Below are 288,358 nucleotides of genomic sequence, written 5' to 3'. Positions count from 1 at the left end.
TTCTCTTCCTCTGCTTCCAGTCACTAATTGCACATTGGCCCCCCCTCTCTACGAAAACTATCCTCAGTCCTTTCCCCCATGTCAGATCGTCGTTTACCTGCCTGCTACAACCTGCCTGCTCTAACCTGCTTGCTCTCAACCTGCTCTCAGGCCTGCTCCTGCTCAGTGAGTAGTTTTCCTACCATTTAGCAGCGGTTTTCTTTTTGGTTTGGTTTCTTGGTTTTTACTTTGTTCCCCACCTTATTGGTAGTTTTATGTTGTCACTTTATCTTCATGTTTCCTGCCTTCTTTTGTAGTTTCTGTTGACACCCCCCTTAGTTCCCTGTTTTTGTAGTTTTCTCTAATAAATCCTGTTTGAGTTCATACCTGCCTCATCCCCTGTCCCCTTAATTGTGACATGAGGTCCATCACTGGCTGCAAGTCCAGCAGCCATGTGACTGAGAGAACTGTGGACTGGGCCCACAAATTTAATAATTGTTTCAATAGATTGTAGGTTGAGCCTCACAATCCCTGTTTCCTATCCCTATTTCCTATCAACCTGTCTCTTTAGAAAGTTCCTCTTGGGTGGAAAAAGTCATGCTTTGTTCCCCTGAATAAGAAGCCATGTCCCAGTGTCCTGAGTAACTACTGTGGCTCTGACCTCACACATTACGAAGGCTTTTGAGAGGCTGATTCTGGTCTATACCACTGGTCAGACTCCCTCCAGTTTGCTTATCAGCCCCAACTTGGAGTGGATGATGCCATAATACATTTGCTCCATCATACCTGCACCCACCTGGACAAGCCTATGGTGAGGTTTGTTTTTTCAAAACCAAAACAGCAACTAAAAGCTTAACAGCATCCTATATCTTATAGATAGCAATAATGTGAGAGCTGTTGCTGAAAAGAGGCAGACTGCTTAGAAGCTGCTGACAGATGACAAGTTATCGCAAGATCTTATCTAAATGCTAATAAAGATTAAAAGTTGACCATAAGAAAAAGTTGGTAAAAAAATATGGGGCAGAAAAAAAATGAAATAAAAGATACATAAACCAGTGAAAAACAAGATGTAGACAGTAAATGATAGGAGGAGAAACAAAAATGGAATGAATTTTGACATTTCATATGCTTTTAATTAGAAAGTCTAGCGCACTCTGTCAGATACTATCATTTTGCTAACTGGTGCTAACAGCACAGTAACAGTAACATCTAACACAATCCTTTTAGATTTTAGATATGAGGGCTTTTACTGTGAAAACAAAACTCTTATTATTATTAATAAGACTGCCTAGACTGACTGAAGGTTGGGCTAGGCAGACCCATAGTTCCACAGCATGGGGCAGAGCTTCCATCCTGCACCAGTGATGCTACGAATTTGTCCAGCAGAGATGCAGAACCAGATGTTCTCTTTTATCTTTCTACCTGGAACTATTTATATGAACAGGATATTCTTTAAGACACGCCAGTTGCCCGGCCACGCCTCTCAGGGGAGCCTATGAAGCGACCCTGGAGGCTTGTGCACACTGTTCATTTCATCTCCACTACCGTGTGTCTGTGCTGTGTGATTTTTGAATTGAACCTTGTTATATTGTGTGTGTGTGGGAACCGCTAATTGTCCGACAGCCTTTTGGTTTGGAAGCCTGTGTTGGCAGCCTCCCTGGAAGCCATTCCCTTACCTTGTGTTAGCCTAACCCTAATGCTAACCCTTACCTAGCTTGTATTGCGAGTAAAAGTGTGCAAGAGTAGCCGTAACGTGCGGTTTCGTCTTCCCCCTGGTTCCCTCCCTCAGTCCCTTAGTCAGGCCGGCTTCCCCTGTAGGCAGCCCTCGGCACTCCCCCCTCTCCCCCACGTGTACAACTGGGTGGGGGGGCACCTCGGAGTGGGGGTGGGGCTGATCCCCCTCCCTCTGGGTCAGGTAGGGTTGGTCCAGGTTGGCCCTGCCACAATTGTTGTCCCCCTGACGGCGCTGGGACGCCTCCAGCACACCTGTGCATGTGTGGCTGTGTTGCCCCCTGAAGACGGCCATGACGTGTCTCTTTTGCCTGGGCCCACAGTATGCCTCTATGGCTGGGGAGGATTCCTAATTTTGCATGGACTGTTGCATTATGCCCTCTCTGCTCTCGTTGCTCTGAGTCAGGGTGTCCAGGATTCGGGCGACCTCCTCCTGCCGAGTGTCCTGCTCCAGGGAGCAGGGTTATGCTGCGGGCTGCACCATGGCTTGCTTCTGGGTTTCCATGCGCTGCATCTGGCCAGCCCAGTGGAGGACTCTGGGCCGTCATCCAGCCCCAACCTGGTCCATGATGCTGGTGCTGGGGCCGCTCTCTGCCCTGTTCGCGCCCCCTGGCTGTATAGCTTGCGCACCCAGCGGGTCCGCCAGATGGACCAGCTGTATGTTTTCAGCCCAGCCTTTGCAGCTGGCTGGTGGGTTGAATCGTGCAGCTGACCCATCATGCCTATGAACAGTCTGGCCTGCCTGCTGCTAGTGATGGTATGCCATATTGCCTGACTATTGACAAGAAACCATTGAAAACCGTTGTGGCTTAGTTGTTGGCAGCATTAAGGTAGACAATGAATCTAGAAAAAATCTGTCCCACCATAAACAACAAATGGAATGTGCGTTTGTAGTAGTATAGTGAATAGTAGTATAGTGAATTCTAACCGAATAAGTTTATGATTTCCATTTATATGCCAAAGGTGATTTTGTGCTGGCACATGGTACTGATGCCGCTTTGTAGTTTAAATGGATAACCATCGCATCATGAAGGGTACGAGGGTGATAGTGGGATCCAATTTTCCATGGTGTCACGAATAAAGGGTGTGGTTTGGTGGCAGTCTCTTGTATTCATTGCTGCAGCGAAGATGTAATGGGTGGGCTTTCCCTGTATTTGGATGAGGAGGTGGAAGGGGTATTTGGGATTTTAAAACAGAAAAAAAAAAAGTTATTTAATTTGTTGGCTTTTGTAAGATCCTCCTCACGGGAAATGTATAGTATGGAAGGAAATTGATCGGCAGTGCCAACATTATTGGGCTACTGGAACAAAAGGACGTCATCTACTGTACATTCACTTCAGAACGTATAGGGCAGGGGTATTCAACTAAAATTTAAAGAGGTCCGGTTACACAAGATTTTTACAAGCAAAGGTCCAGAAGAATATAATGCTTTACTGCAACATATTATCAAGTAGCCTGCATGTAATCAATACCTGACTGTCAAATCAAATTAATTCAGTACAATTCAAAAACCTTTTGACAAATTAATTGTTATGTAACATCAAACTGAGCATGTGGCTCCAGATCCTGGTGGACTGGTCATACTGGGCTCTGAGACTAGCAACTTTCTGTGATTGCACTTCAGATTTGAGTGGGTATGTGTGTTCAAAACCTTTGTGTTTTGTCTCATAATGCCATTTGACAAGACAGTTTTCTCCCAGTGGGTAATATGACCAAAAAGGAGTCTGTTTATTCTGAATTAAAAACTCTTTGCTGTCTCACCGTCATTTTATCAACTTTCTCCTCTCTGTCATCTGTGTCTCTCCTCTCTGTCGTCTGTATCTCTCCTCTCTGTCGTGTGTCTCTCTTCTTTCTGTCATCTGTATCTCTCTCCTCTCTGTCGTCTGTATCTCTCCTCTATGTCGTCTGTATCTCTCCTCTCTCTCTCTGTTATCACCGTCTTTGTTTATTAATTCTTTCCAACCTGGAACTGTCTCTCATCTACTGTTGAGTCGCAAATTTTACCGCCTGTGATCCACAGAATCGTTTGGCTAAGTGAAGTCACGTGGGATTGCTGAACTTCAATTGGCCAATGCGTGCTCGCGTCCACTAAATAACTACCGTAATGATTGCAATAGCTGCGCTGATTAAAATTAAGGTGCCCCGCTAGATTTGGAATCAAAACGTTCGGTTTGGTCTGTAGCTCCAGGTCCGTATGGGACAGCTTCTGCGTCCAAGGTTGGCTCACTCCTGGCTCCAATTAGCTCTTGGAGAAGTTATTAGGCTAGGGCTCACATACTTTTTCCACCTTGCACTGTGAATGTTTACATGTTATGTTCAATAAAAACATGAAAACATATAATGTTTGTGTAGTATTAATTTAAGCAGACTGTGTTTTTCTATTGTTGTGACTTATATGAAGAATTTTATGACAAATTTTAGGCTTTTGAGAGGCTGATCCTAGAGTCCCTCAGACCTCTGGTCAAACCCTCACCTGACCCCCTCCAGTTTGCTTATCAACCCCATATTGGAGTGGATGACGCCATCATACACCTGCTCCATCGCACCTGCACCCACCTGGACAAGCCTGGGGGCTTAATGAGGATAATGTATTTTGATTTCTTCAGTGCATTCAACACTATCCGGCCAGCACTGCTGGGAGAGAAATTAAAAAACATGCAGGTTAACACTCCCCTGATTCACTGGATCATGGACTACCTCACTAACCGCCCATAGTAAGTCCGCCTGAAGAACTGTGTGTCTGACACTGTGGTCTGTAGCACAGGTGCTCCACAGGGGACAGTTCTGTCTCCATTCCTCTTCAGCCTGTACACCTCAGACAGGTGCCTCAGGTACAACTCAGAGTCCTGTCATCTTCAGAAGTTCTCTGATGACTCTACAGTTGTCGGATGTATTAAGGGTGAAGATGTCACAGAGTACCGTGGAGTGGTGGACAGTATATGGACTGGTGTGGACTCAACCATCTGCAACTCAACATCAATAAAACAAAGGAGCTGGTGATGGATTTTAGAAAATCGGGGAGTCCTGTCATCCCTCTCTCTATACAGGGGGAGGTGGAGGTCGTGTCCGACTACAAATACCTGGGAGTGTACTTGGACAACAAATTGGACTGGACTAAAAACTCATCAGCATTGTACAGAAAGGCTCAGAGCCGGATGTACTTTCTGAGGAAACTCAGGTCCTTCAACATCTGCAGCACCATGCTGCGGATGTTATATGAGTCTGTGTTGGCCAGTGTCATCTTTTATGCTGTGGTCTGCTGGGGCGGCAACATGAAGGTGGCAGACACTAACAGACTAAACAAACTGATTAGGAGGGCTGGCTCTGTTGTGGGGGTGGAGCTGGACCCTCTACATGGCTGAGAGAAGGATGCTATCTAAACTCCTCTCAATCCTGGACAATACCTCCCTCCCACCCACTGCATAATTTGTTGACTGGACAAAGGAGCACGTTCAGCCAAAGACTTATTAACATTAAATGCTCTACAGGAGATCCTTTGTACCTGTGGCCGTCAATCTGTACAATTCCTCCCCCCTCTGTAAGGGGTGGGGGAAGTGATAGTTGTGTCATACACTTGCTGTTAATCCACATAGGCTATATATATTGACCCAATTGAATTTATCTATTTTATATATTCTGTGTATATACTGAGTTTTTCTGTATTGATGTTATTGGTTATGTGTATTTACGTTGGTGTCGGATCTTTCCTGGTTGTGGTACCTTTTCTGTCTGTTTTGAGAACAACGGTAATGAGGCAAAACAATTTCACTCTGGGATTAATAAAGTTTTTGGAATCTTCAATCTTGAATCTTGACATTAATGCAGAAAACCATGAAAGTTTTTCTTGCCACTGTAAAGGCTCTGCCTCCCATTCTACATTTGGAACCTCTAAAACCTGAACAGGAACAAGCCAAAATAACCAGCCAGTATGGGACAGTGTGAAAAACATAATGGGGATGTAGTCCCATAAATGTGCCATTATGGAGAAAACAGGAAAGTTTTACAAATGTTGAAAGGAAAAAGTCCCAACCATGATGGCATGGTTGGGGCAAGGTTCTAAAAACTGCCGCGCAGCTGGCAGACATATTTTGCTTTATTTCCAAGTTGTTCCTACAGCTTCTTGTCTTTGTGATAATTTAAAGGTTATAATCCAATCGTTCCAGTTTACCTATAGGTCGGGTAGAGGTATAGATGATGCAATAGGGTCACTCTCTGCCATGACCTTAAAGAGGAGGGCTTAATTGGAATTTTTCTTTTTGTATTTTCCCAGACAAAGATTTATTGCACTGCATTACTCACTCTAGCAAACTGGTCACCATCAGTTACACCAGTGCTGCAACAACAACATAAACCTGACAGACAAATTAAACAAGCCTAACCAGTTCAGTTGTATTTGACCCCTGTTCCCCAGGCTCAGAACAGTGGCTGCTCCTAGGTCCACCAACTGCATACATTGAGGGGATAACCTGAAGTGTCTTAGCCATAACAGCCATCAACAAATACGCAGCTTGAAAAATTATTTAAGATGTGAAGATGTGAAAGTAATAGCACTGGGAATAAAGATCACACAGACAGATGAGTTGTAAGCAAAAGTAAACTCTGACAGAGTATTATAATCCCAGAGTTGCAAGAATCATTCAACAGACATTGTCCATATGTACATTTGATAAACTTTTGGCTTTTCATAAGTTTAAAGTTTAATTGATTACATAATAATGTATTTTTGAGTGATTATACCCATTGATTCATTAACTGCTGTAGACAACACCCCCAGACATCATGCTATAACTCTGATCATTAGAATTCTCCCACACCTATCACATCCCCTCTTCAGTTTAACAGTAAACAACCTTGTGAAGTAAATAATGGAAACAAAGCCTCCTAGTCCCATTCTCTGCTGTTTTGAATACTGTGTTGTATTTTCTGTTTTGTTTTAGAAACACTAGAGACATTCCTTTGGTCTCAATTGCAAGCAGCTGCTTAATTCCATTTCCAGAGAGTGGACAATATCTCCTATGGGATCTGCAGCATTTTTATTTGTATTAAATCTTTCCAACAGGGTAGCTTTTAGAAGATGTAATTGCGTATTTTCCCTACTTATGGCTAAAACTAGTGCCAAAACTAGAGTGTGCAAAAACACAAGGTGAGAAAAATAACACTGCAGGTTTTAACATGTTGCATGCATAAATATCCTACTAATGAGTGCAAATATGACACACGTGAACACAGAATATCTTCTTTTTCTTTCGGCTGTTCCCTTCTGCCTCTATTTAAACGTATACTATTCACTGACACCAACTAACTTTATGCCTTCTCTCACTACATCCATATATCTCCACTTTGGTCTTCGCTCCAATCTCAGCATCCATTTACCCATATATTCACAATCTCTCCTCTGAACATGTCCAAATCACCTCAATCTGGCCTTTCCAAAACATTTGACATGGACTGTCCCTTTGATGTCCACATTTCTGATTCTATCCATCCTTGTCACTCCCAAAAAGAACCTCAACATCTTAACATCTGCTACATCCAGCCCTGCCTTCTGTTTTTTCTTCAGTGCCACTGTTTCTAAGCCATACAACATCGCTGGTCTCACTACCATTCTGAACACCTTTCCTTTTATACACACCAAACACTTTTCTCCACCTGTTTCATCCTGCTTGCACACACCTCTTTGTACTTCACCTCTTTTTCCCACTCTTCATTGCTCGGAACCGTCCTGAAAAGTCCTGCACCTTTTTTACGTCTTCTCCCTGTAACCTCCTACATGTCCTGTACTACTTTAATCTCTTTCTCTGTATACACACGTTGAACTTCTCATAAACCAGTCTCCCTGTCCACTTTGCACCTCCCTGCTGATACGTCGTCCTGTCTCCCTAAACACATTAGCTGTAGTTGTCCAGTCGACTGAAAACACCTCCTGACCACCCAGAGCCTGTCTCACCTCCTCCCTGAGAACTACATACCATTCTTACTTTTTCAACTTCTACCATTTCGTCCACCATAGTCATTTTACACACCATCATCTTATGTTGTCTGGCTACACTCTCCCCTACCAATACTTTGCAGTTACTGACCTCTTTCAGATTACAACATTGGCACAATTTGTCATTCCACCTGAGTGCTTCTACCTCTGCTTTTATATGTCACCCTATGTTCCTGTCTTTTCTGGAAGAGAGTATTCACTATAACCATTTTCATCCTTTTTGCAAAGTCTACTATCATCTGTCTTAACTGTCCTCTTCTCTCTCTTCCTACAAACACGCCTTCCTCCACTTCTTCAACCAACAGTAGCCCAGTTTTCACTGGAATCCTGTAGGTTAACAGCTACGGGGGTGAATAAAGTTAAATTCCAAACAGTTAGTATGACAAAAGTTTGAATTTGAATGTAATTACCTGAAAATCCGTGTATTATTATAACATTATTTCAAATAATTTACTTGCCAAAATAAGAAAAAAAAATCACATTTACTAGTATTTACCCAATAATTAGCAACTGAGTAAAAGTTATAAATGTACCTTAAATAATTAGCCAAAATGGGTTTATTTTAGTATGTAGTAAATAAGCATTTATTTCAAACTAAGTCCTGCAGATATTTCTGTTGCTCAGTGTGGAGAAAAGTAATCCAGTGAAATAATAAAAACTGAAGGCTCATGAGATGATGAACAGCTTTTTTTTTAGTATATTCTGTACATGCATCACAAAAGCCATCACAATTTTAATTTTTCACAAACTACTGTCTTACACTGTACTAATTACATGGCAGTTACCTTACAATTACAAGTGTAGTACAAAATTTCTATTATGGCTGTAAACACATTACAATAGGCAAAATACAGGCTGCAAAATGGCCACGTGCTTACCTCACAATTGCACAGTACCTTTCACCCAACTATTACCAACTTTCTAATATTGTGGTAACTACATTACAATAGGCTAATTAAAAGTTAGGGTTAGCTTAACCCTAACCCATAGCGCTAAATAGCCATTCACCTGTTTACTCTCCTTTTCACATAGTTAGATCACGCTGTAACTCTGGATGGCCTTTCTCTTACATCTAGTGCAACAGTAAAAGACCTTATTCTAGATTCCAGTCTTTCATTTGAAGCTCATGTAAATAATATCACCAGGACAGCTTTCTTTCACCTCAGAAATATTGCCAAGATACGAAATATTTTGTCACTAAATGATGCAGAAAAATTAGTCCATGCTTTCATCACCTCTTGGTTGGACTACTGTAATTGATTTTAAAATACTACTTTTGATATTTAAAGCATTAAATGGTCTTGCGCCGCAGTATCTAAGTGAACTGCTAGTGTCTTATGATCCACCACGCCTACTTCGATCAAAGGATGCTGGCTGCCTGTCAGTACCTCGTATCATAAAAACTACAGCTGGGGGCAGAGCCTTTTCCTACAAAGCCCCAAAGTTATGGAATAGCCTTCCAAATAGCGTTCGGGACTCAGACACAGTCTCAGTGTTTAAGTCTAGGCTGAAAACCTGTTTATTTAGTCAAGCATTTTTGTAAATAGATTTGGGAAGGACTCATGGACGTAGAGCATTATGGTGAACTGGTATGTTTACATGCTGTCTTCCCAACTCTCACTGATCACTCAGGTTTGTTGATGGTGAAGTGTTCGGTTGCTCTACATCCCAGGGAGCCCTCATGTCTGTGTTTCCTTCTGGCCCACCCTTTTAGTTAGGCTGTCATAATTAGTCCTGCCAGAGTCCCTTCTGCACTATTCTAAATATACATTCACCTCAAACTTTATCTGACTGTGAATACAACTAACTGCCATCTCTGTCTTTCCCTCTTCCTGTCTCTCTGTCGAGCTACACGTCATTCCACCCTCCGCCCTCTGGACCTGTCTGACTCATCCTGATGCCCAACTTCTGGCTGGAGATCTCGTCACCTGGATCCACCGTTTACCCTATGGGATGTGTTTGGAAACTGGAGTTGGTCACACACTACTTTGAAATCGGTCTTGGCCTCGGCGGACGTCGGCAGCTGTTTCTCGGAGGTCTCGACTCAACGCTCGATAGTCAAGGAATGGAACAAGTCTGCCTGCAAATAACTAACTGGACTCCACATTAACTTAAAGACATTACCTGTTATACTAGACTGCCTGCTGCCTACACAGCATGTAATCACCCATATGAGGATGGGTTCCCTGTTGAGTCTGGTTCCTCTCAAGGTTTCTTCCTGTTGCCTTCTCAGGAAGTTTTTTCTTGCCACCGTCGCCCTCGGCTTGCTCATCAGGGACAATCTGCTTTCATGATTCATACACATTCACTGTTCATGTACTGTTCTTTGGTTGTGTAAAGCTGCTTTGTGACAATGTCAATTGTAAAAAGCGCTCTACAAATAAAATTGAATTGAATTGAATTGAATTGAATTCACATCACTATTTCTCAACGTAATTGTGATGTATCTAAATGAAAATGCAGTGGGCGAGCCTTGACTCCCTAAACACCTGAATCTGTCAGACCTGTCAGAAGGAGGGGTTGATTGGTGTGTGTGTAGGGATTGCTAGAACCACCAGAACTTGCTCAGTTCTGAAATGTGTAGCAAATAAGGTTTAAAAATTACAGTCTAGTTCTGAATACCGTCAGTTTTCTCTTTATTCTATTAGCAATCAGCAAACAATCTCATTGTGGTTAACTTGGCAGTGGATAGAGACAGAGCTGACTATTATATACAGTATATGTATATATAATTACTGTTATGAGTTGCATGTTTAACAAGGTATTCACTTTTATCATTTTGGCGTTATGTATCTGTTATATTCACAAGATACAACCATGTTGCCACCTACTAATCGCCATTGCTTGAATTTTTACAAAATTTACATTTTGGGTAAAACCAATGGAGTCTAATAGTGAATTAAATGCAGTGTTGAGGCAGTTATTTTCAACATCTTCACCCAGTATAATGAGTTTATCTGCAATAAGAGCTAAATCAGATTGAAAGTCATAGAATTCAGTTAAAATGTCAGAGTAAGAGACTGGAGCATGGTATACAATAACAAGCAGGCTTTTGACTTTTCCAGTTTTAATCAGAGAGGCTTAGAGTGAGGCTCTCAAATGAATTACAACTATGTTTACGTCTGGGGTTGATTACAATAAGCTTGAGTGACGTGCTACTTCTCCACAGAGACCTGTGCTTCTAGGAACATTATAATTAATTCCAGATTTGATTGTGTTTTTTTTATATTGTTCTGTGAGAGCAGTCAACTTTTTTTTATGACAATTTTATGAAGCACTACTCTTGTGTTGGTTTTTGATATATATCATTTCGGTGATCAGGGAATATATAGATATTCTGACATTATGCTGATACAATTTGGGATTCATCTTTTTTCCAAAGTTCTTTCCAAAATAGTTTTGGAAAGACTTTTCCGTCCACAAAACATTTTGCCTGTGCTGCTGTGGAGTTCCAATGTGCTGTTTGGCAAACTTCAGATGTGCAGGAAGGTCCTTTTATTAAGCAGCAGCTTCCTTTGTGGTGTCCTGTCATAGACACACTGCTTGTTCAATGTTTAATGCACTGTAAGCTCATGAACACAGATGTTAGCCAGTTTTCCAATGATGCCTTCCAATATTTGACTGCCCACTTCTTAGTAGGTTAGCAACAGTCCCAAATTGTATCAAGTTGTGCATTGTTTGCCTAACTGTATACTGTTGAATTTGATAAGTCTTTGTAACCCTTTCCAGCTTTTTGTAAATCAACAATTCTTGATCATAGATCCTCTGAAAGCTCCTTTTGGCGAGGCAAGGCTCACACCAAGCATATTTTTCTTGTGCAGAGCAAACTCAAAAAGTTAGTTGAGTGTTTTTTGTCAATTGCAGTTAATAATTGGCAATGTTCTCAGATTTTAGTTGTATGGAGACAGAACAGAGCTAGGAAAAGCATTTCTATAAATTAAGGACAATCAATCTAATATTTTGTGTGTCCCTTTAAGAAGAAGTGTTGACATAAAACTTATCGGAAACTTACAAGATGTTCCTTGATCAGATCATCTGAATCTTCCCCGAGGAAGACGATAAGTGCTTTCAGGACAGACGCTCTATAAGATGAATGTCCCCAATCTGAAATGACATAATCTTAATGAGTTTTGCTTAAGTTTTTATGTGCACTGGAAATGCTAAAGAAAAAATATTACTGTCGCAACCAAATGGTGTTAATAACTGACCAATCATTGACATTAGCTAGATAGCTAACCCTTACAGCCAACATTAGCTACAAGCCAGTTAAAGAATTACTCAGTTTTTCATGTTACAAATGCGACCATTAGATGTGTTGGAAAATGCTAGCTCCATGTTAGCATGACTTAGTGATAGCTGGTCTGACTCAGTTCACTACTTCATTACATTATTTTAACACACAATAAAACTGGACATATTATTATTTACTTACTAACTTACTTTTCTTTGGCAGACACCATGACCAATGGCAGCTCAACAGCGCAGAGGGAAATATCTAAAAAAAAAAAAAAGTTGACGTTGTGATGTCAGATGCACAACGTACAAAAAGGGAAACTTGCGTGTTCACTTAAATAACAATAGCAAGTAAAGAGAACAGGTTTTAATTACAAGTTCATAGAAACCCAAAAAATATACCACTGTAACTAAAGCAGAAAGTTAATTGAGAATTAACAATCAATCAGTCAATATTGCTTTACCTCAACTTCAACTTCAACTCAAATACCCTGTGCACAGTATACAGTGTGGTCAAAGATAACTCTAAGATTTCTCACAGTGTTACTTGAGGACAATGCTAAGTCATCTCGGGTAAGAATATGATTAGACATAGGGTCTCTGGAATTGTTAGGACCAAACAAAATAACCTCTGCCTTTATTCTGTAATTTATTTTAGAGTTATACATGTTCGCTTCCATACACAGTATTTGTCAGTACTTCTATTCTGCAAACGTGCAAAACCAATTCAACCATTCAATGTATCTGAATGAGATTCACCGAATACATTAATTTCTCTAAGTTCTCCTGTGTTGAGTTCCTCTATAACATTAGTTAGCTGGTTTTAATTGATGGACCAGAGTCATCTTTAGATTAGTTTTTGATTATGAAAGTCTTTCCATGTGACCCTCAGGAACAAACACAGTGAAAACACAGCTGAGGATGGTCAGTACTTTCACAGCCCAGACCTCTACTATAGAGGCCAGAGCAGCCATCTGCCTGAGGGGTCCAAACCCTACATTGCATCCCTACCTCATGCAGTTATCTTTATTTACTCTCTGGTCACATGTTCCCTGCTTGGTCGCAACAACTCTGGCAAAAGCAGTTAGCTTCCCTGTGCCTTCATTCTCTCTGTCTGCAGATGTTACAGGTGTTTATTTGTATTTAGTGGGCCTTTATTTTCTTCAGTTGCATCAGTAAGCTATTCCTTCACTGGTGGGGTCACACGGCTTTGTTTCTAGCAGACTGTTTCTAGCAGTTGGACAGCTGAATCTTTTGGGGCCAGAGCCCGGTGCTCCAGCTCAGAGGGTTCTTACTGCCTGTGATGCCCTGATTCAAGATCTGATGGTGAACTTAGAATTATACTTAGAATGTCACTTAAAATTAAACATACAGAAGTGATTTTTTAGAGAGCCTTTTTGTTGTAGATAATATGAAATTAAACAAATGTTTTCTGGGATCCATTCAAACACTACAAGACCCTTAGAAGTCAAAATTTTCAACGGCTTTGGTACAGACCAATGTAAAAGTACAAAAGTATCATAAGTTAGATCCAATATTAATATCAATAATGTTGTGCAGCAATGCAATGTACATTATCAGAGATAGAGCAGACAGCAAGTTCAATACTGAGACATAATATATATATATATATATATATATATATATATATATATATATATATATATATATATATATATATATATATATATATATATATATATTCCTCCTGAGAGTCAAAGAATCTCTAAGTTTTTACACCTGCTTCTCTGCTTGTGGTGTGAGGCCTGCTGGAGCAAACCAACAGGAGTCAAAGCCTTCATGTTGATTCAGCTTCCTCTTATTCAAAGCATTCCCTGAGGAATAGATCCTGTGTGGGACAGAGGGCAGATAGGGGGTGGATATGGCCTGGAGTGATCCAGATAACATGTTTGAGATGATGAAGAACTGATTAAATGGTAAATGGTCAGCACTTTTATAGCGCCTTTCTACCTACCTGGTACTCAAAGTGCTTTACACTGCATCTCATTTACCCATTCACACACACACACAGCAGTGGCAGAGCTGCTATGCAACTGATCTGACTCACCGGGGGCAACTTAGGGATCCAGTATCTTGCCCAAGGAAACTATAGCATGTGACATGGCAGCTGGGAATCGAACTACTGATCTTATGATCGGCAGACAACTGCTCTACCTATTGAGCCACAGCCATTAAAAAAAAAAAAGGCTATATATATATATATATATATATATATACACACACATACATACATATATATATATATATATATATATATATATATATATATATATATATATAAAATTTTGTTTTTTGTTGTAGTGTGCTAATTTCAAGTGATGAGGCTGGTGAAGAACAGAAAGCCGTATCTTTTCAGATTCTCTGGTCTTTTCCTGAGGCCAAAAACCATGATGCAGCAGAGCAGCCACCCAAGACCTTTTTCCAACATTACACATGCCACCATACACGGGGGGAGGGAAAAGAAAACATACATACTACTCACTTTGATGTTCACTGTCTCATCACCAATGATAACTACAAAAGCACAAAGACAAATATTGATGGACAGTCAGAAACACAAATTCATGTTAAATGTCCAAATAGTTAAATATAAATAGGTGTTGCATGTCAGTGATAGACAGAAACCGGCAGACAAGAGTATGTCTAGTCATTTGGTGGATGTTGTTATCTAAAGCAACTTACTTGTTGTATTTCTATCCTATCTATCCCATCCTATAACTATGTATCAGCAAATTTCACAGGCTTATGCTAAACACAAGACTGAAGTGCTTTATATTGAAAGTTGTGTGGCATTTGTTATCCATTGTGTAATATTCTGTTTCAGCTTGAGGTGTTTTGAAAATGTGTCACAGTGGACAGAAACTGTGGCAAGTTAGAGTCACCAATTAACCTAACATGCATGTCTTTAGAGGTGGGAGTAAGTTGGAGTACCCGGAGAAAATACTTACCTTGCTCCCCTCCAAAAGTATTGAAAATTTAAATTTTTGCTGTAGAAAGATGTAAAAGATTAAAACCATCTCCGCTTCACTCACTCTTTAAGTCCAGCCCTTGGAGGAGGGCTGCAAAAATGGCAAAATGGCAGCTTCCATCTCATATAATGAAACCACAATGACAGCTGCCAATGCTTTTTTTTCTGCCAAATAAAAATCTTTGTTGAGTTTAGGCCCCAAATAAACATGGTTACCCTTGGTAAAAATGTTCAGACAGGATTTAAAGTAGAATAAGCCATTTCTCACTTTACAACCTGTAAACACTACCACAACTGGATAGAGGACAGGAGGTAGGTGTTTGTTAAAATTGCAGCCCTTTTGATCTCAAATATCAAACTTTTTTAATTACAAATGACAGCTATGAAGTGGCACACTGAGATCACTATATTGTTATGCAGAACCTGATTTAAGTACCACTGATCATAAACAAGAACAACAACATTGAAACTGTGGACACATTTAAATACCTGGGTGTTCACCTTAACAAACTGGACTGGTCTAGCAACATGGACGCTCTGTACAAGAAGGGCCAGAGTTGCCTTCACCTGCTGAGGAGACTGAGGTGTTTTGGTGAGTGCAGACAGCTGCTAAGGACTTTTTATGACACTGTGGTGACCTCAGTAGTCCTTAATGGAGTTGTGTGCTGGGCAGGGGGCAGTACAGAGGCGGCAGGAAGAGACTTAACAAACTGGTTAAGAAGGCCGACTCTGTCCTGGGCTGCACACTGGAGTCCATCGAGGAGGTGGCGGACTAACATCCATCATGGATAACCCCTCCCACCCCCTGCACCAAACTGTAGAGGCTCTGACCAGCTCCTTCAGCACAAGACTGTTACACCCACAGTGCAAGAAGGAGCGCTACCGCAGGTCATTCCTCCCCACAGCCATCAGACTATACAACACAGTACTACAGTGACACACTATGTACCTACACGGTGTATTTCATTCGTTGTTGCTGTTGTTGTTTCTGTCGTTTTGTTCTTATAACTGGTATTGTTTTTTAATTTTAATTTTAATTTTAATTTTAATTTTAATTTTAATTTTAATTTTAATTTTAATTTTAATTTTAATTGTTGTGTACTGTAAGTTAAAGATGTTCTTCTGTTCTTCTATACTGTTGTACTATTTAATGTCACCTTGCTGCTGCAGACAAAAGAATTTCCCCATCGTGGGATAAATAAAGTCTTATCTTATCTTAAATTGTGCATAGGTGTGAATTGTTGTTTGCTCAATGACAGCTGGGATAGGCTCTGGCACTTCCACAAGCCCTGATAGGAAAAGCAGTTAGGATAATCAATGGAATTTCACTTAATCAGGCACATTTTATTTGTCAAGAGCTTTTACTGGAGGTCCTGGTTCAAAATAACCTTTTAGGTTTGTAAGTTTAAATTACTTACTGTATGAATTACACTGATGACTGTAGAAAATCTGACTAACATGATGGTAATCTTTAGCATGAAGTTGTATCATGCTACTGTAAATCATTTACCACATGACTCTAAATACTAAATACTACCAAATCATTACTTAGTAATTGTAATAACTGTTTCAAATTCAGTTATTTCGATAAGGGAAATAAATCAAACTTTTGTCATACTAAATAACTATTACACTAAATATTTGTAATTTAACTTTACCAACTTTAACAATTTTGGGCAAATTACCTGATAATTATATTAAAATTTTACACTAGTTTTACACTAATTACACTTATTTTACTTAATTGTGAAACAATTACTAAGCAATTACTTAGTAATTAGAGAGTTGTAATTTACTAGGTTACCAAAACCACAAAAGGTACAGCCCTATCTTTTAAAAGATGGTGCTGCAAGTGCAGCGGCTCTCCTTCTCTTCTACTATTTCTTTTGTTTTGTTTGATGGCCTGTTTTACAGGTTTCCTTTAACATGGTCAAATCCTGTTTGCACACGGAGGCCACTTTTCTTTTTTGCTGTTTAAAAAAAAACTTTTAAGCTTTTTGAGAATGCGTGGCGGGAGCGCCTCAGCTTCACACATGGCTCCATTGTTTATACCAGAGACCAGTTGTTAGCTCTGTGCGCCCCTGCACCTCACTACATGGAATGGCCCGAGGTTCCACCTAAAATATGGAGAATAAGGAGAGGTTACAGATCAGGACGAAAGCTAAAGGAGAGGAGACGGAAGTACAGACCATATGTGCCCTCCATCATTATGGGAAACATCCATTCCCTCTTAAATATGATGGGTGAGCTGACAGCGCTGACCTGGCTACAGCAGGAGTACAGAGAGTGCAGCCTTGTGTGTTTTACTGAGACGTGGCTGAATGTAATGACACCATACACTGTGGTCACTCTGGATGGATTGAAACTTGTTCAGGCAAACAGGAGTTTGGGAGAAAGTGGTAAGAAGAAACACGTTTCACATGTTATCCTGTTTAAGTGTACATCCTTCCATCAGCCGATGCAGCAGTGGCATGTGAGCGACTGCATGGTGACTCAGCAGGGACTTCAATCATGCCTCACTCTCTTACATTCTCCCCACTTTTACCCAGTACGTGAAGTGCCACACCAGGGAGAACAAGACGCTGGACTCTTACTGTATGCCAATGGTAATGACGCATACATCGCTAACCTCCTACCCATCTGGCCATTCTGATTACAACCTGGGATCAGGGGATCTGGTCCCTGAATACACACCCAAGGTCAAATAAGAGCCTGCACAGAAGAAGTCTATGAAAGTGTGGACTGATGAGGCCAGTGAGAGAGTGAGAGACAGTTTTTAGACCACAGACTGGGAGACACTCTGCATGAAGTGAACTTGAGAAGACATCAACAGCCTGACCCACTGCATCACAGACTACATCAACTTCTGTATGGAGAACACTTTAATGACAAGCCCTGGGTGACCCCTGAGCTTAAGGCCCTACTAAATAAGAAGTGGCAAGCTTTTATTTCAGGGGACAGAGAGGAGCAGAAGAGAGTCCAGCATGAACTCAAATACAAAATCAGGCTGTCCAAGGACAGTTACAAGAAGAAGCTGGAGGAGCAGCTGAAAGGGAACAGCTAAAAGGAAAGGAGAAGATCTGTTGAACAGAGGTTTTTAGGTTTTTATTTTTTTGTATTTTTTTACTTCTTGTTCTGTGCTTGTTGCACCATTATCAGCAACTTACAACTGACCATGTGGAGAACACCAACTAAGTATCCCACATCTTGTCCTTACAAACTACCACTCTCAAAATCCTATCGATATTATTAAGAAACACTCTTTGTCATTGCTATGCAGATGACACTACATAAATAAAAATACAAAGGCAACATATTTTTGTCTGCCAAAACATCTAAACTACAGCATCCTGTTTCCTATCCACAAAAATATCTGATCTTTCAGTTCAACATCCAATTTCGTGACTCCAGCGTTACAAGTTGTTGGGCTTATTCAACAGTCACTTCACACACTATGTCTCGATTATTATCAAATTCAAAACACAATCTGTGTCTAACCCTAACTAAAGTACAATGCTCAAAAGAATTAAAGGAAAATAATAAAATAACTTTTCCTATATATAACGTTTAGACTGGTCAATTAAACTTCCATAGATGTTTTGATATGAACAGCCAAACATAATGAGAAAAGTGCTGCGAGAACCAATCGTGTGGCTGAAATAGATAGCCACATTAAGTTAGGCTGACATGCATGCTACAGACTGTAGTATCAGCTGTTAACAGCAACATGTACTAATGTTTTGGCTAATTTTACTGTCCACAACAGTACATTAAAAGCAAGATACGAGAAAATGACAAATGGTAGATGGTCTGCACTTATGTAGCGCTTTTCTACTTAACTGGTACTCAAAGCCGAAAATTACAAGAGAAAATGTTAACAGATATTTTAGTCCCTTCTGAAGCAGTTTCATCCTTTGGAGCACACACAATACAAGACTTTACAGTCGCAGACCCAAGCAAGGGTTGGTGCTTTGTCTCCCAGCACAGTATCAAGAGCATTGAGGAGATTCCAAGAACAATTACTCTAGGAGAGGAGAACTGGTATCTGCTCCTTCATGTAAGGGTCTGGAGAAGCCGCAGATAATGTTATGCTGCCTGTAACTTCGTTCAACAATCAAATCCCACTGAATTAAAAGAGGGAGTACTAACATTGAAACATGACTATATCGATAGTGGGGACTTTATTAATGGTTGATGGTGTGAATCTTCAACACACTATAACCTTCTAGTGAAATTCAATGAAAACTTTTGGGAAATCTGAGAAATAGCTTTAAATTTAAATGCAAAGGACCTCTACAGTAAGACCTCTAGACAGTAATTGTTTAAAATACCACTATATGTGAATGTGTGAACTCAGAGCTATTACAAAATGCCTACTTATGAACTGATGATAAAATAAATGGTAATTGCTATTATATGAACACAGAGCAAATATTGTATGCGGTGTTGGACTGTGGCTCAATCTTTTACATGGTGGTTTTCTCTGCCGATCTCCATTGATGTGTCCTAGGTGCTATTTCATTAACTCTTGTCTTTATAAAACATGCTATTCAACTATTAATGCTAGATGAGTACAAATTAAAATATTAATCAACTACTGCTCCTAAATGAGTACAAGTTAAAACATTGGTTATGTCATGATTTCGGCCTGGCATCAGGCCAAGCTGAGGATTTCCCTCACTGCTCCACCTCACTCTCCCTCTGGACTCCGCCCACCAGCCAGTTCTCTCCCTCTGCTCTTGCCAATCAGCGGCATATTGGACTCACCTGTGTTCCCCTCACACTACATAAACTCTCCTCAGCCCTTTCGCCCCTGTCAGATCGTCGTCATTCCCCACTCTTGTTTCCAGCGTCGTTTTCCCCCACCTGTCTTCAGCGTCGTTCCCCAACCTGTTTCCAGCTATTCCTGCCTGCTTAACCCTGCCAGCTCCTGCTCATCTTGCTCAGCCCTGTTTGCTTCCCCCTGGACTCTTTGGACTTTGTTACCTTTTGGACTTTGTTAACTTTTTTCAGTGAGTGTTTTCCTGCCATCGTGCAGTGGGTTTTGTTTGTACTTTGATTCCTGGTTTGTTACTTTGTTCCCAGTCGCACTGATGGTTTTCTGTTGTTACTTTGTCCTCGTGTTTTCCCTGTTTTTGTAGTGTCTGTTGACACCCACCTTAGTTTCCCTGTTTTTGTAGTTTCCTATTAAAATCCTGTTTCAGTTAATTCCTGCCTCGTCCCCCTTCCTTAAAACTGTGACAGAACGATCTGACCAGACCGCGGCCATGGATCCTTATGATCCTTTTTACGGCCACTCAAACCTCCCTCCCCGTCTTGATCATTACGGGCTTTTCCCTGAAGCACTGCAGGAGGACTATGCACACCCAGAGGATTATCGGGACTCACCTTTCTGGGGTACACGTCTGGTTATGGCCCCCAAACCAATCAGTTACCTGCAATCCAGATACCTGCGGCGGTTCCGCCAGAGGCGTCGGAATGCCACGGCCGCTCCAGTCAGCACGGCCCCAGTTCCTGCTCCAGTCTCAGTCACAGCCCCAGTTCCTGCTCCAGTCTCAGTCACGGCCCCAGTTCCTGCTCCAGCTTCAGTTCCAGCCGCCGCAGCTGCTTCAGTTCCAGCCGCCGCAGCTGCTCCAGCTTCAGTTCCAGTCGCCGCAGCTGCTCCAGCTTCAGTTCCAGTCGCCGCAGCTGCTCCAGTCACGGTTCCAGTCGCCGCAGCTGCTCCAGTCACGGTTCCAGTCGCCGCAGCTGCTCCAGTCACGGTTCCAGTCGTCGCAGCTGCTCCAGTCACGGTTCCAGTCGCCGCAGCTGCTCCAGTCACGGTTCCAGTCGCCGCAGCTGCTCCAGTCACGGTTCCAGTCGCCGCAGCTGCTCCAGTCACGGTTCCAGTCGCCGCAGCTGCTCCAGTCACGGTTCCAGTCGCCGCAGCTGCTCCAGTCACGGTTCCAGTCGCCGCAGCTGCTCCAGTCACGGTTCCAGTCGTCGCAGCTGCTCCAGTCACGGTTCCAGTCGTCGCAGCTGCTCCAGTCACGGTTCCAGTCGTCGCAGCTGCTCCAGTCACAGTTCCAGTCGTCGCAGCTGCTCCAGTCACAGTTCCAGTCGTCGCAGCTGCTCCGTCACAGTTCCAGCTGCTCAGTCACAGTTCCAGTCGTCGCAGCTGCTCCAGTCACAGTTCCAGTCGTCGCAGCTGCTCCAGTCACAGTTCCAGTCGTCGCAGCTGCTCCAGTCACAGTTCCAGTCGTCGCAGCTGCTCCAGTCACAGTTCCAGTCGTCGCAGCTGCTCCAGTCACAGTTCCAGTCGTCGCAGCTGCTCCAGCTATCGCAACTGCCTCAGCTTCGGCTCCTGTTCTTGATCCTGTTGCTGTCACCACGATCGCCGCTACCCTGGTTGCTGCAATCACCGCTGCTCTGGTCACCACAACAACTCCAGTCCTGTCTCCAGGCGGGTCGACGCGGAGGTCGTCGTCGCCGTCTCTCCTGTCTCCAGGCGGGTCGACGCGGAGGTCGTCGTCGCCGTCTCTCCTGTCTGTTTTGTCTCCCCAGCCTCTCCTGTCTCCAGGCGGGTCGACCCAGAAGCCGTTGTCGCCGTCTCTCCTGTCTCTGAGCGGGTCGACGCTGAGGTCGCTGTCATCGCCGCCTCTCCAGCCTGTCCCGTTCCTGCCGCCGGAGCATCCGCCCGGCGCTCCACAGCCGGCACTCCAGACGCCGGAGCATACGCCCGGCGCTCCGCAGCCGGCACTCCGGGTCTCAGCTCCGCAGCCGGCACTCCGGGTCTCAGCTCCGCAGCCGGCACTCCGGGTCTCAGCTCCGCAGCCGGCCCTCCGGGTCTCAGCTCCGCAGCCGGCCCTCCGGGTCTCAGCTCCGCAGCCGGCCCTCCGGGTCTCAGCTCCGCAGCCGGCCCTCCGGGTCTCAGCTCCGCAGCCGGCCCTCCGGGTCTCAGCTCCGCAGCCGGTCCTCCGGGTCTCAGCTCCGCAGCCGGTCCTCCGGGTCTCAGCTCCGCAGCCGGTCCTCCGGGTCTCAGCTCCGCAGCCGGTCCTCCGGGTCTCAGCTCCAGGCAGCCGGCTTCTGCTTCGCAGTCCGGAGGCACTCCTGTCTCCGGTCTCCGCCTCCCGGCCGTCCGCCCGAGGCGCTCCGGGTCTGTTCGCCGGCTCTCCTGCCGCCTCCCGGCCGTCCGCCCGAGGCGCTCCGGGTCTGTTCGCCGGCTCTCCTGCCGCCTCCCGGCCGTCCGCCCGAGGCGCTCCGGGTCTGTTCGCCGGCTCTCCTGCCGCCTCCCGGCCGTCCGCCCGAGGCTGTGCCTTCTGGTTCGTCATCTCTCTGGTCTTGGTTGCCGCCTCCCGGCCGTCCGCCTGAGTCTCTCCTGGTCTGCTGCGCCCGGTCCCTCCTCCTGGCCTCCCTCCGCCCGCCCGGTCTGGTGTTTGCGGGCCCTCCTCCTGGCCTCCCTCCGCCCGCCCGGCCTGGTGCTTTCGGGCCCTCCTCCGGGCCCCCTCCTCCCGCCCATCTTGGTCTGCTCGTCCTTCCTGGTTTCTCGTTGGGCCGTCTGGGATCCGGCCCTTGCCGGGGGGGTTCTGTCATGATTTCGGCCTGGCATCAGGCCAAGCTGAGGATTTCCCTCACTGCTCCACCTCACTCTCCCTCTGGACTCCGCCCACCAGCCAGTTCTCTCCCTCTGCTCTTGCCAATCAGCGGCATATTGGACTCACCTGTGTTCCCCTCACACTACATAAACTCTCCTCAGCCCTTTCGCCCCTGTCAGATCGTCGTCATTCCCCACTCTTGTTTCCAGCGTCGTTTTCCCCCACCTGTCTTCAGCGTCGTTCCCCAACCTGTTTCCAGCTATTCCTGCCTGCTTAACCCTGCCAGCTCCTGCTCATCTTGCTCAGCCCTGTTTGCTTCCCCCTGGACTCTTTGGACTTTGTTACCTTTTGGACTTTGTTAACTTAGTTTTCCTGCCATCGTGCAGTGGGTTTTGTTTGTACTTTGATTCCTGGTTTGTTACTTTGTTCCCAGTCGCACTGATGGTTTTCTGTTGTTACTTTGTCCTCGTGTTTTCCCTGTTTTTGTAGTGTCTGTTGACACCCACCTTAGTTTCCCTGTTTTTGTAGTTTCCTATTAAAATCCTGTTTCAGTTAATTCCTGCCTCGTCCCCCTTCCTTAAAACTGTGACAGGTTAAGCATCAAATCATATCATATATTTAAACAATACAGCTTTAGTGTTGTTTGCCTTCTGGATACAGGATTCCTTACTGCCTCTTTAACTTCAGGGGATAGCATCTTTTATCTCAATAATGTATTTTTGTCTGGTTCTGATGGCCACAGTTACCTTACATTTAGTTCCAGTTCATCCTGTTCTTTTACTCTCAACTCCTCTTCAACACATCTACAACATTTTACTAAACATGAAAACAGCCAAGGTAAACAACCTGACAGGACCCAGCAGAAAAATGTAGCAAAACACTTTACAACATGTAACTTAACAAATCTATCGGGTAAACCTTTTGCTATAATTTCTCATGAGGCTAGTCAAGGAAAATTATGTAGAGTGCAAGATATGAGCACATTTAGTATTTGTAATTGTGTTTCAAGTAATGGAATTTTCCCTCATACATCACTGACTATATTTTGTGGGATCTCCAGACTTCAGACTCCAGACACCCTCTACTTGTTATAACATCAGATATGTAAGTGCAAATGCCTGCCATGGTAGCATGTGAAACAACAGGAGGAAATGGTGCATTCCATGTCTATTAGGCTAAATGAGACCCCCGTCTTAGAATCAGATATGACTTATTTGGCAGAAATGACTTAAGTGGCTCCTTAAAAAAGGCATTTTCTATATGATTCCTTTTATGCAAAACAGAGAGTGTAGACTGTCGGATGTGGCAATTTATTTCACAAAATCAAATTATATATGACAAACTGAAATTGCTGTTGGCTGAGTATACAGCAATTCTTAAATAGCTGGTTCTCATTTATAAACATAAACATTATTTTTTGACTTGGGTTAAAGAAGTAAATTGATAATCTAGCTAATAAACTGCCTTTTACATATTTATATCCACATCCCACACTGTTTAATAATGGGAAAGGAATCATGAGCGTTGTTTTAATGGTCTGCAAAAGTGCCCAATCAAATTGACTGCTACATATCAACATTATGTCCAGAGTATCTGCATTTTACTTTAAATGATACAAGAGACTCCTGTTTGAGCACCTGCCTTATGTACAAAATATGTTCGTAGTGAAATAATGCTTATATGATAAGGTCAATGTTAATAACAAACAAGTTTGGTCAGCCCACATGATGGAGCTTTGGAACCCTGCAGCACCTTCAGCAGCTTCACTCAACATGTGTTCATTGACTGTTTTGCATTTATACATCTGCATTGAAGGCCACCATGAAACGAAGTTAATCAGTGTTCATTTTTTAACACGTCATTTTCCTGTGATTAATAATCAAGATAAACTATTTATTTTGACACCTGTACAAAATTATCCAAGTTTTCTTGCTGATCTGGAGCAAAAAGTATAATATTCATTAAGTCACTATCTTTTCCCCATTGTATGTAAAGTAAGTAGGGGTAAATGCTGGTAATTGTTAAAAAACAATTTATAGTTTCTTGGTGCCATTTTGATTGTGTATCTGTAGACTTGTTATTTTTTATGAGTGCTTTTTTTCTCCCACCTCCTTGCTAAATCTGTACTTGGTCTCTTTGTATTTGTCTTTGTCCTCACATCTCAATGCAGCCTCTTTCTCTGACCTCAGCTATCTGAGTTAAGTTGTGAACCAGCGTCTGTTATTGTTATGGCTCACACTGGTGTGGAATAACGCTGTCTGTTGATGGTAGTGTAGCAGCCGGGTCATATTGTTTGCATTTTGTTGCAAAGTAAGAGCACATTAGAGAGGAATATTCCGGTGCATAATCTGCTCCAGCACAGAGACACAAGCACACCTTAGAGTTTACCTCTTCTGTGGGTCTTCATTTTGTTATGAGCCTCCTTAATCAAATAGCCAATAAATCCACGGTAGCAGCCAGAAAGGTTGAATATAAGTATTTAGGGGTAGTAGATCTGATGTTCATAAGCTCTTTCCTAGAATAAGAGCCACCAGGACTGTGTCAGAATCTTGATATACATATATATCAGAATCTCCTCACTCTAATTGAATGCCACTATCACATGTCATTAACTTTTTGTTTTCTTGGGGTGGCTGGGGCTCAATAGGTAGAGCAGTTGTCTACTAATCATAGGATCGGTGGTTGGTTCCCGGCTGCCATGCCACATGCCAAAGTGTCCTTGGGCAAGACACTGAACCCCAAGTTGCCCCCAGTCAGTGAGATCAGCTGCATAGCAGCTCTGCCATGACTGTATGTGTGAATGGGTGAATGAGATGCAGCGTAAAGTGCTTTGAGTACCAGTTAGGTAGAAAAGCACTGTATAAGTACAGACCATTTTCTCTCTCAATAATATTCCACCTCCTCAGAACTGTATATTTCCTCAGTGCAGTTACTGGCACTTCCAACCTGCCCAGGATTTTTACTGCTTCTTGTTGTTTTGACTAGTCACAATTTCAATTGAATATATCTGAAATTATATCACAGACGTCATTGCACCAATTTAGCATTCATTAGATTTCTGCAATGTATTTCTGACTAGTCAAAATTTTAATTTAAGATATCTACAATGCAGCTTTGACTAGTCAACACTACAATTAAAGATATGTACAATTGAATTGTAACTTAAATTTAAGATATCTACAATGCAGCTTTGACTAGGCAACACTATAATTAAAGATATGTACAATTGAATTGTTATTAGTATTATCTCGAGATATAAAAAAGGTTATTAATAGAGGTTTAAAATGTGGGCAAATATCTTTCATATCTAATATCTTTCATTGAAATTGTGACTAGTCAAAATGGCATTAAAGATATCGGTTATTTGAATTTTGACTGGTTATAATAAATTTAATTTACTTGATGGTGTTGTTTATCAGAGCTTATCCCTCCTCAATCATTCCTCTTAGAATAAAATAACAATCTTTGGGACATACTTCAAGATAATGGAGCAGAACAACTTTCAGAGTGAGTGAGAATTGAGGATCAAGTAATGAATAAAGGGAATTGGACTGTACTCCATGCATATCACTCTGTCAGAGCCAGCATCACTTCCGCTTTTCAATTTTATTTTTCCCCGCACTTCTGAAGTGGTTTCTGCCTCATTTTCTCCTCTTTGACAGCCTAATCAACCTGTCTGATTTCACTCTCCACCCTAATTTTCCCTGAATGTCTGAACAGAAGCAACTGTCCAGCCTTGATTATGCGTTTTTTTTTTCTGCCAACTCCGACACCTGCTCTGTTCTGGATCTCCCACCCTTAGTATTTGACAGTCTCAATATGAGTTGCCAACCCACAGCGTCAATGTTGAAATGCCTGCCTCTGACTGATCTAAGATCTGATTGGTTCAGGTGTTGGATCAACTTGACATTTTATAGAAACTTTTTTATTAACTTAGACATATTTTTATTTCATCATTGGCTCAGATGACTCTGAACCATCTCTTAGTTATGCTTCTATAGGTTAGTCTGCTGGGGGACCTCTGTTGATACACTGAGCTCCTCTCCTCTCTCCTTCTCTTCTCCTCTATCCATGTAAATGCTACCATTGCATGTCATTAACTTTGTATCTTCTCTCTCTAGTAGTTGTGTTTCCTGCTCTCTGTCTCCCTCTCTCTCTGTACTTTTCTGCAGATATCCTCGACCTGGAGCTGTATATCTCCAGAATCCAGTTGACCTGCCCAAAGTATTTGCTGATTGTTGTTGTTTTTGTTGCCTGTTGTTCTTTCCTCTGTCACTCAGCCCAACCGATAAAGGCAGATGGCCGCCCACCATGAACCTGGTTCTGCTGCAGGTTTATTCCTCTAAGGGAAGTTTTTCCTCTCCACTGTTGTCTAAAGTTTGCTTAAATTGGATTATAAATTATAATACAATTATACTCTGTAAGGTCTTAAACACTTACACTGTAAAGTGGCTTGAGATGACTTCTGTTGTGATCCGGTGCTATACAAATAAAATAAAATAAAATTGAATTAAATTGTAAACTAACTAACTAACTAACTAAACATTAACTAAACTAAACATTAGCTTGAAGTCATAACAGCAGGTTTTCTCTCTTCTCCACAAGCTTTGTCACTACGGCTATGTTTAATATAAAATATAACATCACAATAGTATAGTGAGACAAAATCACAAAACACAGGTAAACAGGTAATCTTACTGGCACCGCCCATCAATAGATGTATTTTATATTTATTTTCTACATTAATTGGTTCCTCATTTCTTAAACCTTCACATTTTAAGTGATATGATACTAAACATAATACTTATAGTCTCTTACTTATATCACAAAACTGCAGCTCTAATAATTGTTTGGAGCAGTCATGGTCTTTACTTTTTTCTTCAGGCTGAGGAAAGTTACTCTGAGCCAAATTGCATAACACTAGCCACCAGAGGGTATTTTCCACTTACCTTTTGTAAAAGGAGGAACACACCATTTATTCATAGTTATGAATTCTCTCTGTAACAAATAAATGGGGTTTGAAATGCAAGCAAAACAGAAGACAGAGAGGTTTCAAATGCCTCATGTTTAATATGAATTACTGAGGTCAATAGAAAACTAAAAATATGTTTCTTCTTTTAAACAATCCACATCAAATTAAAAGCCTCAAAAAACAACCAAGATAATATTTTTTTCTGTAAATCAAAAACATCTAGTGTGTCCTCAGGTTCCAGGGCCTCTTCCTATTGGGCTGTAATTACCGGCAAGGCCAGTCGAGGTCAGGCCTGTCATTGTGGCTCCTAGTAGAAGCTGTGAATGCCAAAATTCCGAACAGTTTTTTAATTCTAGGGGGGGCTAAGAATGGCTAGCACAGGAAACTAATAAGCTAAAGCATGACATTAAAGGGCAGTATGTCTCGTTGTTGTCTAATGTGAACAAGCGAACACAAAACATGGTGTGTATTGGAAAACTTGGAGGTCTCGACTCAACGCTCGATAGTCAAGGAATGGAACAAGTCTGCCTGCAATAACTAACTGGACTCGATATTAACTTAAAAGACATTAACTGTTATACTGGACTGCCTGCTGCCTACACAGCATGTAATCACCCATATGAGGATGGGTTCCCTGTTGAGTCTGGTTCCTCTCAAGGTTTCTTCCTGTTGCCTTCTCAGGGAGTTTTTCCTTGCCACTGTCGCCCTCGGCTTGCTCATCAGGGACAATCTGATTATTATGATTCTTACACATTCACTGTTCATGTACTGTTCTTTGGTTGTGTAAAGCTGCTTTGTGACAATGTCAATTGTAAAAAGCGCTCTACAAATAAAATTGAATTGAATTGAATTGAATTGAATTGAATTGAATTGAATTGAATTGAATTGAATTGAATTGAATTGAATTGAAAACTACTTCTACCTGTTGATGGACTACACATGTAAGTAACTGTGTGGGGAGAAAAAAACTTAAGCAAGGACGCAGGTTTTTTTCTTTTGTGCATCATGTCGAGTTGTCTAAAAGAGGAATAAGAATATATATTTTGAATTTGGTAGTGAACAAGGGGGCATAAATATCCACTTTATTTCACGTTACTCTTGCTGTGTCTCTTGCTCCTAATCACTATCATCTAGCCATGGAGTTTACATGAAAGGTCAGTTTTTAACATAATTCATTGTTGTGTAAAAGAGACAGCACATCGTAGTCTATGTGCCAGAAACCTAGAGATCTTTGAAAAGCTCAAAGCTCACTAGATCACAAACAGTATGTATTGAAAATACCAGCATTAATAATGTGAAACAGTACACAGCATAGATGTGGATAGTTTGAAGTGAGGGTGAGAGGGGCCTCTCAATGAAACATCATATTATATGTAGCTGGAAGCAGCCACCTTGAAGACTTGATGGGTCATGCTGTTCAGGGCTGTGTGCTGATAGGAGCACACTGGGAGTGCTTGGATGTAGGTGTGAGACAGACCTTTTGCTATTTGCTATATGGGATTGGGGTATCTAAGTCATACATTAAGTCAGTTAGAGCTGTTCTTCATTAGATGGATGATAGATAGAAAACAAAAGCTCAAACATGGGAATATGTGGAATGTTGCTATGTTTGGATAGAACAGTGCCTTACAGACCAAATGTGAAGATATGCTATGGTGGTGAGATACAGAAAGCTGATAGCACAACAAAGTGTATCAGTATCAGTTCAATACATGGAACATAGAAGGCTTCATGACAAACAAATAACTTAATTAGTGTGTTGAGGTGAATCTCTCAGGTGGTGAGGTTGTAGTGTGATTTCCTCTAAATAAAATTTCCTCCAGAATGTAAGTAAACCATAAGAGCTAGGAGCCAAGACACACCGCACTTTTTCTGTGCAATATGAACTTCAAACTTCTATTAGTGAAACTTCTGCAGTTCCACTTGCCTAAATCAAGTCAACGTCTTTCAGATATACCCGTCTGTTGAAGACAAATATTGCATTAAGACAAGCTTGAGAAAACGTATCCTATTCCTTTAGGAGTAGGGTAGAAATGACAAGACACTGCAACTAATTAGGTATCAAAGAAATATGCTTTCTTTAAACTAATTTGCCAATTTGCTATCACCAGATTTTCACATTTGGACTTGTCATAGTGAAATAAGCATTTACTAATATCAATAACCACAGTCCTTTCCCATCCAAGCACCACAGAAAATAGTGACAGATTTTTACAGTGCTTTGCGATTAGGAAGGTTGACAAATTGCATGGCCCATTATAAGCCACGTTTCCATTAAGCACAAAAAATAGAACGTAAAAAAGTCTCATTCAGCCAAAAAAAGTTGGTGTTTAACAAGAGGCTCGTCCATTTAGTTGCAAAATGAGCGCACGTTAGAGAGGAATATTCCTAAGAGCGCAGTGCGTGATCCACGCCAGCAGAGACGCACTTTGTCACGAGCCTCCTCGAGTTTGAGTTGGAATTAAAGCATAAAAAAGAGCAAAGTGGATTGCAGAACACAGATGCATCTGTCCACTGCATCATCTTTAAATTACAATGGGGCTGACTGTCTACTAGAAGAAGTATCAATTATTAGGGAGTTGTTTTAGAGCTGAAGCAGAGCAGTGGACTGGACTTCAAAAGTCCATTAAATCAGCTTTAACTCAGATGGTTTCCAGATGTCACTGATGTTTTTACCACATTATTGCTGCTGGTAGAGCCCCGACTATGAAACCAACCACAACAAATTTCTTTTGGCTACAGGCCACCAGGGCCTCCAGAGGGTTTGCCTGCTTTACTTAGAAAAATCTGAATCTCCAGCAAAGTAATCATGAGATTTTTCAGTAGACTGTTAAAGGTATAGAGGTACAGAGATTACCAGCAGGTGGACACAGATTATCATTACAGATAATTACATTCACAAAACAGTTACTGGCAGAAAACTATTATAATTTGAAAATATATGCAGATAATAAAAAAAATGAAGATGACTTTCCAACAGCTATTGTTGTCTACTAGTCTTCTGGCAATCCTTGAAGGCTCTGACACATTGTGTCAGGATGTAAAACAAGCCTGGAAACACCTAGGGCTCCTGAAATCACTGCATCACATTGGTAGCAGCAGCCAAAAAAAGTTACTGGATGCAAGAGAAGGCATTCTATTTTAGGGAAACATTAAACAGACATGATGTGGGGTAGCTAAATGGAATAATGTGCCTGTAAATCAATTATTTGCCCAAAGTAGCCAGCTGCTGTACCATTCATTAGCTACGGTATCTATTTCTTTTGCCGTTGCTAAAATATTTGGAAAGATTAATGCTGATGTTTTCTCTCTCTCTGTGGGACCTCAGCCTCTGTGCCTCCTGTGCTGCTTTTAAAGGGGATAAGAGGAATTGGTATTGATATTAGTATTGTATGTCTGTGTGTGAGTTTGCTCATGCAAAAAGAAAAAGAGAGTGCAACAGACTGTATTGCGAGAACAAGCAGACAAAGAAATGGAGACAAGGCAGGATGCTTGAGTTCCAGCTTGGTCTGTTTTTGGCTCACTCTTAGCACTGAAGCTCAATATTCACCTGATTTGTGTGACATAGTAAATACACAGAGGCAGCATGTAAAATTCATGTGATTAGAAGGAAACTTTACTCTACCATACATTAAGCAGATTATAGTTGTCCAGACCAAACATAAAATGAACCCACAATCAAAAAGCTACTAAGTATTCAGCATTTATATACACTGATTCAGTTAATCAGTGATTAGATTAGTGATTTTGTTTTCTAGTGAATTCCTTCAAGCAAACACAAATTGACCAATTAAAATAGCTGATTGTCAGATGAACAAGATTAACTTTTCTTAGAATAAAAGTAGAGCAAGGAGAAAGTAAAAAATGAGAGATTACATATGAATGTGCTTCTTTGCTACCAGAGCATTCCATGGATTACACTGTTGAGCACCTGTACACCACTTACTGAGAAAGTAAGCCAGTAAAGCCCATATGATTACCCAGTGGGTCAGCATCAGTGCTGGGCATCCTCACTCTACGTTTGGCACATTTGACTATGTATTGATCATTCTTATGAACCCAAATATGTCAAATATCAAGGGAACAGTTTGGCCTGGCTAAAGAACAATGTGTGTTCATGGTCGAGGCAGATGGCTGCCCACCATGAGTCTGGTTCTGGTGGAGGTTTCTTCCTCTAAATGGGGTTTTTCCTCTCCACTGTTCCCTAAAGCTTGCTCAAATGAGATTGTTAGGTTTTCTATATCATTTTTTATACAGTTATATATTAAACCTTTCACTATAAAGTGCCTTGAGGTGACTTCTCTTGTGATTTGGCGCTATACAAATAAAATTGAATTGAGTTAACTAGGTATGTGCCATATGATGTGGTTCACAAATTATCCTCATCCTTGTGGTGCCCATAGGGATAGTCAGATGGGGCCAATGAAAATCTTAGAGTGGCACAACTTCTTATAATCCAAGCAGCCTAGAAACCCATAATAACACATAGATGCTTCTGAAAAGTGTCTCTTCAATCGCCACATGGGTTTAGGACTCTTGTAGTGTTACTTCCATATTACTTATGTTGGTGTTTTGTAAACTGTTTAATGACATTAATATGACTTATGTATAGATTATGTCTGATTGAAACATTAGCTACAAAACACTATTGTCTTGTTCATACATTTACATTTACATTTAGTCATTTAGCAGACGCTTTTATCCAAAGCGACTTACAAGTGAGGAACAAGGCAAGCAAACAAAATCTAATTCAAGGAGAAACAACATCAAAGCAGAGTGCTATCGAAAAAGTGTTTCTGTTTAAAGAGATGTTAGAAAGAAAGGGTAGAATTATTATTTTTTTTTTTTTGTGCAAAGGAAGATGCGGAAGAGTTCTGTTTTCATCAGTTTTTTAAAGATTGCAAGTGAGGTGGCTGAGCGTGCAGAGAAAATATCATAGCCTTCCAAAGGATGGACCGTAGCACTGAGGAGAAAGGACTTGCATATAAATAGGTGTTGCAGGTGTTATTTAAAAGTGGAAGATTTTGACAGAAATAAACAGACAATGTGTTTAAAGCAAGGGAATGATAAATGCAGTAAGAAAATTATAATAATAACAATATAATATAATAATAATAATATATTCATTATAATATAAAAATAATAATAATACATTTACAATAATAGGTAGGGGGACTTCCCCTTAAATATTACAGTACAATAATTCAATGCAATTCAATTCCATTTTATTTGTTTAGCGCCAAATCACAACAGCAGTCATCTCAAGGGACTTCACAGTGTAAGATTTAAGGCCTTACAAAGTATAATTGTATAAAGAATTATACACAAAACCCAATAATCCCATTTGAGCAAGCATTAGGCAACAGTTAAGAGCAGTGCTTCTCAATTATTAATTATCATCTCTCAAAAAGTGAGTGTATCTGTAATAACAATTCTGGAACTAGAAACAAGTATTGTAACATGTCAAGGAGGACTAAAAAAAGCTTAGGAGTCCCATGGGCAGGTGTGTGTTATTTTCTCTTAGGGTAATTTGAAAGAAAGCAGATAAAAGATTAAGAGCGGATTACAAGTGTGGCATTTTGATCATATTGACTTCTTAAATTTAAGCTCACAGTGTCTATGTTAATTGCTTTATTTCAGATCCAATGTGGTGGCGTGCATTGAAACAATGATGGAAATCGTGTCATTGTCAAAATGTATGCAGAGCTGACTGTAGCATTGAATGTTAAATGCTTAGATAATATATAATCTATTAGCTGAATAAGGAAGTAAGTCCAACACTACAAATTACTATCAGTGAACAGATTTTGTACAGTGAGAAAAATCAATATATTGTATACTGTAAAATGATCACCATATAAAATCCTAACCACAAACACAATATAACCCACAGCTAATCACAGCAGAACGTAATGCTGTATGTTTCACTGTCATTTGAAGCACTAGATGAAGGATGATAAACGTGTTTTGGTTTGTGAAGTCATGTAGTTATTCCTACCATGACTTCACTAATGTCCCACAGTTTACTGGCTACTTCCTGGTCTGTACCTTTGTGCATCAGAACCAAAGGTTGACAATCTGCAAAGCACTTTCCTTGCACACCATTTACATCTGGGCTACAGGCCAAATACACCAAAGTCTGAGCTCCTTCTTCAGGGGTCTTAAACAAGCCCCAGGAGAGCAGGTTAAACACAGGCTTAGCCAACATTGGGATGTGGACATGCTTCCCCAGATTAGTCCTTACTAGGCCTGGAGTTACAGCATTCACTGTAACTCCGCTGCCCTGAAGCCTATGGGCCAGCTCATAGGTAAACAACAGGTTGGCTAGTTTGCTGCGATTGTAGGCAAAGGCCTTGTTGTAGTTTTGCTCACTGTTCAGGTCCTCAAAGTTAATGTGACCATACTTATAGAGTTTGGAAGAAACCACCACTATCCGACTGGGGGCTGATCGTTTGAGGAGGTCCAGCAGCAGGTGTGAGAGCAGGAAATGACCCAAATGGTTGACCCCAAACTGCATTTCAAAGCCATCCTGTGTTTTGGTATAAGGACACTGGTAGATACCAGCGTTGTTGATTAGCACATCTAACCGAGGCTCCTCCTGTTTATAGGCACATAAGAAAGGGGAAAGATTAGAGAACACAAACAGTGTTTTAGTAATGGTCATTAACCTACAGAATTTTAAATATTCAGCTAAACATGAGATTATTTTTCTTGTTGAAATAGTCGGTGTTAATAAATTAATTGATTAATGCCGTTTCGGCTGACTTCTATTACACGGTCTGGAAATCAAGCATGTCTATTAACATTAAGGCATTTCGCGCTGCATTACCTTTATTATTTCTTGACAGAAAGTGCGTATAGATGTCAGCGAGGCGAGGTCAAGCTGCTTAACGACAAGCTGTGCATTGTCCGCACCGGTCTCCTGTCGAATTTCTTGGGCTGCCTCCTCAGCCCTGCTCAGGTCCCGGCAAGCCATAATCACACGGCCCTTGAGCTTCACAATGGCCGCTGCTGTAGCCTTCCCGATCCCGCTGTTGGCACCGGTCACTATGACTGTCTTTCCATTCATCATTTTGCGCAATTGGCCATCTACTGAGCTGCTGTTCCTAGTTCCTACCATCAAAGGATAACTTGCTACATGACTTTACAACAATACATGACCACGTCATCACCCAGAATTCACATCGGGTGACAGTTGCGTTTGCGTAAGCTCGTAAAAGTCATAAAACTGTTGTCGGTAGTGTGACAGATTCTTGTGACTATACACTGCCCGTCACCACCTGGATTTAACTAAGCAAATAAGTAGGAGCCTCTTACTGGATAAGTACATATTGGATAATTTTTCTCAGCTGGTAACAAGTTATTTAACCCTAACTGATGCAATGAGTAGCTTCTCATTTCCTAAACAACCATGTCGGAAGACACATCCTGTGGTCGTGAAAAACAAATCTTTTTCCGAAGGGTGAAATTGTTGGCATGCATCAAGCAAAGAAAACATTTGTGGAGATTGCTGAAACTATCAAAATTAGGTTAAGAACTGTCCAAAGGAAGAAGACCATGTGGTCTGATGAGTCTAGATTTACCCTGTTCCAGAGTGATGGGCACATCATGGTAAGAAGAGATGCAGGTAAAGTGAAGCACCCATAATGCCAGGTGCCTACCGTACAAGCCTGTGGGGGAAGTGCTATTATCTGGGGTAGCTACAGTTTGTCAGGGCTAGGGTCAGAAACCTCATGTGCCCAATGAAAAGGTCAGCTCACTACCTAAATATACTCAATGAACAGGTTATTCAATCAATGGATTTTTTTCCCAGATGGCATGCACAGTAGTTAACTCTCCCATCATCAATATAATTGATCAATACGATCCTGGCGAAACATTCTCTGGATGGGAAATGTTGTGACATTGCAGAAGCTTGTGGAAACAATGCCACGGTGAATGCATGCCATACTCAAAGCTAAAGGCGTTCCAATGAAATATTAGAGAGTGTGACTTTTTATTTTTGGACAGCAGCTGTTTCCAGTCAGTTTCTAATTGGCTGAAAACACCTGATCCAGGTAATCAGCAGTGGGTGGGAGAGGGGCAGTTGGGAAACAAGCAGGACAGTGCTCAATGAATAATTCAATTATTAATTTATCTAGTTATTGCCTTTGAGAAGTCACGTACAACATAGGCAAGAGTACAGTGACTACAAATACTAGAATGACTTTCCGACTGTAAATATGTAAGTAAAATCCCAGCTATTATTTCCTTCAACCAATTGTATCACTAGCACTAGCAAACTGTGTGATCAACTGATGATGAAATGACCACAGGCAGCAAGCAGGACGTTCACACATCCATTGACCATGTGTGTAGTCTAGGAGAGGGCAATCTAGACTTAAAACTGTTGGACAGTATTTATGCAGTAACAATAATAATATGATATTATTTTTTGGTATATGAGTCATGGCAACTTGACTTCCTTTTGTTAGGTTGAAACGTTTCGCTACTCATCCAAGTAGCTTCTTCAGTCTGACTGAAGAAGTTACTTGGAAGAGTAGCAAAACTCATCCAAGTAGCTTCTTCAGTTCAATTCAGTTGCCGTGACTCAACTTCCAGATGACTTCACCTGGACGACTGACAATCTTCATCGACTTAAAAGGTCATGTTTGTCAGTACTCAGGAGTAAAACTGTTATCTACAGTGGTAAGAAAAAACATGTAAACCTTTTGGATTTCATAGCTTCTGCCTTAAGTTGTCGTAAATGCGATCTGATTTTGATATTAACAAATATAATGTGCCTAAAATAAAAACAAAAGAAAAATCTAATCTTACATTTACGTTTTAGCAGACACTTTTATCCAAAGCGACTTACAAGTAGGGTACAAGGATAGGATGATCTGCAGTGCCCTTTTTTCCCCAGATGTAGTGCTGTGTGTTCTTTCAAATAGTTTAATGTTAGTTGTGTCAGTCCACAAAACATTTTGCCAATAACACTGTAGAGTGTCAGTTGCTCTTTCGCAAACTTCAGGCATGCAGCAATGTTCTTTTTAGTAAGCAGCAGCTTTTTTTGTGGTGTTCTGCCATAGGCGCCCTGCTAGTTCAATGTTTTACATACTGTAGACTCACGGACACAGATGTTAGCCAGTTCCAATGAGGCTGGGACTCTATGTTGTTTCTTTACCTCAAGTGTTCATTTTGCTTTGAATGGAAGGCCCACTAGTAGGTAGAGTAGCCACAGTCCTACTGTGTTTCCATTTGTAGATTGTTGCAAAACTGTAGAATGGTGAATTTCTAAAGTCTTTGACATCACTTTGTAACCCTTTCCAGTTTCATGTAAATCAACAATTTTTGATCATAGATCCTCTGAAAGCTCCTTTTGACAAGGCATGGCTCATATAAGTTTGAAAGTGGGAATGTTTTCAGTCCAAGTCCAAGGTCACCGCTCCCTACATTAAGTGATAGCAAAATCTCCAGAATGCATCACTTTCCCACCTGTATTATTTATTAGGATATTATCTGGATCATTTATCGAAAGCTGGAAAACAAAAGTGTAGAAATGCCACAAATCTATTGCATACAAAATGCTCCTGGGGCATTTTAATGACAACCCCATTCTATTTATTTTACAAATAACTCCAATTAGTGCAATTACCGAAAGTATATCTTTACTTTTTACTATATTGCACAGCAATATTGATAGATGCAGTAATGCTAATATAGCTGTTAAGGTCTCTCTCTGCCCTTACAGCTGCTTACTGTATGTTCATTTTGTTTAAATCGTTCAAAGAATCATTTGAACCCATGTTTCAAGTGAATCCTCCAAAATGCAACTTTTAATGACTACTGCAGTATCAAAACTATGTCTTCAGTACTTAGTAGAGCACCATTTTAGTGTTCTGACCTGCTCCAAATGTGATACCATTGCCAGGCAGGGTTTGCAAGCTGCAATCTCCTTCTTCAAATCCCACCAGAGATCTTCTTGAAGTCAGATGGCTGTGATGACCACTTTAGAATTTACAGGACTTTTTCTGCAACCAAGCCTTGGTGGACAAGAGGTATGCTTGGGATGATTATCCTGTGTCAATGTTCAATGACAATGATGAATTCCAAAAAACCTGTGATGCTGTGTAAAATCAAAATTTCCAAATCTCATAAACCCATATTTTATTCACAATAGATCAACCCTAACCATCTCCATGTAACTCAGTCTCTTTTAAATAAATAAATAAATTTAGGGCATCATTTATTCAAAAAATAAAATTCAGCACAACACAATCATTATGTTCACTAAAAAAACTAATTGTGGCTGCAGTTTAGTTGCATAGCAACATACTTAGACAGGATTGGTAGTATTGTCTTGTCTATTGTGTAAAGAATGAGAACACATTAGTTTGATCACAAGTTGTTTGTTCCACATTTTAAATGTGTTAGGTTTGGATAATTTTGCAAACAAAATGTTTCATTCTTTCATCTGTTTTAAAGCTTAAAGAGGTTAAACCATCTAGAATTCAACATATATATTTAGCTTTGGTTAGGGTTTCTTACACTTCTGGGCTTTCTGTTATGCCATAGTTTAGCAGACTATACTATTATTCTACAATACAGAAAATAATACTTATGAAGAAAAAATGGATATTAGAAGATGTGTCTAGAGTTTTGACTAGTACTGTATATTTACAGAGAAACCAGTCTGACAGTAAAACTTAAGGGATTGACTTGATCATAATAATATATAATGTATTAACCTAAAGAAAATATAACTATTGTCGCTATGGCCTGAGAACACTGACAAGACAAATAGCACAAAAACTACTGGGGCATTACTTTAAGAAGGCGATTTTTGTTTTGCAGGTATTTGATCATAAATCAGAGTTTGGACAATTATGGCTTGTGCCTTATTGGGATTACAGGAAAATAAATCAACAAGAAAATCTTTGCTTAGTAATTTTTTTGACTGATCTTGTCGGGGACAAGAACATCCAAATTTAGTATTTTTGTGTTGTGTATCTTCATATCAAGACCTCCTTTTCAGGGCTTTTACACTGACAGGTGTGTTTTGTGGCCCAGGTGTGTCCTATTATATTGGTTATTCAAACAATAAATAGCACTAAATATATACGCTCAGTTTCAGATTTGCGCTTTCCCTTTTTAGACTGCATTTATACTTAAATGTAACCAACATGAAAACAAGACTGCTGTCTATTGGCGAAAAGCGAGCAATTGTAAAGCTGAGAGAGGATGTGAAATCAATCAGAGGCATTGCACAAACATTGGCCATAGCCAGTGCCACATTTGAAATGTTCTGAAGAAGAAAGAAACCACTGGTGTACTGAGTAGCAGACATCGAACGGGTAGGCTAAGGGAGGCAACAGCAGTGGACGACAGAAACAGAGAGAGCTGTAAAGAAAGACAGCTGTTAGTGACATCAGCAAAACCCCCTAGAGGGCAGGAGTGAAAGTATCACAATCTACTGTTTGCAGAAGACTTCATGTACAAAAGTACAGAGGCTACACCAGAAGATGCAAACAACTCATTAGCAAGAAGGTTAGGCTGGAACTTGCCAAAAAGTACAGAAGTTATCTTTGAAAATTCTGGGACAAATTTTATTGGAATGATGAGACAAAGAAGAACCTTTAAATGAAAAATGAAAAATGTGCAGGATTAAACAATCTTCTAAGTCATAACTTCTATGTCCTTGGACAAGACACCGAAACCCTGTAGTAATGCCGACTCAGTCTGGCAGCTGTCCAAAACAAATTTCCCCAAGGGGATGAATAAAGTATACGTTATTATTATGTCTCAGCTGCCTCCCTGAATACTGAATTTACTGATTTTTTTCTTCCCTGATGGCACAGTCATATTCCAAGATGACAGATTGTGAAAGAGTGGTTAAGGGAACATGACACATCATTTTCCCACATGGATTGACCACCATAGAGCCCAGACCTTAACTCCATTGAGAATCTTTGGAATGGGCTGGAGAAGACTGCACAACGGTCCGACTCTCCCAGCATCAATGCAAGATGTTGGTGAAAAATTTATGGAGGTGGATAAATGTTGTGACATTGCAGAAGCTTAATGAAACAATGGCACATTGAAAGCTGAAGGCGGTATAACAAAATATTAGAGCGTGGGTTTTTTTGGGCAGTTTTTTTTTTTATATTAGCCTCATGGAACAACATTTTATCATTTATCCATTAAATAATTTCTTGCATATTAGAATTCATTAAGTTAACATTTTATGTGGGTTGTGTGAGAATAACCATAGAGATAACTGTATAGAGACTTTAAAACATGATTCTAAACAGGAATTTTGTCAAAGAAAAACTTGGACATTGTGCTAGATAATATAATTATACATTTTAGTCATTTAGCAGACACTTTTATCCAAAGCGACTTACAAGTCATTACAAGGTACAAGGGTAGGCAGGGCAGCGTGAAGAGGTCTTGCCTAAGGACCCCTACTGGTTGTAGGCCACAGCTGGGATTTGAACGCCCAGTCTTGATACTTGATACATTGCTACTAGTGTACCATGGCAAATAAATAAGTTTATAACTGGCATGACAATACTGTGAACATCATGTGCGTCAGGAAGCTCTTGCTTGAGGTCGTTGCTTCCAAAGGTGTTTGAATTAGCTGTTAAAAGTCAATTACTCTTACTTTTATCACCATAACTCTGTATGTGTAATGGGTTGTTTAAAAAGGACATGACAGATCATGACTGTGTTTTATCAGCTTAGAAATATTGTGTTTCTAATCAGTTTTGCACTTAATTTAGTCTTGTCATATACACTATTTGGTGAGTTTGACTTAAATGCGGAGATGCTTTTATCCAAAGCGACTTAGAGTAGGCAGGGTAAGAGTAAGGAGGTCTTGCATAAGGACCCCTAGTGGAGGTAGGCCACAGCTGGGATTTGAATCCAGTCTCCCACATGGCAGTCAAATAGATATAATAAAGAAAGAATAATAATAAGAAAAAAATTATACAAATATGCAGTCATTGTCAAATTTGTGTAAATCTAATAATCACTCACTCAACTCACATATGGCATACAACAAACAATTTAAATGTTTTTTATACATTCAAAAATTTTCCAAGCGCTTCAGAGGTCTGGGCTTAAACATTTTCCGTGCTGTGGTCTCAACTTTTCAACAAGCTGAACTTTTCACATTTTTTTGTAATAATTACAAAAATGAGAGTTTGAAGCAAAGTAACTGGTGAGTGGACACTCCAGCTGACTGTAAGGTTTATTTATAGCTCTGTTACACACAAAAGATGTAATCCTGCTATAATCCTTAGGCATTCTCTATCACAGTTCATAGTTCAGGTGTTTTGCAGTAGTGAATAAATTGCATAAATTGGTTACATGAAGATCTTTTTATTTTTGTGCCAAAATATCTTCAAAGAGATCACTGTCCTTTTTCTTTGTTACTGCAATTGCAAAATTATTTTCTAATGGTTAATTAGGCTCTTCATTTATAAATTTTATTGAGTACATAACATAATGGCACTGAAATACACAAGTAATTTTTGCTGATAATGGGCTTTGTTACACTTGTTAGACAGCAAGTAGAAAACCCATTTCCATCTAAGAAGTAGCAATACCAAAGTGTAGGAGTAATCAGTTACAACTAAAAGTACAGTATTCAAAATGTTACTCAAGTAAAAGTATTGGGAGCAAAATATCCTCAAAGTAACAAAAATAAAAGTTATTTATCTAGAACTATGTAGAATAGCACTATTGTAGAATAATACACACCTTATTGGATTATAATTAGCTTAAACTGTTTATTACTTTAATGTTGCGCCTGGTAAAAGCAAGGTTCTGGTTCTGAAAATGACATTAATAAAATGTCATTTTCAGAACCAGATACTAACTGTAAAAAAAACGTTTCATTGGGGTTACCTAGAAAACCAAGTAAACACAGGAATAACAAGGAGGCATAGAACAACAATGACGGAATCCCTCAAACAACGTTTGAATAGCAACGTCGCTTTTTGATCCTTTGATGTTAGCTCTTCCTATCATTGTGAAGCAGAATTCACCAAGCGTTGGATTGTTCATCTACTAACTAATAGGGAACGTGAGCTAGGATTAGACTGTCATGAGACAGGTTAGTTATACCCTACTGATGATGTGTTGTTGCAATAGTAATTCTGAACCACAAATTGTACTGCTAAATAATTTGTTAAAGTCCCACAGTGAGCAATAGGTCTTAATGTATTATGACCTATAATAATATGTAAACATTTATTGATTTATTATACTGTATATTAATATTATCCTAATTTGAATCTGAAAATTATTTAGCTGTCAGCTGTTAAATGACTAATAAATACAATTAAAATCTAGTATAGGCATGTCAAATTTTACTGTAGACTACAGACTTCAGAAGCAGGAAGCCAATTTACTCTAAGAATTCCTAATTTAAATTATATCCTATTGAAAATCCTATTGAAAATAAGACATGAACATGGAACAGGCAGTTTAAAGAGCAAGATCAAGCAGTTTTTAGTTGCAGCAGGTAGTGGGGTGAATCACTTTGTCATGTCGAGTGCAGAGGTAAATGATGGGTCACAGTGCAGAGGTCCCCACCATTCTGCACACTGCTGAATAAGAGGTGAGAATTAGCAACTCTCTGACATAAATCATCTGGAGGAGTTTAGTGTAAAATAGCAGTAGGTTTATGTGGGAAGCTGGGAGCACTTGTATTCAGCCTACTGCTTGGCAAAAAGGGCAGGTTTGCTCTAAATAATCCAAACAGTCAGGAGAAGAAAGACTGGATCTGCTCCTCACAGTCCCACTGTAGGACTGTTTCATCCCAACCATCCCTCACCCCCCCGCCCATTTCTGTCAAACATATACGTGTTCCCTCACATACAATATACACTGTCTGTAGAGAGAAGTATGCTCACTAATATAAACACAGTCTTTGGCTATGTTTTTATGTATGGTACAGACTGTGGTTACATGATCAGCAATGTTGCATGTTTTCTCTGTTATAAAAGAAGAAGAAAAATAGGTTTTCTTAGAGACTTTGGTGCAAAAAAGTACTTTGTCAAACGTTCCACCATTAACTAAAGTTCAAAGCTGCTGGATTTTACTTTTAAAGACGTAAGATAAATTTTGTTGTCACATCTATCCTCAGATGTCCATGTTGTCCTGTTGTTGTTGTTTTTTTGCTGCCTTCTGTTCTGTTCTCTCTTCTCTTTCCACCCACCCCAACCACTCTAGGCAAATGGCCAGCCATCCTGAGCCTGGTTCGGCTGGAGGTTTCTTCCATTAAAGGGAGTGGAAGAGGAGGGCATTTGCAAGGTCTTAAACCTTGCACTGTGAAGTGTCTTGAGATTACTTTTGTTGTGATTTGGCGCTATATAAAAAATTGGATTCAAATAACACAATTTAAATGTGATAAGCAAGATCCAACTATATCCTATGTATCATGCACTACTGGAATCACTGTCCTGACAATGAATGCTGCTAACTTGGAAATATGACTTATGTATTCTAACATTCTTGTTAGCCAGCTAAATAGTTACCCCAGTCAACCAAGCAACACGGGTAACTGAATTGAATTGTTACTAACATTACTCAAATGTATCTTCTATAGTAAATCCATCTAGTTTGCCTTGGTAGCAGCTATTAACATGAAAGAATTGCACCTGGTAACCATTAACAACAGAGCCCTCTCAACCTACAACCCACAAAGTGGACAAAAGATGATATCTTAATAATTTTTATTTATTTTACTTTATATAAAAAGTGTAGGATTTATTTACAGTGATGTTTGTATGTGCAATACACAGTGAAAACGACATAGTGGTTGTATTAGTCTAAGGCTATTACATAGAGGTTGTTTATACTGTCAATTCAGTGTTTTAGTATTTCAGTCTGAGTCACTGTGACAGAACTTGGTGTTGGTGCCATCATAGTCTCTCACTCAGAGCAGAAAGAGATCATTGCACCAGTGAATGTTCCTTCAGATTTCTCTGTCAGCTTGTGCAGCACCTTAGGTTTAAACTGGTACACTTAGAACTTAGCCATTGTTAATATTACAGCACATTGTTTTGACATCCATGGCCCTCCCTCTCCCCTGCTTGGTTTCTCGCTTATGGCAAGTTGCCTGCAAAATAGAATTAACTCTGCATTTGTCAGAGTCTGCTCTGTACCGCATACATCATGAATTCTGTGAGAAAATTAGTTCCCTTTTTTAGAGAATTCACAACAGTTCTGTGGACTGTGTCAACATCTTCAGCTGTTCACATTCACACATATACACAAACTTAGAGATTAGTAGACAGGTAGGACTATTGCAGCAAAACAAACGAACAAACAAAAACTATGTTGACAATGAACCAGACAAGACAGAAATATGACAATATAACTACTTTATTTAAAATATACATGTTTTCTCTCTCAACACGAAACTTGCAGGATTTAAGAGAAACATGTCCTTACTCAGTCAGTGAGAAAAAGTTCACGTTCAAAACTTGTGATATTGTTGATATGATGTCATGGCTCCATCTGCTGGAATAAAATTGGATGCTGTTTCAATGTAGGTGATATAGAAGGACACAATTGTCAGTTAATTTTTATGAATACTGAGTGAATTGAGTGCTACAGATAAAAATTCTTCTTCTAAATTGAAAGGATCACATTCCAGACTGTTTTCATTAGTCTAACGATGCAATATGCAGACCTGTGACAATGGAACAAGTATGAAACGGGTTAAATAGAACATGAACTATGACACACAGTAATTAATTACAACTTCTCGTTTGCATCTTTATACAATTTACAGTAGAGTATCAGGCAGCCATGTAGACATATTGTTTCATACTTTCACCCATTGTTTTATACTCAGATAAGGAAAGATTAGGCCAGTTAGTTCTAATTCACTGCTATTCTTGTATTAGCCATTGGGCATCCCCGCATTGCACAATGTCTGATGGAAATGGGAAAGGGAATTTGATAATGATTACTGTTAATACTTGATACTGTTGCTCCTCTGAAAAAAAAGCTAGTGAATCAGAGGAAGTTAGCTCCATGGTACAATTCACAGATGGTACAATTCACAAATCCGTAGCTTTAAGCAGAAATCACGTAAGCTGGAAATGAGGTGGCGTTCCACCTATTTAGATGAATTTTGCCTAGCCTGGAAAGATAGTTTAATAATGTATTAAAAAAAAGCCCTCCGTAAAGCTAGAACCTCATATTGCTCCTCATTAATAGAGGCAAATAAGAACAACCCTAGGTTTCTTTTCAGCACTGTAGCCAGGCTGACAAAGAGTCATAGCGCTGTTGAGCCTAGTATTCAACTCTCAGCAGCAATGATTTTATGAATTTCTTTACAAATAAAATCATAACTATTAGAGAAAAATTTATCAGATCCTCCCTGCATACAGCATGGACTGTACACAACTTTAGATTCATTTGCAAGACCATGCTCGTACTTAGACTGTTTCCTCCCCGTAGATCATTCTGAATTAATTTCAGTAATTAATTCCTCTAAACCATCAACATGTCTCTTAGATCCCATCCCGACTAGACTCCTCAAGGATGTCTTGCCTTTGATCAGCACGTCCATATTAGAGCAGATCAATCTATCTTTACAAATAGGCTACGTACCACAAGCTTTTAAGGTTGCTGTAGTCAAGCCCCTACTCAAAAAGCCTACTCTGGACTCAGGGGTCTTAGCGAATTATAGACCAATATCCAATCTGCCCTTTATCTCTAAAATTCTTGAAAAGGTAGTGTCTAAGCAATTGTACGACCACCTGCGTAGCAATAACTTGTATGAAGATTTCCAGTCAGGATTTAGAGTACATCACAGCACAGAAACAGCACTGGTAAAGGTCACTAATGATCTTCTATTGGCATCAGACAATGGTCTACTCTCTATACTCGTCTTGTTAGATCTTAGTGCTGCATTCATCACAACATTTTATTACACAGACTGGGACATGTCATTGGGATCAAAGGAACAGCACTAGAGTGGTTTAAATCGTATCTATCAGATAGATTTCAGTTTGTACATGTTAATGATGAATCTTCCATGCACAGCAAAGTTAGATATGGAGTTCCACAGGGATCTGTGCTTAGACCGATTCTTTTCACTTTATATATGTCCCCCTTAGGCAATATTATTAGGAAACACTCTATAAATTTCCATTGTTATGCAGATTATACCCAGCTATACTTATCTATTAAACCAGGAGAAACTGATCAATTAGTGAAACTTTAGGAATGCTTAAAAGACATAAAGGCCTGGATGTCCTCCAATTTCCTTCTTCTAAATCCAGACAAGACAGAGGTTATACTGTTTGGGCCTAAAAATCTCAGAGACACTATGTCTAGTCACGTTCTCACCCTTGATGACTGTAAGAAATCTCTGAGTTATTTGTGACCAGGATATCTCTTTCATACATCAAAGAAATCTCTAGAACTGCCTTTTTTCACCTGGGAAACATTGCTAAAATTAGGAGCATCCTGTCCCAAAGTGATGCTGAAAAACTAGTCCATGCATTTCTTACTTCCAGACTGGACTATTGTTAATAGGATGTCCCAATAACTCATTAAAAAGCCTCCAGTTAATCCAAAATGCTGCAGCCAGAGTTCTGACTGGAATTAGCAAGAGAGATCATATTTCTCCTACGTTAGCTTCTCTCCATTGGCTCCCTGTAAAATCCAGAATTGAATTTAAAATTCTTCTCCTCACTTATATCTTCCAAGCAGAACTCTATGTTCTGCTTAGTTCTTAGTTCATGTCTTAGTTATGCTGATATAGCTTAGTCTGCTGGGGGACCTCTACTGATAAACTGAGCTCCTCTCCTCTTTCCTTCCTCCTGTATCAATGCAAATGCCACCATTTCATGTTATTAACTTTGTGTCTTCTCTCTCCTGTAGTTGTGTTTCCTCCTCTCTGTCTCCCTCTCTCTGTTCTTTTCTGCAGGTATCCTCAGCCTGCTGTTCTTTTCTCTCTTCTCTTTCCACTCACCCCAACCCAAACTTCTGTTGTAAATTGGTGCTATACAAATAAAAGTTAATTGAATTGAATTAATAGAGTATGACTGGCAAAAAGCTGCAGTCACAGTTTTCACCTGCAATATAGTCAGGGAAACTCAATATAAAAATCTTTTCATAGATCTCACCTAATGTTCTGAGCAAAATGGACCGCATTCTATCTAACCATATGTAAAATGTTAAAAGGTAAATAGGGAATTACATTTTGATATACTTTTAGAATTTTTTTGGTCTTCATTGACAAAAGTCTTACTAGTATTTTAACTGAAATTTAGGGGTGAAATTTTTGAGGGACTTTTTACTGCACTGTCAATTAGTGCTTGCTCAAAGGAGATTTTTGCATTTCCTATATAATTCTCTACAGGCTTATCTTTGTACTGTTAAGAATCTGGCGATAGTTAAATAGAGTGAATATTATTAAACTGTGTTTACAGGCTAGGCAAGATTCATCTAAATTAGTGGAATGCCGCCTCCTTTCCAGCTTTAATGATCTTTGCTCTAAGCTAACGATTTGTGAATTTTACAATGGAGCTAGCTTCCTCTGATTCACTACCTTCTTTTTAAGAGGGGCAACAGTATTGAGTATTGTTCAAAGTAAGGCTGCAATATAATTCCTATGAGTCCTCACTGACGTGATTAAGTTGTCATGAAAAAATACTGTACATGCTTTCAAGGATGGAAAGTCTGCAGTGGTGGTGCTAGAACCACTAGACACTTTGGGTTCTCATAAATGAATTTAACTGAAGTAGAAGCGCTGATTATTTTGTCCACTACTGGTGCTTTAACAATCAAATATGCAGTAGCCATGCAGCTTCACTTTATTATACAATACTAAGATGTTCTCAGTGAAAAGTTGCAGACTTATTATGTGTAATGTAACACATTGTCGTAACTCCTCAGTGTAGTTAATCTTCATAGACTAAAGGCCGGAAGATGAAAGATTGCTGAAAAAGTCAGGAGGCACAATATGCCAGATTGGGAACTTCTTTCAGTTCAGACAATGAAGCAACTCTCAACCAAGTGTGAAATGCCTTGAATGAGCATCAGGACATTTAAGTTTGCATGAAAATGATGCATTGCTGTCTTCATGTTGGACTAGACCATTAAAAAAACTCTGTGGCCTGCTCAGTCCTCTGTTTCCTATGCTTTAATGCCACTTAGTAGAGACGTGAGACCTGAGGCTTACATTTCCTTCATCCTTCATCATTTTCTTAAATCTTTGAATTAAATGGTAAATTGTCTGCACCTATATAACGCTTTTTCAATTCAATTCAATTCAATTCAATTCAATTCAATTCAATTCAATTCAATTCAATTCAATTCAATTCAATTCAATTCAGTTTTATTTGTAGAGCGCTTTCTACAAATGACATTGACACAAAGCAGCTTTACACAACCAGTACATGAACAGTGAATGTGTATGAATCATAATAATCAGATTGTCCCTGATGAGCAAGCTGAGGGCGACGGTGGCAAGAAAAAACTCCCTGAGAAGGCTACAGGAAGAAACCTTGAGAGGAACCAGACTCAACAGGGAACCCATCCTCATATGGGTGATTACATGCTGTGCAAGCAGCAGGCAGTCCAGTATAACAGTTAATGTCTTTAAGTTAATGTGGAGTCCAGTTAGTTAATTGCAGGCAGACTTGTTCCATTCCTGGACTATCAAGCATTGAGTCAAGAAGCTTTTCTACCTAGCTGGTACTCAAAGCACTTTACACTGCGCTACTATGCGTTACTTACACCCATGTTTACTAGCTTGCCATCGTTAAAGGCATTAATGTATTTTGTGATATTTACTGCCACTTGCTGAACAGTGGAACAGTGTGAATGCTTTGATTATAATGTGTCCTTGTGCATGTCAACAAGAGCAACCCACAGGTAAATACATTGCCCTCTCCACTGTGTGTCCCTGCTAGTCTGTGTAATATGCCAGAAACAGAAGTAATGTACCACTATTTTGTGGAGAGAGAAAAAAAGGTTATGCTTTCAGTCGATCAGTTCCTGCCTGGTACCTGCCAAGCTGTGGTTTTTTCCCCCTCTCTCCCTCTTCCACTGGACTCCACTGCCATTGCTCCACTCACCAGCCACTTCACTCCCCACTCTCCAAGGCCTTAACTACAGATTGGTTCCAACTGTGTGGCCTCTTCAATGTCCCTGGTGTCTGGTTTTCATGCATTCATTCAGCATTCATTTGTTTTTCTACTTTGTACTCCGCTGTTTTAGGTTGGTTTATGTCACTTTGTTTTGGTGGTTGTGCCAGTTTTTTGTCGTATCCTTTTGACACTTGATACTTCTCTAGGCCCTATCATCCATTCACATGACTTTTCCTATCACTGCTATGCGGACAACACACAGTTCTTCCTGTCCGCCGGATGACTCTACTGTCTCGTTACGCATCTCTACTTGGAGAAAGAGAGAAAGACATCTTTAGCTTAACATCTCCAAGACTGAAGTTCTTGTCTTCCCTGCCAGATCTTCGTCACAACACAACATCAGCATCAACATTGGATCTACGTTGATTGTCCCTGCTAAGAAGGCCAGAAATCTGGGGGTCATCGATGACCAACTGACCTTCACGGAACACATCGCCTCAGTCTCTAGGTCATGTAGATATGCCATCCACAACATCAGAAAGAATAGACGCTTAGCAACCTCACTTTCAATATTTAAAAAACTGCTAAAAACAGAACTCTTTTGCATCTTCCTTTGCAAAATATACCTTTCTGCTCTCTCTTGTACTTGCATCTCATGAAGCAGAAACACTTCTTTGATAGCACTTTGCTTTGATATTTTTCACATGGACGTCTCCACATGGAAGGCAGTGATCTTCTACACTAACCATCCACTTATTTTTAAAGTCACAAATAATGTTCATGTCTTTGGATTAAGGGAGGATACCCATGCAGGTTTGAGGTGAACATGCAAACTCCACTGGAAATCCAGAGCCAGCAGGTTTGAACCCCTGAAAGTCTAGCTGCGAGGTGATAGTACTGACCATACTGCCCATAGACATATATAATATAAGTATAATATTGCAAAATGTATGTTGTTGTTCCCAGAGACAATCTCTAAATTATTCTCAATTAGGTTTAAAAAAAAATTAACCATAACCTTCTTATTGGACCAGCATCAGCAGTGCATTAGTACTAGTAATGTCATTCCCAGCCCGGCCTCTTCTGTGATTACCTTACAGAAAGGCCACAGTTTATGAGGCTGGTCAACCGCATCTCTGGTAAAGTTATAAGCAGCACTAAGCCAACAAATATCTGCAATGCATCCAGAAAGTATTAAGTGTTGAACTTATTCAACATTTTGTTATGTTACATCACTATTCCAAAATGGATTAATTTTTTTTTATTTTCCTTAAAAATTCTACCAAAAATACCCCATAATGTGAAAGTGAAAGAGGTTTGTTTGGAATTATTTTTGCCATGACACTCAAAACAGAGCTCTGATGCATCCTGATTCCACTCACCATCCTTGATTGCAATATAATTTGGAAGATGCAAATAATTAATTTAATTAATTTTGGAATAAAGCTTAGATCCTGCATCTGCAGGAAGATGCTACACGTTTTATGAAACTATAGCAAGTGTTTTGTATGTGACAAGAAGAGGTGCACCTAAAGATGTAGAGCTCAATTTAATGCTTTAAATATATCTATTGTTCTATGGTTATATGCACCATGCCATACGTGCGCAGTACTGATTCTCCCGAACGCTTCACCAACCGGAAGTTAAACAAGATCTGTCATGTGATTTCTGACTACGTCTCTGCAGCTTGTGCATCTCGTTTAGTATGTAGTTATTTAAACTTGTTGTAAAGTCTATTACAGGGGATTCAAATAAGGTATGTGATGGTATTTACGGTTTTGACTTGACTAGATATCGCTAGCTGTCTTGCTGATTAGCTAACATGTTAGCATGTTTCAACTCAATGTTTAATGGAGCTTGTTGTCTTTCCGCAGTTGCTGATTTCTTCGGAGAACAAGATAAACACTGGTCGCCATGGCTGATGTGAGTATGACGTGTGCGCTACTAGAAATACATAAAGTGCTATATAGCGACAATAAAACAAGACTTTATACATATGGATATGTATAACGTGCAACTCAGCATGTCCACTAAATGCTGTAACAATCGAATTTCCCCAATGTGGGATCAATAAAGAATATCTTACGTTATCTTATCTTTAATACGCTATTTGAGTGTATGGAACCTAACATATTGGATTTCATGTTTGTATGAGCTGGCTCGACTTTCGTTTTCTATTTAACCTTTTTTTCAGGATTTGAAGAGATATCTCTATAAGCAGCTGCAAAGGTGTGTATTATAATCTATGTTCTGTGTAGTCGACAGTGAGAATATAAGTAGATACAGAGTACAGTTTCATTTGCGAAATCTGTCTTCTTCCTCAGTGTTGAAGGTCTTCATGCAGTTATAGTAACAGACAGAGATGGCGTCCCAGTTATCAAAGGTAAGAAAGGTACTAGGAATGGTTTACTCTACTCATGTCTATGTTAATTTGTCTCTGTACCCTGACTTTATGCATTTCCACCACAACAGAAGATCACAGTAAACTGGGTTGTGTGCTATGCTGTCACTTATGTGTAACATATGCAGCATTATGATTAGAACATTTCTTTTATTCATATGTGCTTTTTGAGCATGTACCTGGAACAACTGAAATGCTCATTGGGATCATTTGCATGTAATTTCCCTATTTGATTTCCAGCCTTTGGTCAATTTTAAATACACAGGAACAATTAACAATGGTACCACAAGTCGATATTCATTGAATTTGTATATGCTCATATGTTGTGCACTGTTTTACAAACATATATATATATATATATATATATATATATATATATATATATGTGCAGTATCAGATTACTCATATGCATCATGTATACACAGATTTACAGTATCCTTGTTTCTTAAGTTCATACAAAAACAGGTAGTGTCATGTTTATTACAGTGATACTAGATGGCAGTGTGTTTACATTCATTCTTTATTCAATTCAATTCAGTTCAGTTAAATTTTATTTGTATAGCGCCAATTCACAACAATCCCATTTGAGCAAGCTTTAGGCAACAGTGGAAAGGAAAAAACTTCCTTTAGAGGAAGAACCTCCAGCAGAACCAGGCTCATGGTGGGTAGCCATATGCCTCGACTGGTTTGTGTGAGTGGAAAGAGGAGAGACAAAAGAACAGCAGGCAACAAAAACAACCACAAGGAGCAAGAACATTGGGCAGGCAACTGGATTCTGGAGATATACAGCTCCAGGCCGAGGATACCTGCAGAAAAGTACAGATAGAGAGGGAGACAGAGAGGAGGAAGCATAACTACAGGAGAGAGAACACACAAAGTTAATGACATGCAATGGTGGCATTTGCATTGATATAAGAGAAAGGACAGAGGAGAGAAGCTCAGTGTGTCAGTAGAGGTCCCCCAGCAGACTAACCTATATCAGCATAACTAAGAGTTGAGTCAGAGTCACCTGATCCATCTCTAACTATAAGCTTTATAAAAAAGGAAAGTTTTAAGTCTAGTCTTAAATGTAGAGAGGGTGTCTGTCTCCCGAACCTGAACTGGGAGCTGGTTCCTCAGGAGAGGAGCTTGATAGCTAAAGGCTCTGCCTCCCATCCTACACTACACTAATGTAGGAGAAATATGATCTCTCTTGCTAATTCCAGTCAGAACTCTGGCTGCAGCATTTTGGATTAACTGGAGGCTTATTCGGACATCCTATTCATAATGAATTACAATAGTCCAGCCTGGAAGTAACAAATGCATGGACTAGTTTTTCAGCATCACTTTGGGACAGGATCCGTCTAATTTTATAAATGTTTTTTTAAGTGAAAAAAGGCAATTCTAGAGATTTTATGTTAATGGAACAGCTCTGAGTTCATCTTTCAGAAATGCTGCAAGTGTTAAAGGCATTTTACAAACCCACACTTATCAGAATGCTGTCACAGTTTTAGGGATTCAGATGTGAACCTGGTACAATTTTCACATCACATCACACTTGCAAAATCAATCACGTTTGAAAAGAACTCTGTATTCCCGTTCGTCCTTCCATTCTGTTTCATTTATGTTTATTGTGTTCCTGCAGTTGCCAATGATAATGCCCCAGTCCATGCTCTGAGACCTGGCTTCTTGTCTACTTTTGCTCTGGCCACAGATCAGGGCAGTAAGCTGGGCCTCTCGAAGAACAAGAGCATCATCTGCTACTACAATACCTACCAGGTCAGATGCCACTTTCCTAATAATAATGCAGCTCCGATAGATTTATTTTAGAAACTGTTTAACCTTTGGCTATATTAAGTCATTTTCAACCACCTACAAGATGCCACAGATGTGTACATATGACAATTTACTGTACATTTGTTTAAAACTAAAAATTGTCAGTGTAAGACATGAGCTGTTAAAACATGTTCTGCAAAAGCTGTCAGGTGGTTAATGTCTGGCCTGTGACTATAATGTTTTTCCTGAGTCTGACGTGTTTATTATGTCTGTGTTCAACAGATTGTGCAGTTCAATCGTTTGCCACTGGTTATCAGTTTCATTGCCAGCAGCAATGCTAACACAGGTAAAATCTTTGAATGCTTATTGTACCTATATTGTTGTTTTTTTTATTTTTTTATTTTTTATTTATTTATTTTTTTTTGTCTGTCTAAGTATAATAAAGTATATACGATGATACTGAAACATAGATGACCTTATGAATGAGTAGGGATAGGTTCTGAAAACTGGTTCCATTGTGTAGTACCAATAATGTACAAGTAAATTGGGATCTCTGGCCAATTAATCTCTTATAATGTTCTTTATTTTTTCTAACACTACAAGCAAAATCTGATGCATAAAATGGTAAAATGTGCTATGGCTACACTCTACAATGTTCTGTACAAAAACCACAACAAACATAAAAACCCAGCACATATTATTGAAACAGATTTGATAAGTGGATCTCAACTACATTCAGATTTGCTAGAATGATTTTGTAACACAGGGACAGAAGTAGTTATGTAAAAATATTTATCATATCAATTCATACATCACTTGATTTGATTATAACATATAGGCCTGGTCTACAAGTTTTTGTTTAATGTTTCTCATTTGTGATGGTCACATTTATTGCTTGTGTTTGGAGAATTTAAAAAATTGCATTATAAATTACAGTACAGCCACAATATTAGAAAATTTGAACATTAGATTATTTTCCAAAATCATTAAGCCCCATTAACAAACCAGTACCAGTGCTGATTGGACCTTACGATATTGCTTAAAGCCCTGCTAGTGGCTGCACAACAAACACCACTAAGATGATCCAGCTGCTCTTATAGCCCCAGCAGTAGTTATGTAAATGTCGTCATCGGACTGGAGAGAGGAAATGTCAAACAGGTACATTGTACGAGGAATAAGAATATGCACATTAGGTTTTAGTGGTAATTAGCCTGCTAATGTCAGATTGTGATTTTCTTGTGTGCAGAAATGATGTGGTGTCAGAAAAAAGGTCAAGGGGTCACCACAGACATTGCAATTCATCCTGCGTTACTACTCTGAGCTTCTATGTTTTTGACTTGTGAAGTAACAATGGTACACTGTTTCCTCTCAGGTCTGATCATGAGTCTGGAGAAGGAGCTGGCACCACTAATAGAGGAGCTGAGGCAGGTGGTAGAGGTGACATAAGCTCAGGACAGGACAACTCTGATCAAGATAATGGTGTATGAGTGCCCTGTTGGAAAACCTGTATGGAGGTTTTTACACTTCCAGTTAATGACCTGAAAGTGTTGACATTCTCAGACTTGTTTACCTTACTTACCTATATGCTTTTTGTTCTGTTCTTTCATGAGAATTTCCACAGTTGAACAAAGTCAACTAAAATAAATGTTTCACTTGCAGCACCCAAGTGGTTTTACTACCTTTTTCATTCTAACCTTTTTAATGCAAAATGTGTTTGTAGTACTTAGAATTTTCATAAGTAAAATTACTGTGTAGACCTACTGTTAAAGAACAAGTGCTGCATTCAAAATGGTAAATTTTTCCATTAAGTATTAATATAAAACAGGTACCCAAAGTAAAAACACTATGCAAAATGGATGATTTCATACCAATAAATATGATATTAATTGGATTTGAATTACTTGAATTAACTTGAATGTTGCAGCTGTTAATAAAAGAGCTTATTTTAACTAACAAACTGTTAGTTAAAGTAAGTGATATTAAATGTTTTGAATCTAATAATCTGAATTAGTTAACATACTTCTAAGTAGCTGGTTATTTTTACACTGTGGAGTGTAAAAAAAGTCCTATGATTGTCCTCTCAAATTTAGTAAACTAAATATGACATTTCCTCTGAAATGCAGTGAAGCTGAAGAAGCAGAAGCAAAAATGAAAGTCAAGTAGAAATACTAAACCTGGTATGGCTAGACAGAAGCCTCACTATGTTGCGCTTCACTCTGCAGACTGCTTTGAACACTGTGTGACTGTTGTTTTTGGAAATAAGCTTCCAAAAGACAGATCTGTAGTTGGGGTTTTATTTCAGCTCTCACCAGAGTCACTTTGTAATTTTGTTTTTCTAAAACACTCCTTATGGAACTTTGTGGTTCCAAGAACCCAATGGTCACCTCTCTCTTACTAAGGCTTCTCTGTGCCTGTGCCTTGGAATAACGCAGTCCCTAAGCTCTGCAGGCAGTTCCTTTGATCTTGTATTTTTTGATAGAGTAAATTTTGTCAGCTGTGAAGCCTTCTATAAAGAGGTGTGTGCCTTTCCAAACTGTGTTCAATCAATGTAATTTACTACAAGTGGAATCCAATCAAGATGTAGAATCATCTCAGTAATGATCAAGAGAAATGAGAGGCACCTAAGCTAATTTGAAATGTTGTTGCAAAGGGTCTGATTGTAAAGTTGAACATGAAGAAATGTAGTGTTGCACTAGTAGGGGGTACATAAAATAAGTACCGTAATCATAAGATTATTAACAGCAGTAATATTGATTGACAATACTTGGGATGGTTGCTAAGAAATACTGCCAGGAAGTAAAGAGAACAGCGGAAGCACAGTTTTCAGGAAAAATGTATAAGTAGCATATATCTGGAAGTTGAGTCATGGCAACTGAATTTCCTTCTTGTTAGGTTGAAACGTTTCACTACTCATCCAAGTAGCTTCTTCAGTCTGAAGATAGTTGATTAGAGCCCACAAATGTATGGTCCAGGTTTGGTTTCTGTGGCTTGCTGTGAGACCTAAAATATTGCTCAGTACTGTGACATAAATAAACAGGTAGATGAGAAGGAGCTTAAATTAATTATTTATTTAATTAATTGTTCAATTCTTCATGTTCAAGATGTAAAGAAATACTCTATTGGGAAAGAAAGCAGCCAAGTAAGACTGCTACCAAAGAAAGTACCATAAATGTCTTTGTAATGAATAACTGTCTTAAAGCAAAATGCAGCCACATCCAGGTTGTTGGTCTGTAGGAACCTCCCAGTGGTAGGTATAGTGGAGGTTACGCTTGCGTTTTGAATGGTCTTTATTGTCCATCCAGCTGATTCTTTATGAAGGTGGGGCTTCGGTCCATATCCTGTATCTTCCACGACAGTTGTCATCGACCTTTCCTTATCTGTGACTGTAAACAAAGACAGTGTCACTGCTGGCTGCAAAACCTCAGACTGCAACTTGGTCACACAGTTTAAATTTATATATTGTACATTTTATTAACTTTGTGAGTCAAGGAAGCCCTTCCTAGTGAGTAAAAAATTATGATTTTTGGTGGGCGGGGCATAGCTGGAGACAAGATAAGCCATAGAACATGTTTTCTAACATTAACCAAGTAATTAACTAACTTTGCAAGTTGTGTTGCATTGTATTGTAACAGTAACATACAAGTTTATGTAAATAAATATGTGCTGTCACCATCTCACTGGGACTGCAACCATGAACTTGATGTTGTTTGAAGTGGAATCGTATACCAGTTTTAACTTTTTCAACCAAAAGATTTTACTTTAAGTATTTGTTCACTAAAGGTTTATTTAATGACTAAAACAATAACAAAGAAAATATAACGAAAATTACGACAAGATCTCCTGTCAGCACAGCATGACAAATACAGATGAGACAAAAAGAGTTTCTTCTCTTCATTAGACAATCTCGATCACAGTCTCCATCCCAAAGTGGTAATCATTGTTTTTCTTTTTTAAACAATCATTTACATTGATCAATTTGAATGTGTCTTACTCGTCTTAGGGTTAGGCTTAGGTCTACAGTACACAGCCTCAACAATGTGCAGGATTGACAAAGGTCTGGGAATGATGAGCCTAGAGATTGAGTTCAGATTCCTGTGCCAGGTTAGGTTTGAAAAAAAGGGTTAAACACAAATTGTGTTTTGGATTTGATTTTAAAACAGACAGTGTATGAATTAAATTGTCTCTATTAACCCAGCCCACTGTCTTTCCCTGATCTTAAGTCAGTGCATTAACCTGAGTGTCTAAACCTAACCATAAAAAAACTAATAACGCTGGAGTAAAAAAAAAATGAAAGTTGGACTGCAATATTTGCAAGACTGCAAGAAAGTGGCATGTTGTAGATATATGTTGTAGATTATGTGTTTCATACCTGTATTTAAATCGAAATCAAGTTTGATTTCACCCTAGGGGTATTTTGTCTGGTATGAATACAGTAATTGCACTTGGGTGCACACCAAAACAACTGCTCCCAGAAGTCCTTTGTTGTAGTCCACAACAAAAGGACTTTCTTCCTGTATACTTTTTGTTCCCACAGCAGACACATTCAAAATCCTTGTGGAGAAGAACTGAACTAAGGGGAAAGTGTTACATATTTACAAACCTATCAAGTGACCCGGACCAGAGCAAACGCACTAAGGTATGAAAACACTTTGTTTGTGTTATTGTTTGTCTTTTTGACTCACCAGTTTCCACCTCAGGATTTTGATCCACTCGTCTGCCTCCACCCCAGTCTTTGCACAAAGATAAAATGTTCTATCAGGAAACACCAAACTGTGGACACAGAAATGAAGACTTATCTGAAGGAAGTATCAATTATGTATTTAAGTTCAAAGCCTGGCAAAAGAGAAAAAATGACACACGTTAATATTTCGTGGACCACTTTTTACTTTGATTACAGCACAACTTTGCTTGATAAATTTATGCAATGTCACCACATTTTTTTTCATCCAAAGTTGCATTAATTTCTCGCCAAGATTGTGACTCGATGAGGGGCCAGACTACTGTGTGAATTATTCTCCAGCAGATCCCAAGGATTCTCAGTGGGGTTAAGATCTAGACTGTTTGGTGGCCAATCCACGTGTACAAATTATGTCTCATGTGCCCTGATCCATTTCCATAGTTGTGTGCTTGGTCTATTTTAGTCCACAGTATCACATTTAAAATCACAATTATGTTGCACATTTCCACAAGAGTGAATCATTGATTTAGAAGGTGGCCATATAATTTCTTTCATCATGACTTCAAGTGTTAGTTCAATTCAAGGCACTTTACAGTGTAAGGTTTAAGACCTTACAGAAAATATTTATACAAAAAATTATGGAGAAAACCCAACAATCCCATTTGAGCAAGCTTTAGGCAACAGTGGAGAGGAAAAACTCCCTTTAGAGGAAGAAACCTCCAGCAGAGCCAGGCTCATAGTGGGCGGCCATCTGCCTCGACCGGTTGGGGTGAGTGGAAAGAGAAGAGAGAAAAGAACAGCAGGCAATAAAGACAACAACAAGCTTCAATAACATTGGGCAGATGAACTGGATTCTGGAGATGTACAGCTCCAGGCCGAGGATACCTGCAGAAAAGTACAGAGAGAGGGAGACAGAGAGGAGGAAACACAACTAAAAGAGAGAGATGACACAAAGTTAATGACATGCAATGGTGGCATTTGCATTGATACAGGAGAAAGGAGAGAGGAGAGGAGCTCAGTTTATGAGTAGAGGTCCCCCAGCAGATTAAGCTATATCAGCATAACTAAGAGATGGTTCAGAGTCACCTGATCCATCTCTAACTATAAGCTTTATAAAAAAGGAAAGTTTTAAGTCTAGTCTTAAATGTAGAGAGGGTGTCTGCCTCCCGAACCTGAACTGGGAGCTGGTTCCACAGGAGAGGGGCTTGGTAGCTAAAGGCTCTGCCTCCCATTCTACATTTGGAAACTCTAGGAACCACAAGTAACCTTGCCGTCTGAGAACGTAGAGTGATGGAGCCTGATTTGTAAGGGATTTATAAGTGAGAAGAAGAATTTTAAATTCAATTCTGGATTTAACAGGGAGCCAATGGAGAGAAGCTAACGTTGGAGAAATATGATCTCTCTTGCTAATTCCAGTCAGAACTCTGGCTGCAGCATTTTGGATTAACTGGAGGCTCTTTAATGAGTTATTGGGACATCCCATTAATAAGGAATTACAATAGTTCAGTCTGGAAGTAAGAAATGCATGGACTAGTTTTTCAGCATCACTTTGGGACAGGATGCTCCTAATTTTAGCAATGTTTCTTAGGTGAAAAAAGGCAGTTCTAGAGATTTCTTTTATGTATGAAGTGAAGGAGATATCCTGATCAAAGAGAACCCCGAGGTTTCTTACAGTATTACTTGAGGCCAGAACTAAGTCATTAGTGGTGAGAATGTGTTTAGACATAGTGTCGCTGAGATTTTTAGGCCCAAACAGTATAACCTCTGTCTTGTCTGGATTTAGGAGAAGGAAATTGGAGGACATCCAGGTCTTTATGTCTTTTAAGCATTCCTGAAGTTTGACTAATTGATCAGTTTCTCCTGGTTTCATAGCTATAAGTACAGCTGGGTATCATATGCATAACAATGGAATTTTATAGAGTGTTTCCTAATAATATTGCCTAAGGGGGACATATATAAAGTGAAAAGAATCGGTCCAAGCACAGATCCCTGTGGAACTCCATAGCTGAGTTTGCTATGCATGGAAGACTCATCATTAACGTGTACAAACTGAAATCTATCCGATAGATACGATTTAAACCACTCTAGTGCTGTTCCTTTGATTCCAATTACATGTTCCAGTCTGTGTAATAAAATGTTGTGATCTATAGTGTCGAATGCAGCACTAAGATCTAACATGACGAGTATAGAGAGTAGTCCATTGTCTGATGCCAATAGAAGATCATTAGTAACCTTTACCAGTGCTGTTTCTGTACTATGATGTACTCTAAATCCTGACTGGAAATCTTCATACAAGTTATTGCTACGCAGGTGTTCGTACAATTGCTTAGTCCTTTGAAATGGTTTATGAGCCCACATTAAACCTGTGATATTTCCATGTAAACCTGAGAATAAACTATGTGACATATAAAATGAAAAAGACATATAAGATTCTACAGTTTTCTAGTTCAGAAATTACATTTCATCAAACTGGTGGCATTGACCATGTTAAACCACTTGTTTTAAAAATTTAGATTTTTTTAGAACTACATTATTACATATTAATTACGCTATCATACTGTTCAGCCTCCCAGGGAAGGAGGCTGCAAAGGGTGATGTAAAGGAAATAGCACCAAATAATGACAAAAGTAATCTCAAGGCACTTTATATATATATATACTAAGAACTAAAATTATGTAGGAAACATATACAAATGTATAGAGTTATATAGAAAGCACAACAAATCCTTTTTGAGAAGCATTAGATGGCAATTGAGAGAAAAAACTCCCTTTGAAGGAAGGCTCAGGATGGGCAGCTATCTGCTTCAACTGGTTAGAGTGAGTAAAAAGTGAGAAGAGAGAAAAAGAGAGAATAAAGCAGAGTAACAACAAGCAGAGGAGGTTGTTGAAACTCTCCTGTGCTTCACAGAAACCTGGTTCAGTGAGAACATCCCTGAAGGTGCTCTACACCATATGTGTCAAACTCAAGGCCTGCGGGCCATATCCGGCCCATAATACAATTATGTACAATTATGTGATCATTTTACATTGATCTATTATTATAGTTATTAATGGCCCGGCGATATGAAGCGCTGATAAAACATAACTACAGATCCGAAAATACAGCGCAACAGCTACCAAACCATAGGTTACCTGGGAAACACTATTGTAAGGTCAGAGGTAACCCTGAAGAATGGCAAATATATAAGTTGATTCTGAAAACTGAGCCTTCAGGTAAACCTGTTTGTCTGATTTGTGGCTGTAATTAGGAATTTAATCTAAGATGATAAAGGTGTGCGATGTCTGGTGTCCAGACAAAAAGCAGGTGTTGTGAAATGTAAGCCTGAGATGATGATCGTGTTTGTGAGATGGCCACTGATTTAAGAACACAGTTGATTGAAAGAAGCAGTAGAAGACTTTATTGCATGCTCTCTTACTGTGGATGAAAGTACTGACATGACGGACACTGCAAAGCTGGCCATCTTTATCCGTGGAATGGACTCCGATTTGAGCGTTATAGAGGAAATAATGGACATTAAATCAATGCACGGGACAATGACAGAAGTAGACATTTTGAAAACATATTCAAAGTGCAACCGACATGAAACTACCTCAGGACAAACTAGTAGCTCTCACAACAGATGAAGCAGCAGCGATGTGCGGTGAAAACAGTGGGTTAGTGGGAGGATGCAGGTAAAGATGCAGGAGGAGAACTGTACTGGTGAGTTGACAGCGCATCACAGCATCATACATCAGGAGACGCATTTAGGAGACGTTTACTTTTAGTGTGTTCAATAAATGTTTATCCTGTTCGGCCTGCAACCTAAGGTGTGCTTTGTGTTTTGGCCCCTGGTGCAATTGAGTTTGGCACCCCTGCTCTACATCTTCCCGGCTGCCAGCTGCTCCCTGCGGGCCATGTCATGGAGCTCTCCGGGAAAACACAGGGAGGCGGAACCTGCTTTTATATTAACAGAGGTCGGTGTACAGATGCCACAGTGTTGAAGAAGTTTTCCAGTCCTCACTTAGAGTGCTTTTTTATTAGCTGCCATCCCTTTTATATGTATGTATACGTCCCCTTTAAACCAATAAACCTGTGGTCAGGATGGTGAAAAGGTGGACAGGAGTCGTCATAACTGGAGTTGCAGGGCTATTTTGACTGCACTGTCTGGGAGATTTTTTAAAGCTGCAGCAAGAGACATCCTTGAGCTCACTGACACTGTGATATCTTACATCAACTTTTGTGAAGATATGTGCGTCAGGACCAAAACTGTGTGCACATAACAACAAGCCATGGTTCACTCCGGAGTTAAGGAAGCTGCGCCAGGCCAAGGAAGAAGCCTACAGAAGTAATAATAATGAATATTTTATTGATCCCCTTGGGAGGAATCAATAAAATACTAGTAGCTCTGACAGTATGTCAGCGCTACACTACAGGGTTTCACCTCAGCAAGTAGGAATCGGGAATCGAACCACTCACCCTAGGGTTCGTAGGCGACTGCTCTACCACCTGAGCTACTGCCGCCCCTAACTGACCTGTCGCCCTGACTTCTGTGGTCATGAAGTAATTTGAGAGGCTGGTGATGAACCACATGAAGGACATCCCAGACCCCCTGCTGGAACCTCTGCAGTCTGCCTACAGGAAAAACAGGTCGGCTGATGAAGCAGTAAACCTAGGACTCCTCTACATCCTGCAACACCTGGATCTTCCTGGCATGTATGTCAGGATCCTGTTCATGGACTTCAGTTTGGCCTTCAACATGATCACCCCTGGAATACTCCACCATAAACTGACCGAGCTTGCTGTACCTGCTCCCACGTGTCAGTGGAATAGGAGCTTCCTAACTGACAGGAGGCAGCAGGTGAGACTGGGCAGCATCACATCTGGCACCCGCACCATCACCTCTCCCCACTGTTCTTCTCCCTGTACACTAATGACTGCACCTCAGGAAACCCGTCTCTGAAAATCCTGAAGTATGGAGACGACATGACTGTTATTGGACTGATCTGGGACGGTGATGAGTCTGCATACAGGCAGGAGGTGGAGCAGCTGGTCCAGTGGTGCAGTCTGAATCAGCTGGAGCTCAACACGCTTAAGACTGGAGATGACGGTGGACTTTAGGAAGAACCGCCTGCCCCCCCTCCCCCTCACCATTCACAATACCACATTATCTATTGTGGACTCATTCAGGGTCCTAGGATCCACAATCTCCCAGGACATGAAGTGGTCCCCCACATAGACACAACCCGCAAAAAGTCCCACCAGAGGCTATACTTCCTGAGACAGATCAGGAAGTTCAATCTGCCCCAGGAGCTGCTGACCATGTTCTATACTGCCGTCATCCAGTCTGTCCTCTGCACCTCCCTCCCTCTGCAATGTGTAGTTTGGTTCAGCCACCAAGCAGGACAGGCACAGACTGCAGCGGGTGATCCGGTCAGCAGAGAAGATCATTGGGACTGAGCTTCCTTCCATCCAACACCTGTACCGGTCCAGACTCAGGGCTGTCAGTATCACTGCTGACCCCACACACCCTCCACACAAACTGTTCAAGCTCCTCCCCTCTGGCAGGCGCCACAGAGCTATAGCCACCAGAACCACCAGACACAGATACCCCATGTGATATAGTGTGCTGTATATTATGTAAATAATGGTAATCAAGTATGTAAATAATTAATGTTACATGCCACCAGAGGGCACAAAAGACGGAGTCAGACCAAATCCAATTCCTTGTTTGTCCTGTGCAAACTTGGCCAATAAAACTGAATCTGATTCTGATTCCTTTTTTAGAGCCATGTACCAACACAGAGGAGGGCAGTCATCTTAACTCTAGCACAAGTCGATTATCTTGTTGATAATACTGCAGCCTCATTCTGAACAATAATCTATACTGTTGCCCCTCTGAAAAAGAAGGTGGTAAATTAGAGGAGGGAAGCTCCATGGAACAATTCAACATGCCATAGATTTAAGCAGACATCACGTAAGCTGGAAAGGATTCCACTAATTTAGATGAATCTTGTCTAGCCTGGAAAGAAAAAAAGCCCTATGTAAAGCTAGAACCAAATAAAATTATAACTCTCAGAGAAAAAAATTTATCAGACTCTTCCTGCACTGGGCATGGATGGACTTATATATACTACAGCTCTAGATTAATTTGTCAGGGGTGGGGAGGGTGGGGGGGTCCCTCAGGAGAACATTCTTATGTTATTTTGTTGTCACACATTCAACTATCTAATGAAGATTTTCAACAGGAATATTTCATTCATTGAGATCTAGGATGTGTTTTAAAGTGTTCCCTTTATCTGTTTGAGCAGTGTGGTTCAATCTTAGTTTTACTCAAAACTCAATCAAAGTAGCTCTAGTCCACACCTCTACTAATTTTCTTAAGACTCCAAGTATGCCAATACCTGAATCCAATTAAATTCTTTTGATGTCATTATTTAAAAGGTTTGCATACCTTTTCCACTAGCACTATGAGGTTGTTATAGTTGTTCTCCATAAAGAAATAAAAAACCAAAAAATGTTTGTGCTACTATTTTAGACACATTATATTTGATAATACTTTTGACTTGGATAGCAATAAAATCATATTTCATAACAAATTAATGCAGAAAACCATGAAATTCTTCACATACTTTTTTTTGCTCAGCCTTAGAGCTGTCTATTTCCAGAGTGACTCTACCAATGTGACCAGTGTTTTTCCTGCTTGTTGTTGTTTTTTTGTTGCCTGCTGTTTGTCTCTCCTCTTTCCACTCACGACAAACAGGTCATGGCAGGTGGGCTTTCTTTAAAGGGAGTTTTTCCTCTCCACTGTCGCCTAGTGCTTGCTCAGGTGGGGTTGTTGGATTTTCTATATTATTCGGTATACAGTAATATTTTGTAAGGTCTTTAACCTTAAACACTGTAAACATGCCTTGAGATTACATTTGTTGTAATTTGGCACTATAAAGTAACATTGAATTGAATTGAAATACTGCAGAAACTTTGCTTGCTTGAGAGAAAAAAATATCAAAATCAGTAGTTCCTGTTTAGACTGATACAATACAAACTGTTAGAAACTGTATGAAAGTAGTTTCAGTGATTGTAATGCCTCAGCTACAGCTTATGTGCACTTATCCTCCTGCCCGTGTTTCCTTCTGTTATTTTACTGCTCAGACTTCCTCTTTTTGAAACAACACAAATGGCAGTTTATGCTTTCGTTATTGGCTTATGTTGTTATGACATATATTGTTTTTTTTGTTTGTTTGTTTGTTTGTTTCAATTCAGTTTTGTAATTGTTATTGATTGTTCAGTTATCCATTTGTTCTATAAACAGTAGAAGCTGTAGTACAGCACTAAACAATAAAGGTTACTTTACTAGTGGTATGCCATCTCAGCATTGATCAGTGACTAAACATTGCTTACCAGAAGCAGTTAACTCTATCCTGAGAATAGTCAAACTGAACTGCAGAACAGGCTCTCAGGTCCAGAGTTCGAATGGGCTCTTCACACTGCAACAGAGACACATTACTGCTAACACTACAATATCAAACTGTTAGTGTGACTAGAAGCAGCAGAAACTTCATAAATTTGCTGTAACTATTTACAAAACTCCCAATGTGAAGTTGTGAAACAGCATATTTTACACACAATGGCCGTTGAAGAGAGACTCACCGTTTTGTCTCTGAAGTATTTGAGTTCATATCTGTTGAGTGTGAACCACCTTTGTTTCCAGTTCTGTAAAATGATTTAAAGATATGCACAAACAGGATGAATATTTTTTTAATATACCACTGAAATGCATGTCTCAACAGTCGTGCTCCAATATAGGTGCATGACTGTTATAACTTGTGTGTAAGTGAAGGACACATTTTCTTTGAAAAACTACAACCTCAACAACAACAAACTCTTCTAAGGTGCCAATGTTCTTACCTTCACAAATGCTCCTTGTTTCACCAGAAAGCCTTCCTTTGTCCCTAGCTGAAAGGACATGCTTTTTGTTAGTATTAACATAACTGAAATAGTTAATGAATATTGTCACATTTACCTTACGTCAACGTGACATATCTTTTTTGATCTTTTAACTTTATTTACATTTAGTCATTTGGCACAGGCGAAAGGAGATCATGCCTACCCCTACTGAAGGCATCCTCATAGTCTCCTCCATGGAGGGTGCCAATGTTACCACTACACTATCTAGCCACATAGCTTCATGGCTCAGTGTAGTTTGTCTTGACTGTTCAGCTCAGTGATCCCACGATGGTGGAATGAGCAGCCTATCTCTGCACGCTCAGCCACCTCACTTGCAATCTTTAAAAAACTGCTGAAAACAGAACTCTTCCGCATCTTCCTTAGCACTTAAAAAAAAAAAAAAAAAAAAACTTTTCTACCCTTTCGTTCTAACATCTCTTGAAACAGAAACACTTTTTTGATAGCACTTTGCTTTGGTGTTGTTTCTTCTTGACTTAGATTTTGTTTGCTTGAAAATATATGAATAATACAAAACGCAGATCCAACTGACGTTTTAATGTTATCAACTTCAAAAGTTCAAAACTGCTAAATATAGTATGTGGGCTACTTGACTGCTGCAATAGTGATAAAATGCATATATCAAATGACAGCTGACAGGACTACCATGCTTGGTTATGGTTGACTTGTATGAACTGAACTTGAAAAAAAAAAAAGTTAAAGGTCCCCTATTAGGCTTTTCAGGCTAAATTATGTTGGATGTGTCTTTACATTTTCATGTCGAAAATCCATGTAGATGGCCTCCGCGGGCCCGTCTGAAAGTGTACATTTTAGCCCCTCTGTCAGAGCGAACTGTTTTCAGACTGCCACTCGTATACAGATGAGATGTGACAACCCCACGCCTCTACGCGGAAGCGAATACGAGGTAACGGAGGTCGGAGATTACAGCGTCCTTCTTATTGCCCTGGTAACGGGGAGGTTCTTAAATACACTGTGACTGAGCAAGAGCGACTTGTTCGGCTAAAGCAGACCTAGAAGCTCACTGGTTTCATGGAGACAGTGTTTAGCAGAGGTCCTGAATGTTCTAAAAGGTCAGTAAACAGGTAACTCTGTTAGCCGTTTTGGTTGATAATGCTATAGTAACTAAGTAGCTAGTAGACTTTAACGTTAGCTCAGCGTCTGTAAATATTGTTTGCACAGACGTACAAACATTTTGATTGAACAGGACGTTTATGAACAGTTAGCGAATGTACTGTATTATTGGACATAGGATAGCTAGCTCTGCTAGCGTACTTTCTCTGCTGTGTTGTCTGTATCTTGGCCCGTAATAACACAATCGTAGTGTAGTGGAAGGTAACATTAGCTCGACTCTAAGTAGGTTACTTCTTTTTTACTGATAGTATTTGTCAATGATGATTTTGAACTTAATTCAGCTTGGTTTCTGTAATGTAGGCCTAGTCGTTTGCATAGCCACTTCATGCTGCTACAGTAATGCAAAAAACATAGTTACACAATGTGTGTCTGGTTTAGAGTTTACGATGCTTGGTATTGGGAAAAAAGCTCACATTTTCAATAGAATTGTCTACAGATTGAATTAAAGATTCAAAAAACGTTGCCTTGTTACAGTTGTTCTCAACTCAGACAGACAAGGATCCACACGAACACAGAATAACATCAATACAGAGGACTCAGTATATATACAGAATATGTAAGATTGATAAAAATTGGGTCAATAATTAAAGTCCAGGGTGGAATGTTAACACATATATGACAAGAAATTCTCAGTTCCTCCACCCCTTACAGAGGGGGTATGAATTTTAAAGATTGATGGCCACAGTTAGAAAGGATCTCCTGTGGCATTCTGTGGAGCACTTAATGTTGATAAAAAAAAAGAGAAACAAAACAAAAATATATATAAATAAGAAAATACATGAAAGACAACTGCAACCAGCTTCAGTACAGCTCATGCCTGCACACTAACTAAATCTAACTGAATATAATATCAGGTGTATGTTTTTTATGTTGACATCTTCATAATTTATTGTTACTATTATTATATTATTTTATGTTAATATATATATATATATATATATATATATATATATAATACCATAGCTAATTCACATTAGGAGGTAAGAGGCAGCTGATCTGAACTGTTTGCTGACTATGGGCATTTACAGCTGAGAGGAACATAGGAGTAGGTGTGATCTGCTTTATCATGTCACATTATGTGAAACAGTCTTAATGATAATTTACACATGTTACGCCAAGCTGCTTTACATATTTTCACATAAAGTACCATTATTGGGGTAAAACTACCACAGAAAAATTTACATTTTACAGATATTGAAAAGTATTTATAACATCACCAGTAGTTGCACTTTACAGTGTTACCATTGTGTGTTTCAACCTAATAACATAGATTAGGGCTTCTCATAACTGGTCCTCAATGACCCCCTGCCCTGCTTGTATTCTAACTGCATTCTTTACAGCAAGCAAGACCACCCTACTTCACCAGGACACTCAGGTGGTGATAGAATCATACTCGTCTGGTTGCTCACACTGTGCACGAGGGTCCTCTGGTGACAGGTTCACAAAAACCTTCTCAAAGATGATCCATAATTCACATACACTCTGTAATATGAAACACACACAAATAAGTGGTTGTTATTATCAATTCTATGTGCTTACGAGAGTAGAATTTACATCTTTTCTTGGACCAATTAATATTTATTTTATTTCAATTTTACTAAAAGAACTACAGTAAACACCACATGTAAGTTTTAAAGGTATTGTTAAAAAAAAATAAAGGAATATAAAACTTACAGAATGACAGCTCAGTCCTCATTGGTTTGACTCTGCATTCTTGCTTCTGGTCTTTTAAATTTGGGTCTGCAGCTGATGTTATTGCATTGTCATTGTAATACAGGATGGACCATGGAGTCTTCAAGTACAGTAAAACAAAAAGTAAAACAAATCAAAAATGCTATTAACAGCAGACCAAAGATATATTTTTCAACCTAAGTAACACTTGAAGTACATTTTGCTCACATTTGCTGTGAGCAAAATGTTGGTGGAGGCTCAACATCCTTCAGGATCTTTTTGTTAGCAGCTTGTCCAACATGAAACAAAACTAAACAAACTAAAAAGTGTGTATTAGTAATGACAATATTTGTGCTAACTCTACAAAACACTACTAATTCAATTAATAGCTGTAACTGTCATATCTACACTAAGGTACTGTTGCTGAACTTCATCATGCAAAAAGGTGTATCTGTTCAGCCTGCCCTCTGTAATAGAAATTGCAGTCAACAAAATAACATGTCAGCATACAGCAACATTGTGTAACAACAGTTCTGGGAGAAATTTAAATAACCCACATGTCTGTTAACTCCCTCACGACCACTCTGGATCTTCCTCCTGAAGGTCCAGGTGACATCTTTGATAGTTTCTTTATGGGTGTTATTTCAGAACACAGTTGCCTGGTGAGCTGTAGCAGAGATAAAATGTTTATGAAATTGAAAAACCAGAAAAATTTACATCAATGCTTTGTTGTTAGGTTGCAGTGGTGTCTCTATTTTACAGGAAACCTCCTTGTATTTGAGTAAGTGGGATGTGTCCCCCTGTATAGCAATTCACTTGTTACATTTACATTGTATTTTTCCTACACATATAATAGCTATATTACACAAGCTATAGGTATCTGACGATTAATAAGCCACATTTCAATAAGGTAAAGGAAATCACTATGATATCGTTATAGTAAAAACAATCTTGGAAAAAGTAACGACTAAGCATGGAATAACCTAGTAACACATAGAGCACAGTTAACGGATGTTAGAATTTCCTCGCCATAACCCAGATCTGCAAGATAACGTACGGTGACCATAAAAGTATTCAACTCCTTGGATGCTGCATCCTTTTGACATAAATCAATCATGGTCAACTTTGACAAAAAAATGTCAGAAAAATACCTCATTAATGTCAAAGTAAAAACAGGTTTCTACAAAGCAATGTCAATTAAATAGAAATATGTAAGGAGAAATCAGTGTTTGCATTACTATTCACCCTCTTTAAACTGACTGACCTAATCCAACAGAGGTCCAGATATATGGCGCTAGTAGTCCCACACTTGTCCCATAAGTGAAATAGGGATCACCTGAGTGCAGTGAACGTGTCGCAAGTGATTGGAAACACCACTCACTGGTTCAATCGCAACATACCGACACATAGCAGGTTTTGACAGAAGAGCACACATTCTGTCTACTGGTACTTTACATACACACAACCACCGCGTGCGTGTAACTACCTACATACATCATAAAAAACATCATAATAAAACACCACTCGCAGGAGGTTTTTCGTTGGTTGTTATAAGATACAACGACTTATGTACATCGTGTCGCGGTATGCAGACAGCCAGCATTGTCATGCAGTTAGCATAATATGATAATTCACTACACTTACTACACAGCATTATAATATAAATTTACTTACTGTGAGGAGTAGAGAGTGGATCACGGACTGTCGGAATTGATCACTTCTTCAACTTCAGCTTTGATGCAAACCCAGCGTTTAACGCAACCTCGTTCTCAAAGCTGCCCTAGGTGAACTGGTTTGCAATGACCACCTCATTAACAACAAATATTTCCCACGGGTACCACCTGTCTCGCTCCGATGATAAACTGAAAGCACTCCCTTGTAGCTTAGAACATCCAACAACTGAGCACTTTTTCGTTGACAACTGTAGCTGTGCCAAGTTGAGGCTATGCAGCGAATGAGCGCAATGCGGGAAATCTAGTTTTGGGTCGAGTTTGTAGACCGAGCCTGTGTCACGTGAATTTTTCTTGACTTCAGAAAGGTGAAGGATTCTAATCGGACCGTTCTGGGAGAGGATCGGAGTAAACAGCAAAATGTGAAAAAGGAGGAAGTGCACTTCATACTCGGCGTGTGTCTACATGCACCCTAGAGTCATATAAATTTACAGAAATGTCCAAAAAGTGGATTTTGCATAATAGAAGACCTTTAAACTGTAACTCCTGTAATTACACTGATTACATAAGGTTGACTGGTATTGGTGTAGCTGCTCATTGGTGTGTGCTGTAGGTATACCGATGGTGCATTTGCAACAAGGTCATTTTCTGTGCGGCCCGTCCGAATGGCTGTGTGAACTCGCACAGACTCATAGATGGATGGCTCTTCCACATGCCACGGGTATGGACACTTCAGTACAATGAGGGTTCCTGGTTCAAAGGCAGATAAGAGGTTACAGGCCTGACTAACTGCCATTAAAGCATTAATCTGAACACAATAGAGGATTCAAACAAGAGACGAGTAGGGATTTACTCCTTTTGTTCCATTGGAAACGTATTATGAGAGGTGTGTCATAGTTCTATCTACAGAATTGCTCTTCTAGCAATCTTCTGAGCCATAGTCAGGTGGCTCGAAGACTGGCTATTTATTTTTTACTTTAAATGTGCACTAGCAACATATTTTAGAATTAGTTTTCTAATAATTACTTTAAGGACCAATAAAATAATTGTTGGGGTGGATACACCACAACTTGGTACTTGCATAAATTTATAAAAAAAATAATTTTCCCCTTGCTTTAACCTTGAATTTGATATACAGAAACTGGTCACACATGTAGTATGTAACAGTAAGGCTCGTACAGTATAAACTAACTAAAACACTGTTTATTGCTTGTTTGAATTTTCTTTGTTCTGGGCTCTAAGAGAAAACTTCTCAGGCTCAAAAAGGCTATGTCTGCACAGGAAACTGAAGTATTCAAATTAATGTCTCATATCTACTGTACTAGTAGTCATGTCTTTGTTTCCTCTCACTCACACTTGTTTCCTCTCACTCACATTCACTTGTTGTAGTGTATAAGCTGGTGATACACAGCTTGTTAGTGAATATTCTACATACCTGTGTCACTGCCTAGTAGAGGCTGGTTAGCAAAGTGGCTGACAAAGTCTTGAAGGGTTGCAAACTCATTAAATCCAAACACATAGCCATTTTGTTTGCGTGTCACATGAAAATGTTTCACTGAATCCTTTGCCCTGTGTGTCAAATGACAACATTCAAACAATGTTCAAGTCAAATTAAAGATCACTGATCTTGTATAATATTGTACAGTAGAACATTTGGATGCAGATTAAGCTGCATGACATGATGGGGAAACATCCATCTTAACATCCAATATGTGTATAATCAGAGTATTATTGTTGTACTTATACAGTAGAGGACAGATCAGGACTACTTAATTTGTGGCTGACATTAGAAGATCTGACTTGAGAACATCAGGGTCTAACTTTCATTTACTGTCCCAACTTAAAAGTTTATGTGTAAATTACATATAGCAAATAAGTGGGGCTTATGTTTGACGATGGCCACATCAAATTTAATTTTTAAACAATCAGAATTTGGTATGGTAAATGGTCACAATGCAAATGCATGGTCTCACATGGAATTTTAATAAATTAAGTTCTATTACTGGAAAAATTGTCTTTTAAATCTGAAAATCCTGATTAAAGATGGAAAAAAAATTAATTATTCTGTATAATGTTACTTGAAAATTGTCAGTACCTGGTGCAATGCACAAATTTTGGTCTGTACAGATAAAGCTAGCCCTACATTAAGGTGATATTAGTATCTGCTCTACTATTTTAAGATTCAGCAAAGACTTTTAATACAAGTTCTCAACTTAAACTTGACATTCATCAGGATAATTGAGCAAACCTGCCATGTATTTATTACAATTAAAACACCAGGCAAACTGACCTGACAGAAAGTGCGAAGCAGCCCGGTCCCTCATTGCTGTTTCTCATGAGATAACTCCCATCAGTTCCATTGGACAAGAGAAGTGCTTCTGCAGCATGGCGAGATAGATCATAGTGGTACCACCTTCAACAAAATAAATTAAACACTATTTGTACTTCAATACTGTGGTGAGCTGAGATTCTATATTGATCTGTTAAAAAATCTGAATCATGTTAGATTTTTAGTTGTGTACTTTATGTGCCCAGTCCACAACTTGCAACAGCAAGCAAGATGGCAGCGTTTGTCGTGCATTCCCCTGGCCTTCTATCTTAATGAATACCCAATGCCTTCAGAGCAAAACCAACAAACTCTAGTCTCATGTGAATTGCCAACATGATTTCAGGGATGATTGTATCTTGGGCCCTAAAGAAGACCTCCTCTATATCTGCTATGTCCATCAATGATTTTATGCACAGAGCAAGAAGCTTTAATTACCGACAATCCTGTGGAAGTGGTGCATGTATTTATGTCAATAACGGATCAGCCTGTATGACCTCCACAAGAAGCAGTTTTCAAACAATTACAGCTGACAGCTCCCATCCCTTCACACTCAATGTGCTGCCTTCTATCTCTCTCTTTAGGTAGCCAAACGCTACCAACAGATAAAAACACTCTTTTCTACCGTACCATAATAAATCTGTATGATTAACTCAGAAAATCCGTTATGACAAATCATATTAAAATAAATATCAAATCTATATAGGCCTTATAGACCAATATCCAATCTGCCTTTTATCTCTAAAATTCTTGAAAAGGTAGTTTCTAAGCAATTGTATGACCACCTGCGCAGCAATATGAAGATTTCCAGTCAGGATTTAGAGTACATCATAGCACAGAAACAGCACTGGTAAAGGTCACTAATGATCTTCTAATATCAGACAATGGACTACTCTCTATACTCATCATGTTAGATCTTAGTGCTGCATTCGACATTATAGATCACAACATTTTATTACACAGACTGGAACATGTAATTGGAATCAATCAGATAGATAGATTTCAGTTTGTACATGTAAATGATGAATCTTCCATGCACAGCAAAGTTAGCTATGGAGTTCCACAGGGATCTGTGCTTGGACCGATTCTTTTCACTTTATATATGTCCCCCTTAGGCAATATTATTAGGAAACACTCTATAAAATTCCATTGTTATGCATATGATACCCAGCTGTACTTATAGCTATGAAACCAGGAGAAACTGATCAATTAGTCAAACTTCAAGCATACTTAAAAGACATAAAGGCCTGGATGTCCTCCAATTTCCTTCTTCTAAATTCAAACAAGACAGAGGTTATACTGTTTGGGCCTAAAAATCTCAGCGACACTATGTCTAATTACATTCTCACCCTTGATGCCTTAGTATTGGCCTCAAGTAATACTGTAAGATATCTCGGAGTTATCTTTGATCAGGATATCTCCTTCACTTCATACATAAAAGAAATCTCTAGAACTGCCCTTTTTCACCTGAGAAACATTGCTAAAATTAGGAGCATCCTGTCCCAAAGTGATGCTGAAAAACTAGTCCATGCATTTGTTACGTCCAGACTGGACTATTGTAATTCATTATTAATAGGATGTCCCAATAACTCATTAAAAAGCCTCCAGTTAATCCAAAATGCTGCAGCCAGAGTTCTGACTGGAATTAGCAAGAGAGATCATATTTCTCTTACGTGAGCTTCTCTCCACTGGATCCCTGTAAAATCCAGAATTGAATTTAAAATTCTTCTCCTCATTTATAAATCACTTAATAATCAGGCTCCATCTTATCTCAAAGACCTAATAGTTCCATATTTTCCAAGCAGAACTCTTCGTTCTCAGGCTGCAGGTTTACTTGTGGTTCCTAGAGTTTCCAAATGTAGAATGGGAGGCAGAACCTTTAGCTATCCTGTGGAACCAGCTCCCAGTTCAGGTTTGTGAGGCAGACACCCTCTCCACCTTTAAGACTAGACTTAAAACTTTCCTTTTTTTATAAAGCTTATAGTTACAGATCAGGTGACTCCGAACCATGTTTTAGTTATGTTGCTACAGGTTAGTCTGCTGGGGGAACTCTATTGATAAACTGAGCTCCTCTCCTCTATCCTTTCTCCTATATCAATGCAAATGCCACCATTGGATGCCATTAACTTTGTGTCTTCTCTCTCCTGTAGTTGTCCTTTCTCCTCCCTGTTTCCCTCTCTCTGTTCTTTTCTGCAGGTATCCTCGGCCTGGAGCTGTACATCTCCAGAATCCAGAATGACCATCCATTATGAGCCTGGTTCTGCTGGAGGTTTCTTCCTCTAAAGGGAGTTTTTCCTCTCCACTGTTGCCTAAAGCTTGCTCAAATGGGATTGTTGGGTTTTCTGTATATTTTTTGTCTAATTATACTCTTTAAGGTCTTAAACCTTGCACTGTAAAATGCCTTTAATATACAAATAAAACTGAATTGAACTGAATTCATCCACTTCACAAATGAATGACACAGCCCAGGAAAGTTAGCTCCTAAATGCCAATACTTAGCTTTCCATCTTCATCTAAATGACAAAGGTCTCTCTTTGATGTTATGTTAAAATCAGATGAATGACTTGGTCATTAAAGTTTTCTTGCCTTGACAAACTCTTGGGTAGCTTTTGCTTTATTGGGATCATGTTTTGACCCATAGCCGGAGACTATAGCCCTTATACTTCATAATTGATACTCATAATTGATATATCAGCAGTCACGTAATCAGCCATACATGCTTGTGCCATAAAACAGCATCGACCAAGTTTGACAGTTGATGTGGTATGCCAGCTTACTGATTTATCTTGGTTTTGTCAATCCAAATGGCAATGTCTAATCCGGCCTTTCTGTTGTTCAGTGTAAAGTGATTCTTCTGTGATTTTCCAGGTCTTTTGTTGTTGTTGATCTCTTCAGTTAATTTTCAGCCTGAGGGCCTTATCCACTTGGATGGATGGACACCTCTTTGGACCTCACCCTGAATTTAAGATAAATGTCTGGACTTCACTGTATTATTTCATTGTAATGGTGTACAGGGGACAAATTGCACAAAATGTATCTTTGTTTTGATCCATTACCTATGAGCCTGAATGTGCATTGTTGCTTAAAACTGTTTTTTCATTGAGCAATGGCCTCTGCTGTTATACAAACTTTATTCTGTAAGACACATGCAAAGGAAACTAGTAAACGGATGTGAAAGTTAATTATTTGCATTAAGAGCTGACACCCATAACTTAAGAAATGCTCATGTGTGAAGCATGAACATTAAAGCCTGTGTCACCTTTGGACTCCAGGGGAGTTTCTGTCAATGTAATATTTGCTGGGTTATAAAGCTCTCATACTTTAAATATAACCAGATGCCACAAATTCAAAGTTTACAAAAAGTGGGGGAATTAGCCTCTTTTTTCTTTTATTTTGTTTTGTTTTGTTTTCTTGTTTGATTTAAAGTATGTCAACACAATCAAAAGTTTATATTATATGTTTTGATTCCTTGATGACCATTTGTGCCAGAACAATGTTAAGTTGTTCACAGATCACAGTTTTGATTGAGGAGAGGTTTCTCTGCAGGTCTGGGTTATTTAGTAACATGTGGTGGTTCAGATCAATACCATAAATTATCCCTGGCAATAAAATGCAAAACAGATCTCTAGTTCAAGTCTGGATTTTCAACTTTGATGCATGTCATTTCCAATTCTCTAGTTTTCTGTTGGCCTGTACTGCTATATACACTGCCTGTGTAAAAAAGATCACCACCTGGATATAACCATGCAAACAGGTAAGTAAGAGCCCCTTTAATTGGATAATTACTGCATGGATAATTGTGTTTTAGCTGCCAACAAGTTATTAAACTTCAACTGATGCAGTGAGTAGCTTCTCAATTCTTAAACAACCATATCGAAAGACACATCCCATGGTTGTGAAAAAGATGTTAATCTGTTTCAGAAGCATTTCTTTGCATCCAGCAAAGAAAACATCTAAACTGAAACTACTAAAACTGGGTTAAGAACTGTCCAATGCATTGTTAAAAACTGGAATCTCTTCATCTTTGAGGAAGAAATGTGGTCAGAAAAAAATCTTGAATGATCGTGGTAATCATTTAAATGTTTAGTGAAATCAAATCGTAGAACAACAAGAGTAGAACTTTAATAGTGAAGGTAATAACTGTTCCACTAATAAAAAACTATGAAATTCCAAAAGGTTTAAAAAAGGTTCTTATTTTCACTCATACATAAAAGAAATCTGTAGAACTGCCTTTTTTTTCCACCTGAGAAATATTGTTAAAATTAGGAGTATCCTGTCTCAAAGTGATGCTGAAAAACTAGTCCATGCATTTGTTACTTCCAGACTGGACTATTGTAATTCATTATTAATAGGATGTCCCAATAACTCCTTTAAAAGCCCCCAGTTAATCCAAAATGCTGCAGCCAGAGTTGTGCTTTCTCCTCTCTGTTTCCCTCTCTCTGTACATTTCTGCAGGTATCCTCAGCCTGGAGCTGTATGTCTCCAGAATCCAGAATGACCGTCCATTATGAGCCTGGCTCTGCTGTAGGTTTCTTCCTCTAAAGGGAAGAACCACGATCATTCAAAATCTTGAATGATCGTGGTTGGTAATCAAGCTATTGCAAAATGTACAGTTTAATTTCATGTAATAATAATACATTATTCTACATTATTCTGTTGATTCCCTTGTCAAAATTCTTGTTTACAGAAAGTCCCCTTAAGGTTCCAAGGTTCGGAGTACCAAGTCTTGTCCAGAGCCCATGAATCGGGGAAATGGGGAGTCAAACCACCAACCCAGGGTTCATAGAGGACTGTCCTACCAACTCACCAATGTCATTATTGTAATGATCCACACTATCAGCTACAAGCACTGAGCTGGAGTCAGTTCTAGTTGTGTATTGGGGATGGCTGTGGCTCAATAGGTAGAGCAGTTGACTGCCAATCGCAGGATTGGTGGTTCGATTCCCGGCTGCCACGTCACATGCCAAAGTGTCCTTGGGCAAGATACTGAACCCCTAGTTGTCCCCGGTGAGTCAGGTCAGCTGCATAGCAGCTCTGCCATCGGTGTGTGAATGAGAAGCAGTGTAAAGCGCTTTGAGTACCAGCTAGGTAGAAAAGTGCTATATAAGTGCAGACCATTTACCATTTATTGGACTGCTTTAAAATAAGATCTGTTTCTAATATTTTCTCCATTAATTAACAGAATTATATGAAAGGAGGATAATACTAGATACCCTGTTAAGAGTTTTGTACATATTCTTAGAGTTTACCTAGTCTTGTTTTTAGAACAGTAACAGTTACCCTGAACCAGCTTTAAATTAAGGAACTTGGCTTTTTAATGATATGTTATGAAGAAACATTATTTAACTTCTGTACTTTATATTTGTCAATATGCTGAACACAAATTGAAAATAGTCAAATTATTTTTTCAAAGAATATTTATGTATTTTATTTGATCAAATTCGACCGTGAAATGTAGGGTAAGCAACTGGCTCAAAAGAGAAGTGATAATAATTTGTGGAATTCAAATGCCGTTTGTCATCCACACAGTTTATGTTTTGTAAATCCTCTAAAATATGTTCTGAATGTGTTTGCGTTAATGGAGCATGAAGTATGAACAGTATTCATTCCGTGATTTCGGTCCGAAGTCTGCAGTGACCTGCAGTAACCTGTGCAGCCCCATTGTTTTCTGCGAAAGGAAGAAAATAGTCTTATGAAGATGTCAATAGCCCCAGATAATCTTACCCTAAAGTCTCCAACTCATCACGCATGTCTTCAGTAGACGTATCACTGTAAAAACTCATTTCTCCAGCACGATTTTCTCCTCGAAGTTTGATGATCAGCTCAGCCGTAGCAGCCAGGCAGAAGTGAGAGCTGTCAGACACGCCTAAGAGGAAATAGGTCTAACCGACATACATTTGCAATGTTGGAATTGTCCTATTACACAAATATTTATGAAAGCGCTGACTTTCCTTGCAGTGAACTGCCCCCAGCACGTGGGGTTAACTGGTTTTTAGGCTTTGACTAATCTTCTTTGTGTTTGTTCTCTTTGCATTGTTTCAGTTTCTACGGTGTATTGTTTTCGTATTTTCCTGTCCCTATTTCCTATCGTATCTCACTCAGCGGTCCTTGTTCATTTGCTCACCTGTTTACCTGCCTGCTCTTCCTCCCTCTGTGGCACACCACTTTTCATTTTGTCTTAGTTCTTAGTGTCTCCATAGGTTACACTCTTGGGGTCACTTAGAAATTTAAATACATTTTTTTCATTTTGGGTTTGAGGGAATAGCTATTCATACAGTACAAATACTGTGCATGTCTCTGTATGTCCTGCTTGTTTTCTAAGAGAGCTGTGTCTGTGTAGGACCATGGTCATGGACCACGACCAACCCCTGGTTTAGTTGATTACACCCAACCACAATAATGTTCAAAACGGTCCCCCACAACACCAAAAGCAATAGGTATTTGTAATTGTGTAGCTGATTGGTACATAATTCAATAGTATATGAATTCGATAATAATACCCAATGGTGTCACAAGCTGATCAATTCAATTCAATTCAGTTTTATTCGTATAGCGCCAATTCACAACAGGCATGGCATGATCACCTTCATGCCATGCTGCACTGATGCAGTAAGATAAGAGAAAGATTAGACCCTACCTTTTTGGATATGCGACCCAACTCATTGTGCAGGCTTTGGTCTCTCTTTGGATCTCATCTCTATTAATGCAATACCTAACTGACGGGTTTAATCTAAATAGCAAATGCAAATTTTCAAATGATTAGCCAAAAAGGACACATTACACCACTCTTCAGATCTCTAATGTGGCTTTGGCTGCATTTACATTTAGTCATTTTATCCAAAGTTACTTACAAGGGTAGGCAAGGTAAGCATGAAGAGGTCTTGCCTAAAGACCCCTACTGGAGGTACAGCTGGGATTTAAACCCCAGTCTCCCACATGCAAGGCAGTGATGTTACCACCACACTAACCAGCCACTCCTGTACCTGCTGGCATCAGCTTCAAAGCCCTTACCCTTGCCTGCAAAGTGGTCAACTCAACAGGACCAGCCTACCTGAACCCCATTCGGATGTACAATCTTTGGCTCACTCTATCATCAGGTGACATTCTCCTCACCTCATCTAAAAACATCCCAGGCTAATCTTTTTAGCTCAGTGGTTCCATGAAGGTGGAACGACCTACTCACCTGTGCACACTTAGCAGCCTCAGTCCCAATTTTTAAAAACCTGCTGAAAAAATAACCCTTCTACAAATTTCTCACTTAAATATATGTAAATATAAACATCTTGCACTTACACTTCATGAAGTGAAAACAGATAGAGCACTTTACTTTTATGTTTCTCCTTGGCTTAGATATTTTACTTGCCTTGTACCTAACTTGTAAGTCATTCGATTGATCTTGGTAGTAATGATAATAATAATAATACATTTTACTTTGATATTCCATGAATTTAAATATTTTATCTCAAGAGTATTTTCTGTTGGGAACAGTCATCTAGGTCTGTGCATACTGTGGTAACTCTCATAGCATTCCTGATACATGTGATTTAATAATTTTGTGGACAGACTGTAATAGTACACAGGCTGCACAATATGTATGTATGTATGTAATTAATTTTTTATTGGAGTAGAACAGTTATATGGTATAAAAATCCCAGTCTTCAAGGTTAAAATGACAGTAGGTATTATTTTTATTCATATGAAAGTATGGCATCAATAGAAAACATGCTTTTAGGCACAGATGCAGTGGGGCCATTTCACTTTAAACTTCCTGCTTTGATTGAATCTTGATTGACATTATTATTATATTTTGTACCCATGGGGAAATTGTTGTTGTAAACAGCTGCTCCATCCAAGGCACTACTACAGTGTTTAGTCCATGGACATTTTGACATATGGACATAGAATCAAACCACTAGCTCTCATCTAAAATCATAATCACAGTGTTTCTTTAAATCTTAAAAAAAATATATATTTTTTTTGCATCAATTGTAGTTAAGGACATACAGTAAAAGGTATACAGACAGCATCAGTTACAAGATCCTGTGATTATCAATCACTCAATATCTTTGTGTTTGTTTTGGTTTTTAGTTTAATCAAACATTCAAATATTTGTAGTACATAAAAAAATAAAAATTGAGCTGGAAAATATAACAAGGTTACGAAGATACTGGGGAAAAAAGCATTTGAATGTTGATTTCACAGAAACACAAAACTTGATAAATATACAGACCGGTCAAGTCAGGTTAACTTGGTAATTAATCCTTTGCGTATTCATGTATTATTCTTCTCATTATCCATGTGTTATTGGGTCGTGGGACTAAACACATTTCAACCACTGTAAGCACACCAGTGCATTAAGAATGAAGAAGATGCATAGTGTAGTTACCGGAAAGACCCTGGTCTAGACAGCTGGGTCACAGACAGCAGTACAACTTATTCTGCTACAGGCTCTTTGATGACATCATTGCCTTCTTTCCCTGCCTGTCTCCTCCGCATAGAAGATGAATCCTCGTTTGTGTTGCAGAACAGATGCCCATGTTTATACAATTAATAAATCAAATTTGGACACATAAGCACTGCAAGCTCTCAGCTTGCACCATTTTTTATATTAACACAGTTTATGTGTAGTAGATATTGAATTATTATTAACAATATCAATAATAACACAGCATCTTCATCCTCTAAGAAAGGCCACAAGCTGTACTTGCAAGCTGACTGTTACATAAATAAAATCACTTTCAACAGATACTCTTCTTTTGAATTCATTCATTAAGTAGAACATGTCCAATTAAAACATTGTTTTCTTTATAGCAAATTAGTCCTGAGACTAAAAACTCTGAATGAGAATGAGCAGCTTTTCAGTAGAGCCCATAAATAGTGGAGTACTGCAACAGAAAATGGCAATACACAGGTTTTAACTGCATCAAAAAATGCCAGTGACATGCACATTAATCCAGCACATCAACACCTTTTCCAGGCCAGATCTTACAGTCAGTATAATTGTTGTGCTGGCAGCGCAATGCTTGGCTTTGTGCATGGAAGATCAGGACACAACTGAGGTTGTTCTGGGCTCATTCTGGTTCCAGCACTGCATTCTTCTGCGGTACATATCTGAATCCACTTTGTCCATCTGAGTTGACCTCAGAACAGCAGAAGGGTGTAAGGTGTTGTGCAAAACTCTTACCAACAACCTGCAGAGGGGAACGAACAGGACAGAGTAAAAACCATATTAGAGAAATGCCAGAGAAATGTCAGCGTACTTCCAAGTACTAAGGTTGAGTTTCAGAAGTGAAGGAACACAATAAAGTTAGGCTTTATTGCTATTATGCTATCAAAGACTATACATATATATTATATATACTCTATATGTTTTTCCCAGCAGTGCAAAACCACATTATGGGGTGGCTGAATACAGAATACTGTATTCTGTTTATACAGTATTTAAACACTGTATTATTATTTGATGGTACTTGTGTGCACCTGGGTAAAAGAGCTGTCACAGTAGTGAGAGCACATATGATGTAGAAAAGAGGCTGGGACATCTGGAGTGTTTCCACCCCCACAGGATTGGTTGGGGGGCTACAGGTTGTACAGACCACACTGAAGAGCAGCACAAAGCCAAAGTAGAAAGCACCACTGAGCACCAGCACCACTACATGAATCCATGTCTGCAAAACAAAGCACATATTTGGACAAACAGTTGCTTCTGAATGTTTGGGCTTAATTAATGACAGTTCTTCTTCACTGTGATTATATTTGCACCCTACATACTCTCGTCATACTGTATTTTTTTGGTATCCCAGGATAACATGCATCACAGTAATCAGAGAAAAAAATAAAAACAAAATAAAAATAATTATTCTAATGGCAAAACAATAAGGACAGTTTGACAAGATGTCATTTCTAAAATCTTGTAGTGTAAGAGTGTCTCTAACCAGAGTGTGACTCTCAAGGACTTGGTGTAGCAGAATGATGAGGAGAGCCGAGGTGTTGATTGGAGACCCAAATGACAACTCCCCTACGTCTGATCCTGCTAATGCCTGAAACATTATTTCAGTCTTTTAGTTAGCTGGGACCAGCCATGTGATTAGCTTTAAGGCTGTCAAACATTCTGTATGAAGGAACAATTGACTGAATGATACAATGTACTTACAAAGTAGGGCACAAAGAAACAGACAAGGCTTTGGTAAAATGCATCCAGGACAGTGATGCAGAACATATAGGGAACATAGATCTGCAGAGAAACATAACCCATGTTAGTTTTTCTAGCACAGTACTTCTAAGCTTGCTCAAATTGATTAAGTGCACATTTAACTTCTAGTCAACATATAAAAAGGTCCAGCAGTCATTCAACAATGTGACTTGATGTTGGAGAATCTCAATCATCAAGGTTTTTCTACAAGTTAAGTCATGGCAACTGGACACTGGATACTTTATTGTTATTGCTAATGTTTCACTATTCACCCAAGCCTACCCATGTCTGACTGATGACTGTCTAGATGTCATGACTCAACTTTCAGACTGTGACTTGATGACCTCACTGAGAGTATTTCTGTTTTTTGTGTTTAATCAGCTGACAATGATAAAATCAGATTGGTGCCAATCTGTAACACTTCAGGTAACATTACCGCTTCCCATGTGGAAGACTGGGGTTCAAATCCCAGCCGTGGCCTACCTCCTCACGCTTACCCTGCCTACCCTTGTACTGACATGTAAGTCGCTTTGGATAAAAGCGTCTGCTAAATGACTAAATGTAAATGTAAATGATATTACCTGGCTGATTATTCAATACTTACAGCAAGTCTGCACTGTTAAACTGGTTGTTTCAGAGCTCATTCAAGCTCATTATATACTACTCAAGAAAGATTAAAGGAACATTTAAAAACACCTCAGATCTCAAAAGGGGGAAAAAATCATCCTGGATATCTATAGTGATATGGACAGAGTAATGTGTTAGGAATATAAGGATGCCACTTGATGGAAATGAAAATCATCAACCTGGCTACAAAGGGCTGAATACACACTCTGAAAATATAAGTGAAAAAATTATGTGGTAGATTAGTCCAGTGTTTTTAAAAGCAACTGAATACAGTATTCAGTAGTTTTTATGGCCAGAACCAGCCCCTCCACCCCTCTGTGCACACACATCACCCATTACACCATTAATGGACAACAGATCTTAAAGGTTTATTGACACACTAAAATAACATAAATAACAATGAAAAATATGTAAATGAAATTACATTACTAAAACTAGAGTTCCTGTTCAGGTTTTGTGAAAATATTTAGAAAGTCCTGACAGCTCCAACAATATGAATACTAAAAAGGGACTATGTTCAAAAAATAAAAAAGAATGCAATAATATAAAAACATAATACAAAAGTTGCAGTATGGGTTTAACTCAAAGTCAATCCCAGTGACAGCAAATAGTTTTTCCTTTTGTTTTTTCAACAACATAAATGGAATGGTTCTATGGTCAGTCAATACTTTGTACTTGTATTTGGTAATTTGGTAATTTACTATAATTAGTAAGAAAATAACATAATATCAGTAATAATAGTATAACAATACTAACGCCAACGTATATATCAGTGACGTCAGAGACCATAAATAATTGGCTAAATTTACATTCTTCAGCAACTCGTGAAGAGGTAATAGAAGACCCATCTCCAGCAGCTTCTAGGAGCCTCCACAGATATTTTCTCAGTGCATCTGTCCAGTCCAGAATAAATATACAGTAAATTTAACTTTTACTGTACAGTACAAGCAAAACATGTAGCTGCAGGAAAAAGACTACAACTTGGTGCGTTCAGCATAATATAGATCATACATGCACGTATGACCAAGCTCGTGGAACAAAACAAAGGTGTCATGTCATTGGGATCAAGGGAACAGCACTAGGGTGGTTTAAATCGTATCTATCAGATAGATTCCAGTTTGTACAAAGACATAAAGGCCTGGATGTCCTCCAATTTCGTTCTCCTAAATCCAGACAAGACAGAGGTTTGGGCCTAAAAATCTCAGAAACACTGTGTCTTATCACATTTTCACCCTTGATGACTTAGTATTGGCCTCTGTAATACTGTAAGAAATCTTGGAGTTATCTTTGACCAGGATATCTCCTTCACTTCATACATAGAAGAAATCTCTTGAACTGCCTTTTTTCCACCTGAGAAACATTGTTAAAATTAGGAGCATCCTGTCCCAAAGTGATGCTGAAAAACTAGTCCATGCATTTGTTACTTCCAGACTGGACTATTGTAATTCCTTATTAATAGGATGTCCCAATAACTCATTAAAAAGCCCCCAGTTAATCCAAAATGCTGCAGCCAGAGTTCTGACTGGAATTAGCAAGAGAGATCATATTTCTCCTATGTTATTCTCTCCACTGGCTCCCTGTAAAATCTAGAATTGAATTTAAAATTCTTCTCCTCCTACTTATAAAGCATTAAATAATCAAGCTCCATCGTATCTTAAAGACCTCATAGTTCCACATTTTCCAAGCAGAACTCTTCGTTCTCAGGCTGCAGGTTTACTTGTGGTTCCCAGAATTTACAAAAGTAGAATGGGCGGCAGAGCCTTTAGCCATCAAGCCCCTCTCCTGTGGAACCAACTCCCAGTTCAGGTTCAGGAGGCAGACACTCTCTCCACATTTAAGACTTAAAACTTTCCTTTTTTATAAAGATTATAGTTAGAGATGGATCAGGTGACTCTGAACCATCTCTTAGTTATGTTGATATAGGTTAGTCTGCTGGGGGAACTGTATTGATACATTGAGTTCCTCTTCTCTCTCCTTTCTCCTATATCAATTCAAATGCCACCATTTCATGTCATTAACTTTGTGTCTTCTCTCTCCTGTAGTTGTGTTTCCTTGTCTCTATCTGTACTTTTCTGCAGGTATCCTCGGCCTGGAGCTGTATATCTCCATAATCCAGTTGACCTACCCAAAGTTTTTGCTGCTTGTTGTTGTTGTTGTTGTTGTTGCTTGCTGTTCTTTTCTCTCTCCTCTTTCCACTCACCCCAACCGGTAGAGGCAGATGGCCCCCACTATGAGCCTGGTTCTGCTGGAGGTTTCTTCCTCTAAAGGGAGTTTTTCCTCTCCGCTGTTGCCTGAAGCTTGCTCAAATGGGATTGTTGGATTTCTATATCATTCTTTTCAAAAATTTACTGTAAGGTCTGAAACCTTGTACTGTAGTGCCTTGAGATGACTTCTGTTGTGAATTGGCGCTATACAAATAAAGCTAAATTGAATTCAATTGAAAATTATCTAGTTGTGATCATGCATGCATCTTAAAATAAAAGAGGTTGCACAACAATTATACAGGTACACAGTAGCTGCAGTATCTACAATACCAATACTAAGCAACTTTGCTTTATTTCAACTTTGCTAGTCTTAAGTTAGTTAAAAAAAAAGTCAAGAGCCGGCCCATGTGCTTGTATGCATGCCTGACAACGAATGTTGTGGCATGAATCTTAGGGCGTCACTAAGCTTCTGCACAGTCTGAAGTGATACCTCCTGGTGGCGTCAGATGGCCCTAAGCATAATGTCCCATAGGTATTTCATTAAATTTAGATAAAAGATAAAGTCAGCCAGGCTTGAGGCCAGTCAATGGCATCAGTTCCTTCATTCTTCAGGAACTGCCTTCATACTCTCAACACGAGGCCGGGCAGGACCCACTGCAGGAGCCACAGCTTAGGGTCTGACAAGGGATCCAAGAATTTCATCCTAATACCTAATGACACTCATGGTGCTGTTGTCTAGCCTGAGTTCTGTGCATTCCCCATGGTCATGCTGTCATGCTGACCAACGTTACAGAGAGCATAATGTTCTACACGGCTTCTCCAGACCCTTTCACAGTTGTCACATGTGCTATTATCTGTGAAAAGCACAGGGTGCCAGTGATGGTCCTGCCAATTCTGGTGTTCCATGAAAAGTGGTGAATGGAGCTCCATGGTTGCTATGCAATAAGCACTGGGCCCACTAAGGGACCTTGGACCCGCAGGCCACCCTCATGAAGCCTGTTTTTGATTGTTTGGTCAGAGGCATTCACACCAGTGGCCTGCTGAAGGCACAGAAATTTAATTGACTTTGTGCTATACTGTGTTCCTTTAGTTTTTTTAGCAATGTATAAACCAAACCTGACTTGATCATGTCATTTGGATCAACAGCATTCTAGGTCTCAGTATAGAGCTTTGGTGTTCAGTGGTCCCATTTAAAAGCCTTCCCAGTTCACAAGTGCAGTGTAATCTGTCACTACAGATTTTGAAAGAGCTGGTTTGTGTCAGATATGTGGTGTGTGTGCTCACCTTGGAGGTTTGTGCAGCTTGATAGAGCTCAGGCAAAAACCTCAAAGTGTCTGCAGACATGTCTTGGTCCAGGATTCCATAGATGAGAGGAGGTACCGAAGTGAACAGTAGATTAAAGAAGATGAGCACCCAGGAGTTGGTCATGACACTCCCAGAGAAACCACAGAAAAACTGATACCAGAACAGCAGATTCACATACATCTAAGAATACAGAAATACAGACACAGACACACAGACAGCAGTGAGGATTTTCCTTACAGCTTTTTAAAATTGTAATTCAATTTTGTAGTGCTTTTTCAGCCACAGAATAGAACTAATGGAAACAATCGTTTGACCATAACAAGCATCAGAATTATATTGAGTGGTTTTACAGAATATTCGTGCAGTTGCAAATTGGAGACATACAGCATTTTTTTTTTATCAAAACTTGGCTGCGCTAGGTGTAGGCGCACAGACTGTGTGGATACTACAAAGCACACCTGCTATTTTGGTCCATGTGTAGGACAGATCGTGTGTTGAATAATAAATACAAAGCCATTCACATGACTGGTCGTGTTACCCTGAAATAGCTGTGTCAGTCAAACAGGAAGCATGACGATGACAAGTAAAAAAAGGGAAATCATACTGTGTGGATGGTGTGGAGCAAAAAATAACACATCTTAGCTGCTAACAGACCAAAAATAATAATGATCCAATAATCACATATGTTCACTTTATATTGAAAAATATGACACAACAACATATCTACCAAATAGCAGCTTATACTTAAAGCTAGCTTGGAACTAGATAATTTATACATTTTAGTTTTTAAAAAATTTAATTTAATTTAATTTGCTTTAATAACAAAGTTGCAGCAAAGTGAATATGCACAAAAACACAGATGTGGTTCTGACACGACTGTAATCAGTGCAAAGTCTACGATAGATTTTCTACCTACATGTAACTCAACAACTCGCTGCTTACACTGCCTTATCTGAAGGATCCTTACTTCTGTTTATGCATCTCTTCATACTACGCATACTACACTGCTCATAACAAAAAGCAAATCCCAAGGTCAAGTAAATATGGTCATCTTTGCACCTCAGTGAAACTAGGGTCCCTACTGTGAGTGCTATTAATATCATCTAAAACTTTAATCAAGCTGTTTTTATGGAACTGGTTAAGAACTCTTACCACATTTTTGTAGATGAAGTAGAGGACCATGTTTGCAAGACGAGAGTAGCACCAGTGCCCATGAACCAGCAGCAACTTGCTGAGGTGTTTAAACCTGGAGATGGCAAAGTCACTTGACATCACAGCCTGCCAAACAATAGACAGTGGCAAAAATATTAGCACAAAGGGAAATACAAGGGATGACACTGACGACACAGCATTGGCTTCAAGTACTACTGTGAGTATTTAGTTATCTTTGACCAAGATGTCTCTACTGGAGGTTTCTTCCATTTAAGGGAGTTTTTCCTCTCCTAAGCCACCTTGTGCTTGCTCAAGTGGGATTGTTGATAAAGACTGAAGGCAGCTTCTTCAGACTGAAGAAGCTACTTGAATGAGTAGCGAAACATTTTGACCTAACAAGACGGATGTCCAATTGCCATGACCCTACTTCCAGATCAAGAGAGATTGTTGGGTTTTCTACATAATTCAAAGCTGTATTGTCATACTCTGTAAGGTGTTAAACCTTACAGTGTAAAGTGCCTGGAGATTACTTTTTGTTTTTATGTAGTGCAAATAAACTGTAGTAAACTGAATTGAAATTACCATTTTGCAATTACTTCGTATACGCAGAAGGTGGTCATACTAAATACATAATAAAAAACAAAAAACAAAAGCTCGGTTTGTTTTCAAAGTAAGAGCAGTGTATGACAGATGATGGTCATTACCTGCATACCCTCCTGACCAGATATCCCAATACCCACGTCAGCCATCTGAATCATGCTCACATCATTAGCTCCATCACCTGAAAAAAAAATAGATATATAGAACTCTTTTGCTGTGTGTAGCCTAAAACAGTACGCTGCATAACATCCTCTGCTTCATCCTTGCCTGTAACGGAATTGAAAACCATACAAACTGGTTTCATGGTTTTTGGAATGTGTAAAAGGTCTCTTGGGGGACCTCTATTGATACGCTGAGAGCCTCTCCTCTGTCCTTCTTTCTATATCCATTCAAATGCCACCATTTCATGTCATTAACTTTGTGTCTTCTCTTTCCTGTAGTTGTGCTTCCTCGTCTCTGTCTCCCTCTCTCTGTACTTTTCAGCAGGTATTCTCGGCCTGGAGCTTTACATCTCCAGAATCCAGTTGACCCGCCCAATGTTCTTGCTGCTTGTTGTTGTTTTTGTTGCCTGCTGTTCTTTTCTCTCTCTTCTTTCCACTCACCCCAACCGGTCGAGGCAGATGGCCTATGTTTTTCCTCTCCACTGTTGCCTGAAGCTTGCTCAAATGGGATTGTTGGGTTTTCTATACCATTTTTTGTATAATTATACAAGGTCTTAAACCTTGCACTGTAAAGTGCCTTGAGATAATTTTCATAGAAACATTCTGTTGATAATTGGCGCTATACAAATAAAACTGAATTGAATTGAATTGAATTGTAAAACATTGCATTGGGTGGCTAAATGTTCTATTTCGTATAGGCTTCGCCCTCTAAGAGCTGTCGCTATTGGGTTTATCCCCGCGCGCATGCGCAGTCGTGAAGAATTAAAAGCCCTGCGTGACCTGAGAACTGCTCCCCTTTTTTACTTCAGCGTGCTATGTAGTCACCATGTGAAGGTAAGAATATGTTTTCTACTCTACGTTCCACTGGCGGGGTCCGGCTGTGCCCAAGATGCTATACTGCCTTCATCCTAGATGAAGACCTCCATGCTCACTGCGAAATCTGCTTCGGCCCCAAACAGGTCGAGCTAGCCCTCACTCCTTGGGCTATTGTGTCCCTATTGTGCACGCCTGCCCCTGGAGGAGAAGCAGCGACGAGTGAGCGCCTTCGCGGCGCTCCGGGAGGACGACGAAGGCGACAGCAGGGCTAGCCAGTTAGCTTCCACATGGAGAAGCTATCAACTGCCTGGACCCCCCCGGCCCAGAGGGCGAGCTCCATGCAGGGCAAGAGTCCCCTGACTCGGCTCCCTCCATTGTTGGCTCCCCTCCTGGTTCCCCCCTCTTCCTCGTGGAAGACATGGGTGGCGACAGGATGGTTCAGCCAGCACGGCGACACGCCGTTTCCTCTCTCCCATCTGCCTGCCTGCGGTGCTCTTCTCCGGGACCTTTCCGAGATTATTAAGAGAGCGGCTGACAGGAAGGGTATTTCTCTGCCTCCGGAGCCGCCTGCACCTGCTTCCAGCGACATGGTCGGCGACATTATCGCAGTAACAGGAGGCTAACGCCTTCCGCTATGGCCGACTTTTCCCGCCCTCCGCCCTTTCCTATCGGAGGCAGGTCAGAATCCTGGGAAGCTGAAGGCTCCGGTGGCTCGTTATGACCCAATCACCAGGGTCCACGGGGAGACGGAACGTGGTTTTCCTGCCATTCCACCGCTAGAGCCGAGTCTAGCCTCCATCCTGCTACCTAAGGCAACCTTCTCTGGCAGACGTCGGCCTACTCTGCTATCTTCCCGTGACCAAGTCACCGCCCGCCTCACCGACCGCACACACCAGTGTGCCGCTCAGACGGCAGCTGCCATCAATAATTTGCCCTCCTCAGCTCCTCTGCTTCTTCAGCGGACGAAATCGGCAAGGCTATAGCGGCCATCCTCACGTTGTCGTCAGCTGCGGCGGTGGCGCAGTCCTGCATCATGGCCTGGATGACCATGTTACAGTGTAACATGTGGCTTCACATGTCTCAGTTTCCGGAACAGATCAGGAAGAGCTTTTGGACGGACCTACCAGCCACGATGGGTTGTTGGTCCGCTCCTTCAGGAAGCTGTTTCTCACATGCAACATGCGTCAGAGGAGGCATGCAGAGTGAAGAGACTCACATCATGGAGCCGTGCATCAATGCGGTTCTCCGCGCCCCCAGGACTCCTGGCGCGATCGCAGAGACTCCCGCGTCAGACCGAGATGCCCTTCAGCCACAGCTGTCGCTGCATCTCCATCCACTCCGTTCCCACCGCCTCCTCCTCCTCCTCATTCTCAGCATGTTCCAGCAGTGCCCAGGCGGCCTGCCCCTCGCCAGTTGGCTGCTGGAAACCGTCGGCCGGCGTGCACCTGGTCAAACCCGCCTGCCGAGCCTCCTCGCAAGCAGGGACGGGATGCGGGGACAATGTGTCACTCTGCGGAATCTGCCGCACACAACGGCTCTTTTCAGAGCCAACAATCTCTCAATAAAGACCAGTTTTCTGACAGTCAGTCCGCTCCTTTCTCCTCTTAGTTTTTTGAGTCCGGTTATGTTGACGCACACGTTTCCCACTCACAGGTACACTTCAACGCACTCACACACTCTGTGCCAGCGATGCGTTCTGCCCCTCCCTCTCCGGTGTCGGCTCGGATGAGACGTCTCTCTCTCCTGACAACTTGACGTCTCATCCACACACATTTCCTTTTTATGGCCTCCCCACCTCTGATCCTCTTGTAAGTGTTAGCGGTGATTTTTCTCTCTGGCGCGCTTCAGACAACGACTCGTTTTCTTTGGATTCACAGCCTTTTCGTTCCGCCCACCCATGGGCTGTGACGAGCGGTCACTCAGCTCTCGCAGCGGCGGAGAGGGTTCTTCTCTGGCTGGCAGCCATGTTCACGGAGGCTCCGCAAAAGTGTGCTCTCCCGCTTTCAGAGTGTTACTCGGTGTGGCGAAGTCTGCTTCCTCTAAACGGGTGAATGAACAGTGTAATAAAAGGGTTACACTCTTCAGTTGTCCTCTCCTCCCCCTCCATTCAACGGAGTGGTGGAGACTGTGATGCCGTCTCAGGCGGAGACAGCCGCTCTGCAGACGGAATTGACAGAACTACAGGACAAAGGTGTAATTCCAAAATCCCTATAGGCGAGATAAATAAGGGTTTTTACTCGCGCTATTTTCTTGTTCCAAAAGACGGGCCACATAAGACTCATACTCGATCTTTCCCTGTTCTACAAACACATTATAAAACGACAGTTTCACATGCTCACCATAAGACGTGATGGAATGTGTTCGTCCCGGCGATTGGTTCACATCAATCGACCTAAAAGACGCTTATTTCCATGTGCATATCATCCCAAAACACAGGAAATTCCTGCGCTTCTCTTTCCAAGGGGCTCAGTTTCATTACAACCGTTTGTTTTCGGTTATTCACTGGCTCCACGCACAATTTCCAAGTGCGTAGAACAGCCTTGGAACCGTTACACAGGAGGGCAATCAGAGTCTTATTTTATTTAGACAACCTGCTTCTGATGGCTTCCTCCAGAGAAACTGCAGCGCTGCACACAGCTCAGCTCGTGGAACACCTGTCTCTGCTGGTTTTTGCCATAATTGGACAAGAGCGCTCCACTGCCCTCCCAGTTTATTGTTTATCTGGGAGTGTGTTTGTGGATTCATGCATCATGAGAGTGACGCTCTCTCCCGCGAGACGGGAGGCGCTCGTTTCTCTCCTCACGCGCATCTCGCCTCACTCTGTAGTGACAGCTCTGTCAGTGATGCTTTTACTGTGCATGATGTCAGCCAGTCATGTGGTGGTTCCCCTCGGTCTTCTTCATATGAGGAAGATTCAGAGGTGGTTTTGCTGTCTCCGCTTGGATCTGATCCGTCACAGGGATGTGTCGTCAGAGGGAGTTCCCCTCGACGGAGCTGCGTCACACATCTCGGTGTACACAGACACGTCTCTGTTCGGCTGGGGCGGCATGTGTCTGTCTCAGGTTGTGGGAGGAAGATGGAGAGGACCGCCGTCTCTCCACATAAACTGCAGCTTACATCAGTTCGACAGGGCGGTGTTCCCTCAGTCCGCCTGCTGGAAATAGCCAGAGATCTGCTGTTGTGGTCCCACAGCAAGCTCCGCTCCATCAGAGCGGTATATATCCCCGGCAAGGGAACCGAGCCGCAGATCTGATGTCGCAAGGCGGACCGTCTGCCAGCGACGGGAAAATCAATTCCGCGATCTCGCTGGAGTTGTGGAACAGGTTCGGCGTGGCAGAGGTGGATCTGCGACGATCCTCCACTCGGAGTGGATGTGTTCGCTCACCATCCATGGTCCAGAGTCCTTCTCTATGCCTTCCCTCCCACTCCTCTGATTCCACGTCTTTTGATACGTGTACAGGGGGAGTGTCTGTCGGTCATTCTGGTGGCTCCGGAGCTCACGAGTGCATCTTGGTTTCCCACAATGATTCAGCTGTTGTCGGGCGATCCCTGGCGGCTGCCGTGGCGCAGCGACGCGCTCTCACAGGTGGACAATACGATTCACCACTACCTAGTGATAGGTCAGCGCCTGTGGGCCTGGCCCCTGAACGGGAACGTTTAGAGAGCCTGGGTCTACCGCCTGCAGTGATTCGCACCATTCAGAATGCACGAGCTCAATCCACCACAGCCTCATACGCAGCAAATGGTCGGCTTTTCAGCGATGGTGTGTGGAGAAGGACATAAACATATGCCGCAGCCATCTCATCTTGCCATGAGGGTTTTGGAGAGAGAAATGTTTTTGTACATCCATTGATTAAACGGTTCTTAAAAGGTGTTCAGAGACAGCGGCCTCTGACTTGTTCAATTACGCCTCAGTGGGAATTACCGCTGGTTTTGTGCGCTCTTAAAAACCCTCCTTTTGAGCCTATATCGCAAATCTCTCTCAGGCTCCTTTTTTTAAAACAGCATTTCTCTTAGCCCTGTGTTCAGCTAAGAGAGTGAGTGATCTGTGTACGCTGTCGGTCTCCCCTTCCTGCATTGTTATCAGGGAAGACGGAACCTCTGCAATTCTCAGACCTAATCCGGCATTTACGCCTAAGATACTGACTTCCTCCTTTAAATCCAGAGTCATTACACTGGAGGGGTTTTTCCCTCTTCCCCACCGTAGTGAGGAGGAGGAGGCTGCGCCCCCTCTCTGTCCTGTTCGTTCACTGTCACATTACGTGACGCGCACAGCTGTTCAGACAGACTCAACAATTCTTTGCGCATTACAGGGAATATTCCCAAGGGAAAGCTCTGACCAAACAACAGCTGTCTCACTGGTTGTGTGAAGTTATTACGCAGGCTTATGTGTCAGCAGGTAGGAGCCTCTGCGTAATGTTCGTGCTCATTCCTCTAGAGTCATGTCCACCTCTACAGCTCTTTTCAAGGTATGTCAGTGGAGGATATATGTACAGCGGCATCGTGGGCATCCCCGTGCGCTTCTATACATTTTTACTTGTGGGAAACGACAGTATACTCCTTGTCTCATTCTGTGCTGAGCGTGCATGACGACCGGTGGAGCTCTGTAAGTTCAGAGCGCACGCCGCTCGGACACGCGCCGCCGGTATGTGCTTGCATGTGAACTGGAACATTCTCATAGCACATCCTGACAACATGTGTCTTTTTCTGATGTGTGTTGATTCCTTATGAGAATGGATGTTTTTGACACAGTCATGAGTGACACCGTCTGTGTTGGACTGGATGGCTCTGCAGAAGACCTTGTTGGCTTAATTGATTACATCCTTGTTAGGTAGGTCTGGGTGGACTGGTGTTGTTGGTGCTTGGGGACTCCGGTGTTCCAGTGAGGCATTGACTACATCCAGCTTCGCCCTTATCCCAATAGCAACAGCTCTTAGAGGGCGAAGCCTATACGAAATAGAATGTTGGTTACGTATTGTAACCCCAGCTTCTATGAGTATAGACGTAGCCCTCTAAGATGCAGGCCTCACTGGCTCCTCCTATGTCGGCTGAAGTATCTTGCTCCCCAAGTAAGTTGACTTGGGGAGCAGTTCTCAGGTCACGCAGGGCTTTTATACGTTGTGGGCGGACCTGAGTGAGGTAGCCCTGTGCTGGCACAGGGCGCGAAAGAATTCTTCACGACTGCGCATGCACGCAGGGATAAACCCAATAGCGACAGCTCTTAGAGGGCGAAGCCTATACTCATAGAAGCTGGGGTTACAATACGTAACCAACGATGTTGGCACAATGCCCCTAAAGAGACATGTCCCTTTAATGCTGCCTGCATTAGTGGTGGGCTCTGTTTTATGTGCCCAAGTGTTCTAAAAGAACACAATAATTTAGGAGATTGTTTGCATTAAGGTCATTATAAAAGCACAGAATGAATGAAACATTGAAAAGGGAAAATAGAAAGAAATATTATTTATAATAAAAACATTATTTTTAAATATTTTAATGTATTTGTAAACTGTCTTGCTGAAATATTTTCTCTTCACTAACATTCTTTTAACATTTTTCTTTAACAATTGTTGTACCTATAAACAAAAATATTATTATTATTATTATTAAATGGAGTTTTAAGTGAACAGTCATGCCATCAGAAAATGGCGAAGATAAACATTTTTGAGATTTTGCTATTTAAAATAATGAATAATTGTTTGGCTAGAATTGAAATCCTGATTTCCTGAGTTTAATAATGCTTGTTTTGTTTTTGAAACTATATTGTCAGTATTTTATTAATAATAATAAAAATTAAAAAAAGACACATTTCTTCAGTTTTTTTAAACAAGCAAAAACCTGGAAGCTTTTAAAGCAGTTTTACAAGTTGTGTCCTTACCCACAGCTAGTGTGCTAACGGCAAGCTGGTCCCGGATCAGTCGGACCACCTGGCTCTTCTGCAGTGGAGTGGACCTGCAGCAAATGACTGCCTTGCATCTACAGCTCACCTCCAGGAAGTCGCTCTTCAGGTCTTCCTGCAGGGCCCAGTCCAGGGTCTGGCCATCTATGACCAGGATAAAGCTGGGCACGTTGCCTGATGATGATTCTCTATGAGTCTCTACTGCAGTAAACCTGTCTTCACCCTGCGGCACTTCCAGTTTAAGCTCCTTCAGTAAAGCTACACATGCATCCTGGTGGAGAAGAAATCTATCAATACAGTCATGTGGAGTTACAGTACAGTGGATTTATTTTGCTGAATTTTCACAATTACTGTGCAAATACAATGCATGGTATCATATTTTAAACCTGTGTGCCACTATGTCTGAAGATAGTGATAGCGGATGCTCAGTCTGCCTGTGTTACTGTTTTGGAAGACGTCTCCAAGAGTACCTGGGGCCCCTAGAGGGTCAGTCGTTCATTTCTGTTTGTTATAACAAATTAAAATGTCCCTTTTGTTAGGTATGTCATCAAATGATGGCCCAGTTCCGATGGAATTAGCTGTGGACATTCATTTCCCGGAAGATAACTAACTGTTTAACAGCACCATCAGGGATACATTTTAGTGTCACACACACATATTTCATATTCTGGTGTACATGTATTAGGCACTTTACACTGTTTTCAAAGCCATGTGGGGGTGGCTGTGGCTCAATAAGTAGAACAGTTCGATTCCCGGCTGCCATGTCACATGCCAAAGTGTCCTTGGGCAAGATACTGAACCCCAAGTTGCCCCCGGTGAGTCAGGTCAGCTGCATAGCAGCTCTGCCATCGGTGTGTGAGTGTGTGTGTGTAAATGGGTGAATGAGATGCAGTGTAAAGCACTTTGAGTACCAGCTACATAGAAAAGCGCTATATAAGTGCAGACCATTTACCATGTTAACCAACCTACACCTCTAAAGAGTGTAAACTTATAATTCAGTGTTTAGCATCTGCAGAATGAAATTAGTAGATCACAAAGTAGTCAAGAAATAGCCGTGAGAAACAGATTGAATGCTAAAGCAAGAACAAAACAACAGCTTTATATAAACATCTCAAGTTTTTTTTTTTTTAATAGGCCAAACAGCAGTGGTTCTATCCACTTAGCCACTGACCTTGCTGTCACAGTTGGCTGTCAGCAGCTGGTCGTTGGAACAGAGAAGTTTACAGGAATGAGCGATGTTGATAGCAGTCTCCTGTTTGTCTCCAGTGAGGACCCAGACTTTAATTCCAGCCCTCTGAAGAGCTTCAATGGTCTCTGGAACCTCTTCCTGCAGTCTGTCCACTATTCCTGTGGCGCCTAAACACACAGACACAATACATTACTACTACATTACTACTATTTCTCCCAGCTAAGATAGACTCTAAGAGGGTCCACGTATAAGCTGTAGTGAGTAGCGCTCCTACCCAGCAGGGTGAGGTTTGTCTCCAGCCTCTGAGCTGACTCCAGCATGAGCTCCTCTCTGTTCTCTATGCTGCTCTCGGCCAGCAGCTGTCTCTTGCGCCACACATTATACTCCTCCTCCTCCAGAACCTATTCCACACACAGGCCACAGTCACTAACAATTAAACCTTAAAATTGCACAAATGTAAATAAATGTATACAAACTAATATATAAATGTTGTACTGTTTCTTCACACAGTTAGTCTATATGGGGCTTTTTTAAATGTAAAAAAGTAAATAAATTTATCAAGGTAGGAAGGTGGGGATTGAAATATTCAAGCCTGTGAAGGGTTTAATGCTGTTGGATTTTAGAGGATCTCTGGGTAATGGTTATAATGATTCAGTGAGAACCATTATAACCCAATCAAGAAAATCTTGCATTGTAATGAACCCACTACTGTAGGTGTAGGAATGCTTTGCCATAATAAAGGGAAACATGAATTCTACCCTGTACCAGGAAATCTTTTTTGAAGACCAGTATCTGTGTTGTGAATTGAAGCTCAAGTTCAATTGGATCACACAGGAAGACAATGATCGAATAATAATTAAGTAGGCAATATCCAGGCCTAAATCCCACTGTGATGAGACCTTAAACAGGTTGTATTTAATGAGATTGCTTTTGTTTTAAAAGCAATCTCATTAAAATACATACATAAAATAAAAGCACTCGAGATCTGGAGCAAACCCTTTCTCACAGATCTGTTCTCTGGGTTTAGTAATGGCAGGTCTGGGCTGCTTCTTCAGGACAGCAGTAAGGTACAACACACCACACAGTTTTCTGTGTGGTTTAATAACCTATCTTATTAAGAATCTGTTATCTTTCATTAGATAACAGATCTAATTTTAAAAAATTCAATGTTTTATTTAGGAAAATTCATTTTTCATGAAGAGGAAACACGTACTGTACTTGTATTATTATTTCGCTTATTTCTATGTTTGACTGTGCTTATTTAGACTAGACTAAATCTTCTGTATATTCTATTCTATATTTCACCTTTCTGAAGCATTACCTTCTTAGCAATGCAGAGTGTGCGGAGGCCTTCTCTTGCATAGCTGTCTAAATGTTTTTGGGTTTGTTCCCTGATGTGACCGTAGATATCCTGAGCCTGCTCTGAACCTGAACACAACAGGGAGACAGACAATAATTCTTGTTCATTTATAACCATTAGCTTTAGCTAGCTTTCTTTGCTAATGAAGTTACCTGTAGGAGTCTCAGCCAGGTCCATGATAACAGAGTCAGCTCCCTTGGTGTAAACCACTACTTGCCCTGTGAGCGGGTGGCGGACCACTACTGACATCCTCTTCCTGTTGGAGTCAAATGGCAGGATGTGAAGCAACTGAACAGCCAGTGAGCCAATCCCTGGCAGATCCACCAGCAGGCTTTCTACAGAGCGTCCTCTCAGGGTGCACCGGTACGCCTGAGCTGCGTAGACCAAAGCTGCCTCGTCTGGACTTTCTGCCTCATATACCAGATCATCTTCAGTGTAACTATCAGTATCTGCCTCTTTGGACAGGTTCTCTACCTCCTGCAGGTCTCTGTCTGCGTTCGTTTTCATAACCTTGACATTATCCACTGCCTCCCTGTCTTTAAGCTGACCAGCATCTCCCCCCTTCCCTCTGCCAGAAAAGTCCAGTTTATGCTTGAGTATAGAGGTTTCCAAGTTGCTTTCTTGGCCTGGTTCTGATCCATCTGTGGTGGTGATTGGGGGTGAGGAGACGAGTGAGGAATTGGTCTTCCCACGGGTGAACAGCCTGCTGGTGAAGCTGTGGGGGCTGTTTTTGATCTGAGGAGAGGAGAGGTTGGAGAGAGCTGAGAAAGGAGAGAAGCTGAAGCGCTGGAACATCAGCTTGATTTCCTCCAGAGACTTCAGAGGTGCTCCTGCTTCAGGTCCCTGCGAGAAGAAAAAAGAAACAAAGTAAATGACTGCTTTTGAATTGATTACTGATATTGCAATGGACTGTGTTTCAGGCATTCATTTTTAAATTGGAATTAATTTACTTAAATTACAAGTTGTTTAGTGAAACACTTTTGTTTTTATTTCTGTCTGATAAAAAAAAGGGTTTGTGGATTTACAATTCATAGACTCTACATTTTACTAATGTAGGCAAAGCCAAGCATTTTCTGAGATATGATGAGGTAACAATGAGATAATGAGGGTGCCAAACAAAAGAACAAACACAGAGTAGATGTAATGCCCTGTGAATGCAGAGTACAAACTACTTTATATTTTGCAAACAACTTTTGTTTATCTTATTCTTACATGACATTACTGATGGTGCTTATTTTTTGTTGCTTGATGGGTTCAGTGTTGGCTAGTTGTCATTGATTAGCATGTTGATTCATACAAGAGGCGTTACAAGTCAGAGGCAATTTAAAAGACTCATGGAACTTGCTTCTGCTATACAGTAACTGTGGCTGGACCACTGACAAAGTCACAGAATTCCAATGAAGTTATCAGAGTGGGTAAGTTTCCAGAATATTTAGGTGCAATAGGTTAGACTAGGGGTGTCAAACTCAATTGCACCGGGGGCAAAACTCAAAGCACACTTTAGGTCGCAGGCTGAACAGGATAAACATTTATGAACACACTAAAAGTAAATGTTTTCTGAACATGAATAAGAATAAAAACAGAGAGGTATATAATTCCACAATAAATAAACAGAAACTTTATATAACTGAAAATACTTTAAGCTTCACTTTGTGTTTTCGCTCTGGTGTCAGATTCTTCTTGAACTCTTCTACTACTCTCAGGTTTTTCATCTTGTCCTGATGTTTTGTCTTATCTTAGATTAAATTCTAATCTAAGCCACATTAGCTCCACAAATCCACATTAGCTCCACAAATCAGACACACAGGTTTACCGACTATGTCGCTGAACATACACTCATCCTCCCATTGGTTTGAAAGGCTAATTTTTCAGAATCGACTTCGCCATTCTTTAGGGTAACCTCTGACCTTACAATAGTGTTTCCCAGGTAACCTATGGTTTGGCAGCTGTTGCGCTGCATTATGGGATCTGTAGTTTATGTCTTATCAGCGCTTCATATCGCCAGGCCATTAATAACTATAATAATAGATCAATGTAAAATGACAACAAATTATCTGATTTGCAGATGAGATCGGCTTACCGCAAGTTGCTGTTGGCTGGGTGATGAGACTACCACGCTGTTACAGATGGCAAGAGCTAGGAAGAAGTCAGTGATGTAGGTGAGCTCCAACCTGGAAGAACTACCAGATGAGCCCTCACTCAGACAAGCTTCAGAAGAGCAAAGCCAATTTAACTTCCTTACCAGCTCGGGGTCTGGTAGAACTTCCTTTGCCTAAGATAGAAACAACAACAGCAGGAGCTTACTTATTATGGCTTGAGCATGACAGTGCAGAGAATACAGCAGAGCTCATTCTATGACCTTGCATGCATTTAAGTAGAATGTAGAAGAGAAATCTGACTTCATTTTCTCATGGCGAATCTAGATCCATTATTCACTATACTATTCAGATTTGATTCAGTTTTCACACATGGTGTCTGTGACGGTGTTTGAAACCCAAACCTTGTGTATCTAAGGCCAATGGAACCACTAGCCGCAAATTCACAACAGAAGTCTTTACAGTGTAAGGTTTAAAACCTTACAGAGTATAATTATAGGCTTGGAGAGGAAAAGCTCCCTTTAAAGGAAGAAACCTCCAGCAGAACCAGGCTCATAGTGGGTGGCCATCTGCCTTGACCGGTTGGGGTGAGTGGAAAGAGGAGAGAGAAAAGAACAGCAGGCAACAAAAACATGCTATACTCAAGTCTTTAAGTATAGCATTAGACTAGCATAGGCCACTTGCCTATGATAGTCCCCTGCTTTCTTGTTCTCTAGCCCTGATGGTCTCCGTTTTTCTCACACTAGCCTCCAACTGTCTCCTCCTTTATTGCTTCCCGGCCTCTGATGTTCTCTTCCCCTTTTTGCTTCCTGGCCTACTACTGTTGTGTTTTCTGTTGCTTGTTGGATTTGTACCTCGTGAATGACCATTTTTTTCAGATCAAATCTCTAACTGCACAGTAAAATTGATTCCTTATTTTGGGGGGTTTCTTCCTACTTCCTTCCCTCGCAGACCTAGGAGTTGTTCCTGTCATTCTGCTTTACAGATCTACACTTGCCCAACCCTCCTCCACCCAATCGCCACCTAATCCCAAAGGGCCTTCCAGGCACCCAACCAGTTCCATCTTCCTCTCCTAGCTGTCTCCACCACCAGCATTTAGACACCAGGTGTTTCTTCCTATTTCTTATGATCCAGCAGTTGCAAATCTGCTCTCTTAACAGGGGTCTATCCTCCAACTATCTCCATGTGTTCATGCAATAAATGTTTATATACACTCCACTGATCTCTCCTTATTGACACATTTTAGTGTTATCTTATTTTAGAATGGATGGAGGACTTCTAAATAAAGTCATCCAGTAACCTATTATAATTTTAGCTGTATAGTATGTGTATGTGTTTTACCATGCGGCTGCAGAAGGCACTGGTCCTGGGCAGGATATGAGTGGCCATTGCGTCCCCCTCCTCTTCTGACTCAGCAGTAAGTGTGTGCAGAGACACAGAGCTGTGAGTGCAGCTAAGGGAGCGACAGCTCAAAGATTTACCACTGCAGCCTGACTTCAGGGTCACAGAGCGACCAACTGCCTCATTCTCCACCTCATACACCTCCAGCCTCTGAGCTGACATACAGAAAACAACAAACTAAGCATTCAAGACATAATTATGGGGTCTGTTGCAATGTTTGTTGCTGTTACTGTACCAATTACAATGAGTCAATGGAATTAGATTCATATTAGCCAAAGCTTTGGAAAAATGTGTCTGTATTTTACACAAGTTTCCTCCTAGGTTTCACCGGGGCTCACAATTAGATTGTACTGCAATAAACCGGACCAGTGCTATGCATTAATAACCATATAAGAATTACAATCATTACACACAACCATTTACAACATGCACACACCTCAATTTATGGGGAGCCAAGTTTGCTCTTACCATTTTCCTCATGGGGATATTCAACCCCATAAATACTGCAACGGCGGAACACCATCTTATTCTCTGTCAGAGTTCCGGTCTTATCAGAAAACAGGTACTGGATCTGACCCAGGTCCTCAGTGATGTTGAGTGCCCGACACTGGATCCTAGAGTCCAACTGCTCATTGTATAGGGCTAAGTCGTTTTGAATGAAGTAAACCTGGCCCAGTTTCACAATCTCAACTGACACATACAGGGAAATTGGGATTAGCACCTGTCGAAGAGAAATTGATTACATCTTATAGTAAGTCATGCAAGCAGACGTAAATAGAAAATCCACTCTTGATCAAACACTATTTTGTTAAACCAAATAAAGGTCTGGTTATCTTGGTGTTTCACTACCTAGTCATAAAACACTGTATTCACAGAGAAGAGGACTAAGAAACGTCCTCTCGTTCATTTCAATGGCCCCTGTCAATTTTGGGTTGTGTGTTCATTGCTAAATAACTTTAGTCATCCTTGAATAGACATAGCATACATAGTGTAGATCTATAACTCCAGCTAATAGGACACCTCAATAAGAGAGCATAAATGCAACTTTTGGCCGAGGACTGACATGATTATCATTATACCTGCAGCACAATGATCATAGTCCAGAAGACATAGAATCCAGCTAGGGCAGGGGATGTCTCCCCGTCAACCTGAAAGATAGGGTCTTTGAGTTTCTTCAGCCAGAGGCCATGACCTGAAATCGACAAACAAGTGTAGCTCTGAGTAACTAAAAATCTATGTGGGACATATCTGAGTCTCTTAGCCTTTACAGCAATTACTGGCTGGTTTTCACTGTTCTTTTGGTGGATAGATCTGGTCTAATTGTCAATTAACTGTTCACCGTCTACTGTAGTCTATGATAATACCGCTGATCACCGCTGTGTTGTGAAGAGAAAGCTGAATGGTGTCAGGCAGTGGCAGTACACACCTATGGCAGCAGTCAGACACATGACGATGAGCAGAACCACACACCACAGAATGTCTGTGTTCAGACGCTTCTCCAGCTGACTGCGCTTATATCTTGGCCCACTGTTGTTCATCATGGCTTTAGTCTCATGACCTAAGTTACACAACAGAAGAAGAAGAGACCAGATTTCTTTTTGGTTAAAATCTAGTGCATTTGCCCATTTGGTTTAGTTTTGTTGTGGAATGTCAATCAAATTAGTGTTGTAACTAGTATTGCAAGTATTGCATCAGGATATGGAAGCAAACAATGATTTCTACAAATATCTGAACATAGATGGTTGGAAAAAAAAAACAGTTCAATATGAAAATTCTACATTAAATCTTTATAGGGGTATTTAGACTCCCAGGGTGATTGGGTCATCTCCCGGTTCCTCCTGGCTACATGCTGAGGTGTCCTTGGACACAACACTGAAACCCCCACAGTAGCACTGTCATCTACTGCAGCAAACAAATTACCACAAGGGGATCAATAAAGTATGCCATTATCATTATTATTACTTTTATCATAGCAGAAGCCTATCAAAGTCATTAAGCGAAACTACAATGTGCACTTACAGCCAGTACTGTTTATTGATTATATTCATGTGCAATCTGAATAAGGAAGTAATATTTAAAACACTGGCCAACATGTCATCTTTTGACCCAATGTAAGGACTCAACTTAGAGGGCTTTTTTGTACACAATGTTATTTCAGCTTTATTTTGGTCAACTGGCCAATGTCTCAATTGTTGTGTTTCTAAACCCCTGCTTAATCAAACCTACAGATTTGTGTTGAAGCCTTTTACTGATATTGACATCTTAGCCTAGTCATCCAGTTTCTTCTGATACTGGTTCATATTCACTTCCTTTTTGGTAAAAGTATGTTGAAACCTGGGTGTCTTCAGACTTAATGCAAAGCAAACAGTCAGTCAAGATGCATGTGTTCATTAAAGAGAGGCAAGACATATCCACACAAATTCACTCCAGTTCATCAAGATACAGAAAGAATAGGAAAATTAGAGATTGAAAGAACATAACAGAAACACCTATAGTTCCTATTAAGTTTAGGTTTCTTCTGTACAGTTTGCGATGATGACAGCACAAACATTCCTGGAGGACAAACAATCTGTCTTCCAGAACCAAAATCCAGACCATGAACGCACAGCCAGTTTCTGTCCAGAACTGTTCCTGCTTAGGCTAGGGATATACTTGCCGTTTGACGACACATATATGTAGGTAACAACGTCTTCTATGTCACTGTTTACCTGGTTTCTTGTGTACTTTGTGTTGACTTAAGAATTTAAAAGGTTTTTTCATGTTACCAAATTGACACCGGCTATGTATGGGTGCCATATTGCTTAGTCATATGTTAGTAATGCCAGGCTCTTACCAGAATAGACCACAATGCCCACCACTGCCTCAGTGTTGCGAATAGTGCAGCTCCTCAGCAAAAGGTTGCTGTTGTGAAGGCCAACACGAACCCCACTGGAGTGCTCCCTGTGGAATATATGCACAACAGGATAGAGGGGAAGCACATGAACCAGTTTCCACCATTTACAGCTATATTTAGACACAATAAAAAGTGTGTTTCAGACAGTATTATGTTAACAAAGGGTTAAAGCCCACATTATCTTGTAAATCTTTTCATGTAGAAGCTATAGCTCTCCATTTTTTTAAATTTGTATTTAAAATTTTATGTGGATTTTTTCATAAGAGGATTAATAAAATATCTATCATTAGCATTATTATGTACTGAAGCACAGAGCATTAAGAATGCGTGTGTGTGGGAATGGGTGAATGACACAGTTTAAAAGTGCTTTAAGTGCCAGTTAGGTAGAAAAGTGCAAACTATTTCACATTAACATGTACCATCTATCAATCTGAAACTCACATGTAGCCTCTAAACCTGTTGAGGTCATTGTTGGGGTTCTCACACTCAATCCGACTGTGAAAGCTCTCGGGGGTGAACTCCACTCCCTGTAAAATAAGCATACATATACAAATTAATTTAAACCTGGATGTAAATATACATTCAATCAGTATGGATTAGGTGATGGTTGAGGCCAAGTCACCTGAGCAGCACTGCATCATTCTCCTTTGTGGTCAAACAGGCCTTAAAAAACCTGGGGGTATGCATTGTGTATATACGAGACTGGATGCTAATTAACTTCCTTCTGCTTAATCCTGATAAGACAGAAGTACTAGTCATAGGACCATATGCAAGAAGAAGCAATATTTCAGATCACACTGTAACTCTAGATGGCCTTTCTGTTCTATCTAGTGCAACAGTAAAAGACCTTAGTGTGATTCTAGATTCCAGTCTTTCATTTGAAGCTCATGTAGATATTATCACCAGGACAGCTTTCTTTCACCTCAGAAATATTGCCAAGATAAGGAATATTTTGTCACTAAGCAATGCAGAAAATTATTCCATGTTTTCATCTCCTCTAGGTTAGACTACTGTAATGCCTTACTGTCTGGTTTTTCAACCAGGTGCAACAAACTTCAGTTAGTTCAAAATGTTGCAGTGAGAGTCCTCACTAGAACCAGAAGATACGAGCACATCAACCCTATCTTATTTACACTTTATTGGCTCCCTGTGAAATTTCGCATTGATTTTAAAATACTACTTTTGACATATAAAGCATTAAATGGTCTCACGCCATAGTATATGAGTGAACTGCTAGTGTCGTTTGATCCACTACGCCTACTTCGATCAAAGGATGCAGGCTGCTTGTCAGTACAATTCTCCTCTCATCTTCTCTCTCTTTCCTGCTTCCTGTCTCTCTGTCGAGCTACACGTCGTTTGTCCCTTTCCTTCTGGACCTGTCTGACTCGTCCTGGTGCGCCACTTCTAGTCGGAGAGCTCGTCGCTTGGATGCCCGGTGTGGTCTCTAGGGGATGCGTGTGGTGACTGGAGTTGGTTCCACGCTATCATGAAGACGGTCCTGGTCTCAGCGGACTTCGGCAGCTGTTTCTGAGGTCTCGACTTAACACTCACTAGTCCAGGACTGGAACTTCCTACAAGTCTACCAGAGCCTCCAATAGCTAACTGGACTCTATATTAAATTAAAGATATTAACTGTTATACTGAACTGCCTGCTGCCTAACACATAGCTATCACCCATATGAGGATGGGTACCCTGTTAAGTCTTTCCTTGTTTCTCTCAAGGTTTCTTCCTGTTGCCTTCTCAGGGATTTTTTTCCTTTCCACCGTCACCGTCAGCTTGCTCATCAGGGACAATCTGATTATTATGATTCATACACATTCACTGTTCATGTAAACTTCCATAGTTACTTTGCTTGTGTAAAACTGCTTTGTGACAATTGCAAAAAGCACTATACAAGTAAAATTGAATTGAATTGAATTGAATTGTGACCAATAAGTGAAAACCACTGCAAGATGTCATGGTATTTACATGTGTCTTGAATCTGAATAAAATGCCCACAGCATCACCAGAAAACCACCATCTTATATTCTCTATGCTTCATGTTGATAACATAATATATCTTCTCGGTGTCTCACAAAGACAACATAATCAAAAATGTCTCATTTGAACATACATATTTCTACTAGTGCAAAGTCTATTTACTGTGTTTTTTGGCCCAATTAATTACCTTTGTTTTATTGCTCTATTGTTGCTATTCATATCTCCCAAACATAGCAAACTGTATACAGTTAAAGCATGTACATTCAGCACTCTAAGCATTTAGTGCATCCTTGGGAGGCAGAAATTGCTGCTAATGAGGCATACATTTTCAAACTGCAACATACTGAGACAGACAGCTTACATATTATTCACATCATGTATTACCTGCAGAGGGAGATCTGAAACCACCTGTCTCTGTTTCAGATTGGTCTCTCCATCCAAGTTGGCAGTCTCAATGTAGCAAACTCCACGGGGGTCAGAGGAATACAGCAGCAGCATGTCAGCAGGAATGATTTCATTACAGGACAGACGGACAAAATCTCCAACTCGCACATCCTTCCAGCACTGGTCAACGTAGGCTTTCTTCTTGCTATGGGGCAATACGAGGACAGACAGAAGACACTGAAAATTAAAACATGTCAGTTAGATCAGTGTCTTCTGAAAAAAGCGCACATAATGAGGTTACAGCCTAAATGACCATTGTTCATGTTAATCATGCACACAAAGGTTAGTTGGGCAGTTTCACAGGTTTCTGTGCTTGGACAATTTTATATGTCCTACTTAGGTAATATTAATAATTAATAAACACTAAATACAATTCCATAGGCTCCGTGTTTAAAGTTATCTAGAAGATAACTTTAAACCATTGTCTTCACATACAAAGCACTTAATAATGAAGGTCATATCCTTATAGTACCATATTATTTCAGCAGAACACTTTAATCTCAGAGTGCTGGTCTACTTGTGGTTCCTGTTTTAAAACTTTCATTTTTGTTCAAACTTATATTTAGAGTTTTCCTCTCCACTGTCGGCTAGAACTTGCTCAGTCCAAATACAGTAGTTAAGGTCATAAACCTTACACTGTAAAGTGCCTTGACCTTTGTTCTGATTTGGTGCTGTACAAATCGATTACGCTCAGCATGACACACTGTAGAAGCCCTTTCATTTTAAGCAGATTTTATGAAGGGGAAAATGCCTGTATTTCCCAACACAGTCTGCATTCTAAAAGCTGAGAGGAAAAATAACACCCCTTTGATAAACAGGTATTGTTCACATGTGGTGTACATATGATCAGTAGTTAATTATTACATTTATGGTCCAACACTCTTTTCAGGCAATGACAGCTTGCCAGAGAAACTACTGTAACTGTAACTGTACAGTTATGGTATCTGTAACATGGTATAATGTTAGGTCAGGAGGTTTTCCATAAGAATTTTAAACTGCTAGAAAATAATTTTAAAATACCACCATTAATGTATTAATTGAAAGAGTGAAGAAAACAAATTTTCACTTCCACTGACAACCTCTTTAGTGCAACTATAGCCTCTAGGTTAAGATCAAAATTAAAAATTTGGGAGTTCATAGGGTTAGGGTTAGGGTTAGGGTTAGGGTTATGTATGTTTCTGTTTAGCTGGCAATATGTTTTGCCAGCTAAACAGAATGTTTTCTGTTTAGCTGGCAGAATGTTTTCTGTTTAGCTGGCAAGGGTCTCTAGTGTCTGAATTATGACTCTTGCAGAAGCAATATTGAAATAACAAAAAATGAGAATATAAATGGCCACAAGAGCAACATTCCACATACCTGTTATAAACATGGCAAAGATGCGCATTGATCAAATAATCAGATTTAAACCTGCTATAGTCTTCCCAGATATCTTTGACAGCCGTCAAAGACAGTATTAGTATAATAGGAGTCAAAGCAATCTCTGGCTGAAAGGCCTCCACCACAGGAACAAAGTTAAGAGCAGCAAGGACAATGAAGTAGATGTTGGCAAAGCGATGAAGCTGCTCAAACAGATTCTTGGGCAGGAAGGAAAGCAGAGAATACTTTGTGGTCCGTATCTTGTTGCTTTTATATAAGTTCAGTAGCTGATTTAGTTCCTTATTCTCTGTGAAGGAAGGTACCACGGTCCTCTTCTGCCGCAGGTGCTCCTTGGTAGAGTGAAGATGGGACGAACATTCCAAGCTATGCATGAGTTCACCGCTTCTAATGGTTTATGTCTCCACATAGAAGCCTTAACTACCAGCAATTCTTCCCTAGTTGTAATTTGGACTGGATTTCTGTGTGTGTTCATGCTGTCCTCTTCAACTAGGAAGACCTTTCCTCTGTCCTTCCAAAGAAAACCGTGTCAGGCAGTGTGGGAATGGGAGAGATTAGTGGATAGTTAACTACCTTTGTGACATAATTCACTGACACACCTCTAATGGGCATTCAGGGTAGGTTTTATAACTGCTTCGTGAGACAGATTGTGTAATCAGATACTGGAGAAAAAAGGTTCCTAGGATAGCAGCAGGGATTGTGTCATTGGGTTTATGATGATCGTTCAAGATAATAGTGGTGGACCAATTCATATTAGTGAAAATATACAAGGTATATACTAGTTAATGCACTAATAAATGGCTTTGCTAAATGCCTTTTGGAGGAAGAATATAGCTGGATTACTGACAGCATTATTACAAGCAATTTTTAATTTCTTTTTCAGTTAGAAATAACTATATTTCTATTCATATATCCATTGCCTAGTCCACTTAAGGGTTGAGAGAGTGCTGGAGCACTCAGCTTGGACTGGGTAAGATGTTGGGCAGTTTACTAGCCTAACACAGGGCTGACATTCTAGAGACAGACAACTAATCACTCAACTAAAACTAACTCAACTAATCACTCACACAGTCCCAGAAATATTTATTTATGAAACAAGGAGAAACTAATCATTTAATCAAACTTTAAGCACATTTAAAAAGGCCTAAAGGCCTACATGTCCTCCAATTTCCTTCTCCTAAATTCAGACAAGGCAAAGCTTATTTTATTTGGTCCTAAAAATCTCAAAGACATTATGTCTATGTTTGTTTGTATCTTTGACCAGAATATCTCCTTTACTTCATACATAAAATAAATATCTAGAACTGCTCTCTCCCACCTCAGGAATATTAGTAAAATTAGGAGTATCCTGTGTCAAAGTTATGCTGAAAAACTAGTCCATGCATTTGTTACTTCTAGACTAGACTATTGTAATTCACTACTAATAGGTTGTCCCATAAACTCCCTAAAAAGCCTCCAGTTATTCCAAAATGCTGCAGCCAGAGTTCTGACTGGAATTAGCAAGAGATTATATTTGTCCTACATCAACGTCTCTCCACTGGTTCCCAGTAAAATCCACAACAGGTCTACTTGTGGTTCTTAAGTTTCTAATTGTAGTATGGGAGGCAAAGCCTTTAGCTATCAAGCTCCTCTCCTGTGGAACTAGTTCCCATTTCAGGTTCGGGAAGCAGACACCCTCCCTACATGTACTTTTCTGCAGGTATTCCCGGCCTTGGGAACTTTACTAGGACATTCGAAAGCAGCACTACAACAACCAACAAGTAGATATACAGTTTCTCCCCTTTTTTATTGCAGTACCTCCCAAGGTCTATCAGGTTGAATGTGGAGAGTCAGTGCACCTCCATTTTCAGATCTGTCCAGAGATGTTCAATCAGGGTCAAGTCTAGGGCATGGCTGAGCCACTCAAGGACATTCACAGAGTTGTACTGTAGTCCTTTGTTATCTTGGCTGTGTACTTAGGGTTGTTGTCCTGTTGAAAGATGTACCATCACCCCAATCTGGGGTCCAAAGCGCTCTGGAACAAGTTTTAATTAAGCATGTCTCTGTACAGTGTGGCATTCATCTTTCCCTCAATCCTGACTAGTCTCCAAGTTCCTAACCCTAACCCATCCACCACAATGTTTCACTGTAGGGACTGTATTGGCCAGGTAGATTGTATTGTAAGCGGTGCTGGATTTCTCCAGAGATGACGCTTGGCATTTAGGCCAAAGAGTTCAATTTTATTTCATCAGACCAGAGAATTTTGTTTGTTTTGTTTCTGAGAGTCCTTCAGGTGCCTTTTGGCAAACTTTTTTTGTTCCCTTCCACAGATCTGTGCCTCAATACAATCCTGTCTCAGAGGTCTACAGACAATTCCTTGGACCTTGACATATACTGTTAACTGTGACACCCTATGTAGACAGGTGTATGAATTTCCAAATTATGTCCAATCAACTGAATTTCCCACAGGTGGACTCCAAAGAAGTTGTAGAAACATTTCAAGGATCATAAGTGGAAACAGGATGTACAAGAGATGAATTTGGAGTGTAGTGGTAAAGGCTGTCAATACTTATTTACATGTTTTTTAAATTTATTTTAATTTACAAATTGCCCACATAACAAAAAAAAAAAGTTAATTCAATACTTTCTGGAAGCACTGTAATAGCACAGCAACATTGATCCTTGAGATGCTTGGCTATAAAATAAACATTAACCACAAGTAGCAGTATCTTACATGGAGAAGAAAGTTCATTGTGAAGACTAAAATAGAACAGAGATAAGTTAGAGATAAGTTACCGGAATTGAACTTCATTTTCTCCACTTCCATCTAAACTATACTTTCAGTGGCAGGGTAATTAATTTTATTAATATATAATGATTTTTATTAGAACTTAATTCTGCAAAAAAGTACTGTATTTTCCGCGCTATAAGGCGCTCCGGAGTATAATAAATAAATGCAATGTACGGTACATTAACATGTTACAGATACATTCTGAGACATTTAAAAAACAATGTAATTAAGTTACTTAGTACAATAATCTTTAACAAACCTTTAGTTAATGATTACCAAATAATCTGTTCATGTTGCATTAATGACTTGCAATATTTTTAAATATTGCTTTGTTTTTATGTGAATATAACTTTATAATTTATAGTTAGAGCTAAAAACATAACCCAACAACATGGCTTTTACAAGTGCTACATTGAATTAAAGAGTTATCAAGAAATTGTGTCCTTAGATGGCTAATATCTAGAGTGGTATACAAAGAAATTGGTAGTGTCATTATTATAATGAATGTACTTTGAAATATTTTGTACATGTAGTAGGCCAGCCTGTGATGTTGTTGCTGATACGCTGATATGGATACGTGTGAATGTTTAAATGAACTGACCAGGAGAGAACCTGTTGCTTTGAGTGTGTACTATCTGTGCCCCTTGCTGCTCTGTTATAGAACAAACAACGAAAATTAAAATTAATTACTTAATTGTTTAATTGGTTAATTAATTCCAAACATTTATAAATATTTTGTTGATAATTTGAAAATTTGTTGAAAGGTAATTAAATTGCATAATCCAGCAGCCTGAGCAGGAAGAAGGAGCCCACAGACCTGTGAGTGTCAAACCTATCCAGGATAAAATAACAAAAATCCAAGAGTACATCTTGAAGATGGCCCCAACTGATGGCATACTTTGTGAATATTTCAGACAGCAGAAACCCAAAAATGAAGCGATGGAAGTCACAGTGATATTCCACCTCAGACCCATGGATGAGGATGAGCATGTGCACAGGCTTTAGACCTTCTGTAGAACATAAACAGTTTATTGGTCTTATTGATGTTCAACTCCAGGTGGTGGTCTTTGCAAAAGCTTGCCAGTGTTGAGTGTTGTCTGTGATCTGGTCTACCATCACAGTGTCATCGGCTAACTTGATGGTGCTAGTGTCATGTAAAGCTTTGTTTCTCACAAAACTAAGTTTCACTCTCCACTTCCTACATTACTAACATTGCTGCTATATTCTATCTTCAAATAGACTACAGTCTATTTCATGTTAGTTTTCACACAAAATCATCATGAACAATGATTTTGGTGTTCTTTTATATATAGATTATAGTGACAGTACATCAAAAAGTGGCTTTCCAAGTTGGAAACCTAGCTAAAAAATGTAACATTTGAAATGTATAGGTTCACTCACCCACAGAAAACTTGCACTATGTTGTTGTTGATCTTCTTGTCAAATAAGTACCGTCTGTAATCTTCTAGGGCATCTTTGATGGCAATAACTATAAGAACAACTAACAAAGGAATCATGGTAATTTCCTTCTGGAAGGCCTCAACAACTGGCACCCAGTTCAGTAATACCAGGAACAAGAAATAAAGGTTGGCAGCCCTGCAAAGAAAAGACCAAAGCAACTATTTATTAATATACAGAAACAACATATTGCATAAATTGATCAGGTACAACCAAGTTCTACCATTTCTAGCATTTCCATTACTACCAGACCAGCATGAATCTCCTTTGTGTTTGTGAGCCAATTGGTGATTTCTACCTATTTCACAGAGTAAAGACAAGATTCTTTACAGGATCATAATATATCCATGTGCACAATAAGATTTATATATTGTCTTTATTTGTTTAAGGTTTGCTGGAATCAGATTTTAAAACCAGTCAGAAGTAATGATTCTGGCACCATTTTGAAAACAGACAGAATCAGCTTGAATTTTAGAGAGCAATTCAAAGACTAATCCAGATTATTCAGCCTCCAGAGACTCCTTGTGGCTAAACACTGATTTAGTTACAGACTCTTCCTACAGGTTTTGCTGTTCTTAGAGCTTGACAAACCCATTCCGTTGACAATAAACATCTTCACCCTTTCTGTATGTCTGATTTGGTTGTTTAGCTGTACTGCTGATGTGTTATTTATTATATAATTCTGTTTTGAATAGATACATTCTAAATGAAGAACATACAGGTTATCCAGAAAGTATTCACAGTTCTTAACTTTTTCCACATTTCCATGTGAGTTTTTGTTTATTTTTTAAATTTTTAATACATTTTTAAGATTTCAAACAAACTTCAATGACTTTGGCATTTTTTTAATTTTAAAGAAAATAATGAATTTAATCAATTTAAGAATAAGGCTTCAACATAACAAAATGTGGAAAAAGTTAAGCACTGTGAATACTTTCTGGATGCACTGTAAATGATCATTTAGATTAGGTTTGCTTGTTATTGCTTATGCAAAAATCTAACCTGTGGAACTGCTCAAACAGATTCATGGGGATGAAAGTCCACAAGTTGTATTTGGTAGTGCGGATGCCATTGCCCTTATAGTTCTTGGAGACACCTTCATACTCCTGCTGGTGGGGCCCATGGCAGGCAAACACTGTTCTCCGCTTTCCACTCACTCTATGTAGAGAGTAATGGGTATCCTGGGAGCTTTTGTTGGGCACACCATTGGGAGCAGAGTACCAGCCTCGCCCTGAGTCTCTCATTAGAAGCTGCCGACAGCGATGCTGCACCCAGTGGAACCGCTCCATCTACACAATAGGATGTACCTGGGCTGTGAGAGCAGCTTGGTCTCTGCTTTGTGCTCCACACTGGATTATCACAATGTCCCCATCCTAAAGAGAGAAAACCACAAATAAAAAGTCTCAACCTGGATTTAACTAAGCAAATAGCCTCCCACTGGATAGTTGCTGCATGGATAACTATGTTTCAATTAGCAATAAGTTATTAAACCCCAACGAATGCCGTGCTTAGCTTCTCCTTTCTTAAACAACCATGTTGGAAGAAACATGCTGCGGTCCTGGAAAAGATGCTAATCTGTTTCAGAAGAGTGAAATTCTTGGCATGCATCAAGCAAAGAAAACATCCAAGTAGATTGCTGAAACTACTAAAGTTAGGCTAGTAAGGCTGATTCAAGATCTTAGGGCTATAAATGGAGCAGTTCACCATCTGGCTCCAACAGTGCCAAATGTAACCACACTGATGTGTCAGATGCCAGGGAATGCCTGTTGGTTTTCTGTTACTGATTTGGTAAATGCATATTTTAGTATTCCTGTTCATCCTGATACACAATTCTGGTTTGCTTTCATGTTCAATGGTAAACGCTATAATTGGACATGGCTGGCCCAGGGATTTCCCTCCAGTCCCACCTTATTTGCAATGACTAAAAATCTCTCACACAGGGAGCCACCATGTAACCATTGAGTCACCATTGATTAGTTATGTGAATCATCTCTTAATCTGTTCAACAACAAAGCAAATGCAAACTGACACCGTGTATTTACTTTGTTTTCTGGCAGAAAATGGCCACAAGGTTTTGGAAGTCAAATTACAATTTGTCTTGCAATCTGTGCACTATCTTGGCCATACTATAACTCTGGAGGGTCGCAAATTGGGTACTGAACGCATCCAGCCAACTTTAGATGTGCCAAAACCAAAAAATAAAAAAACAAATGACGTCCTTTTTAGGTCTAGTAGGCTATTGTCCATGGATTCAAAATTATGTGGAGATCTCCCAACATGACATCACACATAGGGGAAAACATTTGGCCATGACTGACATTCTCACTTGGACTGCAGAAGCAGAGACTGCTTTTATTGACTTGAAACAGGCTCTTGCAAGCACACCATGCTTAGGACTTCAAGACCACACAAAACCATTTAATGCTTTTGTATTTGAAAATGATGGATTCATGTCAGCTGTCCTTACGCAGCTCCATGGTGACAAACAGAGACCTGTGGGTTACTATTCAAAACACCTTTCAACTACAGAGAGAGGTATGGTTGCACGTTTGAGAGCTGTAGCAGCTGCTACTGAAGCTGTCTTGGCTACACTGACATTGTTGCTATGTGCCCTGTCATAGTTTATGTTCCACTTGCAGTTCACTCCCTCATTTCACAAGCAAAAATGGCTCCAGCTAGCCTTTTGCTTTGGCAGAACATCTTACTAACCATGTCTCATGTCACTCTAAAAAAGGGCACGGTTCTTAATCCTTCAACTTTACTCCCTACAACTGAAGGTGGAGAATATTCAGTTTATTTGTATAGCGCCAATTCACAACAGAAGTTATCTCAAGGCACTTTACAGTGCAAGGTTTAAGACCTTACAGAAAATATTTATACAAAAAATTATAGAGAAAACCCAACAATCCCATTTGAGCAAGCTTTAGGCAACAGTGGAGAGGAAAAAGTCCCTTTAGAGGAAGAAACCTCCAGCAGAACCAGGCTCATAGTGGGCCTCGACAGGTTGGGATGAGTGGAGAGAGAAGAGAGAAAAGAACAGCAGGCAATAAGACAACAACAAACAGCAAGAACATTGGGCAGGTCAACTGGATTCTGGAGATGTACAGCTCCAGGCCGAGGATACCTGCAGAAAAGTACAGGAAGAGGGAGACAGAGAGGAGGAAAACACAACTACAGGACAGAGAAGACACAAAGTTAATGACATGCAATGGTGGCATTTGCATTGATACAGGAGAAAGGAGAGAGGAGAGGAGCTCAGTTTATCAGTAGAGGTCCCCCAGCAGATTAAGCTATATCAGCATAACTAAGAGATGCTTCAGAGTCACCTGATCCATCTCTAACTATAAGCTTTATTAAAAAGTTTTAAGTCCAGTCTTAAATGTGGAGAGGGTGTCTGCCTCCCGAACCTGAACTGGGAGCTGGTTCCACAGAAGAGGGGCTTGGTAGCTAAAGGCTCTGCCTCCCATTCTACATTTGGAAACTCTAGGAACCACAAGTAAACCTGCAGTCTGAGAATGTAGAGTTCTGCTTGGAAGATATGGAACTATGAGTTCATTAAGATAAGATGGAGCCTGATTATTAAGGGATTTAAGAGTGAGGAGAAGAATTTTAAATTCAATTCTGGATTTTACAGGGAGCCAATGGAGAGAAGCTAACGTAGGAGAAATATGATCTCTCTTGCTAATTCCAGTCAGAACTCTGGCTGCAGCATTTTGGATTAACTGGAGGCTTTTTAATGAGCTATTGGGACATCCTATTAATAAGGAATTACAATAGTTTAGTCTGGAAGTAATAAATGCATGGACTAGTTTTTCAGCATCACCCTGGGATAGGATGCTCCTAATTTTAGCAACGAGAACCATGCTCGTGTTCGGAAGTTGTAGAAATTACATCAACTCCACGTGATAAGCTGTTTGATACACCTTTGTGTAATTCTGACTGTTTGTAGATAGATCTGCAATGAGGAATCCTTCAGATGGTTCACCTTATGTTGCTTATGCTATCTGTAGTGACCATGATCTACTTGAAAGTGCCAGATTGCCTGTTCATTTGTCTGCTTAAGCAGCGGAATTGTTTGCTCTTTGCTCTTTATTTTACATCTGGCAACAAGTAATTTAACCCTAACTGATACAGCAAGTAGCTTTGCATTTCTTTAACAACCAGAGACATCCTGTGGATGTGGAAAAGATGTTAATCTGTTTCAGAAGGGTCAAATTATTAGCATGCATCAAGAAAAGAAAACATCTAAGAAGATTGCTGAAACTATTAAAATTGGGTTAAGAACTGTCCAATGGAAGGTCATGTGGTCCAATGAGTCCAGATTTACCCTGTTCAAGAGTGATGGGCGCATGGATTGGCCACCACAGAGTCCAGACCTTAACCCCATTGAGAATGTTTGGCACATGGTGGAGAAGACTTTGCGCAGCGGCCCAACTCATCAATATAAGATCTTGAAATGATGCCATGGCGAATGCATGCCGTAATCAAAGTTAAAGGCAGTCCAACAAAATATTAGAGTGTGTTACTTGGACGTGTTAATTAAATTATTTTCTGTGAGGGGGAAAAAAAAAAAAGATCCCCTGCTGATTTTGTACATTTGCCCAGTCTATAATTTTAATGGTAATGTTATTTTAACAGAGAGACAGAATAACAAAATAATCCAGAAAACCACATACTATATATTTATTTTATGTTTGATATAAAAGAGATATTCTGGTCAAAGATAACTCTGAGACTCCTCAAAGGATTACTTGAGGCCAATGCTATGTCATCTAGGGCAATAATATGATTAGACATCTCTGATGTTTTAAGGACCAAAAAAAATAACCTCTGTCTTGTCTGAATTCAGGAGTAGAGAGGACATCCAGGCCTTTATATCTTTAAGCATGCTTAAAAAACATTAAGGCCATACATAAAGTTCCATCTAGTAGCGAAATTTATTAAGTATTTCCTAATACTAATAATTTTTCAAAATCGGCCTAAACACAGAATCCTGTAGAAATCCGTAAATGACTGATAGATAAGATTTAAAACAACCTACAGCTGTTTCTTTAATCATTATTGACCTCAATAGAAGATGTTTCTGTATTATGATGCACTCTAAATGTTAAAAGGGGAAATACTCTGTGTAAGGGACCAAGTAGCCAGGCAAGAGGAAACACAGGTGGATTGCCAAAAAAAAAAAAGGGTTTATTTATCCAAAAATGTGAGGGAAAAATTACACAAAATATTTAAGAAATCTTAGGGCCCATAAAAGAGGTCAACAAAATAAACCACACTTAACAAAGTAGACTAGACAAACTGAACTTCAACTAAACAGACTAACAAAAACCAACTGACCTACCTACAGGAACACACGAGGGAACATATATAATGGCTGATCAGACCATTTGACACACACACAGGGGGTAACTGAATAAACTGAATATAATGGTTAAGGTGTATAAATCCAAACCAATACATGAGGTTACCCACAGTTCACTTGTGTGGCAGCCAGTGCGGCCATCACATTCCCCTCCCCTTCAGAATCTTCGCTGGGGAAGCGAGAAAGATAGTCTGCAGTGGCATTGCTCTTGCCGGGAATGTGCTTCACTGTGAACCGAAATGGCTGCAGAGCCAGGTACCACCGGGTAATCCGTCCATTGGTATATTTCATCCTCTCCAGCCATTGGAATGCCTTATGGTCGGTCTCCAGTGTAAACTCCCTCCCAAGGAGGTAATATTTGAAGGAATCCAGGGCCCACTTGATCGCCAAAGCTTCCTTCTCCACTGTTGAATAGCGAGCCTCCCTAGGGAGCAACTTGCGGCTGATGTAAGCAACAGGATGCTGATCTTCTGGTGGTCCCTGTAAAAGCACAGCTCCAATACCCCTTTCTGAGGCATCTGTTTGCAAAACAAAATCTTTCTCAAAATCTGGACTGTGTAGAACTGGGCTCTTACTCAGGGATTGCTGGATGTCCTGAAAAGCCGTTACTGCTTCTGCTGTCCACTGCACCTGGTTTGGGCAACGTGAGCCAGTCATATCAGTTAGCGGTGCAGCCCTGGCAGAGAAGTTTGGTATGAAGCGATGATGGAAACCTGCCATCACAAGGAAAGACCTGAGCTGCTTCCTAGTTTGAGGAAGAGGACATGATTTAATAGCATGGACTTTATGAACTTGTGGTTTAATCAACCCACCTCCAATGGTGAAACCAAGGTATTCAGTTTCTGTTCTAGCCAGAGTACATTTCGCTGGATTAACTGTCAGTCCTGCAGAATGTAAACGTTCCAGTACCACCTTCAGATGTCCCAGGTGCTCCTCCCAGGTGGTGCTGTAGACAACAATATCATCAAGATATGCACATGCAAATGCAGTTACGCCATTGAGTACTTGGTCCATCAGTCTCTGAAAAGTTGCTGGAGCCCCATGTAACCCAAATGGCAAAACTGAGAAATGGAAGAGCCCCCAGGGTGTTCGAAAAGCTGTCAGCTCTTGGGACTGGGCTGTTAGGGGTACTTGCCAGTATCCTTTGCAGAGATCAATAGTGGTCAAATATTTTGCTTTTCCCAAACATTCAATGAGATCATCAATCCGTGGTGTTGGCTATGAGTCAAACTTAGAAATAGAGTTAAGATACCTGAAATCAATACAAAATCGGATTGTTCCATCCTTCTTGGGCACTAAAACAATCGGATTACACCACTCACTTTTTGAAGGCTTAATAATCCCTAGTGAAAGCATAAGGTCCACCTCCTTTTTCAGTGACACCAGAAGACGCTCTGGTATCCGGTAACCCATGCGTCGTACAGCTGCATTGTCCTTTAACACAATCTCATGTTCCACAAGCTCTGTACGGCCGGGGTATTCTTGAAATATTTCTGGATTAAGCAACATTTTCACCTGAGCCTGCTGTTCTGATCTTCAGAAAGATGACTCACATCCAACTCTGAAGACTCTGATGAGGGCAGGTATTGATCATCCATTTCCTCCTCCTCTTTCACACCTTGGATCAACAACACCTCGACACCCTCCTTCACTCTTGGAATCCATTCTTTCAGAAGGTTCACATGAAGCACACGGCTGGATTGCTTACGCCCTGGAGTAGAAACTTTGTAAGTGGTAGGTCCAAGTTTCTTTTCTACCACAAAAGGCCCCTGCCACTTTGCCAGTAACTTACTGTCACTGGTAGGTAGCATAACCAGAACCTTTTGACCTGGTTCAAAGCTTCTCTGGCGGGCTGACTTGTCATACCAGGTTTTCTGGCATTTCTGGGCCTCCTTCATGTGTGCCTGGGCCAATTCGCTCATTTTCTGTAGTTTTTCTCTCATCTGAAGAACAAAAGAAATCACATTAACAGGCTCCACACTATCCTGGTCTCCTTCCCACGTCTCTCTAAGTAAGGTCAACGGTCCCCTTACCTCATGCCCATAGAGCAGTTCAAAAGGGGAGAAGCCAGTGGAGGCCTGAGGTACCTCCCTGTAGGCAAAGAGAACACAAGGAAGCCACTGATCCCAGTCAGATCCAGTCTCATTCACAAACTTACGGAGCATTTGTTTAAGAATCTGGTTGAAGCGCTCTGTCAGTCCATCTGTCTGTGGATGATAAGGAGTGGTCCGTACACTCACAATGCCCAGCAGCTTGTAAACCTGCTTCAGAAGTGTAGACATGAAGTTAGTACCTTGGTCTGTCAAGATCTCACGGGGAAAACCCACTCTTGAGAAGAACTGAACTAATGAGAATGCTACAGCTTTTGCTTTAACAGATTTTAGTGGGAACACTTCTGGGTATTTAGTAGCATAATCTGTGATAACCAGCATGTAACGATTTCCTGCTTTGCTTTTCTCCACTGGACCCACAATGTCCATCCCCAAGCGTTCAAACGGGGTACCAATAATTGGGAGAGGATACAATGGAGCTCTGGAAGGAACTCTAGCAAAAGTCTTCTGACACTGAGGGCAGCTCTTACAGAACTGGGCAACATCTCTATGCAAGCCTGGCCAGTAAAAATGGCGCCTAATTCGAGCAGTGGTTTTGTGTTTCCCCAGGTGGCCAGCCCAAGGAATAGAATGTCCCAAGTTAAGTATAATATCTCGGGCTTCTTGAGGGACCACTAGCTGCTTCGTCTGGCCCTGCTGATGATAAAGAATCCCATTCTGCAGAAAGTATTCCTCTTTGTTATCAGGCTCAGTCCCTAGCCCCGTCTCCCTTGCAGTCAATAAACAGGTGGACAAAGTCGGATCATTCTGCTGCATTTCAATTATATTGGTAGGTAACGGGAAGCCCAAAGGCATGTCTGGAGCAGTCTCAACCGATGAATCTACAGCAGTGCGTTTAAGTTTTTCTGTTCTCCTTTGGCTTCGTGACTTGCGAGACTTCCCGGGTTGCGTCTCCAGCTCAGCAGCGTAAAAAGGCAACGCACTAAGAGTTGGAGAATGCTCCTGCACATGCTTTGCTTGTGCTCTTGTAACCGCAACATTACAGTGGTATTCTGTGCCTAATAAATCCACAAGGACTGGCAGATCATGGCCTAAAACCACTGGAAAGGGCAAGTTATCAGCAACTCCCACATTCAGTAGATAGGCCTGCCCTTGCACTTCAATATAGAGATCAGCTGTAGGGTATGGCTTCTCATCACCATGTACACAACAAATTGGAATGGTCTCAAGAGTACAAATAACATTTGGTGGTACATACTGCCTGTGTACCAGAGTCTGAGTATTGCCTGTATCAATCAAGGCTCTGAGTTTATCTCCTTTGATCTTTACAGTTGTCATTTTCATAAACTGGTTACTCTTACATGCAACAAAACTCTGACGTGGAACAAAACACATTTGAGTGAGCTTGGTTGGATTCTTCGGACACAATGGTTTTGAATGTGGCCTTCCTGTCCACACAAATAACAGATTGGTGCTTTGCCAGAGAGTTTTGATGGTGCATTAGCCTGCTGATTCTCCTTTACAGGAGTCTTACCCGCTCCTGACATTGGCCTCTGCTGGTGATAAGTGGGTATAGGCCTGCGAGTGTCTTTAGAAGTCTTCCACGCGATGTTGCTCCATGGTTGGTTCCTTTTCCGGGCCGCCACAAACACTTCAGCCAAATTGGCTGCCTCCGCAGCTGACTTAGGACCATGTTCCTTAATCCAAACCTGAAGCTCAGGGCAAAGCATTCTCAAATATTGTTCCAGTATAATGAGTTCACCGATTTCTTGGAGTGTTTTACCTTTGGGTTGAATCCATTTCGCATACATCTCTTTCAGCCTCACATACAGCTCCTTAGGACTCTCGCTGGATCCAACATCTAGAGAGCGAAATCTCTGCCTATAACACTTTTTCACCTTATCATAATCCAGAGAGTCATCCACATCCATGTGGACGTAGGCACCTCTGGCCCTACCAGTGAGCAGTGGTATTAGGCGAAAGACCCAGTCCGCTTTTAACCACCGACATGCTGTCGCAATTCTTTCAAACGTAATCAGGAAGTGTTCAACATCATCACTTTCTGTTAATTTTTCTAATCTTGGATCAACAGAAAATCGAGACTGACCTGAGGCCGCATGGGGTTGGCAAACATTTTCTGGGGGAGGTGTGGCCTGGGCCTGTGAAGCATGGTCATCCACACTGGAAGTCTCCAAGGGATCCAGCACAGTTGGAGAGATTTCTGGAATGGGAGACGTGCGCACCTGCACCTCCATTTGCAAGAGCTGGAACTGATGCTGTAGTGTCTTAAGCCGATGCTCCTGTCGCATGGCTTCCTCCTTCAGCCGTAACTCACGGGCCTCCTGCTGCCCCATGAAGGCCTGGAGGATGCCAGCCAGGTCTTTCAGTGATGGCTCTCCAGCTCCTTCACCTTTAGTAGTAGAAGCCACTCAACAACCTTCAGTCTCCGTCTCATCTTCCTGATCCACGTGGTTTCCCTGTCCACTGTGTGGGTCTCTGTTCTCTGCTTGACTTCTTGTTCTTCCTCCACGCTGCATGGCTCACAACAAAGATTGTCGAGTCATGATGAGAAAAGAGGGAGAAAAGAGGGAAAAAAAAACACCTGTATCCTCAACCAGTTGATCCCACCGCTGCCACCATATGTAAGGGACCAAGTAGCCAGGCAAGAGGAAACACAGGTGGATTGCCAAAAAAAAGGGTTTATTTATCCAAAAATGTGAGGGAAAAATTACACAAAATATTTAAGAAATCTTAGGGCCCATAAAAGAGGTCAACAAAAAAAACCACACTTAACAAAGTAGACTATACAAACCTAACTTCAACTAAACAGACTAACAAAAACCAACTGACCTACCTACAGGAACACACGAGGGAACATATAATGGCTGATCAGACCATTTGACACACACACAGGGGGTAACTACAAACAACTAGTACTACCAAAAACCCCAAAACCCACTAACATAACAGTAAGTCTTTTCAGTTGTAAATAATTAAACAATCAAAAGCAACTCCCTCAAAGGACTAATATTAACATAGACCAACATAGTATACAACATGCCAACCTAAATCCCCCTCACAGGTGGTAGGCTATGGTTCAGTCCAATGAGCCATCTTCCTGTATAAAACAGGTCTGTATTCAGGGCCGCGTCCTTTGCCCTCGGCCTGAGAAGATGACCAGCAGCAGCAGCAGCAACTACAGCAGCAACTACAGCAGCAACAGCAGCAACTAGCAGCAACTAGCAGCAACTAGCCTTGGCCACCTCTGCACTGGTAACTCAAAATAACACAAATCAACACAGGCAAGAATTATCAAACATAGGATGACAGTACAGAAGATAACTAAATGTGCGCGCTACAAATAGAAACTAATGTACTAGCAAACAAACTAAATAAACTATATTAAATAAACTTTGACTGTTGTCTTGCTTTACATTCTACAGGTATAAACTTAATCTTTCTAAATGTATAAACTGAATATAATGGTTAAGGTGTATAAATCCAAACCAATACATGAGGTTACCCACAGTTCACTTGTGTGGCAGCCAGTGCGGCCATCACACTCTGATTCAAACTGGACCAACAATAACAGCGACAACAACAATAATAACTGCCTAAACACTGCATGACTCCCTTGATTTTAATCAAAATGTAAAAAAAAACACTTACAGTTTTAATAACAACCTTGATCTTGTTTAGACATATGGTGTTAAAATTTATCATTTTATAGTTTCTCCCGAAAACCCTCCATTTACCTGACCATTTTTTAAATAACATTTAAATTTACAGTGCTGAGCTTTACTTAATCTCAGAAAGAATTCCACTACAGTAGATTTTTATCTGAAAATGCTGTTGAGAAAATTAAGGAACTGATATCTTTTATTTCAGAGCCAACACAGAGGAGAGCAGTCTACTTACCCTTACTCCACACAAGTTGACTGTCTTGTTGATACTGCAGCCTCCCTCTGAAAAATGCTCGATAATATTGCCCCTCTGAAAAATAAGGTAGTGAATCAGAGGAATCTACCTCTATGGTCCAGTTCACAAATCCGTAGCTTAAAGATCCCCTATGTTGGTCGTGGATGTCTCAATATTGTGTCAATTATTTTTTATGTAGATTGCCTCCTCTGGCCTGTGTGAAAGTGTGCATTTCTGGCCATTCACCAGAGTGAACTGTTTTCGTGGTGTGTCGCTTAATATGCAAATGAGATGTAACCCTCACACTATGTGGAAGCGAAAATGGCATAGCAGAGTTGGGTTACAGCGTCATTTTAATCGCCCTGATAACGGGAAAGTCCTTAAATAAACTGGATACAATGACTGAGCAAGAGCGACTAGTTCGGCTAAAATTAGACCTAGAAGCTCACTGGTTTCATTGAGACAGTTTTCAGCAGATGTACAAACCTTTGTGTCAGGACATAAACAAGTTTGTGTAAATAACCGTGTTAAGTGTAGCATGTGGCTAAATCTAACAGGCTGATTCTGTTGGCTATTTTGGTTGATAATATTATAGTAACTAAGTAGTAGAATGTATTTATTAACGGTTAGTTAATGTAACTAACCGTATTATGGGACATAGGATGTGGCTAAGCTAGTGGGCTAGTTCTGTTAGCATGCTTCCTCTGCTCGTTTTGTCTGCATCTTTGTTCGTAATAACACAATTGCATATTCCTTTTGTTAGATCTTAGTACTGCATTAATCACTACAGAACACAGCATTTTATTACACAGACTGGAACATTGGGGTTAAAGGAAAAGCACTTGGCTGGATTAAATGTTGTCTATCAGATAGATTCCCTTTATACATATTAATAATAATGGAGTCTGCACATAATGCACATACAATTTAGTTTTGGAGTTCCACAGGGTTCTGTGTATAGACTGATTCTTTAACATAATATTATGTATAGATTTACATTGCTATGCAGATGATACCTAGCTAGATTTATCTATGAAACTAGAAGAGACTAAGAAACTAATCAATTAATCAAACTTCAAGCATGCTTGAAAAAAAAAAAAAAAAAAGGCCTTGATGTCCTCCAATTTCCTTCTCCTAAATTCAGAGGTTATTTTGTTTGGTCCTAAAAATCTCAGAGACACTATGTTTGGTCACATTCTTACCCTAAATGACTTAGCATTGGCCTCAAATAACACTGTAAGAAATCTCTGAGGTGTCTTTGACTAGAATATCTCCTTTACTTCATACATAAAAGATGTATCTAGAACAACATTTTTCCATCTGAGGAATATTGCTAAAATTAGGAGCATCCTGGCCCAAAGTGATCCTGATCATATTTCTCCAAAATTAGCTTACAGACACTCTCTCTACATTTATGACTAGGCTTAAAACTTTCCTTTTTTATATTAGAGATAGCTGACATGACTCTGAACCATTTCTTAGTTATGCTGCTATAGATTAGTCTGCTGGGGGACCTCTACTGATACACTGAGCTCCTCTCCCCTCTTTTTCTCTAGTCTGTCCATTCAAATGCTACCATTGCATGTCATTAACTTTGTCTTTTCTCTCTCCCATAGTTGTGCTTCCTCCTCTCTGTCTCCCTAACTCTATACCTCCTCTGCAGTTATCCTTAGCCTCGGAGCTGTATATCTCCAGAGTGCAGTTACTGGCCGAACCTGCCCAGTGGTTTTGCTGCTGGTTGTTGTTTCTTTTTGTCTGCTGTTCGTTTCTCTCTCCTCTTTCCACTTACCTCAGCCGCTTGAGGCAGATGGCCGCCCACCCCGTGTAGATAACATTTCATATAAGTATGTGACACCAAAGACAGGTAACACCACACATCACATTACCCACCCATGTAAAATTCAAGTAAAAAAATGCAGAGTGTCATCTAATCTTTCTCAACTTAAGGCCAGATGCCTCCATCACAGAGCTAAACTTCACCAGTGGGTGAAATAATGACTTACTGTGAAAGATTATATAATTTGAAGACTTTGCTTTGCTTTGCAGTTTTATATCAAAGTAAGTAAAGGATATGGATATTAAAACATTGCACCTGCCTGCACCTTTCTAGAGCACTTGTAACTTTCTTCAGGAGGTAATCTCAAATCAATTCACTGATAAATAATAGTGTACACTATAAGGAAGTTTACCAACTCCCAGCCTGCTCTGTGCAAGGTGTTCTTCTTACAGGAACTCCTACACTTCCTTATACAAACTAGTTTTAGACATGTATTTGGAGAAGTGCAAGTAGAGTTGGAGCTAATGCAACAAAAAAGAGCAACGACAGCACCTCAGATGGGCAGTGCTGAAAGGAAGGCCATGTTCATGGATCATTTACCCTGTAAATTACGAGCTGATACAGTGTTTTGAAAGACTACTGAGACCCATCAGGCTAATGGTAAACTTGGGGTTAGATGTTTACAGTGCCATGGACTTAAATGTCACAGCAAAAATGGCCTTAATAAGATTTCCCCTTCCTGTCGTACTGTGTGGTAGTCAATAATATAGTGCTGTCAAACAAACAGAGTGAAAAGAAGCTACCAACCGTAGCCAATCATTCCACTGACAGGAAGTTGTGAGACCTCGTACTTGTCAAAGTAAAAGACATTTCGGCACCATGGAATACATAATCTGAGTTATGTGTGTGTTTGCACGTCTGATTCTGAGCCACTAAAGTTTTGAAGTTTTCCTCTATTAAAATATGTAGATTTCAGGGATTCAGAACCTAAAAAAGAATATATCAAAGGGTTAGGGTTATGGTTAGTTAAATTTTGCCATGACATGAAAAGTGTAAACTTCCAGCTGCAACTGCATGTAACTGAATCTTTACTCTGAAAGCTTACACTTCCACTAACATGAAATAGACAGACCGCCTCTAGTGCTGTGGTAGGCAAAATAATTAACTGTAAACAAAAAGTGGCCCTCCAAAGAAATATTCCCTTGATGCTTAATGAAAGCTGAAGATCCTTAAGTAGTAAAAGGTGTCTTAACTTCGTGGCACACAATGCACTCCAGTATCATTCCACCATCTACTATGTCCTCAATAGTAAACATAGACCAGAATTTCTGTCTCAACCAGTTTCTGTTTTACCAATAAATATTTCTTTAATTTTGTGCAACCTATGTATTGTGAGGAGATTGAAATGATACAAACCTCTTGAAGAAAAACAAGCCTGGGTTTGGCTTCACTAGGCTGGATAAGGTGAAAGGTTCAGGTAAACAATGAGAGAACAGACTAGCCAAAGATAGGCCTGAGTCAAGTGCAAATGTAACATATTTTTATTTAAAATCTGATGGATGTGCATTCAATGTGAAGATGCTGAGACTGAAAAAAACAACAGCTTTGACATGAATGACTACTGATGAAAAAAAAATATATAAAAAGTGTTGGTTTGAAATGTCCAGAAGATGAAAATGAAGGAAAACATCTGCATGTATTAAGGAGGGCCCTATATTATGTTCCTTGTGTTTTGACAAGCACTACACTTCAACTCAACCGGATGGTAGTCACAGAAACACACGCGCATCAGTATTGCTGATTTATTGTGCACACAGAAGCTGGAAGTAACGGATGACCTCAATGTGTATTGAGGATAAACGTCAAGGATAACAGTAACGTTAGTATACAACAGGATAGTCAAGGTTTACACAGAGCACGTCCTTTTAAACACGTACAGTTCGAGCGGCTAGAAACGTAAAGTGCCGCACAGCAGCCTGCAGGACCGTCTCTGGGTACAAGAAGCCTGGGGGACGTTGTTGTTCTTCTCTATTCTTCACCTTTAATGAATGAACTAATCTCCGACTTTACGTCTATGCTCGGAACAAAACATTTTGAATTCACTACAGAGTTAGTAACAGACGATACTTACCCTACTGCTTTTCAGGAGAGGAAACATCGCAAGTGTATCGTAGTCATTATCACCGCGGGATGGTGAGAGAAGTTAGCAAACAAGAGCCCTGCAACACAAAACAGGATGTGAAGCAGCCTTCGCCGGGCCTGCGACACGTTCCGCTTTCACTAGGAGGATCGGTCAACAGAACTCCAATGTTGAATTTGTCAACTTTCTTCCTTTCATTTATGTCAGTAATAATTTATAAATAGGAGCCAATGTGTTGTATAAATTACTGGGTTTGTATTAAGTAAGTCGTAGACGTCTTAGTTTTTAAAATTACATTTTAGACATTTAGATCTGGTTCACTGTGATTCTGTTCACTACCGACGGTGAACTGAAGATTTTTAGATGGAGTTCTGCGTGCGTGGATGCATTCATAAAATTGAAGCGATCGTCTCACAGCAAAACACAATTTTAATCACGTTGCGTTCACATATTGAGAAATCATAAAACCAGACGAGTCATTTTCCAAGGCAAGTGAACGCAGCTCAAGCAAACACATGACCGACATCAGCTGACCAGCAGGAGGAACCAAATGACAACATGGTGGTTTTACTGAATAGATTACCTGTCGCAGATTGTCCAAACGTAAGTACTAGGCGGTGTATAAGTGACAAGACGTTTAGTTGTATCAATGTGGGAAACAGATATATTAGGTTTTTACGGTGAGGGGGAGTTTACCTGAGTGCTGATGGCTCAACGCGCTCTTCTGTAGAACTGATGTTGTTCTGCTACTGACCGCCGAATGTTTCCTTACCTGGAGGCTCATTCAACACCATGTTATTACTGTTACAACAGTAATTCATATTGGTGAAAACTCTTACAGGGACAGTAGAGGATAGCGTACATAAAATGTGATTTCTTTTAGATTAAATGTTTAATTTTATTTGAGCAACACACCACCGAATCAGAAACGTTAATTAAGAAACGCTTTATACAGTCACGTTTTTCCTGGAGATGGATGAGACTGATGTTCCACAGTTTGTCATTGCTTTGAAACGCGCTGTTTTATCTGTAGTCTCTTCCAAACATGCACCTCTATTTATAGTCTAACGGCATCTGAACGTGTGGGCATCGTGTCTGAATGAGCCTATTGTAATCACATTGACGGGCAGGCGTCGAGTTATTTTCGATAACGAAAACTACCTTAAGCCTTATCAACAAAAGAAATGTGTTCAGGATGTCTTAAGGGGAACTAGATACCAGATTTGAAATGGTATCCAATTCACCTCAAAAGTATAGGTGTAAAGTATAAAAAAAAAATATGTCAAAAAAAAACTTTCTCATTGACACAAATTCTGAAATAAATCTTTTACACAAAAATACCTGGGTGTCCGGCACAATTCCACTTTTTTTCTTCCCACAGACAGATCGTGATGCTAAGAAAATGTATTACATGTTGCATAGGTTCTCATTTTGCATTGATTGTGTGACTACAGATGTTGTAGTAATGTGTATTGGCCTCTGTGCCAGCATTGCTTCACAGCCCAGCACTATTGCTGAGACCATGGTTTCAATCATGGATCAAAATATGGCTCAGATCATAGAGTGTGAGTACTAGAAAACTTCCTCTGTTGCACCTCTCGGCTCCTGGTACACACGACTGAAGGTAGAATAAAGTAATCATATAGCTCTGGACTTTTCAAAAGACATTGCATTGCATGGATCAAATTCAGATAAAATAAAAATAACAGACAATGTGCTTGGGTTTGTGATGCTCAGAAAATGTATGAACTGTTTTATGGCCCCTGCTTTTGCAATGATTGTGTAATATTAACAATACCCAGGGTCTTTCTTTCTGTAAAAAGAAGGAAGATTTCAGATCTTTTTTCCACACTACCAAATGCCAAACTCTGGTCCTCATAGTGTTGTGTGGTGTGTAGCTGTGTCACAGGGTGGTGGATGGACTGTGTGGGCGGGAGCCTCCTCGTAGGGGAGATTATAGTGCTACGTGGAGCCTGGAAGAGTGGCTGGAGCTACTCAACTCCCTGACAGCCCTCTTCCACTTGGCAGTGGGGAACAACAGCTCAGATGAAGAGGTGAGATGGGACAGGAGGGACCATTTCTTTTTCATCTAAGGCTTTAGTTACATATGGAAATGGAGAAAGAAAAGCCTGTTATATTTGATATTTGAATATATTGAAGTTATCACAGATAGCTACTTCATCAGTAGCTACAGAGTAGTTGGACATACAGTGGCTGCTCTCAGACTGTCAGGTCTTTCCCCTATTTGTGTACAGGTGATGTCTGAGCTTTCAGATGTGGGCAGCAGCCACGCTGAGACTGTGCTGTGTGTGCTCAGATCCAGACAGGAAGAGATCCGCCACGCTCTGTTGGACAGAACGACCTCTATGTCCTCTGCTACTCTGCAAGACTTTGACTGGCAGCTTAAGGTAACTTGCTTTATTGCTCAGTGATTAAGGGGGTGGGGGGGGGGGGGGGGGGCAAAACCAGTTGATGATTTGTTCTTAGCCATTACTGGGTGTTTTTAGCTGTGTTTTGGGTTATTATGCTGTTGGAGGACTATGACCTGTGAGAAACCTCAAGCTTTCTGACACTGGGCAGCACGTTTTGCTTCGGAATGCCTTAAAAGTCTTAAGATTTTATTGTACACACAGATTTAAGAAACCTTGGGCCAGATGGAGCAAAACTGTTCGTTCTTACAGAGTGACTGACTTAAACTGATGGTGTGATCTGACTCTAATGTACCTTGACCTTGGATTTCATCTCTATTCTCTATGGAAGTTGTTCTTTGTTCTACAGTTACCATTTGTATTTTCTGTCTCTTCAATTTGTCATCAATTTTCCTCTTATGGCCACACCCTGGGAAGTTGGCTACAGTAATGGTAAATGGTCCGCACTTATATAGCGCTTTTCTACCTAGCAGGCACTCAAAGCGCTTTACACTGCCTCTCATTCACCCATTCACACACACAAGCACACAAACATTCACACACCGATGGCAGAGCTGCTATGCAGCTGACCTGACTCACCGGGGGCAACTAGGGGTTCAGTATCTTGCCCAAGGACACTTTGGCATGTGATTTGGCAGCCGGGAATCGAACCACCAATCCTATGATTGGTAGTCAACTGCTCTACCTATTGAGCCACAGCCACCCCATGGACCTTTAAATTCTGAATAATAACCCTAACTGTTGTCACAGGAGCATCAAGCTGCTTGGAGATGGTCTTACAACCTTTTAACATGTTTGTAAGAGTGTTTGTCTAGCATTTTTATTTCTAATCTCCTGAGACAACTCTCTCTTTATTTTTCTGTGGCCCATATTCAGTGTGGTACACACTATAATACCAAACAGCACAGTGACCACTTTTACCCCTTTAAATAGGCAGACTGACTGATTACAAATTTGAAGACACCTGTGTAGCTAATTACAGGACACACGTTAGTTGACATGTTATTATGGTCAAATTATTTAACATCTTTTCTAGGGGTACCCTGATTTTTGTCCAGGCTAATTTCATTAGTTTGTTTTTTAAAAAAACATATGTTGAAACACAAATCAAAAGGTGTGTCTGGTTTTCACAAGTAAATTTTTAATAAAATGTAATTTATTATTACTTTTGTCAGTTTCAAGTTATAAACCCCTTATGACGAGTAAAAATCAAGGTCGGGTATGTCGCCCGGATGGGCGTCACCGGGGCCCCACCCTGGAGCCAAGCCTGGGGTTGGGGCACGTAGACGAGCGCCTTGTGGGCGGGATCTCTCCCACGGGACCCGGCCGGGCGCAGCCCGAAGGAGCGTCGTGGGACCGCCTTCCCGTAGGCCCACCGCAGGAAGGCGCATAAGGGGTCGGTGCAGTGTGGATTGGGTGGCAGCCGTGTGGAGGTGCCTTGACAACTCAATCCCTGGACAAGGAATCTAGCAATTGGGACATGGAATGTCACCTCATTGGGTGGAAAGGAGCCTGAACCTGTGCTGGAGGTTGAGTGGTACCGGCTAGAGATAGTTGGGCTCACTTCCACACACAGTCTGGGCTCTGGAACACAACTCCTTGAGAGAGGTTGGACTCTCTTCTACTCTGGAGTTGCCCATGGTGAGAGGCGGCGGGCAGGGATGGGCTTGCTTATAGCCCCCCAGCTCAGCTGCCATGTGTTGGAGTTTTCCCCGGTGGACGAGAGAGTTGTTTCCCTGCGCCTTCAGGTAGGGGATAGGTCTCTCACTGTTGTTTGTGCCTACGAGCCAAATACGAGTGTAGAGTACCCGGCTTTCATAGGGTCTCTGGAAGGGGTACTGGAAGGTACTCCGCCTGGGGACTCTGTTGTCCCACTGGGAGATTTCAACACCCACGTGGGCAATGACAGTGATACCTGGAGGGGCGTGATTGGGAGGAACGGCCTCCCGGATCTGAACCCGAGTGGTGTTTTGTTATTGGACTTCTGTGCTAGTCACAGTTTGTCCATGCATTAGAGTGTCCATCAGTGCACGTGGCACCAGGACACCCTAGGTCGGAGGTCTATGATCGACTTTGTGGTTGTGTCATCTGACCTCCGACCATATGTCTTGGGCACTCGGGTGAAGAGAGGGGCTGAGCTGTCAACTGATCACCACCTGGTGGTGAGTTGGATCTGGTGGCGGAGGAGAAAGCTGGATAGACTTGGCAGACCCAAACGTATTGTGAGGGTCTGTTGGGAACGTCTGGTGGAACCCTCTGTCAGAGAGGTCTTCAACTCCCACCTCCGGGAGAGCTATAACCAGGTCCCGAGGGAGCCTGGAGACATTGAGTCCGAGTGGACCATGTTTTCCACCTCCATTGTCAATGCGGCTGTTCGGAGCTGTGGCCGTAGGGTCTCTGGTGCCTGTCGCGGCGGCAATCCCCGAACTCGGTGGTGGACACCGGAAGTAAGGGAAGCAGTCAAGCTGAAGAAGGAGTCTTATCAGGCCTGGTTGGCCTATGGGACTCCTGACGCAGCTGATGGGTATCGGCAGGCAGCCCGCGCGGTCACAGAGGCAAAAACTCAGGCCTGGGAGAAGTTCGGCGAGGACATGGATTAGGACTATCAGTCTGCCTCAAGGAAATTCTGGCAAACCGTCCGGCGCCTCAGAAGGGGAAAGCAGTTTCCTGCCAACACTGTTTACAGTGGAGGTGGGGAGTTGCTGACTTCAACTGGGGACATTGTAGGACGGTGGAAGGAATACTTTGAGGATCTCCTCAACCCCGTCGATACGCCTTCTGTTGAGGAAGCAGAGGCTGGGGACTCAGAGGCTGACTCGTCCATTTCCCTGGTCGAAGTCACTGAGGTAGTCAGTAATCTCCTCAGTGGCAAGGCACCAGGGGTGGATGAAATTCGCCCTGAGTACCTTAAGTCTCTGGATGTTGTAGGGCTGTCTTGGTTGACCCAGGACACGTTGGAGAGACTATGTCTCTCGGCTGACCTGGGAACGCCTCGGTGTTCCCCCGGAAGAGCTGGAGGAGGTGTCTAGGGTGAGGGAAGTCTGGGCATCTCTGCTTAAGCTGCTCCCCCCGCGACCCGGCCCCGGATAAGCGGTGGAAAATGGATGGATGGATGGAGTTTCAAGTTACTTTAGTGACCTTTGTGGGTTTTTTTTTTCTTTAACACCGGGGTACCAACAATTTTGTCCATGTGTAGGTCATAAGCATCCAGCGAACACCCATTTTTAAGCTTTTAGAGAAACAGTTATTCCATTTGGAGGTAAACTCCTGCCCACACTGATCCCTTTAAAGATCTTTAACAGGTTTACGGAGTTGGATATACCCCAACCAGAACTCTCTTAAATCTCCATTGTACCATGCAGTATGGGATGCAGTTAATTTATGAATTAACAGTGGCTGTGGCTCAATAGGTAGAAGCGTTGTCTGCCAATCACAGGTTCGATTCCCGGGTTTCCCATTTCACATGCCAAAGTGTCCTTGGGCAAGATACTGAACCCCAAGTTGCCCCCGGTGAGTCAGGTCAGCTGCATAGCAGCTCTGTCATCGGTGTGTGAGTGTGTGTGTGCAAATGGTGAATGAGATGCAGTGTAAAGCGCTTTGAGTACCAGCTAGGTAGAAAAGCGCTATATAAGTGCAGACCATTTATTTCTGAGACCACTGCAATTGTTTCTCTTTGTAAATATTACCAAACATTGGAGGATCCTGCAACAAGAACTTTTGGGACTCCAACTGCTGTAAATATCAACTTTTTTGTTTAATTGTTTGTTTGTTCTTTTAATAGCTGCTCTCTTAAATCAGAGGTTCAGATTTTTTCAGGCTGATCATAATACAGTATTAAGGTCTTGGCCATTCTGACTTTTCCTGCACTGCCCAGTAACTATACTGTAAGTAGCAAGCTAAACTACTGACTCATATGAGCCCCAGCTGAAATTTTAATCAACAATACAAATACAAATTTATTTTAAGTTACTGCTCATTTTCAAAAGTTTGAAAGTTAATAACAGGATGTATCATAGGTTTGTGTACGTTCATAATTCAGTTGGTTAATTTGCTAATTCATAGCTATCTACACAACATTACAGCTGCCTATGGAAGAAGAATCAAAATAAAGTCACAGGGAACACAGGTAGCCTCCACAGATTCTGTAATGCTATGTCTAAATTTCACCTTTTCTATTTCTGCTTCTTCTTCCAGTTAGCGCTTTCCAGTGATAAGATCTTGTCTCTCCACATTCCTCTGCTCAGTCTCAGTCTGAATGTGAGAGAGAATGGAGCCCTCCGGCCTGTCACAGTGGAGATGAACAAAGAGGAGTTAAACACACTCATCAGCTCACTGGAAGCTGCCAATAAGGTGCACACATACTAAACACTATTAAAATACTAATATTAATATTATCTGTTTAAGTTTTAATTGACTATTTTATATGTTCTGTAGCTGATCCAAGTGAGTTTACTATAATAAGTTAGCACACTACTGTAATGTTGCTATTCAGATTCATGGTGGGTGGTTTTATCATTATTTAGGATTAGGGCCTTTTTACCAGAGGTCATTATTTTACTTCTCAAATTTTACATTTTATGTTGTTATATTATTTATATTACACCCAGACATCCTGACAATTTCTATATGTGCATACAGTGCCTATAAAAAGTATTCACCCCCTTGGATGTTTCATCCTTTTTATTTATTTTGTATCCATTCCCTGACTTTTGAATGACCTGTTCTCTGAGTTGCTGGGAGTGTTCTTTTGTCTTCATGGTCTAATGGTAGCCAGGAATGCTAAATAACCAGTGACTGGACCTTCCAGATACAGTGTCTTCATATTACAATCACTTGAGACACATTCACTACACTCAGGTGATCCCCATTTCACTAATTGTGGGACTACTAGCACCAATATCTGGACCTAGATTAGGTCCTGTTTTCACCTGTGAACCATGAGGCATTTTTCAGATTTTGTCAAAGTTGCCAACTTTTTATTAACCATGATTGATTTACAATGTCAATAAAAAGATAAAACATCCAAGGGAGTGAATACTTTTTATAGGCACTTTATATCTCCTTAAAACAAATACTTGAGTCAATTGTCACATATCTTCCTGCAAGACAGTGTGGAGAGTTTATGCATAAATACTAATCCAGCATTATGTGACAGAGAGATATAAATAGCAGTACAGTGCCTATACAAAGTTTTATAATTTAAACAACATTAAGTCATGATTTGTTTTGCTTTTTTGGCAACAATTGACAAAAAACCCTTTAATGAAAGTGAAACTAGATCTACAAAGTATGGCTGCAGCTATAAATTATTATAATTATAGAGTACTCTATCAATTATTCCAGCGTTCAATTGACTAACCAGGTAAGAAAAAATAAATTATAATAAAGGCTGCTGACACTGACCACTCTACCACTATCAGCTGAGAAGTGCAGCTGGATGAAAGGAGAGATCAAACACAGTTTGTGCTGTAAAAAGGTGTGCTGCGTCTCTCACAGAGCTGTCAGCCACCTCCCCTGACACTAAAAAAGATAGAAACAAGAGGTCAGGAAGCAGTTTTTTCTCCACATAGTTAGAATCTGTGAACCATGCTTTCAAGATAAGCCCAGAGCAGAGGAGAAATCAGATTACTCTTTTGCTGTATGTATACTTGTATACTTGTTCCCTGATTACACAAGAGCCTGATTTCTCTCACTAACATGGTTACTTGAGTGCATATAAATGCATTGATCTTGTCTGCTATCCATCTGCATTTTATATAAATTTTTACCCGCTAATACATAATATTAACAGATTTCTTTGGCTAACAGCACTGACCAATGTGCTTAACATTTAAAATAACAATGCCCAAAATAAATATAAATAAATAATTAAAAGTATTAAATAAATAAAAGAACTAAAATAATACAATAAAATATTAAAATCACCAACTCATACTAGGTCAAAAACCTGGGAGAAGAAATGGGATTTCAGCTTTGATTTAAAAGTAGTAAAGTCCTGTCTAACTTGTAAAGGCAGTGCATTCCTCAAGTTAGGGCCTGCGACAGCAAATGCCCCATCTCCCTTGAGTTTCCCCTTTGTCCTTGTCGTGTCCAGGAACAGCTGGTCAGCTGACCTGCAGCAGTATTTTGTATCTGCTGGAGATGGGAGAGGGATGGGTGAGAAACACTATAGTAAGGGAGTTTGAGTAATCCAGCTTAGTTGTAAAAAAATCATGGATTACTGTCTTAACGTGCTTTTTTGACAAAGGCGATTTGGCTTTTGCCAGTTATCTCAACTGGAAGAAGCAGTTTTTTACCACTGAGCTAACTCACTTGTCCAAGCTCATTGCTGACGTTGGGACAACAGACAATACCCTTCTGTCTTTTCTTTTCATTAGCGTGGTGGAAGTCTGGCACTTGATCAGCGAGCTGAGTGTGTTAGCCATGTTTCTGGTGGAAAGGACAATTGTGCTTTCAGAGAATGGAGCCAAGGTTAAGCAGATAGAGAGAAAACATAGAGGAACAAGAATTTATCTGAACAATATTAATTTTTAAACAAAACATTCTCTCTGCCAAGTGTGTCAAAGGCAGCATTTAGATCAATTAATTTTAATTAAATATTAATTATTATGTATCCATCCACTAATTTGTGCTTTTCAATAAGATTTTGTTGGCACGAAGTCCAAAAGTGTTATTTGAACTTAACACACTGCTTTACCAGTAACTGGATCTTCAAAATCCCAGTATACTGATAGTACAATCACTGAAACACATTTATTGCACTCAGGTTATCTCCATTTTAATTTGTGATTTCTGTGTGAAACCCTTTGGCTGCACCAGTTATGATTCAGGTTAGTTACTTTAAAGTAGTTGAATACTTATTCAATCACTTATCTTGAGTTTTATATTTTTCCCCTCTGTATGTTCAAGTTTTATAATGCTGAATGTTGCTCACATTTCAAGCTATAAAAAGTTAGGTCACACTAACATACATATGCCTTTATTAAGGAAAATTAAACAATACACATTATTATGCTCCTTATATTGGAAGCTGTTGTCTACACAAATTTATTCAAGCACTTTTCTAACTTATTCTGAGAATAATTTCATGTTTCATGTGTATTTTTACATAAAAAAAAAAAACTATTTGTATGTTGCACTGACAGAAGCATATATAAGAAATAACTTTCAAATGATAAAAGGTATTTAAATCAACTTACAAAACAGTTATTAAAATTAACAGACGCTAAACATTATGTACCTGAACCAGGAATGGTAAATGATGGTCTAATTCACTGGGGGCAACTTGGGGTTTAGTATCTTCCCCAAGGACACTTCGGCATGTGACAGGAGCAGTGAATCGAACCACCGACCCTATGATTGGCAGACAACTGCGCTACTTATTAAGCCACAGCCAACCCATTAATTAGTTTAGCCAGTTTTGATTTAAAAGTTTTGTTTAGGCAAACATCTGGTCCCTGAAAAATTGTGATGTCTCCACCGTTTACCCTGACTAGAGTGAATGTTATGTTGCACACACAGCTGTTGCATAACAGTCTTTTAAAAATCTGTAAATATGCTTTAATAATGCTTTAACCTTATATTTGTTCCAATAGATGTTTTGCAAATATTAAATATCTGCAATGAGATTCTAATGATTTCTGTTTATGCCTTGCAGGTGGTGCTGCAGTTGAAATGAAGTGGACCACTGATCCTATGATTGACCACTTGAACACTGATCCTATTTCTGTAACCCACAGTTACAGAAAGTCCAGTGGATGGATGTCATGTTGTCAAAAAGTTTTAAGAGTTTGAAAGTTACTAGACGCAACCCATAAAATGATCTTAGGTCAATCATCTATGAACAGCTGAACACTGTGCTTTTTAATGCATTGTCTTTGTCATCAATATATTGTTTCATTGTTTCATCGTCATTCGTTTTATAATAGTTCCACATGATGTTTGATACCATGAGATTTTGGAAATATGTAATAGCGGTCATGCCTTTTTTGCCTTCATTACTGTATGTGGGTATGAGTGGTATTATCATACACCAGCTGACACCACTCCCTCATGTAGTTCATCATATTAGGTTTAAAATGACTCACCTGGTGTATTAAATTTACACACACAATAACTTGTAGACAACATATCACATAGATTATGAAAGCCTTACTTTCTACAAAATTCAAGATAAAACAAAATTTTGTATGAAAAAAGTTTGAATTTTAATGTAAATACCTAGAAATCTGTGTACTATTATAACATTATTTCAACTAATTTACTTGCCAAAATATCCAAAAGGAGAAATCCTATTTACTAATAATTAGCCAAAAAGTTGAGGAGAAATTTACCTGAAATAATTAGTAATCAAAGTGGCTTGATGGAATAAGAAATGTAATTAATTTGGTATTATATTCCAAAGTATATGGTAGTATATATTTCTGTTGCCCAATGATTACATAAGTATGTAATACTGTGAAATCAAAAAACTTAAGGCACATAAGATAATTGTATTTGCATATACATACATCACCATATCATCACAATTTCTTACAAACTACAAATGTTCTAATACTGTACTAATTACAGAATAATTATATAAGTTACTTAACAATTACACAGCAATTTACTCCAAACACATGCAGTACAAAATTTCTAAAATGGCTGTAATTACATTACAACAGGCAAAATACAGGGTGCAAAATGGCCACATGCTCATAATTGCACAGTAGTTTTCACCCAACAAGTACCAAGTATCTAATATTGTGGTAATTATATTACAACAGGCAAAATATGTGCTTTGTCTGCAATTTAATCATATCTGACGTTCAAACAAGCACAGCAGTGTCTCCAGAGTTTTTGAAGAAAATCTTCTGGTTAATGGCACAAAACATGCCACAACTGTGGCAACTCTGACTTCACTGATTTCTGGGTTTCTTTACTTTTACCACTTCCAATAAGCAGATGTCTGCTTCACTTTTATTGAGGTACACAAACAATCACTAAGTCCTCACTATTATTCTGTACTACTACTACCACTACTAAAGTTTTATATCTTTTATAATTAGACCTCGACCCTGACCTTGCTGTAGTTTGTCTGTTTTTCCTTTGGACTGGGTCATCTTCTCGTTCTGGTTTGACAAACAGCATCAACATCAACTTAGAATTAATTTTGATAAAAACCATAGTTTGGCCCTTTCCTGTCTCCTGAGATGTAAAAGTGATTTTTTTTTTCTTTCTTCCTGCCCATTGCAGTCTGTTCTTGTCCTGTTTCAAGGATGCTCCAAACCAGGCGGTTATTCATGTGCATAGAATAGACTTAAAGACAGTAGAGCACAAGCAGATTCACAGTGAAACGTCTTCATATGCTGTAGGATTAACATCCTCTGCTGTTGCACTTTTTGTGGAGAAGAGGAGAGGATCACCTAGGCTACACAAGTGCTGACTGTTCGTAAAGATTTGACTTCCCACATCCTCACCTGCAGTGTCCTATTTTGTTTGTTCTGTTTTTTTAGTGTTTTGTTTGCATATGTCTCTGGGGGGTTGAGGTTTTCCAGAATGTAGTGCAGTCTACTGCATCATACACTCAGCCCATCTACTACCTTACTAGTACCTTGGCAAGTAACAGTATTGTGCGCTAATATCCCAGTCCAAAAAATAAATAAATAAAAAAGAAGACATGGGAAATTGCAAGAAATCTGTCAATTGATTAACAGATTATCCGATTCAACCTAAAATAAACTGGTTTTGTACATTTTAATATTCTGTACCAAGTTCACTGGTTGAGCTCACTGAAGTCCTCCTGCTCATTGGAGGAGAACGGTGACCAAACTAGTGACTAATATGAACAACACCTCCCATGCTCAGTGACAAGCTTTTCCGAGGTAGTGAGTGTCAGAATCAGATAGGTAGTGCGCAGGCGCGAGCAGTTGTTCACTTCCTTGTGTTGTCTTTTATATTTTTTTCGTGTAGATTAGTAACTGGTTTTGGAATTTAAGTTGTACTTTCTCAGATAATATTGAGAGAGTTTTTATCTCCGTTTTTCATTCATACTTTCACTCATCCGAAAGATGGAACCAGCTCCTTTGTTTACACTCACGATCAGCTGATCTTACTGAGGACGGCAGGTGTTATGCCGAGTTTTGCATGCCTGCCGAGATCTGCGTTCACCAAGCGGGAGCGCGCACGGGTTAAACGTAAACCCAGCCCAAATATCGTAGTATTTCTATGTACGGGCTTCGCTCTAAAACTGTAGCTTTCATTGATTATTGTCTACCCGGTGCGCGCTCCCGCTTTGTGAACGCAGAAAGTCGGTGTTCCCTAGATATGTGGTGTTCTCCAGCACATCTTCAAACTCAGCCTGCAGGATCATGTTTTCAATTTTACCAGTGCATTTAAAACCATCCGTCATGCATTGCTGGGAGAAAAATAAATAACATGCAGGTTGACACTTCCCTGATTTCGTGAATCATGGAATACCTTTACAACCACCCACAGCACGTCCGCCTGAAGAATTGTGTGTCTGACACGGGACATTCTGTCCATTCCATCCGTTCCATTTCTCTTCACCCTGTATATGTCAGACTTCAGGTACAACTCTGAGTCCTGCCATCTTTAGAAGTTCTCTGATGACTCTGCAGTTCCAGACCTGGGCATGGTGGTCAGTTTTGTGGACTGGTGTGGGCTTAACCATCTTCAACTTAACAGCAGTAAAACAAAGGAGCTGCTGATGGACTTAAATCTGGAAGTCCTGTCATCCCTCTCTCTATACAGGGGGAGGAGGTGGAGGTCGGTTGATGTTATTTTGTATTTGTCTTGGTGTGGATCCTTTCTGGTTGTGGTACATGGGCATGGACATGTGTTTGTTAGTTACAGAACACAGATTCAATCTTATTTAGATCAGGTACATGTTATCATGGCTGAAATAGTCTGTTAGGGGCACCAGGGGCAAAATCGTTTTGTGGTGCCCCTATTTCCCATTACCTACATTTTTACATGCTCATTGGGTTTTTTTTTTTTTTTTTTTTTTTGGTTTGTTTTTTAAGAGCAAAACACAACTGAGACATTTTTTTGGCCAGTCAGCATAAATAAAAAAACTTGTGATACTTAACCAATGTTTTAGCTTGTACTCAATTAGCAGTAGTAGTTTAATTTGTACTCATCTAGCATTAATAGTTGAATAGTACGTTTTATAAAGACAACAGTAGTATGCGCAAGTATGATTTACTGTTAACTATTATTTACTGCAGAGTTAATGAAAAAGCACTTAGGACACATCAATGGAGACGGGCAGAGGCAACCACCATGTGAAAAACAACTGATAAACATATGATGAATGTTACGAGAGGGATGGTTACAATTAAGCTACAAGACATGGAAGTGACATGGTCCCAAGGGGCCTAACTGGCAGCTGAGGATGAAAGGCTACAGCTACATGGAATCCGATAACAACGGATGGTAGAGCAGCAGTTGGACCAATGATGGTGAAGGTCAAGGAGCCAGATAATGCTAAAATGGATAAGAAAGTTGAGAGAGTCAGATCTGCGGACCAACCAGGATGAAGCAGATGTCTATGCAAACACTTGTTCTATACAAAAGGACTGGGTCAGGGACAGATAGTCAGTCAGACTTTGTGAACTGACACACCTTGTTGTTTGTGAGGGATAGGAAGATCAAGACCAAGAGCTCTGCTATATTCATTTTGCTCCTAATATTCATTTACTATATTAAGTGATTGTTAAATACATCTCCTAGAAACATCAACTAGAGTTTTGCTAGTAGATTACAGTCCAACAGTAGAGAGGTCAGCAATTTTATTTCAGTTCTATTATTTGAAGTCTCTGTAATTAGACACAAAGAATTTGTATTGTGTATCTCGGTCACACAAAAAAATCATGTCTTATGTAAAAGGACACACTGCAAATACATCCCATTACATTTCAGAGCACATAAAGAGCATAAAAAATAAAGTGTCATTTTATACAATAAGGATCCAGAATCATGATGTTTTCCTTCACAGTTGTTCTGGGCTTCCATTAGCTCATTCATTCATAGAAACAGCATGACAGCATGAATACAAGCCTCGCAGGAGGGTTTTTCAGCATTGCATTCAAAGGTTTGTCATTGTTATATGGTAGTGGTAATGGTAATGGTACAGTACTGTAGACCCTCAGAAATATAACCCTAAAATGTTCACTTCTGTATCTGGTTCCCTGGTCCTATCTGTTTTTTTCTTAATCTAAAAAGTACAAGATTATTTGCTTTATATTCTACTCACTAGATAGAAGTTAAACCCTGTGAAAATATTGAGATTCTTGGTCAAGGCACAATATTCAGCCATGAGGCACACAGTTTTGTGTGTGTGTGTGTGTGTGTCCTGTAGGAGCGGATTCTGATTTTCTGACCTTTTTTTTTTTAAGCCCTGATAAGACAAGCAGTCCACAACAGACAAGTTGCTCTACTGCAACAGTGTGTCCACAACTGGGAACTCAATAAAGAAGAAAACATGACTGACTCTAACCATAATGATTTTATATTCCCAGCTGTGGCCTACCTCCAGTAGGGGTCCTTAGGCAAGACCTCCTTACGCTTACCCTGCCTACCCTTGTAAGTTGCTTTGGATAAAAGTGTATGCCAAATGAATAAATGGTTAAATGTAGATGTAAATATCAGAATATTGTTCATGTTTACATTCAGTATTAATAATAATAATGGACTATTCTGTTACATTATATCTTGGGTGTTGTTTCCAAGGACTGAAAATATCCACTTGATGTTATTCATGTATTTTAGGTGTACTAACTTTTATGATTCACAAAATCTAGGTCACAGCTGGTTAGTTACAACCTACCAATCTTATTATCTGACTGCTTGTGTTTCTTGACACATCTGTGAAAAAAAGGCCAAGTTCTAATAAAAAAAAAAAAGAATATCGAGTAACAATATTGTTACTCGATATTCATGAATTACATGAATTATCATAAATCATGCATGTAATAATTATGTCATTATTAATAATATACACTCCTCTCTAAAGACTTGGAACAGTGAGGCCAATTCCTTTATTTTTGTTGTAGACTGAAAACATTTGGGTTTGACATCAAAAGATGAATATGACACAAGAGATAAACAGGATCTGCTCATGATCCTAAACATATAAGCTTATCTGTGAAACACAGTGGTGTGTCATGGCTTAGCTTTGCATGGCTTCTTCTCGGACACATAAAAGCAGCAACAAAATAATCATTTTGTCTGCAATTTAAAGAAAGATGTAACCAACCTGATTGGGAGATGCAGCAAGATAATGACCCAAAACACAGTGGCAAAACAACAAAGAAGTTTATCTGGGGCAAAAAGTAGAAGTATTAGATTGGCCAAGTTAATCTACAGACTTAAACCCTATAGCACATGCATTTTACTTGGTAGATTAGAGACTGAAGGGAGTAACCACCTAAAACAAACAACAACTGAAAGGAATGTGGTGAAGGCCTGGAAAAGCTTTACAAAAGATGAATGCAAAAGTTTAATGATGTTAATGGGTCACAGGCCTGAAACAGTTATTGCAAGCAAAGGATTTTGAAGTCATATTCACTTTAATCTATTTTATGTCTATCTGTTCAAATACTTTTGCCCACATGAAAAATGGGTGGGTTCAAACAAATGTGCTATCTTCTAAGTTGTTTATGGGATCCAGACGTAAACACCTGGAAATAAAAGCTGAAGTGTTAATCTTTCATAACTTTTTTTTCTCATGTTCAGCTTTTAATTTGATTTGAACTGTAATATTTTCAGTCCACAGCAAAAATAAAGCAACTGGCCTAGCTGTTCCAATACTTTTGGAGGGGGTGTTTGTTAGTAGCTCTTGTATTCCTTAATGCAAAATCAATACAATAAAGTAATGCTGCTATCTTAAACAGAACTGTATGAACATTCACATCCACTGCAACACAGTGTGTGATCCCTATTTTAGAATTTGATTGCCTCCCCTTCTCCAAGGCCAACAGAATTTGAGCAAGATTATAACTGAGAATGCATAGTTTATCAGCTTTGTAAAGGCAGCAGGTTCCACCAGTTAAGCAATGGAAGCACTAGAACACAAAGAAATATGTCTGTCTAGAATGTGTGACATATCAGAACACTACAAGACTACAGCAACACAATGTTGAAGCACTGTTGTATTGTTCTCCTAAATTTCTTTCACTGTGAGACTATTTTGCATGGGTGTTACAAGTCAGATTCACCTAACCCAATTAACTTTCTTAACAGAAACTTGTTAGATCGCCTATTTTAGACGGATGAACACTAGCTTTTAACGGCAGCATGTTCATGAGATTTGATCAGTTTAAAGATTAGTTTAATCAGTTCCTAATTGTCGTATTAGGCTCCTGCGATTTTTACACGAGGCCCAATGTGTCTCAGTGTAACAACATACACAGGGTTTTTCCGCATCTCTAGTTATTTTGTCTATCTAACCAGTATGAATCAAATGATTTCAGACCAATTTCAATGCTCAGTGCTAATGCGCTATGACTGAAAGTAAAGTTGTAAAGCTTAGATGGGTGGGTGGGCACATTCCACATTTAACTTTCACTCCATTAACAGTCACCTTTTTAGTTATGTTTTTTTTTTTTCAAATGTTGCCATCTTGGCCAGATTTCATATGAAAAAGTAACTTTCTTTTGCTACTTTCAGATGCTAAATACAATTTTAGAAAGAGACATTTTAAAATGGTTATTTCTGCTCAACAGTGCCATGTAAATGCCACATTGTGAATATTAAATATTCAAGGAAAATATAATATTTAAAGTAAATTTGATTCAAACTCTCTGGTCAAAGAGGTCATACAGTCCCAAGCAGTAAATCTGTTGTGTAGGCCTGTTTCAACTTATTAAATGTTTAAGGAAAACCCCTTCACTCTGATATCAAGGGCTCAATTAATTGTTTTGCTGAAAATTATGAAAATCATAAATTATGAGGTAATAAAATTATTTCAAGGGTGTGAATTGAAGCCATTGTGATGGCTCCTCGGGTACGGCTTACCGAGGCAGGGTGCACCCATAGCTATTGCTGGTGAAAGGGAGGTGAGGAAAGTTTGCAAATTCAGCTCTGTGGATGTTATATTATCTGTCAGTGGTAACTGAATGCATGGCTGCTAACCTACAGTACAGTACAGTAAATATATTAAGTTAATTTAAATAAACTCTAAGCACAGTCATGTGCAGTACAACTTCAGGCATCTGACAATAACCAATAGTAAGCAATTTTAAAAGCACACGGAGTAGGTATTTCAACACCAGCAGTGTGTGGTATCAGGGATTTAAATTTATAAAAAAGGGTTTTGAAAAAAACACTGACATCAGTGATCACCTGATGTCTGTTGAAAATGACATTGTACATGCTCACAGACACTGTGAGAATATCATAGGCACAAATTTGATTTGTGGAGTTCCAATGAACATCTGCCCTGTACTTGCATTAAATGCAATAATTGTTCAAAAGCTTACAGTATAATAATTAACATACAATGAAAAGTTTGATTTGCAGTGCAAAAAAAAGTAACTACACATGTACTAAGCACATTCCTAACGAAATCATTATTCTTGAAAAGCTATGCATGTTAGTTCACACGACTGCAATACAATGATGGTGGGATGGTAGCCACATCCATAAAAAGCCAGGATAAGAACCCGTCTCCCGCATGGAGGGCAGTGATGTTAGGTTACTTTCAAGTTGCTTTCACACCTTAATTTGTTTGCTTTGGTCCGAATCAGTTGATGACTTTGTAACATTGTATCAATTTATCCTTGGTTTGGTTTCGTTTCACACCGAGAAAAATTGAAAAAACTAACCAAAACACGTCACTTCAAACTACGTGAGAACGTCCTCTCCTCGCCACGGGAATATCCTGTAGGTGTGAAAGCAACACCTACAGTTAGATTAAATCGGCCTGAAGTTTGTGTGTGAGTCCGCAACCGAGCAAGCAACCTCACACCTACAGGATTTAGTTCGATTTCGGATTTCTGCCAGAGTTCTGACTGGAATTAGCAAGAGAGATCATATTTCTCCTACGTTAGCTTCTCTCCATTGGCTCCCTGTAAAATCCAGAATTGAATTTAAAATTCTTCTCCTCACTCTTAAATCCCTTAATAATCAGGCTCCATCTTATCTTAATGAACTCATAGTTCCATATCTTCCAAGCAGAACTCTCCGTTCTCAGACTGCAGCTTTACTTGTGGTACCTAGAGTTTCCAAATGTAGAATGGGCCTTTAGCTACCAAGCCCCTCTTCTGTGGAACCAGCTCCCAGTTCAGGTTCGGGAGGCAGACACCCTCTCCACATTTAAGACTGGACTTAAAACTTTTTAATAAAGCTTATAGTTAGAGATGGATCAGGTGACTCTGAAGCATCTCTTAGTTATGCTGATATAGCTTAATCTGCTGGGGGACCTCTACTGATAAACTGAGCTCCTCTCCTCTCTCCTTTCTCCTGTATCAATGCAAATGCCACCATTGCATGTCATTAACTTTGTGTCTTCTCTCTCCTGTAGTTGTGCTTCCTCCTCTCTGTCTCCCTCTCTCTGTACTTTTCTGTGGGTATCCTCGGCCTGGAGCTGTACATCTCCAGAATCCAGTTGACCTGCCCAATGTTCTTGCTGCTTGTTATTGTCTATATTGCCTGCTGTTCTTTTCTCTCTTCTCTTTCCATTCACCCCAACCGGTCGAGGCAGATGGCCACCCACTATGAGCCTGGAGGTTTCTTCCTCTAAAGGGAGCTTTTCCTCTCCACTGTTGCTTAAAGCTTGCTCTTATGGGATTGTTGGGTTTTCTGTATCATATTTTTGTATAATTATTCTCTGTAAGGTCTTAAACCTTACACTGTAAAGTGCCTTGAGATAACGTCTGTTGTGAATTGGCGCTATACAAATAAAACTGAATTGAATTGATTAATGGAGGATAAACGTGGAGATGTGAGGAGGTGAAGTTACACATGGACACCAGGTCTGAAGTCTCTGCGGGCAATGTAACATTAATCAAGGGATTAGCAATCTGTGTCTCAAATCATGCGATTCCGATTTAATCAAACTAAATCCTTTAGGTGTGAAAGCAACCAACCACTATTTTTGCACCCAGCTTCTGATGCTAAAGGTTTGTGACAATAAAAGCTAATAAAATGTATGTTCCATTTCCATGCAAAAAGTAAAATAAAAGAAAGTAAGAAAACAAGATCAATGAATAATTTATCTGTTTGAATGAATCATTTGCCATAATGGTTAGTGGTTTTTTTGGCAAGTTTGGAAGTGGCAAAAATACCATACCTTTAATGTGTCTTAAGTTCCATATATCCAATTTATTATCTTTATCTATCTTATATAAAAGTGTACCGTAATAGTGAATTTTAATAAATTATACATCTCTTTTAATATATAATAAATTGTATTTACATTTATAAGACATACCAGGTACCAGACATTCCAAAATGGGATTTATTTAAATTGGATAAACTTTCCAATGTCTAAGACCTAGGGAGCTTTTTGAATATATTGCTAGCAGTGGTGCTGCCCCTACTGCTACTCTAGTGAACATAGTAAAGCCAGTAGACCAGGTTGAAGAAGGTGAATGTAATGGGGAAAACAACACGGGACCACTTGTCTACAGCATTAACATCTGTGAGATCAGGGATCTTCACTTTGAGCTGTGAGGCCCTCCTCCTCAAACGGCCCTTCTTGTGACCTGTTGGCCGATCAATGCCTGGCCGTCCGTACAGGTCTCGACTGGACATAGGCTTGCGGTACTGTATACTGGCACTGTCATAGGAGAACATGGTAGCCTGAGGGTCGCTGAGAACGCCAATCATATCTGTTCCACCCATCTCACTGGTCATGTTGGTCAGGAGTATGTTGCCATGAGCATCAACCTTAGGAAGGGTTAAAATCAGTTTTTATTTACCTTATGGTGAAGAAAAGCTATTGCTTTTACACATAGATGTGTGCCAGATGACAGGTCTGAAAGAATACTGCAGAAATTTCTCTTTAAAATAACACTAATCTGAATAAATTTGGAATTTATGTATATATATATATATATATATATATATATATATATATATATATATATATATATATATATATATATATATATATATATATATATATATGTGTGTGTGTAATTACGTTTACATTTTACCCAAAAGTACGACTAATCTTTTAACAACAAAATTGAAGAATTGAAGCTTTTTTCCCACCTGGACTTTGTTACTCTCCAGTCTGCTTTTTTTCTCATTGTTGGCCTTTTCTGCCACCTTCTTCTGCAGTTGAGGACCACGGCCAAAGAAAATGTAGTTAACAAAGGCATACTCCAGCAAAGCCAGAAAAACAAAGAAAAAGCAACCCATGAGGTAAATGTCAATGGCCTTGACATAGGGAATCTTTGGTAGAGTTTCCCTAAGGTGGGTATTGATAGTGGTCATTGTTAGCACCGTAGTTATGCCTGCAGACAAACAGATAAGGACAGAGTGGACAGTTAAATTTCTTAGTAGAGGAGTATAATAGTTAAAGAAAAAATTTGATTTTTATCAGTAGCCATGAAAAAACAATATTTATACATACTTTTTAAAGTATACACGATTAGTAATACATTTTTGACTTAGGGGTCACGTAGAGTGGATTCACACCTACAAGTTTCAGTCCGTTTTAATAGAACTTGAATTCATTTTTCCCCTATGTGCAGTTTGATAATCTGGTGTGAACACAGTAATCATGCACCAAAACAACCACACTAAGATCTCCAAAAAAAGGAGTGTTCAGGTGTAAAAAAGGCCTTTAACTGGTTAATTTTAACATAACACTGTCCTGCATGGATAAGAAAGACAATTATGAGTAATTAAATAAATAAAAAAAGGAGTATTAGGAATTATGAGGATTAGCAGGAAGATTGTTTTCAAAAGGTATTCTTATTGTTGCGGTGACAGGAAACATTGAAGAATAGAGGGGATATGACATGCAGCAAGGGTCAGCAAATAAATATGAAATGTATGTGAACCTTTTAGAATGTTATGTTTTTCTGCAATCATTTGTCATAAAATGTGATCTAATCTTCATTATATTACAAATATAATGTGCCTAAAATAATAACACAAAAATTCTGATGTTTCATGTCTGAAAACAACCATAAAAACCTCATAGTGCTAATGGAAAAGTATATGACCCCTTGGAATTAACTGGTTGACCCTCCCCAGATTTTTGGCTAATCGGGGAACAACTTTACCAGCCATGAAGAAACCTGGTTACTGAAGATCAGTATATACATACAACAGATGAGTAATCTGATTTCTCTTCTACCTTGGGTTTTTTTTTTTTACACGGTTTGCAGATTTTTAACAACTAGAGTGTGTGTCAAGTCAGAAAGATGCACAGAGATAGTCACAGCTCTCCTTTTTTAACATAAACTGTATGAATTAAAAAAATACAAAGTAAAAAGTGACTTTGTCTAGTTAGTCAGTTAGTTAGTTTTTTTTATCAGACTTGATTTAAAAACAACGCAGCATAGCTGTATGTAATGAGGTCCCCTTTAATCCAGTTGCACTTCTCAGCTGATAGTAGTAGAGTAGCACTCTGTCTGCAGTGCTCATATTGGGTCCTTTAAATTCACTTTAAATGTCAAAGAGGCAGTTTGGATAACCATGTGTTTTGAGTGCCTTCCTGATGTGTTTGTGTTCTTTCTCTTTTTGTAGTTGGTGCCTGGCGGTGTAGGGTTCTGATCACTCCAAACTTGTGTTTCAAGGGGTGGGGAGAGTCAAAGTGTAAATGCATATCTGTATGTGTGGGATTCAATGTGCACTACACAATCCAAGAAGGCCAAGCTATTCTCTGTGACATCCTTACAACTTGATGGTGGACTTGATGTTGTTGTCCATAGCGTTGATGTGTTTAGTGAAATTTTCCATCTACTGTGTTTTATACTTGACCTAGGTATCATCCACATGTCTGAATGAGTGGCTGGGTGTAATCTCAAATTAATTTAATTTAATTTAATTCACTTAATTTAATGAGTGCCAAATCACAACAAACGTCATCTCAAAGCATGTAAGATTTAAGACCTTACCTTAGAAGAAATTCTAACTTTTTACACACAGAATTACAAATTACAGTGTTACATATTTGGTACAAAGAATTATATAGATAAAACAACAATCCCACTTGAGTAACCACTAGGCGACATTGGCAAGTACTGACTACCTAACCTCCAGCAGAACCAGGCTCACGGTGGGCCATTGGACCAGATTGGTTGGGGTGAGTGAAAAGACGAGAGAGAAAAGAACAGCAGGCAACAAAAAACAACAAGAAGCTACAATAAGCAACAAGAAGGTACAGAGAGACGCAGACAGAGGGGGAAAGCACAACTACAGGAGAGAGAATACGCAAAGTTAATGACATGCAATGAAATATGTGACATAGGTGACATAGGTGGAGAGAGAAGAGGAAAAGAGGGAAGAGGAGAGAAGCATAGTGTGTCAGTCGAGGTCTCCTAGAAGTCTATAGCAGCATAACTAAGAGATGTTTTGGAGTCATCTGAGCTGTTGCTGTTGTAGTCTTTTTGTTGTTCCATTAGTTTGACTGCATTTTGACATGTTTTATATTCATTACAAATCTACTGTGCATCCTTCTCAAATTAAGAGGATACTCATTGATCCACTCAGATTTTTTGATGCCTTACCTAACTTCAAGGGAAAACGAACAATCCTGCTGTCACACATAAGAATTGTATGAATATAAGAATTGTATATCCACAGCAAAACACAAATATATATTATGTTCCACAGGAATATCTAGACTTCAATGATCCAAGAAATTAACCTGCCAAAATTTCAAATCCAAATAAAACAGTCAAGTGGCTGTATTGAGCCAAAACTAACTGCAAGGAAGCCTCCCTCGATAACTAACTATCCATAACATTTTATGTTAGCATACTTAATTACAACACATACAGCCAGACTCAAATAATAATGTTTGTCATACTGTTCTAGAATACATCCAAACACACAAGACAAATCCTAATTTACCTATGTAAACAGTAAATACACAGTTTGTCATAATAACACTATACTCGGGTCTTACATTCCTGGTCACACAATTGCATATAGACCAAACATTTGAATTATTAAATTTTCCCTTTAATACAAATGAACAGTCCCAGTAATTCCACATTAATGTCTTTATGTCTTAAGTTGTCCATGGGTCTATCTAGTGTGTTAGTCTTTGTCTTAACTAGCACTTTTCAGACAGGCAATTTTTTTATTTGTTTTCCGTTTTTAGGACTGCCCATATTTTTTTCTCATTGGCTTTCCCATGTGCTTTGTTACACTCAACACAATTTGAAATCATTGCCAAATGGCAGAACTTCTGTTGTGGTTGAAAGAACATATAGTTTTCGTCGCTGTGTCCTAATCTCTCATAAATGTCCTGGAGACTCAAACTTTTTACACGCATGTCTTTAGAAAGAACAGCAGGGTTTATGGCCTCTGACTTGCTGTACTGTTAAGGATTTCTTCTCCATATTGTAGGTACTCATAGTTTTCGTGGTGTGTGTGTTTGTGGTTTGCAGGTTTATTTGTTTTTTTACTAAGCTGCAGCAAGATGCATCCATGCAACTGCTTTCTTAGCTTGTACCAATCTGAATGGCACTAAAGCAATATGTTTGAAGAGCTAGTCGTCTCTGCTGACAGTGTTACATATATGGTTATTTGGGTCTTAAGCTCAACATTATCATGTCCTGACATAGCTGTAGTGCTATCTGTCCAAAACTTTGACTCCTGGAGATCAAGTTGGATCTCTTTTCTCAGCATTTTGTCCATCCATATAGGTGCAAAGCATGCCTTTCCCATGATGAAGCTACAGTGGGTTTGTCCTTCCTTCCAGCCTGAGATATGAAACTACTCCATATACTGTATACAGTGAGGAACAGAAGTATTTGAACACCAGTTGCAAGTTCTACCACTAAGAAATCATGGAGGAGTTTGAAATGCACTTTGTAGCACATTGTAGCACATTCTGAGAGACAGAATAAAAAGGAAAATTTCAGGAAATCACATTGTATGATTTTTAAAGAATTTATTTGTCTTGCACTGCTGATTTCAACAATCAAGTATTTCAACACCTGAGAAAATCAGTGTTAATATTTGGTACAGAAACCTTTGTTTGCAATTGCAGAGGTCAAACATTTCCTGTAGTTCTTGACCAGGTTTCACGGCGTAGTGTTCTACTGACAGTGATCTTTGAAACTGTAGTAGTTCTGGGCTGATTCCTCACCTTTCATCACCCTTCATCATCATGATACCCCAGGAGGTGAGATCTTGCATGGCGCCCCAGTCCGAGGGAGACTGACAGTCGTCTTTAGCCTTTTCCATTTTCTAACAATTGCTCCAGCAGTTGATCTATTTTTTACCAAGCTGCTTGGCAGTTGCCTCGTAGCCCTTTCCAGCTTTGTGGAGGTCCACAATTTTGTCTCTGGTGTCTTTTGACAGCTCTTTGGTCTTGTCCATGGTAGTAGTTGGGTTCTGACTGACTGTGGGGTGGACAGGTGTCTTTAAAGAGCTCAGAGAGCTGCTACTAATTTAGATTAATGAGTGGAGTAGAGGTGGACTTTGTCTTTGAGAGCCAGAATTCTTGCTGTTTCTCAGGTGTTGAAATACTTGTGTTCAGCAGTGCAAGACAAATAAATTCTTAAAAAATCATACAAAGTGTTTTTATTCTGTCTCTCAGAGTGGGAATGCACCTACAATGTGAATTTCAGACCCCTCCGTGATTTCTAAGTGGGAGAACTTGCAAAATCGCAGGGTGTTCAAATACTTCTGTTCCTCACTGTATAATTTCTGTTCCGTCAGTAAAGCTATGCAATTTGTGTAGAAACAACTGGTCCAAAGTCAGATGGTCTGAAATCTTTTTACGCTGAAGCCTGGGAATAGGAGAAGTTCATCCAAACAGTTTTTCCACCTTTGTGCAATTTCCTCTGGAACATCTTCAGCCAACAACTTAATTTTTGCATGTCAAGTGTCATTGGGAGAAGTGTGAGAGCTGCAAGAAAACCAAGTGGGTAGTACAGTATATTTATCTCACGACTGACAAAATATGATGCCTTGTTACTAGCCTCTCTTTCACACTGTTGCACCACTGGACTCAAAGAGCTCTTTCCATAGATAAAGCATCATGATTTAAGTTCAAGTCTTTAAGGTATTTTGCTCTTTTAGCTTCTGGGACAGAGACTAACAGCATGCAGCTGTTACTTTCCCACTTTCTCAGATTAAATCCTCAGTGGCAGAGCAATTAAGTGCTTTAGCACAGCAATAGCTTCATCCTTAGTTGCTACAAACCAGTCGTCAACATAAACGTTTTTAGCACAGTGTCCACTGTTTCTGCAGATAACTTGCTTTAACTGTCCTCTGCTGTCTTCCTTAAAGCTAATGTTGGACAAAAAACAGATCTGTCATCACTTTTGCTTGCTTATCAAGAAAGCTGGCCCTTCTCTGACTTGTCCACAATGAAATCTCAAGGCTATCAAGGCATCTTAGAGCAAAATGTGCTACAGCACGTCTACAGTGCCAGATAGCTTAGTTTTAGTCACAGGTCATTGTACTCCATCAGGATAATAACACAAAAACACACATCTAAAAACCCCCAAGAATCACTAAGAACAAATCATTGGACTATTCTGAAGTGGCCTTCTGTGTTTTTTCCTGATCTAAATCCTGTAACATATGTGGAAAGAGCTGAAACATGCAGTCTGGAGAAGGCACCCATCAAGCCTGAGACAATTTGTGAGTAGTGGGCCAAAATACCTGTTCATAGGTGCAGAGGTCTCACTGAGAGTTACAGAAATCTCTTGATTACAGTGATTGTCTCTAAAGGCTGTGCAACAAAATATTCAGTTAAGGGTAACATAATTTTTGTCCAGGCCAGTCTGAAGAGGACAGTTGCATTAGTGATTTTTTTTTTACTTCTGTTAAACCACAACCCAAAAGCAATGTCTGAGTTAACTTTCACAATTTTTATGTATTATTATGTACGGCAGTTTCACATTATTTCAGTGACTTTTGTGTTTTTTTCCTTTTTTAACAATAGTGTACCAACAATTTTGTCCACGTCCGAACACAGGTTTTTTTTCATCAGGACTCACATTGTCCTTCATCCCATCTCTGTGAAGTAGAGTAGTGAACTCCTTATACACTCTTGTTCTTGCTGTGGATTCTGCTACAGTGGTTTTAATCTCTAACTGTTCTTTCTTAGCCTTCAATTGTGCTTAATTGTGCTCTGCCTGTCTTTAATGACTGTGTTTTCTTTCTATTCAGTCCACTTTGGCTTAAACAGTGACTGATAGTATGACCGGACTCCAATGTACCTTGACCTTGGATTTCACCTCTAATCTCTTCTGGGTTCCTTAGTTATTTTCTTTCTCTTCTTATGGCCACCTCCTGGGAGGTTGGCTATAGTGCCATGGACCTAAAAATTCAGAATAATATGTGCAACTGTGGTCGCAGGAACATCAACCTGCTTGGAGATGGTCTTACAGCCTTTACCTTGTTGTTTGATGTTTAGCTATCATTTTTATTTCTAACCTCCTCAGACACCTCTCTCTTTACTTTTCTGTGGTCCATGTACAGTGTGGTACACACCATGATGCTAAACAACACAGTGACCTCTTTTCCCCCCTTTAAATAGGCAGACTTACTGATCACAAGTTTGAAGACACCTGTAAAGCTAATTACAGGACACACTTTAGTTTAACATGTCCCTTTGGTAAAATTATTTAACATCTTTTCTAGGGGGTGCCATAATTTTTGTCCAGGCCAGTTTCATTAGTTTGAAGGGTAAATGTCTTTGAGCAGTCTAGTTGAGATGGGGGATCTAAGAGATTCAAATACTGACCCGAAGGAGGTGAATATAAATGCAAACACCGATTTCACTTTATATATTTTCATTTAATTGACATTACTTTGTAGAAACCTGTTTTCACTTTGACATAAATGAGATATTTTTCTGAAATTGTTTTGTCAAAGTCGACAACTTTTATTTACCATGATTGATTTATAATGTCAATAAAAGGATGAAACAGATGAACAATACATTTTATAGGCACTGTATTTTTAGGTCTAGGGTTAATTAATTAGCTTAAAATTAAGAGTGCTGCTACTACTCCATCCTGACATGTGCTTCTAGGAGAGGAGGGGTGGGCGGTGAGAGGGGGTTGACTCCTATTCTTCCTCCTGCAGCTAGTTTCAACAAGACAAAATTATTCAATTAAGTCACTTATCAATGCATTTATTAACAGGGTTTTAAATGAGAGCTGCCTATATTTAACAGTCCACATGAATTTTTTTTCATTTTGTTTTGCCAGGGGGACACCGGGGAACCCATAGCCTGTAAAAACACTTATTGTACTTAATAAGTGGTAATGAGGCAGAGGTCCAGTAAGGCACATGTGAAGTTAGTTTTATTGCAAAGAGGGCTACTTTGTAGGAGTTGTTTTCTTACAGTCCTAACAGTTTCAGCTGTGGGGATGTGTTACATTTTTAAAGTGCATCATTACTTTTATTCTTTGCTTAATAAATGAATATAATAAATGCAACGACCTGACAACAGACAGGTACAACCACAACTAAAGTCATCACAAAAATTCAGGTAAGATATTTGTCAATCTGCAAGACATGTCACTGACCTAATGCTACTCTGGCAGCTGAGGCATCATAGTTGATCCAAAAGGATACCCAGGACAAGATGGTGATGAGGATGGAGGGCATATAGGTTTGAAGGATAAAATAGCCAATGTTCCTCTTCAGCTTAAAGCTCAGGGACAGACGAGGATAAGAGCCTGTGAAAGACAAAGTATAGTATGTCTAAAGAGGACAGGGCATTACTACAGTTAAACAAACCATTTACAAGGTATGCTGCATTTTAGTTTATCTGATATTGGTTTGTTTCACAGTGCATACAGAATGTAGTTACAGCATTTAACTTTTTCCATATTATTACAGCATTATTCCAAAATTGATTAAATTCATTATTTACCTCAGGATTGTGCAAACAATACCCCATGATGACAAAGTAAAACACAACAATTAATTAAAAATAAAAAAAGAAGAGATGCAGAGATGTCTTTGCTTTGGGTTGGACACTCAAGAACATTTCCGGAGTTGTTCTTTAGGCACTCTTTTGTTTTCTTAGCTGTGTGCTTAGGGTCATTTTCCTTCTGATAGATGAATTGCCCCAGCCTGATGTCCAGAGTGCTCTGGAACAGAGCTTTATTGAAGGATGTCTCTGTGCATTACTGCATTCACCTCTCTCTGAACCTGACTAGTCACCCAGTTCCTGCCACTGACAAACATCCCTATGTTGTCCCTATGGCATGATGCTGCCAACACTATGTTTCACTGTAGGAATAGTATTAGCGAGGTGGTGAGCAGTGTCTGAATTCCTTCACACATGATGCTCTGCATTCAGGCCAAAGAGTTCAGTCTATGTTTCATCAGACCAGAGAATTTCTGGTCTAAGAGTCCTTCAGGTGCTTTTTGCAAACAAAACCTTCTCTTCTCTGAGACACAGACAGGTCCTTGGACTTCATGGCTTGGTTTATACTCTGACATGCGGACATTAATTGTGGGTCCTTATATAGACACGTGTATGCATAACCAGCAATAAAAGGTGGAATGTGGTTTTGGAGACAGGATGTATGTTTCTCGGAATGGAGCAATTTCTGCTTCGTCATTATAACCTGGTTGATAATGTGAGTAGTGGGAGACTGGCCAACATAAACTGGATCTAAGAATTACTAAATTTAAAAGAGACCAGGTGAAGGAGTCATAAAAAGAGGATGTTAGGAGTCAGGAATAAGGTAGGACGAGAGGACACATAGTTCACACACAAGGTGAACTTGCATTCTTTCTGGTTGATTAGTATTCTCTAATAGCGGTGAAGCGGTCTCTTCAGCGGTAATCTGTACTACTACATGATTTTTCAGTTTTTATTTGGAATACATTTCCAAGATTCCACACAAACTTCTTTTACTTTGTCAATATGAGGTATTGTTTGCAGGAAAGTAATGCTTTCAATTTTGGAATATGGCCGTAACATTACATAATATGGAAAAATGGTACAAAAAAGGTACATGCATTAGGCTATAGGCTTATTATAAATCATAATAAGTTTACAGATAGTGCTTTATGTGTGCATGTATGTCCTGAGCTCAATTCATGTAAGAGAAGGGAGAGTTTAACAAATGAGAGCCAAGAATAATACATTCTGTTTATTTCATCTGCCCTGAATAATCTCACTGATCTCATAAAACAACAAGTCCCAGCATTCTGATATACCGGGACAACTCTGGTTTAGTTGGTAGGGAGGTTGCCCAGTTCCCTCAATTTCTGGCCACATGTTGAAATGCCTGGATAAGACACTTGGCACTGTAACTGCAGCTGCTTGTCCACAATGGAATTAAAAAAGCATAAATTATTATTTTAGTAGGCAGCTGCTATACATCTAGAAGTTTGTATATATATTATTATATATTCATTATGTAATCAGGCCCCTTCAATTCTAAAACCTTGAGTGATCCCAGAAGTACAGTGGACTGTGTTAAGTGAATAATCAGGACCTTTAACAGGAACTTAATCAGGAACCCAACAGGCACTTTCACAAACTTAGGCGAACCTGGCAGAAGGCTGAACATCTCAGTAACACTCCACTCCACACTTCATACACTGATTTTACTTTACATATTTTTATTTAATTGACAGTATTTTGTAGAAACCTGTTTTTACTTTGACATTAATAAGTTTTATTTGAGAATTTTTTTGTCAAAGTCGCCAACTTTTAGTGGCCAATAACCTAATTTGTTATTGACGATGATTGATTTATGTCAAAAAAAGGATGAAATATCTAAGGGGGTGAATACGTTTTACATACATCCACATATCTAATTAGGAAAATAAGAAAACCTCAAACCTTCAAAACTTGACAACTACATCTAGTTTAGAGGAACATTAGCTATATTGGTTTATCCTACGTCTGTTTAATTTGGATCGAAAACTGCTAAATTATAATTTTGTTAAAAACATTTAAATGCTGCTTGTTGTTATATTGTTTTTTATATTTCTATATTTTCTTTCTTCACTTTCCACTCACCCTAACCATTTGAGACAGATGGCCACGCATCCTGAGCATGGTTCTGCTAAAGGGTTGTTTAACCCTAACCAAGTACTTTTTTTTTAACAGTTGGACTACACTACCATTAAAAATGGTAATTAAAGGCAGATTTATCTTATCTTATATGGACATGTTGATCAATAGTTAAACATCTTTGAGCTGTTTAGTCAGGATGGAGTCTGAGATGTATTGATTGTTTAGTTGACTGGGGTCATTTAATCAAATCTGAATTGAAAACTGAATTGATGTAAATAAATATACCATAGTTCACATATTATAATCCAATATAATCCATTCAGGGATCAAAAGTGGAGAAAGGCAAAGTGTCCTTGATGAAATCAGAGCCACACTTGTGGACCATGTTGTAAACTATGGTCTTTCAATGGGAGAGGCTGGTCGGACAGTAAGGAAAATAGGTAAATTACACACTTTTACTGTTACTGATTTTCATTCAAAACAATTGAAATTGCATACAATATATCCTATGTAACATATTTACATGTTTATCTAGGACTGCAAGTGCAAGATATTGCAACAATAAAAAACTAAAAATTCTTCTCACTCTGACAATTATAGTGGAGCAGCAGTATTCAACTATTAGCAAGTAGAAGAAATCTGTACATGGTCGATGTTAACAATTCCATCACGTTAAGAGATCGAAACTGCTATAATTAGTGATAATACCTTTGAAAAAATTTAATTCAGTTAGCCTTTCTGCTATTGACTCGGGATAAAACAACTCTACAAGCTGCAATTTGAAAAAAAGATTAAAGGAGCTGTGATACAACTACGTTTAGGTAAACCATTAGTGTGCACACTGCAATTTACAGTATTGTATAAAGGTAGTTTTACTTTAATGATGCCTGTATCTCAAAGTTTTAGATACCTACATAGCAAAAATGGAAAACATTCACATCACATCACTAAACAGCCTGATTCAGAATATGTCATGTAAACACACTTTATGTTTTTGTTTCTAAATATAGACAATAATGGACAAGAACCACCACATATTCTTGCCCGCATCAGGTTCAAAGCCATAACCCTCGCCGAGTGTTCAACTCAACAGGACCTGCCTACCTAAACTCCCGACCTGATGACCTGACCAACCTGATGTTGACATATGTGAAGTATGATGTAATACAACACACTATACAGTGACTATACAGTGACATAGCATATGCTGTGACAATACTGTTGAAATATAAGCTAGAAATAGTGAAGACAATTCACACACAAACCCTTATATATAATATAATTCCCATCCAAGAAAAAACATGTTACAGCTCAGACTGTATTAGTTTGTTTCTCTGAGGGTACCTAAGCACACATGGAATTAATGATAAATAACAAACCATACACATAGCATTTTATGCCAGTTTCTGCTCAAAATTATTTTTTAAATAGACACTGTGGATTCAGTTGAAAATTTGCCTTTATTTGGTTGAGGCAGATGGCTGCCCAGTTTTTCCTCTCCACTGTAACCTAGTGCTGCTCAAAGTGGGATTGTTGAGTTATCTACATAATTCTAACTGTAGTTGTGGTTTGCTAAAGGTAGGTCTTAAACCTTACCGTGAAGGTAAACCTACTATAAAGTGCCTTGAGAAGACATTTGCTTGATGTTAATTTGGTGCTTTATAAATAAACCAAATTGGATTAAATTATTAGCATCATATGCCAACAATATCTATTTTGGTAGTGTACATAAAATGCATATGTCCTCTTAATATAACATAACATTCTCAAGTCAAAAGGATTGAATTGACATTTTATTACTTCACCTGTGGCAAACACAGCTTTCTTGGACAGGGTTTGGTAGTCTATAATGGAGAACTGGGGCAGTTCAATGTTCTCCACCCCAGTTACTGAGCCTCCGTTGCCTCCTCCCTGCCAGTAGAACTCGATGTCATCAGTTGTATATCCATCTAAGTAAGGCAGGGAAACACATTCAATTTTATCTAAACTTAAACATGAGAACAATAGGGCACAATAAAGTGTATATGAGTAGAAATTGATCACAAGGACAGGTTAGGATAGGTAAGAAAGCCATAGTCACACTCTAGTCAAAAGAATACAGTGTGTCTGTTGAACTTGACAAAGGTCAATATACAGTTGAAGATATCATTGGCATAAAGGCAGTGGAGTGATAAATAATAACTTGAGTGTGAAATGAACATTAAGAGTAATTAAGAGTTATATGAAGGTTATGTGAATATAAAGCATTAGTTCATTAACATACTCTCAGACTGACATATAAAACTCATCATCAACATCATTAAAATACTGTATAAAAACTACAAATTACAAAGGTAGCATCATCAAACTCTACAGGTCACAGTAACTCCTTAAAAAGCCTCCAGAGCAAGAAGGAGCAGGCTGCTTTTCAGTTTGCATGTTTTCCCTATGTCTGCATGGGTTCTCTCTGGGTACTCTGGCCTGAGCAGAGATTGGTTCCCTGAGACTCAACAAAACATAATTTTGAGCACAAACCTTGAATGAATGATTCATGGATTGTTTTTTTACAAAAGCTGAAACTGTAAAAAAAAAAAAAAAAAAAAAAAAAGAGGGAGTGCACTTAGGAGCAAAAATAAATACCTACTTTCTCTTGTCAGATCTCTTGGCTATGTAAAAAGCCTAAGACCAATTTAATTGGCTCAGCTAGTTCTTCTGTTAAAATTCTCTTCTAATCTAAAGGCAACTGGAGGATTTGAGGGAATTAGCAAGTTCTGAATGGCGAAAGAACCTTTGGGAAAAGTTCAATAAGGAAGACACTCACTTTCTGCTGGGATTCCTCACTAAGTCTATTCCATCACTTTCACTTTCCCACACTGTCAGAATTTCTTTCAATTCGTCATTACCATCTCTAACCTATAACAATTCTTCATACTTTCTGAAGCCAAACGACTCATAGGGTTTATTCTTTAAATATCATCTCGTTTTGGGCATTGTGCCTTTCAGACCTATGCTCAGTCAACCCTCCTTAACTCCATCACTGCCTTATCCTGGAGGGCAGTCCAGGTACCAAGCTTTTTCATCTTACTCTCTCGGATGACTCCGCCACCACCACTAGCGTTTAGCCCCTTTTGGCTTCTTCCAACTTTCTATCCTCGCTGACTTAGGAATTGCAAAGCTGCTCTTCTAACTGGGTTCTATCTGCCAACCATTTCCTTGACTTCATGCAATACATTTCTATATACACTCTTCAGATCTCTACTTATTAAAATGTTAATTTCATTAAGATTTTGCCCTACCTTTCATCCATATTGCCACCTTTAGAATTACCATCACTTAATAAAAAAAAGAAGTGATCTTTGAATGATGGGATGTTTATATGGGAGTATAAAAGGTTTTGTATAGAACTTGCAGACTTCAATCAAGCAGTTATATGCCTTCAGTCATGCCAGAACTAGCCCATGAATTCAAGCCTGGGTTGTTCTTGTTGTTAGACAATAGTGTTACCACTACACCACCACACCACTTATTTTATGTAATCATGAATCATGAAATTAAATAAAAACAGCTCAAAGACATGTCCCATTTTCACTTAATTGCTTACAAAATGTGTAAAATAATAGTTATAGTATTAGTGCAACGAAACAATCAATCAACTATACACAAACTACAAAACAAAACCACAAACGAACTAATGCAATACAAAGTAACAAACAAAAATCACTGCCGAAGGCAGGAAAACGAACATACAAACCAAAAATACAAAGTAACAACAAAAAAGGCACTACAAAGTCTAAAATGGAGTCCAACCAACTAACAAATGGGGAAGTTAAATTTGACAAACCAGCAACAAACAAAAGGGTGGACAGGGACAAGGAACAGGGACAAATAGGTGAGACAAATCCATGATTAATGAGCAAGTGAGTTGAGGAAGTCCATATATGGGTAACCAGGAAGTGACAAGGGAGTATGATGAGACCAGGTGGAACAAACAAAAACAAAACCAACCGAAGTATGTTGTTTATTTTATCTTGCCAAGTCTATTTTGAGGCAGACTCCATCTTTAGGCAGGAAGTAAAGTTCTGCACATATCATAAACTAGAAAAATGTCAGTCAGGTTTTAGGCCACGCTTGCTAAAAGTAAGGTAAGGTAACACTTTACAGATTTTTCAAATGGGGGAATTCAAGCAGTAGATTAAGAAGCAGTTTAAACACAGAACTGAATAAATCTAGTGTATAGTACAAAAATAAAGAATAAAGCAATAATAGTAGTAATAGAAATAATGAACCGTCATCAGGGAGGTAAGACAGCAGAGTCAGTAGAGTGTTACAGTGTGTTAATGAAAGGCAAGCACTCATGATATAAGAATTGTTTGACACCAACAAGCTTTTGGTTTTGGTACTACTTGACCTGAGTGCAAACTTTCATACTATGAACCAACATCTTCTTCTATATAGATGGCATGTTGTTTTAAACTTGATTATCTCATCTTGTTCCATATATGACTGTCTCCTATGATATCGGGTTAATTGCCTAGGCATTGTCTCAAAAAGAGAAACTGGGCGGACTATAACTCACACCAAGACAAAAAGCAACATACAATTACCAACATTTCTAAAGTGAATTCCTTTTTGTCTCTGAGCAACATATTGTGCATGCAGACAAAATGCAAAATTTACATACACAATTTAAGACAACTTACAGCTCTCAATCTCCAAGGTGCAGTTCTGCTCATCAAGTGGGTATCTGCGCAGATCCATCATACAGGCAGCTGTTGTGGTAATTCTAAAAAAGAAAATGTTTCACATACTGTCATATGTGGGGGGAAATCCATGATGAGCACATTGTACCTTAGCATATATTTTATTTCCACTGTTAGAAAAGTATTATTTAAGTTTCAAAAGAGAAAAATATTTTATTTTATGATGCCTTGCAGAAGCACTTGACTTTTTAAAAAATAAACAATACAGTGAGTCTACCCCTCATATAAATGTCACATCCAACTGCATACTTCCTACCTACTCAGCCTTCTTTCTGACTAGTCCATTTGCACTCGACTAGAGCTGAGCTATCAGTTGCTTTCCCATAACTGCCTTTGCATTGCTGAACTTGTGACTAGCTCATTGCTGTTTGAAAAGCCCTGTGTTGAAGTTTAATTGCAACTATAAAATATATTTTATAGTTTTTTCTTTCTTTTAATTTCTGGTCCTGTGTGTCACATGCTTTGGATTTCCTGCCCATTTCCCTTTATCCTTATATGGTCCCCTTCCAGTTCTCTCACTCTCTACCCAACTTGGGTGGCCTGGTGGCTCAATGGGTAGATCATTGGCCTTACATGCAGAAAGTTTGGGGTAAATGGTAAATCTTCTGCACTTCACTTTACACTGCTTCTCATTCACCCATTCGCATACACAATCACACACACTCACACACCGATGGCAGAGCTGCTATGCAGCTGACCTGACTCACCAGGGGCAACTTAGGGTTCAGTATTTTGCCCAAGGACACTTTGGCATGTGACATGGCAGCTGGGAATCGAACCACCAATCCTACAATTGACAGACAACTGCTCTACCTATTGAGTCACAGCCACCCCTTGCCCTTTCTTCTTCACTCTCAACCGACTACCCTAAATCTGCTCACCTGTCTTACCGTCTGCGAGTCTCCTCCCCTTGCCAGACAATCTGCTCTTCCTACAACGACAGCAACTATCCAGCGATCTCCTGACTGATCTTTTCATATTGACCATTAGCATTACCTGAACCTTGTTCTTGCCCAACCCTCCTTTGGATACTGTAATTTTTCCTACCCCTCTGGTTCTGTTAACCCTGTGTAGGACTCTGGATTGGCTCTGTTACTCTGTGAAATAGGATACTCTGTGTATGACTCTGAACTGGCTCTGTCAAACCTGTGTAGGACTCTGGAATGGCTATGTTACTCTGATTATTGGATCTCGGATAGACTTCAGACCAAGATTATGGCTCACCATGAATGTTGCCTGCTACCAGAGACTTTTCATCCCCTGTCAACTCATTTAGTGCTTGTGTAACAGTTAAGGGTGAGTAGCAGGAACAGGCCCAATGAACAACATTCAAACAAAAGCAAAAACAACAAGGTGAATGAAGGTAGCAAGTTGTTAGTGTATTCCACCCAAGGCACCTGTTTAGCCCATGAGGAAGAGTGTGACAAACACAGACACCCCAATATATACTCAATTTCTTGAATAAGCCCATAGGGTGGAAGCCGGAAGAGAGGATCACCAAATTGCTTTGCAGAACTCCAACCAGGCTGCAGGAGTGCACGGGGGACCCCAGTCAGAAATGTCCTCTGGAATGCTGTGGTGTCTAAAGACATGCTTCACCAGGAGAGCCACTGTCTCTTGGGGGAGGGCAGCTTAGGCATGGGGACAATGTGAATGAGCTTGGAGGAACGTTCAACCACCATCATTATTACAGTCCTAGATTGGGAGCCCAGTATGAAAGTCTAGAGTGGCATGGGACCAAGGGAATATAGAAACAGAAGGTGGAGAGGGGTATTTGGTCAATTTGGTGGGTTCTGTACGAGCCCTTATTTAATGAATAAGATGTTTGTCCAGGGCTTGCACCCCGACTGGTTGCTCCAACTCTATGGTAGGAATGCCCAGCTGATGAATCAGAAGGCTGTCTGGACCCTGAGATGGTGGCAGGTCCGATTGAGGAGGACATGCCTTTGTTTAGCTTTTTATTTGAAATGTCCTTGGAACCATCAAAATTTACATAGTACATTTACAAAGACATACCATCGCTACTAGCACATGTTTTGCTATATGCTTTATGATGGTTTGAATAACATAAGCAGCTTTGGTTGCCGATAAACTGGGAGATACGTCTTTTAACAGGCTGTGCATGGCCCCACAGACAGCAATCAATTTCTGGAAGTCACTTTTTGGCAATGAAATGCCACTAATTCCAGATGAAAAAATGAAAACAGAATATGAGTGCCTATTTTTTCCATTTTTTATTTAAAAGTATTGTTATAATTTTTATTGTGAATTTTGCCTAAAATAATTTTGCACATTTATTATTATTAAACATTTATTATTGTAACATACAGCAGACAATAGCACAGTAGTATGTTTAATGATATGGATTAAGTTAGTACTGTTAAATGTAGGTGTTTTCTGAATGACCTGGAAAGGGACAGTAGACCTTGTAAGATGAAAACAGACATGAATGTGTTACATAACTAAGTTTTAAAATATCTTTAATTACAAATTTGCTGAACATGTCCTATGAGGACCAAAAGGAAATGTAGATGATGAAGGGGAATGTTTGACATCCTAGTGGAGTGTGATGGCAGCTCTGAATCCAAGGGGTCAGTGGAGCTGAGCATGGCTGGGTAGGGCAATTTCCGGGAGGAAGGATCAGCACATGACGACTTGGATCCCATGAAGTGTTGTAGTTCTTCCATGGGCACTTTAATTCCCTTTTTAGCTTCTTAAACTCCTGTGGCAAGTATGTCTTTATTTCTGGCCCTATTCCCACTTTAGGCAGAGGAATAGGACGTTTCTGCTGAATCCTTAGTCTTCCTACCTGACTTCAGTCTGCCTGCAAGTCTCAGCATCTAGGATTTATTGACAACTTTTCTGGGGTCGACCCTCAGCACGCTATTCAGTGTACTCCTCATGACTGACGGTCCCTCCTTGTAACACCTGCCGATCCTTCCCTTCTACCTTCATCTCTGGGATCTGCTCCCCTCCCCTCTCTGTTCTGTGATCCCCACTGACCTAATTTCTCTCTCCTCTAGCTGCCTTGTTCACTCTGTACCACCTCAGGATAGCACACCTGTCACAGGTTGTCATCATGGTGGAGCAGGTGTAACTCCTCATCAGTGAGGCATTTCATCAGCTCCCTCAAAGGTCCAATCAGTGTCAATTTTTATTCCAGTTATTATCAATGGCAGACAGCAAACAGGCTACAGAGCAGTACAAAGAAACCATTCTAATCTTGTTAAGCCCATGACCAACCCCAGTACTAATATTAGTACGCCTACTACAAGACTTGGTCTTTTTCAGACATCTCTCCTAAATGACCTTATCCTCTCTCAGAATTTAGACTTCTTTTTCTTAAATGAAACTTGGCTAAGGATAGGTGAGTGTATCCAGTTGCAGAAGATCTGTCCCCCTAATTTTATTTATTTTAACTCCCTTAGATTTTGGTTTAAGCTGCCTCTCCTGCCACCACCGTGACATCCAGCTGCATGTCTTAGCCTCATCATGACCCACTGCCTATATCAGGGTACAATACTGGAGACCCTAATTCCAACAAAGAAGGTGAAGAATGGAAACAACTCCCTATTTTAGGAATGGAGGGAAGGGGCTTAAGCAGAGTTACTGTAAATCTATCTTTCACTTTTCCCAGTTACCACCTATTAATCCGGGAAATGTCTTCCAATCTTAGTTTGTCCTTCTGCCACAAATATCTGAAACTGACTTAAAGTTACACCTTTTGGTTCATAAACCTTAAAAATTAGTGCAAAGTTTGAGTTTCTTAACTCATAAGAACTTAAATTACAGGTAAAACTATGCTATGTAAAATGACAGATGTCCAGTTCTATAACATAAAATAGGCAAAAATGAATACCGTAATCAATTGTTTCTTAGCATGTAGCATATGTATCATCTAATATTAGAACTGATACCTCATAGTTAGAAGATGAAACTGCTGTCATGATTCCAGTTTTCCCCAGTTTTTTTCAGTATATATCGTTCCACATCTGATCCCAGTCAACACGTGCTTCATTCTGCTGTCGGCCATCTTGGAAGCTCCATCATATTCACTAGTCTACAAGGCACCACCGGTTCACTACTCAACAATTTACAACTCCTCACAGTCTTTTCTCTGGTTCACTCCTCCCTGCCTCTCGACCACCACTCACCAAGACATCAGTGTAAAAGTCCATGTGCTAACAAACAAACAAACCAAGTGTGGAGTAGGGTAAAGTCGAGTAGATTGTAGTCTAGTCTATTGTAATCCAATCAACAAACAAACAGATAAACAATCATGTGGGGAATGAAGATCAACAAACAAAAGACCGAGGGGAGCTTATAAAGAAATGGGGATACACAGGTGAAACAAATCCATAATCAGGGAGCCGGAGAGCGGAGGGAGAGGAAGTCCAAATATGGGTAAACAGAAAGTGACTGGAGCAGAAGTGAGACCAGATGAAACAAATTAAAAGGACTGTGGTGCAAACAGTGATCAGAATATTCAGCAGTGTATTAAGCTAAGCTTTTTAGACCCCAAAATACAAAAGACAACAACCACAGCCTTTGATGGCAATAAATTGCACTCTGGCCCTTAACTTCCATGCAGGTTTCAAAATTATTACCAATATATAACGGCTTACCCACCCTTGGTCCTGCAAGCAGAAATACAGAACCGACACAGATCTTACAGAGCAATAAACCTGAAGGTCAACAGTGAGAAAATCATAGGTGCTAAAGGTTGCCTTTCATGTGCTATTTATAGCTTGGATAAACACATAGCTTACATGTCACATGTAAACATGACCCTATTTACATTTTGTCTTGACTTGCGTCAAGTGTGTGGAGACATATCCTATACTCACTATAAGACCACAGAAAACAATACAATTATGTATTGTTGAAGTTAGCAATACATGTGTGCAAACAGGAAAGCAAGCAGCAATTTTAGTTTAAATTAAACATTAAATAATGTATTCAGCCTTTCTTCTTGTTGCACTCACCTATTTTTGGTTTCTTCTAATGCTTTTGTTAATCAAAATTACAAATTCATTGTTTATTTTGTTATTTATTATTATTTGTGCTTATGTGTGAACCTTTTGTGTCACTTTGCATCTGCACCATTTCTAAAAAATGCAAGGACCTAATTTGCACCCCATGAATTTAATACTCAGATAAAATATGTAGTGGATGTCTGTTCTATTATATCTAAAGTTCAAATAAAATCTAATAGAGGCACCATTGTTTTATAACTGCTTTCCTTACCCCCAAATGATACATGCAAAAAAAAATGTATGTTGAGAAAAGTAAATAGTCACACCAAGTCTTACCTGAGACCATAGAGCACAGTTCCATCAGGGTGCAGTCTAATCATACGGTTCTTCACTGTCACCCCATGAACAAAGGACTTCTTATCATTAATGAAGTAGGTGTCAGGGACCCATAGTTGGTCTGCCACTCGATTGTCCAGGGTGAGATTCAGAGAGATACCTGTATATGAGAGCCGCTTGTCTCTCCAAGACTGCTGGAAGTACATGGTGATGGTGTAGTCCTGTAGGAATGGCACAGTGTGAGAGGAAGCTTAGCACTCTGAAGACTGTCCTGCCCTGTGCAATTTTCTACAAATACTACAGTATGTCATATGTAATATCTATTTTGTCTAAATTGACAACAGTGCATCTGAACATATAGGCAGAGTTGTAGTAATCTCCATGGTTTAATAATTTATAAGATAAGATAAACTTTATTGATTAATCCTATAATCCTAATAATAATTAATTATTTTATCTTGTGTTAAATGTATCCCCCAGGGGGTTTCACTTTATTACTAACATCTAGCTCATGAAGGAGCTAGGTGAACATGAAATTATAATAGGTGTATAATAGGACATCCTAGAAAATAAAATTTAAGGGAAACCCACCCATACTGACCAGTAACTGTTACCAACTAGGGGTCGTCAGGACTCTAAACCTAAAAACTGTGGAAAGAAGCCCATTTTCTACCTAAAGAGCCTATTCAGGCCAGTTGAGAACTGAGACCACCCTGGATGATGAAACTCAAGTCTCATACCAACTTTCTTCAAAATTAGGGAGTATTGTTATTTAGGATCACGTTTAAACGGAATAGATTTGACGGTAAAAGTAAAATGTACAGTATGTCCCATTTTCATGTGCCTCATTAATGCGCAGGCACGAGCTGTGCTGCAGCCGATTTACCGTTGTTCTCATCCTTGTGAAGTCTTTTCTAGGTTATTATTCATTTATTTTATTTTTTTTAATACTTTTGTGTAGATAAGTAACTAGTTTAGAAATTAAGTTTCATGTTGTTTGAGAGAGTTTTTATCCATCCATTTTAACCATTGGAATTACTCTTTCACTATTCCGAAAGACCAGAACGCAGGAGCTGCTCCATGCCAGCTACATTGTTTACACCACATCAGAAAGAGGACAACAAGGGGATGCAGGGGAGGCAAAAAACAGCAAGGAGGAAATGAAGAACAGACAAGAGTGATGAGCAGAGAGAAGGTGAGATTTAAGCTGCATCTCCCCTCTCTGGTTTTGGGCAATGTGAGATCACTGGACAATAAGATGGATGAACTGACAGCTCTAGTGAGGACGGAGAAAATCTTTGCTCCAACTCCAGTCTTAATATACAACAACAGGAGGCGAGAGGAGAGCAGTAAAAGGAGAGGAGGGAGGTTTCCCATTCTCATTAACAACAGGTGGTGCCATCCTGGTCATGTAACTGTGAAAGAGTGCGTATGCAGCCCTGACATTGAACTGCTGGCTGTGGGACACCGTACATATTATTTGCCCACACTGTTTTCTCACTCCATATTAATCGTTGTTTACATTTCTCCATCTGCATTTTCAACCTCAGCCTGCACCTGGAAAGAGCTGCTCTTGGGTGGAAAAAGTCTGGGACACCATTTCCCAGAGTCCTCAATGACTACAGGCCAGTGGCTCTGACATCACACATTATGAAGGCTTTTGAGAGGCTGATACTGGAGTCCCTCCAATCTCTGGTCAAACCCTCACTTGACCCTCTCCAGTTTGCCTATCAACCTAAGTTGAGTGGATGACGCCATCATACATTTGCTCCATCACACCTACACCCACCAAGACAAACCTGGGAGCTTAGTGAGGAAAATGACTTTTAATTTCTCCAGTGCCAGTTCGGATTGCACTGCTGGGGAAGACATGCAGGTTAACTCTCCTGATTTCCTGGATCATGGACTACCTCACCAACCACCCACAGTATGTCCGCCTGCAGAACTATATGTCTGACACTGTGGTCTGTAGCACAGGTGCTCCACAGGGGACAGTTCTGTCTCCATTCCTCTTGCCCTGTACACCTCAGACTTCAGGTACAACTCAGAGTCCGGCCATCTACGGAAGTTCTCTGATGACTCTGCAGTTGTAGGATGTATTAAGGATGGAGATGTCATGAGTACCACGGAGTGGTAGACAGTTGACTGGTGTGGACTCAACCACCTTCAACTGAACATCATGAAAACGAAGGACCTGGTGATGGACTTCAGGAAATCTGTTGTGCTTCCTCCATTCTGTCTCCCTCTGTTCTCCTCTGCAGGTAACCTCATCCCCCAGAGCTATATATTTCCATAGTGCAATTACTGGCCCTATCAACACACCCAGTGTTTTTGCTGCTTGTTGTTGTTTGTTGCGTGCTAGTCCTTTTTCTCAAACAATACCTCATAATTACAATGTCAAAGATGTTTGTTTTAAATGTTTTCAAATAAAAAAATGTTTTTATGTATATGAGTATTCACAGCCTTTGCCACAACACTCAAAACTGAACTGTGTTTCCACTGTCCTTGAGATTAGATAAGTTAATTGGACATGATTTAGAAAGAAACCCACCTGTCTATATAAGGTTCCACGGTTAACAGTGCATGTCACAACACAAACAAAGTCATTAAGTCCAAAGAATTGTCTGTAGTCCGGAGACAGGATTGAATCAATACACAGATCTTAGTAAGGTACAGAAAAATGTCTACAGCATTGAAGGTCCCTGGAACCACATGCACTTTTCCTAGATCAGGCTGCCCAGAAAAACAGTAATTTAGAGGGCCTTAGCCAGGGAGGTAACCAAGAACAAATCATGAAAAACAAACAAACTCTGGTCTAATGAAACAGAAATTGAACCCTTTGGCCTACTGACCCTACTGTGCGTACAAAGAAAGCATGGTGGTGGCAGCATCATATTGACAGGATGTTTTTCAGTGGCAGAAATTGAAGGTCAAGAAACCCTATTGCACAGTTCTCTGGACCTCAGACTTGGGAGATGGTTCATCTTTCAATAGAACAACGACCCTAAGCACACAGCCAACATAAAAAAAGGAGTGTTTATGGTTATGATGATATGGTTATGGTGTCAGGTTGGACATTGGGACAGTACAGAAAAGTTAACTACAGTATACATGTATCCTTATAGGCTAAACAGATGTATGGTGTAGGCTTAATCAGTAACTGTGACACTGTGGTGATTACCCGCAAAACAGCATACAGGTCCTGTAGGAAATATCCTCTTAAACAAGAAGCCATTGATGGTATCACACCAGTGTTTGAATTCCAGTGAAAAAGATCAAATATAAAAGACAACCCATATAATGGCCTTTTGTACAGAATTTACAGGCTGAGAATGCAGCAGTTCAGCCTTTTGCTAACAATGTGCCTAACCCTTATACGCTGTTATCTCAAGTTCCATCTGAAACATGTTGGTTTTCTGTTGTTGATCTAACTAATGCTTTCTTTAGTGTGCCAGTTCACGAAGATAGCCAATGCTGATTTGCCTTTCAGTTTAAAGGTCAAACATGGACTTGGACTTGGTTAGCATAGGGCTAATTTGAAAGTCCTACAGTGAAATGGTAGAGAGGCACACCACAGTTCCAACTGTGTCAGCAAAATTATCTTTAAGACTGAAACTCAATAGACTTATCCTGTCTTAAAGATTATTTAGCTGACACAGTTGGAACTGTGGTGTGCCTCGCTGCTACCACTTTACCTTTTGCAGAGCATGCCAACAACATCAGACTGCAAGTTTCTCTGTGTTTGGAAAGAGATTTCTGAATGGACTGTTCTGGAAAATGGTCGGACTAAACAGGAAAATGTGAAACACTGTTATCACTTGCACTTATGTTTGAACTAGTTTTTTTTTTGCGTTGATCATTGAAATTCTGTGCAACACCAGCAATCCAGCACTGACATTCAGCTGAGCAAAGGGTACATTAAAAGTAATTTAGGGAAATACACATGATTTCCATGATGTATGCCATTCAGTCTTACAGGTTATTTGCCATGTTCTGCTTTTTCTCTGTCTGCTTTTTTTTTTTTTTAATTAAAATATTTTAATGTAATCAACTGCTGGCTAACCATCTACATTTGATATCCAATAAAAATTTGCTTTTTGTGTCATTATCCTCTTTACATACATACAAGTTGCAAAAAAAGTATGCAAAACTTATGGAATTTCATGGTTTTCTGCAATAATTTGTCATAAATGTGATATGATCTTCATCTAATTCAAGAGTATTAACAAATTTAACGTGCCTAAAATAATAACACAAAAAAATATTTATTGGGTAGAGGGCTGGGCACTGACTTAGCCACTCCAGATGATGGATATGATTTTTCTGAAGCCATGCTGTGGTTCAAGAGGAAAAGCTGTTGTCTGCCAATCACAGAATTGGTGTTACGATTCTCGGCTCCTTCTTTCACTTGATTTTGTAGTCCCATTATATTTCCTCCCTCTATAAAGTTTGCTATGTTGTGTTATTTAGATGATTCAGCTCATGCTGATGTTACACTGTGTTGTTGAATGCTGACAGATGTTTATTTTATGAGGACAGACTGAACAGACACAGCTTTTTAATGATGAGTTCAACAGGAGTACAGCATTGTACATATGATATTTATAGCTATGCATTCAATTAATGGTGTTTTACAGAGTTAGCACAAACAGTCATTGCTAATACACACTATTGTCTTTAGTTTGTCATGTTAAACAAGATGCTGAAAAACAAAAGGATCCTGAAGGAGGATGAAAATTTTGCTCACAACAAATTCAATTCAATTAAATTCAAATTTATTTGTAGAGCGCTTTTTACAATTGACATTGTCACAAAGCAGCTTTACACAACCAAAGAACAGTACATGAACAGTGAATGTGTATGAATCATGAAATGAGATTGTCCCTGATGAGCAAGCCGAGGGCCACGGTGGCAAGGAAAAACTCCCTGAGAAGGCAACAGGAAGAAACCTTGAGAGGAACCAGACTCAACAGGGAACCCATCCTCATATGGGCGATTACATGCTATGTAGGCAGCGGTCCAGTATAACAGTTAATGTCTTTAAGTTAATGTGGAGTCCAGTTAGTTAATTGCAGGCAGATTTGTTCCATTCCTGGACTATCGAGCGTTGAGTCGGGACCTCAGAGAAAAAGCTGCCGACGTCCGCCGAGGCCAAGACCGACTTCATAGTAGTGTGTGACCAACTCCAGTCTCCAAACGCATCCCATAGAGCAGATGGTGGATCCGAGCGACGAGATCTCCAGCCAGAAGTTGGGCATCAGGACGAGTCAGACAGGTCCAGAGGGCAGAGGGTGGAATGACGTGTAGCTCGACAGAGAGACAGGAAGAGGGAAATAGAGAGGTAGAGAAAGAGAGAGATGGCAGTTAGTTGTATTCACAGTCGGATAAAGTTTGAGGTGAATGTATATGTAAAATAGTGCAGCAGGGACTCTGGCAGGACTAATTATGACAGCCTAACTAAAAGAGTGGGCCAGAAGGAAACACAGACATGAGGGCTCCCTGGGATGTAGAGCAACCGATCACTTCACCATCAACAAACCTGAGTGATCAATGAGAGTTGGGAAGACAGCATCTAAACATACCAGTTCACCATAATGCTCTACGCCCATGAGTCCTTCCCAGATCTATTTACAAAATGCTTGACTAAATAAATAGGTTTTCAGCCTAGACTTAAACACTGAGACTGTGTCTGAGTCCCGAACGCTATTTGGAAGGCTATTCCATAACTTTGGGGCTTTGTAAGAAAAGGCTCTGCCCCCAGCTGTAGTTTTTATAATACGAGGTACTGACAGGCAGCCAGCATCCTTTGATCGAATTAGGCGTGGTGGATCATAAGTTCACTTAGATACTGCGGCGCAAGACCTTTTAATGCTTTAAATGTCAGAAGTAGTATTTTAAAATCAGTGCGAGATTTCACGGGGAGCCAATGAAGTGTAGATAAGATAGGCGTGATGTGCTCATATCAACAAATGTGTAGGTACTTCAAGTGTTGTTACTTTATCTTATCTTAAACTGTCCTTGGATTGCTATTAATAACAATTTTAGTAAATACTAGTAAAGGAAACTAGTAAATACTAGTCTCATTCATTATTTAGTGAATATCACAGAGGGTGTGTGGATCATGGATCATTTTTTGTGCTCCTGTCACCAGAGGACCTGTGTGGACTGCATGAGCAACCAGATGATTATGAGTTCATCATCACAAAAGTGTCCTGGCCCAGTGGGAGTGTTTTGCTTGCAGTGAATCAACAAACCACATCGGCTGGAATAACAGCTTATTTCAGGACCACAGGACCTGAGAAAATAAAAAAAAATATATATATATATTGTTAAATACATTTTTATTTCATGTCATGTAAAAATGTATCAAAGGTGATCCAAACTCTTAGTCTCCAGCTTTTTACTATTATCGGTTCAGTGTATACTTGAGTTATCAGTTCTAAATGTTTTGTAGCAATTAGTAATTTATGCACAGTTCATGTCTAGGGTTTTCAAACGCTGCTGCCCTGCCCTGCTAGTTTTCTTAAAATCTCTGCCTTCCTCACAGCTGTCTTCCTGGATCAGGCATGTTCAGTTAATCAAACGCTGTAAGAAAATACCTGATATAAGTAGTAGGTAGGACAGGGATACATCGGAAAAAAGCAGGGCAGGAGGTCCTTAAGGACCAGGTATGAGAACCTCTGGTCTGTGTTATTAGGTTTTTTGTTACTGGTTTGGAGGTCAGCCTCCGTTCTTCCATAAAGAGGAGTGGGAACCACATCTAATTTGTATATTAAGTAACACACCCCAAAAACAGCTTGGTCTGACAGAGGGCTTGAATCACATATTTGCAGACAGGCTAGTGGAGGTGATCTACATGGTCTTGAGACATCCAGGTAATTATAGATCAGTCATGGTCAATAAAAGTTGGCAACTTTGAGAAAAAAAATTCTGAAAAATACCTTATTTATGTAAGTAAAAACAAGTTTCTACAAAGTAATGTTAATTAAATAAAAATATGTAAGGTGAAAGATGTAAGGACAAACTGACCGTACAAGAAGCAGACTAGTGAGAGAAGCCACTAACACACCAATGACTACTCTGAGGGAGTTACAAGCTTGAGCAACTCAGATAGGAGAGACTGTACATATAACAACTGTTGCCCGGGTTCTATTTCGCATAGGCTTCGCCCTCTAAGAGCTGTCGCTATTGGGTTTCAGGTACAGGTCACGCAGGGCTTTTATACTCTGTGGGGGGACCTGAGTGAGGTAGCCCTGTGCTGGCACAGGGTGCGAAAGAATTCTTCACGACTGTGCATGCGCACGGGGATAAACCCAATAGCTCTTAGAGGGCTACGCCTATACTCATAGATGCTGGGGTTACAATACGTAAACAACGTTCTTCACCAGTCAAAGTTTTAGGGAAGAGTGGCAAGGAAAGAGCCACTGTTAAAGAAAACTCATGTTAAATCACGAATTGAGTTCGGAAATAGGCATGTGAAAGACTCCAAGATCCAGTGGAAGAGGGTTCTTTGATCTGATGAGACCAAAAGGGTGCTTTTTGGCCATTAGACAAGACACTATGTTTGGCGTATAGCAAACACTGCATATCACCACAAACACACTATTCCCACTGTGAAATGAGGGAATTAATTAATTAGTGAAATTAGTGTGTCAAAGTTTTTATTGACCATAACTGATTTATAATGTAATTAGCCTGAAAACTGTATTCATCCTTTAAGATCCTCAGACAGGTACAATTACGTTACAAAAATGAAGAAACAGTCCAAAGACATGTTTCAGGCTAACTGGTTCAAATAAAACACCAGTGGAATGAGCTGCTTGATTTTTAAAATGTAGCGCCTTTTATCAGCTGATCATAAACCTACAGAACTTTAAGTCACCACTAAGACTGCGACACAGCAGTGAAAATAAAGCATGAGGCACACTCCAAAAAGAACCTGATGATGGTTAATGAAGAAGAAAGAGACAAAAAATAACAGCAGTGTAAATAGTTCAGAGAAGCCCTTATGCGAGAAAAGATTGTATATGACTGGTGTAACTGTAGATGCAGCACAAACAGTAATGGAACAAAATTCTGAACAATTAGGTCAGGCAGCAAAGTCTTATATATCAGTGTAAAGACGACAAACAAATGGTAAAAACAGTAAATACGAGCACCTTATCTACACTTCACTGGCTCCCTGTCAAATTTTGCATTGATGTTAAAATACTACTTTTGATACATAAAGCATTAAATGGTCTCCTGCCGCAGTATATGAGTGAACTGCTGGTGTCTTATGATCCACCAGCTTACTACAGCTGGGGGCAGAGCTTTTTTTTACAAAGCCCCAAACTTATGGAATAGCCTTCCAAACAATGTTCTGGACTCAGATACAGTCTAAATGTTTAAGTCCAGGCTAAAAACCTATTTATTTAGCAGCATTTTTGTAAATAGATTTGCCTTAGAAAGACTCACGGACGTAGAGCATTATGGTGAACTGGTATGTTTACATGCTGTCTTCCCAACTCTCATTGATCACTCAGATTTGTTGATGGTGAAGTGATTGGTTGCTTTACATCCCAGGGAGCCCTACTGTCTTTGTTTCCTTCTGGCTCTCCTTTTTAAGCTGTCATAGTTAGTCCTGCCAGAGTCCCTGCTGCACTCTCCACTAAATATACATTCACCTCATACATTATCTGAGTGTGATCACACCTAACTGTTATCTCTCCTCTTCTGCTCACCCCTCACCTCTTCTCTCTCTTTCCCTCTCCCTCTCTCTTTTTCCTGTGTCTCTGTCGAGCTACACGTCATTCCACCCTCTGACCTCTGGACCTGTCTGACTCGTCCTGGTGCCCTGTTTCTGGTGGAGATCTCGTCGCTTGTTTACAAACACTGTCAGCAGTTAACCTAGCTAGCTAGCTTATGTTAGCATTTGGTTAACTTGTTAACAAAATTGCTAAACTAGCTTTAAATATTCCATACAGTACATAACAAACAAATCCATACAATTTATATTTTACAAACAAGAACCCTTACCTTTGCTGTTTCCAGCGTTTTCTCCTTCTCTGTTACAGTAGGGTCCTTTTTCTATAACGTGAGTGCGGCTGTGGGTACATTTGAGTTGTTGGATCTGATTTTTACTATTTCTTCAATAACAGAACAATATTGAACAAACACTTCCTCAAACAACAGGTATTGCAATGTCATTTTTTGAGCTTAGCAATACATGTAGATGTACATAAACGTAAAAAAAAAAAGTTAAGCATAAACATTAAACAATACAATAAATCACTTGACACTTGCATGAGTCTTTTGATATTATAATGATATTATTAACTCAATATTCCATGTTTTTGTTGCCTAAAAGTATACCATCGTGAACTACATGGAAAAAAAATAAATCAACATCTATGAAATTACCATCTTTAATTTCATTCCATCACATTCAAAGAGGAAATGCTCTTGTTTCTCAACCAAAAACTTAAAGCTCTGATAAGTATATTCCATTTGAGATTTTAAAATGTACTTGTGTAGGCATGTAGGCAGGACCCTCTGTGGGACATGTGAGCAGTTCAAAAACACATTCCGAAAGCTAAGAGAACTGATCGCCAGGAAAGAAATGAATAAAAACATTTGAAAATTACAAAATCTACAAATGATTTGTAACATATTTACATGGGATAAACAATTCACACGAATAATTAGCTGAAGAACCTCTCATGAGCCAGTACTGAGATTCTGTGCTTTGTGAGGCAACAGTTTAAGGAGGCCTGTGTGTGTGTGTGTGTGTGTGTGTGTGTGTGTGTGTGTGTGTGTGGGTACAAGTTACAGACAGAATTACTTTTAGGATGATGACTTTCTAAGAGACTATTATTAGAAACAACTGTTTCCCTCAGCTTTTGTCATCATCACCATGGCACCTCAGTATTTCCGTGGTACAGCAATATCCTCAACGTGAGCTGAATACAGTTATACATACAATCTGCACTACAATACTGCAGCAGTTGGTTTTTTCTCCCCTCCGGTAGTCTGTGTCCATGTTCTTTCTTTTTTCTTTGTGTCTATGAACTATGTAAATCTATCTTTGTATCCCTATTTTACTACAGCAAGCAAACAAGCAATGCGGCAGAACGCAGACAACTATGCCCTGCTAACCCTATTGCAGTATGATGCTGCCTGACCTAATTCTTCACTATGCATAGTCATCTCTGGGTGCAGCCTGGAACACATCAGAATAAATGCAGTGAGGAAGGTGCTGGAGTAGCAGTGCAGTACTTCTGCAGAATATTTCAACCACTGATGCAAAACTGTAAAACTGAAGCCTTTACCTTGACTACACATGGGAACTGTTTCTTCCTTATCTTGTCAGACAACTCTTTTTCTTCCTCTTGTCTGTAATCAATGTGATGCATACAATGACATTAGCACAATGAATTCTTCTCTTCATGTAAATGGGCTGAAATACAATACAATCTGAATCAGAGGCTGCAAGGCAAGCCCTTGCCTCTGCAAGTTCCTTGCTGCACGGTAGGCGCATTGTATCACTTTCTGTTGCCAATGCTGACTTATTGGTCACTTGTGCTGTGAATACACAAATAATCCCTAGCCCTTGACTCATTTAACATGAAATACCTAAATAAAAAAAAAAAAGCCGCTCCTTGAACCGCCAACTTACTGTGGTGGAGGGGTTTGCGTGCCTGAATGACCCTAGGAGCTATGTTGCCGGGGGCTTAAGCCCCTGGTAGGGTCTCCCAAGGCAAACAGGTCCTAGGCGACGGGCCAGACTAAGAGCAGTTCATAAACCACTTATGATGATCCTGGCTGGGATCTTTCCCATGGGCCCCGGCCGGGCTCAGCCCGAAGGAGCGACGTGGGACTGCCACCACCCGCCAATGACAGTAATACCTGGAGGGGCGTGATTGGGAGGAACGGCCTCCTGGATCTGAACCCGAGTGGTGTTTTGTTATTGGACTTCTGTGCTAGTCACAGTTTGTCCATAACAAACACCATGTTCAAGCATAAGAGTGTCCATCAGTGCACGTGGCACCAGGACACCCTAGGTTGAGGGTCTATGATCGACTTTGTGGTTGTGTCATCTGACCTCCGACCATATGTTTTGGGCACTCGGGTGAAGAGAGGGGCTGAGCTGTCAACTGATCACCACCTGGTGGTGAGTTGGATCCGGTGGCGGAGGAGGAAGCTGGATTGACTTGGCAGACCCAAACGTATTGTGAGGGTCTGTTGGGAACGTCTGGTGGAACCCTCTGTCAGAGAGGTCTTCAACTCCCACCTCCGGGAGAGCTACAATCAGGTCCCGAGGGAGCCTGGAGACATTGGGTCCGAGTGGACCATGTTTTCCACCTCCATTGTCAATGCGGCTGTTTGGAGCTGTGGCCGTAGGGTCTCTGGTGCCTGTCGCAGCAGCAATCCCCGAACTCGGTGGTGGACACCGGAAGTAAGGGAAGCCGTCAAGCTGAAGAAGGAGTCTTATCAGGCCTGATTGGCCTGTGGGACTACTGACGCAGCTGATGGGTATCGGCAGGCCAAACGTGCCGCAGCCCGCGCGGTCACAGAGACAAAAACTCAGGCCTGGGAGAAGTTCGGCGAGGCCATGGAGGAGCACTATTGGTCTGCCTCGAGGAAATTCTGGCAAAACGTCCGGCCCCATCTTAAGGGGAAAGCAGTTTCCTGCCAACACTGTTTACAGTGGAGCTGGGGAGTTGCTGACTTCGACTGGGGACATTATAGGACGGTGGAAGGAATACTTGAGGATCTCCTCAACCCCGTCGATATGCCTTCTGCTGAGGAAGCAGAGGCTGGGGACTCAGAGGCTGACTCGTCCATTTCCCTGGTCGAAGTCACTGAGGTAGTCAGTAAGCTCCTCAGTGGCAAGGCACCAGTGGTGGATGAAATTCGCCCTGAGTACCTTAAGTCTCTGGATGTTGTAGGGCTGTCTTGGTTGACACGCCTTTGCAGCATCGCGTGGAGATTAGGGACAGTACCTCTGGTCTGGCAGACCGGGGTGGTGGTTCCTCTTTTTAAAAAGGGGGACCGGAGGTTGTGTTCCAACTATAGGGGGATCACACTCCTCAGCCTCCCTGGGAAATCTAAAAGTCTATGCCAGAGTGCTGGAGAGGAGAATTAGGCTGCTAGTCGAACCTCGGATCCAGGAGGAACAATGCGGTTTTCGTCCTGGCCGTGGAACACTGGACCAGCTCCATACTCTTGCCAGGGTGCTCAAGGGTTCATGGGAGTTCGCCCATCCAGTCTACATGTGTTTTGTGGACTTGGAGAAGGCGTTTGACCGTGTCCCTCGTGGCATCCTGTGGGGGGTACTTCGGGAATACGGGATTTGGGGCCCTTTGTTAAGGGCCGTTCGGTCCATGTATGACCGGAGTAGGAGCTTGCTTCGTTCGTTCTGCATTGCTGGCAGTAAGTCAGACTTGTTCCCGGTGTATGTTGGACTCCGACAGGGCTGCCCTTTGTCACCGATCCTGTTCATTACTTTTATTTCTATGGATTTCTAGGCGCAGCCACGGGCCGGAGGGAATCCAGTTTGGGGACCACAGGATCTCATCTCTGCCTTTAGCAGATGATGGTGTCCTGTTGGCCTCATCAGACCGGGACCTCCAGCAGGCACTGGGGCGGTCTGCAGCCGAGTGTGAAAGGGCTGGGATGAGAATCAGCACCTCCAAGTCCGAGGCCATGGTCCTCAACCGGAAAAAGGTGGCTTGCACCCTCCAGGTTAGGGGGGAGATCCTCCCTCAAGTGGAGGAGTTTAATTATCTTGGGGTCTTGTTCACGAGTGAGGGAAAAAGGGAGCGTGAGATTGACAGATGGATTGGTGCATCGGCAGCAGTAATGCGGTCAGTGTACCGGTCCGTCGTGGTGAAAAAGGAGCTGAGCCGAAAGGCAAAGCTCTCGATTTACCAGTCAGTTTACGTTCCTACCCTCACCTATGGCCATGAGCTTTGGGTCATGACCGAAAGGACAAGGTCGCAGATACAAGCGGCCGAAATGAGCCCAGCCACTCCGCAGAGTGGCTGGGCGCACCCTTAGTGATAGGGTGAGGAGCTCAGTCACCCAGGAGGAGCTCGGAGTAGAGCCGCTGCTCCTCTGCATCGAGAGGGGCCAGTTGAAGTGGCTTGGGCATCTGTTTCGGATGCCCCCGGGACGCCTCGCAGGGGAGGTTTTCCGGTCTTGTCCCACTGGGCAGAGGCCCCGGGGAAGACCCAGGACACGTTGGAGAGACTATGTCTCTCGGCTGGCCTGGGAACGCCTCGGTGTTACCCCGGAAGAGCTGGAGGAGGTGTCTAGGGAGAGGGAAGTCTGGGCATCTCTGCTTAAACTGCTCCCCCCGCGACCCGGCCCGGATAAGCGGTGGAAAATGAATGAATTAATGAAAAAAGACTGCAATATATTGTAAATAAAATAACATAATGACATGTTTTGTTTCATCTGTTAAACAATGAAAAGTCAAAATGAATGATCTTTTAATAAAACATATCTTTGTATCTACATGTTTGATTCCTTCTCATTTATGCATAACATCTGTGACATCTGCCTGCATCACTGTTTTGGTTTTTCACTGTTTTTAATGATTTTGTCAAAAATCATTAAAAACAATCATGAAAGTTGTCTGTTTATGTTTTTATTCTAGGTTAAGCTAGGCTAGGCTTTAGTAATAATATGTTTTTTTTTTGGCATGTCACGTGACAGCTGGGAATTGAATCACCAATCCTGTGAGTGGCAGTCAACTGCTCTACCTATTGAGCCACAGCCACCCCCCAAGAATGAGAATTCAGGTGCACTATCTCACAAAGACAAAGGCACACTTCACAAGTCACTTCAAGTTATGCAGTCTCACGAGAAGAAGAAAGGTAAACGGTTGTAAAAGGTGTTAAAAGAAAATCAAATTTAAAAATTTGTACAGTGTGGGCTCCTCAGTATTTGCCTAACAATACTGAAAACTTCAGTATTGTCACAAGCTTATGAAAGATGTTTATGGCTTTAGCTTAAACTTAACTCTAGAGACAAAAAGTTGACTTATTACATTATCTTTAATGAAACTTGTCAATCACACTATTAAATATGTTTCTATTAAACAAGAAGTGTCCTGCATCATTCAAGACAATATTCCCAGTAGATGTGTGTTAGGGACTTTTACTGTTTCTTTGTTCAAGTTGCATAATGAACCATAGAGCACAAATTTGTCTGCTCATATATTTACTTTTCTGGGGGGGAACACAAAGAAACTTTCCTCCTTCAGAAGATTTGAAATGTAAAAAACGACTTTGTGAAATATGCCTAAATTCCCGGCCACCTCTGTATCCAACTCTGATCTCAGGATTATTGATGGATGAAATCATAACTTGATGACTACATAGGATACCATCAAAAGAATGGTTCCAACATTTTGTGTCCTTGATATATACCAACTTATATTATTACTTATAGAGTGGGTGCGTAAGAGATAGAAAATCATAGAAAACCAACACCTATGGACAACTTGGAATTAGATGCGAGAAAGGTGGAGTACCCAGAGGAAACCTATGCAGGCAAAGGTAGAACATACACTTAACACAGAAGGTCCTTGGGTGACCATTATAAAATCTTGATATAAAGTCATCCCTATGTTGCCCATATGAGTACCAGTTCACAGGTGTTATGACTTCCCATAGCAAGCAATTTTTCATAGATACACAGTAGATGGCATTGGACTGAAATATTACATATTATGAAAGCTTTTGAGAGGCTGATCCTGGAGTCCCTCCGACCTCTGGTCAAACCCTCACTTGACACCCCCCCAGTTCAACACCAACTTGGAGTGGATGATGCCAACATACATCTGCTCCATCACAACACAGACACTAACAGGCTGAACAAACTGATCAGGAGGGCTGGCCCTGGGGGTGGAGGTGGATCCTCTACTCCTCCCAAACTCCAAACTGTCCAAACTCCTATCAATCTTGGACAATACCTCCAAACCACTTCACAGACTGATCAACGTCAAGTGCTCCACAGAACACCACAAGAGATCCTTTCTACCCATGGCCATCAATCTTTACAGTTCCTCCCCTCTCTGTAAGAGGTGGGGGACCTGACAATTTATTGTCATAAAATTGTGAACAATGATATTTTTAGTCTGACTACTACAGAAGTTTTAGTAGACATCATCAATTGCTTGACTTTCTTGATTATCAAAAGGAAATTTAGAATGAAAAGGTTAATGACCTCCAACATCTTGGAATTATAATTAATATTCTATAAAATACATTTTTGTACCAAAAGATAAATATTAATTTTCCAAATATCAAATTACATGTTACATCTACCTGTATGTATGGTAATTTAATACCTGATCTAGTATTAAATTTGAACAATGACATTCTGTCATTATAAAAAAAAAACAAAAAAACAATCACATTACAAATCATTTGATGCATCCATGTCCTTTCAGATGACATTTCTGAAAAAGGAACACTCTTAAGCAGTAACACTTATGGTTAGTGTTCTGGAGATGTCAAATGTGTCATCCTCTTGCTCTCTCAAGTAGAAGTAAACCAAATCCCAATAAAAGTAAAAACACATAAGCCAGCCACCAGAACCTTGCTTAAAAGTCTTGACTACGCTACTCTTTGGCTGTGCTTATCTTTATAGACCTTCTCTTTTTAGGAGGACTCTCAGCATCGGCCATATGCCGTTTTGCCAGCCAAAAAACAAAATAAATAAATAAATAATTTAATACATAATTATAATTACAAAAACAGTCAAAAATATAATTATTAATGATAATATTAACAAAAGCAACAATAATAATTATAACAGTAATAATAAGATAATCACAGGGCCATTGCCACAGAACCAAATACAACACATCCCACTATACGTTTGTGGCGCAGCAACACAACAGCAGCCAACAGCAGCCACCACAATGCAATCCATGCAGCACTGAGTGCTGCCAATGACTCCGGACCATCAGGAGGCAGAGGAAGAGATCACCCAGGGAGCAGGAGGAAAGTATGCCCCGAGCCAAACAAGGCCTGCCTAGACATGAGTGCCCACACACTAACCTTTCCCAAGTGCACATGCCTACCCACCTACACACACTCACCAACCTACATCCACACATACTCCCACTGAAACCTACCCAGCCTAACATAAACATTTGGCTTCCAGTTGGCAGCTTGCTCTCCTCAAGGATGAGTGTAGTGTGTACATATATGTGTGTTTGTAGGTATGGATGGGCAGGAGTCTGTGGGAGTGCATGCGTGTTTGTCTGTGTGGTGCACTGGTAGATGGTCCATGTTTCGAGCGTGCTCTCTTCCTGCTCCCTGGATGGCCTCCCCCGCTGCCTCCTGCTGGTCACCCGCCTGCCCAATGTGGTGGTCCCTGGGGCTATGTGGCCATGCTGTTGGGGTGGGCAGTGCTTCATCTGTGTCAGGATGGCATTCCAGGGGTGCCTGGCCTGGGAGCAGTGGAGTGCTCTGGTAAAGGATGTTTACCATGTCCCACCCTTGTCCCATGACATGAGGAATCACTTGGTGTTGGCACTGTCATGCTTGCGCATCTGCATGCACGCAACACAAGCATGAAAAACCCTGGTGGTGACTGCTGTTCTGCCTCTGCACCTGATGTGGCATTTTCTTGTGCATAAACTGGTTGGTATACATTGTATGTTTGCACTGTGTTCTGCTTTCTATTAATATTATTTCTGTTGTCATTATCGTTCTTGCTACAGTTAATATCAATATTGATGTTATTATTGGCTGTTTATGTTATAATGACTGTGTATTGAATTATTATATTTTTTTACTTATTGATTTTTTTTCCTTTTTAATTAATGTATTATATTATTTCCTCTTGTTTGTGTATGTGTTGTTGTTGCTGGGTGTACTACTTCTGGGTGTTTGATAGATAAGTCCATTAGTCCTTCAAGTCAACTTACAGTCAATAACACATAACATATTCTGTTTGTATTAGTGACAAAAGTATTCTAATGGGAAACTGATGAGTAAGTCTATTAACTCACATTTCATGATAAATATAAAAGCAGAATGGCTCAGAAAAACAAAACCGCCTTTTGGAGTCCCGTCAGAGCCCAGACCTCAACCCAAAAGAGATGCTATGGAACGAATTTAAGAGAGCCACACACATGAGAGGTCCAAAGAAAATGACAGAGCAAAAGTAGTTTTGCCTGGAAGAATGGGTTAAAATTCCTCCTTAACAACCTGCAGGTCAGATCCAGTTTTGGCAAATTATGTTTGTTAATACTCTTGACTTAGATTAAGATCAGATCATATTTCAAAACAAATTAATGCAGAAAACTATGAAATTCCAGTGATCTCCCTGGGCACTTTGGCAGCGCTGCATAAATATTCTGTATGAAGTGGTCAAATCATATTCTGCATACACACTGCTTTTCTGGGCCTCCTTGACTCACTAACAGCCATTATGTAATTACTGCAATGAGGCAAAAAATCTGACAAAACAAGCACACATACAGACAGACCACTTACTCTTTTGTCTTTCTCCCTTACCTCCCTCTTCTCCCCCAGCTAAAGCTTCTCTAACACTGGACTCTCTGCGCATCCTGGGACCTCAGATGCGTGTGGAATCACTTAATAGCGTATCTCTCCTCCTCCTCTTCTTCTTATCTTTCCCTCATTCTCCTTTTCTCTATTCTCTGTGTTTCTCTCTGAGTATTTTATTTGTCGACAGTTAGCACGTGATGCATATGTACTGGTGTTGACACATTGCGGATCTCTCTATGGTGCGCTGGGGGGAGTCTGATTAGTTTCTTTCAGTACAGGAGCGGCACCAAATAGTCTCTAACCTCTCCATCTGTTTGTATGGAGTACGCTAAAAATGACAAAAACAAGCACAAAAAGTATCACGTGGAACCAATATGTGTTTCACACCGAGCATCTGAACTTACCATGTTGACTTCAGACACCATGTCAATACTGGCGATGTCTATGCTCATCCCAACATCTACAGGGGAGCCTATGGAAAATAGCACAGCACAGCATTACTAAGCATTACAGAAGTTCGCTGTTTCACATGTCGGTTCCATGAACACAGCGGACACTGGTGGCTTTTACCTCCAAAATCAGGCCGCAGGCGTATATCATAGCCTTTCAGCAGCTTGTCTACGGTGGCTTTTACGTATGACATGTTGCTAGGTTCATTGGCGCTGAGGACAGATAACACGTTTCAGTTCAGAAATGAGGACATTTTAAAGGTGCTGTATGAAATAAGATATGACACATGATGTTATCATGAGATCTTACCTTTGCGCCCCGCAGACTATCGTCACAAGCAGAGACAAGCTACAGAACCCCCAGCATCCGCGGTCCAGAGTAGTCCACATCACTAGGAACTCTGATCCTGGCAACGACTTTGACACAAGATTGCAGGTATTCAACTTAGGCTGTAAAACGATTCCAAGGACATGCGCCTCGTTTTACCAATATCAAAGTCAGTGGCGAAGTGAGAAAAAAAAACAAGAAATGCAAATGTAGCCGCAAAGCAAAAAAACCTATGGGCTACGAGGCTTCACCTGAAGCGCGGAGGCTGGCGCATGAAGCGACATAGATACTGTCTCATGTCACTTCACAGACCTCCCCCCCTCCCCCTGCAGCATCTCTTTGAGCTTATTCCAGAAAACACACCAGAGTCCGGAGAGCTCATCTACGTCAAGCTTCCTGCTGCTGTTCAAGTTGAAGACGGGTAATACGAGCAGCAGCTGAGGCGGAAGCTGCGCAGTTTTGGCACTGAGCCAGACAGCGGCTCTTCTTCACCGGGCATTGCGGGATGCACACTAACTTAATCCAATAGTAGAGAATCCCAAAAAAAACGCTTTAAAACCGCAACTCGCAAGTGACTGATAAAAAAGAAGATAAGATACCCTGAACTGGAACTGAAATGGCTTCTGATCCTTACTACAGGACCTGACAAATACAGGAAAATTATTTTGCATTTGACCTTTTATAACCTTAGTATCAGAATCAGGTATGTATACAGTGTATGTCTACAATGCATGTACATGCAGGGCAGTGTCATTACCCAGAGACCCTCAAACCAGGCAGTAGCAATGCTGGTTCGAGGTTTAATGTGTGACTAACTGTTTTTTTATTTTACGTATACACATTTTCTGGGGTATGGACCACGTGAGCAGTAGTAAATATAATAATAAGTGATTCTGGACATTGCAAGAGGGGAATTCGAACCACATAATATATGATAATATACAATATAACATGTCAGACAGATGGTTCATATAAAATATTCTTCTTCTCAGTAATACTGAGATAAGATGGGTAACTAGGAAGTACATTTTCAGAGGAAAATTCGCTGTGATTGCTGAAATTCTGTTCTGTTTGCTGAGAAATATCTCAATAGTTTCCCCTGAAATAGTCAAAACATCAAATACTTGCATGAAACAACATGGAATTTGTCAAAATGTAACAGTGTCATTCTGTATACACATTTACATTAGACCACCCAAAAGAAACAAACTTTTAAATTTGTTCACCTCAAAATCCTGAAACTTTCAAGAACTCACATGAAAAAAGAGAGAAGTTGTTGATACATATTAGTTGACTATGGTGATAGCATGACAATGTTAACAATTCATAAACTTGTCATGATGCCTGCCTGGTCCTGCTCCAGTTATTTTCTCTCTCTGTTGCCGTTTGCATAGAACCACACTCACCTTCCTGGTTTTCCCTCCACTATCATCATGATCAGTTGTGCCTGTGCCTTTCCTTTATAAGCAGCTCAGCAGCCCTCCAGTTTTTCCAGATTGTGCTGCTTTATGTGAAGCTGTGCTTCAACGTTGTTTCTTGTGAGTAGACCCTGTGACTCTAAATTTGGAGATGGACCTTTTTGTGTAACCCATATCAAACCTGTAAGGTACTCTTTCTGAAACCATGACCTGTTTGCTTGTTTTATTGGAACTAATGTTACCTCATGTTTTTTACCCTGGATTGTTTCTTAGGTGGGAGAGATGGAGAATAATTGTCTGACAGATGTGCTTTTGTAACTTTTGTAACAGTGTGTATGTTAACATGGATTTTGTGCTTGTGAGAAACTTGGTAAAGTAGGGTAAAGAATGGACTGGGAGGTCAGTGATCAATGGAGCTAATAAATATTTTTATTTAAAAACAGGTCATTTTGACTGTATTTGTTTTTTAGTCTGCTTCACTTCTTGCTCACTACCTCTCCAGCTTTAGAGAAGACCTGACATGACACATTGCTGGCATTTGGAAAGCTGAAAATGACTCGGCTACACAGCTGCTTTCGTAGACTTGTATTTTAATGGAACTTGTCCTCTGGAGAGGTGGGGCTCTGCCAAATGATGCTGGACATCCACTGTTGCTACAGCTGTGGCACTTTGAATTATCTAGGTTGCACCTTGCGACCAAAACAGAAGATCTATACATGAAGAGACCAAAGCTTTTCTGGAAGGTACTCGTGCATCTTCTGATGAAGCTGCCTGCACAAAATGTAATATAAGTTTTCATATAACCTATACCGTACATATATAATACTAATGATAAACTGAAGTCTGCCTGTGATTTTGATAAAGTCTCTTGTTGATCTCTTATTATTCCTGCACATTCTTTAGTAACTCTTGCAACTGCTTCTTGAGCATATGTTTGATTACCAAAAGCCAATGTTTTAAACCAGGGGTCAGGGACTGTGGCCAGAGCCAGGACTCATATGATTTCCACACTGCACCTTGTCACTAAGTAATGTTGTAGGTTTTGGCTTAGTAGGATAGCAGTGGGATGTGTTAAGCTGGAGCACTTTAAAGCAAGTTTACACCTCAGTTGTCGCCAAAGAGAAGGGTCTAAGAACTTCCAGGCACTCTGTGATGACCTCATAATCAGTGTAGCTCAGTGGCAACACATCTGTTGTTAGTGCTGTTGTGTGCTCCTACTGGCTCACGCTGCCCATGAAGCTACTGCAACATATAGAATGTGGAGTTCGAGCATGTGTCCACCTCCTGAATTGGTTTCTGCTGAGCTCTGCCTATCTGCTCATGAAGTTCAGAGAGTCTCTCCTTTGCTCTTGTACTAGTCTTGAAAAATGTAACAACTTTTTTTGCTGTTGCAGATATCTGCTAATATTAGCAAGCTCTAGGGTTGCCTTTAGTGCCAGTAACAGATTTAAACTGTGAGCAAAACAAGGTACATTGCTTACCCTGAGTAACTTCACACAAGCTGCAATGTTTGATTGCATTGGCTATAATAAACAGGGAACTTTGTGTGTAAGGCCTCATTCATTCATGAGCTCTTCTTTTACATTCTTCAAATTTTCTGCAATATGGGAGAAAAGGAATTTGGTAACCTCTAAATGGACTAAAAACAGTTTAAATTCCTCATGTCACACCAAGATATGCATCAATAGTCATGGATGTCCACGTATCTGCTATTCGTATAGAAAAAGGCTGGGCATCTAACAAAACTATTTCCACTAAGGCCTTATCCAATTCAACTTGATGTCCTTTAAGTAATAAAGTGAAATGTTGTATAATGTATAGAAATAGCATCAATACAAAAAACACAATATATACACAGAATATTTAAAGATGGATGAAAATAAGTCAATAATAAGAGTCCAGGGTGGAATGACAACAACATACATAACATAACATAACATAACATAACATAACATAACATAACATAACATAACATAACATAACATAAATAATGATTGTGATGATAGTCAGTTCTAGTGACAGTGAGGTGAAGCTTCATGAAGATTTGAAGCCTTCCAGCCAATTGGTTTGCAAAAGGATTCATTTCACAAGGCTTCTTGTACAGACAAACACCCCTGCTGTTTAAAGACTGTAATTAACTACTTAAATATTTATATTTCTTTAGCGATAGCATGACAATAACCCATTTAAACGCAACTTCCTTGAACATAGATTAGATCTAATTTAGCCACAACTCCCTAAATACTGGTTCTTCCACAATACTGAACAGCTGTGTGTCTCTTACAATCATGGAGACCAAAGCCTCATTATTTTTTTTAAGCGTGTATACGTGTCTATATATTCTATATAACAATTTATTACTGTTTTACTGGTTTTAAAGTGTGTTTTTAAATTGTGCAATATGTTTTACTTCTATGACCCACTCTGCATCAGAATTTCATATGTGCACTTTCCATGTGTATATGAATGACATAGTGCCTGAAATCTATACATAAACTTTGACTTTTGACATAACATTGATGTTATGTCATCATTATAGTTATATTATAGTTTTTAACAAATATGGTAAAAAAGTCAAGTTTTAATTACCCCCCTACCACCCTAGTTTCCCTCATTATTTTTCATGCAGTGCACGAAAATGCCTCAGCATCGATGCATTGTTGTTGTTGTGGCCCAACTCTTTAGCACACAACAAATATTTCACCTGTGAAAAATTAAGTACATTGTAATACTGTACATATTAGAATATTACTATGTGTACTTACCTTACTGGAAGAGATCAAATCAAAGTGGTCCCATACTGGTTAAAACATCCTTTTCCTTGTCGGCTCCATTTAAATAAGCACCAATAATGTTCAACAACAAATGCGTCACTCCTGAATTGTCAAAACTCCAACACTACCCACGAATTGTGTGTCAATTCCCTGGGCTTTATATCTGTCAAGACAAGTTCGAAACACTTCCTGAACATCTGCAGCAATGCTTCAGATGTCATCAATGACGTCATTCACCTTAAACCATAGGAGCCTCGATAAACGCAACACTAAAACCTTCCTGGATTTCTCTACACATGCTTCGAAGCATTGGCACAATATGTCCCATCACTAGGTCGGGTAACCTAGGGTCGTAACGAGTGACTGGAGCCTTTAGCTTCCCAGGTTTCTGACTGGCGGGAAAGATCAGCCACAGCCTCGTCATCCTCCTAGAGCACCGCAAAGGCATCCACTCACTGCTGCTTCTCCTCCAGAGGTAGACTTGTACAATAAGGACACATGGCCTGAGGGGTGAGGGCTAGTGATGGGAGGTTCGGCTCTTTTCAGAGAAAAGCCGTCTTTCGACTCCTGAACGGCTCTTAATTTAGGATTTTTGTAGGCCTTTATTTTACCATAACTTTGCAAAAATTAATGGTTTGTGTGCTGAAAACCTTTTCATGTGCAGTGTTTTTATGAGAAGCCTTATAATTGCCTAATTATGTGCATTTATTCTGTTACAAAATAATTATTTTGTTTAATATTTTAATCAAAAATTTTATTGCACAAATTAACAACAAAACTGCAAATAAATCCACAGAACAGAACTAGAACCAAACTCAAGCAAACAGTTTTATAACAGCTTTGTAATTGCCTAATTTTGGCATTTATTCCTTTTATACTTTATCCTCACATCTGATTGGCTGTACAACATCGAAAAACCTCTGTATCTCCTGAAAGATTTTGGTCGTGTTTTGATAGACACTGAGGGATACACAATGTTATTGTTAATCAATGATACAATGATATATTTAGCCCAAGCATATCTTGTTGATGATAACTGATTATCTTGTTTGGCATCTGCAGAAGGAATGAGACCTCTGGTCAGCCAACTCACTATCAGGGTAGCGCAGTTGTCTGGCTGGCTGCCAAAGTGTCCTTGGGCATGATACTGAACCCCCGGGGAGTCAGCACAGCTGCCATTGGTGTGTGAGTGTGTGTGTGTGAATGGGTGAATGAGATACAGTGTAAAGCACTTTGAGTACCAGTTAGGTGTAAAGCGCTATATAAGTGCAGACCATTTACCATCAGGGAACTCACCAGAACCACCTGCCACCAAAGGTTAGCTGTTGAAGCATCCTCCTGCATGGCCTGCTTAGTTAGGAATGCAGTGATATCACGACTTGGTCACTAAATAACGTAAGTGCTGTTATAGCATCCCCTTGCTTGGCCAGTTAATGCTGTTTTGCCCAGGAAGAATCTCTAATGTTACTTGTCCTGTAAAGTTACATTTATATATTTATATACATGAATTGCTGGGTATTTAGCCAGAGTTGCAGATCACCTGCGGCTACAGTGAACTGTCGGTCACCGGAATGCTGGAGCCAATCCCAGCTGTCTGTTCACCTCCTTTCTGACTATATGTCTACAGAGTAATTCATATAGGTTACAACCATAATGAGCTATGTGAACAATCAGAATCATAACAACAGGAGCACAGAAACGACTTCACAATCACCAGCTCTATCCCAGCTACTGCCAGTCACATGCTAATAACATCGTGTTGAGAGCTGGTTAGCTCCATTAACTGTCCCCATCTCTCTGAGTTACAGTGATACTCAGCCGCCACAGCTGAGGGTGGGACCACTCTCTGTGGCCACAGCCAGCAGGATCTACTGCATGACACGGGCTATAGTATCAGAATAGATTGCTATAGATCAGAGATAACGCAAAAATACAGTGAAGTAGCTCAAGAAATATTGCGAGGGAATGCAAACGTAGTAATAGTAGTAGTAATTTATCGCTGTATGTACTTTTGTCATTGCGCCGGTTTAGCATTTATTAGATACTTGCAATGTATTGCGCAGATTTTGCATTATTAGATATCAACAATTTATATCTGACTAGTCAAAACTGTAACTGAAGAAATCCACAACTACATTTTGACTAGTCACAATTCCAATTAAAGATATCTGTTATTCTATTTTGACTAGTGGCTCATTGAATTGAATAGGCAAACTAGTTTAAGATGTCTACAATTCAGTTTTGCCTATCTGTAAATTTATTTGTATTTTGAGAAAAACACATTTCCAGAGCAGATTGAAATTGTCAATTAAAGTAAGGTTGTGCACCCTGCAGGCAGATTGAAGCCAAGTGTGGAGGCTGAGGATCCTGCTGAAGCTCCATGCTGCCACCATTTAGTCATTTGGCAGATGCTTTTATCCAAAGCAACTTACAAGTGAGGAACAAGGCAAGCAAAAATCGAAGTCAAGGAGAAACAGAGCAGTGGACGCAGTGTACATTTACATTTAGTCATTTGGCAGACGCTTTGACCCCCAGTCTGCCCAAATATCCTCAGTCTCCCCTAAGGCAAGACCTACTTATGCTTACCCTGCCTACCCTTGTAAGTCGCTTTGGATAAAAGCGTCTGCCAAATGACTAAATATTCATGTAAACATATGAACACTCTCTAAACAAATACTTTTTTGACCTTGCTGTCAAGAAAGAATAGTCCAAACCCTCTTCACTAGAGAACTGAAGTCTTCCTCAGAAAACTCTTTAAACAAAAAGTCATTTTAAAAAAATGCATGAATAAAGTCTCTTACAGAGCGGAGGGAACAGTCATATCCATGGACAGGCATGGTGACGGTGCAGAGAAAAACAAAGACACAGACAATGTAAGCCAGCTGGATTTACATATTTGGTTATGTAGTTTAAAAAATGCTGTGCATTTAAATAAAGATTTTGCCCCAGATGATACTCATTAACTGCTACTTGTCGGAGCAGGTGACAGAGCGCTGCTTCTTACAGCCTGAACTGTCTGAGTTAAAGAGATAAATCCAGCTGCACTTCTCAGCTGATAGCAATAGAGTGATAGGTGCCAGCAGTCTTGATTATGCACTTGCGCTTTTGTAAAATGCAAATAGGAACCTGGTTACACATTCACATGGCATAGTAATCAAAGTTGTCTGGGAGGAATCTACCTTGGGAAATCAGTTTTCGCAAATTCCCCACCTCGATTATGGTAACTAGGTTTATGGTTTACATGACATGTAAGAATTCAGCTTTCTCTAGAAAACACAAAGTGACTATGTGTGTCAAATTTAAAGCAGTTCCCTCAAGAAGTTTCTGAGACATCACATTCACTTGAATGGTGACTGTGACCCTAACCTTTGGCCACCAAAAACTAATCAGTTTATATACTTCAATTCAGGGAATTCAGCTGTACCTAATTTGAAAAAATTGTCTCAGAGTGTTCACATTGTCATGGAAAATTAAATCACGAGACAAAAAGGATACACAGAAGGGGATTTATTGCCACACAATCAAAAAACTGACACAATGGGAAACTAACTGAGAGAGGTGTCAAAAGAACACGGCCGGAAACTGGATTAGAAATAAAAACAAAGTGACGTTTCTCTTTCACCTGGTCCCACTCCTGCTGCTCTGCTCCCTAGCCACTTCCTGCTATGCCCATATATGGACTGACTCTTCCATTACCTCCGCACTACTCATCAGTTCTACCTGTGTTCACCCTCTTGTTTATCAGCTCCCCTCAGCCCTTTTCCTTCAGAACAGAAAACAGTCTTGTTAGCAATATTTCATTGTCTCAAACTCTACACACTATAAATTATGTTTATGTATGCATGTATGTATATTAGTTTATGTTACAGACATTTGCCCAATTGTTTTGTTTTTTGTCAAAGCATAGTTCTGAATATTAGCACAAGCTAGCACAGTTTTAAGCTACTACACTTTAAAGCTTATTAAATTATTAATTTTTTTTACATCATGTCATTCCCCCAATATGGGTGGATAAAAGGCAGGGTTGGGATTGTTACATATATTATAAGAAATTCACATGTTTTTGTAGTTTGGTGTATGTAGTCTACTACATACACCAAAACAGTTGCTACTACAGTAAGTATATTTTCGATCTGTGGGAAACACAGCCGAAACATTAAAATAAAAAATGACTTGAGGATGATGATTAACTCTTAGTGGTTTGTTCCCAGACTTTTTTGTTGAAATTCAAACAAAAGTTTATGAAAACTATAATTGGCAACTACATTATCTGCATTCCCTTCGATTCTGTTGAAGTCACTTATTTTTTATTAAGATGATCCTTGCTACAGCCATCTGCCTGTCTTTGTGATTGCATGTTCTGCATTCAAGTCCTCTGTTCTCTAGCTGGTGTTTTCTATACACTAAAAGACCTCTGCAAAACTAGAAACATGTTATTCCTAAGTAAGAGAGGCAAATAACAACATCAGGTTTCTTTTCAACACTGTAGCAAGGCTAATAAAGAGTCAAACCTCTGTCAAGCCTATCCCATTGTCCAAAGCTCTGATCTCGATGGGATCCCTCAGCTTGACAGTCCTAATGTTGAGACTCTAAACTAGGGAATCATCAATGAAACTACCCTCTGAACCAGAATCAATGAACACATCGAGCTTGACTGAGGACTTTGTGCCAAACAGCTCCCCGCGCAGGACTGGATGAGAGGACGTACATGAGGTGAAGCTCATCAGCGCCTCCCTCACTGACTGACGAGCACTGGACTTCAACGGGCACTGCCGAACACGGTGACTGCTTGATGCGGTTATTGCAAGCACAGGATTTGCAACTAGACGTAAACACCTGGAAATAAAGCTGAAATGTTTATCTTGGGTCTCATATTTATCTTTTGATGTCAAACCCAAATGTTGTCAGTCTACAGCAAAAATAGTAATTGGCCTCACTGTTCCAATACTTTTGGAGGGAAGTGTAAGTGTCTAGATATTCTTAATACACACACACACAAACTTATCCACAACTCAACAGACCATGAGGCATCCAAGTTCTAATTGTGTTAAAGAACGACAGCCTTGCTGAGTGTGAAGCCCTGCTGAATAGTGAGTGTTGCTGAGTAGGCGATAATAAGGCCCAACACAGCACCCACAGCACATCAGCACATTTACAGTCATGTCTGCACTCTTTACCTTCCACCCGCCTTTGATCTGCACTAGCATCACCTTGGCTTTGCTGCTCGCCACTTTTTCATTGGTTGTTATCTGCATGTTTACACTGAAACTCAAACCACACAACCTATAGACAAAAACCTCAACAGACCAAGACCAAAACACAATTGAACATAATCCTTCTACACAGTAAAACAGGAGTTTTAGAGAAAATACTAGCAAGTGTGGTTTGTATTTGCAAAACTTGTCTGTTTTTTTCTAAAATAAACCCTCTTGCTCACATGCACAAATCATGTTACATTACTTCAGCTTTCAGTATGATGCAAATCATATAACAACACATACTGTATACACACACACATCTGTCCTTAGGTTACACTCATCTCAGTATTTACCGCAGATTTACACCACATTCACCATACCACCTTTGAATCTACAGCTGCTGCTTTGGCCTTCTGCTGACAACACATCAGCAGGACTACACAATAAGTTAGTCACACAAATTAAATGGAAGGGCACACTCAGATGGCAAATTATAAGGCACTCTAAGCTAAAGTGAATGCAGTTACAGACAATAGTTTTGTATTGCATTACACTGACAAGTGTTTATATTATTTTCTTAATCTCCTTTATATAAGTGATATGGAGTGAAATAACAAAAATATCTCTTTATACGTACATTTATATCTCTATATATACAGTTTAACAACAGTGCAGGCTATAGACCCAAAAATAATCAAAATGTATTTAATTAATTATGATTAAATATGCTGAACTCATAATGAACTGTATAAATTTAAAAATAATATTTCTATGGATAAATATAGATGATTTAATTCAATTCAGTTGAATAAAAATATAAAAAATATATTATTGTATAGCGCCAATTCACAACAAAAGTCATCTCAAGGCACTTTACAGTGCAAGGTTTAAGACCTTACAGAGTACAATTATACAAAAAATGATACAGAAACCCCAACAATCCCATATGAGCAAGCATTAGGCAACAATGGAGAGGAAAACCGTCCTTTAGAGGAAGAAACCTCCAGCAGAACCAGGCTCATGGTGGGCGGCCATCTGCCTTGACCGGTAGGGGTGGAAAGAGGAGAGAGGAAAGAACAGCAGGCAACAAAGACAACAACAAGCAGCAAGAACATTGGGCAGGTCAACTGGATTCTGGGGATGTACAGCTCCAGGCCGAGGATACCCGCAGAAAAGTACAGGAAGAGGGAGACAGAGAGGAGGAAACACAACTACAGGAGAGAGAAGACACAAATTTAATGACATGCAATGGTGGCATTTGCATTGATATAGGAGAAAGGAGAGAGAAGCTCAGTGTATCAGTAGAGGTCCCCCAACAGACTAATCTATATCAGCCTAACTAAGAGATAATTCTCTAACTATAAGCTTTATAAAAAAAGGAACGTTTTAAGTCTAGTCTTAAATGTAGAGAGTATGTTTGCCTCCCGAACCTGAACTTGGAGCTGGTTCCACAGGAGAGGGGCTTGATAGCTGAAGGCTCTGCCTCCCATTCTACATTTGGAAACTCTAGGAACCACAAGTAAACTACTTGAGTAGGCTACTCAAAAAGTCTACTCTGGACTCAGGGGTTTTAGTGAATTATAGATCAATATCCAATGAGTATATCCAAGGGGTGGCTGTGGCTCAATAGGTAGAGCAGTTGACTGTCAATCACAGGATTGGTGGTTCAATTCCCAGCCCTGTCACATGCTAAAGTGTCCTTGAGCAAGATACTGAACCCCTAGTTGCCCCAGGTGAGTCAGGTCAGGCCAAAGTGTCCACAGTGTCCTTGAGCAAGATACTGAACCCCTAGTTGCCCCAGGTGAGTCAGGTCAGCTCTGCCATCGGTGTGTGAATGGGTGAATGAGACGCAGTGTAAAGTACCAGCTAGGTAAAAAAGCACTAATAATAATAATAAGTGCAGACCATTTACCATTTAAACCGGCAGTCTGAGAACAGCGAGTTCTGTTTGGAGCTATGAGGTCTTTGACATAAGATGGAGCCTTTAAGGAGTTATTGGGGCATCCTATTAATAATGAATTACAATAGTCCAGTCTGGAAGTAACAAATGCATGGACTAGTTTTTCAGCACTTTGGGACAGTCGGTCCAAGCACAGAACCCTGTGGAACTCCGTAGCTAACTTTGCTGTGCATGGAAGACTCATCATTAACATGTACAAACTGGAATCTTTCTGATCTGTCCAGTCTGTGTAATTAAATTTTGTGATCTATAGTGTCGAATGCAGCACTAAGATCTAACGAGACGAGTATAGAGAGTAGTCCATTGTCTGATGCTAATAGAAGATCATTAGTGACCTTTACCAGTGCTGTTTCTGTGCTATGATGTACTCTAAATCCTGTCATATAATTGCTTAGAAACTATTTTTTCAAGAATTTTAGAGATAAAGGGCAGGATATTGGATATACTCATTGGATATTGATCTATAATTCACTAAAACCCCTGAGTCCAGAGTAGGCTTAGTACATACTGTAGATAAAAACAACTGGCAGTTGTTGAACTTACCTTGTTACTCAATTAACAAAGTTTATCTTAGCTTTCCTTTAAAATGGTCAGATGTACCTTTTTTACTACATACACCATCTATGGATTACGTAGCCATTCATGGCCCTACATGGCTTTTGTTTACCACTCAGAAAAGTAATCAGCACTAATAGTTTATATCATACCCTGTACCTTTGTCACAATTGGTGTAAAATAAAATGCCACCTAGCAGCCTTGTAATGATGATGTCCATACATCAATACACAATTTCTGATCTGAAATATAATTATAACTCAAGCTTTTGCCCATGGGATCAACACGACTGTTCATAGTGGATTTATTATTGTTAATGATCTACCACTCTTCTCTCTTATCTCACCTCAGGACTATCTGCACTCAGAGTCAGCAAAAAGGGACTGAGTCCAGCCTACACTTTACTTTATAAAGAAATACAAACACATTCTCTTACTGGTTCATATTAGACCAAAGGAGATTAGTATTAGATATTTATGACAGTAAGTCAGATCTCACCGTAGACCATATGAGGATAATGTCATCTCCTCATTGGCTATGCAGTATTATTATTTTTATTTTTATTATTAGAGCTTAGATGAAACCAGAGTTCAGGAGAGTCACTGAATACAATCCTGAGCTGCTCAGAATGTGTGGTTGGTCCTGCGTAGACAGTTTCCAGCGGTCACCAGCGCACCAGTGATGTGGGTCTACATCAGCTACTGCGCTGACTAAACACAGCAGCTGGTGTGATGGTGAATTGTGCTGTCTCAGACAGTATTCCTTGCACACAGAAGCATCAGTGTGAATATTAATCAACGGTGATAATCTACAGTAACAGAAATTCTAGATTTCGAAGCGACGCCAGTGTGAGAGCAGCGTCTGTCACAGTGGTCTGTTAGCGGCACTGCAGATAGACTAAAGCAGAGTCAGCTCCCCGGCAACAGCTTCACTTACTCTGCCACATCCCCCCCACACCCTCACACACACACGAAGACCACGGAGGCATCTCCCATATCCTTCCGTCGCTGCATCTAACCCTGATCGGCTGCATTTAGACGCGACCCGACGACACAAAGATACGACTTCCACCGTGGACCTGTGGGCACTGTTAAGGTTGAGTCCCAGCTGTGGAGGAAATAATGAAGCGCCTTTTTGTCAGACTTGTGCAGCATAAAGCAATGAACCCCTGGCTGCTCTTCGCCCTGCTCGGACTTTGGTAAGTGTGTATCGGTGTTATTGTCTCCATGGTGATGAGAGAAGACTGAGAGAAGAGGTTTGAGAAGGTAAATGGCTGCAGATGTGTCTCTCTCTGGCTTCATCCAGAAATAGCTGGTCAAGGTGCTCTATGCTATCATTGATTGTTGTGATCATCGTTTGAGCTGAGGCCTTTCAGAAAAAATATCTGAAGAAGCATTAATCGCTGAGAATTCGTTCTTGGAATTAAAAGCAGCTTCAAACTATGCATCTGCATTTGTGCGGAAACCCGATTATTTACCAGGTGTATTCTGAGCGTAAAAAAGAGGGGTTTTATTACATCTGCATCTGTGATGTAGTTTCAGAGGCTCTGCCATTGAAGCCCTTATCTGTCATAGTGCAGCAGTGAGTGTCATGTATGCTGTAGATGGGTGGATGATGGATGATTTTGTTACTTGGCAGACATTGATCTACTCCTACCTCAGCACCAAAGGAAAACTATCATGGCCACAGATGTAGGAATTGTGTCCTGGTGAGGACATGCCTTCTGTCCTCACAAGTAAAACTGTTGAAGCTGCTTATCTGCTGTGGAAACAGCACAAATAATTCTGCATATTACACCTACAACAGATTCTTATTAAGAATTGCAGCCTGAAACATGTGAATTTTTCCAAATTTCAAAGTAAAAAAAAAAACGTTACGGTGGTTTAAAATGTTACATTTCCTTCATGCTTCACATTCTTTTATATGCCACCTCTTGTCAGTTATTGCAAATGCCTTTCAAACTCCATGCTCTTAATTGTAAATTAGACTTTCTGACAGAAATGTGTAATCTGATAACTTTACTGTGACAGTTATCCTCTTAACTTACATTATTTTGGAAAAGCTAGCTTCTATCAAAACAACTTCATAAAAACTCCTAATGCAAGGCATTCATTTAAATTAATTTGTTTTCTCATTAATTTGCTGAAATGATGATTAATTGCTGTAAAAACTGGAAAGACGCTGTAACTGAGGATAAATTTTGTTCTTTAACTTCCGCATAGATTTTGTTGGTTCTACATTAGCTTCCCAAGCAACCACTACAACAGATGACAGTGGAAAAGACCTACTCAAGAATGTGCTGAGACAGACTGAACTGAAAAATTCTCTAGGCCCCAGTTCAATGCTCAGAAGCAGAGGAAGATGATTCAATGGAACTCTGCATCACCAGCTTCAACTGTGTGATTTCAAACTTCAACTGAACTGAAACAGCAACAGTCTCAGTTCTGAAGGCAGTATCCTAGTCTGATATATTTATAGTTGTTTTTTTTTTTGTTGTTTGTTTTTTATTGGCCCCCACTCTCTTTATATCTATGACTGTAAGGAAGACCATGACTAACTCAGTGTTTTGTACCTCCACTGCTCTACAATCAAATAAAGCTGACATACAGGATCAAATAGTGACCTGTGTAGGCAGGAATAACGGACAATGTTATTACTTAAAATTACTTCTTCAAGTATATTCCCATTAAACTTTGAAAAGAACAACTGGTTGTAAGCAATCATCACAGTTTCTTTTTCAACTATGGCCTACTTTACTATTGTAATTGTGCTTTCTGTGTTCTTGTAGAATTGATTAATTAGAGAGTAGGTAGGTGGTTATGATCAATAACTGGGGCAATTAAGTGACACCAATACAGTAAAGTGAACTATTTGCAATTACCTGGTTTTCTGCATAAATTGGTCACAGATATAACAAGACACCTAAGGTTCACTTAGACAGGACACTGAAACCCTGTAGTAGTGCTGTCTAACAAACAACAGTTTTTCCAGGGGGCTCAAAAAGAACATCTTAAACACTGTGTTGGGTTAAGGTCTGGGCTCTGTTCCTTTTAATTATGTGTTCTAATTTTGCTCCTCATTCAACTGTCTCCTTTTTACTGGGGCTATGAGAATTAGCCGGTTAGGAAAAAGTCAGCAATTATGATTTGTCATTGTTGTTGTTGCTTTAAACCAGCTTTCATTGGTAGGAGAACATGCAGGCTTTGCACAGAGAGAGCGACCCCAGTCCTTTTTTGTGAAACGACTTCACCGCTGTGCCGCCCAGTTTAATTTTCCCAGTAGTACTGTGGAGTGTCAGGGTGGTCTTTGAGAAACTTTAAGTGTTTAAAATGTTTTTTGGGAAATAATTTTGTGGATAGTAGATCTGCTATTAGAAAGGCTGTAATTTCATTGATTTTTGCATGTACTGGATATTTTATATTTATTATGGCTCATCTGCAATTCCATGTGTTTTGTGCATCTATGCATAACTAGTGTGTGTGTGTGTGTGTGTGTGTGTGTGTGTGTGTGTGTGTGTGTGTGTGTGTGTGTGTGTGTGTGTGTGTGTGTGTGTGTGTGTGTGAGTGTGTGTGTGTGTGTGCACAACCTGGTCACCAGTCTATCATAGGTATCCCAACCACTCCTTAACATATTTGTAGAGTACCATAATTAAACTGCAAGCAGTGGTACCACATGATAAACCCAAATGCAAAAAACTCAATCCCACACCAAGCTTAATTTTCTTTCCAGACATCTATGTATGCAATCATATGGGTTCCATTAATATCTATATTTCATGTCAGTCTTGTCTAATATCATAACTAGGTGTTCTACCTTAGTTTGGATTGACAGTTTGTCCTTACCAACCATTTCCAAATCCATTAATTATTCTAAATGCATGGAAACAAAACTATGGAAAATGAAGTCATTTTTGAGTATGATTGCCATTATGGGGATATTATTTAAATGAGCATTGTTTTGTATGTAAACATTATAGATAGAAATATATATATATAACTATATATACTATATTTTGGCTGCATGCATCTTTCTCTGAATTCACTTCAATATCCCTGTTCCTTTTGCCGAAATAGAGTGCACCAAAATCCTGGGTTTCAGCTACAAAAGAATAATATGCCATCTAAACCTTACAATCTGAGGATGTGAGTTTGGGTAAGGGAAAATGTACATGTACAGGTCCTAGCTTGTTTACACCTAAATAAGTGGTGGAAAGTTGATGAATGAGTAGAAATTTAGTGTGGGCAAACCAGCAAACCTGTTGTAGAGACAGGGGACTGAATCAAGATTTTAGTATTTTCTTTTAGAAAAAACAAAGTAAACCAGCTGTTTTGAGAAGCACTGCATTGTGGAATATGTCCATATGGGAGATATGAATGGATTAATTACTCATTTCAAGCACTGTGTTAGGGCACAATCTAACAAAATCATGTTCCCTGTTATGTCTGGTGGTGGAGTGCGCCTTTTGGTTTATTGAAGGCATAGAATATGGCCACCTAAATAAACTCCACTCCACTCCAGAAATTTTGGAACAGTAAGGCCAGTTCCTTGAAAACATTTAGGTTTAACATCAAAGGATGAACATGAAATAAAAGATCAACATTTCAGCTTTCATTTCTAGGAGTTTACGTCTGTATCCGATACATTATTTAAAAGATAGCACCTTTTGTTTCAACACACCCATATTTAATGTGAGCAAAAGCATTGAAACATGTAGAAATAAAGTGAATAATTATATGATATTTAGTTGCAAATCATTTGCTTGCAATAACTGCTTCAAGTCTGTGACCTGTTGACATCACCAAACTTTTCTACAGGCCTCACTGCTCCAATACTTTTGGAGGGGAGTGTAGATGGTGACTCTTGACATTCACCATATCTTTGTTTAACATAATGGTTGTTTTTTTCTACTCCACAGTGCAGCATTTGGGCCAAGTAAACAGGAAGAAGAAGACTATGAAGATGTGCCCATTAATAAGACATGGGTCTTATCACCAAAGGTTTATGAGAGTGATGTGACTTTGATCCTAAATAAACTGCTGCAGGGTTATGACAACAAACTGCGACCTGACATTGGAGGCAAGTTAAGCTGATTGTTTGCAAATGTGCTTTCTTTTAACTCTGATACGGTACCACAACACATACTGCATATACACACTTGATAGATGATCTCTTCATTTAAAAACATTTTTTGTATTTACCTGAGTAATTTTTGTGCAATAATAAAATTAGTTTGATGAGCGGAATTATTCTCATGTAACAAATATGCAGACAAAAACAAGATCAGGACAAATAATTTTTTCACAGCACTATAAATAAGTTGACTTAACAAGTGTAGTAAGTACTACAACTCAAATTACAAAAAAGTTAGGGAGCTGTGTAAAAACTCCTCCCACTCCGTTACTTTTCGCACATTTTACAGTGTTGTAAATGTATATTAAAATTGAATAAATAAATAAAATAAAAAACAAAAAAAAAAGTTTTCAACCAAATCTCAAAAAACTTCCTTGATGTCAATCGGTTTCACTTCAGGCGTCATTTTACAGAAACTGCCCTCCTGATGGTCATGGAGTCCCTCTTGAATGCAAAGCTGTGTCCCAGTCGCCTGTCTTAAACTTACTTGAAATGTCTGCAGCTTTTGATGCTGAAAATCATCAGGTCCTCCTACATGTAGCTGCACTATGTAAATTAGGGATCTTTTTTACAGTTCTTGGCTGTCTCAACTTCTAACTAGCTGGGATCATCACTGATTACCAACAAAGCTTTACTGACAACAACTCTTTCATCTCATGGCATGCAGATTTGCCCCCTAAAACATCAGGAAGATTCAACCCCTAACTTTCTGAATATACTAGCCAGCTCCTCATGCTGGCACTCATCATCATGTTTCAAATACTACTTTTTCCTATTAACAGAGCTACAATTAAGCACAATTTAAACCAGATGATCAAAAATGCAGCAGCACCCATATTAATTTTCGATCAGAGTTATCAACTCAACAGTACCTTAGAATCTGAACACCTTCAGTTAAGTCCACAACCCACTTAGCTTTGAATGTATTTTAGTACTTTGACTTAGCTTTTTTGTTAGGTTGTTACCTCACCTACTTACATACATCATTTTGGATAAAAGCGTAATTCACGTGACTAAATGTAGATATCGATGTTTAATAGGGTTTAAATCTGGGCTTTGGCTGGGCCACTCATGAACAGTCAGGCACTTGCCCTGAACCATTTCACCTGAAGAAAGTGCAGGTTTTCTTTTGATGGACTTTTCATCTTGTCTCAATTCCTCTATCTTCCTGTACCGGAGATTTCAGTTTTTAAAGTTTTTGACACAAATACATATATCAAATATATTTAATACAAATAACACAATCACACATAATAGATCTTTTTAGATGTCAACTGACATGTATGTATAATACAAGTGGATGCTGTATGTCTTCTGTTTTGTTTTAGTGAGACCAACAGTAATTGAAACAGCTGTGTATGTCAACAGCATTGGACCAGTAGACCCCATCAACATGGTGAGAGCTGCTTCTTCTTCTTTACCTTTGCTTATTTTGTGCTGATATAATGGAAAATTGATTGAAGTTTGTAATCCTCCTTTGGTAGAAATGAACTACCATCACAAATTACAAAGTCAGTTCATCTAATCATCCAGTGGAAAAGTTTATTCTTTTCATTACTTCCTTACATTGGCTGTATTTGCATGGATTTCCTGAATTTGTTGCAGGAATACACCATTGACATCTTCTTTGCCCAGACATGGTATGATAGCCGACTGAAGTTCAATAGCTCAATGAAGCTCCTCATGCTCAACAGTAACATGGTAGGCAAAATCTGGATTCCTGACACATTCTTTAGAAATTCCCGTAAATCAGATGCCCACTGGATCACCACGCCCAACCGTCTCCTGAGGCTGTGGAGTAATGGGAGAGTCATGTACACACTAAGGTATGTCCTCAGGACTGTTATAAGCAGTTTTCTATCCCTTTAACAGTCATTTTAGTGTTGCATCAGCTCTTGAAACATTTTTGTTGTTTGTGAAGCTTTAGTGTTTACATCTGTATTTATATCATGTAATTCTTTTTTAGGTTAACCCCAGTTTCTCAAAGCGCAATATTTTTTTCTGCATTGATGGTGTAATTATAGAGACGACATAAATTAATGTTATTATGTTCAATCACACTTAGGGAAACACAATGCTGAGATTTGCTTTTTCTGTGTCACAATTCTGTTTTTGTCAGGTTGACTATTAATGCGGAGTGCTACCTTAAGCTGCATAACTTTCCAATGGATGAGCACTCGTGCCCACTGGAGTTTTCAAGCTGTACGTGGTCAACTGTTTTCCCCTCCCATTTTAAATTGTCATTTTGACCTCAACTTGCCCAGAGAGAGTGAGGCTTCTATGTGGGCTAGCATAGTGGCTAAGCCCTTGTTTCTTCTCTTTGCCACAAGGCCCATCTGCTTGAACTGCCCTCTCCAAGCCTGTGCCAATCTATCATCTGCTCCACCAGCGGAGAGAGGTCACCCAGTCCCATTTTCTCTGAAAGACTTAATAAATTATGCACCCTCTTTCAGTCTGATTCATGCTGTTTGCGTCATCCTTCATTTGTCTCTTGCCTTGTGCTTTAGCTTCACTAAAACTGCTTATGTTTTGTCGTGACCTTACGGATCATTTCATGGTGTGGAGGACAATTATTAGGGCTATTACAGTCACAATAAATGTCATCAAATGAGCGCTTTTGGTGATTTCATTAATAGAAAGAACTCACATGAAAAGCAATTGGCATTTTGCTTGCAAACAAGCATCCCATTGCAAACAAGTATCCCATTGCAAACCTTACAAATATGAGCCTCTTATAATCTATCAAGCCATATAAGGTATATAATTATTTGCTTATTATTATTATTATTGTTTGATTATATATTGCTCATTTGAAGAAATTTTATGAGACTGGACCAGTCAACGTTTTTGCCTTGCCATGGTGCCATGTTCTTTTATGATGTAACGTAAACTGAACAAAAGATGTGAGCTTCCTGTTGATTTCCTCAGTATGACTTCAAATGTATCCATTATGTTTCTGTTGGGTTCCTGTAGATGGCTATCCTAAGAATGAGATCATGTACCGGTGGCAGAGACGGGCAGTGGAAGTCGCAGATCAGCGTTACTGGAGACTTTACCAGTTTGCCTTTGTGGGGTTGAGGAACAGCTCAGATGTGGCACACACCCAGTCAGGTAAGAAATTGTGGCCAAGTGCTCTTGTGTTCTGCCACCCTCAATCTCCTTGTTCTACACAAGACACACAAATTAGCAGTCTGCTAGTAATACAGTACATCAAGAAAGTATTCACAACGCTTAACTTTCTCCACATTTTGTTATGTTACAGCTTCATTCCAAAATTGATGAAATTTATCATTTTTCTTACATTATTAGCAATTTTATAAAAAATTAAAAATAATCCAATGTACATAAGTATTCACAGCCTTTGCTCAATACTTTGTTGAAGCACCTTTAATGATAATGTATACTTCACTAATCCCCTTGGGGAAATTTGGCTGGACAGCTGCCAGACTGAGTCGGCACTACTACGAGGTTTCAGTGTCTTGTCCACAGACACCTCACCAAGTAGCCAGGAATCGAACCACTCACCCTTGGGTTCGTAGGCAACTGCTCTACCCCCTGAGCTTCTGCCGCCCCTTCAGCACTGCGTACAGCCTCAAGTTTTTTTGACTATGATGCTACAAGCTTGGCACATATATTTTTGGGCAGTTTCTCCCATTACTTTTTGCAGTACATCTCAAGCTCCATCAAGTTGGACAGGAAGCGTCAGTGCAGAACCATTTTGATGTTTAATTGGGTTTAAGTCTGGTCTCTGTCTGTACCACTCAAGGACATTCACAGAGTTGTTCCTTAGCCACTCTTTTGTTATCTTGGCTGTGTGCTTAGGGTTGTTGAACCAAGATGAACCACCTCCCCAGTCTGAGGTCCAGAGCACTCTGGAACTGGTTTTCATCAAGGATGTCATTGCTGCACTCAACTGTCAACTGCTCCTGTGATTCTGACTAGTCTCTCAGTTCCTGCTGCTGAAATATATCCAGAATGAACAGAATGATGCCACCACCATGCTTCACTGTAGTCCTCCGGGCGTAATGCTTGGCTTTTAGGCCAAAGACTCTAATCTTTGTTTCATCAGGCTTTGTTTCTCATGATCTGAGAGTCCTTTCAGGTGCATTTTGGCAAACTTTTACTGAGGAGTGGTTTCTGTCTGGCCACTCTACCATTCAGGCCTGATTGGTAGTATTGGAGTGCTGCAGAGATGGCTGTTCGTCTGGAACTTTCTTCTCTCCCCACAGAAAAACGCTGGAGCTCTTTAAGTGTAACCATCAGGTTTTTGATCCTAGACTAAGGCCCTTCTCTCTTGATCGCTCAGTTTGGTTGGGTGGGCCACTCTAGGAAGAGTGCTGGTGGTTTCAAACATCTTCCATTTACATATGATGGTGGCCACTGTGCTTATTGGGACCTTCATTGCTGCAGACTATTTTCTGTACCCTTAACTAGATCTTTTCCTCGATACAGACAATTCCTTGGACTTCATGGCTTGGTTTGTTCTCTGACCTTAGATAGACAGGTGTAAACCTTTCCAAATCATGTCCAATAAATTACATTTCCCACAGGCAGACTCCAATCAAGTTGTAGAAACATCTTAAGGATGGTTAGTAGAAAAATAATTTACCATCATGTTTTAGTGTCATGTCAAAGGCTGTGAACACGTATGTGCATGTGATTTTTTTGCTTTTTATTTTTAAAGATGTCTCTGTTTATGAGTATAATTACAATAATTCACAAATTAGTGCATGCAACATTTAAATCCATCAAAAATGTGCCTGAAAAAATATTTAGTTGAACTAAGCTTGAAAAATTGAGGAAGAACACACATACAGTATAAAATGTCACATTTTCACATAGGCTTATTAATCTTTTATTTCCATATGTGTCTTAACTTTCAGGTGAATATGTAATCATGACAATCTTTTTTGACCTGAGTCGAAGAATGGGCTATTTCACCATCCAGACCTACATTCCCTGCAGTATGATTGTGGTGTTGTCCTGGGTGTCCTTCTGGATAAATAAGGATGCCGTTCCAGCCCGCACTTCCCTAGGTGTGATATGTTCATATGTCATACATCAAATTTCAGAGTACTGATTTTCCTTGTACTTGTTCTGTAAATCTCTTTAGTGGCCGTTTGAATATTATAGGCCAATGAAGGCTTTAATGGTTTAAATTACTGATTAATTATTAGTCATTTTAATTATTACTTTGGTCACTGATTTAGAGTGGGCATGACTCTGTACATTGCAGTAATCAGGATTTAACAACAATTATAATGTGTTGACAAATGGTAGGTAATTTGATCACTATCCTTCAAACAGTGATCAAACATCCTGCATATTTTCATAAAGCATATTAGTTGTATTTATGAATATTAATATCTTTGAGACAGTTTTTGTTATGTGTAATTAATGTAATAACAATAATAAGTAAATAATAAGCTGTCCAAGTGACCAAATGTAAAAAAAATGTGTCTAAATATTAAACTGGTTTATGACTTTTAGGCACTGAGAGTAGTGAGGATTCTTTTCTATAAAGCAATGAAGCATTTATTTCTTAAGCACAATTTTAGGAGATCAGAAAATCTCTTAAAATACAAATTTCAAAAAAAGTCACACACAAAAATTTCGTTGGGCCACCTTTAGCTTTGATTACAAAACCATGGCATTGTTTCAATAAGCTTCTGAAATATCACAACATTCATTTCTGTCCAGAGTTAAATACATTTTTTGTCTGTATTGATAATGGGAAAGTCCGACCGCTGCGCAAATTCTTCCCCAGCACTTCCCCAAGAGTCTCAATAGGGTTAAGGTCTAGACCGTCTGGTCTCTGTGGTGATCAATCCATGTGTGAAAATGATGTGTCATGCTCCCTGAATCACTCATTTACAATTTGACAAGTGCAACAACCTGTCACTCAACTCCAAAAAGATGAAATAAATAGTGATTAACTGTGATTTGCAGTTCTTAAAACAAGAAAATGAAATATAACAAAAGAAATGTGGAATTATTTGTTTACTCTAGAATAGAGCCTTCCCCACTCTTCATCAATGGGATTGTGGTGGAGCGGGTCTCCACCTTTAAGTTCCTGGGGACCACCATTTTTCAGGATCCCTCCTGGACATAAAACATCACAGCACCAGTTAAAAAGTCCCAGCAGAGACTACATGGATGGTTTTCAAAAGAAACCTGCAGGAAGATCTGCTGGAAACACTCCACCATTGACTTACTACATCACTGTGTGGTACACTGGCTGCTGAAAAATATCCAGATGTCCAGATATTTGGGTCCAAACCAATACGATATATGAACATGTTCCACATATAGTAGATACAGTACAAAACATAAACTCTTGACAGTAAGTGGCAGCAAGAGGAATACCTCATCTGACTGAGCAATGGGAAAAACTAAAAAAGAGAGAGACACAGTAAAACAGTATGTGCAACCACTTTACAACAACAGAATACCAACACAATACAACAAATTGGATCTGGTCAATATCTTTGTACTAGCATAAAAAATCATAGTTCAAGGTTGCATGGAGCACAGTGTCCATGATAGGACATCACAGAGGAAGCCACCTCTCCCAATCATATGCAAAAAACTCCACTCTAACTTGTAGTACTGTAAAGTAATACAGTACTACAGTATCAATATTTCTTTCACCCAACTGGTCAAGGCAGATGGCAGCCCACCCTAAGGCTGGTTCTGCTGGAGGTTTCTTCCATTAAGCAGCACTGTCACCTAGTGGGTGGCTGTGGCTCAATAGGTAGAGCAGTTAAATGCCAATCGTAGGATTGGTGGTTTGATTCCCGGCTGCCACGTCACATGCCAAAGTGTCCTTGGGCAAGATACTGAACCCCAAGTTGCCCCTGGTGAGTCAGGTCAGCTGCATAGCAGCTCTGCCATCGGTGTGTGAATGTGTGTGTGTGAATGGGTGAATGAGAAGCAGTGTCAAGGCAGTGTAAAGCGCTTTGAGTACCTTTGAGTACCAGCTAGGTAGAAAAGCGCTATATAAGTGCAGACCATTTACCATTTAGTGCTGCTCAAGTGGAATTGTTGGGTTTTCTACATAATTCTATAAATAGGTATAATCTGTAAGGTCTTGTAAAGTACGCTGTACTGTGTGCTTTGATATGACTTTTTATTTGGTGCTAAATACAAAATCCACAACAACTAATTTTATTGATTTTTCCTCTGTGATAATACATTTAGGTATTACCACAGTGCTCACAATGACGACTCTAAGCACCATCTCAAGGAAGTCCCTGCCCAAGGTTTCCTATGTCACTGCCATGGACCTATTTGTCTCTGTCTGTTTCATCTTCACCTTTGCTGCTCTTATGGAGTATGGCACTCTGCACTACTTCACCAGTAACAGACAGACAAAAAAGGCTAAAGCCAATAATAACACCCAGGTACCCAGCACACACTTTTTTTTCTCTTTTCAGTGTATCATATTCACTGAATGTAACAGTACCATACTAAAATATGTGTGTGGGTTCTCCTTCACAGCAGAAAGCATCCAGCATGGTGAATATCCGACCTGGCACATCGCTGCTACAGATGAACAACATTGTGCCCTATCATGAGGAGGATGACTATGCTTATGAGTGTCTGGATGGAAAAGACTGCACCAGCTTCTTCTGCTGCTTTGATGATTGCCGCTCAGGTGCCTGGCGTGAAAACAGGATGCATGTTCGGGTTTCCAAGATTGATTCTTACTCACGAATATTCTTCCCCACTGCTTTTGGCCTTTTTAATCTGGTTTATTGGATAGGGTATCTGTATCTATAAAACCAGTAGTTCTCAAAGACGGTTGACTGGAGTTTCACAACTGCCAGCATTTCAGCAAAAGCAGAGCTGCTCATGACGCAGAAACAATAGCTACTTGGAAAACATGTGTAGCACAAAAGGAATTAAATTAAAATCTAAACATTTTCATGAATGGAAGTGCAAATTGATGACATTCAGCCCTTCAGCTTGTCAAAAACCATGTTCCAGAACAGCATAGGTCAACAACTAACAACTAATATACCATTAAGAATGTTATGAACATTCCCTGTGCCCAAAAGATAATAACTAATGACCTTTTATCTAGTACCAATTAAAAATTGCTCTTTAGGGATAGGGTTAGCTAACTACTTTTCCTAAAATTAGTGTGGGATATTACTATATCTTATATATTCTTTCTTCAAATGTGTTCCATTTTAGATTTTGTTTAAGGTTCATATCCTAATTGTGTAAGCTCCAATACCAACAATTCTCACATTGTCATCTTTTCGTTCTTTTTATTGGCAAAGACAAGCATAGAAAACATATAGTCTTCAATTTTAGGTAGCATTTTCCTTTGCATTTTTGGAATTTAAACCTCATTTGTATATTTAAAGCAACTATTCAGATTGCATAAGGAGACCTGATACTGTATTTGCGTTATTTTTAACAAGCTGTGTCACCCTAACCCCATCTGTAGCAGCTTTGACTGAGAAATGTTTGCATTGGTGAAACTCCAATCTACAAATAGGAGATATTGCCATCAAATGTAATAATAAAAAAGCTCAAATGTTTGTTTACTCTTTGCCACCGTGCTATTGACATTGAGAACCAGAAAAGGGGAGGTGTAATACACTTTGTAATTATAATACAGAATGGAGGGAATTTTTTCTTCTCTTAGGGATACAGTATATTCTCTGATTTTCCTAAAGCCAAAGTTGAAAATCACTTAAGATTGAGATCAGCTGTGAGTTTTGAGGAATTTTGTGATTTGAGACAGTGTTGGTCACTTCAATTTAATAGGGCGGGCAGTTGCACCTTACAGCATTATGAACAATTAGGTCAAACTGGGCCAGTCCCTACTTTGAAGTGCTATTGCATGAAATTAATTTGTAATTTCTATCAAACAGTGAATTGTCTTGAAAATTTTACACTCTGAAGTATGATAAGTTACAAAAAGTAGGAGACTAGTGATTGATGAACTGTTCAGGCAAACGCTTATATAATCTAAGATTTCTCAGTTCTAAACTGAAAATGCCCTGCTCTAAAGTTTGAAAAAAACATTATAACCTTTCTTGTGCAACCCATAAATTACTTTTACACAATTCTGTTGCATGTAAAAGATTCACTTACCACATTCCAGCAAAATGTAATTTTGTTTAAAAAATAAATTCTAAATGGCAGCAATTAGCTAACATAAAGTTAATATCATATCAATAATAATAACATTTAACTACTACAGACTTAAAGCTGATTTTTTTTCCAACTTTAAAAATTCAGCTACAAAGCTTTAAAGAAATTAGCTACAGTAAAGTTTTTGTTCTGGAATGGCAGAGGTTCATTTAGTTTGACGTGATATTGTTTAGCGTGATTTAAAAGGAAACTATGATGCTGAATATTCTTTCTTGTTGATTCAGTATTAATTTCTCCATTGACACTACTATTTGTGACAGACTTTAGCTCAGATTGGAGCACAGTCTCTTGCTGTATCAAGCTGTTTATTTTAGATCAGTATAAATCAAATGAAATATGATGGTTGTTTATTCATTTGAAGTTGAAGAAAATTTCACAAAGAAAATGATAGTACAAAAAATCAGCTTTAAGCCTTAAAATGGATGTCCTCTTTTAAAATGTAGCTAACAGTATAATGTGTATCCATTTAGACTGCTACATTTATATGGCTTTTTCGTGCTATTAACAAAGAAAGAAAGAGTACCAAGCTACAGTCACATGTAACCATGAATTGCAAGCGAGAGGTTCTTTTCACATAAACCAAAGAAGCCGCCAGACACATTATTAGCATGTCTTGTACAAATGTTGTGTTGTGCATCAGTTCTGATCAAAAATGTAAATCGACCATGTAAAACATCGGATACAGAATATTCTTGTATTCCAAGATGACATAGCCACAAATTAAACCACATTTCCAAAAAAGTAAAGGTTGAGGTGTCCAAACAAGTAGTAGTTTCGAACTGTTCAATTATCAACGATTATATTGAAAGGTACATAAATCTATGCAAACATGAACAGTGTTGCAATTGTTATCTTAGGATGAGAGCACTACTTTGCGTTCTTTGGTCAAGAGAAAGGATGTATAGTTAATTACATTCTTACAATATATAATGGTATTAATAAAGTAGCAAATACAATACAATAAAAGACATTTTCCAAAATGAACTGATAAAAATGTGACTCATACAAGAAGAATATTTCACAACTTCATACTTTACTTCCTAATTACAATAAAAAACAGTTTTTAAAATGTTAATGTGTTAAAAGTTGTCTTATAATAGTTTAGAGACACACATTTTCAGGTGTCTTTCTGCAATATTTCAGCTTGTAGCTCTGGAGCAACTAAATGAGGACATACCCTGGATCATACATACAGGTAGAAATACAAGTAGAATACAAGCCGTTTTGTTGATAAATTCAGCATTAAATGCATTTCCACATCATCAGTCCCACTACTGTTCATCATGCTGCTGTCCTCCTGAAGTATCTCTTCTTAAACAAACACTGTGCACACTTGCTGATTAAGTGCTGTCAGTTCTAGTTTGCTGTCATTTGGATTTTATTAATTGGATTTTACACAATAGAAATGTATTTGTCTTGTTTGTCAGCTATATTAGAGCTACTGTTTATTACTGCTATGTAAAGCAGCAAACTAGACAGATATCTGCTTTACATGAGAATGATAGCCCATCTAAATGTGTCATTTTTATTTGGATAATATAAACACAGATCCTCTATCTGTCTAACATGTAGCTCAGGTGGTAGAGCACAAACCTAAAGGTTAGTGGTTCAATTCCTAGTCCCTCCTAGTTACTTGTCGAGGTGCCCCTTAGAATAAACACTGAAACCCTGTAGTAATGCCGATATGCACTGTCTGGCAGCTGTTCAACCATGATTTCCCCAAGGGGATCGATAAAGTATGTCTTCATTATTATTACAGCATTTTGACATCTACTTTAGACAAAGTAGATGGGTAATGTGACATGGCTGTTGAACTAATAGGATTCAGCCATAGGATTGTTGTGGAAACATAAACATCAGCAGAATATTGAATTTGCTATGTGTAATTTGTGTATTTGTTTTAGCAATGAATACCAGTGATTTAAAGTGAGGATTTATAATAGGCCAGGTTAAATATCTAATCTCTCTCTGCACACTGCAAGGCTATTGAGATCTGAAGCAGCCAGCCACCAGAGTAAGGCTGAGTCTCTACAGCCATACTTACCTGTCCCCATATTTCTTATGTCCAATTACATTATTTTACCAGCTAGCAGGAAGAAAAAACTAATTTACATCAAGGAACATGTGCAAATGATAAACATTCTTCTAAAGCAGCATTTGTAGCAGTCTTGGTACACCTGTTCGTATTGTACCAAAAGGAGATTCTGTAGGAACATGGGTTGTGAAATATTAGCCTTATTCTCATATGACAATACTTTTGAATACACAAGCTTGCATTTTAATCTATTGTTTGTCTAACATATTGTAAGAACCTTTGGTTTACTAGGTTTGAGCTTCTTTGCTCAAATAATGTAGCCACATTGCTCAGTATATCTTCAAGACTTTTGCACGTTTTGACAAAGCTGTGTCAGGTCAGCTATCCATAGCCCTAAGCCTTTGGCCTACACATGGTAGGAAAGTGTAGTAGATTCTAGGTTCATAACACATTCTTCAGTTCTCCTTTCTACAACACTTGTCTGTCCTTGCTTCATAAATTATCATCTATTATTATATATTATTCTTATAATTTTATTTACATGCTGTCCTTTTTTATCTAACAACCTCAAAAAAAAATGTTCAGTAATCCTCTGAACATGACAGCAAGGTTGTTTTTCTGTACTAATTATTAAAGATTGGCACAATGTGATGTATTGCATTCACCTCAAGCCATATAAATGCATCTATTATGTGTGTACAATGTCATTATGTGTAAATGTTGCTCATTGTTTCGTGACTTAAAATTTAATACACTGTGAAAAAATAAAACAGTGCCTGAAAATATTGGTCATAAGTTGCAGTAATAATAAGTAATAATGTGGGACAGAACTCTAATACTGTATGTATGGAGCCTGTCTACATTTGGAGGAAAAACATGGCTTCAGAGCGATGTATTAGAAATACTTGAAAAATGTCATCCATTTTATTAAGTGAAGTTGTTCAATTGCACCTTGATGGTCTGGATCCTCACTCGTCAGTATCAAAAGCCAAAGATTTCATGATCTTATTTTCCCTATTGTTTGTTGTTTATTTCGCCAGCTGTTATGGCACCTCACATGCGCTACTCTGGCACATGATTTGTGGCATTGAACAGCTCATAAATGGCAAGTGTCATTTTCAACAGCATTTATAAACATCCGTTGCTGTTACAAAACACCAAATGGCAGGGTAAAGGACATGAAGCATGAATTCTTTGGCTTTCTGTAGCCATGTTTTTTTCAGAATGATTATACTATTTGCTGTTTTGTTTTGCTCCAGAACACAAGGCCCACCAATTGTGGGAATTAATTTATTGTGATGCAATGACTTTGTATCAGAGGAGGTCCACCAGGAGACTACTCTATAGCTTTAGCATAGTATAGTCTATAAAAATACACAGAGATGGTTCAGAGTCACCTGAGCCAGCTCTAACTATAAGCTCTATGAAAAAAGAAAGTTTTATGGCTGATCCTCTCCTATTCCACAGGAGAGGAGCTTGGTAGCTAAGGGCTCTTCCTCCCAGTCTACATTTGGCACCTTTGGAACTACAGCACTCTGGGAGTGAAGTGCTGGGATAATATGGCACTATGAAGTCTTTAATTCAATTCAATTCAATTCAATTTTATTTGTAGAGCGCTTTTTAGAATTGACATTGTCACAAAGCAGCTTTACACAACCAAAGAACAGTACAGGAACAGTAAAGGGTATGATGGCACTTGTATGGTGCTTTGTACGTGAGTAGGAGGATTTTAAACTCTATTCTAGATTTTATAGGAAGTCAATGGAGAGAAGCTAATGCAGGAGAACTATGTCTTTCTTGCTAATTCCAATCAGAACTCTGCATGTCTGACTGACATCTCTGCTTGGATAAGAGAGAAGCAAAAACCTCATCTCCTTCTGCTCTAAATGATTACAGACCAGTCGCCCTCACCTCACACATCATGAAGGTCCTGGAGAGACTGGTTCTGACTCATTTGAGACCTCAGGTTGAGACATCACTAGACCCACTGCAGTTCGCCTATCGTCCCCAGGTTGGAGTAGATGATGCTATTGTCTACCTGCTCCAGCGAGCTCTCTCACACCTGGACAAGGCAAACAGCACTGTGAGGATCACATTCTTTGATTTCTCTAGTGCCTTTAACACCATAAAGCCTGTCCTGCTGAGAGAGAAGCTCCTGAAGATGCAGGTAGACTCCTCCACAGCCTCCTGGATCACTGACTACCTGACAGACAGACCACAGTTTGTACGACTGCAGGGATGTGAGTCTGAGCGGGTGGTCAGTAGCACAGTAGCACCTCAGGGGACTGTCCTCTCACCTTTCCTCTTCACCCTGTACACCTCAGACTTTCAGTACAACACTGAGTCCTGCCATCTGCAGAAGTTCTCAGATGACTCTGCAGTGGTTGGGTGTATCAGCGGTGGGGAGGAGACCGAGTACAGAGGTCTGGTGGACAGCTTTGTGAAGTGGTGTGGGAACAATCATCTCACCTTGAATGTAAGCAAGACCAAGGAGATGGTTGTGGACTTCAGGAGGAAGAAAACTGGCTTTGACACTGTGTCCATTCTGGGTGAGAAGGTGGAGGTGGTGGAGAGGTACAAATACCTGGGTGTTCACCTGGACAACAGACTGGACTGGAAGTTCAAGACAGAGGCTGTATACAGGAAGGGACAGAGTAGACTCTACTTCCTGAGGAAGCTCAGGTCCTTTAATGTGTGCAACAAGATGCTGCAGATCTTCTACCAGTCTGTTGTAGCCAGTGCAATATTCTTTGCTGTCGTATGCTGGGGCAGCAGCATCAGAGCCAGCGACACTAAGAAACTGAACAAGCTGATCAGGAAAGCTGGCTCTGTGCTGGGGGCTCCTCTGGAACCTTTAGAGCAGGTGGTGGAGAGGAGGATGCTGCACAAACTGCTGAGCATCATGGAGAACAGCTCACATCCTCTCCATAGCACACTTGTCAAACAGCGGAGCAGTTTTAGTCTTAGTCTTTAGACTTCTCCAGCTCCGCTGTGACAAGGAACGGATCAGGAAGTCATTTGTGCCAACAGCCATCAGCCTGTACAATGACTCCCTGACAGAGAGTCAGTGTCCACGCTGATGGTTTAACAATGTGTAACTTAGTCACTTTACATTCAAGTCCTACTGTGTGTTTTGTTGGTATTACTGTCTATTCTCTGTGTTATTCTTGTACTGTGTTTTGTGTATTGTTGTGTAGACCATGTTACTCAATGTTCAAATGTTTTTGTGTGTAATGGCTGCTGCAACACCAAAATTTCCCCTTGGGGATCAATAAAGTATCTATCTATCTATCTATCTATCTATCTATCTATCTATCTATCTATCTATCTATCTATCTATCTATCTATCTATCTATCATCTTCAATTCAACCTCTCCAAGGCAGAAGTTCTTACCTTTCCAGCCAGACCTACAATAAAACACAACACAACATCAGCATCAACATAGGACTTTCAGTGACTGTCCCCACTAAGTCTGCCAGAAACCTGGAGGTTATCATAGATGACCAGCTTAGCTTTACTGACCACATCTCCTCTGTCTCAAGGTCATACAAATGTACCCTTTTCAATATCAGAAAGATCAGACCCTACCTTTTGGATTACGCAACCCAACTCATTGTGCAGGCTCTGGTCATATCTCATCTGGACTTCTGCAATGTCTTACTAACAGGGTTACCAGCATGCACCATCAAATCCCTTCAGCTCAATTTACACCACTTCAGATCTCTGCACTGGCTTCCTGTAGCTGGCCACATCAGTTTCAAAGCCCTTACCCTTGCTTACAAAGTAATCAACTCAGCAGCATTTGCCTACCTAAATTTCCATCCAATGCCATCGAACGACGTCTTGTGGTCCCTTCACGTCACGTCAAAAGATTCCAGGCAAAACTTTTCAGCACAGTGATTCCACAGTGGTGGAACGACCTAGCCACCACTGCAAGCTCAGCAGCTCCCAGTTTTGAAAAATCTGCTGAAAACAGCACTTTCCTCTGCCCTTAAAGCTTTAAAAATGTATACATATTGCACTTGCACCTCATGAAATGGAAACAGTGTTAAAGCACTTTGCTTTAATAATTTTCTCCTTGATTTTTCGCTTGCCTTGTACCTCACTTGTAGTTCACTCTGGATAAATGTGCCAGATGTGTGACTAAATGTAAATGGTCTACACTTTTATGAGTTTTTCTATCTTAGTGGAACTCAAAGCGTTTTTACACTGTTACACCCAATCGCACACACACTCACACACAGATGGCAGAGCTGTCATGCAGCTGGCCTGACTCACTGGGGTGCAACTTTGGATTCAGTATCTTTCCCGTGGATACAACCACCCTGTACACCCCCTCCCTTTTTTCCACATTTAGTGGAAACAAGGTTTGGAGTGGTCCATTCAAAATTTGTGCTCTTTGTGCTCTGACTTTTTTTTGTCTCAGGGACCAAATCCCTGTTCAGGCTCGGCCCAAACACTGCCCACCACCACCAAGGCCAAGGCTCATGATGACATTATAAATCAATCATTATTGACCATGATTGATTTATAATGTCAATTAAAGGATGAAACTTTCAAGGGGGTGAATACTTTTTATAGGCCCTGTATACGGGCAGGATGAGGTTGAGAGCACTCAAAAAAGGGCATCTTGCATAATGAGAGACTTCACTATTTATGACATTCCTCCTTGGTGGAGCTGCACAGACTGGAATCCTGCACCATAAAGTTCTTGGGTCAGGCTCAACACAAGCTCAACAACCGGAACCTTTTCTTTTTGTTGGTTAAAGCATTCATGAACATTAAAAAAATCATAGTATTTACTGCAGTAATATCCTTGCCCTATCCTCCTGATCTTCCTTCACCTTCACTACACCCTGTGATCTTTCTAGTTCTGGACATCACCCTTAGTGCTTTGGAGAGTCTCCTCTTTCCACTCACTCCAACCAGTCATGGCAGCCAGCTGCCCACCCTGAGTCTGGTTCTGCTGGCGGTTTCTTCCTCTGAAGGGAGTTTTTCCTCTCCACTGTTGCCTAATACTTGCTCAAATGCGATTGTTGGGTTCTCTACATAATTCTTTATACAAATATACTTTGTAAACCTTACACTGTAAAGTGCCTCGAGATGACTTCTGTTGTGATTTGGCGCCATACAAATAAAATTGGAATTAATTGAAAATTAACCCTCCTCTTCTCCTTAACAAAAGGTTAAGGAGAAGAGGAGGGTCTAAGTGCATTGTAGTATGTAATATAACTAAGAGATGGTTCAGAGCCACTCAAGCTAGGAGGTAAAGTTGCATATGCCTACCTCCTAGGGGCAGAACCAGACCAGTACCAATACCAGTCGGGTTTTTTTTCTTTTGGCCAGCCACTGTCATAATAAGCTCTAGTAGACACAGAGAGTCAATTCAGAAATCTGCTGCTTGCTAATAGCACAATATAAGTAACTTCATCCAAAAAAAAAAAAAAAAACTAAGAAAAATAAGAATTCTTTGCCACCATGCAGCAACCTTAAAAACCTGTGGTATGTAGCCTGTTATCTTTGAGCAGTCTAATCAGGATAGGGCCTGTGAGACATGTTGATGGTTTAGATCAGGGGTGTCAAACTCAATTGCACAGGGGGCCAAAATCCAAAACACACTTTAGGTCGCGGGCCGAACAGGATAAACATTTATTGAACACACTAAAATTTTTAAAAGTTAACTTTTTTTTACATAAACCTTAAATAACTTATACTATTTTGCTCTCTATAAAAATATCCTCTCTAAATTAAACAAGTTAGAAATAAAGTAAACATTAAAAGAACAAACGTTAAAATTTCTTTAATCCTATGTCATTTTATATAAAAAAAAACTTTGCTCTCTATAAAAATATCTCCTGTCAAAATTATACAAATTCAAAATATGAACATGCTGCATAACAAAACCTGGAAATATAAATTTAATTTGTGCTTTTCAGCAATAACAAATCAAATCATTCAGTCTTTGTTCTTCAGTCATTTTATCAGAGCTGCATCTGTTTTTGTCAACAAGTTCGTTTATATTTGTTGTGAGGTTCTGTGTTGTGGAGATTCTCAGGATGGACTGCAGGTTCTCACCAGTGAGACGACTCCTGTGTGCTGTTTTGTTAGTCTTCATCACTGAGAAGAGCTTCTCACTAAGATTTGTGCTACCAAACATAAACAAGGTTCGAGCCTCATGTGGACGGAGCTGGGACATTTCTGCGGGAATGGAGTGAATAAACTGTGCAGGTCCTGCAGTGTCCTACTTTACCTTCAGTCATTACACTGCAGCTCAATCAGCTCCATCTGAATCTTCACAGGTGCAGTTTCCACATAGACGGCAAAATGATTTTCTTCTTCTTCAAAGTCACCAAAGCTCCGTGTGAACTAAGTATGAGTGAGGTCTGACAAATGAATCTAGAGCTGTTGTGCATGCAAAACCATCCATGCAGTTTGCAGGGAGGATCTGATCAATTTTTTCTCTGATAGTTGTAGTTAATTTTATTTGTAAAGAAATTAATGAAGTCATTGCTGCTGAGAGTTGGGAACAATGTGAAACTAGCTTCAACAGAGCTATGACTCTTTGTCAGCCTGGCTACAGTGCTGAAAAGAAACCTGGGGTTGTTCTTATTAGAGTTATTGTAGAGTTCATTAGGTGCTGCCTAAGCCATTTCTCTCCTATGACTATGTCTAGTTCCTCAGCAGTTATATGCTCTCTTGGAATCTAACACCATTTTTGAATGAAATTTAGACTGGTTCTCATGATATTTATAGCTACTAGCAATTTAATGTCATGTTGTTGAAGATTCTTAGTCGGCCAGGGGAAGTTATCTTGACGTAGAGTCATGGCAACAGGACTAGCTTCTTCAGTCTGACGATAGTTGGTTGGAGCCCACTAAGTTGTATATTATTATATATTATACTATTATACTGGACTGCCTGCTGCCAAACACACAGTATGTGATTAACCATATGAGGATGGGTTCCGTGTTGAGTCTGGTTCCTCTCAAGGTTTCTTCCTGTTGCCTTCTTAGGGAGTTTTTCCTTGCCACCGTCACGCCCATGACTTGCGCAACAGGGACAATCTGATTATTACGATTCATATACATTCACTTTTCATGTAAACATCCATGGTTTCTTGCTTTAGTTTAGTTTTTGTGACAATATCAATTGTAAAAAGCGCTATACAAATAAATTGAATTGAATTGAATTGAATTGAATTGAATTGAATTGAATTGAATTGAATTAATTTGTGGGACTGTGCGGTCATCATTGAAACAGGCGGCAGACTAGAAATAGAGGTTTACAGGAATCCCACCAACAATGACCAGTACCTTTTGTTTGACTCACATCATCTACTACAACACAAACTAGGAGTCATCAGGACCCTGAACCATAGCGAAAAACATCCCCACCTCCACAGAAGCCTAACTGAAAGAAGACAGGCAACTCAAGACAGCTTTCAAAATCTGTGGATACCCCAAGTGGGCCTTTAACAAGGCAGCACCAGTCCACCAACACACTCAGGCAGAGACTCGTCCACACCAAAGACCTAACAAGAAGGAAGTCCAGTTGCCATGACTCAACATCCAATTTACTGTTATCCTTTTCTCCTACCAAGTATGGTGTACCCCAAGAGTCAATCCTTGGTCCAATCTTATTTTTGTTATATATGCTTTCTTTAAGTGATGTTATCCAAAGGCATTTCTTCCATTGTTATGCTGATGGAATGCTGTTGTACCTCCCTATTATGCCAATGAACAATTGCAATTTTAAATATTACATCTTAGGAGTGTTGCTAATTAGATCAGTTGAATTTAAGTGATGCAGAAATAATTTTTCATGCTTTTATCTCTTCTGACCTTGATAATTGCAACAGCCTATTTCCTGCCTTAATCAAAAAGACCTAAAACGTCTACAAACTGTTCAGCATTAAGCTACTAGACTACTGACTAGACCAGTGAGGTCAAACCACATTACACCTATTCTTGCCTGTCTCCATGGGCTCCCTGTTTATTTTAGGATAGGCTGTAAGATTTTATTGATTACCTATAAAGCTTTACATGGCTTGGCTCCAGCATACATATCTTCTTTTGATTTTATATGAACCTTAACAAAATTTGAGATCCTCAGGTATCAGGCTTCTGTCTGTACCTGTCTTTTCTATCAGAGCTCCAAAGTTCTGGAATGACCTGCCCAAGAAAAGACTTAGACGACACTGACTCAGACATTATTGCTTTTTCCCATTAATTGAGATAAATGTTTCAGTTTGAAGTTGTTTATTTTAGCTATTTATGTACTTGTTTATTGTGTGATTTTAAACTTTGTTTAATTTCTGCCCGTTTTTATTGTACAGCACTTTGTGCTTTGTTTGAACAGTGCTTTATAAATACATTTATTATTAATAATATTAAAAGACACACTGAACTCATAACTATGATGTAACCTGGAAGCAGAACAATCTGAGTATGCAATGATATATGTTGTGTACAACCTACTGTGATGTTACACTGGTTCCATCTAGTGTCTATGACATGCAACTAATGTGTGAGATAATTGTTAAATGTTTTTATATTGATATGACCAGTGGTATTTACACGTGATGTCATGTCATACTTCTGCTCCAGAATACAATTCTGATTGTATACAGTTAAAAAGTAATCTCATGTTACATCCTACCTTTACACAAATACCACCCACTTAAGTGAAGAAAGAAATAGATCAGCTTAAAGTTTCATAAAATCAGAAAGGGGATAAAAACTTTTTTCATAACATTGTATGAAAAGTGAGGTTTCCCATCTGTGATATACTTACTGTCTGCTCTATTAGGTGCACCTTTACACTCTGAGATTAATGCAGGAGTTCTGCCATGGATTCTATTTTGACAAGCTTCTCTGTGTTTACGGTGAAACTGTCAGAAGGATGAAGACTCTACTAGGTTTATTATTAAGGTCAAAGTGGGGGATGGAGTCATACAGGAGTACAATATATTCAGAGGTGATTTTATGTTGTGTTTTGGTCACCCTATTAACATTAATGATGAGATTCAAGATTGTATTAGTATATCCATCTATACAAGTTGCCAGTGAGTGTATTTTCTACATCATATTGTATCTGATGAAAAAAACCCTTTATATGAGATTATCCCACTGTGGAAAACAACTACATCACAACATGCTAAATGTGGTTTGTGACACAGACAATGTTACAGATGTTTCATTGGGGGAAAGGATGTCATAACCATTTCACCCACCCCCAGTTTTCTCAAAAGATAAAAAAAAAAAAGAAAAATAACAAAAAGGATTCTTTTTAGATTTTTTAGATACAAAATAATAATAATAAAATATCAACAGCCTCATAAACAGGAAGTGTAACATAAGATTCAAACTAAACCAAAGTAGGAATGTTGTAACCAAACATATGAGCATGAATCACTTGTTTAGTCTGAACATATTTCAAGGGCTGCAAAGGGATCCTGCCCATACAAATGAAGTGCTAAACAGAGAAATCATGGGTCCAGAATCATGTATATGAAATTGGACAGTTGCTGCAGAAAACAATGTCATGAAGGTCTACTTCATATTTTGTTTCACAAAGTTCACTTGAGATAGCAAACAAATTGAAGTAATAAGTTTACTGTCACAGCTTCAAATCTATCCTGTAAAGTTCTGATATCAGACACAAATGAAGAGGGTCAACCTGGAGCACCAGCAGTGACTCATGATTACGGTAAATGAAATGTAACATCCTCATTATGACCAGTAACATCACGATCTGTAACAGTCTAATAAGGCTAACATTTCTTAAAGACAGTTTGAGTCTCAGAATAAACCATATACCCAGTCAGGACAGTCAGTCAAACACTGGCTCAGCTGTAAGTGAGTCTGGTGAAGAACTTAGATGAATCATTCTTTCCATCTATGGTGGATCCAGGGATCTTTCTTCAGTTTCCTTCCTGTTTTACTGGTCTTTTATGCTGAGCACTGGGTCCACCAGTTTGTTATGAACATGCATTAAACCTACAATGAAAGTGAAAATGGTAAAAAGAAACAATACAAAAAAAAACAAAAAAACAAAACAAAAAAAACACATACATTACATAAACAAATACAGAAAAGTGTTAACTTTTTACTATTCACTACTGTGCAACTGATGTTGCTATGTAAAAGTCAAAACATTTTATCAGTGTTTAATTCACCCATGAATGTGACAGTGTTCAGGTCAATTCAAATTCTTTCAAAGTTGATTCACTTCCCATCTTACAAATGTAACTGTGCTGAGTATTTTAAATTCTACAACAGTAATTTACATTTAAATTTAGTCATTTGAAAGATGCTTTTATCCAAAGCGACGTACAAGTGAGGTACAAGGTACAAGGCCCAAGGCCAAGGTAAGCGTAAGGAGGCCTTGCCTAAAAACACCTACTGGAGGGTAGGTCACAACTGGGATTTAAACCCCAGTCTTCCGCACACAGGGCAGCAATCTTACAATGCAATTGCAATTCTCACTGGTTCTTCACACCAACTTATAAGGTAGTTAAAACAATTCATCCTTACATACAAGTTAGGTTATTAGGTAATTGAATCTAAATTGCCCATAGATGTGACTGTGTGTGGGAATGGTCTGTTTTTGTATGTCAGTCCTGTGATAGACTGGTGACCTGTCTAGGGTGTACCCTGCTTATTGTACAATGACAGCTGGGATAGGCTCCAGCCCTGCTGCAACCCTTAAGAGGACAAGCAGTTAAGAAAATGGATGGAGGGGTTTATTTGCTACAGCCAAGTTCTAGAGACAAGAAATATTAAAGCAAACAGTATGCACCTGACCCCAATTTGGAATAAACAGCAAAGGGGTTTGAATAATTCTGAATATACTGAGCAAAGATCGCAGGATTTTAGAGCAGTTCCTTTTGAATAATATAAAACATTTAGTATCACAAAAATGTTGTGGTGGGTCTGCTTCAGTTTCAGTTATAGGTGAAAGCAGAGCTGCACTTTTTCCAAATTCCTGAACATCCATAGAGAACAATTCATGAACTTGGGATTCAGTGTCTTACCTTGGAACAATTGGATGTGAAAGTGAAAAGCCAGGAATCCAACCTGTCATTAGTGGATGACCTGTTATAACTACTGAGCCTTCACATCTATCCCCTCAAACTACATCCACCTAGTTAAAACTAAAACAGTCTGATCCAACAGTCCTGCAACAAATCCCACCTGTATATATATAAAGCTTCAGTTTATATATATATATATATATATATATATATATATATATATATATATATATATATATATATATATATATATATATATATATATATATATATAAAAAACTGAAGCTTTATCCTCCACTTAGAATAAAGAAGGTGTAATTTATAGTATAGTAGTATAGTATACCTTTGAAATATTTTACAGTTTTGACTCGGAGCTCCAAGGTGGCATCCTCATCACAGATAAAGATGGTGCGAGGGTGCTGCTGGAAGGCTGAGACTGTCCACATGTGGTTGACGCCTTCCTCTATGGCTTTATAGAGTGCAAAGGCTTTGTGTGCCCCTGTGATCAGAATCATCACCTGAGTAGAGGACAATAATTCTGTTACACTCAGTACATCCACAGCTTGCTTTTGATTCAGGACAGTAGATACACATAATAAAAAAGAGATAGTAAAAAAGCAGAGACTTTATCTCCAGGACATTCTCTGCCTCACTTACACAAACACTGTGCCAATCAGAACAAGTCCCAGATTTTCTTTTATGTTTCTTCATTGTGAGAAATATGAACAGCAGTTCTAATGGCTAATGGAACTGAATCAGCCTCTGTATTCACATCTGACTCAATATTGGAAGATGCCTGTGCATATTCATAATAATATCAATACAATCAGTCAATCCTCCCATCTCCAGTACATGCAATATACTCTCAGAGTATCTTAACATCGTCAAATGTAATCCGTTACTGTAGGACATTGGAGGAAACCATCTGACCTCCTTGGCATCCATGACAGTTCCTACACCCACAGTCAACGACATGGTGGGAACCTTGGAGAGGTCGTTACCAAAGAAACGAGCATTGGCAACAATAGTGTCTTTAGCCAGAGTTTTCACTCTGGTCCTGGAAACAAGGCTGGAGCCTGGCTCATTAAATGCTATGTGACCATCAGGCCCAATGCCTACAGAAACACATTGAGAAGAAACCATGAAGATTGAACTGAAGAGAGATGTTTTACAACACATAATAGATTATATGATCCTCATGGCATCTGCCACAGGGTGACTAATGAGGTATGACAGACAAAATTACATTACAAAAGGATTTACTAACCTCCTACAAACAACTCGATTCCCCCAGCTTCTGTGATCTTCTGCTCATAGGCCTGACACTCTGCCTCCAAGTCCTTGGCATTCCCATCCAGAATGTGAGCATTGGATGGGTAAATGTCAATGTGCTTGAAGAAGTTGTTCCACATGTAGGAGTGGTAGCTTTCTGGATGAGCACGAGAGAGACCTGGAGAACAATAAAGTCAGCTTTTATTTTTCACCTAAGGCTTGCGGAAGAATCAAACTTCTCCCAAAACAACAGTGCTTAGTTCTAAAGTTGAAGTCTAAAATCCTCTAACTCACCTACATATTCATCCATGTTGAAAGTTTTCACATATTTGAATGAAAGATCTCCACTTCTATAGTATTCAATTAACTTCTGGTAACAGCCAAAAGGAGTACTCCCTGGAAGAAAAGGAGACGTGTATATACATTCTGCTTATTAACACTGCCATATTGTTGCAGAAAATAGTCTTTATACCATCTCTACCACCAGTGGTTCTGTGAGGAGTGCTGACCTGTGGGTAAGCCCAGGGTGAAGTACCTTTCAGCAGAGGGCTTGAACTGGATGATTCTGTTGCGGATGTATTTTGCTGCCCACTCACTGGCTAGCTCATAGTCGTCTAGAATGACCAGCCTCATTTTAATGGTTTTCTAGAAATTAGAAAAATGCGATTAAGTCAAAGCTTGAAAAACAGGTGTAAGGTGCGCTGAGTGAGGAAGATACAGCGGCACAAGAAAAAAACACGCCAAACTCCATTCCATAACTGACACACTACCAGCGCACGCAAATGACTGTGTGCTTAGCTAGCTGACTACCAAACGACCTAAGTTATGCGTCACTTTCCAAAAATAAGTTTGCCCCAAAAAGGATTGGTTGCGGTCTACGACTGACACAGAAACAAATGGTCCGTAACAGTTACCAATATCAATAAGCTGCACTCTGGTGAATTGTGATATACTTAAATTGAGTTTGGAAGCGAAGCACCGGCGTTAGCAAGTGTGTCGCAATATGGCAACAGCGGATTCTGAATTATTATACCTTAGTTGACATTTACGGCTGAGTCAGTTCATGTCAATCTGCCAACATGTAACTGCCAGTGAATAATTAACTTACAGAGTAACAACAATATGTTTTACCTGATGAAATCTGCTGTTTGTTTGACCACAAGTGAGATGTTGTGTCGCGACGCATCACATGATCAACTACCGGTCAAGTGATTTAACGGTAGAATATATGGAAGTTCATGTAGGCCAAATATTTGACATTTAAATTTGAAACATGTTTTCAAGTAGCCCTGACACTATCACTTTAAACAAAAACCATATTAAAATGGCAATTAAATTTTGAACACGTGTAAATAAACCACTAATAATGTTACTTTACATAGGTGTCCATGTTTCTCTAAACAATGTTGGGGCAGCATCAGCTTCCATAGCAATACTAAAACAGTATTATTATCATGTGTTGCTGACATTTTTTCCCTTTAATGATATTTTTATTACTTCCAAATCCAATTAACCATGTATATGAACATTACTGGACATCACCTGGCCCTGATGCCACAAAGCAGGCCCAAATCATGTATCCTCCACTATACCTTACGATTAGGATGATGTTTTCTTAATGTCATACATTGCCATTTTTATGCCAGATGTAGTGTTGTGTGTTCGTTCTAAAAAGTTCAATCTTAGTTTCGTCAGTCCACAAAACATTTTGCCAATACTGCTGTGGAGTGTCATTATGTTCCTTTATTTCTTTTTCTGACTTTGATTAGTTTTTTTTTTTTTTTTTTAAAGTCAGTATTCCAAGGGCTCACACTCTCTTTCAACTAGCACAATGAGTATTTTTTTGTTGTTCTCAATTAAGACATAAAAGATCTGAATTTTTTGTATTTTAAAACAAAACAAATTCCAAAAGGTTCACATACTTTTTCTTGCCACTGTATTTTTCTTTTATGCAGGTAGGCAGGTCGAACAAGCACCTGGAAATTTACATATAGTGCTGAACAAGCAGTGCATCAGCCACAGGCTTTCGGGGCAGCTATGGATTTTAGAAGCCACGTCATGTCATTGTACTTGTTTAGTTTGAAGTGTCATCAGGCTTCATACAATACCCTATATAATCCTGCTGTATGTGAGAAGAATTGATTCTGAGAATCAAGAACTGACAACCAAGACCCCAAAAGCCTTGTTTAAAGGAGACAAAATATACAAATCACAGGCAATGTGGTTGTGTAAGTTGTAATTGTAAATTTAATTTTGTAACATACTCCTTAAAAGGGAAGATGTACAACACAATATTTAAAGTATCTAAGCATTGTATCTGGGAATGAAAGTGAAGGGAGAGGTAGAAGACTGAGGGTAAAACTTGTTCCATATTCCATTCATCCCTGCTGCAGAAAATAACGGTGAGGGTCCCAGGTTGTTGCTGGAGACAGGAAGCTGACTACACAAGGTATGAAATGGTTGAAATGTCCAGTTTACTCTTTCTTCTTGTAGTCTTCCAGGTGGGCCAGGATCCATCCAGATGGTGCCAAGATGGTCATGGAGAACATTCCCATTCCAACAACAGTTTCCTGGACAACAGACACAGAGGGCGTTCAGTCATCCTCATCTTCACATCAATATAAAGCAGCACCCATTAATCAAACTGTGTCTGAGCCTGTTTACACTGCCAATATAAATTTTACTGCTGCTCACATCAGGCTTTTTGAGAATTCTCCCTCTATTTGCTCTACAGGCAGTTTATTTGGGTTGCCTACAAAAAGTATTTATATCATACTTTTTTATGCACATGTTGACAGTAATATGGTCAAATGTACATAGTCTCATTGGTGTCTTCATTCACATCATAGAGCAAAAACCCGCCTCAATACATTGCATGTGTAGTGTTTTTTCATAAACATTTATTGTACATTAATGCACATAGTTAAATACATGTTGTAGCACTGAAATAATTACTTGATTTAAAAAAAAAAAAATCAAATGAAAACAAATATTTAGCAAATTTTGAAAATCCACAGATGTATTTTAATGGATTGGTATTGAGAGAAATAACTAAATACAGATCCTCTATTTACTCTGCTGCTTTATGTGGCTTTTTTCTTTACATATTTTTTTGTGCTTCCACTAATTTAGACTAATTGTCGGCCCCATAAAAGCTTAGTGTTGATATACAGACGCTGTTGATGCAGACACCATCAATATCTGAGGCTTAACCTCAGGGAAACTGAGAGCGGGGCTGTTAAATCATTAGAGTATCAGTCTCCACTAAGTGGACCTGATAAAATGTTTACTTGATGTGTTTTGAATCATTGTGACACTGCGAGGGAGACAGGGATATCCAGTTATTCAGTGCTAGTGTAAATAGGTAACATTATGCTCTGCTTCAATTATGGTATGTAGCTAATGTTAACTTATCAAAACATTATGTCATTACCTTTTCACTCATGCACTATATGTACAACAGCTTCTGAAAACTGTCCTCACATAGGGACTTTTAGAAACTAGGGGTAGGTAGCTCAAACCTCAAACTATCAATACTACTAAGGTCTGTGTTGAATATTGACAACTGATGCACTGAGCCTTGTACTGTACCCAGAATTCTAAACAAGTGTACCCTTTGTGCTGACAGGAAGCCTTTTAAAGAAGACTTATATCATCTTAAGCCTTTTTCACATATGCATTCCGGACTATGTCTGGAGAATCAGTTTTGGACATTGCACAAAGTTGTGCGAGCACACAGCAGGAGAAAGTCAGTTTGATTTCGGGCTGTAGGAGTGGTAGAGTGTGCAGAAGGCTTGATGTGACACAAAAAGTAAACCACACAAATCAATTGTGTTTTGTTTACAGTGCATCAGTAGAACAAGTCACATGATTAGGAATGACATATAAAATAACTTAGGATTCCTGAAGGACAGCATGATCTAACAACAGAAAGCCTGGTATATATCTCCTATAGTTTCTGGTGTTGTGCTGAATAGATGAAAGGCAACACCCACTTGTTCAAATGTTCAAATGTTTAGAGTCATGGCTTAATCAGAAAACAAGCAATTGTGACTTCAAGAAAATTGCTGTGTTACTGCCACCATATGTTATATACCAATATAACAGAGTTTCTACAAAGCTCTGTTTTCCTGTTGGCACACAAACAGGCCTCAGATTTACACATTTCACAGGCCAGTTTGAAAGAATTCCATTTTAGTAAGAGAAAGATGTGAATACTGGTTTGCCCAAATTAAAGTAGACAAAGCCAAACCAAAGTAGATTATTGCTACTTTATTCTCTACATGATAGAATTAAAATAAGTAACTCCATGATTTGGAATGTCAAGTCGAACCATTCAGGCTTCAAGTTGTAATTTAAACGTTACCGTTAATAAAATAAAACCCGATCTTTCAGTTTTGTATTTCCTTTATATGGCAGCAGAGGTGAGGCAGGTTTCACCCACACACAGGATTCACTAACAGAAATATTAAATTAAAAAAATAACCAGACAATAGTAGAATAAATTGTCTCATGATAAATTATTTTCTAAAGATGTAAGTACACATTCAGAGTTTATATTGTCATATTTAAAATGAAATCGCCTCATCAATCATGACTTCTTCATCAACCTCCTTTCGTAAACCTTTCCTTTGGTAAAAACGTTAGAACACTAGTTTTCAGTAGTAGATGTGTCATCATCTTGGATCCAGGTCTGGTATCTCTAATTTTCTCATGGATACATATTTTTGTGGTAGCTAACGTTAATGTCCGCCCCTATTTCCTAGTTCACGGTTCTGTTCTAGTAACGCTAGCACGGCATGACATAATGTTGCTAACGTGTTAGCTTAGATCTAAATGATTATATATTTCTACATCTACAACGAATGGTAATTTTATATACTTTCCTCAGCATGCAGATATTTGAATTCATTTATTTTGTGAAATGGAGACAAAAAACTCCCACTGACTTTAGAAATATCGGTTTTGACCTCGTCAGCCAAGGACAGCCAATAGCTACTAGCTTGTCAGTCGGTTAGCATGAGGTCAAGGCACAGACACTTACAACTGGACCGATCTTTTCCTTGGCCGGTTTAGTCTGGAGGTTAGCCCTCTGAATGATGGTGTGTCCCCGAAGGGCAGGAGCAACGCGCCTAGCAATGGTCCTCAAGAGCCCCGGCATCTTTATGTGCTGCAGTAACAGACGTCCTCTCAACCGAAGAAGCTGGTATGGTACAAAGAGGAAGTGCTTCAGCTCGTTGTCTTTTTTTCTTCGTGGAGTATCACGAGCGATTTTCACAGTGCCCCCTACTGTTCTGGTTTGTGGTGTACAGTGTGGCGAATATCACTACTGAACTGGTGAAAAGTAGATTTACTCAAAAACTGTATTTAGAAGTCTGTATCTTCATAAAATGTATTCATGCTACCTTGCGCCAGCACCTTTTAACATCTTACCTTTGAAATATTGTATTTTATTGACAACAGCAGCTGACAGAGTTAAATTCAACAACATGTCACTGTCCTCACACTCACGAAAACCAAACAGCATCTCTGTCTCTAAAATAAGAACAGAAGCAAACAATTCCTGAATGAGAGCTTATTTTCACCTTCCTTGTCAAGCCAACTGGACATCATAGAACCTCAGGAGTCCACAGGTCAAAGTAAAGTCAGGCTGAACTGTAGTGAAGAAGATGGTCCAGTTTGTCACTGATTTGGTTGTGCAACTGTACATTTGCATCCACAATCTTAGGGATTTTTCACAACAATTATTATGAAATAATCAAACAAATTGCCCCACAGTGAAGTTGTGTGTGCCCACAACCTCTGTGAAGTGAACAGAGAACTATTTTGCATACTATTTTGCTCTTAGATCTAAAAAAAAAAAGAAAAAACATCTTGCACTTACACGTCATAAAACAGAAACAGTTATACCCAGAGCACAAGTTTTTCTCCTTGGCTTAGATATTTTGCCTGCCTTGTACCTCTCTTGCAAGTTGCTGTATAAAGGTGTCTGCCAAATTACTAAATGTAAATGTTAATGTAAATGTATGAGGATTCAGGTGTGAACTCAAGTCATTAGTCAGAGTCCAGCCTGAACCAGCTCCATGTGAGTGGTAATCCTGTTTTCTGCTGCCCATGTTACAAAGAGCATTGGTATGTGATAATCCCTGTTCAAACCCCACCTCTCCACAATACCCTACAAATTTTAAAGAGAAGCAGTTGTTTGCAGTACTGACTCTCTACATGTCTTCTGTTCAGATTTTGAATTACATCTGATATATTATTATTATATTTCTGTGAAGTTCTCTGAGTGTTGGGATTACTAGGAAGACTACTTCTAAGTGTGTTTTTCTTTTTTAACAACTAAGAAAATGGAGGATGACTCTGGTCTAAATATTTCAGACAATGCTGCAACTTATGGGGGGGAAAGTGCTTTTACCCAACTAGAACACAACATAGTGGCTGGATATCTGATTACTGCAGGTAACATACACAAGACAAACAATTGCTTAAAAAGGGTCAGTTTCACTGAGAATGTGATAAATAAGTAAGAATTGTGTGTTTTCTATACTGTGGTGTGATTCCTATACTTTTTGTGATTTGTATTGTATTTGATTTTTATACTTTTGTGTGAAGACTATACTTTTGGCTATCTTGTACAGTTAAATGTAAGTGTCAGGTGTCAAAGGCATTGTTAAAATGTACACACTTATCATAACTCTATCAACTATCATAAATTACCATAAAGAAAGAATAACAGCATGACACAGAGAGAGAGAGAGAGAGAGAGAGAGAGAAAGACATGCACACACAAGCACATACACCATATACTGTACATATGAGTCCATATGTATGTGTCTGTGTGTGTGAGAAAGAACATAGAGTAAATCACCAAATGCTGTGTCAGCCACAGACTGGTCAGACTGATCATTAGAGTTGGGGTACACACTATATGCTATATGTTGGGTTGTGGACATATAATGTGCAGTTGCTTCATGTCCCAACTATTACAGCACTGAAGGAAAGTGCTGGAAAGTAATCTGGACAGATGCTGTCTCTGATTATATGTTTACAATTCAAAATAGACATTTTGAATAAAAAATAGAATTTGGTAAAATGGTAAAATGTAATATGTCTGTTGTTATCCTCTGTTGTCATCATACAGTATTTTGGATTTTTCTGTGTGAGTGTCAGTAAATTTTTTTATCCTATGGAATAATACCCATCCTGTACGGATCATGTTGTAGATGTAGTTGATGTACAGATGATTGTCACGGTGGAGACTTGACAAAGCAGGAAAAAGTTGACATGAGTTGTCATTTTTCCAGTTAGCAGTGACTACTGTGTTTATAATGTCACAGTGTCTGCTATGTAAATCTGCTTTTCACTGGTAAATTGATTTTTTTCTGCATTTCTCCACTTGTTGTAAGTTTAGTCCCATTTGGATATCAGATTTATTTATTTATTTTTGGACCAGTTATTAAAGTCAGTGTGACATTTACTTACACTGTACACACCTTCTATTGTCTTCCCAGGGGTCATCAGTTTAACAAGCAATATTGTGGTGTTACTAATGTTTGTGAAGTTCAGTGAGCTCCGGACTGCCACCAACTTCATTATCATCAACCTGGCTGTTACTGACATTGGAGTGGCTGGTATCGGCTATCCCATGTCAGCTGCCTCAGACATCCATGGCAGCTGGAAATTTGGATACACTGGTTGTCAGGTTGGTATATGTGAGGGGTTCAAACTGTAATTTAACTAAATTGTATTCTGTACACAGGACACCTGTTGCTCTCTACATCCTGGAAGAGGAATTTCTCCTGCAATTCCCAGGGCCTCTTCCAAATCAAGAATTTTACTAGACACCAGTACCAGCTACCACATACTATGGATTCCCCGATTTCTTTCAGCAGCATTACATGTGGATTACTTAATTGTTCCACTGCACACATAGAAAAACAAGTAAAAAAGAAAAGCCCACCACCCAATAACGTTGTGGGTTTTTCTCATAGACATGTTACTGAACCACAGTGTCATGTCTATGAGGTTGCAATTAGCTTCCTGATGCTCTCACCATGTATAAAATGTTTTCTGGTGTGTTAAAGGAATGTATTTATGCAATCAAACAGTACCCAGATATAAGTAATATGGTAATAATATGTAATTATGTCATATAATAGTATTCAGAAAACGAGTAAGCTACAGTTTAAGTCATCATGTTGTCTAAAAGGTTTTTAAATTTCACCTTAAGCGGCACTACGTCTTCTTTGAGCTGCTAAATGTAAAAAAATCTAAAGCTGTTAGCAGCCTGACGCACATTCACTTCAGCTGCTAATAACTGCAGCATGCCACGTGTTGGGATTATTGGGACAGATTATGTTTTTTTCTTCAGTCCTTGTTACTGCACAGTGATATTGATTCACGTGACAGTGTGAAAGAGAGCTAGGAAACCTGCATTGAACTGCACTGTTGGGGCAACAGAAGTGAACTACAGCATATAGATGTGGACTTAATTGATGGTATCTTTCTACAACAAATTAAGAACCCACAATTTTTTCTTAAAGAAAGAAAGAAAGAGAAGAAAGCTGAGACAGCAACCTGTCAGCAGCTGCAGAAGTCTCACTGACAGCTACAGAAATTGCTTGTTTACTTGCCTTTAAAAGTTATGCAACAAAATATAGTATTAGGTTAATGTCCAACAGTTTTTGTTGAGCCCATGTGTTGTACTATTTCAAATATTCTACTGAATATATTTTACTACAAATGCAAAGTTTGCATTTGTAGTAAAATTGTGAAAGACATATAGAAAATGATTGGTGGGTCAGGGTTAAGTAAGGCTAAGTGGTTTTTGCCCTAAAAATCATTTAACTATAAAAAATAAAAAAATATGGGGTGGGTGACGATTCAAAAATAGGACAGCTAACAGTCACCAGCAGCAAACAAATACCATGTTCAATTAATCGATATATTCTGAACTACATTCTAAACATAAATGTTTTTTGTTTTTTGTTAACACAAAAACAATAGTTTCAGCGAGTAAAACCTGAAAGTAAAATGAAAGCAGTAGACCATTTTCATAGATGACTCTATTTGTTAAAAATATTAACATTTTGTATGTGTTGCCAGATCTATGCAGCGCTCAACATTTTCTTTGGCATGGCCAGTATCGGCCTGTTGACTGTGGTGGCCATTGACCGCTATCTCACCATCTGCAGACCAGACATAAGTATGTTTTTAATATTATTCTGCTCTTCATGCCATGTAAAACATGACTACAGACTACATGTACAATCAGTTGGCAGTTAGGTACAGTAAGTGAAATCTAACAGTTACGTTTCTCATTGTAATGTCGTCATGATTTTTTACTACAGCACCAGAAAACCTTAATGAATTTACCATTAATATCTGGCAGTTGACTAATGGCAACTAGGCTTCTTTGTCTTAAGCAATATAGTATACACTGGCAAGAAAAGATACCTTTTTGAATTTCAGGGTTTTCTGCATTAATTTGTTATAAAATGTGAAGATGTGATACAATCTTCATCTAAGTCAAGAAGAACTTTAGAAATCTACATCAGTCTACAGCTTGGCAAACAATCTACAAATGGAGACACTTTGGGACTGTGGCTGCTCTACCAAGAAGTCAGCGGCCAGTCAAAAAAGAGCACAACAAACACTTATTAATGAGGTGAAGAACCAGCTCCAGGTAACAGCAAGATTTGAAGGCGTCCATTGCATTAAAGAGTGTTTAGAGCCACTGAACAGGATGATAGCGCAGCACAGAAGGCGCAACACCACAGGACAATTTTGGACAGATGGTGTTAAAAGAGAGGGGTCAGAGAGGCTATATATACATATGAAAAATCCACAGGTGGAGGCCTTACTGACTGTCTCCAATTTATAATGCTGGCCTTCTATTATCCCCAGAAATATCAAGGCTTCAAACATTCACTCAAATGAAGTTGAGTCATGGCAACTACACTTTCTTCTCAACCTAACAAGAAGGAAGTCCAGTTGCCATGACTCAACTTTCAGATCACTTTCCCTTGATGACTAAAAATTCTTCACTGACATGCACCAGTAAGGTAGCTCCTCCTAGTCAACTTAAACTTTTAAACAGTTCTGACTGAAAGTGTTTTTACTTTAAAGGATGAGTTGAATTAATTAGTTTCTTAGAGATTACTAACTTATTTAATTATGTTTATTAAAAACAAAACTAGTGTATCTGTAGACTTCACAACATTAAAATAATGTAAAAATAAACAGATAAACAGTCATGGTAAAAAGTTGCTATGTCTTTAATACATGTTAAATTAGTTTATGGCTGTTTGTCTTAACAATAATGAATAAGAGTGAAACATGATGGTTGAGGTTGGTGTTGAATTCAGTCCATCCATTACCTGTACTATTTTTTGTAGTAACAAATCTAAATAAAATAAGCTAAAAATTGAGTTTGCACCACATGTGATACTGAATTAAGAATTGTAGTAAAAGAATGAACTAAATTGTTGACTTTTAAAGAAAGTTATATTTTACAGTGTCAACTATTAAATTGTAGGTACAATGTGGGTACTGTGATTTACATTTATTTCTGCAAATGTTTAGTTGTTACTTAAAAAATTATCTCCAGTTTTATCAAATAGCACAATTTTGCAGCTGTAAAACATAAACATAAATCTTGTATCAACCTCATTAAAACAACTGGAAACTAAATAGAACATATAATCAATCCCATTAACAAAATAATGGATTTACAGTTTGCTGAAAATTCATTGTGAATCTATATGTCACTCCTCTTTCCAGGCCAGAAAATGACAGTGCGATCATACAACCTTCTTATCCTGGCTGCTTGGCTGAATGCTGTGTTCTGGTCCTCTATGCCTATTGTAGGATGGGCTGGTTATGCTCCTGACCCCACTGGAGCTACATGCACCATTAATTGGAGACAAAATGACGCGTGAGTTAACAAAAGACTGATGGTAATATTCCATAGTTGATAATACAGTATATGGACCCCTAGGGTCATGGTGGTAAGTTTGTTTTTGTTAGTTTTTTTCAAACTATAAATGGTAATCTAAGTGTTCATATGTGTGTTCATTCTGTGTGTACATGATGGTCCTTCTGACATATGACAGAAGGCTAACCTCTATTGTAAGCGAATGGGATCACCTACATCTGTGGTTGTCAAAATCTCCAGCCTCACTTCCTCCCATGCCCGTATATTTATTTTTATATTTATTTACTATTTTACCTGTGCATAGCCCTTAGCAGGTCTGCAGTTCTCTCACATCCGCCAGATTATGCCACACTCCAGCCATCCGTACCCAGTTGCTGACTTGACCCGCCTGGTGACCACTGATTTCCTGACTCAATCAGGGGTCATCAAAGTCTTTGCTTGATCTGACCAGTTTTCTGCCCTTTGGACTACCTCTTTTCTGGATTGTGGATTTTGGATTTTGCCAGCCTTTCTCCAATTGTGATTTTGACCTGATTTCGAACCTCCCCTCTGGTACTGGATATTGTTGCTTGTTGTGGATCTCTCTCAGGCTCCACTCCTATATTCATACTTACCAGTCATGTATCAACAAACCTGCACCATGCGCCTTCACCTTCCGGAACTCCATCTCCATCGCCACCATTCTCCAATCAGTACCCCAGGACTACACTACACAACTGCCACCACCCTTTCCCCTGTCACCACTTCCTTTTTACTTCCTGGTTCTCCATAAACCACAGTGAGTCCCAGTTTGCAAATTTAGTCGGTTCATCATATCTGCCTCATTGAACATTCTGTCTGGAGACCCATGCCTTCCTGACCTTCAGTTCACTTCAGCCCTGGAATTCCCTCACTACACTCGAACTTCTTGAAATAAAACTTGTTTTAACAAGTAGTAGCCTTGTGTCCTCTTTGAGCCTGGCTGTGGTCAAAATCTTACAGTCCAATCTGGCCAAACCACAACCATAAACTCGGAGGGCTTATGCAACTGGGAGGCTCAGGTTGAGGGAGCCCTTTCCAACTACGAGAATCAAATTACTGCCGTTTCCATTGATTAATTTAACATTTCCAGCTTTCTGTTTCTCTTCCAAACAGCATCACCACCCCCTGCATGGTTAGTAACTCTGCTGTTCAGACCAGTATGCCTTCAGTCAGTCGACCTGACCGTTATGCAGGTGATCCCTCTAGCTGCCACTCTGTTCTTTTCCCATTTTCCTTGCAATTCCAACCATACTCCAACCCTCTGCTTTCCCTTCAGAACAAACCTATGTTCTTTCCCATCTTACAGGTCCTACAAGAGACTGGGGCCAAAGTGAATGGACACAGAAATGCAACTTCTTCATTGAGTCAAAGAGTTTATAAAGGCTTTTGATCTGACTAAACCTGCAAGGGAGACTGCTAAACCATTAGCACGTTTAGATCAGGAAATCAGATCTGTAACTGAATACGGCGTCAAATTTTGCACCTAATGGAAAATGGAATCAAGATGCCTTATTCCAGTCAATTTACATCTCCCTTAGAGATCTGACAAATGTCCCCAGTCTGTTTTGAGAAGACCCAGCAACCAATTTGGTCAATGACTGATCAGCAGATCAGTATAGTTGGGAACCTGTGGCACATCAAGCCACGCCCCATAGAGCTTGATTCAGAGAAAATCTGTCTGTTTTTCAGTGGTGCGGGTCATCAAATCCAGTATTGTCTAGCAAATGACAGGTTTCATCTGTGTGTCCAGACCAAAGCCCTGCAGCCACCAGTCAAGTTAACTGCCCTAGACAACCATTTGATTGTCTAGGGCGCATGTGCCGAATGTTATACAAATCTCAAGGTACCCAGAAATATCTACAGTAGACTTCAAAGAGTTGTTGAATAAGGATAAGGCCATCTTGCCATCTTATCATCCATGTGATTGCACCATTAATCTTATCCTGGGCATCACTCCCCCACATGGACAGAATCAGGAAAGGAGATAAGTTGAAGACTGCATTCAAGACTCCTGATGGACACTACAAGTTCCTGGTCATGCCATTCAGACATAGCAGTGTGCCAGCTGTGTTCCAGAATTTGGTCAATGATGTTTTTGGAGACAAGACAATCAAAATTGTCTTTGTGTACATAGACAAGATCCTTATCTTCTCCAAATCTAAGACCGAACACATGTCAAGAGCGTGTTGCAGGGGTTACTCTAGAATTACCTAAGCCGAAAAATGCAAGTTTCACTCATTCTTCTTCCTTGGCTTTGTCCTCTCCACAGGAGAAATTAAGATGGACCCAGCAAAGGAGGCGGTAGAGAAATGGCTGACCCTATAGAACTGCAATGCTCCGCAATGATTCCTTAATTTTCCAAATGTCTACAGGTGGTTCATCCAGGGTTACAGCACCTTCACTAGTCACATGCACTGTCCACTCAAATCCAAATTTGAGTGGACACCTGAAGTCCAGAAGGCTTTTGAGAGACTTGAGGAACTGTTAACTACTGCCTATATTTTGACTCTGCCAGGTCCTAATCGTCAACTTATTGTGGAGGTTGAGGCCTCCAACATGGGACTAGGAGCAATGCTCTCCCAGAGGGCCAAAAGCGACCACAATATCCATCCATGTGCCTTTTTCTCTTGCTGGACATGCCCAGTCGAAACAAACTATAACATCGGGGACAGAGATTTTTTGGCAATGAATTTGGCACTTGAGGAGTGGCAACACTGGCGGAAGGGAACTGAGCATCCAAAATCTCAATTACTTGATATCAGCAAAGCGGCTGAACTCCCGTTGTTTTAACATTTCTCTATGATACAGACCTGGAACCAGTACTGGTAAGGCAGATGTCTCTGACAGAGGTCACCAATTTACCGCTTAATTAAATCTGAGTTCTAAAGATTAATAGGGATCTGTCAGTCTCTGGTTTTCATTCTGAGACCAATGGCCAGACAGAGATTTGGAGGCCGTCCTCCAACTTCTGTGCTCCCATGAGCCAGCCTCTTTGTCACCAAATGTGGTCTGTCAGGAAAAAGAATCAGTCGTGCCATTTGCCCAAGCCTGTTTCTGTCATTGCCACCTCACCTGAAGGAGAGGTAGAGCCACTCTACTTAAGACTGTTCCTATAAAAAATAGGCCTGTTCCCCATCACCAAGATCATCACCACAGTTTGGCAGTCCATCTCAGTCTTACCAGATCAATCAGCATCCACACAACTTTTTACGTTTCTAAGATGAAGCAAGATGCTCTGCTGAGAACAGGCATCTCTGAACCACATCTGTATTGAACGTTAGTATGTCTGTGTTTTTAAAAAGATAAAATGCACAGAATTAAGATTAAGTAGGGGCAGAGACAGAGCAGGGTTGGGATTAGCAGGACTAGTCTCTTCAGGTGGTTTGAAGAGGCTGGAGTGAGGTAGCAGGCCACCTTTATGGCGAACTCTGGGTCCTGTTGTTAGAATATTGCCAGGGATCCCAGAAACTCTGGGTCTTTGACAAACAGCTCCCTTTTGATGTCATAATCTGCAAATGAGTTTGTCGAGGGAATGTGATGTCTGGGTATTTAAAATTACGAGAGACAGGGGCTCTTGGAACAGTGGTGGATTTGGCTCGGGACATAATTCTGGCTTGGTCTATAGTGGCAAAAAAAACCATGAAAACTCAAGTCATACAAGGGGCAAGGCAGAGGCAAAGTTCAGGTTCAAAACACAAGTTGGGTGGCTGGAAATGAAACACAATCTGGCATGGTAGTGAAGTCAGGGAGGTGCATAAATAGAAGGGAAAACACAGGTGGAACAGATAGGGCAGAGGAGAGTGGAGAGAATGGACTGGTAAACCCGATGAGCAATCAGAGTGAGCAGAGAAACAGAAAAACAAAGGAAGAAGAAAAAGAGAGAAAAACAGGCAGGGACTGGGAGGAAAAGTCAAAATAAAAGCCAGGGACTGGAAGTGTGGGGCAGTATCATGACAGAAAATACATTTTAATTAATAATCTTCATTCCACAGATGTTTGATGAGGTGAAAGCACTGATTTTATCAGAAGAAACTTTTTTCACACAGTTACTGTACATAAACACATTTTTAACCCAAAGTACTCACACCTGAGCATCTTCTTTAAAAAGAATAAACCGCTAGAGTTTTGTTATCCCTGTCGATCCATGTCGATCTCTGATGAGGACTGTGGACCAGGTTGCATACACAACAGGTAACTTCCTTCCTAAAAATCATTTCTAACGGTTAACAAATTAGTATTAAAACACATGGTCGTTCACAGCTTGCTGCATATTTGACTGTGGAGCTGCACACCAGTTAGAGTACCCTGATCCACCATAGCGTTAAAACCGCCAAATTATATGTTAAACTAGGCTATGGGTTTGTATCAGGTCGTGGCTTTTGCATTAATGGGTCAGGTGGGGTACGGATTCAATTTAGACAAAAGTGCGGTCTGGTACCAAGCTTTATAGGTATGGGGTTTGCATAATTGGACCCGTGCAGGACCCTAAGTACGCAAAGAATGTTGGCATAATAAACAGGGCGTAGGTTAACACAATTCATAATATTTTGGACTATTCATATTTGGACTGTGTTTTACCCATGAAGTAGAAGCGTGAGTGATTAATGCTATATGGCCCATACAGTCAAAAACTTCAATTTATTGTTGGGCAGGTTTTGTAATTAGCATAGACCTTGGAATTAAACGTGACTTTTAGGTTTTAGTTGACTTTGCTGTTAAATCCTTCTCTTTAAGGTAAATGACAAGTGATTACCAAGTGTCAAGTGTTGTGCAGCTGCATGCCACCCAGGGGAGGCAGGGGGGATATCTGCTGCCTATTTATAAAACTGTTGTGCATAGGCAGCCTATGGTGCCACATGTGATGAACATGTTGACTGCAGTCTGTGGACTGTGGTCTTCATCAGCTCTTCTCTTAGCCCTTGGTATTTCTCAAGCTTCTCATGTTCCTTTAATAATACAAATGTTAGGCAGACCTACAGTACAAAACAAATCTGTGAATATGCTTCACACTGTGTTAAATTATTCAAAATTGGACCATCTTTACAATATTACACATATGTGGTGACTTTATGCTGGGATCACTGCAATAAAATGTAATTTCCCTTGAAATATTCTCTCTCTGATTTCCAATTAAAACCAATTACATCAATAGCACAAGGGCCACAGTTGTAGGTGAGTTGACAAAATGTCACCATGGGAATTTTATTTTTTACCATAATGATCCTGTTAGCATGATTTGGTGATAATTTATACCATTGTCATTGGTAAAACAATTTCCCTCTTGGATTAATAAAGTTTTTTTAATCTTGAATCTTAAAAAGGTGTGTTTTCTACATAATTATATATAGTGAGATTTTTCAATTGAATTGCAAGGAAAGCAATTTTCTTCATTTTTAATCTGTTTTAAAAAATATCCAGCCAAGCACATGCAGTTGAACTTTTTGTACTACTATTTGCTATGTCCTTATTAAATAAATTGGCTCCATTCTTGTTTACCTTTGGTCAAATGTAATAAATAGACAGGATCTGTGATGACGAGGGCTGTGCTCTGCTGCATGTTGGAAGATAAACCATAATCCAGTTAATTTCTAACTCACTCTGTTTTTCCCCTCCCAGCTCCTTTGTTTCCTACACAATGACTGTGATTGCTGTGAACTTTGTGGTGCCTCTGTCCATCATGTTTTACTGCTACTACAATGTGTCTGTCACTGTGAAGAGATACAAAGCCAGCAACTGTCTGGACAGCATAAACATCGACTGGTCGGATCAGATGGATGTGACTAAGGTGAAGGTCTCTTTGGATCAGTTTAGACTTTGCAAGCCATCCCTTTTATTTAACCCTCATATATAAAGTATAACAGTATTCCTACCCATATGACATGGAAGCTTGTGTTTGTGGTTAGCAGATGTCCATAGTGATGATTGTCATGTTTCTGGTGGCCTGGTCTCCCTACTCCATGGTGTGTCTCTGGGCATCATTTGGTGACCCTAAGACCATACCTGCTCCCATGGCAATCATCGCTCCACTATTCGCTAAGTCGTCTACCTTTTACAACCCCTGCATTTATGTCATTGCCAACAAAAAGTGAGTGTTTTCCTTTTTATTGTTCTTACATGTACTTCTTTTTAAAATGACCATGACATGGAGCACTGTGGGGTAGAGCAGGTGTATTGTGTATATAGTGCATTCAAGGACATAAAATTATCCTTTCCTTTAGGTTCAGAAGAGCGATCATTGGCTTGATACGATGTCAAACCAGGCAGAGAATCACCATCAATACCCAGGTTCCCATGACAACCTCCCAGCAACCTCTGACCCAGTGAGATAAATCTGCTGCAGTATTACACTGTATTAATATATAACCTAAGTTACTATAACAAAATCAAACAAACATCAATTACTCTTAGTGTTTTGCTTTGTGTTGTAGTTACTTTTATCTTTAATAACCTGTTGTACTATGGTGTTTACAGTGTTAGTTTCGGTGTTAGCATGATTCTGTGTATGGACTGGATGCTTCAACTTTGAATAATATCTTGTGCTTGGAAAAGTCTAAAGAAAAAATAGTAATACATGTGATGTAATTACAACTTATCTTCTTGCCTTGACTTTGGATGCATCCACAGCAAAATGTGAGACTTAAATTTTTATTTTGACAAACACACTTGGGCTATAGGCGTGCAATGCGCCACAAAACAAAATCCTATCTGGATAAGCTAAATGTTGAGAAGGACTTAACCTAAAACTCAACACAAAACTGAATTGAAGAAAAACATTTTTAAAGAAGTTTCACCTTTTGAAAGTAAGCCATATGTTTAATTCCATTGATGTAAGAATAAACAGTACATATGTAGATAATTGTGTGTGTTATGCCCCCAATATGGGCTGCATAACTCTGGTTTCCCGAGAGTTATACAAGCAATCTTTCTATCTAAATCTCTCTATCATGTTTGAACCCGTTGTGAACCTGTTTGAATCACTAAATCTTAGTAGATCACCTGTAAAATGCCTATGAATGAAAAATACATTGCACATGCAATTTAGTACTCAAAATTTGTGATCTTAGTAAATCAGGCCCATTATGTTAGCACATACTGAAGGCACACATGGACACCAGGTAAGATGACAGAGTATGCATCATCATACAGTATAATATCACTCATCTCGAAAACCACGAGTGAGATAAGATTTTATTAAATTTAATACAATTTCTTAAATTTCACCCACAAACACACACACACACACACACACACACACATACATATATATATATATATAGAATTAAAGAACAGTTTACAGTGCGCTAGTTCTGTATGCCTGCAGTGTTGGGTTTTTTTTTTAGGCTAAATTATTCTCAAGCCACACGCTAATCTCATTCTCATTCCTTCTGATCCATTCGATGTTGTTCTTCACAGTCTCCAAAGCCTGTTGCCTGGGCATCTCCCCAGCACCAGCATCTGGTGTTAGGCTAAAGAAATGCTCCATCTGTGAGACCAGCAGAGAAAAATCTAACATGTTTATTCCCTTCAGTAAATAATGGTCAATGCAAAACCTTATGTAGATTATATTTATAAGAAGCAAAATAGCAGTCATTGTCACTTTGGATAAATGTTGGTCACAAAGTACATCAAATATCCATAGAAATTAACCTCTGAGTATAAGTTAATATTTGACAGCATACAGGAAAAATCTTGGGAACAGATTTGTAGTATAAGGGTAAATGTTTTAATCCTTTGCTTGAATCCCTTCTTGTCAAAGTTTTGGACTGGTTTCATGTCTTTGACTCAACAAAGTGTCACATGTTCTTCTCACACAACGTACAGGCTCCTTCATATTCTGAAATAAATTTGTTTCATGTCTCCACACAATTTGCATGTGAAAGAGTTGTTGTTGAACTAAATGTAAAAATCTATTATATTGGAATGAACTTAACCTATGACTCTTGCCTTGTCTGCTGTGTTTCTTCTTGTGTTTGTAGGCTCGTGAAATTCTTGTGTCGCATTCCATATGCCAACACTGCATAATGCTCTACTGTTGACATTGAAATGTTGCAAATTCTTTTAATAGGGAGAAATTACTGATTTGATGATACTGGTGTATCATAGATGATATATCGCAGCCTGAATATTTAATACTGAAACAAAAGTTGTTTAGTGATTCATCCAAACAGAGTACTATAATAAGAAATATCTGTGAAGACAGATTTACAGGTACCAGCTCTTCAGGGCAAAAACTGCTTAAAATAAATATGCTAAAATTAATCTAAAAACTACAGTACTAACCTTCCATAGCTGGAGCTCTGTGTTGTATGTGGTGGTGATTTGACTCAGTAGGCGACCGAGGCTCCTGTCATTGATTGTGTATCTGTTTAGAAGTAAAATTCAGTAAATCATCACTTAAATCAGATGTTTGCTGGTGGTTATTTTGGAAATTACATCTCTGTGGGCTGCTGACAGTTGCTAATTGTAGTAGTAAAAGTTTTTCAACTTGCAGTTTCAGAGCTTCTTTTTTTAAACATACAGCATTTTCTTTCTTTTGGTTAGATTAAGACAAACTGTTGATATTGTGTTGTCACACAATAATATTAACAGCAGTAGTCCACAAGACCTTTCCCTTAACATAGCCAAAGTTACCTTATAGTTAATCAGCTAGCTAGTTACCCTGCAGATTCTGCTGTTGGTCCATGCATAGCAATTACATTGTGTTTGTTATACTAAACTAATAAAAAGTCAGGTGTTGTTCTTAGTTTGTTTTGTCACTATTAAGTGACCTTTAAATCTAATGCAGCTTTTAAGATGTAGAATAGTATTCCCTGAATTTACTGTATGTGTCAGCCTGTTACCATCAGCTCTTATTGTTGCCTAGTTGCACTGACCGTTTGACCAGATAGTCCCAGTTTAGTGTGGTCCAATCCCAGGCCATGCTCTGTCCCACAGGGTTGTAGGATACATATCGAACCACAGTGAACAGATCCTGACTCCTTACTACAGTGTCATCCTTAGTAGTCTCCAGGAGTCTGCTCGACAGAAGAAAAACATTCTCTCCATATATATTATATAGTAAATTTGTCAGAATAAAACAACATGTGGTGCTACACATCTGTCCAGTGAAACACTGTAACTGTTACTGTTTGAAATTGCCTATAAATTTAATGACATAGTATTACTATTTAAAGCTCCAGGCTCATGTGACATGACATGTACAGCTACATCACAATCCTTGAAACAACTGAGATTTTCTGTACTAACAGTGAAACAACAGTCAATATGTTGTCAAGTCACCACTAAACACCACTAAATAGGGTGAGAGGTAATCTGGCTAATTAATCTGTGTTTGCAATGACTGGCAGCTAAGGATTTACAGCAAAGATCTCAGTAGTTACAGCAATGTGCAGGATTTCTGGCTGGCTAAACAAAGTGCTGCCATAAAGTAAAATAAAAGCCAAATCTCTGACATCTGAAGGTAAAGCAGGGTGTTTGTGTGTCTGTTTATTAGGTTATCTGGTCTGCAGTTATCATCATCCAGTAAAGGTGCAATATTTTAATTACTTGTACAGGAGGTCTATGTTTTCCACAGAAGCTAAACCATACAGCAGCTTGTCCTTCTCTTGAGCCAAAGTAGTATTCTTGTACTTCTGCAACATGTTGTTCCACTTTGTTTCATTTCCTGAGTTCTTCATGCCATACCGATAGACCAGCAGCCTCAGGTTCACTGCTACACTGCTGCAAGTCAAAGGGTCAGTAATAATGGATTAGACAGCAAAATCTTGTCAGTCACCTATGCTATAAATATGTGTTGTGTGGATGGGGTTTCTTTTCTTGTTCTCAGAAAACTGGTTAATAGTAGTGATATTATGATGCCACACATTCTCATCAAGTCATCTTTTTGTTTGCAATGTTTCATCTTTTTAAAACATTAATAATAAATGGCAGGTTGTGATGTCAGAATAAAAAAAAATGTGGTTTCTAAAAATACAGCAGCAAGAATTAGAATTACACACATAAAAACTGATCTAAGTTACAAATATGGGAGAAATACAAGTTGTTTAGCTAATGGGCTAACAAGACAAAAAGCATAAACACTTCTAAGGTCTTTATTGAACACATCTGAAAAACGTGGTAATGTAAAAAGTAAGTGAACCCCTATAGGCTATTGATTTAAGCTAATAAGACTCAGTTAGCAAACCTGGAGTCCAATCAATGAAATTATTAGTACAGTTGAGTTGTAAGTTAGAACAAACAAATATTCCCAAATTTATTAAAGTACAACAGGACAATGACCTTAAACACTAAAGTTTTACATTGTCTGTAAGGCCCTAAAATCTGTGTTTAGTCTGGAGTGTAGTAACAGTGGAGTGTGATACCTGAGACTTCCTTCAATCCATTGGTCAAAAATGCGGGAGGCTTCGTTTAGAGCCTCTTTATCTTCCATCTGACAAGCAATACTGAGCACAGTTTCCCTTAGTAACCTGTCAAACACATAAAACAACCCATTTTACATCCGCATAGAAGTTAGGGCTTGGGGGCATATACTATTTAAACACAACAAATTTAGTTTAACATTACATTTTAAAGGAGACCAAGAAGGATCAGATCTGAAATATGACATAGGTCCTTATAACTATTAATTATGCTCTATTCTTGCTGTACCTCTCAGTCTGTGTTCCTTCATCCTTCCATCCAAGCTGTGTTGAGATTGCTTTCACATGGTTCTGAAACAGTTTCTAAAGAAAAGAAACAACACTCTCAATCAACACAGGGAAACAAGACAAGCAAAACCTTACCAATGTATTATTTCAATTACAGAAAAAAGTGAAGTGATGCTTCTGCAATGGTTATCAGTTCAAATTCACATTTAAAAAATTGCCAATATTATGAGTACAAACTATAAGTTAGCTTTCTCCTGTTACCGCTGAAACTGTTGGGAACTATATGTCATAAGTAGAATTCTGACTATAGATGCAGGAAAATTATTTTGAATGCTCTTGTATGCATGCGTTGCTATCCTAATATAATAATTATAGTTTTGAAATTTAATAGCTAAACAGCTAAGAACTAGCAGACAACTTACCTGAAACTTTGAGTAGAGTGCGGCATTGCCAGACAGCATGTCCCGAACATATGCAATAGAGGAGGCAACGCGTTCCCAGACTATGTAGTCAGTCTCATTTATTAGGTACTTGGTAAGATTGAAGGCATTACCATAATCTACGACATCTGCCCTAAAGTAGGGTAATGAAACAAATTTTATAGTCTGTCCATATGTTTGAAAAAATGTACTTTTTAGGGAAATCTTACCTTGCCAGAGCAAAAACATCATCAATGTAGCTTGTGCGATCAGCTGCATCAAACTCCTGTTTAAGAAAGAAAACTGAGTCTGATGAAACAATAGCAGTCCATATGAAATAAAAAGTATTCTATAAATAAAAGCATTTACAGTATAAAGTAGATATGATAAGCTGTCCAACCACAATTTTCCGAAGGGGATCAATAAAGTATTCATTATTATTATTATTATTATTATTATTATTATTATTATTATTATTATTATTATTATTATTATTATTATTATTATTATTACAATGTAGTAATTAAAATGACCAAGAGCTTTACCGAGTGGTTGTTCAGAAGGTGCTGACTGATGGTGTTCCACATGTGGTCATCATGATTGACTCTGTAGAATCCCATGTGATTCTTGTTAACTTTCAGCAGCCCGTCCTCTGAGGGCGAGTAGTCGCTGAGGATATGTTCTGGATATGAACACATTGACATATTTTTGATATTATGACTCGATCAGTCAATTTGTGCAGTAAAATATAAACCCTCTGAGTTAACTTATTAAAGAATGTAGTGTCCATATATTTTTTGTTAATTTTTATTTAACTTTATCTTTCTGTTAGGTCATGTCAAAAGAAGATGATATTTGCCATATGTCATTCGTGGCTTGAAAGGCACAATGCTGATTTAGTGTCTAAGTTGACAGCATAGCATATTACCTGTGCTGCTGTTTTTAAATGTAACCAACATATTCTTATTGCTTTTCACAGAGTGCCATCTGACTGGAATTGTCCACTTGTACCTAAGAAAGAAAAATGGTTATGGTTGTCATGGTAATCAATACACTGTCATTCCATGTTCAGACCATTCTTAATGTTGAAACAGGCCATTCCAAGCTTGTGTTTTGCAAGAATAAAACGCACACTCAATACTGTGCTTGAATGCATTCTGACACACAAAAGTAACTTTAAAATAACTTTTGCAGAACTTGAAGTAATCCATTTTGATGCAGATATATAGAGAGGTCCTAAGCTAATCTAATTTGAATACTATCAAGAGAAATTCAATAAGATATAACTAATAAGACGTCTTATTAACTCAACAGGCTTCTGTTCTTCACAGTGTATGTGGCTCATAAGCAGAAAGTGACAGTATTAAGCAGCCTTTGTACTTCTGCTGTTTAACAGATAATGAGGTCAAAATAAAGCAATATTATTGTTATCCACTTTATACAGTTCTGAATACTAAATCAATTTCAGGTTGATTTCTATCGTCTTTGTTTCCATTACCCAAGAGGTGAAGGGGGCTGGCTGGCATCAGTTTTAGGATCTAAGACAAAACGCTGTTGGGTTAATCTGGCATTTGTCTCTGAGACAGACAAGTTCAGCACAGGATAGCCCATCTGTTTGGTCCAGGTGTCCATTACTTCTTCAACCGGCAATCCACTCACCTGGGTACAGAGATATAAAAATTACAATTTATAGTTTAAGTGCTGGGACCTGCTGGTGAATAACAGCCAGCCACAGTATCATAAAATGAGACAATGGGACTCTGGACACAGAAACAAAGTCAGTAAAGGTCATACCTGTACAGACGCCAAGACTAAAATTTGTGCTCACTATCATGAACATATTCATCGCATTACGTTCATAAAAAAAACAAATGAGCATTCCTTGCATTTAACCTTTCATTTGATAACTAGGTATTAATCTGTATTGGCAAAAAAACTGAGGATAAAAAGGACAGTTCAAGAAGTTCACACATACATTAGCAAGAGATGCCCAGAAGTTGGCTGTTTTGGCGTTCTTGAAGTGGTAGTCTTTCAAATATTTCTTGTGAAAGAAGAAAAACAAAATAAGATGTCACTTTGTCTGCTGAACACTTGAAATTTTAATAAACATAAATAAATCTGGTGTTCACAGCAGTAACAGTCTCAGACTTACACGGCAGCCATCTCTGAAGGTTTCTCTTCCCATCCAGTCCTCCAGCATCCTGAGAATAGATGCTCCCTGGGAAAAAGTCATTTGATTTGATGAGAAATATTTGTGTTACATGTTATATGATAAATTTTCTCTTTATGGTTCTTGCTGGAAATATGTTGCTTTTCTGAAACCATGATTGAACCCTTTGCCATCTGAGTTTATCCAGCAGTTGTACCTTGTTGTATGAGATGGCATCAAACACAGAGGTGATCTCTGCTGGGGTTGACACATTCACAATGATTGGGTGAGAGGAAAGGAGAGCATCATCCACCATTACAGGAAGCATGTCACTGATGAGCATGATGTCTCGCTGTAGCACAAGGAAAGTTTCAGGGTGAAGTCCTCAGAAAGACTTGTCTGCTGTCAGTGTGAATAATTTGGTACATCTTTGTAGATTTTTAAGGACTTACCATGCCCCAGCTAGGTTCAGCTTTCTCCACACCGATGTACTCAAAAAAACTAGCAAAGCCTTCATTAAGCCAGAGGTCATCCCACCAGTCCATAGTCACAATGTTCCCAAACCACTTGAAAAACACAACTGATGTGAGCTACAAGTCATCAAACATTTTTCCCCAAGAGAGATACTGATGAGTATTAGCATAACAGTAGGACATGGTTTTAGTCATTAGTCCAACCAACTGAATTGGTTTTTGCTTGTGAGAAATTCATTTAATTTGGAGTGTTACATAGTGTACATTACATCCAGTGACACACCACACTAAAGTATGCACAGCACGTCGATGTGGATTTGCAGGTTAAATAAAGTCAGAAGATTAATGCCTTCATCTCCCTCAGTTCCTTCCTATCATACATCATATTACTGTAACTTTGAATACTTGATAAAACTTTATTGACAGTCTCCAGGCCTCCTATACTTTTCTTAGAAAAATAGCTGATATGTCAGAAAGAAATGTTTCTGCATCATAAACAGTTTAAACAATAGCACATAAAGGATTGTAATCACTGGCAGTTGTGAACTTTGAGCTCTTTCTGTGGACATTACACCATTTGTATGTGAAATACTGATATCATCATCATATTTCCAAAAGAACAATGAGCTAAGCTAAGATATAAAATTTTATATGTGACTGTAAAACTGTAAAATTTATTACTGAGATGACTTGCTTTGGAGTTTTTTTAAATCTTTATTGTTTTTCTTATCACTAGAAACATTGGCACAGACAATGTGCTTATCTAAGCTACATGATTAGTTTACTAAACACAATATCACATTTATTGTGTATAGTAAATTTCTCTGCTTGGCATTTCATCCTTTCCTTCATATCGTGACAAATCTTGGCAGTGTATCTGCATGTAAACTTACTGGCCTGTGTGACTTTCACCACCACCACCTCAAGTAACTTGGAAAATGTGTCAGACATTGCAACAAAATAAACCTGCATGTTTCTATGGTAACTCATACTATCGAAGCTTATCTTTGTCTCTTATATGTCTAAGATTTCAATACATATCATACAGTAGACTAATTGTTTTGAGCTACACATCTTACACAATTTAATTTAAGATCAAGATAAATGTGTTGGTGAAACAAATTCCTTTAAACATTATTTTTGGGTTTTCTGGTTCCTGCATTTTTGCTGGGTGGAGATGGGCGTCTCTGTCAAGGGGATTTCTACAGATGCCACTGTAACACTCAAGGCCAAGGAGATTTGCCCTTTCCAACATCAGAAAGATCAGACCTTACCTTTCTGCATATGCAACCCAACTCATTGTGCAGTAGTCATATCATGTCTACTGCAATGTCTTGCTGACAGGGTTACCAGCATGCACTCACAAACCCCTCCAGATGATCCAAAATGCAGCAGCACATCTAATTTTTGATCAGTCAAAAAGGACACACCACTCTTTAGATCTCTGCACTGGCTTCCTGTAGCTGCCCGCATCAGGTTTAAAGCCTAAACCCTTGCCTACAAAGTGGTCAACTCAACAGCATTTGCCTACCTGAACTCCCTTATTAGGGTCTACAATTGCTCCCTTTCACTTTCCACTATGTTCTGCCAGCGAATGCCGTCCTGTGGTCTCCTAACCTCACCTCAAAAGATCCAGGTTAAACATTTTTTAACTTAGTGGTTCCACAATGGTGGAAAGACCAACCCACCTCGGCACACTCAGTAGCCTTACTTCCAATGTTCAAAATTGTGCTGAAAACAGAACGCAACTCTGCACTTAATAAAACAAACAAAAACAAAACATTTCTTTCAAGAGCATTCTACTTTAAATTTTTTCTCCTTAGCTTAGAAATTTTCTTGCCTTGTACCGCCCTTGTAAGTCTCTTTGGATAAAAGTGTCTGCCTGGCTAAATGTAAATGTAATACATTGCCAAATTCTGGCCTGTAAATTTAGTAAAATATTTCTGTAAGTACAGCCACTGATTCTGTGAGTTATTTTCCACCACTGCATTAAAGTTGTTAATTTATGCAACACAACATAGTGAAAAACTACATCCTGTATGTAGATCGCAGTACCTGGTGAACCAGCTCATGGGCGATAACACTGGCCACTCGCTGCTTGTTGTATGAGGAAGACTGGTTCTTATCATACAGCAGGTTGGTCTCCCTGTATGTGATGAGGCCCCAGTTCTCCATGGCACCAGTGCCAAAGTCAGGGATAGCTATTTTATCTGGATCAAAACAGCACAGAGACGTTTAATTACATTATTGCACTGCACAAGAGAGGCACTTAGGAAGTAACGTATTGTTATTTTTGTCCAAATTTATTTGATCTGATCAGAGCACCAATGTTAATGTGCATCGTAGAAAGAGAATGAGTTGAATGAATATCAAAGAGTCTGTTGGGACGGACCTAGTTTTCCGATGGAGTATATCATGTTGAAATACTCTTCAAAGTAGTCGAAAATGACCTTGGTGGTGTCAGCTGCATACACTGCTGTTGCCAACTGACTTGGTTGGGCATAAATTTTCAACTAAAAATGCAGTGAAAGACAAAGCACACAAACGTGTTTGTGTGCTATTAATATGAGCTAATTTCAGGTACTTTAATGGTTTTTGTAAAGTGAAGGCATTAAGAGTAATAAACTCACAGGAATTCCTTTTGCAGACATTCTTTCCACGTATTGGAACTGGTGCACAGCAAAACATACCAAATAGGTACTCATGGGAACGGAGTTCTGAAAGGAGGTCTTCAATTTATTGCCAGCCAGTTGTTGAGGGACACCCTGGAAAAGCAGAGCAAAAGGCTAGTGGGTTAATGTGAATGTCACTCATCTTGTAGAGCTGCGTGGAGGATGGAAGATTGATTGTTCTGCTTTGGCTTTCAGTGTTGACTCTGAGTCTGGCTTCCTCTGTCTCCGTTGCTTTCCTTGTCCATGAGACCTGTGTGGCAATGGAAATTGTCTTAGTAGCAGCATTGTTCGTGTGTAGAACTGATGCAGTACAATGTTATAAATGTGATATAAATATTGGCCAATTCATTTAGTCATGTGTTAGCCTTCTTACCCTATTAAGACTTGTAGGGGTGCTGGATCCATTCATGCTCCCATTTGCATTTACATGCCACACAGGGAGGAAACTGGAAAATAACCCGCAAGCTTGTGGAGAACACAGAAAAGCTACCACCAGCAAGCCTGGATTCAAACTACTGACCGTCTAGCTGAGAAACTGCAGTGCTAATGGTTTCACCAGCAGCCGGCCCTATATAGACTAATTGAGGTTGTTATGTAAAATATAATGTCATTTTCTTATGCTTGTGTTTAGTTAGACTACAGGCCTAGTTATTACAGGGCCTCCAGCATGCTTTGACTTTAATTTTGGGATCAGAAGTCTCAAGACAAAAACATCATATTTCAAATGTGAGTCATTTGGCTACGTGGTAATATTCCTTTTTCTCAACTACACCTTAAGATAAAATACCTACCTACCTACATATTCCAAAGTTTAAACTAGTTTTATGACATAATAATGCTTATTATAATCATTATTATAATAATGATTATTATGCACACACAATGTTCAGCACTGCTGACTTGAGCCCTACCTCAATTGGCATGTTGGACAGTGCTCCATAGTTAGCATCATGAGTGATGGAGATTTTATAAGTGGCCTTCTTGTTGGGTTCATCAAAGCAGGGAAATGACTTGCGAGCATCAGTTGGCTCATGATCAGTTGCAGCAATCTTTCTGTTTATCAAATGAAGAACAAATTATTAGTGTTAGAGGGCAGTTCCTTGTTTGTACATGTTTTTGTTTTAGCTTTTAGCCCAGGACATAAAGTCATCCTTAAAGTAACGAATGTTTTTGTCATTACTACAATACGGAGCAAACATTTGAAGACATGAAGCTGTTATTTCACCTAAAGCATTCTGTCTCCATCTCCATGACAACTGAGCAAATTCCACACTGATGACAAGCATGTGACATGCAGTATGTAAACCCCCAGAAAAAGAGTCTGAGCGGACATTGACCTGGGAATGATTTGTAAAACTACTATATAACTTCCAGAGTAAAAAGTAAATCTTCAGCGTTAACAATCCAACTTAAATAGTCATTAGAATGAATCATTAATTGTTGGCTGGGAGTTAATGATTACACAGTAATGTAGGAGGTTTTTCTGGAAATGCATGCAGTAACTGAGGTTATTGTGTGTTAATGATAAAAAAAACATTACACACTGTTAAGAATGAACTTCATTAAAGTTTTGTTTTGTCCATATTTTAATTGCAGATGTGTATGAAATTATTGGCACACCTCTCTTAAAGGAAGAAAAACCCACAAACATCACAAAAAATGTTTAAACTGACAGAAGTAATAATAAATAAAGATTTACAAATAATTAACTGAAATGAATGAAAATCAAACATTACTTTTGAGTTGTGGTACAACAGAAGTTTTATAAAAAAAACAAACTAATGAAACTGGTCTTTCAAACTTGCTTGTAGTGATTGCTTAAAAAGGTTGTGCAACAAAATATTAAGTTAAGCATGCCATCATTTTTGTCCAGGCCAGTTCCATTGGTTTGTTTTGGGTGCCAATAATTTCGTCCATGTTCATGTCTGCGAATATACTGGAGTGAGAAATAAGGAAGAGAGGAAAGAGAGTCCACATAACGTGTGTTTTAAGTTTTATTCTACTTCTTGTATGGGTCATTTATTTTTTGATTTCTGCCAGATTCAATTACTGTAACTCCATTTAGTTTACAATGTGCAATACTGTTGCCTATTAACCAATAAGAGAGATAAAGTGTAATATAAATTCATATCTGTTTGTCTGTTTGAAGAGTTTTAGAATTTGAATTGAGTTTTAGAGCTTTATAGAGTCTACTAATCTGATTATTATACCCCCAATGTGCCTGATTGCTGGAAATCCAACAACGCACCACAAAGTTTTTCAAGTTCATTTAGGGTAACTTGTTTTTGGCTGTTTGTACAATGAAGTGATGATAATTCATTTCAAAATACAAAAGAATTTGGACTATGACATAGTTTTTATGATTTTGCCTTTATACATTACCACAGTGGATTTGAAATAAAACAATCAATGAAACAATCACAGAAATGTGATCAAAGTTTAGACTTTCAGACTTATTTTAAGATATTTCACAAAAAGAGGTACCATTTAGAAATTATAGCCATTTTAAGCAGAGTTCCTCTTTTTTTAGGGACTCAAATGTATTTGGACAAAGTGACATATTTGTAATTATAACCATAATTTTGAATACTTAAATGAAAATCTGGAGCCCATGTACATCACCAAATTCTGAGCCACAAAATTATGGATACACAATGTATGATGTAGGAATAGTCAGGGAAAATAAGGGTTAAAGAAGAAGCAATGTTCTTTTAAATCATAATTGTAGTCAAGTGTAACATTTAATTCCTGTCCCTGTCCATTAACTATTTTTTCCCAGAATGGCCACAAAACATCATACATACAGACATTCTGGGTTTAGACTTCTTGTAATGTTGATGTTTTTACTTATTCTTTTCCTCTTGCCTTTGTCACTGACTTTGCTGTCTCTATACCACTTAACCACATAAGTGCAATGTATGAGTTGTTTTTGTACAGGATGAAAAAGACAAACAATAAAATCAAAGAACTTACTTAGTGACCCCCTCCTCGGTGTAGATAACTCTGTAGAAGCCCACCAAAGACCCATTAAGCCAACCTTGGAAGTTTAGACTGAGTACGTATACCTCCCCGGGGCTGGTCACGGGCAGCTCCTCTGTGGCCTCCACCACCACATATTCCTGAGGTTTGTATTCAAAACAGTTTCTTACTGCCATCTCCCTCTGCTGCCTCTGGCTGTCCAGTATCTTCAGCTTGGGCATGCTGCTGACAAATGTATCCCTGATGTGGAGCCACAGATATTGCGTTGGCCTACTGACTTCCAAATGAATATCCACAGTGCCTGTGTAGGTGTCCTCGACCAGATCCGGTTCCAGGTGGAGGTCATAGTGGACAGGGTTCACATAGCTGGGCAGACGAAAATTTCTCCAGTCACCACTAGAGTCAGTGGAAGGTGTGCAGGGCCCTCTGCCAGATGGAGGAGTCTCGGTAGATTCTGTCGTGAGTGCTGGGTTGGAAGTGGTGTGTGTGGGGGTGGTAGTGGCAGTGGTGGTGTCAGCTGTGGAGAGACCCACTCCAAGGCCCACTGCCAATGAGCACACCACCACAGTCACACAGATGATTACCACATGCTTACGGCGGATGCAGTAACGCGCTTGTTGCTTCTCCATGTCCATGCTTTCAAACATGGCTACTTGCAAACCTGAAAGCTTCACTGAACTAAAATATTTGTTTCCAGTTAACAGTTCTAAAGCCTAGCCTGAAATCTGAGCTCTGAGCTTTGACTCTTACAATGTTTAGATTAGCTTTGTGAGCTGATCCAGAGTTTGTCTCTGTGGTGCTGAGGGGTGGAGAGAGAAGAAAAAGGGAGGAGAATTGACTAGAGGGAATCTGTCAGAGGAGAGAATCTCACACATTAAGCAAGAGATTTATGTTGTCCCCAGTGCTGTTAACTTGCATTCTCCTGTTAAACATCTACATCTGTCTGTAAATCAGCATCTAACTGTGTTGTATTTCAGATATGCTACAGTTTGTTCTGTTGAGCACAAAATCAAAGCCAGTGTGTGTGTGTGTGTGTGTTTGTATTGCTATCATTGTCAGGACCAGCATGAATTTTTAACTACTGGACTGAAGACATTTTAACATTTGAGTGAGAACAATTTAGTCGATAGTTAAAACAAGAAGGGTGTTTATTAAGAGCATTTTCTGGGATTTCTGGGTTTTATGGTTATGGCTATGGTTAGGGCAAAGTTTAGTGTGAGGCATTTAGTTGTGATGGTTAGGGTTAGGGTAAGGCAGTACACGTGATAAATTAAAAATTAAACCAGAGTAGATTAGCAAGGCCTAGGCAACAGTAGGGGGCTAGAGAATGCATTATGTCAATGAATATCCTCACACTTGACTGCCATCCAAAAATGTGTGTGTCTGTCTCAGGGTGAGTTCAATTTCTAAGTGTGTTAGATAGATATAAACATGACTGCACCTGCATTTGCACAAAGACTCAACTGATGTATTTTGTTGCACCACAGTAGTAGGATTGACAATGTAGAAGTATGCGCTGTACGGTTTCAGTAAGAGTGTAGCCTAAGCATAATGATGTTGGTAATGAGTCAGTTGGTCAGTTATTTGAGAACATTAAATTTAGTGTGTATATTCATGATTTTCAGCATGAATTATCCCCTTCTTGGTCCCCTGACCTTTTACCTAGCCCACCATCAGGCCAAAATCCCTACTGTTACGCTAAAATTTACTATACAACAATTAGTTTCAACCAAGTAATTTGATTGTCAAGAGTCATTCCATGAGTGGCATGAGTATAACGGCTCTGATGCAGGGATATTTAATCAGATGTATTCCTGTGCTTCATATGTTTCACCTTTATGTTCTACAGTGTAAGAAAAGAAGGAGGTTTTTCTGGAAAAAACATTTTAAATAAATTATGAACAGTTGTCAGGAGAGGATGAGGAGAACAAAAGAAGCCAGGAGTGAGAGGATACAGTCAGGTGAGAAAACTATTTTATAAGTTTTACAAAGTAAACACACACAATGTGTCACAAAAGAAAAAAAAATGGCCTAAACAAAAAAACTTGTTTGTAACTGGAGATCCTACTGAGAGCAGGAAAAGATGGAGTGGCCTAATGTTACAGCTGGATCAAGCTGTTCACTTGCTGTGGATTCACACATACTTTCTACCAAACAGACTCAACAGACACTTTGTTTTCTGGTTGCACAAGAAATGGAAACATACACAAAACTATGTAGCTACATGAATTAAAGTAGCAGATCATGGCTTGCTGTAACTTAGAAAGCAATATCAATAACAGCAACAACAACAAAGAGGTAAAATAAGTTGACTGAAAAAGAGAAACTAAGGCACTGAAAATATTCAGTTCTGAAGGCTTTCTGGTTTGACTGTCAATTAAGTGCTTCAAAGAAAAGTCTCATCTCCTTCTTGAATTGGTGTAGGACAAACATTTACATTTATGAATGTTTTCTATCCATATATATTAAAAAAAACAACCCACATCTCTTAAATGTAAATTCATCTTAGTTCCAATTCAATTTATTTGTATAGCGCCAATATTTTTGTGTTCCACACAACACAAAAATATTAAATACGTATTCAATCTCAGTCCAGAAAATTATCAAACAAATGCATATTTGTCTCTGTGCTAGTTCTTCTTTAACCTTGTCAGTAAATACATATTTGTTGTTATAAGACCAAATTAATTTCCAATAAATTTTCTTAAAGAGGGAATTTCATTATTATATGCAATGATGAGTAATAGTAACAGTAAAGTGCCAGTTCAGCAGCAGAACCATTTGTGTTAGAGCAGCCAAATAACTGATAAAATAAACAAACAAATCACAATCTGTTGTCGCTTATTTCTGTCTACCAGCCTCTGTAGAACAGTCACAACATGGCTGTGATACAGTTGTAGATTGTGCTAATATACAGTACACAACAGCACTCCCTCTCATGTGATATTGCTTAATCAGATAACTTCCTAAGCACACTGATGCAACCAAGAGAATGAACACCTCACGTCTCACCTCAAGGACAGAGGTTATTGCATGTTGCACAGACTGTAAAACCCCTTGAGACAAAGTTGTGAATTGTGATAATGGGCTGTAGAAATCATGACTTTAATTTGACTTTGATTTGATTTAGAGAAAGTGTGAAATATGATCAAGGAAAGTCAGTTTGAGTAATATATTGAAGTTTTTCTCAGCTTCACAAGTCACCAAGTGCATGACACTTTACATGTGTAATACTGTGAGGAGGGATTACACAACTCTGAAAACTGATCTCAGTCACATCTTTTTATCCTTCATCCTGAATATACAGTGCCTATAAAAAAGTATTCACCCTGTTGGATGTTTTATTCTTTTATTGACATTATAAATCAGTCATGGTCAATCAAAGTTGGCAATGTTCATCAATCTTATGGCTCCCTCATCACTGGCAATAGTAAATCGGAGCAATGACATCTGTGATATAATTTTGGATTTTAATTTTGGATAACTAAAAATCATGTGACTGATGTCACTGACATGGTTTCAGATATCTAATAAATGCTAAATCAGCATAAGGACAAAGGTACAGAGCCCCTTAAGGGTCATGGCGATGAATTACTACTACTGCTACTACTTCTTTGGTCCATAGCCATCTATTCTGATAGTATAGCCCTTGTCATGCAGTAGATCCCCGCTGGCTGTGGCCACAGAGAATGGGTTATTTTAAAATAGTTCGCTATGGATCAGCAATAATGCAAAGGTATTGCGAGGTAACTCTAAAGTGACATACAAACGTGTATTTGGATATTTTGGATATCTAAAATCACAAGACTACATCACTGATGTTGATTCAGATATCTGTAATTCACTTTATGTATAGGAAACACTGAACTGTACATATCTTAAACTAGTTTTCCCCAGTCAATGAGCAATTCTGACTAGTCAAAATGGATATACACATATCTTTAATGTAACTGTCAGTAGTCAAAATGTGTGTGTATCCAGTTACAGTTTTGACTAGTCATGAATACATTGCAGATATCTGTAATGTGAATCCTGTCTTGTTTATGTTAAATGGTAAATGGTCTGCACTTATATAGCGCTTTTCTACCTAGCAGGCACTCAAAGCGCTTTACACTGCTTCTCATTCACCCATTCACACGCACAAGCACACACACATTCACACACCGATGGCAGAGCTGCTATGCAGCTGACCTGACTCACCGGAGGCAACTTGGGGTTCAGTATCTTGCCCAAGGACACTTTGGCATGTGACGTGGCAGCCGGGAATCGAACCACCAATCCTATGATTGGCAGTCAACTGCTCTACCTATTGAGCCACAGCCACCCAGTGGATTTAACGCCATGTTAAATCCACTTGCCTTATATAATTGTTAAGGAAGAACTCACAACACTATGTAGGGTGTTAAAAGAGAACCACATCAACATTCAACTTGAAAACATCATCCCAACAGTGAAAAATGTTGGAGGGAGCTTCATGATGTTGGAGTTTCTCAAAGTATCACTACAGGGTAATATCAGGGTGGTTGTGTGAAAGCTGACGCTTGCAATGATCCACTTTAATAAAGGTGGTGTCTGCCAGTGGAACAATGCAGATACGGTGTACAGGAAAATTAACCTCAGTTGCGGTTTGCTCATTTGGAAGGGAAATATCTGATTGGGCCTTACACAACAGTTCTAATTTCACATTTTAACATAGCCCTCTTTGAGTAAATGGCATGTAGTGGCATGCATGAATAGCTGGAGCTTGTTTATTTTATCCATGTGTTTTTGGTATTGACAAGCTTTACATAAATAACACACACTTATTACTGTAAACATGCATATTAACCCTTCACAAAGGGATCAACAGCACAGGCTTACCTGAACTCCCTCATCCAGTTCTACAATCCCTCTCGCTCACTGCATTCTGTAAGAGAACATTGTCACCTCACCTCAAAAGATCCCAGGCAAAACTTTTCAGCTCTGTGGTTCCACGCTGGTGGAATGCCCTACCACCTCTGCATGCTCAGCTGCCTCACTATCAACTCTCAAAAACTTGATGAGAACAGAACTCTTCTGGTTTGTTCTCTGCATTTAAATATTTCTTTGCACTTAAAAAAAACTTATTTTAAATTTATACCTTATGAAACTGCTCTTTCTAGAGCATTTTACTTTAAAGTTTTTCTCCTTGGCTTAGATATTTGCTTGCTTTGTACCCCTCTTATAAGTTGCTTTGGATAAAAGCCAAATAACTAAATGTAAATGTAAATGTAAATGATTGATTGTGGAATCCTTCAAATAAAAAAGTGTCTCCTATTTAACATTAAGTTGTAAATTGTATAACATGTGGGTTGGATGTGGTTCACAAACCAAACTCTTGATTTCAAACCCATAGTACACATCATGGACACATCAAACTACAGTAAGTTGTTAAATTGTCAGACTAGTTTGCAAAAAACATTATTCTAGTACAATGAGCAAAAATGCAAATACTAAAACCACACATAAAAGTAGAGCAATGAAGTTCTTTTCTCTTCCTGGCTTGTCTAAGAAAACAGTTGTGGACCTATCTGAGGACACAGGTGTAGACTTGGTGGATATCTGGATCTCTTTCTTTACACCTGGTAAGCTCATCCTGTGCCTTTTAATGTCTTTTCAACAGGGAACACTTTGGACACACTATTGGGGACAGTCTGCCTCTTATTAATGGGAGGTGGAGTAATGTTTTGGACTATCTGATTCACCTTCAGCAGAGGGATGTTGATAATAGGAGGAGTTTGATTTGGCTTTTTGTATTTGGATGATGATTTGAGTTGAAAATTCTGTGACTTCTTCTTTGCAGGGCGGGATAGTCTTGTGACACCCACCACCTTCAGCTTAATCAGGGCTTCAGATATTCCTGCCATATTCCGTGCCTGGCAGCGATATTCACCAGCATCCTTGTATGATAACCCATTCAGGCTGATGATTGACCAGCGAACCCCCACTCGCGGAGATTCTTGCATAACTGGAACATAAGAAGGTCTCTCAGCTCTCATCTCAGCACATGTAACAGAGCTAAAAATGTAATCTGGTATTTCTAAATAATGTTGTAAAGTTGATTTATCATTTATTGATTTTGTTTTGTATTTGGGAATTTTATTTCATTTAAAATATTTTTTTGTTATTTGTTTCCTATTATATCTGTAAATACAGCTCTCAGACTATTGTTAACTTAATTATTAGGAAATTAGGTGCTATTACTTTGAGTGCTGATATCTATTATTGTTCAGAAGTCTATGTCATTTTCTCAAAAACTGTAAATGCTACAGTGATGAAACTTTGTGGAGGGCTGACCCATGCTGAACTGCTTCACATACTACAAACATGCCTCTACAGCACCACAGCTACAGCAGTTTTTGCGTTTTGGCTTCCAACTTCTGAACCAAAAGGGGTAGAAGTATAGGGGCAGTAGTCTTGTTTGGATGCTTCTGAAACTTTTTGTAATTCGGCACGCCCACTTAGACTACATTTTCCAGTCATTTTAAATTTTCTGTAAAACACTCTTTTCACTCCCTATTCATGGAAAAATGGTGAATCAAAACTTCTTCAAATCTGGTCATGTCATCTATTTATCTATGACATTTTTGTGAACCTTTTTTCAGTTTAACAGCTTTTTCTTTTTGTTAACTTTTCCTCTTTATCAACTTTTCTTTCTCTCACGTAATTTCTTCAAAAATAGCTTTCTCTATTTATGTTAAATGTCTATTCTTGTGTTGTTTTGACTGCTATTGTAAGATTTGTTTAAGGTATTTATAATTTTTTTATTATTTTTTAGTTTTCATCTATAAACCTCAGCCCATGCACCTTTTTTATTTAGTCACAAGGTGGCTCTGGTCTACATTTATATATATATGTTAAAATTAATATGTGTAAGTTACCTCATGTGGAGCTGTATGCATTGTAATGCTTGGCTATGACGTTACATGTGTACACGAGAAAAAGATGACCCACACAGTGCTGGTACGCATTACTGAGAGGGTCAGATGTGCAGGACAGACCAGAAGACAATCTGTGTTGTGTTTTATTGTCTTCTACAGGAGTGAATACATTGTGAACTGTCATCATATATGCTACAAAATATGTCTTGATAGAAATTACCCACTTACAACTTGCCAGATCCCTGGGTAGCTGTTCTGACTCCTCCAGGATGTCTTGCTGGCAACAATCTGTACAGAGAGCCAAATCACAACATGACTTAATAAATGACCTGCTCAGGTGATAGAAGCACATTTTAATCTTCAGCATAACCCTGGACTATTTACCAGCATAGGCTGAGGTTTTGATCCAAGTCAGAGTTGGTGTTGGGTAGCCGGTGGCATCACAGCGAAGTATTACATTGCTGCCCAGTGGTGAGCTGACTCTGGTGGCTGCAGGCTGGACAGAGGGTCTCATACAGCGGGACAGCTCAGCCTTGGTCAACATTATCATTATCTGTGCCTGTCTGAGAGACCTGCTACACATCAGCATCCGGTCCATGAGAACTACAGGACTCCCGAGTGACACGGACAAGGACATCACCATGAAGATCTGGCAGTCACACAACCAGGGGTTATCATGGAGACCTGGGTATAAGGATAGTTTTACTTGTTTACGTTATTATATCTCTGACAGCAAGCTCTATGTGGTAACAGCATGAGTTGTGGTCTGTGATAGCAACAAACGTTACAGTGACATTTACATTTAGTTATTTAGCAGACGCTTTTATCCAAAGTGACTTACAAGTGAGGAACAAGGCAAGGAAAAAATCTAAGTCAGGGAGAAAAACATCAAAGCAAAATGCTATAAAAAGTGTTTCTGTTTCATGAGATGCAATGCAGTGACAGCAGGAGTAAAGCACATATTCACTACATATTCACATATTTGGTGTCTTTGTGTTTTTGTTATCTAAATGAAATATAGCTGTTTTATTTGTTGTGTCTATTGCTCTAAGACATACTGTACCTAAAATCTTTCTTAGTACTGGCCCTCCCTGTTGTTGTGGGAGAGGAAACCAAAGATCAAGCAGCTCAGCAGGCAATATATTAAGTCTGAGGAGAAGTGAAAGAGGAGGTGAGGAGGAAGGGCAAGGAGACAAAGGGAGATGAAAGAAAAGAAAAGGGGAAGACACAAGGATGGAGGATGAGTGAAAAGTTAAGCAAATTTGCTGAATATCACGATCTGTTTTAGGCATCAGTTTTCTCTGTAGTGTGTCGACCCACCTGTTGCTAGACAGGTCAAGATAGGTGATGTTGGGAAGAAAGAGAGCAGCATGGGCAGGAAGGCTGGACAGACGGTTATTGTGGAGACCCAGACTCTGGAGGTTGGGCATGTCTCTGAGCCCCTCCCAGGGAAAGGATGTGAGGAGGTTTCCATCCAGTCGCAGCTCATGCAGGGTCTTCAGGTTGACAAAACTACTGGGGTGGATGGATGTGATGGAGTTGTAGGTAAGCCACAAGAACCGCAGCTCTGACAGGTTGTAGAAGGCTGCCCGGGGCACCCTGGAGATCAAGGTCTTCTCAAGACGCAGTTTGACTGTGTCAGCTGGGACATTGATGGGAATGGCTGAGATTCCAGGGTCACTGCACTGCACTAACCTGTAGTTAAGCACAAACCTGTAAGAGCTTACACTGTACTACACAGATACAGTTAGGTCCTTATGTTGTTAAACAGACACACAAAATCGTTTTGTACACTGCCTAAATGTATCTGAAATACTGCGGTCATAAATATTTTTTGTTATGTTCATTAACTCCTAATGTTAGCACCTCAAAAGTATTTATAAATGAAGATGTCAGTTTTAACATTTGGCTAAGATGCCAAATGTCCTGTTAGTCTTTACTTTCAGCTTGTTCCTGGGGCACTTTGCCTTTTTATTGCCTTTTCATTCAGCAAGTAAAAACTGGTTGATCAGATTCAGACCAGGTGATTTTTGTGGTTATTAAAGAACTATTAAACATTCCACTTCATAAAAAAGCCAGATTCCTTTAACTGTATGGTTTAGGTCATTGTCCATCTGCACTGAATTACTGAAATACTAATTACTAGTTACTGAAATTCTTGAAGTGAAGATGAACAAGGAAAAAAAGGCATTGAATCTTACTGCCTGTGGATAACCTTTCATCCAAAATTGACAACATCCGATGTTATACAGTAAATTTATATTCTGTTCCAACACATTGTAATAACTGATACCTTACAGATTAATGCAATGCTGGTTCTGTGTTATCCACTACAATGTAAACAAAATGTGTTATAGCTTCAGTTCGAACATCTTTTAAAATATAATATTCTATAAACAATTATGTTCATGCAAGAAGAATTACTTAAACACAGAATTACACAGAGATAAATGATGTCAGTCACACCACCTGAGCTCTGCTATTCCACTGTTCCCATATGCACAGGCACACAAAGCTGGACACGCATGAACTGCCAATAGAGGGAACTGCAAAATGTGAGCAAGGACCAGCAGATCCATCCTTCATCAGACAAACTCTGTGCTCCAACAGGACTTTTGTATCTCCATATTCCCAAGACCTCTCCACTCTAAGGGTCTGTCCACAGTACAGAGTGAAACTCAATCCCAGATTAGCTGGGATTACACTGCTTACAAGCGGCATGTAATCCCATGCTCTGACCAGTACTTCAGATAGTCATCAATGTGAAATTACAATAAATGGGAACGCTATAAGAAGCAAATAATAAGGAAAAGTTTCTTAAATATCCTCCACCGCACCTGTCAGTCGAACTAGCAGAAAACCTGAGTAAGCAGGTTTAACACCGATCTGTCTGTCTGAAACTAAATTGCAAGGAATGACATGTACATGACTTGTAGGTACAGGTTCGAGTGGGTTCATCTTTACTTTGAGTTAAGATATTACTTATAAACATAAAAGCAATACATTGTGTGTGAGCTGAACCCTTCAAGGCACCTGGTAACAACAAACACTTGTCAGGCACATATTCTAATACTTCAAATTTGTGCAATTTGATACTGAATGTGCGATGTAGCTGTAACTACAGGGAAGAGAGGTAGAAATTCTAAACGTTTGTCTCAGATGAATATTGTGTGCTGTAGTAGTGTACGTTCTGTGTTGATGTGAGTACCACCACGGTCTGCAGGGGGCGACATTACCATTATTGACACACTATTGACGGCCATGGTTGACACGTGTAGACGTTCTCGCGCTACAATTGGATGCTGTCGTTGAACTGTCGCGAACTCGGGCTCGCGCCGCTGAGGACGGACATTGGTACATTCAGTAAGTTCACTTCACTTGGAACGTTACGTCTCGTGTTTGAAGGTTACAGTCGGCGGAGCAGCTGCAAAATGTCCGCTCCAACGCCGCCCGTGAACGAGCAGTATGTTCTTCATCGACGTGGACTCGAAGAGCTGCCAACAGAGAGCCAAAGAAGAAGGCATACACCCCAGCTTGTCCACGGTGTACGGCACGCCGCATTACACCAGCAACAACACCGGGTAAATAATGGTGACGTTAACGTTACATTAAAGGCAAAGTTCGCTTAACCCAGTGAGTTTTGGGTTCATGTTCACATTATCGTCCCAACGCAGGACACCAGTATTCGGGAGAGGCTCTGTTGTGTCGGAGCTAACTTAAGCTCAGTGAGGTACTAACAGTGAAATCTTGTCGGTTTTATTTTACTACCTATAGTTTTACCGGTATTCAGTTCAGACGGTTATATGTCTTGTAACAAGCTCCTGTGATAACGCCCAGTACACCAAACTCCATTAAATGTTTCTATTAAAAGGTAAGCGATAGGCCTGTACATACATGATAGAGCATAACTCGTGACTTGAAGATTTTACGCCAACAAGAGTAAAGATTCATCTCAGGGTAGATAACTTACTGTACGGTTAAAAGATAGATTTACACATTTCAAGTCTGTGTTTAAACAATAATCAAGTGCCCATGTTAAGTGTTGAAATAATGTTTCCCTGTAACTGTTCCTCCTATTCATACTGGCCGTGGTGATCCTTCCCCAAGGCTCTTTCGTGCAAGTGATGGGGCACAAAATGCACAAAGCTGTTCAAATCTTTAGCTAATATTCAGATGTGGGAATCATTTAGATTAAGTGCATCCTTCTAAGTAGTTCTGTAGAGTTACAGTAGAAGGACAGTAACAATAACGAATTTTAGCACTACGGTAGATGACTACCATCATTTGTATGGGTAACATCTCTAGAGGGATCTCTTAAAGGCCTGTATTTACAGTTTCAGTTATATAGGGGCACATAATAAATACAGCCTAAAAATTGTAAACCTATCCCTTTATGCCACTATAACCAACATTTAGGAAAAAGGCGACATGGATAGCAATAATTTGTCAGTTTAATTAAAATGAAAAGAAACCTATTGTAGAACTGTTTTGCAGATTGTAAAGAGATTGAGGATTATTTTCAATTTAAACATGCACGATCTTTAGAGAGCCCACTGACCTAACGAGTTAAACCACATTTTTTAACAGATAGATTCACTGATGTTTCTGTTATTTTAAGTAAGCGTGTTTGCTATTATTTGTAAGGAGTAATGGTTTTCTGGAATGGTAATTTCTCTGTTCCCTGTTCTTTTCAAACCTACGATTTGCGGCTTTCTGGTAGTTAATGTGTTTTCCTGCCTGCAGCGATATGGAATGCATGCTGTAGTGTGTACCATTCTAGACATAATGGACTGTGCCTCAATTTGCTTCCTGGTGCAGTGAGGAAGTAAATCATTCTGCAGTTATGTAGGGATTCAAAAAACTTCTATTACATCATTATAATTTCATAAAATTAAAATGTCTGCTCAGAGTAAGGAAATGGTGTCACAAATATGTACAAGGTATTTGTAGCTACATAAGCATTTATAAATAGTAATCACAACTTAGGCTAAATACTACAGCCAATAAAAATTTCGGGTGCTCTGAGGTAGGTCATCCTAGTTTCATAAGACCCCAGTCCCCAAAAAACAATTTGCAAACCATGCTGTGTCTTTTTAATGAGTGACTTTGTCTCCATAGGTCGAAGGAAGCCACACCCAACCTCAGCCTCCCAGTGATCTGAGCCCCATCTGGCCCGACATGGACGACCTCACCACCAGAGAGCCTGAGCTAGATGACTGTGAGCGAATGGGGACTTTGTTTGGAATGCTGAACAAGTGTTTGCGGGCAATGGGCTTCAGCCAGATGTACTTTGGGGACAAGATAGTAGAACCAGTAGTGATTGTCTTCTTCTGGCTGCTGCTTTGGTTCCTGGGTATTCAGGCCCTGGGACTTGTCGGAACTCTGTGCATCATCATCATCTACATCCAGAAGTAATGAGAACTGATGATGATTAAAGCCTGCTGTTTTCTTTGTTCATACTTGTTGGGCTTGATTCTAATGGCTGTTTGGACTGAAAATGTGCTTTAAGGTGAGCATGGCTGCTCTGGACTGGATCTGGAGTGGTAGGTCTGCTGCTGTGATATATTTTTTTTATCTGGTGATTAAGAGGAACAGGAAGATGTGTGAAATGATGAGTTTCTATTTAAATCAAAGACTACAGAGTTAAGGTCCGGACTCAGGAATCAGAACTTCACACATCAGGTGACGTCTTTCTAACATACAGTTTGTTAATGGAGTGAACAGGCGCTGCAGTAATATGACTCCAGTAATGAATCATAAGCATCTTTTTTTGTATGTAAAACTAACGTGTTATGTTGCTGTGAAGGTTTTTATTATGAAGTGTTTCGTTTGTGAGGTACAGTGGCGGCACAGTAAATCCTGACTGTATTCTAGTGCCCTGAAATTGTGCACTGACACATCTTTCATAGATGCAGGTGCAAGTCGTGCTGTTAAGGAAACAGAACGTCTGCAATAAACAAGTCACAAATTTGGAATAAATTTAGATAAAACTCACATTCAGTATCGACTGTGTTTCAACAGATACACCAGTGTTAATGTTGTTTTTGAGTGATAAAACATTTTATACTGGGAACAGTAGAGTCTTCCAGTTTGCCTCTGCTGATGTGGCAGAGCTAAAGCAAAGTTTTTGCTTCTTTGTTGTATCTATGTGGAACGCATTGAGATTTATACCTGTCTGTGCCGCCCTGCAGTTACACTTTCAAAACTAGGGGTTTAATGATTCCAAGACAACGACACTCACCCACCACCAACAACAACCCACTGTCACTGAAACCCTTATTACAACCTTTATTTAACAAGATAAAACGTATTGAGATCAAGCTCTCTTTTACAAGAGTGACCTGGCTAAGAGGTCAGCAGCACACGTCGTAATAAATTAATACAATTTTAAATACGCATTACAAACAAATGAACAATGGTTTACGTATTTCATACAACTTAAAATAATGATGTAAGAATTTAAAAACACAAGCACTGTCCAATCGACTCGTTGTTATTAGTATCTCACTGATGTCTGCAAATTCTATACAATATTCAATAAATCTGATAATTTCTTATCGTAAGAGGACCTGTCACTTGTTTTGTCTGCAGGCGTATCATGAGGTGTCTGAAATTTTCAGCTCTAGAGAGGCGTACAGGAACATCATTAATTGGTCAATCATATTTCAAAAGTGCTCAGATCCCATCAACTTTTATTGTCCCAAACTGTGATATGAAAAACCCAGTGTCATAAGAAAAACAAATCAAAACAAAGGCTATATTACAAACCAATTCATCAAGCTGAGCTTTAATAGTTTTAATTTATTGGCATTGGCTGATGCTCATGGTGGCCGATGAATAAAAAAACATTTCTGCAGACACAGCAGCCTACACTGAGAGAATTTAATAAATATGAATGTTTAGGTGCGTCACTGTCAGTGACTCACCAGTATACATTTTATTGGCACTTGTGAGCAGTGAACAGTTACTGCAGCAGCTTCTGTCTCTATCTGTGTCACAAAGGTGCTAGTGAGGCAGTCGGGGACAGTGTAGGTTGTATACGATTTTTTATTTTTTATAATGCAAAAAGAGAGGAAAAAAAACAGCAATATATATCAGCCACAGGCCTCCCTGCGCTCTAAAAATCACAGATTCAAAGTCTGCATTAGTTGATCACTTGAATGAACTGAAACTTGGTTCAAACTGAGGTCTGAACTGAACTGTGGGACTTTTGTTTTATCCCTCACCAAAACAATAGTTGCAGGTGAGGTTTCTGTGCCACTGTGTTGTGATTTTGTTGTCTCATAAACAACACCAACAGTGTGCTCAGATCATGTTGGAGTTGGAGCAGATAGATGATTAGTAATAGTAACTTTTACTGAAATAAGACAACGGAGAACATGGTCTATATCACAGTTGAACTGAGGCAGAGAGAGGATGAGGTGTCTGTGCAAGAGGTGCTTGTTGTGCAAGAGGAAATGCAGCATGCAATGTCTAGTTACATTTGTGGAGGTCCACACCAGGCTACAGCATGCACAGAACATCCCAAGTGACAATAACATGAGCCATCATCATATCATATACTGACTGCTATTAACATTGTGACCAGATATATTAAGGGGTTTAGCCTATATTTGGTTATACTTTGAAAGGCCTTTAATTTGTGTTTTAGGCTGCATACAAAGTCACGCAACTGTCTTGTCAGACCCATTGAGTGGAATAACACTAAATGTGTGTGTGTAATCATTGTGTCCACAATCAGTCATGGGACAGTATGAGGCTTTAGAGTTGACGTTTCTAAGTTCAGTTAGTCTCTTAGACGTTGCATTCTCATTCATAATCTTCCTTGTGTTATTGTCATTTTATTCACACATTATGTATTGCATAAATGTGATCACACATTGAACTGCATATGCACTGGTTTGAAAGTTTAGTTGTGCAGGAGAACCTTTGTCACTGCTGAAACTGAGAGAATGTAATAAATATGAATGTTTAGGTGCATCACTGTCAGTGACTCACCAGTATACATTTTGGCACTTGAAGTGAGCACTATAAAAATCTATTTTATTAAATACATTTTTGTTCGTAAGGGAATTGTACATTTATGCACACCAACAAAATCAATATTAAATCTACATTTTATGCTGTACATCATTAAAAGTAAGTGTTACTAAAGTGTTGTTTGGCTTGTTATTGAGCTCTGCAGCATTGTCTGAAGGAAAGGTTGACACATCAATGTAAAGATTACACACAGATGATGTGAGTAAATACAAAAGTTTTTAAATAATGACTTCATTTGGTAAGAAAAAAAGGCAGTTTAAACCTGCTGGTCCTTATGTAATTGCCTTCCAGTGCTAGAAATGTATTTGAACATTCTAAATGCACAATTTGTACTTCTTTTTACTAGTATTTCTACACTGTCTTAGTATTGCTACTTTGCCCTAAGTAAATTAGCTAAGTACTTAATGCATACATCCACTGGGTAATGCAGCTACAACTTCTACACAAAGTTTTTCACATAGAATCATAACATTACATGACATCTTGTTTCAGGGTTTATTCAAATAGTACTGCAAAGCTATTGCTATGGGAACAGTGTTGGATGTTTTGATCAAATGATCAACATTTGACATTAATCTTGGACCTTAGATCTGTATTCCTGATGAATGTACATGTAAGCAATATTTTCAATTTCTCATGAAACGTACTGTAGCAAATTCTGACAATTCCAAATAATGTCAGCTAGTTTTATCTGCTGTAGCTTTAAAGGGACTGCGAGGGTGTTTGATAGGGTTGATCATCAAGTGTTGCAATATTAATATTTAACCACAGCCATGCACCAGTTTTCATCAGCCACAACTGTAAGTACACTTGGCATGAATGTGCGAGATCATTTTAGATGAACATCAGGTTCAAAAGAATATCAACTGAAAACTGACTGATAGATTATTAGGTGCAATATGTTACAGGAGACATTCAATGATGCAAACTGTACTTCTTAACATCAACAGCAAACGTGGGTGTGTTTACAACATTGGGCACAAAATGTATTTTAATACAGAAGGTATAGACAATCTACATGGACAGGACACATTTATGAAAATCAGCTCCACACATTGAAAACCCTCAACTGTGGAGCATGGAGTGGAGGAACAGTCCCATTGAGTGTGTGTGTTCCCTGCATACGGTGCTGGATGGAGCTGTATTACAATCACTGTCTCCTGTCCACAGTGACATCAGCCGGTTCTCTACCTCAGAAGGACAGAACAGGGGACACATAGTCTGTTTAGGAGACTTTATAAGACTCATAAATGCAGAAAGATAGTTGTGGTTTATGCTCAGCTGACACTAAACACACAGCACATGTAGTGTCAGCAGCATGTTCACTGAACTTGAATTATGACTTACTGTATTTAACATTACTTTCCTATTTGAGCTTGTGTGCATGTAGAAGTAACCTTGAATACAACATATAACTCAGCTATTTACATTAATATGCATTGAATGATGCCGTACACAAAAACTCCAAATCACTGAACAGGACAGAGAAACAGACAGCTGTTTGTATTTGCATTCCCTTTCACCATGCATGTCTAAGTGTTACTGGGTATTCTAAAACACAACAAGAATAACAATACAGACATACATAATAAAAGCTTTTCATATAATCAAGTCAGGGCATGTGTTTTTTGCTGCTCACATCTTGATCTAGATCAGCAGTTCTCAACCAGGTGACCTAAGAACGGGGGTCCTGAATGACAAGCAAAAAATAATCATGTGATGGCCCTTAATTAGTTAAAAAAAAACTTTAGCCTTTTTTTAGCATTGAGCTGACAGAAATGTATTTTCATCCATGTGGTCTGGAGAGTGTTGCACATTGCATTTCACATTGACTTGCCTTTGATAATACATAAGAGGCACAATCAGAGCTGGTCCTCACCTGGCTAGATGTAGCTCAGGTCCAGTGAATCACTTCATCACAATCAGAGGTGGTCTGAACGAGCAGGCCACCATCATTCTTCATCCACAAAATATGAAATAAATAAATAAAACCTACTTCATAATATTGGGATGATATCAAATGAAGCGCAGCTTCTCCACTGGAAGCATATGCTCTGTTCTACTCAACATTAATTAATTCAGACCTCTGAAGCAAAATGAGACATTTAAAGATATTATCGTTTAGATGATGGGAGAATTGATTTAAAATAGCAAATAAATTAAGCTACTTGGAATAAATAGATAGTTAAAATAAAAAAATAAATCATTTGTTGTCACCAAGCAACCAGTTCTGTGAGTAGATCTCAAAAACTATAACAATTGTACAGTTTCAATAATAACCAAATGGTTTTCCACAGGAATGCTTGGAAGTGAATTTAAATAAGTACCTGTAGCCATGGAAACATTTGATGATTAAAACATGATAATATCTTAAAAGTCACGCATCCTGTTTGATGAAGTAATTGGATACAGCTATAATAAAGTAAATGAAATGTTCATGTCTGACTCTTACGTCACTTGAAGTTGGTCTTGTTGATGATGTTGTTTCCTGGTGCTAATTAACATGTGCTGCCATGCTAAAACCCTCATGACGATGTCACTATCTGGCCACAGATTGGTGGAGAAAGCTTGATCACACCAAGCCTTGTCACTTAGTTAGTGTTCCTCAGTAAAACTGTGTTCACTCCCAGCAAAAGCAGCTCATACATTTGACTGTAACATTTAGTGAAATTTAATTTCAGTCTCATCTTGGTAAAAGCAGCTCAGTGACCGTTACCGCCCTCAGACAGGATACGGCTAGGCTCAGTGAACTTGGCCGTGGCGATGTAGAACAGGGCAGGGCCGGGCACGAGGGCCAACAGTGGTAGGTCATGCTGTAGGTTGTCCAGTCGGGAGATGGAGACGATGCCATACGCGTGGAGCAGCCAATGGCTGAACAGGACAACCAGACGCTTCTTCTTAGCAACCAGGTTTTTAAAAGACTAATGGACAGTGGGAGACACACAGAGTTAACAAGACTGGAGATCAGCTTCCAAACAGTTCCAAACCACACGACTTACAGTTATGGGTGTCAAAAATGAATGTAAATATATTCCATAATACAGAGACACACAGTGCAATGAGTGTTTTTACCTGGATCTCAGAGGCAGACATGTAAACAGCCAGTGTGACCAGGGACAGGACCAGTATTATGTAGGGAAATGCGTAGTCTGAAAAACAAAGTGTCACTCACAGTTGTACACGTTATGCTACATTGCTAACACTCTCAAAACACTTATTACCAGCTGTATGTGAACTGTAGCTGCTGTTTCTGCTCTTACTCAGTAATACTCACAGAGCAGTCCTCCACCCACAGCCTGCAGCACGGTGAGGATGGGGAAGAAGTACAGAGCAGCATAGATGCTCTTGAAGCGGTCAGATTTGCCCAGACCACAGGCAATCTTCTTAACCAGTAGTGGGCGTAACAGCATCATAAGCACCAAGCAAAATGCGTAGTAGATCAAAACTATGGTGTAGCTGGGGTAGAAAAACAACAAAGGAGGACGCTAATACAGCAAATCACATGATGGAAAACATGAGCACATTTGTGAGTACAATGAAATCAGGTACAGTGTCTTGTTCAGCAACACTCCGCAGGAATACAATAGACAAACACTTTATTCAAATCCTCCTGTTAGCAGTACTTACAGTGGGTAGACAGCCTCTTGGGTGCAGTGTAATGTGTTCACATAGTCTGGACTGGGGTTGTACAGCATGGTGTACCAATCTGACAACATCTGAACTCGACAGGATCGAATACTGAGCACTCCCACAGGTTCTGTGACCATCAGAGTTACCACAGCTGACACACTGCACTCCAACATGGCTGTGATGTGCTGCAGCAGAGCGCTGGAACTGAGCACAGAGTAACAACATGGTGAAACAACAGCGCCACACCAATTAATTTCCCTGTCACAGACATCTTACTACCTACACATTTAGCTTGCTTTTACACCTTAATTCGTTTGCTTTGGTCCTAATTAGTTGATGAGTTTGTAAACTTGTAGCAATTTATCGGTTTTTCTCCTCGGTTCGCACTCGAGTGCGATTGCCGTGTTCACACCAGACAAAACGAACCACACCAAGAGGGAAAACGAACTTGAGTCCGATTTAATCTAAATAAATCCTGTAGGTGTGAAAGCAACCTTAACCCGTTAAACCCGAGCACCCCGGTATCAGGGGCAGCTGCGCTTTCGGCAACAAAGATCATTTAAAAGCCTCAGCTTTCATATGATATGCCGTCTGTACCAGTAGGTTGGACTAGCACAGATGCTAGTGCCCAGCTTGCTCGATACGGGGGGGGGGGTCAAATCTATTCTATGGCTGAAGGGTCAATGTGTTAATTGCAGGACCTTATATAAACAGGTCTGTGCCTTTCTAAATTATGTCCAATCTATTTGCCACAGGTGGACTGTAAAGTAAACAATGAAGCAAACAAGAAGCATCTGACCCCATTCTAAACAGCAATACTACATTGAGGAACAGTTGAACCAATTTTGTTCCAACATTTTGTCTACAAAATGATCCATCATTTTGTCAGGGCATCCTTTGGTGAAAATCCCCACTATGTAGCACTTTCTCCTCTTCCCGTATAATTAAAAGGTATTTTTGAATTAAGTCTAACCCTGTGTGTGATCTCACCTCTTCTTTCCAGAGTACCACTCAATGAAGAACCAATGCAATACTAGAGGTAACATGGCCATGAATCCCAGATAGAGCCAGTCATAGAGATCTGGGGACCCGTTGCAGCGTTCACAAACCTTCTGGAGGTTGGCCCGCTCCCCACGAGGACAGACCTAGCAGGACAGACGGCAAACTCAATGAAAGCCCAACAGACATTTGGGGCGAAAGAGCTTGTGTTTAATACTCACTCCACACTCCCCCTCCACTGATTCGTTGACTATCATCCTGCCACAATACAGGCCTGGACACGTGGAGCTCATGGCCACAGCTGCAAAGTTACAGAAACACCTTACACAGGAGTCATCAATGGTCCAAAACAGTTTGAAACTTTCAAATTACCTGTGTTTGTGGGGCCAAACAACAGCATACTGTGTGGGTCACATTTGTATTTCCCCATGAAGATGCTGAACTGAGCAGCAGTAACTAAAAAGTTACTTACTACAGAGTATTTGTTACATTAAGTGAATCTTAAATCTTAACTTCCATCTCCTCCATGTGTTCGCTGTTAAACGTGTCATAAAGATCATTTCTAACTTTGTATTGATCAAAATTTACATCCAGGTTAGATCCCAAACTGTGAAGTAGACTGTGGGGAAACTGTACTTCACCTTTTCATCTGAACTTAGTCTTTACCACAAAGACTCGTGTTTTATGACTCTTAACCCGATACTAAGCACCCATACAGGACTAAGCCTCTAACTCGGTAACTAGCGTTTGTTACCAATTTTACATTTCCGCTAACGTAACACAAATGTTTCTTTCACTGGTGCTGTTTAACAGCCACAAATTAATGCAAGTAAGACACATCTCATAATGAATCCCATTAGCCATTACAATAGTTGGTTGTTATTTTCCCCAAGTTTGTGTCTCTGACGTTTTAGCATATATTTCGAGTTACTTATGTAAAAACCCATGTTTCGCTAGCTACCCATATAAAAGGCTAGGTCCTAGCTAGAGACCTCACAGCTTACGATATACAGTAAACACACACGTATGTACGATGACAGTGGAGCCATTTTACTTAGCTTACTATCATTAGATAAAAAGAAAACGACGTCATGTTCAACTTACCCATTTCAGGCCAACAATAATTTTAGAAAGAATTTTGTTCCCTCAATACTACAGTGTTTTCGTTTGGTGTGTAAAACCGGATGAAGAAATATGGCAGCACCAATAGCACGCAGGAGCACTTCTTCTATGGTGGCGGGCAGTAACGTTAAGATTAATTACTGCCACCTACTGTTATGTTGTTACACATCAATTTTCTTTGGAAAACTTCAGAACAGCATTTCTTAAGTCACTTAGCTACGTGACTTTCACACCAATTATATTATTTAAATTGAAATTATTGAAACGCTAGAAACACTAGTGTTGTACATTGTGAATTCTAACTAGTATGTCCACAAGTGGTTGGTTGATCCATAATAAAGACTGATTATATTCTGCATTAAGATTCTGTGTCTGCAAAGTAACTGAACCCTCAGCTAAATGCAGTAAAGTAAAAAGTACAGAATTTACCTCACTATTGTATTGGGGTTAAAGAAACATAAAATTGAAATAAATATTGTAGTAAAGTACAAGTACGTGCAGTTCTTGAGTAACTGTGCTTAGTTTCCACCACTGATTTAGAATACATTTAAGGTGCTTCTTACTGTTATTAAATCTCTTCACGGGCTCCTCACAGAGATGTTTCTAACAGATCACTTCTAAATCACTCATATGAACTGTTTCTCATCCAGGACTGAAGAGCTCTGTGATGCTGCGTTTAGTACTTAGCCCTACTCTTCCTACAGAGGCACCAATGTGCACTTAACTTAGCTACAAAACTTTCTAGGCAAATGTCCTAGAAAGTACTAGAATGGGACAGAGACACATGGGATACAAAGTAGAGGGTCAGGGAGTCTTCATTTTAAAACTCACTTATGAACAAGATCCTTAAATACTTGAACACATTCCCGTGGCAGCGATGTGTTCCTAAGCCAGATGGAGCAATCCTGCATTTTTGGTAGCGAACCATGACTTCAGACTTGGAGATGGTGACTGATTTACATTACGCTGCAAACTACTCCAGTACTCGCTGAAGATTATGGCCTGATGAAGCCAACAGAACCACATGTTAAAAAAAGAAACCCAAACTGGATATTGTCCTGGCACTGGCTGACGTCAGCTTTGAGTTGGGATGCAACAACACATTTCAGGACGGAGGACAGAAAAGGAAATTGGTGTCTCAAATTGCTGAGGGTGTTTCTGTGTTGAGCTCAGGTTTTTAAAGAGTGGCTTCAAAGAGGCAAGTCTGAAAACAGAAGGAATTTGGCCAGAGCAGAGGAAGGAGTTTATAGTTGCTGTTAGACCAGAAAGGGTGATACAAGGCCTTGTGGTAATTTTTTATTTCAATTGTTTCGCCCCTTTCACTTGTGTGTTTAATCAGAGTGTTTAGTATTTTTATTCATATTAGTATGTGTGAAGATTGGAGCCAGACATGTCCTTGCCTGTTCCTGCTGTCAAAATAGCTTCAAAACAAGCCTCTAGTTTACCTGTCTGCCACTGAGGACAGTCCACATGGACACAAGCTGATGGCCATTGTCAGGCCGTCAGGCTCAGTGAAAGTCTGATGGCCTACTTTTTGCAGTGTGTCCCAGCATTGGCAGTGGACTGCTATCAGTTACATTTCAGCCTACCCAGGATTCTGATTCAGCAGCAGACCCACTGCTGAGAGAGACCACTGTGCTTATTAGTTGTGCTAATCATGTACAACTTCATGTCAGACATACTCTTAACTAGAAGTATTGATAAATGTTCTGTGGTGAGTGAGAGCATTGTGAAAATAGTCGGCAAACTTTTGGCAGTTTAAGTTTTTTTTTTTTTTTTACTCAATTTTCAACTTCTTCATTGATTTGAATAACGAAATATTGTGTTTTTTTAATTTCATTTCTTTTTCAGTCAACTTTTGCATTACACAAACATATTAGATGTTACAACTATATGTCAAAACGTAGAGAAACTTCCTTTTTCCTGTCATATGCTTCCCATTGTGATAGGATAGTTTTTCAGTGTTTTTATAAACCATCACATGTTTGAATTTTCAAACATTTTTTGAACTTCTCTTGAACTCTCTTTATCTTTCTTTTATTCATCCTTTTTCCTTCCTTGAAGCTTTTTTCTTTCTGTTTCTAACATCTTCAGAAATTGTCTTTTGTAGTTATAATCATTATTATTCCACCCATGTTTGGCAATTATATCCTTTCACACAATGTAACATGTTTGTTGTGTGTTTTTCTCATTCATAGCTTTCATACTTTTTCCATAGCTATTTATCATTTTCTATCATTCATCATTCAATCATATCATATCATTTATTATTTTAAAGTGGATTATGAAATGTTCAAAATTCACAGTCTTTCAGAAAATTTTATGCATCTTTCAACTCAATTTAAACTCTAAACTAATTCATCAATTTCTCTACTTTCTTACTTGTATTCAACTTTCAAATCACATTCATAGTTTTCAAATGATTCTATTCAACTTTGTTTTAGCCTTGGTCAGAAAGGCAGAAACTGAAAAATACATGGGTCTCTATGGAGTAGAATGTTGGCATGGCACTTGATGGAAAGAGAGAGTTTGAGTCATCAACAATTTTCTCTGACTTTCACGATTTGTGCTCTTCATTGCTTACTTTACATCAAAATGTAGAGAAACTTGTGGTTTTTAAATAGTAAAGTATGGAAGCAATTGAACTCACACAAGATGTAATGTGAGCCTCTGTGTGATGACAAGTATGCTGACAAACTGCCCCATAGACTCCAGTACAAACCTTATGCAGGAATTCTGGAGACAAACTGAACAAGTTTAGTTTGTACCCTGTTTCCTACATTTTTCACACATGAGGCATTATCTTGTTCAGCAGAGACTTAGCTCTCTGACCATACAGACTGTTAACTATTTGGCACTTAACACTACATGGCAAGACAGCATGACAAAAACACACCTGAATACTCTGATGTCCGTCCTGTTTACACTTGATTGACATTTCTGTTAAAGGCATAACATGTTTTGTTTTACATGTGATTTTACATATGATTTTACATTTTAATTAACTAACTACAATACCATTTCATCTTAAAGATTCATCATCTTATCTTTTGATTAATGTGCTTTGAAGTTATTCAGCAGTTAATTTAAGTTGGTGGATTCTTCACAGACAGAACACACATGAATTTGCAGGAATTCTCACAAACACAACATGATTCTTAATTACTGCTTTACCTGTTTGTGAATACAAACACAAGGTTTTAGACGGCACACGGACACAGACATGAATATAGGCATTGAAACTCTAAAACTAAAACTTTTGACACTGCAAACAGTAGCTATCTCTTCTCATTTGTACAGAAATAGTTTCCCACCTTATAACTGTTCAAACTTGATCAATTGTTCTTGCACAGCATGGCAATGCAGCTTGAGCTTTTGTGTCTTATACAGAAATAAAGCTCAACTTAATCAGACAGTAGCAGACAGCAACACAGTTTAGGGAAGCTTTTACAGCACATAGCAATCCCACCACAATTTCTCCATAAACTGCAATTTCTAGTTGATTGTATTGTTGTCATGTTCAAATTACATGATCACTGTCAAATCTGAAATTAAACTCCACTGACTTACTTATCATAACTGACAATGAATAACCGAGTGCAACTAAATTGGGAATTGATTTTTCATTTTAAGACAGACAACATGCAAACAAATTTGATCTAATTCCTGACAAAATGGCCTTTTTAAATGGCATTGGCAGTCTTTTTACATTTTAAAACATGAACACTGACGATTTTTAAGTTTAAAAAATAAAATCTTACGTTTTGAGTTTGTAATTATTGGCAGAATCATAGTGAATTCTGAGTTGATTAAATAATTAAGTCTGAATAGCCAGACATCCATAGCTGCATATTACAGTGGTCAAGTTGCATGCACCCACCAGATGCTGCATGCAACAACCACATGCAAAGGACAAGAAAGACTTAAGTCCACAATGTGCAATTCGTGCTGCTTATGCTTTTGCAATTTAAGACATGTTTTGGAGCACACGCTCTGTAGTCTACTTAAATCAGAGCTCTCAACTACGAAGACAAACAGACCGCCTGTGACTTCTCAGCAAACTGTGACAATCACCAAACAATTGGTGCAGACTCATATGGCCGCATATTTTGCACACATCGCATAATGTCATTCTATCACAAGTTGCCATGGGAACTACATTAAACGTCACACGAAGCTGAGAGCACGTTGACGTGGAAGGCGTGGTTTCACAGAGGAGGACAGCGAAGGGACAGGAGGCAGCAGGCGGAGAGACCCCGAGAGAGAGAGAGAGAGAGAGAGAGAGAGAGAGAGATGCATCTCGATCCCACTGGGGATTTCTGTAGCGTTGCGGAGCTGTTATCGATGGAGACACTGAACCTGAAGAATTCTTTTCTCTGACAGAAACCTGCAGGGTGGGAGCTGCTGACTCCCTCACCAGTCTTTTTCTCCTCCAGCTGCGCTCAACACAGCTCAGGAGAAATTAATGCTCTGACTTTGTTCTCCTCTACTTACCAAGGCCAGAAGCTGACCACCTCATGGACTGGACTGACTTTATTGACATGCCGCTGCCGAGGATTCCCTGGAGATGCAGTCTGCTGCGCTCTCTACAACAAGGAGAGCAAAAGTCTTAGCCAAAATATGAAGAAAATAAGCCGAGGAGAGTGATAGAGAGACACAGCCTGTCGGTGTGGAGGCTTCTGTGGACAGACGGTAACCAGAGCACCAAACTCGGAGGTAACTCGAGGGAGCAGTAAGCCGTGGACCACCACAGAATAGCATGCTTTAAAAAACGTTCATACGACTATGACCAAATGTATACAGAATATAATTAAACAGCGCATACCTTGCGGATATTTCATCTGCTAAATATGTTAATATTCAATTAAACTAGTTGTGTTTTCATAAGACAGTTTTGGCCTTTGTTGTTGTCACTTAGGCTGAAACAGTTGCTCTTGCTAACTAGCTTAACGGCCTGTTTCTCATCTTCAGACTCAACTGTAGCTATGTGTTAGTGTGTAGCACGTCTCATAGTATAAAAGCTAGCTTCATTTGCTAATAACTCTAGCTAAAACATTACTCCACCAAAACCCTGCGCCAACATGAGAGTAGTGATGTTTAAATATATCATAATATGAAACAACAACCATATTCTAATGGATGACAGTTGGTATATATGTAAAAGGAGTTATATTTATACTTCCTCCAAAAAATGCAGATGAAACTAGCAAAAAAACTGGCAACAGGTGGTCCTAGCTATTCAGACATAAATATATTTAAATAAAAAAAATCCTAAAATTGTAAATATAAATATATACAATCTATATCGGCCTTTTATGTGACCAATGCATTTTTAATGATCTGGTCCTGTGGATCAATCCTGGCTTCAATAGATGAAGGTCACTGTAAAGCAGGGCTAGCCAGCCCTGGTCCTGCTGCTTTTAACCTGTGCACACAGATTTGACTTATACTTGTCCTTTTCTTTTCTTCTGTTGGCGGATTTGGAGAGACTTGGAAATGGATGAGGAAGTATCAGCAGCTGAATCAGGGAAGCTGACATTCACAGACTCTAACCTGAATGGATGTGTATGAAACGAGGCATACATTTTGTTGTGCTGTTTTTGTGCCTAATCGATGGATTCACCTGTTAGCACAGCCCTGCGGGGAAACAGTGGGAGTAACTACACAGCTGACAACTCTGGGCCAAGCTTCACCAGCCAGCTGGGCACTGCCTCACCTGTTGTGCCAAGGTAATTCACGTGATTCATCTATGTTTCCATCTTTCTCTTAGACTTGGAAATTAGAGTTACATTGTCCAAATTAGAAGATGGTTCCAAAATGTAGCAACTGGTTCAATTACAGTAGGAAAACACGTTATTAATCTGAATTCCATTGAGCTGAACAGATGGAACAACAGACCACCACCACCAAAGACATTTTTAAGCAGACAAACAAAGGAACCTGCTCATTTAAGCAGAGATACAATTAGAACTGAAGAACTGAGATATTTAGATATTAAATGTCTGTATGAGTAGACTGCCCCCATCAGCTTCTCAGTATGAGTGGTGGTGCAACAAATTCTCTGTCTCTTTTCTGGATTACTGAATCGTGCAGGGTTTCACAGTGATGTAAGATGCCAAGCCATCAGTGTGAAAATCTAAGTAACACTAGTTTATCTGCAGAATTACTAAAGCCTTTGTTTACACTATGATATGACACAAGAACTTTCATTTTCAATATTTTATCATAAAGATTACGTGGTTCTTTGTTTCTCTTCATATATATTTTTTTTAATTTTATCTATAGCACATAGAAAACAAGAAACATAGTCTTTATTTCTGTCTTTCTTACTTGTCATTTGATTTCTGATTTAAGTTGACTGCTCTCTATTCTGTAGATGATTAATCTGCTAACGTCACTGTTGGTTATTGATGTGAAAAAGATTAACTGATTCTGAAAGTCTGAGCTTTTACTTCCGATCTAGCTAACATTCAAAATAGGGTTGACAGTATTTATAGTATATCTATGAGAGCTAGGACTAGATGTCAAACATTGATGCCTTTTTAGCAGCAGCTCTTTGCAGAGTATCAAGAAACATAAGAACAAAAAACTTAAAAAAGCATTAAATGTCTGACTAGATACTTGTTTGATCACAGGAATTAAATCATCATCCTTTTCTGGCATTTGCATAATATTCGTTTGAGAAGTTTGCCTTCTGATTTTTTTTGCCTTCAGTTTTACAGTATTGAAAACACTAGTTTTTTATGCACTAGTATCAAAATCCTTGTAACTACAGCCAGCCTTAATGAAAAACCTTATTGTATAAGGATGTGGAAGTCTGAAAAACACAATATTATATCCATCAATTATGGTGAATATACAAATATTTCCATCAGTCAGTCAAACTTTATTTAGAAAGCACCTTTCATATATGTAAATGCTATTAAAAGTGTGTTAATGCTGATTGAGGAGTTAAGAACAGGAAATGCCAAATGAGGGCAGTAGAACATTAAACAATGAGAATAATGCACAGAAGAATAAAAAAAAAAAAGGAGTAGATAAAAGACTCAACGTGTATGAGAAAGACAATAATAAATAAAACATCAGAGGAAAACATTTAAAGGTAATAAAAGATTTGTTTGCATTTGGAAACATCACTACTACAAGTTCAACTAAATGATGTGTTTTTGTCTAGAACGTTGGAGCAAACTTCAACTTTCAAGATTCAAAAACTATCTCCTTGTGGTCTTGCTCAGCACATGAGCAGCAGAATTCTGAATCAGCTCTGGTTGATTAATTTCACTGTTTTGTTTTTTGTTTTGGTTACTCAGGGTCGTGTCAATAGTGACCAGCCTAGTGACCACCACTACAGAGGCCACAGTGGGTGCCACAGGAAACCTATCAGCATTCAGAGACCAAAGGGGGAGCGAGCCCAGTCAAACCCATCAGGCATTGACCCCGTCGGTGCTGAGTGCAACTGAAAGTAACTCTGTCCTGCAGGGGATCACTGTGGCAGCTCAGGCCCTGGTACTACTCTCCATCTTCCTCTTGTCCAGCCTCGGTAACTCAGCAGTTGTCATTGTCATCATCAAACACAGACAGCTTCGAACCGTAACAAATGCTTTCATCATGTCGCTGTCGCTGTCTGACTTTCTTACAGCAGTTCTATGCCTGCCATTCTCCTTCGTCATGCTTTTCAGTAAGGACGGCATCTGGATGTTTGGGGATCATTTCTGTGTGGCCAATGGCTTTTTCAACACCTGCTTTGGTATCATCTCCACCCTGACTATGACATTGATCTCCTTTGACAGGTACTACGCCATAGTCAGACAGCCGCAGGCTAAAATAGGGCGGCAGAAAGCTACACAGTTGTTGATAGCTGTGTGGTTAACTGCAGTTATTTTTTCTCTACCCTGGTATCTGTTAGTGCCGACGCCTACAGAAATCCATAAGCGTGGTTTCTACCACTGTATGTATGTGTTCCACTCTGGGACCTCCCGCATGGGAACGACATATAGCATCTGCCTTATTGTTGTATGTTATTTATTTCCTTTCTCTCTCATGTGTTTTTGTCATTATAACATCTGTAAGACAGTGCGGCTCTCTGAAATCCGTGTCAGGCCAGTGACCACATATGCATATTTGCTGCGATTTTACAGTGAAATGCGAACAGCCACCACAGTCCTGATTATGATTGTTTTCATAATTTTTTGTTGGGGACCATATTGTTTAATGGGGTTGGTTACAGCAATGGGAGATTACACGTTCAACCCTGCAATGGACACAGTGGCCATCTGGCTAGCATGGGCGAATGGAGCCATCAACCCTCTGATTTATGCCCTGAGGAACCCCAATATATCCATGCTCCTGGGGCGCAGCAGAGAGGAAGGCTATCGAACCAGAAATATTGCTGCATATCTGTCCAGCCAAACTCAGAACCGCGAAATACGGCTCAACCAGGCAGAAAGAATAAGAGACCGCTACGTGAGTCGTGTAGGGGTGAATAACAACAGTAGGTTGTCAAGTTCAAGTCCTGGTAAAGGAGGTGGGGGTGAAGTGGCGATGTGGGCCTGTAAAAACCCTGCTGTGTTCTTCTGCAGGGACGCTCATTCTGACACTGCAACACTATCAAATTCTGTCAACGCTCCAAAGAACAAGACAGCTGATACCAGCCTGTGACAATCTGGGAGGTATTTCTAACAATGAGTGTTTTCATCTTTACTGTACTATATACAGTATGTTGTTATGGAGACTATGCTGAGGTCAGTTTTGTGTCCTTTTTAGAAAAACCTGATGGTGTGTATGTCACAAATATCCTTACGTTCCACACCACCACTTGATCAGATTTTGTTACTGGAATCAAAAGGATCATATGTAGCTTTATTACACTGCTGAACAGTGTGTGGAAAGACAATGTTATGATGATGAAGCAGTGAAAGTAATTCCTTCCTCATTTTGTAAGACAAGGATCTATGGAACCACCTAAAGGAGCTCTGACCCCCCCATGCAGCTGTGACCAGGCCAGTTTGTACATCAGAATCCACACAGATAGACTAGTTAAACCATTTTTGTCATTTGTCCTCATTTTGAGGAAGTGATGCTGATCACTGCTGGCCTCTGTCTCTGAATGCAAGTTGAGAGGTGAAGTTTACCACACTGTGTGCACATTGATTTAAAAACTAGAAATTCTGCATGATTTTTGCTGAAATTGTTTTGTTAATTTTCACAGTCAGTCATAGGTATCAGTTTGTTTTTTCACAGTGAGTTGTAGCATCACTGTTTGCTCACAAATAGAGAAATGAAATATGTGAGGAAACACCGCTGTCTGTTATGACCATCAAATTAAAAGTAAGTTCAGCTACTTGCTGGTTCTCACTTTGTTTAATTTCAGTAGATCTGTTGAAGCTTTGGTAATTCATTTTAGTATCTGCAGCATTTCTGCCCCATCATAATCCCACCACTGATTTTTGAGATTTTAACAAGGAAATACATACAGCATACAGTTACAGCTGTCATGGAACCACCATCTACAACCAAAGTGAACTTCATCGCAGCATTATATAGATGGAGCGAGGGTTTTAGGTTGATGAAACAGAACAACAGACTGTCTCACACCACAGCACCACGATAGTAATGTTACTCTCTTTTGCCTCTTGTCTTGCTGTGAGTTTAATGTAATGAAGATATTTGTCACATTGGCATGCTGCATAACTTTTTATTTCTCGTTCTAATGTTTTTTTACCTGTTGGTGATGTGGACACACATATGAGCATCAGAGGTTCTGGAAAAGTTGACAGTTGACAATGTTACACATCCTGCTGTTGCTTGATGTTACTGAAGAGCAATATTTTACTGGTGGAAACATGACAGGATGGACAAATTAGAATGAAGAAAGTTTAATTTAGGTACACGTGAATGAAATGTTTTCATTACTAATATTTTCAGTATGCTGTGAAGGGCTACCTCCATGTACTAATAAGGCCAACAATGATACATGTCAGTGTGTGTATTTAAGAAAACAAAACCCTTGGGTTTTAGAAATATTTTTACTGGATGCTTTTTCAAAGAGAATTCTGTGGAGATCAACAGCTGCTTATGAACTTTTTAAATTATACAATTGTAATTAAACATATTATAAAATGATACCGAAAAAAAAATTTGATGCTGTAGTTTGTATGTTTCCACTTCATGTGGAGGAATAGCTTACTTACCACTATACACTGGAGATCAAAATTAGAGAACAATTTATGAACACTTGATTTTTTCATAAATACTGTCATCTTCATGGCTCAACATTTGAAGGAATTTTTATTGTGGCATGTTACTTGAACAGTGTTTTGCAAAATAACCATTTCAACAAAAAAAGCGCAATGATCAAAATTGGAAAACAATTTACTGTAGCGTGGAGAAAAATTACAACAATACTTTCTGAAGGTTAAGACATTACCCAAACCATGACACTTCCTCCTCCACCATTCACTGAGACCTTTACACACTTCTTTACATACCTACACAACTAAGTCAAGAGTATTAACAATTATAATGTGCCTAAAATAATGACACAAAAATTTCTTTATTGAGAACAACCATAAAAACCTCATAGTG

The 288,358-nt window shown here is 39.6% G+C and overlaps 15 protein-coding genes and 1 long non-coding RNA gene across 26 annotated transcripts; 6 read left to right on the top strand and 10 right to left on the bottom strand.

The window, feature by feature from the left end:
• Window positions 1-33,085: 33,085 nt before the first annotated feature.
• On the bottom strand, window positions 33,086-34,642 carry rdh14a (retinol dehydrogenase 14a). Its single transcript, XM_026353680.1, has 2 exons — window positions 34,297-34,642; window positions 33,086-34,065 (listed from the first exon to the last, which is right to left on the bottom strand). Exons 1-2 carry the CDS (start codon window positions 34,585-34,587, stop codon window positions 33,448-33,450), a joined length of 909 nt encoding a protein of 302 aa, XP_026209465.1. The 5' UTR covers window positions 34,588-34,642; the 3' UTR covers window positions 33,086-33,447.
• A 15,559-nt stretch (window positions 34,643-50,201) lies between these two features.
• Window positions 50,202-54,621, top strand: lamtor3 (late endosomal/lysosomal adaptor, MAPK and MTOR activator 3). The gene is made up of 7 exons (XM_026356218.1): window positions 50,202-50,330; window positions 50,449-50,497; window positions 50,769-50,803; window positions 50,899-50,957; window positions 52,600-52,733; window positions 53,013-53,076; window positions 54,103-54,621. Exons 2-7 carry the CDS (start codon window positions 50,489-50,491, stop codon window positions 54,174-54,176), a joined length of 375 nt encoding a protein of 124 aa, XP_026212003.1. The 5' UTR covers window positions 50,202-50,330; window positions 50,449-50,488; the 3' UTR covers window positions 54,177-54,621.
• Window positions 54,622-55,783: 1,162 nt separating this feature from the next.
• On the bottom strand, window positions 55,784-78,053 carry dapp1 (dual adaptor of phosphotyrosine and 3-phosphoinositides). The gene is made up of 9 exons (XM_026356217.1): window positions 77,872-78,053; window positions 72,112-72,234; window positions 71,257-71,390; window positions 70,441-70,571; window positions 65,293-65,340; window positions 65,035-65,097; window positions 64,786-64,871; window positions 57,413-57,500; window positions 55,784-56,113 (listed from the first exon to the last, which is right to left on the bottom strand). The coding sequence occupies exons 1-9, from the start codon at window positions 77,928-77,930 to the stop codon at window positions 56,090-56,092; spliced, it is 756 nt and encodes a 251-aa protein (XP_026212002.1). The 5' UTR covers window positions 77,931-78,053; the 3' UTR covers window positions 55,784-56,089.
• LOC113159498 lies at window positions 67,446-68,700 on the bottom strand. The gene is made up of 3 exons (XR_003298630.1): window positions 68,380-68,700; window positions 68,155-68,272; window positions 67,446-67,962 (listed from the first exon to the last, which is right to left on the bottom strand). It is a non-coding gene; the product is annotated as an uncharacterized LOC113159498 (long non-coding RNA).
• Window positions 78,054-79,776: 1,723 nt separating the features above from the next.
• Window positions 79,777-127,423, bottom strand: atp10d (ATPase phospholipid transporting 10D). 3 transcript variants are annotated; one of them, XM_026353857.1, is made up of 24 exons: window positions 127,309-127,420; window positions 123,401-123,475; window positions 113,069-113,439; window positions 112,010-112,204; window positions 106,405-106,609; window positions 104,481-104,566; window positions 103,980-104,086; window positions 102,573-102,704; window positions 102,226-102,338; window positions 101,615-101,867; window positions 101,087-101,301; window positions 99,730-99,921; window positions 97,802-98,492; window positions 97,611-97,717; window positions 96,564-96,690; window positions 96,272-96,456; window positions 95,080-95,371; window positions 88,332-88,408; window positions 87,628-87,753; window positions 86,455-86,655; window positions 82,301-82,381; window positions 82,083-82,187; window positions 81,628-81,815; window positions 79,777-81,338 (listed from the first exon to the last, which is right to left on the bottom strand). In XM_026353857.1, exons 3-24 carry the CDS (start codon window positions 113,353-113,355, stop codon window positions 81,191-81,193), a joined length of 4,113 nt encoding a protein of 1,370 aa, XP_026209642.1. In that variant the 5' UTR covers window positions 113,356-113,439; window positions 123,401-123,475; window positions 127,309-127,420; the 3' UTR covers window positions 79,777-81,190. The 3 variants fall into 3 exon arrangements, 2 of the variants coding, with proteins under 2 accessions (XP_026209642.1, XP_026209643.1); XM_026353858.1 differs by lacking the exon at window positions 123,401-123,475 and having other exon boundaries at window positions 127,309-127,423; XR_003298555.1 differs by lacking the exons at window positions 79,777-81,338; window positions 81,628-81,815 and having other exon boundaries at window positions 82,136-82,187; window positions 86,455-86,516.
• Window positions 127,424-127,818: 395 nt separating this feature from the next.
• Window positions 127,819-137,659, top strand: commd8 (COMM domain containing 8). Its single transcript, XM_026356278.1, has 5 exons — window positions 127,819-127,920; window positions 129,216-129,371; window positions 129,573-129,725; window positions 133,941-134,096; window positions 137,404-137,659. Exons 1-5 carry the CDS (start codon window positions 127,876-127,878, stop codon window positions 137,422-137,424), a joined length of 531 nt encoding a protein of 176 aa, XP_026212063.1. The 5' UTR covers window positions 127,819-127,875; the 3' UTR covers window positions 137,425-137,659.
• A 9,530-nt stretch (window positions 137,660-147,189) lies between these two features.
• Window positions 147,190-186,648, bottom strand: gabrb1 (gamma-aminobutyric acid type A receptor subunit beta1). 2 transcript variants are annotated; one of them, XM_026356237.1, is made up of 10 exons: window positions 186,489-186,648; window positions 186,220-186,326; window positions 186,031-186,122; window positions 185,865-185,932; window positions 167,945-168,165; window positions 162,573-162,655; window positions 159,699-159,842; window positions 155,435-155,587; window positions 147,969-148,213; window positions 147,190-147,641 (listed from the first exon to the last, which is right to left on the bottom strand). In XM_026356237.1, the coding sequence occupies exons 1-10, from the start codon at window positions 186,519-186,521 to the stop codon at window positions 147,300-147,302; spliced, it is 1,488 nt and encodes a 495-aa protein (XP_026212022.1). In that variant the 5' UTR covers window positions 186,522-186,648; the 3' UTR covers window positions 147,190-147,299. The 2 variants fall into 2 exon arrangements, with proteins under 2 accessions (XP_026212022.1, XP_026212023.1); XM_026356238.1 differs by having other exon boundaries at window positions 186,601-186,648.
• Window positions 186,649-199,075: 12,427 nt separating this feature from the next.
• Window positions 199,076-211,495, top strand: gabrg1 (gamma-aminobutyric acid type A receptor subunit gamma1). Its single transcript, XM_026355600.1, has 9 exons — window positions 199,076-199,340; window positions 203,058-203,218; window positions 204,601-204,668; window positions 204,878-205,098; window positions 205,392-205,474; window positions 206,246-206,383; window positions 208,156-208,308; window positions 210,473-210,675; window positions 210,773-211,495. The coding sequence occupies exons 1-9, from the start codon at window positions 199,264-199,266 to the stop codon at window positions 211,052-211,054; spliced, it is 1,386 nt and encodes a 461-aa protein (XP_026211385.1). The 5' UTR covers window positions 199,076-199,263; the 3' UTR covers window positions 211,055-211,495.
• An 11,888-nt stretch (window positions 211,496-223,383) lies between these two features.
• On the bottom strand, window positions 223,384-228,015 carry LOC113157996 (glucosamine-6-phosphate isomerase 2). 2 transcript variants are annotated; one of them, XM_026353634.1, is made up of 7 exons: window positions 227,918-228,015; window positions 227,296-227,431; window positions 227,081-227,182; window positions 226,782-226,964; window positions 226,445-226,629; window positions 225,858-226,032; window positions 223,384-224,477 (listed from the first exon to the last, which is right to left on the bottom strand). In XM_026353634.1, exons 2-7 carry the CDS (start codon window positions 227,417-227,419, stop codon window positions 224,419-224,421), a joined length of 828 nt encoding a protein of 275 aa, XP_026209419.1. In that variant the 5' UTR covers window positions 227,420-227,431; window positions 227,918-228,015; the 3' UTR covers window positions 223,384-224,418. The 2 variants fall into 2 exon arrangements, with proteins under 2 accessions (XP_026209419.1, XP_026209420.1); XM_026353635.1 differs by lacking the exon at window positions 227,918-228,015 and having other exon boundaries at window positions 227,322-227,431.
• A 992-nt stretch (window positions 228,016-229,007) lies between these two features.
• Window positions 229,008-232,022, bottom strand: LOC113159958 (cytochrome c oxidase subunit 8A, mitochondrial). Its single transcript, XM_026356993.1, has 2 exons — window positions 231,831-232,022; window positions 229,008-229,356 (listed from the first exon to the last, which is right to left on the bottom strand). The coding sequence occupies exons 1-2, from the start codon at window positions 231,945-231,947 to the stop codon at window positions 229,261-229,263; spliced, it is 213 nt and encodes a 70-aa protein (XP_026212778.1). The 5' UTR covers window positions 231,948-232,022; the 3' UTR covers window positions 229,008-229,260.
• A 1,114-nt stretch (window positions 232,023-233,136) lies between these two features.
• On the top strand, window positions 233,137-244,087 carry rrh (retinal pigment epithelium-derived rhodopsin homolog). Its single transcript, XM_026356246.1, has 7 exons — window positions 233,137-233,248; window positions 234,301-234,491; window positions 235,895-235,994; window positions 237,572-237,725; window positions 243,363-243,531; window positions 243,653-243,831; window positions 243,965-244,087. The coding sequence occupies exons 1-7, from the start codon at window positions 233,137-233,139 to the stop codon at window positions 244,068-244,070; spliced, it is 1,011 nt and encodes a 336-aa protein (XP_026212031.1). The 3' UTR covers window positions 244,071-244,087.
• A 452-nt stretch (window positions 244,088-244,539) lies between these two features.
• enpep (glutamyl aminopeptidase) lies at window positions 244,540-257,872 on the bottom strand. The gene is made up of 20 exons (XM_026356937.1): window positions 257,079-257,872; window positions 255,017-255,158; window positions 254,064-254,198; window positions 253,826-253,946; window positions 253,489-253,643; window positions 251,413-251,526; window positions 251,178-251,312; window positions 250,964-251,029; window positions 250,787-250,852; window positions 250,310-250,470; window positions 249,740-249,822; window positions 249,357-249,493; window positions 249,042-249,097; window positions 248,815-248,965; window positions 248,394-248,467; window positions 248,108-248,212; window positions 247,293-247,466; window positions 246,620-246,760; window positions 246,027-246,108; window positions 244,540-245,229 (listed from the first exon to the last, which is right to left on the bottom strand). The coding sequence occupies exons 1-20, from the start codon at window positions 257,729-257,731 to the stop codon at window positions 245,083-245,085; spliced, it is 2,898 nt and encodes a 965-aa protein (XP_026212722.1). The 5' UTR covers window positions 257,732-257,872; the 3' UTR covers window positions 244,540-245,082.
• A 4,821-nt stretch (window positions 257,873-262,693) lies between these two features.
• lrit3b (leucine-rich repeat, immunoglobulin-like and transmembrane domains 3b) lies at window positions 262,694-266,562 on the bottom strand. The gene is made up of 4 exons (XM_026355342.1): window positions 266,453-266,562; window positions 265,260-265,678; window positions 264,368-264,667; window positions 262,694-263,094 (listed from the first exon to the last, which is right to left on the bottom strand). The coding sequence occupies exons 1-4, from the start codon at window positions 266,560-266,562 to the stop codon at window positions 262,694-262,696; spliced, it is 1,230 nt and encodes a 409-aa protein (XP_026211127.1).
• A 690-nt stretch (window positions 266,563-267,252) lies between these two features.
• On the top strand, window positions 267,253-270,736 carry fam241a (family with sequence similarity 241 member A). Its single transcript, XM_026355139.1, has 2 exons — window positions 267,253-267,564; window positions 269,102-270,736. The coding sequence occupies exons 1-2, from the start codon at window positions 267,283-267,285 to the stop codon at window positions 269,396-269,398; spliced, it is 579 nt and encodes a 192-aa protein (XP_026210924.1). The 5' UTR covers window positions 267,253-267,282; the 3' UTR covers window positions 269,399-270,736.
• A 1,273-nt stretch (window positions 270,737-272,009) lies between these two features.
• jkamp (jnk1/mapk8 associated membrane protein) lies at window positions 272,010-277,850 on the bottom strand. 2 transcript variants are annotated; one of them, XM_026355136.1, is made up of 7 exons: window positions 277,757-277,850; window positions 276,874-276,953; window positions 276,644-276,798; window positions 275,651-275,857; window positions 275,298-275,479; window positions 275,096-275,172; window positions 272,010-274,944 (listed from the first exon to the last, which is right to left on the bottom strand). In XM_026355136.1, the coding sequence occupies exons 1-7, from the start codon at window positions 277,758-277,760 to the stop codon at window positions 274,726-274,728; spliced, it is 924 nt and encodes a 307-aa protein (XP_026210921.1). In that variant the 5' UTR covers window positions 277,761-277,850; the 3' UTR covers window positions 272,010-274,725. The 2 variants fall into 2 exon arrangements, with proteins under 2 accessions (XP_026210921.1, XP_026210922.1); XM_026355137.1 differs by lacking the exon at window positions 272,010-274,944 and having other exon boundaries at window positions 275,284-275,479.
• Window positions 277,851-282,005: 4,155 nt separating this feature from the next.
• LOC113158074 (G-protein coupled receptor 135) lies at window positions 282,006-287,984 on the top strand. 6 transcript variants are annotated; one of them, XM_026353745.1, is made up of 4 exons: window positions 282,006-282,168; window positions 282,273-282,490; window positions 283,261-283,503; window positions 285,085-287,984. In XM_026353745.1, the coding sequence occupies exons 3-4, from the start codon at window positions 283,388-283,390 to the stop codon at window positions 286,430-286,432; spliced, it is 1,464 nt and encodes a 487-aa protein (XP_026209530.1). In that variant the 5' UTR covers window positions 282,006-282,168; window positions 282,273-282,490; window positions 283,261-283,387; the 3' UTR covers window positions 286,433-287,984. The 6 variants fall into 6 exon arrangements, with proteins under 6 accessions (XP_026209530.1, XP_026209533.1, XP_026209532.1 ...); XM_026353748.1 differs by having other exon boundaries at window positions 282,006-282,490; window positions 285,085-285,314; window positions 285,417-287,984; XM_026353747.1 differs by having other exon boundaries at window positions 282,006-282,490; window positions 285,085-285,314; window positions 285,414-287,984.
• The last annotated feature ends 374 nt before the right edge of the window (window positions 287,985-288,358 follow it).

This window comes from Anabas testudineus, chromosome 12, assembly GCF_900324465.2.
Source record: "Anabas testudineus chromosome 12, fAnaTes1.2, whole genome shotgun sequence".
NCBI lineage: Eukaryota > Metazoa > Chordata > Actinopteri > Anabantiformes > Anabantidae > Anabas > Anabas testudineus.
This window is presented reverse-complemented; position numbering and strand designations above follow the sequence as displayed.

Coding starts and splice junctions, on each gene's coding strand:
- commd8 (XM_026356278.1), top strand. CDS start 127,876: ATGGTGGTTTTACTGAATAGATTACCTGTCGCAGATTGTCCAAAC. Junction 127,921..129,215: donor CTGTCGCAGATTGTCCAAAC/GTAAGTACTAGG, acceptor TGTGGTGTGTAG/CTGTGTCACAGGGTGGTGGA. Junction 134,097..137,403: donor CACTGGAAGCTGCCAATAAG/GTGCACACATAC, acceptor TATGCCTTGCAG/GTGGTGCTGCAGTTGAAATG.
- lamtor3 (XM_026356218.1), top strand. Junction 50,804..50,898: donor CTCTATAAGCAGCTGCAAAG/GTGTGTATTATA, acceptor CTTCTTCCTCAG/TGTTGAAGGTCTTCATGCAG. Junction 50,958..52,599: donor TGGCGTCCCAGTTATCAAAG/GTAAGAAAGGTA, acceptor GTGTTCCTGCAG/TTGCCAATGATAATGCCCCA.
- jkamp (XM_026355136.1), bottom strand. Junction 276,799..276,873: donor CAGTGGAGGGGGAGTGTGGA/GTGAGTATTAAA, acceptor CTGTCCTGCTAG/GTCTGTCCTCGTGGGGAGCG. Junction 275,173..275,297: donor TGTGGGTGGAGGACTGCTCT/GTGAGTATTACT, acceptor TTTGTTTTTCAG/ACTACGCATTTCCCTACATA.
- fam241a (XM_026355139.1), top strand. CDS start 267,283: ATGCTGTCGTTGAACTGTCGCGAACTCGGGCTCGCGCCGCTGAGGACG. Junction 267,565..269,101: donor TACACCAGCAACAACACCGG/GTAAATAATGGT, acceptor TTGTCTCCATAG/GTCGAAGGAAGCCACACCCA.
- enpep (XM_026356937.1), bottom strand. CDS start 257,731: ATGTTTGAAAGCATGGACATGGAGAAGCAACAAGCGCGTTACTGCATC. Junction 253,947..254,063: donor TGTCTGCAAAAGGAATTCCT/GTGAGTTTATTA, acceptor CTGCATTTTTAG/TTGAAAATTTATGCCCAACC. Junction 249,098..249,356: donor ACCTTCTGAACAACCACTCG/GTAAAGCTCTTG, acceptor TTTCTTAAACAG/GAGTTTGATGCAGCTGATCG.
- dapp1 (XM_026356217.1), bottom strand. CDS start 77,930: ATGAGTTTTTACAGTGATACGTCTACTGAAGACATGCGTGATGAGTTG. Junction 71,391..72,111: donor TGCTTCGCACTTTCTGTCAG/GTCAGTTTGCCT, acceptor TTTGACACACAG/GGCAAAGGATTCAGTGAAAC. Junction 65,341..70,440: donor TTGTTGCAAATGCACCATCG/GTATACCTACAG, acceptor ATGTCCTTTCAG/CTAGGGACAAAGGAAGGCTT.
- LOC113158074 (XM_026353745.1), top strand. CDS start 283,388: ATGGATTCACCTGTTAGCACAGCCCTGCGGGGAAACAGTGGGAGTAAC. Junction 283,504..285,084: donor GCCTCACCTGTTGTGCCAAG/GTAATTCACGTG, acceptor TTGGTTACTCAG/GGTCGTGTCAATAGTGACCA.
- rdh14a (XM_026353680.1), bottom strand. CDS start 34,587: ATGGTAGGAACTAGGAACAGCAGCTCAGTAGATGGCCAATTGCGCAAA. Junction 34,066..34,296: donor TCTGTCAAGAAATAATAAAG/GTAATGCAGCGC, acceptor GCCTATAAACAG/GAGGAGCCTCGGTTAGATGT.
- LOC113157996 (XM_026353634.1), bottom strand. CDS start 227,419: ATGAGGCTGGTCATTCTAGACGACTATGAGCTAGCCAGTGAGTGGGCA. Junction 226,965..227,080: donor CAACATGGATGAATATGTAG/GTGAGTTAGAGG, acceptor ATTGTTCTCCAG/GTCTCTCTCGTGCTCATCCA. Junction 226,630..226,781: donor AATCGAGTTGTTTGTAGGAG/GTTAGTAAATCC, acceptor GTGTTTCTGTAG/GCATTGGGCCTGATGGTCAC.
- LOC113159958 (XM_026356993.1), bottom strand. CDS start 231,947: ATGCCGGGGCTCTTGAGGACCATTGCTAGGCGCGTTGCTCCTGCCCTT. Junction 229,357..231,830: donor AGGAAAAGATCGGTCCAGTT/GTAAGTGTCTGT, acceptor TCTGTTGTCCAG/GAAACTGTTGTTGGAATGGG.
- rrh (XM_026356246.1), top strand. CDS start 233,137: ATGGAGGATGACTCTGGTCTAAATATTTCAGACAATGCTGCAACTTAT. Junction 233,249..234,300: donor TGGATATCTGATTACTGCAG/GTAACATACACA, acceptor TTGTCTTCCCAG/GGGTCATCAGTTTAACAAGC. Junction 237,726..243,362: donor AATTGGAGACAAAATGACGC/GTGAGTTAACAA, acceptor TTCCCCTCCCAG/CTCCTTTGTTTCCTACACAA.
- lrit3b (XM_026355342.1), bottom strand. CDS start 266,562: ATGGATCTGCTGGTCCTTGCTCACATTTTGCAGTTCCCTCTATTGGCA. Junction 265,679..266,452: donor AGTGGAATAGCAGAGCTCAG/GTGGTGTGACTG, acceptor GCTTAACTACAG/GTTAGTGCAGTGCAGTGACC. Junction 263,095..264,367: donor CAAAACCTCAGCCTATGCTG/GTAAATAGTCCA, acceptor CTGAGATGAGAG/CTGAGAGACCTTCTTATGTT.
- gabrb1 (XM_026356237.1), bottom strand. CDS start 186,521: ATGTCGCTTCATGCGCCAGCCTCCGCGCTTCAG. Junction 162,656..167,944: donor ACTGTGCTCTATGGTCTCAG/GTAAGACTTGGT, acceptor TTTCTTTTTTAG/AATTACCACAACAGCTGCCT. Junction 148,214..155,434: donor AGCTGCCAGAGTAGCATTAG/GTCAGTGACATG, acceptor GTTTGTCTGCAG/GCATAACTACGGTGCTAACA.
- atp10d (XM_026353858.1), bottom strand. CDS start 113,355: ATGGAGCGGTTCCACTGGGTGCAGCATCGCTGTCGGCAGCTTCTAATG. Junction 101,868..102,225: donor CTATGATCATTGTGCTGCAG/GTATAATGATAA, acceptor TCTCTTCGACAG/GTGCTAATCCCAATTTCCCT. Junction 88,409..95,079: donor CGTTAGCACACTAGCTGTGG/GTAAGGACACAA, acceptor TTTTTTTTTCAG/GTGATGGAGCTAATGATGTG.
- gabrg1 (XM_026355600.1), top strand. CDS start 199,264: ATGAAGCGCCTTTTTGTCAGACTTGTGCAGCATAAAGCAATGAACCCC. Junction 203,219..204,600: donor ACTGCGACCTGACATTGGAG/GCAAGTTAAGCT, acceptor GTTTTGTTTTAG/TGAGACCAACAGTAATTGAA. Junction 205,099..205,391: donor AGAGTCATGTACACACTAAG/GTATGTCCTCAG, acceptor TGTTTTTGTCAG/GTTGACTATTAATGCGGAGT.